The 288358-nt window shown below is 40.0% G+C and overlaps 10 protein-coding genes across 17 annotated transcripts in view; 5 read left to right on the forward strand and 5 right to left on the reverse strand.

Annotated features, from left to right (window-relative positions):
* Positions 1-6467: 6467 nt before the first annotated feature.
* On the reverse strand, positions 6468-13110 carry rnf214 (ring finger protein 214). Its single transcript, XM_058635634.1, has 6 exons — positions 12731-13110; positions 11764-11993; positions 10694-10827; positions 10299-10527; positions 7860-8069; positions 6468-7770 (listed from the first exon to the last, which is right to left on the reverse strand). The coding sequence occupies exons 1-6, from the start codon at positions 12828-12830 to the stop codon at positions 6973-6975; spliced, it is 1701 nt and encodes a 566-aa protein (XP_058491617.1). The 5' UTR covers positions 12831-13110; the 3' UTR covers positions 6468-6972.
* Positions 13111-13424: 314 nt separating this feature from the next.
* Positions 13425-38037, forward strand: snx2 (sorting nexin 2). 2 transcript variants are annotated; one of them, XM_058635635.1, is made up of 16 exons: positions 13425-13641; positions 17297-17396; positions 22881-23035; positions 23605-23671; positions 24227-24270; positions 25186-25327; positions 25727-25805; positions 27475-27550; positions 29726-29839; positions 30148-30241; positions 31204-31409; positions 31506-31649; positions 34592-34603; positions 35172-35252; positions 35673-35744; positions 36188-38037. In XM_058635635.1, exons 1-16 carry the CDS (start codon positions 13543-13545, stop codon positions 36236-36238), a joined length of 1536 nt encoding a protein of 511 aa, XP_058491618.1. In that variant the 5' UTR covers positions 13425-13542; the 3' UTR covers positions 36239-38037. The 2 variants fall into 2 exon arrangements, with proteins under 2 accessions (XP_058491618.1, XP_058491619.1); XM_058635636.1 differs by lacking the exon at positions 34592-34603 and having other exon boundaries at positions 13426-13641.
* Positions 38038-91936: 53899 nt separating this feature from the next.
* On the reverse strand, positions 91937-98853 carry ppic (peptidylprolyl isomerase C). The gene is made up of 6 exons (XM_058636494.1): positions 98647-98853; positions 97536-97649; positions 97313-97406; positions 96144-96211; positions 94187-94303; positions 91937-94040 (listed from the first exon to the last, which is right to left on the reverse strand). Exons 1-6 carry the CDS (start codon positions 98749-98751, stop codon positions 93912-93914), a joined length of 627 nt encoding a protein of 208 aa, XP_058492477.1. The 5' UTR covers positions 98752-98853; the 3' UTR covers positions 91937-93911.
* A 6612-nt stretch (positions 98854-105465) lies between these two features.
* prdm6 (PR domain containing 6) lies at positions 105466-169646 on the forward strand. Of its 2 annotated transcripts, none has more exons than XM_058636493.1 (9): positions 105466-105681; positions 106907-107666; positions 114784-114932; positions 115342-115500; positions 129329-129456; positions 140308-140432; positions 149463-149838; positions 162788-162974; positions 168984-169646. In XM_058636493.1, the coding sequence occupies exons 2-8, from the start codon at positions 106925-106927 to the stop codon at positions 162966-162968; spliced, it is 1860 nt and encodes a 619-aa protein (XP_058492476.1). In that variant the 5' UTR covers positions 105466-105681; positions 106907-106924; the 3' UTR covers positions 162969-162974; positions 168984-169646. The 2 variants fall into 2 exon arrangements, with proteins under 2 accessions (XP_058492476.1, XP_058492475.1); XM_058636492.1 differs by having other exon boundaries at positions 105467-105681; positions 162788-162964.
* A 5933-nt stretch (positions 169647-175579) lies between these two features.
* Positions 175580-201229, reverse strand: cep120 (centrosomal protein 120). 4 transcript variants are annotated; one of them, XM_058637184.1, is made up of 20 exons: positions 201030-201229; positions 199406-199562; positions 199036-199150; positions 198813-198957; positions 197760-197908; positions 197448-197669; positions 197134-197358; positions 196849-197041; positions 196558-196747; positions 194370-194519; positions 193961-194143; positions 193777-193873; positions 193298-193471; positions 193076-193165; positions 192470-192562; positions 191449-191610; positions 191222-191344; positions 190217-190315; positions 177973-178118; positions 175580-177362 (listed from the first exon to the last, which is right to left on the reverse strand). In XM_058637184.1, the coding sequence occupies exons 1-20, from the start codon at positions 201076-201078 to the stop codon at positions 177155-177157; spliced, it is 2970 nt and encodes a 989-aa protein (XP_058493167.1). In that variant the 5' UTR covers positions 201079-201229; the 3' UTR covers positions 175580-177154. The 4 variants fall into 4 exon arrangements, with proteins under 4 accessions (XP_058493167.1, XP_058493165.1, XP_058493166.1 ...); XM_058637182.1 differs by having other exon boundaries at positions 196825-197041; XM_058637183.1 differs by having other exon boundaries at positions 175581-177362; positions 196825-197041; positions 197448-197645.
* A 310-nt stretch (positions 201230-201539) lies between these two features.
* Positions 201540-242947, reverse strand: znf608 (zinc finger protein 608). The gene is made up of 9 exons (XM_058636037.1): positions 241603-242947; positions 227178-227448; positions 219607-219694; positions 213505-215974; positions 212092-212569; positions 211176-211342; positions 209237-209384; positions 206499-206555; positions 201540-205179 (listed from the first exon to the last, which is right to left on the reverse strand). Exons 1-9 carry the CDS (start codon positions 242623-242625, stop codon positions 205160-205162), a joined length of 4722 nt encoding a protein of 1573 aa, XP_058492020.1. The 5' UTR covers positions 242626-242947; the 3' UTR covers positions 201540-205159.
* Positions 242948-248230: 5283 nt separating this feature from the next.
* On the forward strand, positions 248231-256982 carry LOC131464648 (GRAM domain-containing protein 2B). Its single transcript, XM_058637257.1, has 14 exons — positions 248231-248397; positions 249773-249886; positions 250443-250530; positions 251319-251388; positions 251786-251889; positions 252519-252614; positions 252703-252774; positions 253941-254030; positions 254209-254323; positions 254810-254956; positions 255054-255129; positions 255215-255322; positions 255554-255638; positions 256826-256982. Exons 1-14 carry the CDS (start codon positions 248303-248305, stop codon positions 256862-256864), a joined length of 1299 nt encoding a protein of 432 aa, XP_058493240.1. The 5' UTR covers positions 248231-248302; the 3' UTR covers positions 256865-256982.
* Positions 256983-261193: 4211 nt separating this feature from the next.
* LOC131464321 (solute carrier family 12 member 2-like) lies at positions 261194-276693 on the forward strand. Its single transcript, XM_058636748.1, has 26 exons — positions 261194-261755; positions 263090-263212; positions 263408-263483; positions 263725-263820; positions 264944-265083; positions 265165-265275; positions 265667-265775; positions 265881-266008; positions 266890-266974; positions 267081-267229; positions 270199-270306; positions 270525-270648; positions 270774-270875; positions 271207-271362; positions 271481-271580; positions 271894-272005; positions 272118-272258; positions 272416-272522; positions 273216-273295; positions 273379-273519; positions 273649-273768; positions 274216-274327; positions 274437-274523; positions 275111-275246; positions 275981-276048; positions 276186-276693. Exons 1-26 carry the CDS (start codon positions 261303-261305, stop codon positions 276319-276321), a joined length of 3300 nt encoding a protein of 1099 aa, XP_058492731.1. The 5' UTR covers positions 261194-261302; the 3' UTR covers positions 276322-276693.
* A 767-nt stretch (positions 276694-277460) lies between these two features.
* On the forward strand, positions 277461-284534 carry nudt12 (nudix (nucleoside diphosphate linked moiety X)-type motif 12). 3 transcript variants are annotated; one of them, XM_058637123.1, is made up of 8 exons: positions 277461-277584; positions 278732-278965; positions 279966-280266; positions 280995-281274; positions 281741-281908; positions 282331-282444; positions 282546-282745; positions 283541-284534. In XM_058637123.1, exons 2-8 carry the CDS (start codon positions 278763-278765, stop codon positions 283649-283651), a joined length of 1377 nt encoding a protein of 458 aa, XP_058493106.1. In that variant the 5' UTR covers positions 277461-277584; positions 278732-278762; the 3' UTR covers positions 283652-284534. The 3 variants fall into 3 exon arrangements, with proteins under 3 accessions (XP_058493106.1, XP_058493107.1, XP_058493108.1); XM_058637124.1 differs by having other exon boundaries at positions 278755-278965; XM_058637125.1 differs by having other exon boundaries at positions 277461-277553.
* A 503-nt stretch (positions 284535-285037) lies between these two features.
* Positions 285038-288358, reverse strand: part of LOC131464565 (interleukin-6 receptor subunit beta) — a 7823-nt gene continuing 4502 nt past the window's right edge. Inside the window, exons 9-15 of the mRNA XM_058637122.1 lie at positions 288254-288358; positions 287655-287753; positions 287126-287266; positions 286909-287046; positions 286455-286539; positions 286223-286310; positions 285038-286080 (exon numbers count right to left, since the gene is read on the reverse strand). The exon at positions 288254-288358 is cut by the window's right edge and continues 90 nt beyond it. Coding sequence (XP_058493105.1) covers positions 285520-286080; positions 286223-286310; positions 286455-286539; positions 286909-287046; positions 287126-287266; positions 287655-287753; positions 288254-288358 — 1217 coding nt within the window. The 3' untranslated portion in view covers positions 285038-285519. The remainder of the gene's footprint in view (positions 286081-286222; positions 286311-286454; positions 286540-286908; positions 287047-287125; positions 287267-287654; positions 287754-288253) is intronic.

Genomic DNA, 288358 nt, shown 5'->3' on the forward strand with positions numbered 1-288358 from the left:
AAAAACACGAGTGTTACAATCAGAGACATGATTGATCCCCCCCCCCAACACACACACACACACACACCCCAAATTTCTCCAGAGTTATAGTGAATTAATAGTTTCAGCCACGGAAACTGCACAGGAACTACAGTGCTGTGTGTCTCATTAACAGACTTCAACAAGTTATAATTAGATATGTTGTAATTACAGTGAGGAGTTACCTTGACATGTTTCAGTGAGATGTGAATCACAACACACGTTAATAACATGCTAATAACAGTGAGGAGTTACCTTGACATGCTTCAGTGAGATGTGTATCCCAACACACGTTAATAACATGATAATAACAGTGAGGAGTTACCTTGACATGTTTCAGTGAGATGTGAATCCCAACACACGTTAATAACATGATAATAACAGTGAGGAGTTACCTTGACATGTTTCAGTGAGATGTGAATCCCAACACACGTTAATAACATGATAATAACAGTGAGGAGTTACCTTGACATGTTTCAGTGAGATGTGAATCACAACACACGTTAATAACATGATTATAACAGTGAGGAGTTACGTTGACATGTTTCAGTGAGATGTGAATCACAACACACGTTAATAACATGATTATAACAGTGAGGAGTTACGTTGACATGTTTCAGTGAGATGTGAATCACAACACACGTTAATAACATGATAATAACAGTGAGGAGTTACCTTGACATGTTTCAGTGAGATGTGAATCCCAACACACGTTAATAACATGATAATAACAGTGAGGAGTTACCTTGACATGTTTCAGTGAGATGTGAATCCCAACACACGTTAATAACATGATAATAACAGTGAGGAGTTACCTTGACATGTTTCAGTGAGATGTGAATCACAACACACGTTAATAACATGATTATAACAGTGAGGAGTTACGTTGACATGTTTCAGTGAGATGTGAATCACAACACACGTTAATAACATGATTATAACAGTGAGGAGTTACGTTGACATGTTTCAGTGAGATGTGAATCACAACACACGTTAATAACATGCTAATAACAGTGAGGAGTTACGTTGACATGTTTCAGTGAGATGTGAATCACAACACACGTTAATAACATGATAATAACAGTGAGGAGTTACCTTGACATGTTTCAGTGAGATGTGAATCACAACACACGTTAATAACATGATAATAACAGTGAGGAGTTACCTTGACATGTTTCAGTGAGATGTGAATCACAACACACGTTAATAACATGATAATAACAGTGAGGAGTTACCTTGACATGCTTCAGTGAGATGTGAATCACAACACACGTTAATAACATGATAATAACAGTGAGGAGTTACCTTGACATGCTTCAGTGAGATGTGAATCACAACACACGTTAATAACATGATAATAACAGTGAGGAGTTACCTTGACATGCTTCAGTGAGATGTGAATCACAACACACGTTAATAACATGATAATAACAGTGAGGAGTTACCTTGACATGCTTCAGTGAGATGTGAATCACAACACACGTTAATAACATGCTAATAACAGTGAGGAGTTACCTTGACATGCTTCAGTGAGATGTGAATCACAACACACGTTAATAACATGCTAATAACAGTGAGGAGTTACCTTGACATGCTTCAGTGAGATGTGAATCACAACACACGTTAATAACATGCTAATAACAGTGAGGAGTTACCTTGACATGCTTCAGTGAGATGTGAATCACAACACACGTTAATAACATGCTAATAACAGTGAGGAGTTACCTTGACATGCTTCAGTGAGATGTGAATCACAACACACGTTAATAACATGCTAATAACAGTGAGGAGTTACCTTGACATGCTTCAGTGAGATGTAAAATCACAACACACGTTAATAACATGCTAATAACAGTGAGGAGTTACCTTGACATGCTTCAGTGAGATGTGAATCACACCACACGTTAATAACATGATAATAACAGTGAGGAGTTACCTTGACATGCTTCAGTGAGATGTGAATCACAACACACGTTAATAACATGATAATAACAGTGAGGAGTTACCTTGACATGCTTCAGTGAGATGTGAATCACAACACACGTTAATAACATGATAATAACAGTGAGGAGTTACCTTGACATGCTTCAGTGAGATGTGAATCACAACACACGTTAATAACATGATAATAACAGTGAGGAGTTACCTTGACATGTTTCAGTGAGATGTGAATCACAACACACGTTAATAACATGCTAATAACAGTGAGGAGTTACCTTGACATGCTTCAGTGAGATGTGAATCACAACACACGTTAATAACATGATAATAACAGTGAGGAGTTACCTTGACATGCTTCAGTGAGATGTGAATCACAACACACGTTAATAACATGATAATAACAGTGAGGAGTTACCTTGACATGCTTCAGTGAGATGTGAATCACAACACACGTTAATAACATGCTAATAACAGTGAGGAGTTACCTTGACATGCTTCAGTGAGATGTGAATCACAACACACGTTAATAACATGATAATAACAGTGAGGAGTTACCTTGACATGCTTCAGTGAGATGTGAATCACAATACACGTTAATAACATGCTAATAACAGTGAGGAGTTACCTTGACATGCTTCAGTGAGATGTGAATCACAACACACGTTAATAACATGATAATAACAGTGAGGAGTTACCTTGACATGCTTCAGTGAGATGTGAATCACAACACACGTTAATAACATGATAATAATAGTGAGGAGTTACCTTGACATGCTTCAGTGAGATGTGAATCACACCACACGTTAATAACATGATAATAACAGTGAGGAGTTACCTTGACATGCTTCAGTGAGATGTGAATCACAACACACGTTAATAACATGCTAATAACAGTGAGGAGTTACCTTGACATGCTTCAGTGAGATGTGAATCACAACACACGTTAATAACATGCTAATAACAGTGAGGAGTTACCTTGACATGTTTCAGTGAGATGTAAAATCACAACACACGTTAATAACATGATAATAACAGTGAGGAGTTACCTTGACATGTTTCAGTGAGATGTGAATCACACCACACGTTAATAACATGATAATAACAGTGAGGAGTTACCTTGACATGTTTCAGTGAGATGTGAATCACACCACACGTTAATAACATGATAATAACAGTGAGGAGTTACCTTGACATGCTTCAGTGAGATGTAAAATCACAACACACGTTAATAACATGATAATAACAGTGAGGAGGTTTTCAGCTCAGATTCAACAGCACAACTTGAGATTTAACGGGCATATCCTCATGTTATAATAAAACATGTGGTACAAAGCATGTAATATAACATGCCCTAAAGTCACACAATGCTTTACACATTATAAATCACCTCTATATTACATGTTTGAATGATTCAAGTAGTAAAGTTTATGATAACACATGCTATTATGTTATGTTATACTAATGTATTACTGATGTAATGACTAACAATGTTAGATAATAACATTCTAAAAGTGTATGTAAATATAATAAATAATGTTGCAAAAACATTGTATTGAATTTGTTGTAATAATAATAAACTTATCATTTACAACATTTTTTATTTTTTTTTATTTAACCTTTATTAAACCAGGAAAAGACTCATTGAGATGAAAAATCTCTTTTACAAGAGTGTTCTGGCCAAGACAGGCAGCAGCAGAGTTATACTCACACACAAACACAAGGTGGACACAAACATTACAATCACTTAGCATCCAAAACTACAAACATTTCAAGGTCAGCTACGATAATAAAAGCCTCAGACAAAACATCTACAGCCTCCAGGTCATCCAAGTGTTCAATGAGACCAACCCCACTTGTTTCAAAGTCTTCTGTAACATGTTCCTTTTGAGACGGACAGCAAGAACAAATCCCAGAGGACGACTGTAAGTCCCAGTATTATTTTGGTTAATTTAGGACAAAAGGTAAGAAGGAAGTAAACCTCAGATTGCGTTGTAAATGAAATATGCAGGTGTCTGACTCTACGTATTGATAAGGAGGACCATCCAACCTGATCATACAGTGTACAGTGATGAGTAAGCGCTGTACAACCAGTGAGGAACCTCAGAGCTCCATGATACACAGTGACAACATCACCGTGGTCCAGAACAGACACAAAAGTGGCACCATTTCAGTTCCAATCTTTTTACCAGCTGCTGAATGTGATTTGCAAAAGAGAGGGATTCATCAATGAATGAATGAATATACCAAGATATCTGTAACTGGAAACACACTCAGTCTTTTACATATATATATAATGAACACATTAGAATAATGTACGGTATTTAATATTATAATATAATACAATTATATTTATAATAATACACTTATAATATATAATACATGCTATAATGACAGATATATATACAAATGCATGTTCCATGACCCTCTATAAACATTATCTTGACATGAACAGTGACGAATAATCTGATTTCATCTTTAGTTGTGGGTCATGTGGGTCATAAAAACCCACATGATGGTGAAAGCGTCATCATTTGAATGATTTCAACTGTTTATCTGAGATCAATTCAATATTGTTATTATTATTTTTAAATGTTAAAGGACAAAATAATCATTGCAATTATATCTGTGAAGATAAAACTTAACTCGAAAAATATCATGTTGAAATGTTACCTGTACCAGGAAAACCCTTCAATAAAATAAGACTCTGAGCATTCAATAACTTAATTATATTGTTTTTGTTCTTATTGAAATGGACTGTCCCAATCATCATCAGTGTTTCTGTTTTATGGCAGACTTTTCCTTGTGCAATAAAATTTTGGAATGTGCAGGACTTTGTCTGTCAGTTATCGTTTAGTGTGAGACTCAAACCTCTGATCGCTCATTCTCACTGCTCCTCAGTGAAATAATAGCGGAATAAAACTCTCTCGTTTGGCTGAGGGGCCCCCAGGGAGCCTCTTATAGGCCCCCGAGGGTCCCCAGACCCCACTCTGGGAGCGGTCGGTTGGGCCCGCATTTACAGGCTGTGGTAATGATGCTTGTTTGTCCAGCGGTCTGTAAATCACACCGACATTAGAGGCGTCACAGGATCCACTGGAGACACAGCAGAGCATCACTTATACCCTCACACCCTGGAGATGCTTGCTGTTGGATCTATACCCCCCCCCCCCCCCCCCCACACACACACACACACACACACAGTAAAGGGGATACAAGTATTTTTTAAATGACACAGACCATCCTAAACAACAACCACTGGATATGGAGAAAAATCTTTCTCTTAAACGGGAGAAAGAGAGAATTGTATTTGGACTTTTGTTGTGGACAGTGAGTGTTCAGCTTCCTGTTGAAATAGTAAATAGTAAATAGTAAAAATCACACTGAAATAATAATAATAATAATCTAATAAAAGACCAAAATCTATCCCAGGACCATAAACTGGAGTATCCTTGTATACTGATTAATCCAGGTCAAAGTCACACAAACAAAATGACCTGAAGTAACAAACTTTGTTAAGATGAATCGTGTTCATATGTTTAGTTAGAAAACCTCCACATTTAACGGTGTCTCACTTCTTCTCTTCTTTCATCATTAACTGCCTTTTTTTGAGCTTTGGGTCAAAGGTATGATCTGTACATTTGTGGTGACTCTCTGCAGACTGTCTCCTCCATCCTCTCCTCTGTCCTCAGCAGTGTCCTTCCTTCATTACAGCAGCTTCCTTTCATTGGCGCTGCCTGTAGAATCCGTCAGAGCTGTTGGAGAGACTAACCTTTAGACTGAGAGAGGATTCTGTAAAGGTTCAGACAGGAAACAGGCGGAGGCCCACAAATACACCACACGGACATCATTTATTGTGTGTGTGTGTGTGTGTGTGTGTGTTCTGATATTTACTGGGAAGAGACGGCTCCTAATCTCGTCCATCGACTGCCCAGTGCTCCCATTAAAGCTGCCTGAGGTGTCCACAGGGAGAGAGAGAGTGTGAGAGAGGGGGATCTTTAAAAGGTTGTTGGTTTATGAGCTGATATCTCCGTCCGAGTGTTTGTATGTGTGTGTTTACTGTTTATAATGAGTGTGTGTGTGTGTGTGTGTTTGTAGTTGCACTCAGAACTTCAAATCATCAGAGGAAACTCGGGTCTGTATTTATTTCAGCAGATTACATACCAGTGTTCTAAGCGGATGACATACATTCAGCATGTTTGCAAAACTGCCACAAATGTGTCTATTTGACTTTGTATGTAACGCACAATATAAGTGTCATGTTAGGTGTGAATGGGACTATACTATTTTGGTGGACAGAGAACTTCATTCCCTCTTTTACCATTGGTGTCAAAGTATAACAGACTTTCATAAAAAAACAGCTGATTATTAGATTATGAAAACAATAATCTATTTACTATACAGTGATTTGCTAATGTGTGCAATCAGGTAACTTCTATACTTCTGTTTGATTGATAAAATATAATTCATTTAGAAAATAATTCCTAAAGCAGGAGACTTTCATTTGCAGCAACTATTTTTGTATTGCATAAATCAAACTTTATTTCAGAGCGGATGGAAACTAATAATAAGACAGCACATGTTTCTATAACTCAGGGAATCTGTATCGTCAGTATCTGTGTCAGTCTGATGCTGGTCAAAATCACTGGGTTATATCGGACACAAATGACAAATGTAAACAAAAATCAGCAAAAGCATTTTAGCTGAATCATTTTCGGGCTGTTTCTTTTTTTCTTTTTTGGGAGAACAAAATTTGTTACACTGTTGGAGAATTGTCTTTGAAATGACTTAACATATGTGTCGTTAACAGCTTCACAATTCATAAATGGTCTAAAATGACAGTACTGGAGTCATGGACTGTCATGTAGATAGTTGAGTTTGTGATATCGTAACGTCCCATCCCTAGTCTTTACATCAATGTGTTGTAGTCCCAACATAAGCACGTTAACAAGTTGATCACTACTATCATTAACGTGTCACTGTGCTAGCATTAGCAGAATGCCTGCTTATTGTCTAATGTCATTTTGATGGACAGAAGGGACAAGAGTTGTTCTTGCTGGACTGCAGCCACATCCTGATACAGTCTTTGTGGATGGTGTGGGTGCAGCTCAGTGGGTGGCGGCTCTCTGGGTCCACAGTGTTCTGGCACATGAGGCAGAGTTTACGGGCCCCATAAGCCTGACCTCCACTTGGTGCTGCTGCCTGGGCTCTCTGCGGGGAAGGCAAAGGCCTCTGGATTGGAACCACTGGCCGCCCGATGGGCCCCGGGGTCAGCCTCTCATTCTGTGTCAGTTTGAGGCTGATTTGCTCCATGACCTCCTCCAAGGACATGCCAGCTAAGGTGCCGCGGGAGCTTTTCACCTGCTGGAGCAGCTGAGTCAGCTGAGCCCTGTTGCACTGTGGGAAACGAGCCCCAAGCTTCTCCAGGATCTTGTCTAGTTTGCCAGTGGGGGCAGAGGGGGGAGGTGGGGAAGGAACAACAGGGTGGATAGGTTGAACAAGAGGAGACGGTGAGAGACTGGGAGGGGGTGTCACCCTAAGTGGAGCTCTGATGGGGGGTGGGAACTGAGGGTAAGGCTTCTGCAGAGGTGGAAACTGATGAGAATCCTGGTGCTGTGGTGGGGGTTGAAAATAATGTTCCGGAGGTGGGTGGTGTCGTGGGTGTGGGTAGCGCTGGTGGTATGGTGGTCGGTACTGGTCCTGGTAGTAATGTGGGTGTCCTGGTGGAGGGTAGGGCCGCACCACTAGGTTGGGAGGAGAAAGGGGGGCCCCAAACTGAACCAGTGACTGCATCATCTGATTGAATCTGAGGTCAGCCTATGGGAGAAGAAAAGCAGAGCAGAAATATGTTGGGTAACAAATCCATTTAAAATGTTTTAAAATGTGTGCTGTCACACGTGTCATACCGTGGGGATCTGTGGAAGAGATGGCAAGTTGATCCTGGGGAGAGATCCTAACTCTCGACCCTGCTGGAGCTGTAGCAGAACCTCCTGAAAACGGCCCTGGAGCTCAGCCTGGTTCCTCCGGACCACGGCCTCCTTCTTCTCCCACTTCAGCCTCTCATGAGGATAGTCCTGAGGAAGCTCCACCCGCAGCATATTCAGGTACTGACTCAGCTAAGACAAACAAAGACATGACCACCAGCATCATTTTCTGGACTCGGGATGGAATAATATGGCCCTTTTCCACTATGGTCCTGGCTTGCCCCACCTCAGCATGGCACTGCACAGCATGGTTTAAGTTGCGTTTCCCCTTCAAAAAAGTATGGAGTACTTGGGCAAAGTCATCACTGCACGGCTGCATAAAACTGCGGTGACTTCGTTTAACACGCGACACACAAACGAGTGACTAGTGACTTGTAAAGCAGTTGTTTTCAGTGTAACTGAATCAGTTAATTAAAACTATTTCTTCAATACTTTGTCCATGACTGGAGCACAGACTCCGTCTGACACAGTCACTGGACTGAAATACAGCGGCAGCGTTTGTGATGTCGCTCGAGATCAGCAGTGCTGTCACTAAATACACCAGACTCCTCTGTTAAATATTGAGATTTTACACATTTCCCTGGAGATTAACCCATGTTTTTAGGATTGTTACAGTAAGTGTTTTAAACTGACCTTAAACTGTTCAGCATTGTTCGGCTTGATTCTTGTCAGACGTGTCTGACAAGTCTTCCTGTGACGGCAATCTGACCAATCAGTGGCCGGCAGTCTGACGACGTCACACATAGTACCTACTCGCCAGAGCAGGTACTAAAAAAATGTACTATGGTGCTCTGCTAGTGGAAATGCAACTTAACTGAGACAAGGCAAGCTGGAAGAAACAGGCCAATACACAATTTTATTGTACAATAAAACACACTCACAGGCTCGCTAATGACGTTGTTAGTACAAGGTACTCGACCTACGCATGTGTGAGACGGAATATCCAGTGATTAAAGCACTGCATCTGGCGGTCAGTAAGGATGAACTAAAGTGACACCAGGGTTCAAGCTAGCGCATGATAGTGCATCAGCCCGTTACGCTATGATTTGTGGCCGACGCGCAAAATTGAGGACCGCTACACTAAAAAAAAAATAATAATTTGAGACCAGCCATGGAAAAACCAAGAACAAGTAGGCAGAGGGACATTTTGAGTTATTAACAGATTCCAAAGGTGTGATTTCTAAGCCAATTTCTAAGCTTTCCATCAATCTCTAACACATGGAAATCTGAACATATTTGAAGAAGATGTGGCTATTTGAATGTAGGCACTCCTCAAACTGCTTTAGGTAGATAATTTTAGCCTCAAAGATTTACACCTTCTTATGACAGCTCCCATTCAATCACGTGTATACTGGACATAATAACCTCTTAACATTTGAAATGAAATCAGCTGCTAAATAATCCATACGTTAATGTATAAAATCTGGAGAAAGTCTGCATGCTTAAATGCTAACAGGTTAGCATAAAGTCTGCTAGCATAGCAGAAGTGCAGAATCTTCCTTCCTCTCCGCGAAAAGCAAAACAGATTACAGATCCTTCTCTGTTCAGTAATATTATCTGTACATATCCTGTACATTTCGTGGAAAGACTCCTGTACTTTTATTAGAGCTGCCAGAGCAGCGTGAAGGTCCGTCCCATGGAAATAATCCGACATGTTTGTTTATTTCCCTGTACTGGCGCATGTATGTGACGTAAAGGCCTACGCGACGTGAGCATATCTGAGCAGGGTTTTGCATCTTCCCAGTGTAGACGGAGACGATACGGCGGAGCGTATTCAAGTTTTACACTCTAGAGGGTGGTTTCAGATTTTTGCGTTTTTAAGCCCCAAAAACGCCGTCACCGTCGAAAACGAAAGGCGTTTCCGATAAAATATTTTGTTGTTTTTACCCGCAAACGTCCTCGTGTGAACGGGGCCTAAGTAGTCATGTGTTTCCTCTGTGAGAAGCAGCTGATTGGCCGTAAAAACAACAAAAGCAGTGGAATGTGATATCGCCAAGGTGGAAATCTGGAGCACAGCTGCATGGCAAAAGCCGCAGGCACGAGTATTGTAGAGGAGTCCGCAGGCATCACCCCCCAAATTTAGAACCCTCTAAAACACTATTTCCTGCATTTTGAGGGCCAAATTTTGTGAAGTAAAACTACTATTACGACAGTGCCGATTAAAAAAAGGAAAAAAACAACAGAAAAGCCCTCCTACGCTAAACTGCGCTGTATCCCACATCTCATGTTACTCACATCACAGTTACTCGTGTCAGTTCTCAGCTTAATATGATGTGATTGAAGTTTTACATGATATAGTGGCAATCATTAACACCTGCTCAAAGCCCTAACTCTTCAAAATAAAAGCCCTGATGTCTGTACCTCTCTGTTCCAGGCCTCGATGCGAGTCATGGCGACGTCCCTCTGCTTTTCAACTGCAACAGTCTCTTCCTGTAAGGCTAACCGCTCGGCCTCTCGCACTTCTTTCCTCACACGTTCCATCTCCTTTCTCAGCTCCAGCAGCTCTTCCTGCCACCTCCGCTGCTCCTCCCTTTGCTCCTCCGTGAGCGTCGTCAGCTTCCTCTCACTCTCCACCAGCTCATTTGTCAGCCTGATAGCAGAGAGGGGAGATGCTGTTTGAAAATGACTTAGTGTTTATTTGACATTACACCACTGAAATATCAAATATACTGTTACTATAACCTACAAGTCAATAAAATACAGACATAAAGAAGAAACAGTCGATCAGCTCAGTCGACACGTCCTTCTCTTTCTACCTATTTTTCTCCTCCTCTGCTCGGTTCTTCTCCGAGGTCATCTCTTGTTTTTTCATTAAGAAATTCTTCCTTGCTGCCTTGGAATTGTTCAGCTGCAGTTTGACTTGCAGAGACTCCAGTTTGTCCAAAAGAGCCTGAAACACAGTCACAGTCTGTCAGTGTCCTTGTTTAAGATCACAGTGTCTACAAACATGAGAGAAGCAATAGCATTAAATGAAAGGTTTCAACACACACAAGCTGTAATGTGGTTGTATGAGCTAATTTTACATCGGCAGTGTGTCACATACAGGTGACTCCTCTCTGTGCTGAGAAGCAATCAGACATGATCTTAATGAAAACATGTTGTGACTCAACAGACTTAAACCAAAGGTTCACATTACATGACATTACATTTCACCTTGTGCTTTGTCTCACTGTTCGCCTGTTACAACTGGATCCTGAAATTCATGTTGCTGTGAAAACATCTCTCCCTCTCTGATTTTCTTTATGGACTTAGGTGTAGGAGTGCAAGCAGTTTGTGACACAACATTTGGTTTCCTGCTGGAAAAGGCTGTCTAATGGTGAGATAGACTTACAAACACATTATTAAAAGGTATCCCAAACTTAAGATGGCATAGATTGAATTAGGTATAAAATTAGTCTCTCTGTTATCCTCAGTCACTGCCATAATATTTAGACTGAGCTCATGCACACTCACCCCTGGCTACTTCTAAGCACAGGGACAAACAGACAAAATGTAAGATTCTTTCAATGACAATCACAGAAGTGTCTTTTTGATAAAAGGGCTAATTTACTGTTCATGTTAACACATGATACAGGATGATAAACTTGTTAGTGTTGTGGGAGGAAAGTGTCAGGCTTTAATGGTTTAAGCTCTGCAGCTGCTGAAAAAAAGGTAATGATAGAGTTACCATGCATAACAGCATAGTAGTACATTTACAGAATGGGAGAAAGAAAGACGGAAATCCACTGATTTCTATTTTTTTTATCATTTCATAACTGACTAAGTGAATCAGCTTCATCCAGATGTTTTTTTGTGTGAGTTTGAGCAAAATGTGTGCTAGTTTGACCTGGTGCTGGCGGGTGGCCTCCTCCTTCTTCTTCTGCAGTAGTTGTTTGTGTTTCTCTTGCACCGTCTCCTCCTCACTCTGCTTTCTCATTAGACCATCATATTGCTCTGACAGGGTGGTGCTATATTCATACATCGCCACCACCTGGCTCTCCCAGTCTGCCTCCGTGTTGATGCCCGAGTCACGTGTCATGTTTTCTGTCTGCACAGCTTGAACGTTCTGCAGCAGCTCTGAGAAAGGAAACAAGGAAGGAAAGATTAAATTCAATTGTTTCTTGACTCCAGGTGTTACATTCTGGTGTAAGAAGACAAGAATGCATTATTAAAAATGCTCACTGAGATCACTGGTGTCTGATATGCATCAGATTTAGATTTTAAAGTAGAGATCAATGTAAAGTAGCGCTGTAATGATTGAAATTGTTATTCCACTACTCTGATAATCAATTCAGCTGCAATTGATTATCATATATAATCATATAATATATGGTTTCCCACACAACAAATAAATAAATAAAAATGATTAGTTTTGCTTCCGGACATCATAAGACATTTGAGAACATCATCATTCAAGGTTTAGGAAACACAGATCAACATTTTTATTTATTTTTTTTGGCCCAAACAAGTACTCAGTTAATTAAGACATGATAAGAAACAGGTAAATCAGCAAATATTTAGAACATTCAGCAACATTCAAAATTGGCTGCTTTTTTAAGTTGGATATTTTTTTTACATTTGTAAATGTAAACTTAACAAGTTCCCCAGGTGTCACGATTCCTTCGTTTTGTATCGCGATATGACACATGAATTGCGTTGTCACTTTCAAATCGATAATCACGGTTATTAATTAGTAATAATATATATTACTAATAATAATATATTAATAATAGAGAGGCTGGGTGTTGGCTAGTTGTTCTTAATAAACTGACAGGTAAGTGAAATGTGCCAACAGCGTTAATCGGTAACTTTACCTGTCACTGTCATCTTAGCTAACTCCAGCTCTAGCTCTTCCTCTGGACTCAGACGACGTTGTTCCTCTGAAGTAATGCTAACATCCCCGCTAGCCTCCATGCTAACACACAGCTACACGACTGAAATGCTGCAGTATGAAGATTTCCTGACACGCTCGTGTTATTAGCCAAGGAGACACTTCTACTTGATACCGTCAGATATCAGTGCGTTGTCGATTGTAGTCCGACTGAAACGCGCCATCTATCAGAGGTTCCGCCTACGTTCCATAAAACTTTATTGAACATCGGCCAGCAGACAAAAAGCAACATAAAAAGGCGAGGAGTTTAACAAATCGGACAGCGTATAACAAATAACAAAAAGCACCCCTTTTATGTTAATCTTGTTTTTTCAACCAACTTAAATTATATTTGATTTGTTTATTTTCAAGTAGTTGTAATGATAAAAATGTTTTTGCTGTCTTGTCTGTACATTTTATATAACATTTAACGTTTATCTGAAAATTTCATTTGGTTTGGGTGTAGGCTTTGTAAAATTAAAAACATCACGTGTAATTTGTGTATATTTGTTAACTCCTTGGTTCATAAAAACCCAAATTCCCAGAAACAAGTGGAGAGTGGGGCCTCTTCTCTTTTTTTTACCCCCTCTCTGCTTCCCACCAGGACTCCCGGTAGTCACATGACAGAGCTGGGAAAACCTCCTGACTCCCCGCTCCTCCTCCTGTCTCCCTGTCACAGTCGTCTGTTTTCTCGCTGTCTGACGGGGTGTGTGTCGGTTAGCTTTCATCACAATCATCCGCAGGAACGGCACAAACATGTCGGACAGGGCCAGGGACCCTCCACCGGAGCGCACCGACTTCGAAGAGCTGGAGGACGCAGATGACCTGTTCCCGGAGCCGGCCGCCACAGAGGAGGTGAGTTTGAGGAGGAGGAGGAGGATGAAGAGGAGGCCGAGGGGAGCTGTGGTAGGCAGGGCGTGATGCTGCCAGCGGATGATAACTCAGAGGTGATAGAGCAGGGAGCAGGGAGTGCACGGAGCTTAAATTTGTTCATTTCTGAATTAGGTCTGGCGCGTTTGCTTCTTGCAATCATCTCGAACGCTGCCGTTACGATAACAGTGGCCTTCTGAGCGACAGTTACAGGAGCCGAGGAGGTTCATGTTTGTGTGGTGGCAAGCGCAGGATAGGTGTGTCCTCTGTCTGTCAGGTGACAGTCACACAGGTGTGGGTGATGCATTCAGGGCCCACGGGAAAAACCAACACTAGAACAAGTCCGCCATACTGAATTATTTACTGAGAAAACACCAGCAGTGTAGCCTGAAGAAAATGGTGCAGGTAAATGATAGGGATAGTTGTTCTACAGCTTAAGTACTTGTTCCTGAATGTGCATTGTGCAAACACATTTTACTGTCAAGTGAATGTCTTGAAACCTGTTTGAATTACCTTTAGGGAGAGACTGACAGACACAAAGCTTTGAGTGATTAAAACATTGGATTGCAAAGAGTGTTAAGTTTTTTTGGCTGTTGTTTGTTGTACTGACACACAGTCACAGTCTGCCCTTTGTATGCTCTATCATCATGAACCTCCGAGATGGATGCTTGCCTTCACTAAAAACATGGGAAACAGATGTTCAGCCAATTTACAATGGCATGCCTAATAAAATGTATGTAATCTCAAGATGTTAACCACTTAATCTCATAGTTAGACAACCTTTTCCAACTAGAAACTTTTGTTTCTAAACCCTCTGAGTCTCCCACACCAAAGTCACAAAATGTGTGCTTAGTGATCAACAGGAACTGTGTCCCACCATGTAAACTCACTAATTTGGTGGGAGACATTTATGGGACAGTGTTTGTAATGAAAGTGAAATCCAGTGAGTATGACACTCACTGGACAAGTTTCCAGAAGTTCTGTCATAGTACTATCTGTACCTTGCAGTACCTCAGTCTGTCCAAGTAAAACTAACAGAAGTATGACTGCAACTAGTTGTTGTAATCTGTGGATTATTTTCTTGGACTGTCAATTAGTTGTTTGGTCCATAAAATGTTGATAAATATTGAACGGTATTACCCAAACCTCAATATGATAATGTTATCAAGTGTCTTGTTTTGGCCACAAACTGTGGCCAAATGTTTTTATTATTTTATTTGATTTCTTTGTTATATGAAGCAAAGCAAACCAGAAAATAAACACTTCATTTGATTAAATGATTATCAAAATAGTTGGTGATTAATTTAGTAATTGAATAATAATCAATTTTCTTTTGTTACAAGTAAATGAATGGACTGAAGTAGTTACAACATTTTCTTAAAACACACACACGAGCAGACACTACGACACTCTACGGCTCAAGGGCCAGATCCACTATGATCTGCAATTTGTAATGCACATAAACGTATTAAACATATTGAATTTGCATTATTTTTGTCAAGACATTTTATGTTGTTAATAATATGTTTATGTAAAAAGATACTTCATTAAATGTAAAACAAAGGGAATCATTTGGAGTGGGTTATAGGGTATGATGCTATTATTTTACTGGTCCGTCCCACTTGAGATCAAATTGAGCTTTATGTGGCCCCTGAACTAAAATGAGTTTGAGACTCTTGCTCTACAGTCTTTAAAATGCTGTTGTAACGGGTTAGGGTTAGGGTTAGGGAAGACAATCATCTACCGAAATGAAGTCCAGAGTGCTCACACTATAAAGCATGAATGAGTGAGTGTATGAGTAAGTGAGAGTGAGTCACTTCCCTGAAAGAAACTGTGTGTATTGTGGTTACACTATTTTACAATGATCAAACACATGAAGGATTATATTTTGTCAAGATGTTGCTTTAATTTGAAAGAGGCATATTTTCAAACCCTGTCCCCTAGATTTTTCAAATAGTATTGGTTTTTGTTGGCCCTGTCACAAGAATCAGATGTGATTTAAACATTGTCTGACCTCATTGGAGTTCTAAGTAAAGAGTAATGTTGCTGATTTAAGCAGAAATATCGAAAACTGTGTTGTGTCAGGTTCCACAGTTGAACTGGCCGTCAGCACTTCTATGAGAAACCCAGGTGGAAACAACATGACAATCTCCACCTTCACCTTTTTTTGTTTTGTCTGACAACTGAGGTCTTTTTCGTTTGTCAGGTACAGACAAACAAAAAGGAAGTGTTCTGAAATAATCAGTGAAAACAAAACCACTTTCCTCTTGCTGTGTCTGCTCCCATGCAATACAGCAACAAGTTTTCTTTTTTAAATTGTGCAATCAACATTAGTAAAGAATGATTTCAGATTTACATAATGTGTCTTTTTAATTCGTTTTTGAATCCGGTTGACGTTTCAGCTTGTCGGGGGTTTGTCATGTGGTATATACAGGAGGGAAGGAGGACCAGTCACCTGCTCCTTCTGAGAGACGTTTAAGTAATTTTGTCCACCCACATTTTTCTAAAAGTCCACCAGGACAGCCTGGTGTGTGTCATTTCTGTGTGTCAGCATTTTTCTTTGCTGACATGAATTTCCTCTACAAACGTCCTCATGTTCCCTTTTCTCTCCACCATTTCCTGCTGTTTTTTTTGTTTTACCAACATTACAATAGTTGTGTAGTTGTGAAATATAACATACAGATCACACTCTTCAGTCATTGTTTTTGTAGTGTGTAAACTAATACTGAGGCAGCATCTTTTTTGTTTTAGTTTTGACAAGAAAACGAAGACATCAAAATGACAATCTAATGACTATTAGGTGTGAGACACTATTAGTCTTATACACTAGATCAGGCAAATCATGTTAGTGTGTTTTATTTTCACATGCAGACAATATGCCAACATTTTTCTAAATTTGATCATACTATATATTGGAATGTCATAGGTATAATTTAAACAAATAATATTCAGAATGTAATAATTGTGGTGTTTTTAATTGGTGCTTTTTTTTTTACCTGCCAGAACTTTGACGGTTCGAAGAAGGTTTTGTTGTTTAGTTTTTATAATGACCATCAAAAAAGGCTAAAGTGTACTTCACCCTAACCAGGACTAAATGTGTTTGTATTTCCTCTCAGATTTTTTTCTGTAGTGTGTGTGTGTGTGTGTGTGTGTGTGTGTGTGTGTGTGTGTGTGTGTGTGTGTGTGTGTGTGTGTGTGTGTGTGTGTGTGTGTGTGTGTGTGTGTGTGTGTGTGTGTGTGTGTGTGTGTGTGTGTGTGTGCGTGCGCGAGGATTGTGTCCTCTGAACTCTCTCTCTGTGTGTGTGTTTGCTGAGTAAGGAAGGAGGAAGCCCCTTTTTATTGTTCTCTCTTGTCCGAAACAAACATTAAGCATTTTCCTGAGTTTATGGTCTCAATCACTACTTTTCATGATTTCAAATTTGTAAATTATCCCATTTAAAGTGAAGTAGATTCTTTGCTCTCTCAGCTCCACTCTTTAGTTCTTCCTCAGTTCAAAAATATGGTTTTCCTTTTTTTGATGGTGCTGAACAAACTGCAAATGGTATTTTACAATTTAATGAGTGATTGTTCTCATTAGAGAGTTAGGTGACATACTTGACTTACGTGACATTCTTTTTTTGTGTGTTGTGTGTATGCACAGTCAGGACCAGCCAGTCTAACTGCTGAAGACATCAGCACCAACTCAAATGGACCCAAACAAGACTCACAATTTGATGAGGATCCTGAAGACCTGTTTGCAGGTAAACACACACACACGCGTGCACACACGCGTACACACACACACACACACACACACACTGTAGTGACAAAGTCCCATTTTCAGCCGCTACTGATTGCTAATTTGGAGAAACTGATACCGAAACTTTCTTGTACTTAAACTCAAATTGCAGTTATTTGCGTACAGTCCACACACTGTTGTGACGTTACTTCCAATACGTTTTCCATACAAAGTCTTTAAACCATAAAAAAACCCAACACGTCTTCTAAACACAGTCAAAAACTGTGACCTGTGATCAGTGACATGAACTTAAACATGTTGTGGCCAGCCTCGACCTTTACCAATACGCCCCCTGGTGTTCAGGAAGAATAAACCCAGAAAATATAAATTAATATATGGCTCCTACACAGTAGCCCCTAATTGCGTCTGGCAGAAGACAGAGCAATTTTCAAACAATATTTAAAGGAGCCACAAAAATGGCAGATAACTTTCATAAACATGGGTAATAATACCTCATGCTATGTTTGCTATTGCATTACTTATTGTCAACACATGAACTTGACATTAAATCTGCAGCTTCACATAAAAGACAGGTTTTTGTTACAGGTCTTTCGATTACACTTGTCTTCCTTTAAGACAAACTGACTGTACTAGACCTCTCTTATCAGGAAAGGTTTTCAGGACTCTTCCGAGCAACCAGGATCCTTGTGATGCTCAACTACATCCACACAATCCACAGCTACAACAACGTCTCCAGAATTGAAACTTCTTTTTTCAATTTTTGCCATTCTTGCAATAATGGCGGATACTCAACAACCCATCTTTTCCAGAAGAGATCTGCGATATACTGAACTTGTTTCCATCTTCTCTTTACATATAGATCTCTCTTTTCAAAAGTCCTGGTGGTAGAAATGGTTTCCCTTTGATTAGAAGTAAGTGATTTGGGGTCATTGCCTCGAGGTCATTTCAGACAGTGTTGTGATGGGGTGATCATTCAGCATTGCTTGAATTTCACAGAGCATGGTTTGAAAACCTTCATCATCCAAACTTTGTTGACGGAGGACTGAGCTGAAAATCTTTATGATCATCCGTATGATGCTCTCCCAAGGGCCACCGTGATGTGACCGGCAGGTGGGTTAAAACTCCACTTTATTCTCCTTTATGACAAATATTTTTCAATATGCTGCTGGTTTAGAGAAGCTAAGGCTTCTCTCTGCTCTCTTTCTGCTCCCACAACGTTTGTACCATTGTTCCATCTCATATGAGAAACGTGTCCTCTCCGACAGAAGAATCATGTGTTAATGCATGAGTCTGTGTCGAGAGATTAATCTACCTCCCTATTAGCTAAAAAAGGGAAATTATTGAGATCTCAGCCTCAAAGAGATCGTCCAGTGATAAGTTCTGACATCCAAGTGAAGCTCTAAAGGCTTGCATTTCTTTATTATTATTTCCAAGCTGCAACTGTTTTCCTTTCTAACTCAGTTTTAGCAGCGTTCCTTTCAGTTTGAGGATCCACACGACTGAAACCTTTAGCTTCTGCCAATCAGAAAAATAGCCCATCAGTTGGTTTGTGGCATCCAAAGTATCAACAATAGTCGTATTTACCATGAGATTTCATTTAAACTCTGGATCGTCAGAGGTGACACTGAAATCCACAGGAAATGCTGGCCACTTTTCTTTGGCCTCCCACAGGAACTTTGGGCTTTCAATCCATCTTTGATTGAGCAGACTTTCAGCCTTCAATACTCTCGAAGCATCGTCGGCAGGGTTTTGTGATGTGAGAACATATCTCCACTGTGACACATCTGAATGGTCTCTTATAGTAGATATCCTTTTAGCAATGAAGGTTAGGAACCTTTGTCTTCATTTATTTATGTACTTGATTTATGAACTGATGTGCTCTTGGTCCAAGATTTGACTTTTCCACAGTCAAACACAACTCTTAATATTCCCTTCCTTGGATGGTGTACTCCATGGTGAGGTATCTACCCTACCCTCACATGTTTCCAACTGATGTTGTGGCACTGGTTCAGCATAGCCTTTGCTAATGACATCAGTAAGAAAGTTTGTGTACTCACTATGAAAACTTACATCCTTCTGAAGTTTCCTTTTCAGACCGTGAATACGTTGCTTGGCAACACAGAGGTTGTTTGGCATGGTGACATGTTCTGATTTGAAAAGCAAATTCATTTTATAATGTCTTTCCTGAAGCTGAACAGAGCTTTCCATGATTTCAACAAACTTCTTCTCCTCTCTTGACATCTCCTCTTGGTCTTTAGAAGTAATTTCATTTAAGTCATGGTTGTATTGGTTCATCAGCAATTCCTCAATGTTGTCAACAACCGTCCTCTTAACAGCAACTGCACTCAAAATCTGCTTATGATTATTTCCTTGTAGTGGACCATTAATCACCCACCCCAGTCAGGTTCTGACAGCATATGGTCCATCTTCATGACTGTTACTCACCTCCCAAGGTTCCATTAATTTGGAGGCATTGGTGCCAATTAACAAGTCAACATCAGCTCTTATTCGAGGAATCTGAATATCTTTGAGATAAGGCCACTTAGTCAGTTCCTTCTTACCGGTTATGTTGTCTGTTGACCAATGGCGGCTGGTGCCGTTTTATTTTGGGGGGGCGCAATTGGCAAGTCAGTTTTTCAGATGGACTGTGGTAACATAGTCCAGTGGTGATATGCAGTTACCGCATATCACCACTAAAACACACAAAAGCACCATTCTCATGCCTGATGCCGTCATTTTAAAAGATTCACTTAAATTAAACTAAAAATACACAACAAAAAGTTTTTGTCCGAGTTATATAAGCCGAAGCTTTCCATCGATGAAACGGCTTTTTTTTTTTTTTTTGCAGTGAGAGGAAGTTGTTTGTACTTTTTTTCCATTATGAAATCGGCAATTAAGCGCTGGTAAAGTTAGCACAACTTACAGAGAAGCGAACAGAGGCATTTCCGTTTCCGCCGGCATTAGGCCATGTCCGCTCGGCCGTGGGAGGTCTCAGTGATGCATCAGTGCGTATGACGAAATCACGCTGGAGCCCATTGAAATGAATTGTAGGGTCCAAAATGAGAAAAAAAGAATCTTAACATGTAAGTCTATGAGAGCGTCTGGGGCGATTTTCAATCTGACTGAAATCGTCCCAAGGTGGCGCAGGTACGGGGGGGGGGGCTGGGGGGTGAAACTCAGGATGCTGAACGTCACAGCGATATTCAGGCTGCTGATTGGACAATATTATTAAGACTTAGACCGGCAAAATAAACAGTTTTTTCTCTCTTTTTTTCGTGTGGCTTAAGGAGGGCAGTGCACTGTCGCCCACTATAGGCCAGCCGCCCCTGCTGTTGACACAGGCGTCTCTTTCTGGGTTAACACATCAGGAAGATTGTAGAAGTGCTTGCCAGAAATTTCTGAGATTTCCAAGTCATTAATGATGCAGCTTGATACTGCCTTATTATGACCCATAGTGCATACAGTAGATGCATTTTAGTTCTTTGTGCTTTAATGTTCAGCCTGTCTGCCAGTTTTACAGAACAGAAGGTGTCTGTGTTTCCTGGATCCAGAAAAGTGTATGTCTCAATAACCTCATTTCCTTTTGTGTTCTTCACTTGTACAGGCAAGATGGGAAGAATGCCATTGCCAGCCCCTGTATGATCACAGGTTGAAGTGGTGGTGTAACTTACAACACTTTTTTTTGCCATTTCAGTATTTCCATTGATAAACCTTTCTAATTTTTCCATATGCAAAATGTTGGGAGGACTTTGCTCTGCAAGTTTAGAAAGTTTAGCTTTTCCCTGTGCGCCTTTCTCCCAGTTGTGGACACTGCTCCAATGCATGACCACAAGAACAATATGGGCAGATATGACGGCTTTTCTTGGTAAAGGAGATCATTTCCTTCTGAACTGTATCTGCGCAAGAACCTGCTTTAAATTCATCAGTTATTCACACATGAGTTACAAGTTTTTTTTGAACTGTGATTTCATTTGAGGCTTGCTTTTGATTCCTCCTTTAACAAGCGGCGTGTCCTGTATGTCACCAAAGACTGGATTTAAAGCTATTCTAAACTGTTGCTCGATGAACTTAACGATAAATAAACCGGAATTTGCCTGTGAGGTAGAAACTGAGAAGTTTGCATTTGAAGTGCAAATTGTAGAGATCTCCTGATGTTTGATTATTGCCTTGAGAAGGTAAAGAGAGTTGAAAGATTTCTGGCCTTGTTTGCACTGAATGTTCATGCTGAAGTTCATATTTATTGCCATGTTTATTGCCTTTATGTTGAGACTTTCTTAAAATAAGACTCCATTCTATCAGATTGTCCATCCGAATCACTGCCACTGTCCCAGGTCTGCAGCACTGCTAGCCTAGCAGTTGAGGCTAATATTTCAGTGTCCAGTTCAAGCTGCTCCTTTTTTCCTTTTTAATATTTTTGTCTGCTCCTCCAAAGTGTGCTTCTCCTTTAAAGCAGCAGCATGAGCCATTAGTGCGGCCTTTCCCGCCTCTGCTTTGATGCGTGCAGATGAAGTCAAAGATTTACCACTTTTGGAGCCTTTGTGACTTTTTTGTGACCGTTTACTGGGTGTATTTGACTAAACATTTGAAATGCTGTCATGAGACTCCACATTATCATTGTCACTGGCCTCATCAGCAGAGCAACTTTGAGTTTTAGACAACCACTTATTCACATCAGCAATAAATTCAATTCAATTCAACGTCTTTGCTTTGTACCCTGTTTCATGTTTTGTTGCTTCATCTTTAGGTTATAACTCCAATAACGTCACATGTGCTTGTTTTGCTTCATCACACACAACCTTATACTTGCAAAAGGTACATTTCACCTCATTTACACGGGCTTTATCACTCATAAAGTTAACAATTGTTCCTTTTAGTTTAGACATTTTATTTAGTTTAGTTTTTCTTTCTTTCTGTAAATTGTCTAGTTAGTTTATGACGGTCGCAACCAATGCATTGGATTTATGCCCATATATTGTGTGCACACATACTGTATTTACAATGGCCATTCATCCAAAACACTGGCCAGCGAAGGTGGTCTGATTTCCCGATCTCTAATGCTGATGTCCCAATGGCACCCCAGTAGCTCCGGTAAAACCTCGAGCAGGTGATCGATGCAGTCGAGATGGATCGGCCGTAACACGATTGTCCAATGACCAACCTCTGTGATTCCCAATGAAGTACCAGATCGTCCAAAATGAAGCAGTTTTTGACCTAAATGTAGTGACTAAGTCCCATTTTCAGCTGCTACTGATTGCTAATTGGTAGTTTGTTCAGACGTGTAACTCAGAGAAACTGATATCGAAACTTTCTTATACTTAAACTCAAATTGCATTTATTTTTGTACAGTCCGCACACTTTTGTGATGTTACTTCCAATAAGTTTCCCATACAAAGTCTTTAAACCATAAAAACCCCACACATTTGAATATATGGCTCCTACAAATACTCTACCAGACATTGTACCTTTGTGCACGTTTGTGTTACAGAGGCCACAGAGGAGGTTTCGTTGGACAGTCCAGAGAGAGATGTCCTGCTATCTGATGGTCCATCCCCTGCCATCACCCCCATCACCCCTCCCACTTCCGTCATCACCCCATGCCTTGGCCATGACGACATGTTCACACACTCCTCCTTCGATGAGGTGAGTGTCCGCACACACACACACACACACACACACACACAGGTTTGCACAGTTATCCATTTAACGACACAGCTTTTAGATAAATTCAAATTGACAGCCTGAAAAAGCAAAACAAGCATTTTCCCCTAACCTTCACCATAACCAGTCCAGTCCATGCCTAACCTTAACCTAACCACAATTCAAATCTTAACCCTAAACTTAACCAGTTCCTCAGAAATGAGGAACTTCTACCTCATTAGGACCAGGTTTGGTCTCCAAGGTCAGTGTTTATGTCAGAAAATGTCCCAAAGAGGTAACAAATACAAGTACATGCACACATTGAATACATTTGATAATTTCAGGTCATTTTAGAGTTTTTAATTGTTATTTTACTTTTCTCTTCGACATACAGAACTCAGACTGTTGTTTTAAGACCAAATCATTGAAAAACTAACTTTTCTTAATTAGAAAAGAAAATGAAATGGCAGAAATTCTATCAGAGACACTTGCTATGGCAGTGGATAAACATGAAACAGGGAAAGTCTTAAAACCTGAAAATCAGGCAATGTGCTTGTCCTTGTCCTCTGTAGATCGAGGAGGAAGAGGGCGGTGATTTGTTTGACATGCACATAGCAGTGTCTGACCCTGAGAAAGTCGGTGAGTACAGTACACGCTGATCTCTTCACCAGACAGTCCTGAAATATCCTGGAATGTTCTTGTTCAATGACAGTTGGAGAAAACTGACATCAGGGAGTTTGTTTATTTTTACAAGAAAATATATATGTGTATCTATTCATGTTGCAGTTACATCATTTGTCAGAACTTCTTTCCCCATAGATTAAGACCACCTGAAGAACATGTACACATTAAAAGTTTTTTTTTTTAATGTGTATCTTTATCTGATGACAACACATATTAATAATGCCAACATGAGTGAGCACATGCTGCCCCTATAGGTCACAATTTGTCATTACTGGACTGAACAGAAGGACTGAACAGAAAACATGCTGATGATTGTAGTGTGTGGATCTAAAAGTGACTTCCCTGTCACAAAAGAGAGAGGATTGACCGTATATGTATACATATACATATACATATATATATATATATGTATATGTGTGTATGTATATGTATATGTATATGTATGTATATATATATATAAGATTTTTCCAAGAAATAACACTTTTATACTGCTCTGTGTGTGTGATACAGGTGATGGGATGAATGCGTACATGGCCTATAAAGTGTCCACTAAGGTGAGATTTATTTTCATATCTCATATATATTAATTTGTGTCACTTTAAGAAATGTTTTTGTTTATCGCATATTTAGATAATATTCTATACATGTTGTTATATATTTTTCTTTTGCCGTTCTTTGTTGAGTGAATGTACCATAAGGGCAGCTACAAATGTTGTTGTATTGTGTCCAATGACAATAAAGTTTATCTTACCTGCATTACCATAAAAATGTCTCATGAAATTAAACACAATAATCTCACATTATCTTTTGTGTATTCATGTGAATAAAAATATGTAATATTCACCAAGGACATTTTTAATCTAAGTTTGTATGTCATGTGGCACAGTGGTATCATCAGCACTGTAACTGGGTTCATCCACTAACGATGGAACAACAATATTGATTCAGCAATACATGACATCTTAACTGATTAAATATAATACACTGGCTCTAAAGATTGATATTCTTTTTAAAAAGTGATGCTCGAAACAGATTCCCTGATTTGACTCACCAGCATCACTGACTCATGACTCCTCATAGTGGCACTGATTGACAGCAGTTGTATTCTTTTTGTAATATGTTTATGAGTTCATACAAATGCTGCCTTTTATGGTGAGTTCAACTTGAAATGTTGAAAAAAACGTGGAGCTCAATTCATATAAATCATCCATCCATCCATTATCTACCACTTTATCCAGCTGACATAGGGCGATAGGCGGGTACATCCTGGACAGTTCTCAAATAAATCAGTATATTTTAAATGTATTTTCATAGATTTGGAAGAACTTTGATCTCGTCTTTTCATTTTTTTTCCCCCTTTTCTATCGTTACAATGCTGCCCACTGCAGGTTACTGAACTGTTGTTGTCAAAACTGTAGGCTATAACCAGATGTGTATTTTCTCTCTCTTTTTCCATGTCTCTTGCTCAGACCTCCATGTCCATGTTCAAGCGTGACGAGTTCTCGGTAAAGCGGCGCTTCAGTGATTTTTTGGGTCTGCACAGTAAACTTGCCTCCAAGTACCTGCACATAGGCTACATCGTTCCCCCTGCACCAGAGAAAAGCATTGTGGGTAAGTGCAACCAGTAGAGGCTCCCTCTGTTAGCCATGAGAGGCATTCAGGGACATCCAGGCCGCAGTACTATAATAAATCTGTATTCATACATAATGATGATGTATGTTTCATGTGAAAGTCATTTTCCCCCTGAACGTGTCAGTGAAGTAACATCACACAGTTTGTGTTTGTGTTTATTTATTGATTTATTTATATGTTTATATCGGTCATGTCAGTTAGATCACTCATCACACATCATCGTAGTGTAGTTCACACAATACACATAACCGAAAGGGAAAGCTGGAGAAGCAAAAGCTTATCTAGTCCCGCCCCCATGTGTTGACGTTACCTTTGTAGTGAGTGTCCTCATCCTTGTTCCTTAATCAGTTCTGTTAATGAGTGTCTCCTCGGCTGCAGGAATGACCAAGGTGAAGGTGGGAAAAGAGGATCAGTCTTCCAACGAGTTTGTGGAGAAGAGGAGGTCAGCGCTGGAGAGGTATGATGACTAGAAGCGTGCGCACACACACACACACAGACACACACACACACACACACCAGTCGTCGTTTACTCTCTTTATTTTACTTTCAGTGACAGTAACAGTGACCTAAAGCTATTTTTTGTAGTGATTTTGTAGTAATGAAAATAGGTATAACATGAACATGCATGAAATACTAATATTAATAATATATATGTCATTGAATACCTTGAGAGCTGTGTAAGCAAAACAGGGGCTTAAGACAGCTGAAGCTGCACGATGGACAGACATAGTGTGATTGAATTTTATTTTAGGTTGTGAATGAGTAACAAAGATATTCTCAAAAGCCTGCAAGGATTCATTATTACCACAAATGGAGTGCACCCTCACTTGAAACTGTGACACCAAAGTCCATTTAGAAAGATATTCACAGATTCGAACTTCTGCAATCAATAACATTTTGAATCATAGTGATGTAGACATCAAGCTAGAACCTCATCAAAAAGAGCTGTAATGTCACAGTGTTACTGTACATGATAATACACAGTCCCGTTGTGTTTCTCCAGCTCCTTTTCATGAAAATAAGGTTGTATGTTGTCGGCTATCGCTATGATTCAAATTATGTCTCGCATGTGTTTCAACAATGTTTTGTTTAAATGTTATTGTTCGTGGAAGTTTGAATCTTTGAATGTCTGTCTAACTTTACTTTAGTGTCACAATCTCAAGTGAGGGTGCACTCCATTTGCTTACCCAGCTGTCCAAGTTGTTGATGGGAATGATATTCCCACAGTTATTTCATGGCCACAAAGTTTTTTCTCCCCCATGTCTGGGGCTCTGTAGATTTCAGATGGACCATGTGCACATTAAGTCAGCAGGAGTACACATGCACCAACAAGCTATGAGTTTGCTCTTTCATTTATTTTTTAAATAACTGAGCTGCACCTGAATCAGAGACAGTATCATCACAATAATTAAACTGTGATGACGGTGCAAAACTGAAACGCCTAAGGAACCAGACTCTGTTTACACCGGATGTTTCTACTGATAATGAATTTAGTGACATCAGTGTGACCACGACAACAAATAAAGCTGTATGTGTATGTGTGTGTTTTCTGTCATACTAAAGATCAGCCGGGTCAGAACTTTACAGGTGGAAAGGTTAAAGCACAAACATTAGATACATCATGATCACATGCACACACCTGTGTGTGTGTGTGTGTGTGTGTGTGTGTGTGTGTAATGAGTAGAGTGAAGGGGTGGTTGTGGGTGGGGCTGACATTCTGCTGCCCTTTACTGATGCTGTTTGATTGACGGGAAGGTCAGTCAGTGACAGACGATGGAGCAGCAGAACTGTATGCAGATGCTGACACACAGTGTTGATATCATTAATTGAAAAATGTAAACACTGATCATAGACTGGACTTCCACACTCTGACAAGGAGATTTTCATCTCACTGTTCTGAGCTTGTGTTACAGGGTTTTATGAGTTTTACACTAACTTCACTGACCAGGGTTGCACAACATTATCTCACTGTATTTATATAATATAAATATATAATGACAAATAAAACAGATGCAGATAGGGGTTATGTGTATAGGAGCCTGTACATTGACTGTAGGTGTGGATAGTTGTTTGTCCCTGTATGTTCAAACCATCATGTTGACTTGATGTTTGCTTTTTTGTTTCAGGTATTTGATGAGAACAGTGAAGCATCCCGTGCTGAGGAAGGATCCGGATGTAATGCAGTTTCTGGAGAGCTCAGACGTAAATAACACAATACATTTCACCAAGACGGCATAAACACACAGTAAACAACAGCACGTTTCAGCACAGAGTCAAATTCTCTGTGTTTAACCAAAAACTGTTACATAGATGTGTTTTTTATTTTATAGTTTTTTTTTTAGGTTTTTTCCATTTCCCACTAAGATAATACATTATGAGAATTTAGGTTAATATAAAGTAGATGAGGAGGAAATGTTGCCTGTGTTGGACCCCTGCCCAAGCTGCAGCTGCTAGGATCTTTATTGTTGAGGCTCACTGCATAGAATCCACAGGGGCATAGTATACACACACTCAGTGAACACAGGGCTGTTAGCAGGGAACAGGAGAAACAAAATACCATGTTGACAAGCTCTTATTGGGCAATAGCAGCTGTCATTCATACTTTATCAGCTTCTTTTCTCTAAAAAGGGAATATCATTTATAAAATCGACACCATGTGCTATTGAAGAGGACCCCTCTCTAGTCATTTTTGCAGCGTCCTAAAAACGGCACTTTATTTAGTACATTTGTGTCTTTGAGGTAAATCTTAAGTAAGGGTTTCAAACACCCGGGTCACTGATGGAGTCAGCAATGGATCAACATCCATTGATATAAAATCCATGATTGTCTTTATGGACTTTGGTGCAGAGAGTGAGTGGTTTATCAGCTCAGCCTTTGGTTGAATAGGTTATTCTGTTTGAACGATCCCTCAACATTGAACTCCAGTAGGACAAAACAAATCACCTTTCCTCAAAAAAGGCAAAAAACCTCAGCTTCAGTTTTCCCATCTTTTATTGTTTCCCAGTGAGCAGCAAACACCCTCCAACAAGGTCAAGGCGTGTTCGCCAGTGAGCGCTGTGAGTTTCTAAAAACTGCCTCAGGGTTTAAGGGCCTGCAACGTTTCCTGTTCCCCCACGTTATTGTCCACTGCTGCTAAATTTGCTGTTACATTTGTTCTTGTTGAATCAAAGTGTCCACCACCTCTTCCCCCTCACTGCCTTACTCCTAACTGTTACGCGGATGGCGTTGTGAAGGTGGCGGCTGTTGTTGGGCCCAGAATAAATGGCCTTGTGTCACAGATTTAACAGATGAATCGCTTGGACGCTTGACCGAGCGTGTCGGTCCGTCCAGCCACTTAATGAAACACAACCACAGAAATGGGGAGTGGGGGTGTACAAATGGGACAGAGTGGGAATTGTAATCTATTTACCCCCGCCCCCAACACATACATACCCCCCGCCTCTGCTCATTTACCCTCGTTCCTCCATCAGCGTGGGCTCCAGGGATCAAACCGTCCCCGCACTGCTGCCGCCCCTGCTAATTGAGACTGGAGGTTGCGACAAATCTACACGGCCATCAGAGGAAAAGCTTGTACGCCTTGTTAAAAAAAAGTTTTCCACAATGAAGAAAAATGAGTCTATTTCCACATGGACATCAGGGTGTTCAGAGTGAGGGGCTGTCTTTCTGCACCTGGTAAAGTTGTTCTGCAAATAAAATAAAGCAACAGCATTAAATGTGAGCAGAGCTGAGACGTGGGGGGAATTCCAATCAGAGCAGAAGAGATGAAAGACGAGAGCCATGTTAGAGAAGAGACACATGAGGAGACGCAAACAAGAACACTAAAGGAAGGAGAAGAATGTGTTCAGTGAAAGAAAAAACAGATGGAGATTTAACAACAAAGTGAGAGAAAATAAAAAACAAAGGGAAGGAGGAAATTGTATGAAACCAGTGTGAAAGTAGATGCAGAAATTGAAAAGCTAAAGTGGGTGAAAGTAAAACAAAAAAGATAATAGAAAATAAACAAGTAAGGGAAAGTAATGCAAAAGGAAAACAAATAGAAATGAGAACATTTATATCAAAAAATGTAATTAGATGATAAAGAGAATCACAAAGAAATACATGAATAGGAAAGTTAAATATTGAAATCCCCAAAAATGAATAAAAAGTTCACTAATAAATGGCTGTAGATTTGTTCATAATATTATAAACAAATCTACAGCCATGAAACAGTTTCTTGACCTATGTGGAACATTCAATACAATGCACTAAATGTACTGAATGTGTCATTTTAAGTGAAGTGGATACAAATGAAAATGAAAATCCAGTGAAATCTAAAAAGAAAAACATGGTTTTAAATTGCAAAACTGATATTTTCAAATGTGTTTGTTTGTTATTCAGTTGCCACGCGCCGTCAACACTCAAGCTCTGAGCAGTGCCGGCCTCCTGCGAATGGTCAACAAGGCGGCTGATGCCGTCAATAAGATGACCATCAAGATGAATGAGTCAGATGCAGTGAGTAAAGGGAGGAGGGAGGGAAGGAGGGAAGGAAGGAAGGAGATAGAAAGCTGAGTGGAATGACACAAGGAGGCACAGAAGGGGGGTGTTGGTAGGAGAAAAGATAGAGAAAGAAGATAAAGGAGGCACATTAGTAAAGCTGGTAAAAGGAAGTTTGTAAAGGAATCATGAAAGAAATGTAGGAGGAGAAGCAAGAAAGGATGGAAATGAGGAAGTAAAGAAAAAATAAGAAACATGGCAGAAAAGAATTTAGGAAGGTGTGATGAAAACTTTAATAACTGTGTGTGTGTGTGTGTGTGTGTCAGTGGTTCGAGGAGAAGCAGCAGCATTTTGAGAACCTCGATTTTCAGCTGAGGAAACTTCACGCCAGCGTTGAGTCCCTGGTCTGTCACAGAAAAGGTAACAGAAAGCGTTAATTGGTGTTAATGCAGTAATTCTTATTAATCAAGGGTCAGACATAAGAGGTTTTAGTCCAATGTAAATGGTCTGTATTTATAAAGTGCTTCTGTAGTCTTGATGACCACTCAAAGCTGCTGTACACCACACTTTTGCCATTCACCCGTTCACACATCTATGTGCAGCCCATTTTCTATCACTCATCTTTCATCATCTTTCATACCCACTCACACGCTCACAGCACGCTCACAGCCGTCAGGAGCAACATGGGGTTAAGTGTCTTGGACCCAAGAACACATCGGCATTTAGACTAGCGGAGCAACCTTTGAGTTGAAAGACGACTCGTTCTACCACTGAGCCACCGTCGCTCCAACTCACAATGTCAATTCAGGAAAAAGACTGTGGCTCACTCAGTCTTTTTTAACAGTTAATTTGTGATAAACTGTTGAACTTTTACAATTAATCACAATTAAGAAAACATTAATCGTTAATAAGGGCCACATGGTTGGTGTAGTGGTTAGCACGCTTGCCTTTGCAGCAAGAAGACCCGGGTTCGAACCCCTGGTTGAAACAAGGGCCTTTCTGCATGGAGTTTGCATGTTCTCCCCGTGTGTTTGTTCTCCGGCTTCCTCCCACAGTCCAAAAACATGCAATATGGGGATTAGATAAATTGGTCACTCTAAATTGACCATAGGTGTGAATGTGAGAGTGAATGGTTGTTTGTCTCTATGTGTGTGCACTGTGATGGACTGGCGTACTGTCCTGGGTGTGACCCCGCCTATCGCCCCATGTCAGCTGAGATTGGCACAGCACCCCCCGCAACCCAACCAGTGGAGGATAAAGTGGTAGATGATGGATGGATGGATGGATGGATGGATGGATAATCGATAATAAAAAGCCATGAACTCTGTGTGCTAATGCTAATTCTGTGTCCAGAGTCTTAAAGGTCTCCTCCCTTTCACTAGAGCTCTCCGTGAACACGGCACAGTTCGCAAAGTCGGCAGCCATGTTGGGGAACAGCGAGGACCACACGGCGCTGTCTCGAGCACTGTCCCAGTTGGCGGAGGTAGAAGAGAAGATTGACCAGCTTCACCAGGACCAGGCCAATGCAGACTTCTACCTCTTCTCTGAGCTGCTGGGCGACTACGTGCGTCTCATCACTGCTGTCAAGGTACGACCAAGTCATGTTTGTAGCATCTGCTTCAATATAACGTAAGATCTGAAAATAATTTGAATTGTCTTGTTTACTGTGTGTTTGTGTGTCCAGGGCGTCTTTGACCACCGCATGAAGACGTGGCAGAAGTGGCAGGACAGTCAGATGCTGCTGCAGAAGAAACGGGAAGCTGAAGCCAAACTGCAGTTCAACAACAAACCAGACAAACTGCAACAGGCCAAAGACGAGATCAAAGAGGTGAGTCCCCGCCTATCTGATGCGTGGACGCAGATTGTTTTCATTTGAACTTAATGTTGATGCCCCGTTCCCCACCACACCACTGAAGGATCACCAAAAACATAGTGTGAAATTGTACTTTTCCAAATTTGATGTACAACGTACAAAGCTGTATTTCTTTGGAATAGTTGAAAACACATAGTGCAGTTTTTAGATAATTCAATGCAATTGTCATATGTCTCATGTTGTTCTAGAAACAACAAATATCTGTTTACCATTCTAATGTTGGGTAAGTGTAGTGTCGTTCTACCTGATATAGTCATCTGCTGACTAACTCTGGCCTCAGTGCAAATCTATATCAGATATCTATAGATGGACTCATCCACCTCAGGAAATGTTCCAGTGACTCAGAAGTGACACACCTGAAGCACTTATTGTACGTCATGGATAACCAGTACACGTTCACTGACATGAATGAAGATTTGATCCGCAATCTCGGTTTGTATCGGGCGAATTTACTGTAGCTTTACATGTGCTGTAGCAAATTAGAACAAATAATAAATAGTATTTAGGTTACTAATTGTGTCTCCTTCCATAATATTGTCATAAGTCAAATGTGCTGTATAGGGTGAGTTACATTAGAACAAATCCTGAGACTGGTAAGATTTTTGCAGCTGTAATATGAAATGAACAGAATTCACCTGCAGGACACTGTGGATATGTTATTGATGTCTGATCTGCAGCTGTATTGGCCATCAATAGAAGACTTACATTTAAGTAGTAACAGGGTGAGCAACTGTAACAACTGTGATTATCATTATATGACACCAACATAGCAACATAGCAGTAAATAATCAGTGACACAGATATCAGCAATATTAAATGGTGTCACTTGCATGCTTCACAAAGTAGTGTCGAGAGATCAGATGTCTTTTCTTCAGCAGCTGGAGCTTCTCAGTGTACATGGACAGTTGGACAGTGGAACCTGGTCTACTGCAAGCAAAAACATACAGTTTATGACAACTGTCTGGAATTAAATCACAACTTAGTCTAGTTAAAAATAATGTTTTTGTTCAGAATTATGCAATGAAGCTAGGGCTGAGCAGTTCAGTGAGAAAACAGAAGTGTAAATCTGAATGTAAATGACACGAGCCTGTTGAGGAAACTAACATTACAGCTGTTTTACTGCTTTCCATTTAAATAACGTTCCGTTAGTCTAACAGTCTAGTCTATTGTAGTTCTGCACACAGTGTTTTCTGTTTCTTTCTTTTCCTCTTTTCCCCCTTATTTGCGTACCTGAAGTTATAAATGTGATGAAATATAACATGAAGACAGATGTAATGTGCCTCCTTTGGCACAGCTCTATCTGTCCTGTAAAGGTACGAAACCATGGCCACTTCAGGGCACAGTGCACAGGCTGGTGGGGCACTTGTGAGGATCAGGGGTACAAAATGTCTTAGTTACTTCTTTTCTGTGTTTACTCATTTGATTCACTCACGGGTGAATTTAGCCATGTATGTTTAATAATGAATATTTTTCTATGTGGGCGTCTGTATGGCCAATGTCTTGATCTGGCCCTGTTAATAATGACAGGACAACTAGACAACAACTACAGTGGTGTGTGTGTGTGTGTGTGTGTGCGTGCGCGTGTGTAGGTGTGTGTGCGTGTGTGAGAGGCATCAGGTAAAACAAGCGCACACACCCAGTTCATCCATGTGAAAACTCCTGTTTGTTGGTGTTTGGAGTAAAACACAAACTAGAAGAAGAAAAGTAGTTTATTAGAGCGTCACTGCACAAGTTCATCCTCTGCTCTCTGTCAGAGTCCAACACACACACACACACACACACACACACACACACGTTGCATGGTCGGGGGTCTGTGTATTAGAGCAGAGCAGCTGTCAGATGTGGGGTTTTGGGAGGAGATGGGGATTTGCAGGGAGCAGCTGTCAGAAGCTACAGACGAGGACAGATCGCAGTAGAGTTACAACCAACATTTATTTGGTGCCGATGAGAGTTTTGCTGCCTGTCAGGAGTCAGGTTTTTGGTTCACGCCTTGACGGCGGCTGACAGAAAGCACACACCAGCTTTTTCTAAAAAGAGAAGAGAGTTTTACTTTACACTCCTGCTGAGCTGCTACTACAGGTGTGTATCACACTCTTAACATATGTGATCTACAATCTGAACGTGCAGAAAGAGTTTGCTCTTACAAATTAAAGACGTCAAAATTGAAAATCATCTTTCTCCCAAGTCTCCAATCTATTTTCTTTTCTGTTGCTTCCCTTTTATTTTCTTATGTTCTGTTTATTTACTCTTCCTCACCTCAAGAATAATGTAAATACTACTAATAATATTGAGCTGGGTTTAGTTTGCATGAATCCATCTAATTTAAAAACACAGAGTGAGACCACAACCAGAGGAAAACACAGCACAGGGACGAGGACGTAGTGTAAATTTGACAATCTCACCATCAGATCAGATTATGAAGCACAACATTTGTCTTAATAACGGTCAGAATCCGAGGGTTGTTTTAAAGGGGTATTTTAAATTTGAATTTAAATTTTATACATACATAAATAATACAAAACTAATAAATAAAAACAAAAAAAAAACTGAAGTGTATGAGTTTTTTTAGAAAGGGTAGGAACAATATAAAAGTCACAGTATGAAAACAGATTGCAGCACCACACTGCCCCCTGTGGGCACCAAGTTGAAACAACAGCTGTTTTCTCAGAAAATGTCTTTTTGTGTGTTCTCCACTTGGGTTGCTGCTTTTCTCTATTTCATAAAAACCAAATAAAAAAACAATGTGCTGTTGCTGGATCTGCTCAGTTTGTTTAAATTAAGCGTCATCCTCCGTCTCACTGCTTCTTGTCCCTCATGTCTCTGGATGTGAATGCTTTTTTGTTTCCAGCCTCTTTAACTTTTGTTGCACTTTCCCTGTCACGCCTCCCTGCAACCAGGAGATTGAGGAGGTAGGAACTGTGTGTGTGTGTGTGTGTGTGTGTGTGTGTGACTGTCTGTCAAACCGTGTGTTTGTCTCTGTGTCTGTGTGACTGTCTGTCTGTGTATATATGTTTGAATGTCTGTGTGTCTGTAGCTTTGTGCCTACCTGCACGCTTCACATCTTTTTTCTCCTGCCTCATTGTTTCTTTAAATTATTACTCTAATTTAAATTTTACAATTTTGTGTCAATAGATTGGGATTTTAACCTCAGTGGCTTTTCTCCTGGTTAAAGAAAAATAAAATAGTTAAAGGAAAACCTGCCTCTCAGGGAATCAACAGATGATTTTCATTCAGCCAATGAATTATTATCTAAATAATTGTGTTAATGATGGATTTAAATTTTATATATAAATATATTAAACAAACAAAGTTAGTACTACTCCTGACAGTATGTGAACGAAGTGCCACAGATGCAAATTACTGATTTAAGCAAAATCTCTAAATATGGTGTGTTTATTTTCTTTCTCATTCACTGTGTGTGTGCGCGTGTGTTTGTGTGTGTGCGTGTGTGTGTGGGTGTGTGCGTGTGTGTTTCAGCTGGATGCGAAGGTGCAGCAAGGAGAGAGAGACTTTGAACAAATCTCTAAAACCATCCGTAAAGAAGTCAGCAGGTTTGAGGTGAGGAGACACACACACACACACACACACACACACACACACACAGACTGGCACAGACACATAGAAGCTATAATCTTGATTGCGATAAAAAAAAAATACAATTGTGAAGTCTTTCTGTACATCCAGGTTTATTATCATTTTCTGGTGTTTTGTTTGTGCTTCACTTCTTTTGCCTCGCCCGAGTATTAGCGACATAAAACATGTCACCATGTGCAGCATAAACATGTCGCCACAGACACGACAACATAAAACTGAGAAAACACACCGACTGTCATGTGAAGCTAATAGGCTTCATTTTGCAGGTGTTTGAACAGATATTCATTTATATTTAAAAAGTTGCAAACTATGGGTTAAATTCAATTCTATATACAGTATATGTTATAAAATGTTTGTAACTTTAATTTATTTCTTTTTCAACAGAAAGAGAGAGTGAAGGACTTTAAAACAATCATTATCAAATACCTGGAATCTCTGGTTCAGACACAACAACAGGTAATAAAGAAAAAGTTATTATTATATTTATGGTTTTTATCATTATTGCTGTTTTATTATTAATAATAATGTTCATAGAAGTAATAATATATCTTTGGTTCGTTTACATAAAAAAAAATCATCTTGAGTATCAGATGTTTCAATGGATGTGCCTGGCTGCACATTTTTTGTGAATATGATGTGCTGCTTAATACAAATTCTAAACTTCAACATCAATTTATATTTAAATGCACAAGTAATTTATGTGTAGTTATACTTTTATTATTGACATTTACAAATTTTAATTTCAGTTCTACACAATGTAATTAAATGAAGCCACAGACTTCCATCTGTTCAGTGTTATATTCCACATATTCCACATATGTGAATATTTTATGAAACATTTTCATTTAAGAATTGACAGTGTGAATGAAAAATAAACCCTTTTACTTTTGCTTCTGCAGATGATAAAATACTGGGAGGCCTTCTTACCTGAGGCCAGGGCCATCTCATAAGAGTCCACAAACACAACAGACAGTCCAAACTACACTACCCACAATGCACCTGTTCTCCTGGGTTTCCTGCCTCCTGCAGAGTGAAGAAGAGGTGGCTCAATGTCACATTTCTGTAAAAACTACAAAACTTTTGGTTTGGCAGTTTACAATCTTCCGTTTGTTTCTGCTGGTCTCTGCTCCATTTAAGACCCATCCTGATTCAGCACTTTCATTTAAAATGATCCAGAATGATGCATTCATAGTCATAACATGAACAACAATAACTTACTCCTCATACACGGTTTCCTCCTCAGAATTTTGGAAGAAGCAGTTACAATTTTCATAGTCTGAAAAAAAATGCAATGAAGGTTATTTTTTACAAAGGAAGTAATTGTCTTGTGTGACTTGAATGCAGCACAGGGTCTTTATTTCAGTGATGGCTTTGTTTTTTACTGCAGCAACCCTGAATGCCACACTTAGCCCCACCCCTGGTTGTGTCTTCAGCTGTTTAATGTACACAACATTATCATTTCATTTAAAAACATAAACGTGGAAACTCTGGAAACACAGAAAACAAACTTTAATTGAAATCAAAAAATATGCCTTAGTTTTTCTTAGTTTGGAAATTGGTCACAAAAAAATGGACTGCTTCCTGTCCTTAGTGTCTCTTACTTCCTGTCCCCTTGCACCTTTCAAAACAAGAGCCCTTGTTTTTGTTGCTGTATGATCGCAAGTGAAGGCAACAGTTTTTGTGCTTTTCTTTATGAGCCAATGACGAAAGTCACTCTGGTTCAGTTAATTGCTACTGTTACTGACAAACATTTACAAACCATGACACCAAGACATTTCTTTAATTTAGCTGTTTTTATTCCACTTCACTGACTCTTGTTTCTTCAACCATGCTAAAAGTATGAATCTAAAGACAAGATGCAAAAGGAAAGTATTGCCTTGCTAATAGGGAGCATTTTTTCCACCACCAATAAGCAGCCAGTTTCTTTGCTTTCACTTTTTTTTCCACTCTTTTTTTTTTTTGTCTAGGCCACTGGGACAGAGTTTTCAGGGATGAAGGACCTGCTTTATTCACATCCAAAACACTGCAGAGAGTAGCATTAATCTGTTAATCACTATCACAGAGGAGAAGTATCTGTGTCTTTACCAGCATTTTGTCACTGCTGCGTTTCCTCAACCATCACCGGATGCCGTCTGTTGTCCCCATTGAATGTGTTGTATAGTACAAACAGTCTAGAGCTGTGAACAGAACCTCAGTCCTTTTCTTTCTAATGCTCATGTTTGGTCTAAAGAGGCCACTTTGGTGTTTTGGAATTTTGGTTTATTGAATTTTACAGGAACTGAAGAAGTGGAACAGTTTTTAGGTTTTGACATTTTGTAACGCTTATGAGTCAAATGAAGTATTTACTTTCCGAATCTCTGTGTGCGTGTGCATGTGTGTGTGTGTGTGTGTGTGTGTGGCTGTCTACAGAGCAGTTCAGACTGAGGATCATCTTTACACACATCAGTGTGACACCATTTCATTATCATTTCAATAAAGATGATTTTTAAAACTGGAAATATTTAGATTATTTTTCTTCTTCTTGTGCCCATCTCTTTCACTGTTCATTAATGTCAAAATGATGTTGATTGGTCCATTTTGTATTTAAATTGAAGCCTGATGCTGCACATTGGTTTTTGTTGATTTTTTTTGTTCACAAATAAAGAAATGCAGATTTTTTTTTTTTTAACTCTTGGTTTGGAGTGATGTCCCATGGCAGAGCAAATGTTTGACTACTTTAATTATAATAAAGGAATGTATCTCATCTATAGTTTGAGTGGTTTCTTTTTTGTTATGGTGTATTGCAGTTATACTTGGGGATTTTGAGTTAATGTAGTGCCTGCTGAAATTGTAATTTCAAGTTGTCATGTCCTGAGTTTACGTTTCAATTCACCAAGCACTAAAAGTGTGAAAGATTTAGTTTTTTTAGCATCTCTCACGTATGTGTCATATTTATTAAGTTGTACACATTTTACTGTGTTGACATGTCGCTAAAGGGTGAGGTTTTAAAATGGACCAGATGAACTTCAAGTGAGTTAATCTAGTTGTAAACTGACAATAACCACTGACAGACCTGATTCATTTGGGAGTGACTTCATTGACGGTAATGTGAGTCACTTTCAACGTGAAGGTTGATTTCCAGCTCCACTAGTCAGCTGACATGCTGACCTTAACCCCACGTGTGAATGGGTATGAAAAGATGAGTGATAGCAAATGGGCTTTATGAAAGTGTGAGTGAGTGAGTGTGAGTGAGTGTGAGTGAGTGAATGGCAAAACTGTGGTACAAAGCAGCTTTAAGTGGTCATCAAAACTAGAAAAGTGCCATATAAATACAGACCATTTACCATTGCCAGTACCAACTTCTGAAGAAACTACAACACAAGTTTATTAATCCACTAACACCGGGGTCTCAAACTCAAATGGCCTTGAGCATCTAGTCTGGCCATAGGGGGAACAATCAAGAGGAAAAAGCAACCGCTCAGTAGGACAAGTTTAAATGACACCACAAATGTCCATAATATTGCAATGACAGATATTTAACAGCATTTCAAGTGTCTGCGTTGACATGAAACAATATTTGCATACAGGGGCAGGGACTTCCGGAATGTCATTCTAGGTTTTGGGGGACCCGTGGGACCCTGTACCCTGCAGAAAAATGCTTAAATTCTTACTTACTTACTTACTACTTTGCTGTTTTCACACCTGTAGAGAGGAGCGAGGGTCTCTGGGAGCGGACAATCAGCGAAGTACGTCACTGCAAATGCTTATCGAGTTTATTTTATTAGAGCTAGCTAAGCTTAGCTCGGGTTGTCAGTCAAAGAAGTGACGTAACGCCGCAAGTTTAAACAGCGTTGTTTTTCTCATCAGTTGTGGGATCGTCGATGGAATTAACAACACAGTCCAACGTCTTCTCTGCTGCCGGCGAGGAAGAGGCTCACAGCTCTGAGTCTACAGGAGCCTGTCGCCGCTCTCAGGTTAGCTTGAAGCGCTAATGAGCGACATTTAAAACATAGAACATTTAAGATACACAACGGGAGTCATCACAAAGTTTGATGATTCATAAGAAAATGAAAATCAAAAAGAAAAAGAATTGCTGATTAGATTTAACGTTATTGTCATTGTACAGAGGACATGAACAGAGAAGAGGGGCATTGTAGTTTATGAGTCTAATATTCCCCATATGAAGTGTATGTTTAGGTTATGAAAATTAAATGAATAAACTAAGACGGGAAGTTGAGGTAAAAAAGCCTTTAAGGCAAAAATAATTCAGGAGCTCTGACTGACGGCAGAACTCCTGATCTTGAAGAAAACCAGCCCAAAAACATCTTGATTGTTAAATGATTGTATTATTACATATATTAATATTTAAGCAGTTGATCTCAGATGGCAATTTTGATAGATTTAACAAAAATAAAATGTTTGATATTATAATATATATATATATATATATATGTATATTGTAATACATATATTATAATATAATATAATATATTAATAATAATAAAAAAGTTTCTTAATAGCTGTTGTCCATTAGCCTGTAGCTTCTTCCTTTCTTTCAGGTGGAGGATGCTGTGCTCTAGGGCTGCAACTAACCATTATTTTCATAATCGATTAATCTTTAGATTAATTGAGTACTAGTTTGGTCCATAAGTGTCAGAAAATCAAAAAAACGATTCATTCAATTATCAAAATAGTTAATGATTAATTTAGTAATTGATTAATAATCGATTAATCGAATAATCGTTGCAGCCCTACTGCGCTCTGACCACAACCAAACAATAACAAACAGGAACTTTTTTTATGTTGGTGCTCACACGCCACCTGTGGTCTCCTGTTTGTTTCGAAGTGAGAATAATGTTGTTAAACCTGCAACCTTAACCTCTGACTATCAGTTTAGCTGAAGAATAATGGTGCGTCTATTTTTCCCACTTCACCTCAGACCCTGAAATTACAGCTTTGACTCCAGAATAATGCATCTGCACGTGTTTTCCTTGCTTGCTCTTGCATGACTCCAGAATGATGTAGATGCATTTTTTTTTTCACACTATCCCCCTCAACCCCTGTCACTATCAGCCCGGTGTTAAAATAATGTAGGCACATCTGTTCCCACTCACCCTCCTAACCTCTCAATTTCCCGGCCATTTCAGGATAATGTAGATGCATCTATTATCTCTGCTCACACCAGCGCTGTCTGCGACCTGTTTTTAGAATAATGTAGCTGCATTTACACCCCTTACCCTCTCACGTTATCGCAGCATGGTGTGGGAAATAAATATAGCGCTGCACATGTGAGTAGATAGAGCAGCATCTCTGTTTCAAGCTTTAAAGTCACATTGAGGTGTTTATTATTTTAGCTCATCAATTACAACAAATCACCAGGTTACCATATTGTCTTCATCTGCTGCTTTAACTTTGCCCTGTTTTCTCCGGAGACATGAACACAGATACGATGGGGGGTTGGGGCATGAAACAAAAAGCATAGCAGCAGATAATGGTGTTGTTGCAGCGTAACCCCCGACTTTTATTTATCATATCTCCAAATGGTGGTGTAGCTGTTGTGCTGTGGTCAGGATACAGTGACCTTAGTTGATCAACTACCTTCTTCTGCAGCCTGATAAGAGGGCTAATATAACAGCAAGCAAGAGGGAAGGCACTATACTGTAATTATTTCTGCGCTGTCAGAGGATGGAGTGGGTGGGAGTCGATTTTAAATCTGAGGGGAACTAAAAAAAAAAGGGAGCAAAGAAGAGCCACAACAACAACAACAACAACAACAACACCAGTGAGACAAATATCAGCAGGCCTCAGCGACATGTCTGAAATTGGACCAGTTTGTCATACAAGGGACTGCTACACACACACACACGCACACGCACACATGCACATGCACATGCACATGCACACACACGCACACGCACACGCACACGCACACACACACACACTCATAGACATAATGCATTCCCTAGCCCCTAACCCTAACCTTAACCATCACAACTAAATACCTAACCCTAACCTTTACATTATCCTAAAAGTAATTCTAACCCTAACCCTGAAATCAGGTCTTAATCCTCAAAAAGCCTTACAAGGTCAACCCTCACAAAGATAAGTTTGCTTGACTATTGGTCCACACAGCCTACTTAAGACATGTACACACACATACAAGTAGATGTATAGAGTAGGTACAGAATATGAGGTATAATGTAATGTAATAATACTTATCAGAAATGTAAGAAGTTGCATATGTACACAATATTTAAGAGGTGGTTCAGTTTTGTTGAATATTGACACAGTTATTGCTGACTGCACTGTGGAAGACCCCTTCATCTAGACCCTGTCATGCACCCCAGACATGCAGTCTCAAAAAGTAGCTATCAGCAGGGACACATGGAAAAATGCTCACCGAAAACAATCTATGCCAGATTAGTACACCATCTTAAAAATGTGTTTGTCACTTAATCTCACTGTTAATGTTTTTCCTCCTGAAGACTGAGGTGTGTGTCACTTTAACCCCTCGTACCCCTACATCAACGTCAGTATAGAAAACGTTTTTACCTTGCAGGGACACCGGAGCTGTTGGTAAGTTTGTGTCATCAAGGGAAATCCAAATAATGGGTTTCAAACATGAAAGTCACAAAATACACATTTGACACACTAACTGTGGCAGCAGTGGATCAGTGATGTAAAATCACTGATTTTCTGTTTGGATTTTGGTGTGGGAGTTAGAGGTTTACTAAGCAACACAATCCTCTGTTTACAGTGAGCACAGTCTGTCAAACAGTGAGATAAAGCAGCAAACATTTTCTTAAGATACTGTAGTCTTAACGCTGAAGTATGCCTTCAAATCTAACCTTTACTCTGATACTGTTTTTATTTTGTTACCTCATTGTTCAGCATGATACTGAAATCAGCTGAAGGTTGAGCAGAGATGGATGTCAAATACTTTTTCTACATTCTGTCTTTCCCTTACTTTTCTCCTTGTATTTCCATGTACAGTATATTTTTCTCTATATTTGTGTTTTTCTGACTTTGTATTAATCATCTCATGCATTATATCAGGAACATTGTTTGTCCTTTTTTTCTTCACTACTCAAACCTTTGTTATGCATCATAAATGATCACGGTCCAACCTTTACCAAGACACGTATAATGTAATAACAGACCAAGCTCTCCTCGCTGCATCTTTGGTAGTTTTTCAACTGAAGCTTTTGAATCCAACCCAAGTTTGTTTGACTTTGAAAAGAACAAACAACAAACTCAATGTTGCTGTGCAGCTGCAGCTGCAGCAGTGTATAATTGTTACAAAACTAAAAAAGTGTCAATTGTGGCTTTTATTGTGAAGCTGGGAGGATGTATGGGCCTGTGTCACACAGTGATAGATGGCACGATACCCAGCTTTCCTGATTTCGCAAATTTGTATGAAATGTGTCCTGTGTTCGTGAAGGCGAGGAGATAAGAGGCTAGTAGAGGCTCGCGGGCCAATAGGATTCATCCATTTCTTCCTCTTATCTGCTGATAGAAGAGCCCCCCCCCCTTCACTCTACTCCTTCCCTCCTCTCCTTTCATTTCCTTTCTGCTGTTTCCATCTTGTGTCCTCCTCACTTTCCTTCTGTGTTCTTTTATCTTCCTTTTTTCCTCCTGTCTTTATCTCCCTTGTCACAGATGACTTGTTTTTCTCTTCCTCCTCTTTCTTTTCTGTACTTCTCCTTACCGTTCTAGTTTTTCTTTCTTTCTCTTCCTTCATTTCTTGTTACTCATCACTATTCCTTCTTTTCTCCTCCACCCTTCTTCCTCTCGTTTGCTTATCATCCCTCCCCTTTGTCCTCTTATAAGAACATGCAGGAGATAACAATTAAATATTACAGTGTTAAGACATGTAGATACTGGGTTTAGATACATACAAGTTTGATAATACAAAAAGTATGTGATCATCCATCTGTGATCATTTGCACAATTGTTATAAAAAAAAAACCTTCTAGACAAGATTTTACAAATAAATCTTAATATAATACACAATGCAAAGAAAACACATTTAATGAAGTCGTTGACGATCCCTCTGCAGAATGAAAAACATCAAATCTCTCTGTGGTGATGAGAAAACCATAACCTCCTTTACATCAGCAACTGTATGATACTGTATACAGTCAAACTATTTTAGCCTCTTGTTTTATGTCCAGATAGTGATATATACGTATGATTCCCTGTCCTTTTGTTTGTATGCAAGTTTGTGAGAACATGAGCCCTTGTTCTCTCTTGGTTTAGTTACCACAAATGTTCCTATTTAGAGTCAAATAGACCATAAAACTTTATGGACAGCATTTCTAGGTGCAGCCACGATGTTGAGGGGTCTGGTTTAGTGGATCAAGAATTGGGTCTCTGGTTTTCGCAGATGATGTTGTCCTATTTGCTTCATCAGGCCATGATCTTCAACTCTCACTGGAGTGGTTAGCATCCGGGTGTGAAGTAGCTAGGATGAGAATCCTCAACTCCAAATCTGAGACCATAGTCCTAACGCAGAAAAGGGTGGAGTGCCCTCTCCGGGTCGGGAATGAGTTCAAGTATCTTGGGGTCTTAATCATCAGTGGATCAGTGGATCAGTGCAGGCATCAGTCCGTCATGTGAGGAAGGAGCAGAGCAGAAAGGCGAAGCTCTTGATTTACCAGTCTACGTTCCAACCCTCACCTATAGTCACGTTGTGTGTAGTGACTGAAAGAACGCGATTATGGATACAAGCAGTCTTACCCTGGATTTCCACTGGACGCGGAACGGCCGTGGAACGGCCGCGGCGCGGTTCTGCTTCGTCCTCTCCCAAACGTCAATCCCCACCGGGCGCGTTACGGCAGCGGCGCGGAGCCTTGGGAGCCAGCGGTATTCACGGAAGATCGCGCGATAATCTCAAACGGACGCGAGATCCCGCGATAGACTGTGTGTATAAAGGAAACAACAACAACAACACAGCTTCTTTCATTTCTCCACTTCCATAATCAGTCTCTCGTCGTCCTTTGTCTCCGAGACCCTCGGATCAAATGACTGTTGACCTGGGAGCACCGTGACGTTGAGGTGAAGTTGTGACCTGCGTATTGTGTTTTATTTTGAAAGGGGGGCGGAAAGTGTTTTACTTTGATACTGTGTCGGACTTCCTGTCTTGTGCGATCTGCTTCGTTGAAATTTACGAGGTTCAGCAGCGGCAACGGAAAAAATAGAACTGATTCCTATCGATAGCGCTGCGGCGCGGCGAGCCGCTTCTGGGCCGCTGCTGATCCGGGCCGCAGTGCGGCCGGTGGGAATGCTCACATTGATTAGAATGGAAGCGATTAGCAACGGCTACCGTTCCGCGGCCGTTCCGCGGCCGTTCCGCGTCCAGTGGAAATCCAGGGTTACACTTTGATGTAATGCGGAGGAGCTCAGGGAGGGGAGGGGCTCAGATTGGAGCCGCTGCTCCTCCGCAGATGAGCCAGATGAGGTGGCTCAGGCATCTGGATGCTACCCTGGTGAGGTGTTCTGGACACATCCCACCGAGAGAAGGCCCTGGGGAAGACCCATGACTTGCTGGAGAGACTATGTCTCTGCGCTGACCTGGGAAGGCCTCGGGAAGTTTGGGCTTGGACCTGACCCTGGATAAGATCACAAGATGGATGTATGGATGAATGGATGAATGGATGGATAGACCATAAATCACAGTGTATATTAGGGCATGCACATCATGTGATTGACAGCTAGTATGGTTGCAGGTGAAGGTAGATGACCTTTGGACAAGCTTCCCACTCTTCCAAATATGAATACTTATGGTTTCAAAAAACCAAGATGTTGACGGACAAAATACTAAACTCAAGGTCTCAAAATGGCAACAGTACTACACTTATCCAACTCAGGCTCTTTTAATTACACCAAAGTGTTCTTTCATCTTCTGCAATTGTTTAATGGCATCAGAATGGAAAATGGATGCCACAAGCTGTTGAATTTAAGGAATAGTTGTCCCGTACAAGTCTTTTTTCCTCACTATCTTGTTTGCTCTTGCTTTGTTGTACTTTGCTGTAAACTTAATGATATGCATTACCGATCACTTTTTTACAAGTTTCAATAACTTAAATGTTATTTGCTCCAATGAACATCAGAATTATATGTTATGAAATAACGATATGGTGTTAAACAGAACTCACCAGTGATTCTGCGTTTGCTAGAAAACTGCTGTAACTGTCTCTGAAATCCTCCTACAGCTTCCGGTAAAACTGCCACTGCTGCCGTTCGTCCAGCGAAGACACTAAATCTTCTTCAAGACACTTCAACCCTTTTTTCTGTCCTTTTGTTTTTTTAAGACCCCTTAAAACAACATTGATTGTTTCCCAGAATGACTTTCTGTCAGCGTAGTAATGATTATGTAGATGTGGCACAACCTTTCCGTTTGACTGGCGATTCCCACTGGGGAAAGTGGTGACACAGTGCTGTTGCCCCGCCGACAGGCGTCCGGCATGCCCCCCTCCCCATTTGTCCACCCCACCTGACCCTTGTTGTGCTTAGTCTGGCCCTTTCCTCAGTGGTGGAGAATTTTAAATACCATTAAACAAGTGGATGAAAACTAGATTTTATTGTAAAACAGGCTTTAACATTCATAGTGAAAACAAATATAGTGTACAAACTTTTATATTAAGTTACCATACTAGAAATGTCCAATAGTAAATATAAAAGTCACATAATTGTGAAAAGAACAAAAAGTTTATAGTTTATAGTTTATAGTTTTTAAAGTTGATATGTTACTAAAACTGTTAAATAAATGTTACTTTAAAGAAAGTCAACATATTTATATTTTGCACAGCAAATATGTTTAATGGTAAATGGTCTGTATTTGTATAGAGCTTTTCTGGTCTTGATGACCACTTAAAGCTGCTTTACACTACAGTTTTGCCATTCACCCTTTCACTTACACTTTCATGTAGCACATTTTCTATCACCCATCTTTCATGCCCATGTATACGCTGCCGGCACAGCTGTCAGGAGCAAGATGGGGTTAAGTGTCTTGCCCAAGGACACATCGGGCATTTAGACTAGTGGAGGCGTTTAGAATGTTAATGTTAAATCAGTGTAATGAGCTGAGTTTATGTATATAAATATATATGGATATGTATGTACATATATATATTATGGCTGTTTATCAATTAAAAAAAATTACAAATCAATCGTGAAATTAAAGCTGAACATTTTAACATATATTTATTTATATGCAATCATGGAATGAATGTAGAATAAGTATAGAGTAAGAAATAGTTTATTTAAATTCAAAGACTGTTTTATTGGCTTTCTTTAAACTTTAAACACAGTTTCTCTCCTGTGAAGTACAAAAAATGCATCTTTCTTATCTTCTACATTAGACATCAGCTGAATTGCCACACTGAATTGAACTAGTATCATAAATGATAACAACATTATATATACTTATATATTTATATATGTATATATACATATATATATTTCTCAGTAAAGTTCAATTCAATAAAACCATGAAATATCACTTAAGTAATATGACATTCTATTTAATGTAATTTAAATGTATTTGATTCAATTATTATGATTATGTTATATTTTATCATAAATATTGAAATCACTAATTTTGTCTTAATGTCGTCTTGTTAATGTCGGAGGAGCTGTCAGTATTGTGGGAGAATAAAACCTCCTGTCTTCTTGCTGCTTCTCCCTCCTCCAATGACAGTCCTACACTTATTTATTCTCTTTGATGATTGGCCGTCTGCCGTCTCACTGACAGCGAACCTTCTTCATCATATCTTTACTGTTCCTTCTCTTCTTCTTCTCCAAATCATTTTTCCTTTCATACTAAGTTTTTTTTCTCCCCCCCTCTGCTCTGCCACTGGACTTTATTTGACGGGAAATATTCCAGGCGATGTGGCGTGGTTGTAGATCACGCGCCGTGGCAGATGGCATTGATCGGGCTGATTTGCATACATAAATCTATCGGCTATCTGACACTTGCCGATATTCTGGGCAGCAGGGAGCGTTGGTGCTGAGTCGGCCAGGTTACATTATCATTGGTGATGGAGCTTTGATGAAGTGTGACAGTGCTGCACAGCTGCTGAGTGACTGGCTCAAAGACTGCACTGTAAAAAAGCATATGTCAAGTTTACCACGGGTATATGGCTTCGTAACGATAGATATATTTGTTGGGACATATTTGTATTTATGAATGAAAAGCATAATCTGTGGCAGATCCTTTTGAGTGAGTTTTTTCAGTGGTTGGTTGCCGCCAGAACTGATCACTTTTACCTGTGTTGGTGGTGGCAACAAGGACCAATCCAGATTTTAAAAGGTTGGTCATGGACCCTACAAGTGGGAGAAAGCTTTACAACTGCTCTACGCATTATGTGGTAGAGGAGTCAACTGTAGTGCTTCTCATTCTCTTTGAATGGAGCGTCAAACTGTTTGACTGTCCAAATTCAAATTACATCTATCTATAAATTCCAGGAACGTCTGTCTGTGTGTGTGTGTGTGTGTGTGTGTGTGTGTGTGTGTTACTTGCATATCCCTCAAACTGATGATCCGACTGATTTCAAACTTGACAGGTGTCTTGCTACGGGCAGGAGTAAGTGCAGTGCCAAGTTGACGTGGTTTGGATAAGTAATGCAAAAGATATCCACTCCCCCTCTCACTCACAGTGAGACAAGGCTCCGTCAAGCTGAGGCATATGACGAACGCAATGCTCGACTGGCAAGTGACACTGCACGGCAGACAACAAATGAATTAATTGATATTAATTGATATTTTCCATATTTATTGTATGCCATTATGTCAGTATCAGTATTTGCTTTCTACCATACACAAATAAAAATGGCACTGAAATGTGCACCAAAAGTGACTGAATATTATTCCTCAAAACACACACAAAACTGAGTGAGTGTTATCGAATATTGTCCCAGGGCCACACGGTTGGTGCAGCAAGAAGACCCGCGTTCAACGGGAACAAGGGCCTTTTTGTATGTTCTCCCTATGTGTTCTCCAGTTTCCTCCCACAGTCTAGAAACATGCTGTATGGGGTTTAGGCAAATACATTAGGCGCTGTGCGGTTTGATTCTTGTGTCTGACGTCACGCTCATGACTCTACGATACTCTCAGCCAATCAGTGGCTGGCAGTCTGTCAACGTCACATCTGGTATCGGCTCAGCTCAGTTGGGACCTCGCCAGAGCTGGTACTAAAAAAGTACTAGGTACTATTTCTAATGGAAAACTGCCACTAAATGTTTTAGTTTTATAATTCATCACTGTTGCTATGGTTACGCCTGACGTCCACTGGGCTGTTTCTACACACATCCATTGCATCTGCTAATTTAGAGACTTTTAAAAATATTTTTTTATTTTATTTTAATTTATTAAATTTATTTTATTTTTTCATGTTTTTTTTTTTTTTTTTTACAGTAAATGTGTTTCTGTGCAATTGTGTGTGTGTGTGTGTGTGTGTGTGAGAGAGAGAGAGAGAGAGAGGGAGAGAGGCACAGCCTCTAGTTTCTTTGTTTCTTTCCAAGGAAAAGGTCAAAGCAGCAGAGAGAATTAATTGAAGAGTGAAAGAGCACAACTGCCTCTGTCAGATCCACCCTGTGTGTGTGTGTGTGTGTGTGTGTGTGTGTGTGCTTGCGTGTCTAACATGTAAAGCACCAAGGCCATAGTACAAAATGATCAAATAATCAGTTAATGTTTTTACAGTGTGTAAATAGATTTTATTTTATTTGTATTTTTGAAGATGTATATTTATGTGTAATTGTGTGTACATGCATGAATGTATACATTTACAGCAAGTCTTATATTATTATTATTCATAACATTTAATATATAATATTTTACTTTCCTACAGTATTTTATTGGTTCTCTAACACTATAAAATGTTTTGTCATTAAAAGTGTGTTTCACAGTAAGAATTAAGTTGTGTTGTTCTGCAGCTGCCATTTCTTCCACCTTTTGTTTTTGTCCATTAACTACTTCTACATACTTCAATGTAGAAACTTCATTCAAATTTCAAATGTTCAGCTTAATTAGGTCATTATTGCTTGTATTTTTATAATTAGAATATTTCAGAATTTCCTTTTGCACATTTTGGCTATTAAAATTAATATATTAATATTAAACTGCATGGAAATGCATGAATTAAACTCAGAAAACACAAATAGTCAGCTTCTTGGTAATTCCACATTACTGCAAACTGTAGAAACTTCAATATGTTCCGCTAAATTAGGACATTATTCAGTCCATTCAGAATTTTGGATTACTTCATACCTTCATACTTCATACTTCAAATCTACTTTTCTTCTAAACTAAATGAATTGAAACCCACTTCAGACACACTTATTTTCTACAACTTACTGGTTCCATATACAGTACTTACAGTACTTCAACATAGAAGCTTCATTAAAACCTTGAAATGTTCACAAGTGGGAATTTCATCCCTCACTCCAGCTTTTTCCACACCTTCACAGATTTGTCACAGTGACAGTTTAAAATGCATGCAGCCTATACCAGAATTGAATAGTCTGTGGAGAGTGGAGAGAGGTTGTTCAACTTCAGCTTGCTCACAAAAATATCACAAATTTCATTCTTTATACACGATTTTCTACCAAGACATAGACAAATGTGTTAAGTTTCACACAATTTGACAACTAAAACACTGTGACTTACCAAATTTGAACTGTGGCTCTCTGAGTGAGAGGAGAACCATCCAGCTTCTCCAGAGAGCAGTAAGAAGTGACCTCGCACTCTTGTGCAAAAATACAAAAGTACCCATTTTAAAGCTGCCATTTCTCTGCCATTTCTTTTACTCTAATCTTCACAAAACCTATATTAAACCTTGTGACGCTCACAGTTAAATCCATGGACGTGCAGTATATAATTCTTTATGCTTTAATAATGGGGATCTGGCACTACTAAATTGTGAACAAACTAAGTAAACAAAGTAAAGGGAACATTTCCATAGTAGATGATCTTATTTTGCCTGATAACGTGTGTGAGAGGGAAGCCATTTATGCTGTCGTCCAAAATTGGAGTGTCCCCTATTCTGAGACCTAAATGTCACACACACACAGTGACAGAGAATATTCAGCTCATTTAGGACGTTATTGATTGCGTGTCACAAGTCCTTTTTTAACTCCTGTCTTTGTCTTCCGTCTCTATATCTCCTCCTTCAGTGTGATTGTGTAACAGTGGCTATAAGGTTATTTTGTCATTCACATTTCCGGGTGTGTTTGACTTCACACGAGACGGAATAGCCATTGCTGATCAATTTAATTCATAATTTCAACTTCTCATTCAGACCAGTTCAATGCAGAATGTCAGATTGGCTTCAGCTCAGGCAGAAAGCAGCAGTCCTCCCAATGCCATTCCTGAAGAAATAGCCTTCTCTAGTTTGAACATGTTCACTTAAATTGAAATAACTTTAGTTATTCATTTGGAATTTAGTTTAATTTAGTTTAATGGCGTTGTGTGGCATAAGGATGGATGGCCTTGGTATGTATGATACCGACAAATCACATCCTACGACATCCTACAACATTCAACCTTGGGAGGGCATTTGTAAGATGTAGGCGTATTTCTTCTAGGGCTGCAATGAGTCATTTATTAATCTGAAGTACTAATATATGGACTCGAAAAGTTTTTATTCTTGTTAATCACTTAGTTCTGAAAAAAACAGAAAACTCCAGGACAGTTCTGATGGTCAAAGTATTTTATCTCATGTTTTTTGCATGTAGCTTTTTATTCCAGGGCTGCTACATTCAAACAGTTCTTTATGGTCCACTAACTATTTTTAAGAGATGGTTTTATGAGTTGTTGTGTTTTAAATAAAATGTTCTGTAATCTGTTTTTCTTCTGTAACAATAAACTGAATACAATTTAACAAAACTTATAATGACATTTCATGGACTACTAATGACTTAATTGAGAAAATAATGACCCGAAAATTGTTAATGGAAACAATTATTTATTGCAGCCCTAGTTTATATAACAGTTCCAGTAATATTTACTTTGCAGGTTATACCCTGGAAATATTAAATAATGACATTATTAACAATCAACTTTAAAATACAAATTCAACTTTTATGTTGATGCTTCATACTCTTACAGTGAAGTCTTAAATCCTCATATGTTTTCCATATATTTATTTGTGTACACTTAATGTGTTAATGTGTTGTTGATTGTGTGTGTGTGTGTGTGTGTGCTGCCTCATTACCTGGCTGTGTTCCCGGTGTTGTGTCGTAGTGAGAACGTACTGTGACAGCTCGCTGCTTTTGTATGCAGGTGAACAGCGCTGATGGCGGAGCAGAGTTAATAGCTCTTCTCTCTTCTGTTGCGACGCTCTGATCCTTCAACACACACCCTCCCCCCTCACTGTGATACAAACACCAAGTGGCACAATTTAATGAAGTTCTGTTCTTTAAAGCAAGTGGAGGTTTGCTAGCAATGGAGGGGAGCTATGAGAAACCTCTCTGCTCATCTGTTTCTTTGAATAGTTTCCACGTGCCAATCGATGCGTCGGTTTTCTCCTGGCCTTTTGCTGCTGTCACCCATCATTGAGGAATGCAAATTCATGTCAGAAACTAGCCTGACACTTTTCCCGTCGGGTGCCTGGTGCTCAGAAACGCCACAGCTCAGCAATAAATGGGGTGAAGCCCTCGCCGTCACAGAGAGAGAGAGAGAGAGAGAGAGACCTTTTCCATCAAAGTTTTCTCTCTTGGTCCTGACATGACGAGGATGTGAAAGGACACTTGGTAAAGTTCATCTGTTTGTAGATGGAGCTGCAGTAAAGTCAGAAAAAAGTGAAAATGTTCTTTGACTGTTTAGGCAAGAAATGATTTTGATGCTCCTGGAACCAGAACAAAGATAAAGTTAGAGAAATTTCATCTGTGAACTCCTAACACTGCACACACATACAAGATCTAGGCGCTAGACGCCTTGCTTCTTCACTTTGACTGGGGTGGCATCACGCATTGTCAAACCAACACAACAATAACAGTTCCTGCATTACATTTGACAAAGAACATATTTTCTAAAACAATATTACTTATTTACAACTAGGGATGGGAATCGGTATCAGTCAGTATCATTATTGGTCCCATGTTTGGGCTGTTTATTTCTTCTTTTTGGGAGAACAGGATTTTTTACACAGTTGGAGAATTCTGTCTTTGAAATGACTCAGCACAAATGTGTCGTTAACAGCTTCATAGTTCATAAATGATCTAAAATGACTGTATCTGACTAATATCAGTATTGGTAGATACTCAAGTTTGTGATATTACATTACATAACATGTCATTTGGCAGACACTTTTATCCAAAGCGACTTACAATAAGTGCATTTAAACATTTGGGTACAAACAAGAGGTTTCTTTTTTCTTTTTTGTTTTTGTTTGCTGTCGTCTTAGTTGAGGTAGAGAGGAAAGAGATGTGTTTTTAGTCGGCGGCGGAAGATTTGGAGGCTTTCTGCTGTCCGGATGTCAATGAGGAGCTCGTTCCACCATTTGGGAGCTAGGACAGCGAACAGTCTTGATATCTTTATTGGACACAAAAAAGTGGTATCACCCCATCCCTATTTACAAGTTAACAGATGTTCATATTAACATGATAGTGTTTTGAACTACTTGTGGGGGTAAATGAGGCAATGATGGTTGATAATAACCATTTCCTGCTGATGAATACGGTTCATGATTTTTCCGGATAGCATGAAAACGCACCGTATCTGAATTCTGGATTTCATCCAGATCTATATGTAAGAATGTAAATATCCTCAGAATTTGCAGTCAACATTATCTGGAAATTCTCCTGCCAGCTCTCTGGTCAAATATCCATGACCTTGTTCTTGAGAGCTCATGTGAGAACTGAACACTGCATGAGAAACTTATGCAGTGTTATTATTTGAATGGCAATCTTCAGACAATGCCCAGAGTTCATGTCTGAATCATGACCGTGAGTATATAAAAATGAATGTCCTCCTTTGCAAAATGAAAACAATAATTGGGAAGCCTCTAGATTTGACCAAGTTCACAGATTCACTTGAAATCAGGTACCAAAAAAGACCTGGTTTTAGTGATTGAGACCAAGAACTGGATTACTGACCTCACATCAGATGCTGTTAAACATGGTTAAATCTTGACCTGTCTGAAACTTCTCTGTTGCTTTGTAGATGTCTCTTGTCTTCACCATCAGTTTAGTTGTGAGGGAAGGTAGTTTTTGTGACACGAAAACTACTACGATTTCAGGCTGGAAAGAAACACAATTCAGTTTCTGTTTCTATAATGAAAGTGTTAATTATCTATATCTGCACTTCTCAGTCCTCCATAAACTTTGTTTTTTGTTCAATTTCTTTTGTTAATGAACTTCCATAGACCTGTTATTTTGAATTGTCGTTCATCCATCAGCTACTTGCATTTATATAGCTGTGAATAGGCGGGCCTTTATTTAGTGGTATTGATCTTTCATTTCCTCTCCTCTAATCTGCTCCAGTCATTTTAATTGGTGCTGTGAGTGTTTGCTTCTCATGCAAACTCAGCAATTCCTCCATATGTCTCACACTTAAAGCCTCCAGACGTTTAGGTGACATGATCATCTCTTATTACCTCAAGAAGACTTTTAAAGTTCTATCTGGGGGCAAACTGTGTTTCACATAAATCTGTTGACAGAGGAATGTCATTGTGGCAGTGGGGTATGGTTAGAGCGGTGACTGCTGGAGGAGAGGGAGGAGTGGCTCATCCGGTGATCAGACAGCTGGACAGATCAGGTAATCAGTCAGCTATATAAGCACACTTGTAACCTGGTTCTGGTCTCTTGCAGTAGGCTGGGTCCGGAAGGAGGAAGCAGGAGCGAGAGAGAGCGAGCGAGAGACTACGACGTCTTATTTCTGTATGTTTGGTGGACTTTTTTCTGTTGGACCAAAATAAAAGATTATTTTCCACCACCACGCCGACTTTTTCCTTCCTCTGGATGAGCTGTGAGTGGGGAAGCTCGCATCTGGCACCTGAACAGGGACTCCATAGAAGGACAGACACCGCTGTCGCACCACCACACTTCAGCAGCAGCAGTCCCGGGTCCCGAGGAGGAGAGGGCGGTCTGACTGCTTCCCCTGCTTACTGGTGTGGCGCAGCTGGCCACGCACAGCCTGCCGTGCACAGCCTGCCGGTGGCTTCTCGTCACAACTTCGCCCAGCTGAAGAGAGCCATCTTGGACCGGCTAGGCAGGACGCCGGAGGGACACCGGCCGTGGTTCAGGGGGCTCTCTTTTGAAGAAGCTGGTTGCCCCTTTGCGTACGTGCAGCAGCTCCTGGACGCAGCGAGGCGTTGGCTCCAGCCGGGGCTCCACTCTGCGCAGGACGTCGTGGGTCAGGTGGTGCTGGATCAGTTCATCACGGGGTTACCATCGTCCACAGCCAATTGGGTCCAGTGCCACCGCCCCCCCAACATCGAGGCAGCGGTCGTCCTCGCGGAGGACCACCTCTCCCTTCCCTGGCGGAGCATGAGGGAGGAGGCCAAGCCAGCGGCGATTCCTGCAGGCCGTCCCACTCCAGCCCCGAGGAAGAGATTTTCAGGGACAGCCGCACCGGCCCCTGCACCATACACGCACACACATACACACCCGGAGCATGCACTGCTCCGGCCTACTAACCCTCTGCCTTCTGTTCCACAGGGCCCAGCCTACGTGTCTGATCACCTGGCACCCCTGGGGCTCCTCAGATGCCAGGGCAGGTGTGCTGGCGGTGTGGGCAACCTGGCCACATCCGGGAAGAGTGCCCCCTCATGGAGGTGGGGCAAGTGGTTCGGGTTGCTGGGCCGCCAGCCCCCTCCCCCGGTTAGGAAGGGATGTACCGTATACCGGTATGTATATAGGGGGGTACACACCAGGCTCTGCTGAATTCTGGTTGTGAACAGACCATGATCCATCAGCATCTGGTTCGACCGGGGGCATTGTTAGAGGCATCGTGGGTGAGGGTGAGGTGTGTGCATGGGGATATTCATGATTATCCAGTGGTGGCCCTGGAAATGTATTTTAAAGGGAAAAAACATAGAGTCAAGGCTGGAGTTAGTACGCCTCACGCACCCTTTAATCTTGGGAACAAACTGGCCGGGGTTTGCGAGCTTAGTGGGGGAAACTATGAGGGTGCGGTCACGTACGTCAGGGAAATGTGAGTGGTGTGCTGTGCTTAGTGGTGAGGCGGAGGTGCCACATCCTGACGCTGCCAGGGGGGGGGGCACGGGGCACAGCTGGCTCCAGGGGGCCCGCAGATTGCTCCCATGGAAGATTTTCCACTTGCGCAGTCTCGGGATGAGACCCTCCGTCATGACTTTGACCAAGTGATGAAAATTGATGGTTGCCAGGTTCACCCTAACACAGCACTCACTCACCCCTACTTTGTTGTCATTAGGGACAGACTATACAGAGCTAGTCATAACGCTCGGACCGGGGAAGAGCTCACCCAGTTGTTAGTACCGAAAAGCCGTCACGAAACAATTTATAAATATGATAAAACACTGAACCGGATCATGGCCCGATTTTACTGGCCGGGCATTCGGGCAGATATAAGTCGGTGGTGTGCATCCTGCCTTGAATGCCAGTTACTCAATCCACCGGCCACCCCAAAAGCGCCCATTACCACTTATTGAGGTCCCTTTTGATAGAATTGCCATGGACCTCATCGGGCCATTAGACCGGAGCGCACGGGGATATCGCTTTGTGCTAGTCCTAGTGGGCTATGCAACGCGCTATCCCGAGGCAGTGCCCCTGCGCAATATCTCTGCGAAGAGTGTTGTGCAGGCGCTGTTTCAAATATCTCCCGAGTTGGGATCCTGACTGATCAAGGCACATCATTTATGTCACGTACACTACGCAAGCTATACGAATTACTGGGCGTCCGCTCAATCCGGACTAGCGTCTACCATCCCCAGACTGACGGCCTGGTGGAGCGGTTTAACAAGACACTAAAGAACATGATTCGTAAGTTTGTGCACGAGGATAGCCGTAATTGGGATAAATGGTTGGACCCTCTGTTGTTTGCAGTGCAAGAGGTTCCCCAGGCCTCCACAGGATTTTCTACCTTTGAACTCCTGTTTGGCAGAAAACCTCGGGGTGTCTTGGACGTGGTTAAGGAAAACTGGGAGGGCGGGTCCAAGCACCAGCAAAAATGAGTTACAGTACGTCCTGGACCTGCGAGCAGAACTCCATTCACTGGGTCAGCTATCACGAGAGAATTTGCTCCAGGCCCAGGAGCGTCAACAGCGGCTGTACAACAGAGGGGCAAAACTTAGACAGTTTTCACCGGGAGATAAAGTACTTGTATTGCTGCCATCATCTAGCTCTAAATTGCTCGTCAAGTGGCAAGGGCCCTTTGTGATCACACGGCGAGTGGGGGATGTTGACTATGAGGTTGTGCGTTCTGACAGGGGCGGAGCAACACAGATTTACCACCTCAACCTCCTCAAAGCCTGGAGGGAGATGGCGGCTGTTTCTCTGGCTACCACGGTGATCGAGAGAGATGAGTTGGGACTGGAGGTGACTAATTCGAACCAGTCGGCGCCAGTCCCCGTTGATGACCATCTCTCAGCGGGCCAGAGAGCAGACGTGGCCTTGTTGCAGCGGCGGTTTGCTGATGTGTTCTCTCCCCTGTCAGGGCGCACAAGTCTCATACACCACCACATAGAAACATCTCCGGGTGTGACAGTGCGCTTACGACCCTATCGGCTGCCAGAACACAAAAGGAAAATTGTTCAGGCAGAACTTCAGGCCATGTTGGAGATGGGGGTAATAGAAGAGTCCAACAGTGACTGGTGTTGCCCCATTGTGCTGGTTCACAAGTCCGATGGGTCAATACGGTTCTGTGTGGACTATCGTATGGTCAACGAGGTGTCCAAATTCGATGCCTATCCAATGCCACAGGTCGACAAACTCCTGGATTGGCTGGGCACAGCTTGCTTTTTCACGACACTGGATTTAACCAAGGGCTACTGGCAGATTCCCTTGTCGCTAGAGTCCAGGGAAAAGACGGCCTTCTCGTATGGTTTGTACCAATTTGTCACGCTTCCGTTTGGGTTGTTCAGGGCCCCAGTTACATTTCAGCGCCTCATGGACCGGGTGCTGCGGCCTCACTCTGCATATGCTGCGGCCTACTTGGATGATGTCATCATTCATAGTGAGACCTGGGAGCAGCATATGCAGCAGGTTGGAGCAGTGCTTGAGTCCCTGAGGAAGGCGGGGCTCACGGCCAATCCGGGGAAGTGTGCGGTTGGACGGAGGGAGGTACGGTATTTGGGGTACCACTTGGGGGGCGGGCAGGTGCAACCACAGATACAAAAGACTGCAGCGGTTGCAGCCTGCCCAATTCCCAAGACAAAAAAAGAGGTCAGGAGGTTTCTGGGGCTGGCCGGTTACTATAGGAGGTTCATTCCGGCTTTCTCGGAGCTGACCAGCCCCCTTACCGACCTGACCCAAAAGGGTGCCTCAGATCCGGTCCAGTGGACGGAGCCGTGTCAGCTGGCGTTTGAGAGGGTAAAGCAAGCTCTCTGTGGGGAGCCACACCCTCTGGTCTGACCATGCCCCGCTCCAATGGCTCCACCGCATGAAAGATGCCAACGTGTGGATCACTCGCTGGTATCTGGCGTTACAGCCCTTCCGGTTCAAAGTGATCCATAGGCCGGGTAACCGCATGGTCGTGGCTAACTTTCTCTCCTGCTCCATGGGGGGGGGAGTGGGCTTGCGGCTGGCGGGATCCCCCGAGGAGAGTGAGAGAGAGAGAGAGAGAGAGATTATTTTCCTCACCACGCCAACTTTTTCCTTCCTCTGGACGAGCTGTGAGTGGGGAAGCTCACAGTCATGTTATATAAAATGTGCCATATGTATTAATTCCTATCCTTCAATCATGTTTTTTTTGTCTGAAGTAGAAGGTTTTCAATTCTTCCAAAATTCTTCCAAAGGAGGAAGACCATAAGGTTAACAAAGGCCTTATGGTCCAGATAAGAAACAAAGTTACTCACCCCAGATATCTTTTTACCAGTTATACATGACATTTAAGCACCAAGTATTAGTAGCTGTAGTTCTGATTCATTATTTCCTGCAGACTCTGTCTCACTGTTAACATCACAGCAAACAGTACAGTTGATCCACTGCTTCCTCCATCGCTTAGTTCAAATGTGATGTTTATTTTGTGACTTTGGCATTTGAAAAAGATTAGATTTACCTAGGTAACACAAATGTATCAAATGAGGCAGTAGCAGCTGAAATATGGCGTTTCCATCTGGGTACGGTTTGGTTTGGAATGGTAAAGCCCATGGTCAGCATTGCATTTCGACTAAAATGTTCACTGAGCCTGTTGGCCGTGCAACTACAACTTGTACTGGTGCACCGACAACGAACAATGACATAGAACATGACACAACAGACTACAATGGAGCAGTGTTGTTCTTGGCAGCCATTCTAGATTTACTCTTAGTTTTAGTCTTTTGGACTAAAATTCTTATTAGTTTTAGTCACATTTTTGTCATTTCTACATTTTTAGTCCAGTTTTATTTAAAAAACAAACAAAAAAACAAATAAAAAAGAAGGTCAATAAGTGATGGAGATTGCTGTTGAGCAGAAACCTTTTATCTCCACATTTCAACTTTTCAACAGTTTTTTTCATGAATTGATGAAAAACGACTCTTCATCGTACAAGAGTGTCACACATAAGTTGTGAAAATGAAATTTCCTCCAGCGGTGGTGTGCCACGACCAACTGTAGGTCGGTTTGGAAAGGCTTTGGTTTACAGCGAACCCCCACGCCACTTTCCCAAGGTCGGGAACATATGCACACGCTGTGGTTTCTCCCGCCCGCCGGCTGCCCGCCGGGTTGCCGAAGGAGGGGTCTCGTCAACGGAAACTCACACACATCTCGTCATGTTTTCGTCATCAAGGATCCATTTCATATCATCACCGTCTCGTTATCGTCATGAAAAATGGGCGTCAACGAAATAACTTTGTCATCATATTCTTTGACGAAAACAACACTGCTATGGAGGTCATCCTTTTTTCGGTTCACTTTGTGGCAAAAAAGTCAAGCTCTGTATGAGAATAGACTGCGGCCATTGGGAGTGCCGCTTTTGTGCCGTCCAATCAGCTTTCTGATGTGGGTCTAGCTCCACCCATATCGTACCATTACTCTGGTACTCCAAGGGAAGGGTACAAAAAAGTGGAATTGTTGCGGCCAGTAACTTTGGTACTATTAACTATTAAAACACAAAAAAGTACGGTTCCAACCCAAACCACTCCCCTCAGTGGAAACATGTTCTCCAGGCTGAAATCCTGCAAAGGTTCCTCATTCCCCAGCAACAAAAAGGAACCTTTTGCATTCAGGCATTCTTTTCTTCTTCTATGTTCTTTTCTTTCACATCATCTCTTCTTGGCGATGTCCCTTTCTCCTCTTTTTTCTCTCTTTTGCTCCTCTATGAATATATTATCCTTCTTCCTCTTAAAATCCCCATTATCTCTTTTCTCTCCTTTCACTCCTCATCTTCTTTTGCTTCTCTCCTCTTCATCATCTTTCCTGTTTTCCTCTGCCCTCCCTTACAACTGCTCTTCCTCTCCTCTGTTATCACCTTTTTTCATCACTCCCTTCTCCCTGAATTGACCGCTACTTTTCACTTTATCCCATTTTTCTCTATTCTCCTTGTAAACTCTCTGTTTCTTTGCTCCTCTCTTTTTACGGCTCAGTTTTTCTCCCTCCCTCCCCTCCTCACTGCCTTTGGCTTATTAAGATTTCAAAGAAACAAATGGTGGTGGGCTGATTGCTTTCAGGGAATCTGCCTTTAATAATTACAGGTGGAGGAGCTGGGGTAATGTGAGCGGGGTAGAGACTGATGGAAAACTAGATTTTTTCACTAAATTAGAGTGAGGAGGGGGGATCCATATATTGACAAGCCATCAGTGGGCCACAGATCAGGAGAAGTGCTTCAGACTTGTCGGAGAGGACGGCGGCAAACTGCCTCTGATGCACCCTGGCATCTCGATACGCTTCTGACAGCAGCCACCGGCCTGCGAGGATGAGCAAACCCATCTTCATGTTCAGGACCAGAGTGTGGAGGGAGGGAGGAGCACAGTTAACCTTTTTTATTCTGGTGTCTCTCCTGTCCTCCTCCTTCTCCTCTTCCCATCGAGGACTGGAATCAAAATGTAAATGGCAGAGCCTCTGAGGAAAGCCGGGCTCTGGGATCGGCTCGTATTGATTATATGAAGTGTGTCTAAGTCGCTCTGTTCAACAACCAAATGTGTTTTCCCCTGATGCTCTGTGACAGGAATTACCCAGAGTTCAGCTGGCTTTGGGCTCCGTTATTAATGGCAAATCTAATTTCTGAGTACACATGCATACTCACTTGGGCATAAGACTCAAAGACTCACATTTGCAAGTTTTTAGTTCTTATAAATGTAGCTTTTCCTTGTCTTGACCTGTGATCCAACAGTAAACCTTTGCTGAACATGATCTAGGTTGAGGATTTTCTGACAGACTTGGGCTTGTATATTGTCATTACTGGCAGTCTAAGTGAAGTGTTTTTCCACTGCATTTTTCACATGATTTGGGTAACCCTAACCCTTATACCTCATTCACTCTGGTCAAAAAGCCAGTGGGAATGTGTTTAATTGGCATTTATTAACGAGTCAAATGACTCTGCAAAGCAATTTTTTAATCAGCTTTGGCTCCACTCAGCATCAGTGAGAATGTAAGACCCAGACGAGCTTGCCCTTTTGTTTTTCCAGAGATACACCATTTCTAGCACAACACTATATTGCACATTCATCTTCTGGCTGTTGGCATACCATTATAAAACTTTACTCTGTATCATTTATTTCATCAATCTGATCGTCTAAATTATTGTTGTTTAAGGCGACATAGACCAGAAGCTCCAATTAACGCTGCTTTTGCGTCATTACCTCGTTTATGAAACCTTAAAGTTTCAGAACAAACAGTTGAGCCACTGCTGAGAAAATAGGGTTTTATTGTTTTCCTGGGCTCTGCAAAGCGGAACGGCACTTCCGTTTGCTGATGATGTCATCAGTAAACCTCACCACTCCTCTCACCACCGTAGTGCCTCCTGGTGCGGGCACTAGTCCGGGCACATCCAGTTGCGTACATTCAACCGTAGAAGAAGAAGAACTACTCTCGTTGTAGCTGCTGAGAAGCAGAGCATCCACCGTGCCAGAGGGGGAGCTGTGTATCTGAGAGCTGACGTGCTAATTATGTCACTTCCAGGTACCTGGCCAATCACAGGACAGTGGGAAAGCTCTCGTTGGCTGGCCAATCACAACACAGTCCACATTCTGGGGGTGTGGTTTTGGTCTGAAACAGCGCGGCTGACGTGAGCGTCAGTGAGGAGATATTTCGATCGGCTCGTTTGCAGCGATTAGGAGGTTTTTAACCATGAAAACAAGTTAATATATGTAAGTAGACCTCCATAACTAACATTTATGTGCGATACGAGCATTCGATGTCACCTTTAAGTGAGGCCAAATTAAAAGATGAAAAATGGTAGACAATTTAACATTATCACTGAAGGCCATGGTGTTGCCATGACTAAAAATCCATGCATGGGTGAAGCAAAAAACTGAATGGCAGATCCTCGACTGGCAATGAGAATGGTGTTAATCTGCATGGGTTTCAAAATTCTGTGTGAGGCTGCTAATCTTAGTGTGGAAGAAGCTTTAGGTAAGTCTGAATGAAAGATTTCAATCAGCAATGTCACAAAATAATAAGGTTGTCATGGACCTCTTATCCAGATATCCATTTTTTACAGTTTCAATTTGCAACTTAAAATGTTTTCACTAGAGCTCTGAACTAAATCTACCCATATTCAAAAAAAAGAATGTTTTTGAAAGGGCTGGAACCCAGGGTGTGTGTTTGTGTGTGTGTCAGACTTGGCTGTAGCTGCAGTGAAAAGCCTTCATCCTCCATTTAAACTGGGTTTGCAAAACAGCAGGAGGCCTGACCTCCTCAGGAGTTCATACATTTGGCTGTAAACGCTCATGTTAAAGATCGACTTTAATGCTTATTGGGGAGATTTTTGGTTCTGTCCCCTAAACGGAAATTACATTTTCACGCTTGCTGCCATAGTGTAAACACAGGATGGACAGGACTCAGAGTGTGTGTTTTGTAAGAGTGCATGTGAGGTAATGTTGTCGTCTCAGTGCATGAGTGTGTGTTTTGGGTGGTAGGATGTGTTGTGTTGTGTGCACAGCAGCAAGGCAATACAGCTGACTGATCCATCCATCATCCGCTCGTAGTCTCTGTTGCTCGCTCCTCAAACTCGGTTTTTGTTTGGAAACCATCCATCACATCCGTGACCGTGACACACAGACCATAAGATGTGTGTGTGTGTGTTTCTGGCATGCAGTCTTGTACTGTGCTATGTGCTGAAAAAACTTTGAACAGAAACTGTAAAATTGTTCTCGGGATATTTTCACACGCTTGCATCCGTCAAGGTCAAGTTAAAGATTTTGGAAAGAATTTTATATATTTTGTCTTTAGTGTCTCAACGACTGATAAGATTGTACCATTTGCCAACAGTCGGTGTATTTAATATCTCAATTCCCGCTGGAATAACCAGCTGATCCATCTTTATGAACTCATTTTGTGAAGCTTGGATTTATTCACATGCACAGACTCTCACTTTAAGTTCCAGCAAAGAAGTCTCTACATGAGCCAAAAAACATCAAGATAAATGTTTGTACAAGAAATCGTCAGACAAACTCCAAACAAAAAGTGGGACACGACCTCTGAGTGGCTGAGGGGACTGCGTTGTCTGTTCATATAAAACATCCAGGAGTTTGTTTGAGTTTATCAATTGCCACAGATGGAAAAAGTTTGGCAGAAGAAAAAGGAGGAATTCAATGCAGCCAGATTATAATCTGCCAAAGTGGAAGTGAAAATAAAGAATATTATACATGGAGCCTCCTTTACACCAAAATATACTTATACCCAATAAAAATAATTTCTACCCAGTTGTAAATAGACTGGTTTCACTGTTGTAAAGGCGGATGGTGTCTTTAATGTAATTAATACATTGTTTTGTGCTATATATCAATTTATGTATTTATTTTTTTGATTTTTTCTGTATGATTTTAAAAAAATCATACAGACCAGTTAAAGACAAAAACACATTTACTTCAACTTTAAAGAGGCAATAGATAACTTTCTTTCACTAGTGGGTTTATTGATATTTGGTGACTGTTATATAGAAGCAGTAATAGATGCCAGTACGAATGCAACACTTTGGACCATTATAAACACCCTCATTACATGTGAAGTAAATGTGCATTAGTGTGACACTTTCTTTTCATCAGCTCCAGAGGAAGTTATCAAAATTACTGTTAGAGAAGGAAGAAGTTATTAACAAATGTGTATTCCAAAGTAATAAAATAGCCCTTGCAAGTGAAATGTATAGTGAAAGCAAGGTGTGCAATCGGTTTTAGCATCATAATTATTGTTTTTAAAAAAGTGGTTCATTTCAGTCTTTGATAGCAGCCAAGTGAAAGTGAAAATGTACATATTTGCTGCAACTGCAAAGGAAACTGGCCAACAGTTCCAAACCCACCAGAGTATGCTCCCAAAAAGGTAGAATCCAACAGTTCATTGTTTTAAATTATATGAACATTAAAACATTAAAATGATTTTAAAATAGAAAAAACTGTTCAAATGGAAGCTTACACCATAATACACACCTGACCTCTTTATTTGGCTCTCTCTCTCTCTCTCTCCCTCTCTCTCTCCCTCTTCATCTATCTTTGGCTTGCATGCCGTACATCTGTGGACTCAAAGCTACAAATGACGTGATTATGATATATCATGTAACAGAGAAAGTCTCTTTGTTTTCATAGTAGAAGAAAGAAATCAATACTGAGATGGCGCAGGGCCTTGAGGGGCCATGGCGTCTCCTTTGGACTGACCAGGTAAGGGTTAGGCTGGGGCTGGGGGTGGGGTGGGGGGTGGTGGAGGATTTGTTCGGCGGGCTCAAAAATGCTGATTCCACATTTAGCCTGACAGTGATGCATGCTTCAGCCTCGGTGTCCGGTTAGCCAGGTACCTAAGGGTCTGGCCATGGAAGATCAGCTGCAGACCAGGATGAGGTTAAGGATGGAGGAGTAGCAGAGGGAGAGGCCAGAAACCTGAAGCTTATTTTTAGAACCAGCAAAGTCTGGGAGGGAGAAAAGATGGAGGAGACAGGTATAAGGGGAGTATTTTTTATGAGGATGGGAGACGAGGGAGTTAAAGGGAGACTGAGATAATTCTGTAAGAGAAAGAGAAGTCTGAGTTTGCCTGCAGGCTCATTTGTGCTTCCTCGGAAGAGGCAAGTTTCTGCAGTTGTTTCCCAGTCTCAAATTTGACAGTTCAAATATTTCTACTCCAGTGACTGAAGCGAATAAGTCAGACTGCCTGGAAATTAAAAAATGATAATAATATAATGTACCAGTTTAAGCCAAAGAAAGATTTGTGAAACCTAAAGGTGTTCAGTTTTTGTCTGAATGTCCTCAAATGTTTATCACACAGTAAAAATCTTTATCAGTGTGTGTCAGTGTTGCAGGGATGGAAAAACACAATGAAATAATCCAGACTGTCACTTATTATGTGATATTATGTATATTATTATGCTCTCAAGGGTGAGTCCATCTTAAATCTAATGATCACTGATTTATGAAACACTTATGGCGCTTTCTTCACTATACAGTTCCAGCACAGCTCGCCTCACCTCGGAACGGTTTTGTGTGGTTTAAAATAACTATAGTACCTCTTCAACATGGGCGGAGTCATTATCATGAATCTGCTGTGACTTTGTTTTATACACACACACACACACACACTAGTGACTAGTGACTTGTAAAGCAGTTGTTTTCAGTGTAGTGAATCATTAGATTCAGTTAATTAAAAAGATTTGTCATTGTTTGGTTTTATTCTTGTGTCTGACATCACACTCATGACTCTTCCTGTGACGACACTCCGACCAAACAACAGTGGGCGGCAGTCTGATGACATCACATATAGTATTGCCTCAGACAAAAGAACTTATTTATATAGAACTAAATATTATTTATATAGAACTATTATATAGAGCTATAGAACTTATTTTGAAGAGCGTATGTTTATCTTTGTGGCTTCAGAAAGACGTGACCACAGAAATGGAAACACAGCTCATAGTAACTAGAAATCATCTTCCAGACACTGTTAGACTATGATATGACAAGAACCATATGATTCATCTACAGTTTGTAAAGCTCCTGCAGAGGGCGCTGTGTTTAGCCAGTTACACAGTAATGACAACAACAAAAAAACTCAAGAGGTGATTTAATTACATCCCTGCATCCTTTCCACCTCACATCCACCCTCACTCCATCCCCTCATTCTCTCCCAGTCCCTCATGTTGACCATGGACGTGTGACCTCTGTGGACCTCAGTCACTCATTCATCTGTAGTTTGTGTGAGTGAAACACTGCAGATGATGTTTCTGTATGAGGTGACAGTGTAAAGGCCTTTGCATACCCAACACATTTTTTTAATGTGAATTATTCACACATTTGAAATATGTTTAGTGTCCAATCCACGCACTATTCACATTGCTGGGCAAAATTGCAACAGTTAGTTTTTCGGATCGTAGCTTCCTTTGCACGAGTGGTGTTGATGGCGCCAACATGTCACCAACATGTAACACGGTGGCAGATTACTTAATTGTGTTTGTTTCTCAAAATCCTGCTTGTTTGTTTTTTAATAATCAAGAAAAAACTGTAAAGCCATTACAAGACGTCAGTGTTATGGTGTGTGTGTATATCAAGCTTTTAAATAGCTTTTCATGACGTGATCATCCTCATAATGTATTTGTTTCTTGGCATCATGGGAGTGTGCATCATAAGTTGCATCAAAATGATCTGCAATTTTTATGTTTGTTTTGAAACATGTCCGGTGTGCAAAACCTTAACTTAGCCACAACTTTTTGACCAAACCAGACAAAGCCCAAGAGAGAACGAACCGAACCTGCACCTGACCCAAACCTGAGGCAGGTACAGCCTCCAGTTTTAGCCAGGCTGTTAAATGTGTGTGTGTGCCTATATGTGACAAGCTGGAAAAGATGGTTTAGAATTTCTGCAGGGTGGTTGCATACGTACTCTTGTTTGTGCTACACAGACATACACTGCATGTCCTCTTTTCTGAGTAGAGGCTGAGTAGAGGCTGAGTAGAGGCTGTCAGTCGGGACGCAAGGAAGAAATGATTTTATCTACTTAACAAGAGGCTCACTCTCACTGTGACTCAATTTTAAGAATGTTGCAGTTAGACAGAGTTGTTTATCACTCCTTCACTAATTTAACGTGTTATTTTGTGACTTTGGTAAATAACTAACTAACTAACTAACTAGCTTCTCCGCCATGTTCATGCACCCTGCAACTGTCACAGAACATTGCTCAGGAGCTTCATTTTGCTTATGTCCATAAAGCTTTTCTGGAAAATATTATATACCAATAATTATAGAAACTAATACAAAATACATTTGGAAGATATTTCTTGATAAGTAAATTGTATTAATCTAAAATAATCTTTCTCAAGTAAATTATAGATTTGTCAGAACAGAGAGATAATTGAATCACAGTGAAGTATATAAAACACTGAAACACACACACACACACACACACAGAGGATGTAGTGTGCTGTAGTGCTGATATGTGAGGCTCATTAACACCATTGTCTCTGTAAGGAATGGTGGACACAACAACAACAGCAGCAGCAGCTATAACGACAGCTGCATCCATCCATCGTGTCCCAAGATTTGTCCACTTGCTGCTCTGACCTCTACTCCTTATTTTTCACTTTTGTGAAGACATTTTCAGCTGAGCTCCCAAACAAATCTTCTGTAGTCATTGTTATCTGATTCAGCCAGTATTGTTGTTATACAGCAGATTAGTTCTGCTTTGGGACCAACCCTGTGCAATAAAGTGTTTTATTATAAAGAATCAGTTCCAGCATTTTTAGGGATAAAAATTATTTGTGTATTTGATTCTTAAAATTCACTTGAACAGCCTCGAAGTATGTCATGAGATAGAGAATCATTTTATTTTTGTATTAGTGTTTCTACACATAACATTTAGTGAACTAAACACAGTTTTATTTGGAGACAAGTTTTGACTTTTTGAGTTCATTTTAAAATGAATTTGAATAATTATGACTGGTCTCGGATCAGGATAAGTATCTGTCGCCAAGTACTTTCAGCTCACATCTTCCTCTATGGCAGGTATGGTGCCGATGGTGGGCGGGGCTTCGTGGTGCATTTGCTGTCTGTCATTTGCAGGGGGAGATAGAAATTCTCTGCTGGAGACTCAGGCTCAGGTTTGCCATCTGTCAGCTGTGATGGCCTGGTTATCGATCCAAAGCTGGGGTTACACCCAGAGCCTGACCCCAAAATCACTGCCTCACAGACAGACACACACACACACGCACGCACGCACACACACACACACACACACGCACACACATACACAGTCAGGTTCAGGTATGTGACAGTTATTTTCACAGTGTGATGGCTGTCAGTGTCAGCCATCACTCCTAACCTTTTTATCCTCTACACTGACCCTGATCAGACCCACAACCTCTGTCACTGTGTGTGTGTGTGTGTGTGTGTGTGAGTGTGTGTGAGTGTGACTGACATTTGTACATGTGTGTCTGACATCAAAACATCAGATCAGATGAAGCTGTCCTGGAGAAACATGTACATAATATATCAGCATGTAATAAGAGGTAAAAAACACAATAAACATACAACTGTAAGTAAATGAACTGTACTGCAGGGATTTAGCCCTGAATGATAATTAGACCATTATCTCCTCAGGGAAATGTTTACTGATATTATAAATGAATTAAGAAGTGGACTTAATCTACCATAGACGTCACCATTTTTTATATTAACCCGGGGTGTTGCCTCTGATCACTCATTGCCGATTAGGTTTTTTAAACAGGAAGGCTACCTCAGTTTTTATATACAGTCTATGCTCGGGGCACGCACACACACACAGCAATGGTCTGGAAGATATATGTTAATAAAGAACAAATTCCACTAAACCTATTTTTGCTTTTCAGAACAAAAAAGACATTTGGCCCAAAATTGTCCCCTTATACAGCTTAGGTCATTGTCTGCGTGTGTGTGTGCGCGTGTGTGTGTGGTGTTGTGTGTAGTAAGTGTTTGGGGCAGATTTTGATGCCTTGAAAAAACAAACAAACAGGCAAACATTAAGTTCATACTCTTTACACTTCAAACTTACACTTTAATAAGAAGCTATTATAATAAAGTGATATAAGTGAAGTGATTACCTGACTGTGCTCTTTCACTTGAAACCTGTGCACACATTAATAGCATACATGCCTGTTCCTTCGTGGAACGAGTACTTGCAGTAGAAACCTTTTTTCAGACTTTACCCGGCAACAAGAAATACTATTTTCTGATTAGGTAATAGTTTGCTAATTCAAGAGAGCTGTATGAATGAACTACGCAGAGCAATCTGCTTTAGCATCATCGATTCATAGATTACTAATTTATGTGCGGTAAGTTTTATTACTTGTCAGCGTGAGAAATGTCATGTGTGGAGTGAAATACGATGCAATACAACATGTGCGTACGTTGTTATTTCCACACTTCGATGCTGGCATGATTAGATCAAACAGTTGCCAAGAACACGACACGTTACAACAAGGAAATCTGCACGGGACTGACACTGACATGCAAAATTGAACACCATTTTGCGTTTTTTAATTTTACACGTCGGCCGCAAATCGTGCCAGCTACAACTGTGTTATTGTTTGTTTGTGCCTTGTACTGTGTGTGTGTGTGTGTGTAGTGTTTACAGCATGTGAGAAAGGCAAATCATGGCTGCTCTGTGGAAAATGGTATCTAACATTTTGCAGTTACAGTAGATGTAACTGTGAGCTCCACCAGTCAGAGCTATGATCTTACACCTTCATAATTGAGCTCTTTTGATAGTTAATGTTGTCATTATAGCTAGTTTCACTAACTAGCAAGCTTTTGTGGCCTATTTTATGAAAACATTTTGTGGTAAAAACCAGAGATGTGGGTCTAGAGTTATGTGACCTGACTCAAGTCTGACATAAGTCACAAATTTAACTTGAGACTTGAGACTTGACTAACGTTGGTAGAAGACTCAACTTAGACTTGACAATCATGACTTCACACTTGGACTTGAGTAAAATGACTTGACATTTTGTTTTATGGCATATTTACATTTTCTCAAATACTGAGTTAACTTTGGAATTTGTTTTTGAAACACAGAAAACTTTGGGTCCCTGATTTGGCAGACTTACATACAAATGAAGCAACCCATGAAGGGACGTAACGACATGGAACGTGCTGTTCCAAAAATAATAAGATGTAATAAAGAAAATACTAAGATTAGATAATAATAACCTCGTACTGGATATGCAGCTGGATAAGCACTGGTTATGATATGAGAGCTAACATCAAGTTAGAGGCATGTTAGAACTGGCTTTGAATCGATTATGCATTTTAATAAAGGAAAAATTTACTTCAATATGTGGACTGGCAAATTAGGAATTATGTTCCAATAATTTAATTATGTTGAATCATAATGTGTGTGGTAAACGTGGAATAATGGCTTTTCAAAGGTGAGTTGAAACACAATGAACTGCAGTTGTTGGACTTAAATACAGTACCGAGGAGCCTGACTGTTGTGAATAATGTCCCAGCTATATTGTCTGCAGTTGTCAGGTTGACAGTTATTAATACTATCTAAACTAAGGGTAATGATGCAATGGAAATATGAGCAGATTTGTTCTCTTCTCCTGTTTAATGTTTAGTTATGAAGTACATACAAGCAACTTTTGACTCAAATCAGCCTTCAATCCCCCAATTCATTGAATCAAAATATTCAAAATGACTTTGTCTTTTTAGCATATTTAAAAGTGGAATATCTGGGAAATCCTCTTCATCTTCTAACTCACTTGATGTAAAGCAGTAACTCAACTTGAGCAGCTTGAGACTTGCATATGTGGGACTCTACACGTCCACAGTAGGAGCAGGAGAGTACAGTGTGTATAACAGAGTGTGTGTTGTGTGTTGCAGGAGCACTTCTCTTCCATGAGGTTTGTGTTTGCTGGTTCACATATTTGTTTTGTAACTCTCTAAGAGCATGCACACTAAAGGCTTTCATGGTGGCTTGACTTTAGAAGGTGAAAACTACAACACCCGTAAATCATGTGAGAGATCATTCCCAGTTCTGACCCAGGAGTTGGGCGGCAGCTGGGAAGCACCATGAAGCCGTTTCCATAGAAATCAATGAAACAAATTCAAGTTGTGCACTGAAACTATAGTTATCCACTGAAAGTACAAACTACAGTCAAACAACATTTACAACATTTGAATGTGTGAAATAAAAATAAACACACACACACACACACACACACTCTCTTTCTCCTCAGTCAAAGGACGAGACAGCAGGAAGCGGACGCTCCAGTTTTTCTTCTTCATTAGTGTTTCTGCCTGTAGGTGTTAAATAATATTAATGACCTCGAGCATCATTACTTACCTCTGCACTCGGACTCGCCTCAAGTGATTTTATCGACTCCTGACTCCTCAGCTGGTGTGTGTGTGTGTGTGTGTGTGTGTGTGTGTGATTATTCTGCAGTGATATTATCAGGAACTTTAATAAGTTGATTAGCAGCAAGGCGCTATCTGCTAACTGGATCTAGATGATGATGTTGATTGGACGGAGCGCAGCCCCATCCATCTTTGTGATTGGCTAATAACTGAAATCCATCACTGTTTTTATCCGTGTGTGTGTGTGTGTGTGTGTGTGTGTGTGTTCTCTCCACTTTATCTGCTCTGCTTCATTTTATTCCTTTTTCTCTTTTCCTGTTCTTTTCAAACTACTTTTGTACGTCTCAGCCCTCTTGTCCTGCCTTGAGAACAGGGATCCTGCTGCGTTGACAAGCTCAGACTGCTTTATATCCTGAATTTGTGTGATGTAAACATTAAACACTGCAGCACATTTGTATTAAAATATCAATTAACTCATCCTCTGTCAACCAGTTTTGCCGACTGACAACTGGCCAAAACATTACAATTTGTTATTGTTTTAATATTGTTTTTATGTCATTTTTTTTCTTGTTCAGGTAGTTTTTATTATTATTATTATTATTATTATTATTATTATTATTTATCACATTGAAACCATTTTAACATCATGTTAAGGTGTGTTTTTTTTATTTATGTTGTGGTTTTATGTCAGTAAGTCAAATATTATTTCTGAAAACTGTGGCAGAGAAATGGGGAAAGATACTGCATGGTCTTCATCAGTGATGCATAAGCAAACAAATACACAAAGAAAGATGCAGGTGAGGAAAACAAACACACTGCTCGAACAAATGCTCTCACACACATGCACACATGTATTTGCACAGTTGGTTTTAGGACACTGCTTTGAGTTCCATTTTGAACAGTATTAACAAAACACAATCCCTAACCTTAACCCTAACCAGTCAATGCCTGACCCTTACCTTAACCTAATCATAAGTCAGACCTTAGCCCGAAAGTGAATCAGTGCCTCAGAATTTAGGTTCCGCCAAATTAGAACCAGGTTTTGGTCTTCATTAACACTACTGGGCCTCACAAGGTCCTAAAGAGGAAACAAATACAAGAACACAGACACATTCATACACACAAGCACAACTTGCTCTAATTAATTCTTGTCTACTTTTCTCTGCTGTAATGTTTCCACACCTCACTCCCTGATGCACCTGTTGACTCTGTGTGTGTGTGTGTGTGTGTGTGTGTGTGTGTGTGTTTGCAGCCATGTCACTCTGAGTAATTAGTCTTTGGGCTGAGAAGAGAGCCAATACACTCTTTGTACAGCAGCCAAAACTCTTGAGACTCACCACACACACACACACACGCACGCACGCACACACACACACACACACACACACACACACACAGTCGTGCAGACATAGTTTAGATTAATGTGTGTTGTGTTTGTCGTCCCGGAGGGAAGCAGCTCACTTAATAAAGAAAAATAATTCCTTTTCTCTGTCCCTGGATTCCCTTCACTTTCTGTGTGTGGGTGTGTGTATTAATATTCTGGACCAGCATGTATTATATTATTTGTGTTTTCCTCAGTCTGATGATTTTTACTTTGCCCCATTTGTCTTTTTTTTCTCTTAATTTTCCTTTGATAGGTTCATATGTAAAGAAACTAAAAGTTTGTCCACGGTGGTGTGTTATGCACTGAATTGATTATTTGTGTTGCAACGTTCAACAACAAGCGTAAACAGAAGAAAAGACACAGTCAGTTGTTGTGGTCACACAGAAGTCAAAGTTCAGTGTCTTAGCCTGAGGTGGCTCAAAACTGAACTTCACATGGACTGATAAGATTAGCTTCCTGCAGAAAACACCCCCACACACACAAACACACAAAATGAAGGAGAGTTGTATCATCATTTAGTCTTGTTTTATTTCCTCTGTTTCCTCATTAGAAACAGCAGATTAAAGCTGCCTGGTCATTGTTCTTCATTTGGTGTGTGTGTGTGTGTGTGTGTGTGTGTGTGCATGTCCAAGCTGTTTCTACTTTTGCTAAATTGGTACGATTTGTTGCACTTTGTATGTTCAAGTGTGTGTGTGTGTGTGTCAGGTGACTACCTGTGTAATCAGCCAGGTCAGGCTAATTGACCTTGTAGTACGCTGGTGTGTTAGCAGTAGATTGCTAGCGTTAACTGCACTGTGGCTGTCAGCAGTGATGGATAGATGTGTTTGTGTGTTTGTGTGTGTGTGTGTGTGTCAGTGTGTGTAAGCGAAGGAGCTCATTACACAAACCAGCAGAAAAACCAACAAAACCTTGTGAACCTGCAGGACTTTTTTCAGAGCTCCTCAGTGTCAGACACAAACAAACAAACATCTCAGGGAAACTGTTCTGATGACTGCTCATTTCAGATTATCACGGTTTGTGATATATAATGTGGTTTAGATTGTATCTAAACCACATTATATTTTTCAGGAAAATAAACCAGATATTTTTTACTTAAAAGTAAGTTTATTTAAACACAGGACGACATAATCACGCCATGTTTCAACTGCGCTTCTCTATTTTTTTAGCCTTGGCTTTTGTCTCCTCTCCTCCATGTGTGTTGTCTCCTGACAGAAGTGTCTTCTTCACTGTTCATCCACTGACCAGTTAACATACTCTTACTCTGCTTCTGTAAGCAGCATGTATACTTCATATGTGCATTGTACGTACTTGGTGGACACTTTGTGTACTCTCCTTAAACAGTATGTTGATGTTATAGATCATAGCTGTGGACTGTCTGGTGTTTAAACAGGTTCAGATGTGAACACAAAGTTATGTGGGATCAGAGGAGCAGTGAACAGTCAGGATGGATTGGCTCTTCAGATCCAGTCCTGACCTGTGATCAGCCTCCTCGCTCCATAGACTTCCTCTCTGCTGCAGCGACAGCTGGTTATCGACGCCTTGTGGCTGTTATGATTTATAAGGAGAGAAACATTCAGTCGGCGGCTGCCACTGAGCCTTTTTACAAATGATGAAACGATAAAAATAGGAAGTCATATTTCCTCACAAAGGCTTTTTTAAAAAAAAATAAAAAAAAATTAAGGCAGAGCAGTGGAGATGGATGACGCTTTAAAGTGATGGCGGTGGTCTATGACTGCTATTGAATGGACCACATCTTTAACAAATGTCCCCATCACTCCTGCTTGTGTAGTAAAGCTCGATCGTCCACCCCCTCCTCTCTCTCTCTCTTAGTGCAGAAGATGGATGTGTGTGTGTGTGGCCTATGACAGAGTAATGTGTCCTGGCATGCTAGTTGGGTTTATTAGCAGAAAGTAGTTATTTCTGGGCCCCTGTGTATGTGTGTGTGTTTCAGCAGTGATAGATGCTGTGAGGCTCCTGTTGATTTTGTTCATTTGTCAAATGGATGGAGAAAGGGTTAATCAGCTCCCTCTCTCTTTTCTATTTTTCATCTCCCTCATTCCATTGCCTCCTTCTCCATCTCACTTTGTTTCCTTGTTTGCTGAAACTTCACAAAGAAAATCCATTAACTTTAAATGAGTGCCTTCTAGCAATATATTGCCATAGCAACACAATTAAAAAAAATATTAATATTAATATATAATTCCAACAGCAATAATATAATATTATTAATTATCACAATAATTCCAAAAAAGGGATAGTTCAGGTTTTGAAGCGTGATTAAAAAACATGTCTGCAATAACCTAACAATAATTTTATAACTCTATCTCATTAAAATCCATAGTGAAAAAGCAGCGCGGGCCCAATGCTGCCTTGTTTGAGTTAAATTAAATTAAGTTAAATTCAAACAAAGGATTTTGCATCCATCCATTTTCTACCACTTATCCAAGGTCGGGTCGCGAGGGTAACAGCTTGAGCAGAGAGGCCGAGACTTCCCTCTCCCCAGCCTCTTCATCCAGCTCTTCCGGGGGAATCCTGAGGCATTCTCAGGCTAGTCAGACATACTATGAGTCATGGCCTGGGGCCTTCTCCCAGTGGTGACATGCCCGGTACACCTCACCAGACAGCCGTTTAGGGGGCATCCTAACCAGGTTCCAGAGCCACCTCATCTGGCTCCTCTTGATCCGGAGGAGCGGCAGCTCTAGTCTGAACCCCTCCTGGATGACCAAGCTTCTCACTCTATCTCTAAGGGAGAGCCCAGACACCCTGCAGAGGAAACCCACTTCCGCTTGTATCCGTGACCTCGTTATTTCAGTCACTACCCACAGCTTGTGACCATAATTGAGGGTAGGAACGTAGATCTACTGGTAAAATGACTACTACTTCACCATGATAGACCGATGCAGAGCTCGCATCAATGCAGACGTCGCACCGATCTGTCTGTCGACCTCCCGCTCCTTTCTTCCCTCGTGAACAAGACCCTGAGATACTTCGGGCAGGATCTCACTACTGACCTGATCATCCCAGCTGCTTCACACCCGGCTGCAAACCGCTCCAGTGAGAGTTGAAGATCATGACACGATGAAGCAAACAGGATCACATCATCTTCAAAATGCAAAAAGTAGAGACACAATCCTGAGCCCACCAAACCAGACTCCCTCAATGCCCTGCCGGCTTCTAGAAATTCTTTCCATAAGATGGGCAGAATCGGTGACAAAGGGCAGCCCTGGCAACCTTACCCAGGAGGCTAAGGAACTACTACCCCTGTAGTTTGAAGACTCCCTCCAGTCCCCTTTTCTTAAAGAGGGGGACCACCACCCTGGTCTGCCAATCCAGAGGCACTGTCCCCAGTGTCCATGTGATGTTGCAGGGAGTGTCAGCCAAGACAGTCCTACAAATCCAGAGCAATGTTGTTTTCATCAACAATGACAATGACAAAATTATTTCGTTGCCGCCCCTTTTTTTCATGACGATGACGAGACGTGATGAAATGAACATGGATCTTTGATGACCTAAACATGACAAAGAATGTGTGTGTTTTTGTTGACGAGAAGAAAATTGACGTAAATGTTAGTGGGTGGTTTGTCAGACGTTCAAAATCCATGACATTTCTGCTTATTGTGTTTGTAATCTGTCAATTAAAACCTAAAAATTCCTTAGCAAGATGGGTCAGGTGGGTTGCGACATTGCCACCGACCTCTGGTGCCCGATTTACGTGGGCCACTCCCCGTCCTGGTGACTCGATGCGGTTGGGGCGCACTGAGGACATTCCGCTCCGATCGACAGTCGCGCTGGGGACAGAGGAACCCCCTCCCCCGGGTCCACCGACAACCCCTGGTTAGGGGGACAGCCGGCGGGTGGTAGAAGCAACAGCGAGTGCATATGTGCGCGGCCAAAGTATCACCTATAGAAATGACTACAATGTGTTTAAAACTAATAAGCATTTTAGTCCAAAAGATCTCATCCACCCCCAGGGGCCAGCCACTGAGGTTCTGGGGTTACCACCACGACAGGCCTTAGGGCCACCGCTCCCGGCAGCTGCCTCAACAATTGAGGCACAAAACAAGGCCCATTCGAACTCCCGCCTCTCTCGGGACTAGGGCTGAATTTTAGTAGTCGAATATAATTTAAACATTTAAAAAAAATCGATAATAATCCAACGCTGTAATTACTATTCAAATGTGTATACAAATATATATATAATTTTTTTAATACTCATTTTAAAACATGGCGATGACCAAAGCATTTTGTTTTTCACACAGAGGAAAGAGGGTGAAAAACAAAATGCTTTGGTCACATACGACCCTTGCAGAACAATAAAGTGTTCTGAATCACAACAATCTCACACTCAGCGATAAAACACCCACCGAGATCACCACTTTTTGAGTCAGAGCAGACAAGAATTACGTATTTTTTGCCTCCCTCCACATCGTGTGGTTAAAAGCTGCTCGTCAGAATGCTATTACGGACAAACTGATACACTTTATTTGCAAAGACATGACCTCAATGAACATCTTGCAGGGGCCCGGATTCAAAGACATCCAACAGCTTGAGCCAAGGTACGCGTTTCCTAGCCACACGACCATCACTGACAGAATTGCCATGGAGGCATATGTGACAGTCGCACATTTCATAGACTGCTGAAAGATATAATTCTCCGAAGCTCAGACAAGCCATACTGCCGAAAACAAACTCAGGTGAATAAAACGCAAGTTCTGAATCAGTGCTCTCCATCACCACGGACAACGTGGATAATTATATTAACACCGAGAGGCACCTGCAGGCCACCAGTGTCCCATGCATGGCCCAATAGACAGAACATATCACAACCACATGACATTAAGTTGACACGTATTAAAATTTAAATTAAAAATTTGAATATAATTTGAATATTAAAAATAATGAGGAATGGATTTTGAATGGGATTGTAGAGGAAGATTGACAGCCCTACTCGGGATGTGGTCGAGGTTCCTGCTGGAGATGGGAGTTAAGCTTTTTGACAGACCCTCACAATACATTTAGGTCTGCCAGGCCTGACAACTCAGCACCAGGTGGCGATCAGTTGACAGCTCCACCCCTCTCTTCACTCAATTGTTATACACACATGTCCAAAGGTCCGATGACACGACTACAAAGTCGATCATTGAGGCCAAAGGTATCCTGGTTCCAAGTGCACATATAGACACCCTTATGCTTGAACATGGTGTTTATATGGACAATCCGTGACGAGCAGAGAAGTCCAACAACAAAGTACCACTTTAAAACCGGGGGCTTCCTCCCAATCACACCCCTTCAGGTCTCAATGTCATTGCCCACATAAGCACTGAAGTCCCCCCAGCAGAACGAGGGAATCTCTAGCAGGAGGAGCAGTGGTTAGCACTGTTGCCTCACAGCAAGAAGGTGCTAGGTTCAATTCCTGGTCTGGAACCTTTCTGTGTGGAGTTTGCATGTTCTCCCCATGTCTGCGTGGGTTTCCCCCAGGCTCTCCGGTTTCCTCCCACCATCAAAACATGTTAGAATGTTAGTTACATTCGGTCAGGTTGGTCCCTTGTGGCGGCGCACTCAGTCGCAGTGGCTCTGATCAACCCTCCATCTGACCTCGACATTTCGTTATACAATACCAGTTGTTGTATAATGACAATAAAGATGCTTTCCTTTCCTTTCCTTCTAGCAGGGACTCCAAAAAGGGTGGGTACTCTGGACAGCTGTTCGGTGCATAGGCACAAACAACAGTCAGCACCCGTAGATGACCCAAAGGCGGAGGGAGGCTACCCTCTCATCTACCGGAGTGAACCCCAATGTCTACCGGGGTGAAGCCGAGCAGGTGTGGGCATACTTTTTGCCTCCTGTTCGGCACCTCTCACCAGGTGCAACTCCAGAGTGGAAGAGAGTCCAACCCCTCTCGAAGAGACTGGTTCCAGAACCCAAGCTGTGTGTCAAGGCAAGCCCGATTATATCTAGTCGGAACCTCTCAACCTTGTGCACCAGTTCAGGCTCCTTACCATCCATAGAGGTGACGTTCCAAGTCCCTAGAGCCAGCTTCTCCAGCCGAGAGTTGGACCGCCACCACCCAACTCAAACTGCACCCGACCTCCATGGCCCCTCCCACAGGTGGTGAGCCCTTGGGAAGGGGGACCCAAGTTGCCTCTTTGGGCTGTGACTGGTCAGGCACCATGGGTGTAGGCCCAACCATTAGGTGCTCGCCATCAGGCCTGGCCATCCTGGTGACCTGCGTCTTGGCGAGGAAGAGTGTGGTCCATTTACTGTATTCTTCATTAGAGGTCTTTGAACCTCTTTGTCCGATCCCTCACCTAGGACCTGTTTGCCTTGGGTAATCCTACCAGGGGCATAAAGCCCCCAACAGTTGAGCTCCTAGGATAATTGGGACATTCAAACCCCTCCACCACGATAAGGTGGTGATTCCAGGAGGGGCAAAGAAAGGATTTTGAACACCAAAAAAATTAAATGACACATTTGAAATTGATGATGAAGACAACAGTGGATCACAGTTCCTCTGTGCTGTGATGTAAAATGGCTGATTTTCTCTGGACTTCGGTGCAGAAGAGTGAGTGGTGAAAGAAAATGATGCAGAAAATTACATAAGTAGTACAAATAGACTCAGTTGAATAAATAAATGAGGATCTTGAAAATGTGATGAAGAGAAAGAAACTGTTGTAAGAGAGAGAGATGGAGGGGTAATGTAAAGGGGGAAGAAAAAGAAGAATGGAAATACTGAGAGGAAAACACAGGGGAAAAGAAGGGAAAAAAGTAATAGACTGAAAAGAAAAGACAGAGGAAAAAATGGAGGATGAAATGATAGAACCACACACACACACACGCCCCCCCGCTATCCATCCATCTCAGCTCGTGGAAATAAGGGCCTCCTCGTTGTCAGCTTGTTATTTTTTCCCTCCTCCCTCACTCCCTCTCTCTGTCTCTCTGTTCATCCCTGACTCATTCACCCTATGTCCTGTCGTCTGCCGGCGTTCTGTCATGTGTGAAGGTATCGATTTGCCAGCGTTTTAACCATCAAACTGCAGCTTCGCCTTTTAAACAATATCTGACGGACAGAGGGAGGAGGGGGGGGAAGATAAAAGAGGGAAGGACATGAGGCTAGTATGAGAGGAAAAAGAGGAAAGGACAGAGGCAGAAAAATTTAAATTATTAAAAAAAAATGGAACATGAAGGTTGGGAAGTAGAATGACGGGATGAATCAGAGGAGGAGAAAAAGGGGAAGAATAGGAGGGTGAGAAGAGGAAGGGTAACTGGACCCAGAGAGGAGAGGAGAGAATAAGAGAACAAGAAGAAGAGCACTTCTTTGAAGATATATCAGCCTATTTTCACCTCAGTGAAGTGACAGTCTTTCAGCCAGAAATTAAAGAAGGAGAACAAAGAGGAGCTGGTTTGAAGAACAGACGTGGATGAAAAAGAAAAAAAGAACAAAAAGACAAATAGAAGAAAGAGAAAGAACTGAAAGGACTAACCAAAGACATAAGAGAAACATTTGGTTAAATCACCTTTTAGGGGCAAATCATGTAATTTTCTGCCACTGGGGGGCATTTGGGTTAATCTTCAAGTGTGTTGAGGATTTACTCTCTAATTGATGGGTCACACTTACTACATTCTGTGTCCACTAAGTGGTGCTACACATTTCTGCATGCGTGTACAAACCAGGAATCAAACCATGTTAGGTTTGATTCTCGCGTCGGACGTTGCACTCATGACTCTTCCAGTGACGACACTCTCTGACCAATCAGTGGCCGGCAGTCTGTCCATCTAACATTTAGTATCGGCTCAGCTCGCTTGGAACCTTGCAAGAGCAGGTGCTAAAAGGTCGAGCCGTGCTGGAACTGTGTAGTGGAAAAGCTCCATTTGTCTGTGCCCCACAACCTTGAAGGGTTAAGAACTGGTTTTAGGGTTAGGATTGTGTTTAGGTTAGGGTTATGCTTAGGGTAAGGGGCTAGTTAATGCATTATGTCCATGATGTGTCCTCACAAAGATATAAAAACAAGTGTGTGTGTATGTGTGTGTTTGTGTGTTATTGTCAGACCTCCGGCTGTGTGTGAAGATCACACACACACACACACACACACACACACACACACACACACTTGTGCCTGCGGGATGTTGAGGCCATTCACTAGAGCATCTCGCACTACTGGTGTGTGAAAACAATAAGAGAGATAGAGTACGACGAAAAATCCATCCAGTCCACTGAGAGAGAGAGAGAGAGGGAGGGAGAGAGGGGGGGGGGGGGAGAGAGAGGGGAGAGAGAGAGAGATGTTATAAAAACCTTCCTCTCTCTCTGTAGGTGGCTTCAGTTTTAACAAGGAAATGTGATACCAACAGCTGTGAAGATCTGTTCAAATCAAAAACAACATCATAACCAGTTCAATAATCATAACTTTATTTATACAGAACTTTTCAGTGTTGAAAACATCCAGACATTTTGAAAACAACAACAAAGAATAAGAGACTACATCTAATTTTACTTATGATCCATACGTTAACAGTAGCTTGTTTTTGCCTGTGTTGTTTTTCTTTTTATTTTATTTTTGTTCTTCTGATTAGTTATAATTGAAGAACAAACGCTGTAAAACAAGGACCTAGTTTGTTTTTGTTGCTTAAGCTGTAGATGACATTCACCTTCAGAGCTGTTTTATGCATGCAACATAATATATCACAAAGAATAAAAACACACATTTTCCAGGAATCACAGTGAAGTCCCCCTCTTCTCAGAACAGATATAAAGTGTTTATGTCCTCTGCTTTTTAAAGTTCACACTGAAAAAGCTGCTAATATGGATCCGTTTTCTACTTCATGTGTCTTTTTTCCTTTTCTCCTCTGGTTTCTCAGTCCTCCTCTTGCTCTTCTTGTTTCTCTCTCTCCCTCTGCTCTGGCCTTCACTGATAATTAGTTTCAGAGGGAGAGGAGAGAGAGAGGGAGAGAAAGAGAGAGAGAGAGAGAGGGGGTGAGAAGGGTGAGGGGAAGAAAAAGGACAGATGAGGAGGAGGGAACAAATAAAGAGAAAGGGGTGAAGAGAAAAGAAAACGGAGTCAAATAAAAATGGTTCTAGTTGTTGAAAGTGAAAGTGCTACACTTACCTACACTTTCACTACTTTCTTATTGGGACCCTTCGATAACCTGTATTCATATCTACGGACAGAAGACTGAGTCTAATGTTGAACAGAAATGAGCTTTAAAGCTCAGGTCAGTAAGTGTGTATAAGTTTGCAATAGCATGCTACACTTACCTACACTTTCACTACTTTCCTTCCCCGTCACACACTGTGAGAGCACAGGCAGGGTGTGTGTGCAGCACTGGCGAGTTCTGTAAGACAGCAAGAGAAGCTCAGCTTCCTCTGAAATGTCATCAAATATGTACTGTGATGTATTTACATTTCAATACTAAACGTGCACTAGAACGTGTCACATGTTCGTTCAGAATCAGCTCTTCATCATGGATGACGGATCGTCTTACGTGACTTTCGTATTCCATAGCAGCCTCTGCATTGAAGCTCAGCTACAACTGTTCTCTATAGGAAGACACAGAATTGATTTGTTCACTCCGGTGAGCGAGACAGTTATTGGACAAATGTGGAAAACTGTGACATCCAGGGAAGCTCAGCTTCCATGAGAGTGGATGTGGGTGGACGGGGGTGGATGCTGGGCTTCTTCATGATGATTGGAGGAACTGTCTGAAAGGCGGAACCAGTTTTTGATTGACGATAGTAGATACCTATTTCTGCCTCAGTCCTGCCTGGATTTTGTGAGGGAAGTTTGTCAACAAATAGCTGGTCGTTGTGGGTTATTTGTTCCGCGACTTTCATGTGTTCACTGTAGTGTTGCATTCATCAACGGAAATTATGACAAATAATCATCGTCAACGAGCCTTTTTCATGTGACGAAACGTAAATGGTGGTTAATAAAATACAAATAAAAATAAAAACGAGACCAAATGTGGTTTTCAAAATAAAAACTGCTAAAATGTCCACCTTGTGGCCAAAAGGAGAACCCTCACCTCTGTATGTGCTACTTCTCATCACAGAAACTGGAGCACAGATACTGTGAGCTACACTGCTACACAGAACAATACATAAAAAACTGGACATTATAACCTTAACATTTGAAAAATATATATTCTGTTATCATTTATAGTGTAGTCATATTTCCTTCATCTGTTTTCATTGTTGTTTCTTTTCTTTTTGACATTACAGTTTGCAGTGCAGTTGCAGTAAATACAGTTTCATCATTGCATAGTCCATTTTAGTCAGGAGGCGCCTTTTACTTGTAATATTACATTTTTAGATTTTATGCATACATTAATCGTTGCATTTGTCTGCCACCTACCCCCATCCTGAAGGCTTTCAAATCTGCCACCAACGCCTACAACACACAATCTTAACCAAACAACTTGATTTTGAATACCTTATTCAAACTATAATGATTGGGTTAAATAGAATTACATTACTAAAAAGAGAGCAAAATATAATTTTCATTGAATAAAACTAGACGAAAATATTCATGGTTATACTGACTAAAATAAAACTAAAATGTTCAGACTTTTGGGTGACTAAAATTTGACTAGACAAAAAGAGTATGAATGTGACTATAACTAATAAAAACTAAAACTAAAATCAAAACAGGCCGCCAAAACAACTCTATTAAATAAAAACACTATTACAGTTTTACATAAATATCACTTTTCCTATGTAAGAATTTATATATAAATAATGTGTAGTAGACACACAATAGACAGGTGCACCAGCCAATGTTGCCATGTCATATGAATGATCTGTCTATAATCTATAAACTTGTGAGTGAGCAACTTACAAAAAATACACAAACACAGGCGTTAACAAAAAAACAGTCAAAGTGAAAAAAAAACAGAACAGGAAAACCAAAACAAATAAGTATCTAAAAAAATGTCTGACACAGGAATCTCTCTGCTCTCCTCTCAGTCCGGACTCTAATTGGATGATGAGAGGTGTTCCAGGGCCCATTGAGGGTGTGTGTCTAAGTGTGTGTGTGTCTAAGTGTGTGTCAGCATTTCGATTTTCTTGCAGCAACCCTCCCTCTCACTCTCTTTCTCATTGTAAGGAGGAGGAGGTGTCACCACGTTCACAGTTGCACCGGCGGTGACAGGACAGCAGCTGCCCTCTCTCTTTTTTCATCTCCCCCTTTTCCCCTATCACTCTCTCTCTCTCTCTCTCTCTCTCTCTCTCCCTCTTCATCGTTCCGCATAAACGAAACTCAGGGGAAATCATCACCATGTTTACTTTGACCCCCCCAACACCACCCACTATCTCTGTCCCATAACCACTGCTGCCCAGCCTCCTCCACATATCTCTGTTTTCTGCCCCATGATGGTGGTTGTTAGACAGATAGACAGCAACACCATTCCACCCCTTCCACATGCTCTTGTAAATATGTGACCTCCGCTAGCATCCCAAGAAAAGAAGAAGGAAGAGATGGCGGGGGAAAAATGGCCAGCAATTGGCCGTGATGTGAGGAGGGAGGGGTGGGGGGTGGGGGGTGCAGGGTAAAGGCCAGACAATTGGCGGTGAGGGATGCAAGAGAGAGGAATGTATGGGGGGAGAAAGAGGCCTTGAGAGGCCGATCAATGCGATGTTCACCTGCCATCCACCTTCCCAATTTAAAGAGAAGGAGCACTAACGATTTCTCCGGCCTGCTTCTCCCAGCTGATGGAGCCCAAGAGGAGAGGAGGCGCAGAGAAAGTACAAAAATTATGCTTCAGCGCAGCAATGCATATAGATGGGAGCAAGGCTGCTGGAAAATTAGCCTTTAATGGTGGAATGCATGTTAAGACAGAAGCAAAGGCTGAAAATGGCTTTAAATATGTGTGGGCATGAGGGGAAATTAGACTCCTAATGCAGGAGCGCAGAAAGAAGAATTATTGGGCAATTAGGTGTAATGTTGAAATGCATAGAAAATGAGAGGTGTGTGTTTGTTTAATGCAAGACTGTACGTAAGATGGAAAACAAGGTTTTAGTATAGAAATGAATATAAATGGGAAGAGGGCTGCAGTAACATGGGTTTAATTGTCAGTAACCCAAACGTAATATTCATTTGCATTAAGAATAAAATACTTGTGCATGAATAGAGACAAAGAAAATGTCACAATAATACACTACGTTAAATGTATTTTGACATCATGCAGGTGAAAAGTAGAGAATCACTAATCATACCTCTGCCACTGGCCACTGCTTTCTGTTTTACATTTAATGACATATATAGCAATTATTTGCATTTCTGTAATCATTTTGTGCTAATTGACACATTTTGTCAGCCACGTTTGATGGAAACTACAACTACTGGTTTCTTCATGGTCACAAGCACTACTTTCAGGTCTTCTTCAGTAACATCATGTCCATTTGGTAAATAATGGTCCCATTTAGAGTCAAATAGACCATATATCAGTGGATGATGTAGGTATTGTGGCAGCTAGTACAACCCATGTGCATGGTTGAAGGTATATGTGGACATGTGGTGGACAAACTCAGTTAGGCTCCACCCCCACTCATAAACTAAGATGGTGCCAGACAAAATACTATTAGAAAAGCCACTGTCCTTATCACACAACATATATGGAACGTGTCTAAGCTATTTATTTTACAGTGGATGATAACTTTGGCATTATGTGTCCACACTCCTTGTCTTCTAGTGTCCATGTTGCTGTTGTTCATCAACAGTGTCTTTACAATTTGATCGGCAAGCATGTCGCGTTCAAAACCTCGAAACAACACAATTCTTTTCCTTTTTAAATGTTGGTCACACAGATATAACTCTGCCTATATGTTTTTTTCATGTACTCATGAATGAGAATCTTCTGTGGCCATGATGTAACTATACAATAACAATGTGTCGATATATCCTTTAAAGGTGACATAGACCGGAAGCTCCAATTAACGCTGCGTTTGTGTGTGTATCTGCGTCATTACCTCGTTTATGAAACCCTAAAGTTTCAGAACAAACAGTTCAGCCACTGCTGAGAAAATAGTGTTGTATTGTTTTCCTGGGCTCTGCGAAGCGGATCGACACTTCCTTAATTTGATGTCGTCATCAGAAATCCTCACCACCGTAGCGCCTCCCGGTGCGGGCACTAGTCCGGGCACATCCGGTTGCGTACATTCAACCGCAGAAGAAGAAGAAGAACTAGTCTCGTTGTAGCTGCTGAGATGCAGAGCATCCACCGTGCCAGAGGGGGAGCTGTGTATCTGAGAGCTGGCCTATCTATTACGTCACTTCCAGGTACCTGGCCAATCACAGGACAGTAGGAAAGCTCTCGTTGGCTGGCCAATCACAGCAACTGTTTGGTCTGAAACAGCGCGGCTGACGAGAGCGTCAGCGAGGAGATATTTTGATCGGCTCGTTTGCAGCGATTAGGAGGATTTTAATCATGAAAACAAGTTAATATATGTAAGTAGACCTCCATAACTAACATATATGTGTGATACAAGCATTCTATGTCGCCTTTAATATAGTGATGGTGAGTTAGTCTCCATCTCTTCTGTCAATACGCCGGAGTACAAATGTCAGCAAACTAATTCCTGGGCGTCTATTTAAGCCTGTGGCCTCAGTGATGCTGCATTTGAATTGACTGTGTGTCATTGTCATAATATCAAAGCTACAATAAGACCCACTGATATATCTGACCTCTTCCTCCTCCTCCCCCTCACTCTGCCTCATGACACATGTGACTATTCATGTTCCTGCTCTCCCGCCCCACCCTGTCAGCCCTGTCGATATGATTATTCTTCTCTCTAATTGCAGTCAGAGAAATCTGAGAGAGGATGAGCTGGATGAAAGGAAGGAGAAGAAGGTGATAATTGTTGTAGGGTAGGATAAAACTCTGCACCGTTGCTTTTGGGTCAATGTGGTGACGAGGAGGGCAGATGTGTGTGTGATGGGAATGTCATTAATGTGCAAGTGGAAAGGAGCAGGGTGAACTTTCAGAGCTGTTTCATGGTCTCAGGCACATTTTCGTCGTAAAGCACTGGAAAGGCCATGATTTAATCACAACATCATTTTGGGACAACATTTATTTAAATCTACTGAATGCACTAAGCCCTTTTTTTAAATATAATTTTTTTTTTTGCCTTATTTGTCCCTTTGGCTAACAGGAAAGATGAGGTGAAGTGAGGTCACTTACCCCTGTGGCCCTTTTCCACTATGGCCCCAGCTCGCCTCGCCTCGCCGCGGCACAGTTTTGGTTGGATTTCCACTACAAAAAAATGAAAAACTGCGGTGACATAGTTTTACAAAGGACACACCCACACATACAAAGTGACCAGTGACTTGTAAAGCAGTTGTTTTCAGTGTAACTGAATCCTTAGATGACATGCCACTCGCAATCAGCAGTACTGTCGCTAAATACAACAGACTCCTCGGTTAAATATTGAGATTTGAGACATTTCCCTGGTATTTGTTGGAGATCATTTAGGATTGTTAAGTCTTTTTAAATGGTCTTCAGTTGGTCATTGTTTGGCTTGATTCTTGTGTCTCTTCCTGTGACAGCACAAAAAGAGTACCTGGTACCAGCTACTGGAACAGTGACACACTGCTCAGTTCACGTCACTAACATAATATAAATATCAAACACAATTATAAAACTAGATATTGCACAACAGTATAACAGTTTAATACTGATGCAAAATACTGAAAGTTGTATGACTTTTACTTTAAGCAGAGAAATATCACGATGACACTGAGCAGGAATATTAAACACACAGTATAGCCTCCAGATGGGTCACGTAACAGCTAGCCTACAATCTTAAACTAAACTATCTGCTGTGTCCCTGTGTAACTGCAAATGTAGTGTTGAAACTTAGTTCAAATGTGTTTGCATACATACATACACGACTTGTTATGAGTTTCACATTAAGCAGAAAGTCCACAGACACTGAGTGGAAGTATAGCATAGCCACACGTTTGTCATACACGCTGTTGAATGCTAGCCGAAGTTACTTAATATGCAAGATTTAGGGTTGGCATTCAATTACTAGACTTACCTGAAGAGGAAAAGCTGCTGTCATCATCATCATCATCATCACCTGAGATGTCCACCACCACACTGGCAGGGCTGGTGAGACCGACACTGCTGACCGGTGCTGTTGAAGTGCTTGGCCTTGCGTCACGGGCCCCCAGGGGGGCTGGCCCCACAGTTTGAGAAGGGCGGCTCTATATGCACCTTCCTCTACTGTATGGTTATGATATTTACAGTTTGGGGCCCTTTTTTAAGTGATGTTTCAGGTTGGAACTCTTAACTCGATGACGTGAGGACCACAGAATTGTCTGTTTGCAGACTTGTAGTTGTTTTGGATGGAGTTTAGATGTGTGTTTGTTTGTTGGTTAGATCTTCGTTCTCACGGTAGCTCTCACTGTCTGATGATGTGTATGCTCGTGACCTTTTAACAACTCTGTCCCATCATCCCCTGCCTCTGTTAGAGGCCCGCAGGGAGCACACACACACACACACACAGTAGGCATCAGCCGGCCTGGGAATACACACAGTATAAATATGTCTGAATGCACACACACACACACACACACACACACACACACAGAGGCATCACTGTTCGAGGTTTGGTGGTAATGAGGTCTGTCATCCTTTCACACAGCCTCTCTTTCTTTCTTTCTTTCTTTCTTTCGTTCTTTCTTTCTTTCTTTCTTTCTGTCTTTCTTTTTTACATTGATCTTCTAACAGATCCACAATATAACAACTAGCATTTGCTGTGGGAGCCTCCCCTCTCACTCCTCCTCCTCTTCCTCCTCCTCCTCCTCCTCCTCTCTCACTCCTCCTCCCCGACATGCATCCCTCAGGACCATTTAAAAAGCTAACACCACATTCTCTCTCTCCTCACTGTCTCTTTCTCTTTGTGTCTCTCTATTGCTTTCTGTCCCTCTCTTTCATCTTCCTAAACCCTCTCCCACCCTCTGTCTCCTGCTCTCCTCAGGTTCGCTGGGTTCAAACAGTCTTGTTATATTGGCTGACAAACAGCATGCTGAGGAGGAGGAGGAGGAGGAGGACACGGTGGATGTTTAAAGAGGCACTTTCTCTGTCCATCTGTCCATCTCACCTGGTGGTCCAGCAGAAAAATAAAACAACAGAAGCCAGAAAATCTAGACTCAGCTGAGACGTTTCAGATGAGTCATCTTGACTCTTCCAGAGTTTGTGCTGCTGCTCACGTTTACTACAGTATGTTGCTTGGTAATAATCTGGGTTTGTCCTGATCAGGTTCTGTAAAGCCTGAACAACACTACAGGATAACTGGTTTATATCGGTCCTGATCTGGCTCTTCTGACTATCGTGGGTGTCTTCAAATTTTTGGCTGATTTGAACACATTATCTGGCCAAATGACCGTGTTGTGTGAGGGGTTAACAGACGTAATGTCATCGGATACATCAGAGTCTTCCTGATTTCAAATCGTAAGTATTAAGGATGTTGAGTCACGTCGCTTTAAATGAATATCAGTGAGATCTGAATTCCCTGAAATCTCCTCCATGTTTGATTAAACACCAAGTGTGTGGTCCTGCGTCTTCTGTCTGTGGTCTTTCTCAGGATTAAAACATAGAAAACTGGTTACAAAGTTCGTTGTGTCAGATTTGAAAATCCTCTAATGTGGGGCAGCAACATTTTAAATTAATCATTAATCTCTTTATTTTATTTTCATTATTTTTAGTGCAGTGGAGTTGTCTTCTCACATGAAAATCTAGTTTTATACATCATTGGGGAGAGGAATAAACAACATAGAAATGCACATAGCTGGTGCTCATTTTTCTATATAAAAAGAAAAAAAAGGCAAAGCCACTACTGAGTAAACAAGGAAAGCACATTTGTTAAATTAATTTGAATATTTCGAATGTCACAACACTTTCTGATTGGTTGTTCTGATTGGTAACATGAACATCCATTGGATATTAAACTGAAAAACATTGACCTTGCTCCAAGAATCGATCAGCAAAATTCTGTCAATGATGTGGAAGTTTAAAGCTCTGGTGTGGAACCTCTATCACCTCCTGTGGACTTCTAAATAATTACTGAAACAGTGCAGGCTCTATGACTTACTATTTTCTCTGCACTGCCCCTCACAAACACACACACACACACACACACACACACACACACTGTCTTGTGATGTTTGTTTCATGATACTTTAGTAAGCAGCAGCAGCAGCAGCAGCAGCAGCAGCAGCAGCAGCAGCTGTTATTGGCATGTGCATACAGGTAGTTTTTGTTCACGTTCTGTTGGCACATTTTCCGTATTGAAAAACTGTGTTTCCAATTTAAAAAAGATAAGTCCTACACTGACCGTGCATAACTGAAATGACCGTAGGTGTGTGTGAGAGAGAATGAATGGTTGTTTATGTGGCCCTGACGACCTGTCCAGGGTGAACCCCGCCTTTCGCCCTATGTCATCTGGGACTGGCACCAGCAACCCTCATGTGGAGAATAAAGAGGTGATGAATGAATCAATGAAAGGATGAATGAATGAAAGTCCTGCGGAACATCCAGGTTTATTTTTAGCAGTAGAATCCACTTTTCAAATTAAATTTAAAGATTTCATTGAGCACTTTGTTTAGAAAAGAATAAGGATCCAGCAGCTTGACGATTCAACAAAACATCAGCAAGAAAACAGTATATCAACTTAAACTGCCTCAGAAAATCAATAGATCAGGATATTTTTTGTTAATTTGTAGAGATCTAACTAAACTATTCAGAGCGCATTGAAGTGACGGCCGTGATATGTTTCACTGCTTCCTGTCGACTTCCTGTCTTCCTCCAGAGATTTCTGCTCTGCTCTGCTCTGACCTTTGTGTTCAGAGATGTTTTCCTCCCCTATGTATGTGTGTGTAAAGGTGTCTGTCTGTTTATCTGTTTGTATCTGTGTGAGTGTTGTAGAACAGGGGAAAACAAATCACCCGCTGTAGTTCTCATTAGCAGCAGTTTTGTGTCAGTGCTGAGAGATCAGCTGTCAGCTCGTTGCTTTCCTCTGCTGCTTCACCTTTTACAGACGATAATTACATCGTTTAACGCCAATGCTTCTCAAACTGCAGCCTCCAGACCGACAACTAGTTAAACCAGGCTAAAGAACACGGTGTTTTTACATTATACGAGATGTATAGATTGGCAGCCATGGGTTGGATTGAGAAACAAGGAATTTGGAGGCAACCAATTAAAGGAAGGAAAGCATTAAATCTGAATGGTACATGGTTTTGTAACCATATGTAGGTGTTGACATGTCATAGCCCCAGTTGTTTAAAGTGTGGTTTTATGTAGCACTGACACTGAGTGACTCCACTATGCAAGTCCCCTTTAACTTGAACTTTGCTTCACATGAAAGCATGTCTACCAACAAGGACACAAGGAAAAAAAGGGATTTTAGCCAATTAACAAAAGGCTAACCTAATAAAATCTATGTCAGCAAAAGTCCACAATATCCTAAGGATTTGTTTTTGCCGCTTTGAATCTTACCATTACACAGCCTTTTTTGACTGGAAGCTATAAAGTTAGTCACTGTAGAAACTGCTCACTCACCGAAGTCCACTGCTGCTTTCCTCAATAAAAACAAATGTGTTTTCATTTTACTTCAGTGATTGAAATCCTTCATGTGGATGTAGTTGTAGAAGTGACACAAACCTACCAGCCAAGGCAGCTCCTGCATCCTTGCGAGCTAAAAATGCAGATTTTCTCCATGGACTTTTGTGCGGGAGAGTGAATGCTTCACAAACTACAGTTTAGCTGTATGTAAAGTATGTAATACATCTGTAATAGTGCACAAGTTCATAGTGGTGCATACGTATATGTAGTCATGCACTAGTGGCTAGCATTAGTGATATGCTAATTGTTGTTTGTTTTTTATCATTAAATGAGATAAAGCTATATTATGCCTTTTTGAGCTATCTTTCCCTCTTTTAAGTTAGCCTCATCTGTATGTCTTTATGTATTGTTATATTTTGCTCTATAGTTCCCATGTCTATTTACACTGAGAGTTTCCTTGCTGGGAGGCGAGGTGTACGGGGTGAGGTCCCTATACTTGATATGCTTCTAAGGGGACTGGGTCACTACTCTTAACTATTTCCATTTCTCTTTCAGCTTCAGCCAAGTCTTTACTTTGAACTTGATTATTTATACATATTTATTTGAAACCTCAGGTCTGCCTGCTCAGTTACAAGTCTGTGTGCTTTGATCTTGTAATTCCCCAGGTGGCATAGGTGGTTCCTCTTTTACAGCATATTTAAAATGACCAGTCCCTCCATGCCACTCACATCTGATGTTGTAAAGCTCAGTCGGTCACAAGTCATCAGATGGTTGGTTGAAATTAACAAACTATTTTTAATTTCCACTTCACATTTGTGAATGGTCAAGATTGACCTGCACTGTGTCCTGCTCACCTGCTAATATGTGATTGTAACGAGGTAATGTTGTTCACCTGTCACAGTCTAATTTTACTGACATTTTCACCTGTTATGTCCTGTGATATTAACATGTCCAGACGCATTTGAAAGCACTTCCTGAGACACGGCAGGTAACGGTGACCTTGAACATAAATCAACAAATAAGAGGTTGTTTTCACATGGTTTCTTGTATGATCACCCACTAAACCACAACATATTTTAGTGGGTTTAGTGGTTTAGTTAACAAGTATCACCTAAACAGACACCACAACTGAACATTTTCTCATTTTGCAACAGTATTTTTTTATTGTAAAAAATGCTGTGTTGGCACAGTAACTATAAATAACATACTCTTGACATGCTGCATTAACTTCAGTTTTTGGATGCAATTGAAATGACAGGGACAGCCTTACAAAACAACAGGGAAGGTTGACAATAAAACTGTTGAACACAAGTACACGTCAACAATCAAATTCATTATTTAGACAACATTGATTACACTTTGGACTTTTCTCTTGCTACCATATGTGCTGTATTTTTTTAATTGTATGCTGTGCATAGAAAATTTGGAAGAAGAGACTTTAAATCACACACAACAAATAGATATGTTAAAGTGTCTGAATAGTATGACACTTGCTACCAAGTTGTTGTGAAATGATATTTAAACATGGATCAAATGCATAGAAAAGTGTGTTTTTGGCAATATAGGAGATGATTTGGCAACAACACTATGAGAAACTACATATTTACTATGTAAGTGCAAGTTTCCATGATATTATGTTTGATTTCATAGCACCAATCATTTGTTAAAACGCATGTGAATTATTTAGCTACGTTTTATGAATGATGCTCAGTGGCACCATCCAAGTGTTCAAATATGTTCATATACAAAAACTGTCAGCATGAACCACAGTGCACCCGATATATTGAAGAATTGTCATCAATCAACTCTGAAAACGTCCAGGTTTCCAGGTTTTATAATTTAGAAGGTGCCATCTTTTATGTATTTCACAAATAGTACCATTAAATAGTTACAGCACTGATTTCATTCAGTGATAAGAAAAAATAAATAAAACCATGTTTTATGTAAATGTATTAAGTTTGTTTGTTTTTATAAAAAAAGAAAAAATATTTTTAATTTATGTGTACATGTAAAACTGCACATTTAAAACTGTAAATCTCATACCATATATGAGATAACTTTAACTAGGAGGCTGTTTTATTTCAACTACAGATTGAAAATGTATAGATTTACTAGATTATTATTTTCCCTAGCTTTCATCAGGAAGTTTATAATATGTCCCTTTGGACATTTGTTGGACAATTACTGTCACTGATAAATGCTTTGAATAATTTAAGTTTAAAATGTCATTTATGTCACCTCTCATAAATCAGAAATAACTTTTGGAGACTTTTACATGCTGCCATTGTAAGCATGTACTGTAGTGTTACAGCTACATTCACTAACATGCAAGTGAAAAACACATTAACCAGTATTGCATTCATTATTATTCAACATGTTCCCCTAACACTCGTAGGACAGAACTGTGTGTATAATTCTGTAAACAACAAAAGCAGTAACAGCAATACTTTTACACCGTTGATGCATGAGGAACTTTGACAAGTTGACAATTTCAAATTTCAATTTCGAAATCCACTTGCGTTTTAGTCTATTTCGGGACCCTTTTTAATGGGACTCAGCACTGCCCTCTAGGTGAAATATTGTGTCCATACCAACGCAAAAGACCCACAGAGGTATGTGGGGTAGTTACAGAGATAACGCTCAGGATGGACGAACATAAACAGACGAAAATGTATGAATTAATTTTGTGATATCGTAATGCGCAGTATTCAAGGCTTTATGTTCATGTTCGCTTGTTTTATGCTTACCCTGTTCCTAATACACAGTTGTTACACTGGTTATTTTTTTATTTACAGACATTATGGAAATGACCAGAGGAGTGGGCCATATGTGTGTGTGTGTTCGTGAGAATGGATGGTTGTGTATGGGAAGCTACAGATGAAACTTCTGGGACCAATAAAGTCAATCATATTACATGGAGTCTGTCATTTTCTATGGAAGCCCAGAAGACAAACCACTGTCTCTTAAGAAGACTGTTCAGGTTTTTAATGTTATCTGAGTGTACCAGGAGGGCTTTGCAATATGCAGTTGTGTAACTACGAATTATTTCTGATCAAGCACCTGGATGTAATCATCACATACTTTTTGTCCTACATAGAAACGTGTATGAGCTTTCTTTACCATCCCTCCACCTCCACTATGAAGGGCTCTTTGACTGGGATCCTGCCACTGTTAACGATCACACACTCGGTGTACGGCAGATTCCTGTCGTTGGTGTCTTGCAGTTCAATGGTATGAACCACAGCCTAGTGGAGGAGACACAGAGACAAAGGAGGCTCAGGAAAGCAACAATTGTTTTGCTTTTTTTGACATAGGCAATGTTGATGTGGTTTTCAAGTACTGTGGCTACACTTAAAGCAGCTTTATGTAAAGTGTATGAGGTCTGACCCACCATCCCCTCCAGAACTTTGCCAAACACCACATGTTTTCCATCCAGCCATGGTGCCTTGGCAGCCAGGATGAAGAACTGTGACCCGTTAGTGTCCGGCCCAGCATTAGCCATACTTACCTAGTAAAAACACAAGCACACACAGTTGCAACATGCAAAAATGTGATGAGCTATTTTACATTATAGCTGAAATTTGGCATTAGTGGCTGATTAGTTCTTAATAAAAGGTTACAGGGTTGGCATTGAATGTCAGACAATAAAGGTCTTTACAACTATACCAATTAAGGCTGGAACAATATACAACTTTATCATGCATCGTGATAAAAAGAATGAATGAATGAATGAATGAATGAATTTTCATTATTGTGATAATTGAGAATTGGGACAAATTGTTAATATTTCATGAGTGAAAATGTCTAGATTGCCAACATCAAGATTTACTGATTAATGATGGAATGCCATAATAATACTCTGCACTTTATCTAAAAATATATATAGACTTTTCAGCATAGCGTTGCACATCTGCTAGTACTATAAATATTTCACAATAAAAGCCTTGATAAACAAGGAAACAGAAACACGGGAGTGCTTTTACTGTGAAATAGGTACGGGACATGTTTTGGTTGTGACAGATGAAACTTAGATTCACCAGCTGTAGTGCGATGTGTAATCACTTCGGTGGAGACTGAAGAGAAAGTGAGGGGGGAAGGGCAGTGGGTTGGTCTTTGTCACACAAGGTTGCGTGGCATAATGCATATAAATGTCCCGCTACAACTTTTTCACTTCCGATACGATACCGATATTGCAGCCTTGAATATTGGTCGATATCGATCTGAAACGATATCAGCACGAATCATACATACTTTAATGACTTATTTTGTACAGTAGTGTGGAATGTTAGAATAGGCTTGATCAAGTGATATTACTTAAACAGAGAACAATAGTCAGCAACAGTAGGTATGAGAAAAACTGACCCATTTATTATTAACCAATGAGTTACATCAATTTTAACCTTCAACATAAGAATATTGGATTTTTTGCCATGTTAATTTCATACAGTCTATGGTTAATTTCATCAGGAGGAAAGTACCAAGTGCTAATGGGGGTGTTTTCAGAGCACCAGTGTTTCACAGTTAACAGAGAACACCCCCTTTGTTTTCACTATTTTGGATTAGCCCAACCCACACAGGGTGAGTGACTCGTCCCGCAGGTAAACCTGAAGACCTGATTTTCCCTCAGTTTTTTAACAAACGGAGGCAGTTGAAAGTCGACAGGTGGCGCTGGTTTATGAAATAATGTTGTTTTAGCAGCTTGCCTCAGGATGAGCTAGCGTGCTGCTAACGGCTAGCTCACGCTCACTGTGCGGCTTCGTAGCCTCTGATTTCAGAGGTTAAAGACAAATGTTTAACCTCTGAAATAGCAGTAGCACACACACGCTGTTGTTGTGATCATGTGGGCTCTACATGCACCCAACACACAGAGCCCACGTGATCACAACAGGCGCTGATGGATAGAAGTGCTGGAGCGGAATGGACTGTTGTATCGGGGCGCATATATCAGAGATTATAGAGGCAGTCCGATATAATCCGATACTCGTTTTTCGACTGGACCGATATCTGATATCAATATCGGATAGGGAAATCCCTAATAATGCAACCTAAATGAATTTAACACAACTTTGGGAAAAACAGTGTCAGGAAAATCAGGAAGTGAGCCACAGCTGGTCCCATGCTCCCAGATGTCATCAAACTAGTTTTTTGTTTGTTTTTTGACTGAGAGAGGCCCATAGCAGCAGAAATTACATACAGTAATTATGTATGTATTTGATCAAGATAGACATGACATTTCCCCATACCTTTGTCAAATATGTTAAAGCATATTTTTACAACTATTGCAATATTTTCTTTTGATATCCTCCTCTGTCTCTTAGCAACAGACACATTACAGTTTGTGTACTCACCCAGCTTGCTCCCAAGTGCTTCAGTTTAAAGTTTTCATCTGCAAAGGTTGTTCCATAAATGCTGTGACCTGGATGAAAAAATAACAGTTACTTTGTAGGAAAACTTTAAAAATGTCTTAAGTGTCTGAATCCCCCTGCACATAACAAAAATACATGCACTCAAAGCAGTATGCAGTAAGCAGTGCAACCAGTGCAACTCCCTACAAAAACAGATGAATGACAATGATATAATATAATATAATATATATATATATATACATATATATATATACAAAACACTGCACATTTCTAAATGGAGAAATACAGAAATCTTGGCCCTGTGTTGTCTGCTTATACCTGCATGTCACATAGTCACATGATTAATTATCATATGATGAGAGGAGAGATGACCAACCAGGGCAGGGATTTGGTGAAATCTGTTATGGATTTTAAACGGACCATCAAACCACCATGGGATACCACAGTCTCACTAAAAACTTTGCACACAACTTCAAGTACAGCACAAGAGTAAGACTGGTAAGATATTTACAAATATTAAGCTCATGCTCATGTTGTCCTATAAAATGATTACCTCGTGAAAAAATGTCTTCACTGTGATGTCCTTACCACTAAGGACCACTACAACCTCCTTACAGTCCAGTAGAACCTCTCCAAAAGCCTCCACACCACAATAGCAACCCAGCCCAGATGATGTAGGGATTCAGGTGGGTTCAGAAATAACAAACGTAGACTGCTGGTGAGTGCTCCTGCTGAAGCCCCCCTTTCATTCTAAACTGTCCCATTATATAAAGGCAGAAAAATGTCAGAATCATAGTAAAGGAAAAGTAAAGGAAATGATCAATGAGTATGAGTATGGGGGTGGAGTGGCTCAGTGGTTAAGACTGGTACACTGTGTGCGGAAGACATCATGGTTGCAAGTTCGACTCCACCCCTGGCTGATTGTACTCAATTCCATTGTAAGTCGCTTTGGATAAAAGCGTCTGCTAAATGACATGTAATGTAATGTAATATCTGACCCAATTGTCAGCTATTACTGACAAGAGCTTCCTCAGCTACCACTAGGACTTGTTAAGGATCTGGAAACTTCTTTAGATACAACTAATAATGTACTTTATCTGTCTGTATATACAGTATTTTGGGTTGATTGTCCCTTTACTTGTGGTTCCTACCTCCACTTCCATCTCCAACAGTGAAGTCTCCGCCCTGGATCATGAAGTCTTTGATCACTCGGTGGAACTTGGTTCCTTTGTAGCCGTAACCTTTCTGTCAAGACACGCAACTGTAAGCGGTTGTGTTGTGTGTGCCTGTGAGGACATTGTGTCTTCAAATGTCCTCACAACCACAGAAAATGAACTACATTTGTGTCAGTGTGTATTTCTGCCATCGTCTTACCTCTCCAGTTGCCAGTGCAACAAAGTTACCAACAGTCAGCGGGATGTCTTCTCCAAACAACCCTATGACGATCCGTCCCACCTCGTGACCCCCTACTGTGATGTCAAAAAACACCTGGACACACAGACATGCTGTTACTCACAGGTATGTTAAAGACATACTTAAAGACAGAGGTTAACCCCTCACCCACCCCTGACTTTATCTTACAACAGCATGTTGACACATGTAAACATATTGGGCCACACAAACAAATAAACAAAAGAGTGAGAAAAATGTGAGTTTAACTTTGGATTTAAATTAAAGTTAAAGGGACATTTAACAATATTAAAGTGTGGTTGTATGATGCACTGACATACAGTTGCAAATGACTGCAGTGTATGTGATCATTTCAGATTCAGTCTCATTCTGGGAATGAGGTCCCGTCCCCCTACAGGTGGGTCTACAAAGTGCAGAACTAGCGTTGTAGTTTCAAGCCTCGGACCAAGGCTTGATGTTACTAAAATAAGAATGAAGATATTTCTCAACTCAGGGGAAACTGAGTTTAAATACTACCGCTATTCTAGTAATACAAAGCTAAATGTAAATTGGTGAAGTATTCCTTTAAGACCTGGTTGTGGGGTAAGGTTAGAATGTTGTTTAGGTTAGGCCCTTAGTTGTGATGGTTAAGGTAAGGTAGGGTAAGGAGCTCAGGAATGCATTCGTGTCCGCACAAAGATTGAAGTGCAAACAAGTTAAGTTTAAGTTTAGAAGAGAGAGAGAGAGAGAGAGAGAGAGAGAGAGAGAGAGAGCGAGAGAGAGCGAGAGAGAGAGAATTACGCTGTAATAGTCTCGTCTAAATGCACACGTGTACAGCTGTGTCAGTGTGTGTGTGTGTAATCTCGAGGAGAGACACGTCGTCGTCGCTCTGTTTGCGGCAGGGCAAACATGCACGCGTGTGCTCGTGCGGTTATTCCCAGGCTGCAGCTGAGCGCACACCGTTACTTCTCGCTATGAGAAACACTTACCGCTGGTAGAGGAGAGGAAAGAGAGAGGAGGAGAGAGGAGGAGAGAGGAGGAGGAGAGACGCAGTTTACGATTAATGCGAATAAATGCGGAAAATCCCCTCACCCACCTTCTCAGTGACTTTCGGTCCTCTCCTTGAAGCCGCCGCGGACACTGAGTGCAGACAGGCGGCCGACAGGAGGAGCAGAGCAGGTGGGATCATCCGGAGCTCCATGTCTCAGAGAGCAGCGGTTCCTGACAGGAGGAACGGCGAGGAGGGAGAGGAATCTCAGCGAGCCACAGCTGCGAGGCTGGCCTAGAAGCGGCGATGCAGACGCGGCTACGTCACAAGACCACTCCCCTCTGTGGGCTGGGTCTGGATCGAAGCCCTGCCTCCTTCTGAGAGGAGAATTGAATTGAATATTGAATTGAATTGAATTGAATATACTTTATTAATCCCTTGCGGGAAATTCCTTCGTCACAGCGCTCCAGTGTACAAAGGTAACGAATGTTATAGCAGAAAACGAATGTTATAGCAGAAGGAGAGCAGAGGAGAGAGGGAGGAAAAGGATTTTGTTTTTAAAGTTCCTTTATTGAACCATTTCAATAAAAATCCACATCACCTTCACTTCAGACTACACAAGACAAAACAAAACAAAAAGTAGAGAATAGGAAACATAGATAGGAGAAAAGGGGGAGGCAACAGGACACAAGCAGAAAGGTAACATGGTACAAAGAAAACAATGAGATCAAATCAAATCAAATCGCTGTATTCATTAATGCAACTTCTCTCCTCGTCTCTTCTGTCTCTTTAGTGGCAGCATTCCAGATGACTCGCCGAGCACTTGGTCATGTCAACTTTAAATGATATGTCTTTGTTTTAACTCAAAGCATTTCAAGTGAAAAACACATGGGAAGGATTTGAGAATACATGACATGTGTGTTTATACACTGATTCATTTGAATGTCATCTCTGAGGAGGAAAAAGAAAGCTACAAAGAACATCGTCTGTCCTCCAAAATATCAATGGAGAAATGTTAAAGTGAAGTAAAATAAAAAATAATAATAATTAGAAGATTAATTAGAAGATTTTATGTCGTGAGTGACAGATACTTTTGCCATCACAGTAATCAATAATCATGTGCATTGGATAGTTTTTAAATTAACAATAAACCGGATCATTAAAGTCCAGTATCAGAGCTGTGAAACCCTAAAAGAGCCTCTGCTCAGCTGCAGGAAATAAAGCTGAAGAGGAGAATATAAGTCCCTGCTGAATACATGTCTATAGAGATGAATTATAATAGTCAGCCTGCTGTGACCTTAACACACACACACACACACACACACACACACACACACACACACACACGCGCAGTTATTGGTATCCTGTCAAAGCAGCCCGTCCATTCGTCTTTTCTTCCTGCCATCCACTGAATTAATTAAGCAGAAATGTAAACGTTTTAATTGAATGTCAAAGCGGGACCTTAACAACATGCTCCTATGTAAATGAGAGTGACACCACTTTAAACCTGTACATTTGTATATACCAAGGTTACAGTGTGTGTGTGTGTGTGTGCGTGCAAATGAACAGGGGAAATGCAAACGTTTTAATTGCATTTCTGTCAGGTGTTTGCTAACTAACCCTCATGGATTTAAACCAATAAGGTCTCATTTATCCCAGTGTGGACATGAACCTTTAAACCGCCTTTAATTTCACCTTTAAAACTGATTTTCGCCCCATAACAACAAGCTCACTCATACAAATCTATGAATTGTATGTTAATCTCACCATTAGACAGCATTTTTACAACTGTAAACTGAAGTTTGCTTTACTTTATGAACCAAAGTCCATAGTAAAACAGAAGATGTTGATCTGTTGCTGCCTCCATCAGTATGTTCAAATGTGTTATTTTGTGACTTTAGTATTTGAAATCTTTAGTTTGGATTTACCCAAGTGACATAAGCTTGTAAATCAAGGCAGTGGAGTGACAGCTCCTTTGTCCCTGTGACATTAGAAAATGTTGTCTAACGGCAAGATCAAGTATTTTATTTATTATATTACATGTCATTTAGTAGACACTTTTATCCAAAGCAGCTTACAAGGGAATTGAGTACAACCTGCCAGGGGTGGAGTTGAACTTGTGACCATGATGTCTCTGCACACAGGGGTACTGGTCTAAACCACTGAGCCACCCCTCCCCTATTTATGCATTATTTATGCAGTATCTCATTTTATTAAGTGAGTTTTTTCAGTGGCCACAGTCTGGTGTACCTGCCTGACAGAGTGTGTGCTTGCCTGTCTCAGGCTGATTTTCAGCATGACTAATAATAAATTATAAAACAAAAACAATAAATAACAAGATAAGAGCACACAATTGTTCTCCTGGAAATCCAAAGCTAACATTACAAAATACATAAATTATTATTATTATTATTATTTTTATTCAGATACTGTATATCTGTGTACATCAGTGACAAATTGATTTAGGCCCAGGTTTTAAAATGTGTAATCTTCTCTTGTTCACACATTTGTTTTTATACTTTAATGAACATTAATCACTGAGACAGGACTTAAATGTGATCAGAGCTAAATCTGTGTATTGGTGAACAACAGTAGTAGTAAATCCCTGCATGGTTCTGTCAGCCTCCTGCTCTGCTGTGTTCTCACATGCAGGAATACACAGCTTTGCTAAATGAACTCTTGTTAATATTGTTTTTTTCTTTTCCTGCAGCCGTCTAAATAATTAGCTTTTGTTGTAGAAAATGATGAATTTGGGCAGTTAATTTATTGATCTGCCAGCTCCTCCAATGTACTCTGCTTTAGAAAGCCATTAATCAATGGATGAAAACACCTAATTCTGTTCGGCTTTCTCCTCCTTTTTCTTTCTCTTTTGCCTTCTGTTTAGATGAAGAGGAAAAATCTGTACATTTAGAACACGTACGACCACACAGAAATAATAATTTAAAAAAAAACAGCTTAAATGTCACATTTATAGTAATCATAAAAAAGGTGTTCCCCACTTGAACTTGTGTTGGACAGCCTTTTCCAGCTGGAAACTGAAGTTTGTAAACTATTTTATAGAGACATGTATTGCTGTGTCTCTTAGGTTCATGTGAATAAAGGATTGCTGACACCAAACAAAATCACACACACAAAAAATGTGATGTGATGTAAAATCACAGATGTTCTCTATGGACTTTGCTGTGGGAGAGGGAACAAGATTATGACGTGACACAAATGTCCGTTTTCACGTTTTCTGCCTAATAACGAGATAAAGAGACAAGCATATTCTCACAATATCCTAAACTTGAGGTGGCAAAGAATTTGTGAGGTGAGCCTTTTGTTGAGTGGCTAAAATGTGTTTTTTTTTTTTTTTTTTTTGTGTCCTCACATGTTTTCAGTGAGTATAAGGCTCTATGTCTCAATCGGGTTCTTGGTGCAGGAGATCCTGTGTCAGGGTCTCACACTACCACAGTTTAAAAAATGCTGAACTACACACATCTTATTTTTAACATCATGAAATCGCAAAAGCCCGAATTTATCATTTGTCTCAGAAAAAGGACATTTCTTTAACCTTTTAAAATACTTTTTACACTGAAATGTCTCACTAATGAATACAAATAAAACAGAGTTCTAATTGTAGAAAACAAAATAAGAAAAAGCTTAACCAGAAAGGCCAGGATTCAAACTATCAACCATGTGTTTTCTCTACTGTCGCCTGTCAACCTTGTGCTTTAGCCAATCAGACGGCCTGTTGTTGCTCCACATTCCTCTGTGCTGAAAAAGTTGCTTTAAGCCGACAAGAGTTCATTTTCAGACACTTATGTTTGTGTTTTTGTTCGTTATCAATCCACCAGAGGTCCCAAAGATGACAAATGGGGCCTGTCAGGGCGACGCCAGTCATAACAACACATGCACACACACACACACACACACGTGCACGCACACACACACGCACACACACACACGCACACACACGCACACACATACACACACACACACACACACTTTTCAGGTATTTAGCTTATCCACAGCAGCTTACAATGACTGATGCACATACACATTTTGTATGATTTACGTGTGTGTGTGTGTGTGTCTGTCCGTGTGTGTGTGTGTGTGTGTAGCAGTGGGGTGGGAAAGCTTGGGGTCGTGGATAACAAGTCAGACACAGAAACACAATGAGTGCGGCTGTAATCTGTCTTCTTATCCACACACACACACGCACACACACACACACACACACACACACACACAAACACAGGTGTTTTTTACTCTGCAGAACAAGCCTGATTTCAACTTTTTTTATAATTTAAAAAAACACTTGCACCTAAAGTCTGAATAAACCACAGTGAAACTTCATCTTCAAAGGCTGTTGAAATTGAGTGGCTAAGGGCATTTTCATATCCACTATATGGCTGCTGTATTTTGTCTAAATTATGTTGCCACCAGGTGGCAGTATGCACCTGGTTTGTTTGCAAGTTAAAAAAACGAAGAAGAAAAGTTTACTTTGCATTCAAAGCATGTCTTTATATGGACTGTCTTCTGGTTTAGGCTATCCAGGAAATAAGAATATATTGTTTGGCCACTAGAGGGCAAAATTTAGCTTACTTCTCACTTGATTTATCGCGTCAGTAAAAAGTGTGACAGACGTTTTACAGTATACAAACTCTGAATCTGTTCCAATACATACATTAGTGGACACCAGGGTTAACAGACAGCTGCTTCCGTCCATTAGATGCCAGGTTGCAGGTGACGTCTGTGAATTTTTGGTTGCAAAGTCTTGGCACATGGCAGTGAGCAAACTGTAAGATCGGGAGTTCAGATTCTTAAGGGTAACGTCATTACTGGTTGCCTCTTAAATGAATCAGAATCAGAATCAGAATCAATGAATCAATCATTCACAAAACCTAAATATTATGGCTGGTTGCAGTACATGTTATAAGCCCTGCCCCCACCATTCTCACAGATTAAACATAGCCTACACTAAGAAAAAAAAATAGAAGTACAACATTAGAACATACGCTTGTTATTCGGTGTTTCATCAATGAAAAACTTATTTTTTAAGGAAATAGAGTTACACTAGTAAACCATCCATCCATCCATCCGACCATTTGCGGGGGTAGCAGCTTGAGGAGAGCAGCCCAGACTTACTAACAAGCGTATATAACCCTGCGATTGTGCAGCAAATGCCGGGCAAAACTGACGATGAGCCGCTTTTGGAGGTGGAGCGCGAATATCAGTGATATCAAATATCAAACTTGAAACTAATTTCACTGAAACCGTCACTTTACTTCCGGTTAAAAGTCCAATCAGTGACGATCCTTGTTTGACAGCATGTACCTACCTTTTCCGTTGCAGTTAATGTTGTTGTGTTAATATCATGTTTTCTGCTTTTGGGGGTGTGTTTCAGTTAATGTCATTGTGTTCTAGTTATTGTTGTGTTTCAGTTAATGTCATTGTGTTTCAGTCATTGTTGTGTTTCAGTTAATGTCATTGTGTTTTAGTTATTGTTGTGTTTCAGTTAATGTCATTGTGTTTCAGTTATTGTTGTGTTTCAGTTAATGTCATTGGGTTTCAGTTATTGTTGTGTTTCAGTTAATGTTGTGTTTCAGTTAATGTCATTGTGTTTTAGTTATTGTTGTGTTTCAGTTAATGTCATTGTGTTTCAGTTATTGTTGTGTTTCAGTTAATGTTGTGTTTCAGTTAATGTCATAGTGTTTCAGTTATTGTTGTGTTTCAGTTATTGTTGTGTTTCAGTAAATGTTGTGTTTCAGTTAATGTCATTGTGTTTTGGTTATTGTTGTGTTTCAGTTAATGTCATTGTGTTTCAGTTATTGTTGGGTTTCAGTTAATGTTGTGTTTCAGTTAATGTTATTGTGTTTCAGTTATTGTTGTGTTTCAGTTAATGTCATTGTGTTTCAGTTATTGTTGTGTTTCAGTTAATGTCATTGTGTTTTAGTTATTGTTGTGTTTCAGTTAATGTCATTGTGTTTCAGTTATTGTCATTGTGTTTCAGTTATTGTTGTGTTTCAGTTATTGTTGTGTTTCAGTTAATGTCATTGTGTTTTAGTTAATGTTGTGTTTCAGTTAATGTCATTGTGTTTTAGTTATTGTTGTGTTTCAGTTAATGTTGTGTTTCAGTTAATGTCATTGTGTTTTAGTTATCGTTGTGTTTCAGTTAATGTTGTGTTTCAGCTAATGTCATTGTGTTTTAGTTATTGTTGTGTTTCAGTTAATGTTGTGTTTCAGTTAATGTCATTGTGTTTTAGTTATTGTTGTGTTTCAGTTAATGTTGTGTTTCAGTTAATGTCATTGTGTTTCAGTTAATGTCATTGTGTTTTAGGTATTGTTGTGTTTCAGTTAATGTCATTGTGTTTTAGTTATTGTTGTATTTCAGTTAATGTTGTGTTTTAGTTTATATCTTGTTGGTGATTTGCACTTCAGAGCCACTGTAACCAAGACATAAATAGTCTAGTTTAGCTTAAAGTTAGTTTTATTTGTTTTGCTTTAACCAGGACAAAACATTTAATAACATGTTATGTTTAAAATTGTAATTGTTATGTAATGTTACATGATTTGTTTTTCCATTTGTGTCTTTGAATACAGAAACAACAACACAACAGCTGAGTATGTTTACATGTTTGTTTTTCACTATAGCAAGAAAACAACAGGAACACAAACAGCTAAAAACTCAGTTGTTTTTGCTTGACATTTACACAAAGTTCAACACGTGACTCCTGGTCCTCTGAACACACTCTACTTAGTCTCAATAAACATCATTTGAACTGAACTGAAGTGAGTCTGGAAGAAAAGAAGGGGGCAACAAATTAGAGCGAGAAAAGAGAAACGAACAGTCAGCGAGAAATAAAAGAGGGAAAAGAGTTGGAGGATGGAGAAGAAAGGACAGAGAGAGAGAGAGAGAGACTGTAGGAGATAAGGGAGGGTAAGTGGGAGGGAGGAGAGAGAGAGAGAGAGAGAGAGAGAGAGAGAGAGAGAGAGAGAGATGCTCAGCAGCAGCTTCGGTAGTTTTGGCTCTGGTGAAGCGCAGGACGCAACGATCTGTCCCGGCTTTCCCTCGATGGTTCACCGCAGCCCGAAGGAGGGAAAAACCTTCCACCGCTGTCCGGAAGTCAGCACCCAGGAGCCGCACACACACTGACAGCAGTAAGCCTCTTCTGCGCTCCGCTCCACCAACACTTCCACTTTTTAAACCACAAAAGAAAGAAAAAGAAACGCATCATCATCATCATCATCCCGGGAAACTCCGCGGCGTCTCATCAACCGCTGCCTCTGTACGGCCACGGACCACGCGCCGGACCTCCGGTCTGACCAGCATCCGGACCATGTCATTATTTATTTAAAATAACTTAAAGATTTATATTTTACATCGTAAAACTAACACGAAACGTATGCGCGCTTTTTCTACCAATCGTCTTTATTTGTTTTACCTTCTTTTTTACCGTCTGTGTGCGTAAAATCCGACCCCGACACAGCGGAGTTTATTCACGTGGAATCACAGTCACATTACGACTTTATACTACCAGACTGAGACTTTAGGTTCTTTTAAATAAAGTTTTTTAAAAGAAGAATGATTTCAAAAATCACAGATAAGTTGAATGATTCTAAGAAAATACTCTAAGATAAGCTTTTTAATGAAATGACTGATGCTTTGATGTTTATTTTTCAGCTTTAATGAGAGACTATAGAATATAGTGCAGCTGGAGATGAATATCATCATCACGTGTCTGCTTATAAATCAGAAATAACCTGTTAATTTTTGTTTTTCGTTAGTAGAAAAATACTTTAATTTTGTGGTGTAGTCGTGAGAAGCACCTGCGTCACAGCTCCTATCTGTTTGTTAGAGTTAAAAGAATGGAAACATCTGTTAATGTTTTTAAAATGATTTTAGGGGTCAATTGTTGTCCAAATAAATATTTTTATTCATCCTCTTAAATTTGCAAATTTACCTTTTTACTATTTACCATTAAAAATACATTTAATGTGTGAATTAATTGAATTTGAAGTGAAACTGAGGCAGTGATTTGGAGATTAGTGGAACGATTTAGGTCAGGACAAAGCCACAAGACTGAAATATTCTGCAATATTTACACCATCACTGTAAACAAGTAAATAAATGCAAATAAATGAAAGAGCCTCAAAACTGAGGCTGTAATGTGAGACATTATCTTCATTAGTAAATCAAAATAATGTAAATTTAAAGTAAAACATAAAAAAATTTGTGCAAACTGTGATTTTGTGTGCGTGTGTGTCTGTTTCTGTAAACTCTGTGTTTGACTCTCTGTGTTTGACTCGTGACCCTGTGTCTCTTTTTGTGTTTGTGTGGTGATGCTGATGATTGACACCTCTCCCTCTCTGATGTTTCCTGCAGGCAGTGGCTCGGACAGATATGTTGAAGCCGGGAGAACCAAGCGGCTCGGCCTTCCTTAAGGTGGACCCGTCCTATCTGCAGCACTGGCAGCAACTTTTCCCTCAGACGCAGCTCAAGGTTCCTCTGGTTCCACCACCTCCACCTCAGCTGTCTCAGCCTGACCGCCTCTCCATCTCCATGGACAGCCTGCACCCATCCCGCCTTCACAGTCACCTCCTGGCCTCCACACACTGCACCTCCTCTTCTTCTTCCTCTTCTACGTCCTCCTCAGCAGCTTCTTCTTCAGCAGCAGCCGCAGCAGCTCTCACTCCATCCTCCTCTATCTCCATCTCTGCCTCCGGTGGGCTCTCTCTTCTGCCTGTGCCCCAGCAGATCGCACTCTTTGGACAGGCCTTGGCCCCAGTGTGTGCTGGGCCTGGAGGTCCTGGAGGAGGAGGAGGAGGACCAGGAGGAGGTGGAGGAGGAGATCTGGTGGTCGTTGTCCCCCCAGAAAATCAGCAGGGTCATCATCACAACCCAGTGGCAGCAGTGGGGCTCCTCCATCAGGCCAAAGAGCAGAGCTGTGGTGGGGTGGGGGTGGTGTCGTCCAGCGTGAAGAGCAGCAGTGGGGGAAGCGGAGGAGGCGGAGGAGGGGAGGACAGCGGGAAAGGAGCGACAGCGAGGTTCAAGCTCACGTCGGAGGAGCTGGACTACTACCTGTATGGACAACAAAGGATGGAAATCATCCCACTGAGCAACCACACAGGAGAGCTCAACAACCGTACGTACACACACACACACACACACACACACACTCTCTCTCACACAGACACACACCTGTTGATTTGCTTTCTTTTGAAGTGACAGGAAATTAATCTGACCTGTGCAGATATTGCGTTTACTTGCATGTTGATTACGTGATGTTCACTCTCGATTAAATCACAATCAGTGTGTGGTTGTGGTGACCTTTGACCTCTTCAGTTTTATTAACTTCTGCAATAATCCTGGATGACTTTGCAGAGTCGGTTGTCGTTAAAGATTCCAGATATTCAATTATAATTTACACTCATTTATTGTGAGCGAATGAGTGTGTGTGTGTGTGTGTGTGTGTGTGTGCGCAGTGAAATTATTCAACTCAAATTAGTGTCCTATAATTTAAAAAAAGTAATAATATAGGTTTAATAATTGCGCAACAAAAGTTATTTATATTATATATTTATATAATATAATTTATATTAATATTTTATGTTTAGTATTGTTATCATTCAACATGACATTATTTTAAATATGGGTTCAAGTTCAAGTATGTATTAGTTTCACGCCTCAACAGCTTCAACACAACAATGAGCTGAATTAATTACATGAATAAGTCCATTATAAATTATTAGTTTATTGATCATTTAAACAGATTATTTCCACAATAAAACACATACATTAAAAGCAGTTTCACAATAAAATTAAAACAAAAGGGAAAAAATGTGTTTATGTATTTGAGATTAAAATGAGTGTGTGAGGCATTACAGCTGCTTTGACAGCTGTTGTGCTGGTCAGTATGAGTGGGGGTCAGGGGTCAGAGGTCAGTTCATACATGTATCTGACTTCAGTGTATTTTTTTATTTTAATGGCAATAAGTGTTGTTGCACCTGTTTGACTGTAGTCATTCGGTTATTCGTTTCTTTGGTGATTTATTTAAATTTTTTGGGGATTAATAATATTTTCGTAGTTAATGATTCATATTTGTCATCCTCCAATCAGCATGTTTGATTCATTGCATACAGCTTTATCTTTAGGAGAAATTTTAAATTTTAAATGTAAATCTAATCTTCTTTTCTATTTCCTTTTATTTGCATATCTTCCTTCAAACGTTAAGTTATGGTGTTAAAAGATTTTCTACAGTATTTTATGTAATTTACAATTAATATATGAACTCAGTTTGAGATCAAAACTCTTCAAACTGACTGACCGTGACACCAACTGATATGCGCAACTTTTATGCATGAATGCGCCCTGTCGATAACACACACACACGCGCGCGCGCACACGCACTGCGGCCCGTCTGTCCGGTGTCGGGCTCGTGAGTCTATGACCATCTGACACGTGCAGCCGCTCCGTCCGCACGTGCACGGAGACCAAAAAAGTCAAATGTCAGGTTCCAGAAAGATTTAAGACGGATTTTTTTTTTAAAGTCTCTTTAATATTCACGCCATCATATGTTTTTACCCGCATCTGTTTTTATTTACGAAGTATTTGATTATTGATTACTTTTTGATTACTCTGTTGTTTACTTGTAAAACAACAATATAGTCATAATTATAACAATAATAATAATAATAATTTAATTTTACTCTCATCGTAATTAATGAACTGATAAGATCATCTTTATGTTATTTTTTCTGCGTCATTTTCATTGCGTTTTATTGTATACGTTTCTGACAAACTGTGGCTCGCGCTGCGCAAACAGATTGAACTTCACGAATTAGGAATAATGTAAGAAAGAGAAATAATGTTTCCTGTTGTGTCTTATTTTCAACATCAGAAAATCTTCTCGCCGTTCAGACTCAATGATCGATTAGTTATTGTTTTGGGTTTTTTTTTGTCCCTGCTTGGCGTCATCATCATGTTGGATGTTAACATAACAGGTTCCGAAACTTCAGACTTCGTCACCGCTCTCTCTCTCTCTCTCTCTTTCCCTCCCTCTCTCTCTCGCTGTATTCCGCGGTGATAAAACGGACCATCAGCAGTAATCTGCGTCGATACGCGCCGGCAGGGCCGATGAGGGATGGAGGGACAAGCGGGAATTAATTGCCGTATATAGTTTTGTGTTTGTGGCGGAGAGAGAGAGAGAGAGACGGAGAAAGGGAGTGTGCGTGTGTGCGTGTGTGTGTGTGTGTTGGGGGGTTGGAGTGGCTGGGGGTCGATCAATCGGCCACGGCCCGCTATTTATCATCCCAAGTTCCCAACACGGCCGTATTGAGGTCTCTGGTGTGTGTGTGTGTGTGTGTGTATGTGTGTCGGGATTGGGGGTGGATAAAGCAGTCTCACACATGTCATTGTCAGACCCCATTATTAATTAAACACTGATTGTGATAATAATAATAATAATAATAATAATATGTGCTCTGTCAGTGTGTGTCAGTGCTGATGATGTATTTATATTATGATATATTTACACACTTACATGTTTAGTAACAGTGAGTTCAGAGTCGACTGTTTCAGACTTTTCTTGAAATGTAGACACTGATTTTTTTAAAGGCTGAATAAGACGTTGCTCTTTATGACTAAAATCCTGCAAAATATATTACGACAAAGCAACACAACATTAGGGATGCCAGCTCTTAAATTATATACTGTAAATGATTGTACATTTTATGTGTGTGTATGTGGGTCAGTTTATTTCACTTTTGTAACTTATGTTTATTCATTTGACTACATTTCTGCTCTGATGTGGATTCAAACCATGCTTTATGAAATATGTAGAGCAGAGACTGAGACACTCAACACTACATTTCCCATGAAGCAACTGGACAAGATCTCTTCATCAAGCTGTTAAAGTGCCACATTTTTAAAACCTGCACTTTGTGCCTCAGCTTTAAAGCCCAAGAGAATTAGCTAATAAGAATGTGTTATTATATTATTAATGATTTACACACTGTAAATCATTAAAAGTTTGTTGACATGGTGGAACAAACACACACAGCTTCTTAGTTTGTGACGCTGCTGGAGAATTTCGGACGATGTAAATACAGTTTACGGCAACGTCTTACCCATGCAGTCATTGCTGAACAATACAATCACAAATATTATCAGATTATTCGATAATGATTTTTGCACCTGTGTGAAAGTTAAAGATGTTATATGTTAAACCTAAGTAACATGCATCTGTATGTCAGAATAGACTATTGCCTGGGTTTAATTGAAGTTATTGTCTAATGGAGACAACATATTGAACAATGTGTTCTTCATGTTGACTTGATGCAGCTTTATTGTCTGTTTTACCTCTCTCTCACACACACACACACACACTGAATGTAAGATAGATAGATACTTTATTAAACCCAAAGGAAATTCAAGATAATATAATAATATATTAATTGATTATAACGCTCAGTTCTGTTTTTGTTATGCAAAAATGACTTTACCCTTGCAGTCAACAAACATTTAAATATTTTAACATCCACAAATTATTCCTTAATCCTATGCTTGTTTCAGATGTTTAGTCAATGTTGTTTTTATAGGATTTTTAATTGTTTACAATAATTATAGAAAGATTGACATCATCAATTTAATAAATAACAGAGGAAAAATATAGGAATTATCATGTAAAAATGTGGTATTGACTTTTATCCTGAATATTTGGTGAAGTTGATGCACAGCAATCCAGCATAAAAAGTATAAGTAATATTTTTATTTCTTTTTTATAGTTAGAACTAATTTAAAGTCTAATGTTTTGGTTCCAACAATAAAATATACAACACGAGGAGATCAGACAGCTGCAATCTGTTCTGCTCTGATAAGATCAATTCTTCCAGTTTACATCTGGAGTTAATGTCAGCTGGCAGTTTTACTGTGATTTAATAAAGTCAGCCACACACGCGCACACACACACACACACACACGCACACACACACGCACACACACACACACGCACACACACTCACACGCACGGCTGTTTTCTGTCACTAATCCATGTCAAATTATTTCAGATTATTATTATTTGAGTTGTTTTTACTTTTGAAAATGAAATGACAATTTAAATCTTCGTTTGCCAAACAATTCAAGATTCTGCTGATCACCTTGTTTTTGTTTGTCTGTTTGAATCATAGATTAGGGGAGAAAATCATGTGCAGCTCTTCATGTTTTTCAGTTGTCTCCACCCGGTTCTTTTTTACTTGGTTTTGATAATGGATTTGTTTGATAGAGTTTTTGATATAATTGTGTAAAATTGTGTCAGTACGTACTAGAAATGATTTGACGGTTTGAGGTGAAACCACTTCATGTAAATATAATATGTCTGCTCCACAAGAAAACTGTACAGGTGTGTAAAATAATTATACATAATAAATGCTTTATTTACTAGGCACCTTTATCACAAATAGAGAAAAATAAAGCAATGTCAAACAAACAAAAGCAACAATTAAAAATGCAAAGTAATGGCAAAACAACACAAATTTGGAAAAGAAAGAGATGTGCTTAGAATTGTGGGAGAGAGTTCCGTGGACGAGGAGCTACGCAGCTAAAGGCTCTGCTCTGTGGTGTATTATGTGTTGTGAGGAGGACGGAGGACTCAATGTCCATGTTTTACACAAGACCGTGTGAGAAGTGTGCAGGTGTGACATTATGAGGAGCCAGTGCTGATGTTAGTGGACAGGGTGATGTGATTCATGGAAGGGGTCCGGTGATGATTTGAGCAGCTGCATTCTGGACCAGTTGCTGTTTATGGAGGAGGATAATTTGTAGACCAATAAGGAGAGAGTTACAATATTCAATACAGGAGGTGATGAGGGTGTTAACTAGGATGGCAGTGCTGGAGAGTGTGATGTTACATAGGTGGAAGTATGCAGAGCAAGTCATGTTATTAAAGTGGGTTTGAACTCATAATTAGAAATGTTCCAGTTTTGTCTGGCTGGATGTTAAACTAATGAGCATATCCTCAGTTTGCTGCTTTGGTGTTGAGGAACATTCTAGTAGAACCAGGATTTGACATCAAGAAGGCAGTTGGATAGGGAAGGTGGTGGGAGGGCGGAGTTGGGAGGTGGACAGATGGCGCTGGGTGTCATCTGCATAACAATGAAAACAAATACACAATGAGAGGAAAGTGTTGAGCGACACCTTTTCTATCAATTGTGTGACACAATCTCAATCAGACTCTTGTTGATGACTGGATTATGGCACCGAAAACAGAGGCTAAAACATGGTGTTAATGTTTTCTCCCTTTTACATCTGTGTTTGGCCTCCTCCTGTTGGTTAGCTGCTAAATGCTGGTCCATATTTACCTTCTGCTCTGCTGGTGGCTGTACGGATGCTCTCTCATAGCTTTACCAGAGCCCTTCCTGATCAAAACTGACACTGAATCAGGTAGAAAAATATGCAGCGCAATCGAGGTAAAAACCTAAAAAGCTTTGGAGAGATTTGTTTGCTTTGTGTTTAAAGAGCAAAGCTGCTGCCTCGCTGTGTGGTCTGACCTCACAGCTGTGCTGAAGACAAACACAGCCATTAACATCTATCAGCTTTATGAAGTGTGATGGTTTTTGTTGAGGATAAAATGCAGGAGTTTGTTTCTGAACCTCAAGCTTCTTGGTGTTTGCTGCTTGTAATGGCATCTGAGTCAGAACAAGAAACACATTCTTTTCACTCTGACACTAAATCACAGGATTAGAGTCTGATAAGTGCAAATGTAAAAAATGGAAAGTGGCACTTCAGAGGCTCCAAGCACAAGGATTAATGTCGCTGGTGTGTTTATGAAGCAGACTCACACCTGACTTTTTAAAAATAGACACGTCTGAAGAGATAAAAACATTTGTCACCAAAAAGAAAAGCCCCGCATCAGCAAGTGTAGAGAGAATTGCCCTGCAGAGCTTTTAAATGGAAATGTTGTCTGTCTGTCGGTGATCAGAGGCAGAGCGGAGCTGTCTAAACACTGGCGATGGATGTAACAGAATACTGAGTTTGAATGATAGGCAGTGAGCGCGCTACAGCGAGTTCACAGCCAGTTCATCAGCCTGAAAGAGAGGAAGAGGAGAAGATACTGGTTCAGTGAAGGGAAGAAGATGTGTGCCGCTGTGCTGTACAACCACTGTGTTAACCATGGTGTTAACAGGTAGCATCACAGTGACCCTAAAAAGAAACAACACTAATATTAGTATTACCAGTAAAACAAATATAATTGACTACTTTATCACAAGCTAATGTACATATTAAAAACAACATTATAAACTATCATTTACATAAATAGTAACAGAACACTTAAATAAAAATAAACTTAATAAAATAAAAAAAAAGACTACATAAAAAAAAACCCACACATTTGATGTAAAATCACACATTCTCTCCATGGACTTTGGTCTGAAAAAGTGAGTTATTTCTAAAATGACTCAAACTATATTTTCCAGTCACTCAGAGTTTAACTGAAGGAGTTTAAAGGCTTTACAAAAATTAAGGAAAGTTCTGACTCTGACATTTTTTCCCATTTACTCAACCATGAACCCTTGCTACTTAAAAAAACCACCATAATATGATTTAATTAATTTCAATCAATCATGGTGTAAAAGTAGCTTTCACACTGTCAGAAGACGGATATTTGATTTTGGGAAAAACAGAAAAGAAACATTAACATCCTGTTCCTGTGCTGCGTTCAGCTCTGTGGGAGTTTTCTGTGCAGATAATAATCTCTCATTATGTTGCTACAGTCAATTAACATCCATTACTGTCAGACTGCATCTCTGAGTAAATGTTGACACTCACTAATTCCCTTGCCACATTTAACCTGGAAAAACACAGCAGAGGGAGGTCTTTTCTTCCTCTTTGGACTTCATCAGGATGAAAACATTTGTTTTCATCACATTCAGTTTTTCACAGTTTTTTTTAAGAGCAGCCTGTAAAGAACTGATTTATCATGAATCACTGCATCACTGCAAGAAGCCAGAGCTGATTAATGTCATCAGTCACCATATCTGCTGTGTTTCATTAAATCTCTAATACAGATTCAATACAGAAAACTATTCAAATGTATCATATTCAACATGAGGTTATATTTCCTGTCTTATCTACATGGTAGGAGCTTAATTGTAAAATTTGAAAAATAAATAAAACCATATAAAAATGTGCTGTGCTGACATTGAACACACATTTTAACTTTAAAAGGTTTGCCTGTTCTTGTTTTTGTATTGTCTCTTCTCCAGGTTGCGACATGTGTGCAGACAACAGGAATGGCGAGTGTCCGATGCACGGTCCCCTTCACTCCCTACGTCGTCTTGTCGGCACCAGCAGCTCAGCGGCACAGGTCACTCTGCCGGACGTTCCTGATTGGCTGAGAGATTTGCCCAGAGAGGTGAGACATCTGTCTCTCTGCCACGGGGCTGCTTGTTTATAATAGTATTTGTTCATTAGAAATGTCACAACATTGAAATAATTTAAAACTTTTTCTATTTTGACATTTGATTTAATGTCATAATCTATATATATATATATATATATATATATATATATATATATATATATATGTATATGTATTTATATATAGATACGTAACTAGAAACAGAAATCTTCCTGAAGGTTGTCTGATTGACAGATGGAGGATGTCATTCATCAGTGTCATTGTTGTGTTTAAAGTGTATTACATGGTTTTTATGTTGTGTTACATTATTGTTTCTATGTGGTGTTGCTGCAGTGTATCACATTTTTTACAGTGTGATAGATACATCTTTAATCTTTTCTGTGCCTGTGTGTTGTTTGTGCAGGTGTGTCTGTGCACCAGCACAGTTCCTGGTCTGGGTTATGGAATCTGTGCGGCTCAGAGGATTCCTCAGGGAACCTGGATCGGACCGTTCCAGGGCGTCCCTCTGATGCTGGACAAACTGCACTCTGGAGCAGTGAGGAACTCGCGCCACCTGTGGGAGGTAAGAGTGTGTTCCTGTGGTCAGCTTTATGCCCGCTCTCAGTCCATTGATCAGAGCAGAGATTGTGTTTACATACAGTGGCAGGTAAAAGTCAATGTGGCAGTTATAAACAGCTGCATTAGCATTGGGGGAGAACGGGAGGAGAAAATGAGGGATGTGGGGAGACAGAGAGATAGATGAGTCCCTTGTGGCCGAGCTGGTAAAGGTCAGTGAGACATCGGTTGACTGGACATCAGTCTCTCTGCTGTTGACCGTAGCAAGACGTCATCGGGTGGGTGGGGGTCTGTGGCATGAGGCTGGGGGTCAGAGGTCAAGGGGCTGAACTTTGAAGGCACCGTAGGCCAAGTCCAGCAGGAGGAGGGAGTGTGATGTGACAATGTGAACATGAGTGAGACAGTTGAGTTCACTCCCAGTGAAATTTGAATTTCCAGGACAATGAGTGACACTGGTTTTTTCCTCAGTCACAGTGAAGCAGCAGGGAGAGTATTCAGAGATAGAATCAGTGATGTCAGTGGAGACGTTCAGGGTCAGGAATGTGCACACAATCAAAATAAGCTATATTATTTTGTCATATTTTAAGACTTTTTAAGACATGTAAACAAACATATTACTGTTATTTTATGATTTCTTTTACTTAAAGTAAATAAAAATGTTTTCATTACAATGACAACATAAGAAATGTGAAATGGAAAAGAAACTAGAAATTAAATAAATCAAGCTTCTCCAGTTTAAGTTTTGTGTTTTAGAATTTTTTCAATAGATAATAATCATCATACTATAATAATAGTAATTACATTAATACAAATTATTATAGTTATTGATGTTTAGAAAAGTATTTTAATGCCTCCTCATTGAAAAGACCTGATGGTTAAATTGGATTAGTCAGATTTAAATTGTGATCGTCTGAATACAAAAGAACAAAACAATCAAACAACAACAACAAAACAAATGACCAAAATAAGAGAAAAAAAAATCAGTGGAATAATTACTCCTTTTGCTTTTTAATTGTGCTCTGGTCAAATTTTTTTCTCTTATAGTTGCATTCAATAATATTAATGACAACATTTGATTTGGCTCATTGCAATATGCATATGCAGTTGCATATAGAAATGTTTATAAAGATTGTATATTCACACTAGATGAAGTTTTCTCATATAATATGAACCAAACATCTCTATGGTGATTTCTCCCACATTAAAACACCAGCCGCTGAAGCCCCGCCCCCTCTGGAGAAATCCAAAGATCCAATAACCCGCCTCTAACCATTGGCAGATTATTGGCTGCCGGGCTGAAACTGGTCATTAGGCCCATTGACCACAGAGCTTTACACACAGATCCCATTAAAACTCACTGGTTGTTAAACCTGCTTATTGACGCCCCCTAAAACAGGAAGAGATGTGTGTCCTATAGCCAATCAGGGAGCTTGTGTCATGTTGTCTATGGTGTCCAGGAAAGGCCACTTTTAATTAAGACACTTGGCGTTAAAGTGAGAGCAGAGCAATGGAGGATCTTTGTGGTGCTGCAGTATTTTACGGCTCGACAAATTGAGCCCCCCGAGGCAGAGCTCAGTGTCACAGCTGAAGAATTCTCCCTTCATCTCAAGACACAAACACAGTCTCATCATCAGTGTTACGCTGGTTTTATTCTCTAACGTCATCTATTTTCTTTTTTTTGATGTGTGATTGTGTGAGTTACTAACATAACGCCAGATTAAGCAATGAACAAAGATGGCAACTGTTAAATAATTTAAATGGATTCCTCACACAGTGAATGGTGTGTAACTGGTTGTATTTAGTTAATGACTTCCCATGTAAGTGTAAAGGTTTCATGGGCACATATACCAGTTTAATGAGTGTTAATGAGGCTGCACACGACACTGTCAAGGCTGTCATTCAAAGTCACTCCCTTGGTGTCCAATCCCAAAGTGAATGGAACGTACTAGAGTGACTACGTTTACATGCACATGAAGTATTCCGATAACGCATGTAAATAGTTTATCACTGTAAGTGTAACTGCGATGCTATGAATTACCGTAATAAGATAGCTCTCCTCGGCTCGTACATCTCTGCATCTGTTCTCTCTCTCTCTCTCTCTCTCTCTCCTTCCTCCCTCTCTCCGTCTCTTCCTCACAGCTCAGAACAATGATCGTCATGTTTGATCTTTAATCGATCACTTACCTGTCACTTTGATCCACGTCAGCTGTTTTCTTTTTTCTTTTCTTTTGATTCATAAGCAACTTTTCAGCTGCAGCTGCAGATCAAAGTCTGTAGGACCTTCATTACGCCACATAACCTTCATGACTTTTTTTTAAATGCGCCCCCTCAATGTTTTTTTATCACCAGCCGCCACTGACTATCATAGAGAAAAATAACAACGTTATATGTAAAAACAATATACAGAGTGCAAGGAGGAGGCAACTCTTTAACTCAACTCAAGCAAGTCCAGTCGCCCACAGCCAGCTACTGAAGAAGAGGAGGCGTCACATTATATATATATATGTATATTCCACTACTGATACAGCGCTTAAAAAAATAAAAACAACAACACAACTGAATATTGCAGTTTCTTAGATTTTAATCAGTGAGCCTTTTGTTAAGTGATTAAAATCAGTTTACCTTTGTGTACTCAGTTGCAGCTCTATTTCAGTGAGCCCACACCTGGCCCCCATGCTGCTGCTTAGCACTGCATTGAGCTTAGTCACCCGTATACAATATACTACTACTACTAATAATAATATAATAATACAATAGTTTGTATTTGAAAATAACAGAATGAATAAAGGGAACAAAGATGTGAAATTCATGTTAATAATCTGCAATGCTGATTTTAACCAGTGATTCATGCCCTAAGAGAAAAAACACGAGAGAGAAAATCAAAGTTTTCTTAACTGAGGTAATGAAAATACCAGACTTGTACAGTAAGTGAGTCAAAGTACAGTAAATACTTATTTAAAGGGAACGGACCAGTGACCTCCTGCTCCGAGCCTCTGGGCTGTCTTGATTGAAAAGAATGTGGTGTGAAAACACAAGAACCATCCCCAGGTCGTGGTCCTGACCTCATCCTGCGGGCTTTTACAGGGGAGTAGACAAGCTGTCTGTAAAAAAGAAAAACAACACAGATTTAACTTCAGAGCAGAGACGAAAGGAAAACTCCAAACGCACACTTTGAGGCTAAATCTTTTGTTAGTGTGCGATCATGATGGGACACATGAGGATTCAGAAAATTCCAAAGTGCCACTTGACTTTTTTTCCTCATGGAGCTCAGTCATCCATCAGTGTTTGGTTCTGTCCATTTGTGTGTCCCTTTGTCTCTCTGTGTCAGTTCTCATTGACTTTAGTGTTTGCAGTGGTTTGTGGTCGCAGTGGACGCTCTTTAACCACTGATGTCACCATTTAACTGTTGTGTAACCATCTGTTTTAATATCGACATCATCACTTCACCTTTGATGCGTTTATGTCAAAATTACATGTTTGGATTCATGTTGCTTTGACTTTAGTCAAGCATCACTTCAGTTTTAGTATTAAAGGTTCAGTCTGTAACTGTTTTCATTTAAACCTCCAAAAACAAAAGACCTGTTTATATATATATGACTGACGACTCTTTCTTCATTTTGGATGTTTCCACTTTTTAGACGTTTGTGGTTTTTAATCAATATGAAGCTGATGAAAGGTCTAGATCTAAATGTAAGAGAGAAACAAGCTCAGCAAATGTTAGCACTGCAATGTTCTTAGACGTCCTCAAGAGGCAGAAAACAACATATTGTGCTTTTAAAGTGAAGTGTTTTCTCTCTCTATTGTATCTCCATTTTGGAGTGAAATGTGAGGCCCTTAAGCTGCTAAATGCTGCTCCATGTTGCTGTTTGCTGCGTTGATTTGGTCTCACTTTTTGGTTTTACACATGTTGTCCAGTTCAGACTACAATCATTTTAAAGAGCAGAAAGCTGCTGTTTAACCTTGATTGGTACTGACATTTGATCCAGATTATTTTGTAGTGTAAATGGGCTATGCTCTGATGATCAGATATGTTTATTTATGATTTATGTTTATGTTAATCTCTATCCTGATAACACATAGTTTGTCCATGGTTCCATAGGTCCTCTCACGATGTGTTCCTCAGATGAAGAAGTCTTAGTTCTGAGCTTGTTGCCATTTGGTGGGTTGGGTTAAGTCAGTTCATTCTTGCACTGTGTGACATCAGCCTGTATGTATGATAACCACAGGGGATTCAAGAACAAAGAGTGGGGTTTTCCATCAGGACCTTCATGATAGAATAACACAGTGTGTGTGTGTGTGTGTGTGTGTGTGTGTGTGTGAACATGTGCGTAATGTCTGTGTAATCCAGCAGTATGTTTGATCAGCGTGTTTTTACACAGCGATCCAGCCGCTGGTTGTTTCCTCTCTACAGTACAAACAGTCACGTAAGCGCTTTATGTTGAATGTTTTAAACTATATATGTTTGCCAGAAGGAAGGTGTTGCAGATGTTTAGAGAGGCCATAGCATGGTCCTATCTCACTTATATGTGAGATATGGAGGTGTACTTACAAACATGAAGTCGTTTTATGGTCAAAAACGTCCTATTCGCTGTAAATGTCTCATCACTGACGCTCTCGTCAGACCAAAACCACACTCGCAGAACACAAACTGTCTTGTGATTGGCCAGCCAACGAGAGCTTTCCCACTGTCTTGTGATTGGCCAGTTACCTGGAAGTGACGTAATTGGCACGTCAGCTCTCAGACCCGCAGCTCCCCCTCTGGAAAGGCAGATGCACCGCTAGCAATTATCAAAACATTGAGTAATGCCGTAATCCCTTACGCATTTGATCTGGAGTCTGAGCCAGAGTCAGAAGACACTGTGACAAGTGAAAGACTGCTGTAGGACACCTGTAGCTTGGATAACGTTGTGGTTACCGAGATGATAAACACACATGCAAATGAAACACGAGCGTAGCGTGTAGCTTAGCCTGTAGCCGGCTATTGCTTATGCTAAACAACAGAACAAGCACACAAAGACAGTTATATACGTATTGTTGGCACTGCTCCTTCCTTTAGGTGAAGTTTGGTGCTGTGTCCTGCTTTATATTGCCTGAAGTTTGTGTAACAAACCTCCGTAAAGTGGTTGCCGCATACATGGAGGTATGTGGGAAATGTAGCAGGGATATATTCCCATCAAATATGAAAGATATCCACTGAGCTTTTCTTTGCTCATGGTGGAGCGTCTGGTATTGTTTATCACAACCCAGAACAGAGCAAATACTCGCTGAACCTTTTTTCGACATGTTCTCAACCGATACGCTCAGCAGCTACAACGAGAGTAGTTCTTCTTCTTCTACGGTTGAAAGTATGTCACTGGATGTTCCCGCTCTCTAGTGCCCGAAATAGGAGGCACTGCTGTTTACAGCAGTGGTGAAATTCTCCAGTGACGTAATTAGTCAATGGAAGTGCCTTGCCGATTTGTAGAGCTCAGGAAAACAATCAAACCCTGCGCTCACAGCAGTGGCTGAACTGATTGTTATGGACTTTTAGGGCTTCATAAACGAGGTAATGATGCAGATACACACCCAAACGCAGCGTTAATTGGGCTTCTGGGCTATGTCCTCTTTAAAATATGGTCATACTTAAATCAAAATTAAGGTAATTTGTTTTTTTTTAACTGCTTTATCAATGCATCACAACAAAATATTTTAGACAGTGAACAGAAAGCCAGTGAATAAAAAAATAATGAAGTTGGAGTTTGATATTTGCTGTTGAACATCTGCGTTTGTTTGAAGACCTGGGGTATGCCCTGTACTCTATGTCTAGTGTAAAACTTCAGTGAAGTGACAGTGAGTGGATGGAGAAAAGGAAAAAATGATGTCCACTAGGACAGATTGTTGGGGGCCCATTTGGTCAGTGGTAGCAGTTCTGACAAGGTCAAACCGTGTAGGTGCCTTTTGGTGGCCCTACCTCAGTCTGGGTGGTGTGTTACTGCACTCTGGATGGTGGTATCTCAGCCTTATTGGTGGCAGTACCTTTTTCTGGGTTGTGTTTATGGTGTAATCCCTCAGTCTGGGTGGTGGTATCTCAGCCCTGTTGGTGGCAGTACCTTTTTCTGGCTTGTGTTTATGGTGGTAATCCCTCAGTCTGGGTGGTGGTATCTCAGCCCTGTTGGTGGCAGTACCTTTTTCTGGCTTGTATTTATGGTGTAATCCCTCAGTCTGGGTGGTGGTATCTCAGTCCTGTTGGTGGCAGTACCTTGGACCTGGTGGTACCTCGGTCCGTGTGGTGTTGATACTTCATGCTCCTTGCTGCGTGAGAAAGCAACAGCTCTGCCTCTAGACGTTGACTTTCTGCTGTTGACATTGAGGTGAATCAGGGTCGGTTATACAAATATTATCCATCACTCTGAACGATTATTACCCGTCTGATTTATGGCGTCAGCTCACTGCTTGCTGAAAACACTGTTTCAGCTGATGAAGCGTCTCGGACTTATGTACTGTATGCAGAGGCCCAGACTGTTGCTCTTGGGCCTGACAGTGGTGGTGACGGTGCTGATGGCAACGATGGCAGCACAGTTTATGAGGCGTGCTGCGGAAAAATGGACTCCTCAAAGGCAGGCTGTGCTTAAGAAAACTGAAGGAGATTCGGACACAACTAATGAGCTCGACAGAGGCTTCATCTTGGTTTTGTTTAGTGTTCATTTCATTTCAGTGGGCAAGTTGACTCTGAACACGTTTTGTGGTTACAGAAGATTTTACATCCAGGAAGACAATGAGGAGAGTGGCGAGACAGATGGTGGAGAGACTGTTTTCTTTCTTTAAGAATGCACATTTAAGGAAGCAAAGAAAGGTTGATAGAAAAGAAAGAAATGGAGAATGAATGTAAAAAAGGACACATCTTCATGTTTGTTATACATAGAGCAGATAATAAAGGGTCTACAGTGGATGTTTTCATACCTATTTTATAATGTTGTAATCGTGATCACATGTGTCAGCCGTGCAAACTGAACAACAGAGCATGAAAATAGACATTTGAAGGGTAAAAACATGAACAACATGAAAAGAAGACAGAATTGTTTTTAACTAATGTGAATGTGCTTGAGGAAGTGCGACCAACACACAGCACTTTATCCACGGGGACTAGAGGTTCAGGGGGTCTTCAGCTGCAACAGGCAGACCGGTGACCAACACAGAGGCTGGATAACAACACACAACAGCATTTTACCATATATTAACACACATTTATAGTTTTCTGACATCTGGTAAGAGTGTTGCATATTGCACCCTTCTTTTGCAATACATTTGAGTGGTTTAAGAAAAAATAAATATCCAGATTGTTCTGAGGAAGACCAAGAAAAAGAGTAGAATTTCTCAAGCAGGAAGTTTCAGAAAAAGTGAAGTTGTAATTCCAGTTGTAAGTCAACTAGTTCAAACTCAAAATATGGCTTTACACACACACATATATGGATACTATGTACACACACACACACACACACACACGTATGACTTTCAAGGCAACTAGAATACACCATGAGATTAGGAAAGGAGGAAGGAGATGACGAGAAGGAGGGCGTGAGAGGAGGAGGAGGAGGCTGATGAAGAGAGCAGATAAGAGTAGAATTAGTGGAGTTTCATTGATTAGCTGTAGAACACAAACGTGTGCGCATCGATCATCTCTCAGGAACAGTTTTATAGGATTTGGACTGAAGAAGAACAGAAAGTGTGTCCCATAGAGAAAAGAAGAAGATGACTGACAGTGAGAGTCTTCCTGTTCTGAGACCTCATAGTTCTGAGAGGCAGTGACAGATAATTAAGAGAGGTTACTGTCAAAGCTGAGATGTGCCATGCCCGCAATGTGCTGGTGCAAAGCTACAACATCTTATATTTGATATATTTAATTAGTGTGCTAAAAAGAAAGATGATTGTTAGAAGAACCTCTTTAACTCCTATTACAGCCTTGGATTTTGCTCGGTTTCTCTGTTTGAAATTAGATTTCTTGACCAGCTGTGACTCACTAATACAGCTGTGTTCTCTAGTCTTAAATGTCAGATTTTACAACCAGCATTTGAATATTTGTCATATACCAGCTGACAAATACTTTAAAAACATAACTTTGTGCTCTGGAGTGCACTCAGTGACATCACTGTGAGGTCAAAGGTGAAACTTGACATTGTTTCAACACAAAACAGTTTCTTTAAAGTTCCAGCAGTTTTGACATCTGAGGTCACACAAACATTTTGTTAAACCAAATGCCTTCTGTAATGCTAATGTTTTAACACTCCTGTGTAGAGACCATGCTTCTTAAGGAACAATCTTATATTTTCAGAGTTGTGACTCTAGTCCCTGAATCACTTCTTTTACTCATACTGTATATGTACCATGAGGATAAAACACCCTGTAAATACTCATCTGGGCCTAAATATAGAGCTTTTAGTGAGTGCTCCTTCGCTCCACCTCCCCTCACTCCCCTTGGGGGGTGCAAAACAGCACCGGTCCTCTGTCTGATACATCAGGACGTGGAAGGAAGTGAAAGAAACACATTTTGTGTCTCAGGTCATATCTACACAGTAAAAAGGAACATAACTTAAACTATCTTTTCCTATGCTGTTTTGAAAACTTCAGAAAATGTCTCCATCCACACGAAACCCCACGAAACGACTCAATATGCTGTAGTACATATGCCAGGCCTGTAAGTGGCACTGCTACAACAAAAACGGAAAAACGTGTTGTAGAAACATTATTTTATGATTCAGTTTCACTGTTAATCTTCAACACTCGTTTTCTTCTTCACTCTGTCTGAAGCCACTGAGGACAGGACGTGTGCAAGTGATACCCAGCATCTTTGCAGCCAGACTGTAGTTGTTGCTTTTCATTGACAACACTGTCAAACAATTTCCAAACACAAGAGTACAACGACAGTAGGTCTGACAGTGAATGTCAGGGCAAGAGAGAGGTGGAACTATGACATCAAGTAGCGCATTGAGATTTTCTCACTGGGCAACTCTGAAAGTTTCAATCTCCCAAAAGCCCAAAATGCCAATAGGATAGAAAACCTATGCAGATTCACCTACACCGGTTTGTGTGTGGACAGGCCCTTAGCCTGATTCATTTTGCCCCAATAATTTGCATTTATTCACATCTTCGCAGCAACTGTGTCGTCTCAAAAAACTCTGTGAGGTGGCTCATCTTTCTTTTATTTGCTCTGCTGCAATTCACTTTGACTGCTTTTCAACTTGCTTTAAACGTTAGCTTAGCAGCGATGGCTTTAGGTGCTTCGTGCCGTTTCCGTGTGCATATGTAGCGACTTTACAGAACCCCGGAAACCTTTTTTTATTTCTTTTTTTTTTGTTAAAAAAGCGACTCGCGGAAATTAAATAAACAAAAGAGAGCAGTGATTTGTTCCACGCAGCCAGCTGCACTGAACATCCACAGCTCGCCTCGCTGTGCTGCTCTGCGCACACACACACACACACACACACACAGTCACAGACACACACATACACACACACCAGTTGGCTGTGTGGAACAAGCTTCACTAACTAACATAACATATGAACTAAACATAGATGAGGCACACAGCACAAGAGAGAGCAGAAGGTGCTAAGCTAACTAGCAAAACCATGTTTCATATATATATGTTCTGACTTTGCATATATAAACTGTATATGTCGACAAAATGTAACAACTGCTCACTGATCAGAACATTTCTTCTCACTTACACAAATAAATGAATTGAAAATATGTTTTTATTTAAAAATTGTCTCACAAAAATAAACTGCATTCTTGAACAGCATTTCATAAGGAACCCATTTTCTCCCTCATTAGGGGCAGTTCACATGTTCACACGACATGCCCATCGTTACCAAGCAACCAGATAACACATCGAATCAAAGTCAAGTCATTTTCTGCTCAGTGTGTGTAAAAACTAAAGCTGCATCTTCTCCTTCACCAACTGATTCAGGAGCTTCATCTGGTATAATGGATAATGCAGATCCAGAGTTTATTTCAGAGTGAAGACCAGTTTGACCTGCTTTTTTGACCCAAGTTGAAAGCATTACATTTCCAAAAGCTGAGATATTTTGTCTGGATGTGTCGAAGTTGTGCGTGTGTTTGTGGTTGAGGCAAAATTGGTTGAAAGATGGCGGTTGTGCTGGGGTGTAACAAAACCACAAACAAAACAAACACACAAAATGTTTGCAACAAATATGGTTGTGGTGAACAAGAAGCTTCACATACTGTGTGAGACAAAGATAGTGTCGGCACACTTTCAGACATGATAACCGTTTATTCACATGCACATACACACACACGTTCATCACACACACGTCGTCCTCTGACGGCCAAGCAGCCATTTACATGCCAGTGTTGCTTCAGAGCTGCTTTTAAGTGTTTTTAACTGATAACTGAAGCACATTCCAGTCTACACACACACACACACACACACACACAGTATCACTTGAGAGTGTACTTGGTTTCACTTTAATAAGATCAGAAGGTCAAAATACTGTCACTAAATTTCAGACACACTTTCTCTCTCTCACACACACACACACACGCACACGCACACACACACACACACACACACACACACACACACACAGAGTTGTTGGTTGAGGCTGTGCAGATTGCTTACTGACAGCAGTCATTCAGAAATAAGACAGTGAGTAAATGTTCTCATGTGTGAATAAACGTAGAGTGGAGAGTTTGTTTGTCATTATCATGCACTGCAGGCTTCAGCTGAAATGTCACTCATTTGTCTCTTTTGTTGTCTTTGTGGGTTTGAGGTTGAGAAACATTCAGCTTATACAGCAGCAGCCACGTCATGTCCTCACACACAGGTGTGCACGTGTGAGTGCAGAGAGTGATCTAGTCTCCTCAAACGCACAGAGGCCATCACTGTGTGTGACTCTGTGTTTGTTGCCTCTTGAGGACTTTTCTGGCATAAACACTGACCTGGAGACTAAAACCTGTTCCGAATGAGGCCGGACCTCATTTCTTAGGAACCAGTTACGTTTAGAATGTTTGATTTGAATTGTGGTTAGTTTAAGCTTTGTTGAAGTTTGGCATTCACTGGTTATATTAAGGTTATGGTTTGTTTTGGCTGTTCAAACGAATGGAAGTCAATTGCTGTGTTTTCATCATGGTACAGTTCCGTTTGGTAAATGGTAAAGCCCTGGGTCAGGCTTGTGTTTCAACAGTAACTGTACTTGTCAGGCAGAGTGTGGGCTGTGTAGCGTGACAAATTCAACTAAACCCATTTTTGCCTTTCAGAACAAAAAACACTACAAATGGATCAAAGAGACATTTGGCCCCTAAATTGTCCCCTTAAGCAGCATTGGTCATTGTCTGTTTGTGTGTGTGTGTGTGTGTGTCTGTGTGTCTGTGTGTGTGTGCCCGCATTTTAGCTTATGAATGGTGTTGTGTGTTTTAAGTGTTTGTGGCAGATTTTGATGCCTTGAAAAAAAAACAGGCAAATGTTAAGTTCATACTCTTTACAGTTCAAACTTAAACTTCTCGTCAACTGAGCCTATTTATGCCTATGTTTTGGTCTATGAACGCATATTTCATAGAGTAAATGAAGAGCAAATGAAGATAGAACACCAACAAAATTAAAATAATTCAACTTCGCCTGAAAAAAAACCCGAAATAAAGATGAATATCTCTGTGGAATAATGGTGAATAAGCTCTAAACTCACTCACATCAAAGTACAGCCTGTGAACATAATCTCTGCAAAGTTTGAAATTTGATCAAGTGAAGCAGAACAATGAAAGTGATTTTAGTGCAAAAATTACAGACGAGGACTCATTTGTCCCATTTTGAAACATCTGTGCAATTTGTATTTAAACCATGTATTTAACTACTTTCTTCACTTTAATATATCTATTAATGTTCAATAAAACAATTTCTGGCATTGTTTCAAAGTTCCTGCAGACTTTAATATGTTTTCCATTCAAAAAACAAACACCAGCTGACTTGTCTCTCTTCTCAGGCCTGTATCTCAGCGAGAGAACGGCCTACATGAATGAACGACAGCTCAGTGGCTTCCTTAAAGACAATAGAAAGACGCTGTTGTCTTTCTATTGGCAACCGGGCGCGCGGATGTGACGCGGCTGGCTGCTGCCTTAGGATAGGGTAATGCTTCTTGATTTTAACACAGGGAGTCAGTCTAACCGGGGAGTGCTTTGTTTGCGGTGAAAGTTTAATTTTTCGGAGAAGAGCATTTTTACAGTTGTTGTTCTGTGAACGACTCTCTGTTGTCCGTATTCTCTGGCATGTGTCTCTGTAATGCTTAGTCCTGTACTGCTATGACATACAGCGATATGAAATGCAGCGATATGCGCAATAACTTTTTGACGCATCTGTATTTACGAAGTTTGACATGCAGTTATTCATTTAGGTCTTATTTACAGCTTTGTAGACCAGATTTTTGAATGCAAGCATGAAGCAAAAAACATCAATTTAGCAAACAAAAATTAACCACTAAATCAAAATACACAAATTGCAAATAAAATATCAAGTTAATCATTCAAAAATATTGTGGACAATAAATAAGAATGGTATGCATAATATGAAAGTATTATATGATGTGGGAGATATTCTCCCTCCCTCTAAAATTAAACATACTAAATTATTAGTGATTAATACACAGTATGCTTTCATATTTACCAGGTTCTCAGTGCAGGTGTGTCAGAGCACCCACAGTCACACCTGGTAAATTGCTTTGGATGAAAACGCTACGAATGAACAATCAAAAGAAGAAGGAAATAGTAACTGAAGCTGTCTGACAGTATGAGATCAGTGAATGGAAAAAAGCAATAGCATTGCCTCAAATGAAATGCACATAACATAAAGTCTCAGACACACATTAAAATGCTTACATGCAGAGAATCATAATAGATGAGGCATCATTTACTCCATTGATTTATTGCTGGCTGTATGGACAACAGAGAAGAGCAATATTGGCTTGGGTCATCACCTTATAAACACACTCAATTGTTCCGCAATACAGTCAAAGTGCTGCTGCATGGATGGATGAATGGATTAATGATGAACACACTCACACAGGCAGAGGCTCAGAGCTCAACTCTCTTCAACTGTTCACTGATTGTTGACTTTGAAAGCACAATGTTAATTCATTCACTGAAACTACTCCGATTTATGTTCATGTGAAGCTGCAGGGAACCAACTTATTCATCGAGGGCTTGATTCTCCAGGCTGTAAAGCTGTTCATTACCTCACTTTTATTCTTCATGGATTCATTTCATTCCCAGTTCATCTTCTCTTTTGATTTCAGTCACCAGCAGGTTTGTTTTTCTAAAAAAACAAAGAAAAAAACAACTAAAAGAGAATAATTTGTTTGTGTTTTAGATCAGTTGTTTTTTGTTTTGTTTTTATTTGACTTTAAAAGCATATTTGTTACAATCAAGGATCAGAGCTATCCAGTCAAACATGTCTTAATGTCCTGACTTACAGTAAGCAGTAATGCATGTCTCACATTTGTGTGCTAACGTCCACTGTTGCTCAGAAAAAGTATTTTTCAGTTTCTGAACGTGTTGGCAGACAAAGCAGAGAAGCACATAATCAATTCATCTGACTATTGATTATGTTTTGATCAATTATGGTCTGTAAAATATTAGAACATTTTGATCAGTGTTTCCCAAACCTGAATGATGACGCTAACAAATGTCTTGTTTTGTCCACAAGTCAAAGTAAGGATTTCTTGTGTTATATTGAGCATAGAAACCAGGAAATATTCACATTAAGAAGCTGATAAATCTATATATCATGTATATATTATGTTTATAGATAGATAGATAGATAAACTCTGACGCTGTGTATCTGTGTGTTCTAGATCTACGACGCAGAGGGGACATTACAGCACTTTATCGATGGTAATGATCCCAGTAAATCCAGCTGGATGAGATACATTCGCTGTGCCAGACACTGTGGGGAGCAGAACATGATGGTTGTACAGTACAGGTAAGAACACGTCCAATACTTCTACTTGTCCAAAAGTGTCCTGTGTTTTGACCATGGTCAATGATACTAAAAGATTTTATTCAATATTAATAGATGTGTGTCAATGAATCTGCCTTTTAATTTACCAGCTGTCATATCCAGATAGCTATTATTACTGATTAGCCAGAGACTTATTTGTGAAAAAACAGAAAATGAGAGTATTTGCATAGATATTTGTTGTCTACACTGGAAGCCCAAAAATACACTATTTGTCCAATTTCCCCAAAGGCTCATTTTGTTTCAGATTTTCACCAAAGTCCTTTCTCACGTTCTTCTTAAGGTTTTCTTGTGTTTCTTATCATTCTTTCTCCTCCTGCTCTTTCCTAATTTTCAACTTCTATTTCTTTTCTATTTCTATTTCTATATTCTATATGTTCCTCTTTAAGCTTTTGAATGTGTTTTTGTTCCTCTTCTTTTCTTTTGTATCCCCCACCTTTCTTTCTATTCTTTCTCCCATGCATCTCGCTCTCTCTGTATTTCTTCTCTGCTGGGTATCAACTGCCTGACAGTCGTTGTGATACAGATCTGATTTCCTTTGTCAATTCCAAATCACTTTGTTCCCACTGCTGTTGGCAAATTTCCTCTGCTCTTTTTTTGATATATTCTTTGCGCCTTCATTTGCTCTCTCTGAATGTGCTTTATCCATCATCACGCTTTTTGCTTCTCCTCTTGTATTTTTTCTTTGTGGTATCGTCCAGGTATTTCACCTATTGTTGCATCACTTCTGCTTCATGATCCTCTGCATTTGCTTTTGTACGGCAGCTTCAGCTTCTTGTCTGAGGTGTAGTAGCTGCTGCCATTTACCAGTGACTCCACCTTTTTCAGCAACTAGCTGACCTGAGAACGATCTTCTGAACATTTTTGTTGAAGACATGGTATCTTCCTCTGTATGCATTGAACAGTCTTTTGAAAGAGCCTTCATTGTCTTCTTGAATGACGCTCCTCTAGTGAATAAAACTATGAGCTCTGAAACAGTAGAAAAACAAAAACAGAATTACACAATGTGCTTTTGTGAATGGCGACATATTGGTTCTGTGTAAAAAAAGCTTGCAAATGAAATGAATCAGAGGTCACCAAAAAAGAAAGAAGAAAACACAGTCACATTAATGAACAGTCATTTCAGTCTGAAAGGGGTTTGTAACTTTGAATATAAACAAATACCTAATGCATTCAAACCATTGCCAAATAAGTTCATACCATCCTGCCTATCAGCCCCACACACATTCTCACTCTGCACAATCAGTCACAACTGATGGAGGCAAAGCAGAAGCACCACAGCTACACAGCAGCAGCAAAGTGAGAAGGCTGCGTACAGTAGGTCTGTGGGTGAAAACCAGAGCTCCCTCTAAACGACTGCTGCAACTGCAAAGCTCGTGTTCTTCAGCTAACATGAGGACTTTGTTGTCCAAGTGTCCACTATGGCAGCGTCAGTAAAATGAATAACTGCATCAAACACTCACTGTAAATGTTGATTTACTGTAAATTCTAACTTATTTGAATACGTCAATAATATTAATTGAATATTAAATATCAATTTATACTTGCCTAAAAATATGTGTTTCTGGTCTAACACATATACATCCACCAGGAATGATGGAGCAGCGCTCACCTGAAGAAAGTCTGTTAACAACTGTAAACTAAAGAAGTACTAAATGAATGTTAAACAACGTTCTCACCGGGTCAAAAATGGAATGACTGACTGACACATGATCACAAACAGACAGACAAACAACCAAAAGACAAACGCCAGCAAAACACGCTGAAGTAATTACACTAACACTGTTGAATTTATAAGAATCCCCACAGTTCAAGACAATAATTTAGTATTTAGGGAGGGTGAATGTAGTGGCTACATAACGATATATAACATGGAAGCCAAAATCTTTTCTCAGGTGCTTCCTATTTTCTTGTGCCAAACTCCTCACTGCTGCCTCCCACTCGGTTTCTCTTGCAACAGTTGTGCACCTCCTCATGTCTGGCAAGCTTGATAGTTGATGTAAAACACGTCACTGCAGGAAAAATGGTGTTATTAAATTAAGCCTTATGTGTATACATGAAGTATCCATCACCTTCTATAGATGTTAATAAATGTTTTTATCAAGAAAAAATAAATAAAACACATTTGCACGCAGAACAGTAACACTCGAGTATGAGTACACACTATCAAGCATTAGTTAAGCATTAATACATATTGAATTCATAATTTATAATGCATGAGTTCTCATTACTATGTAGTAATGTTCTACTCATCATTTATAAGCAAGCCACTAAATATACAGCGTGCTGAAGTGTTGGCATGTACTGAGCGACTGCTGGACACACAGAGAGGCGTCAGTCCCTTGTAAGTTGATCGAAGAGCTCGTTGGTTGGAGGTGGATGCTGATTGGCTGCTTGAGTACAGAGGATCCTCCTGCTGGACCAAGCTGAGGCAGCGATTTGGACACTGTTCCTCAGCCATGGGATGAGTAAAACATTTATAACTGTGTTTATAAACTACATACTAATGAGTATTCATGCGTTATATATTTATTAATGCTTAACTAATGCTTGATAGTGTGTACTTATTATAAAGTGTTACCCACCATAGCAGTTCAACCTGGAATTTAATTAATCTCACTTCCATTTACAAAAACACACAATATACACGGAACTGCTGTGAGATTGTTGTTGATCACAGTAGCTGAATTAGATCCTGATATCGCACTTATAACGCTAACAAAAATATTATTAATGCTTCTGTTTACAGTTTTTTGTTTTTGTTTTTTTAAAAGAGCTTATATCTATAGCTTCTGATTGAAGCTAGGAAAGACATTGGTAGAAAATATGATGTGAGTAAATAAAATGTGTTTATAAATAACTGTATCAAGTTACAAGTTTATACAGTCAATGATATCGACTTTTAATTATAGCACAATAATAATGGTGATGATATGGGTAGCCTCGAAAACTGGATCTTGATCCTGCAACCTGCAAGATGAGAATACAGAGAGAGAGAAGGAAGGAAATACACAAACTAGGGAGAGAAAGAGAGAAGGTTAATGACATATAAAAAGTCATGTTCATACCCTGAGTGTGAGAGAGTGAATGTGCGTGCACCCCAGGAAAATCCCCCAGCAGTCTAGGTCTATAGCAGCATAACTAAGAGATGGTCCAGGTTTCCCTGAACCAGCTCTAACTATAAGCTTTATCAAAAAGGAAAGTTTTAAGCCTAACTTTAAATACAGAGAGAGGCTCCGCCTCCCGAATTGTTATTGGGAGCTGGTTCCACAGGAGAGGAGGAGCCTGGTAACTGAAGGCTCTGCCTCCCATTCTGCTCTTACAGACTCTGGGAACCACAAGTAAACCTGTATTTTGTGACCTAAGTGGTCTGTTAGGGTGATAAGGTAAAACTAGGTCTTTCAGGTATGAAGGGGCCTGACCATTAAGTGCTTTGTACGTGAGGAGGAGGATTTCAAATTGAGTTCTAAACTGTACGCGGAGCCAGTGTAGAGAAGTTAACACTGGAGTTATGTGGTCTCTCTTTCTAGTTCCTAGCATTTTGAATTAACTGAAGGGTTCTAACAACAACTGTGCTATAGGCTGCCAACATTGTCATCATCATCACCTTACTGGACAAGGAAGAGTGAGTTTACAGGAAACAAGCGGAGATAGATTTAAATGATCATTTAAGGCACCTGACTTTAAAACAAAATGATAAAGAAAGGAAGTACAAACAAAGACAAAAGAAAAATGATTTTGCATATTTTGTATATTTTGCAGTTGTAAAGTTTTCATTTGACTATTTCAAATATGTGTGGTGACATTCGTTTTCTACACTGGATGCTAACTATGTGTCAGTGCCAAATACGGTCAAACTCAGAAAAAAAAACCTTGATCTATCCCTTTAAAAATGTTTAAAAGTAAATGTTTAGCAGCTGAATCTGAGCTGCAGCTAGAAAATGACAACAGATGTTATGAAATAGTACACGTCTTGTCATCTGTGGCTTTCTTCACATGTGTCTGTATCCAGATGTTTATTTCATCCTTGTGCATTTTCTTCAGCTCTTCCATTTCCTCACTGAGAATGTTTTTTCTGAGGAAACCATGGAGCTCTTTCAGGTCTTTCATTTCTTGCTCTGGTTGTTTCTTCAGTTTGTCAAAGTCTTTCTGGTAACTTTTGTTTTTCCTCAGCTGTTGGGTCATGACATCATTTTGCTGTTGTTGGTTCAGCTTAATGCCCTCCATTAACTTTGCAAATCTTTCCATCTCAGCATCGACCTCCACAGTTTATCTGAGTCTGAATTTGTTGGATTATCAGCTTTTTTTCTCACCTCTGCTTCATATCTCCTCTCTTTCCTCTTGTTCTCTACTCATTTGATCTTCTTCTTTCTTTTGCTCTTCATAGTGTTTGTTTCCTCTTCTTCTCTAAGCTTCTTAAATTGTGGTTACTCCATTTCTTTTCTCTTTTCTCTTCTTCTTGTCACTACTCCTACCATTCCTTTCTTTTCCGCTCCCAAGCCTCTTCTTTCTTTCTCATGGCAGGGTCTGCCTTTGTTTCAGGTCCATATTTTTTTTTGTTCCACTCTTGTTGTTGAACTTCCTCCTGCATTTTCTACTCTGTTCCTCCCTTTCTCTCTCTTGTCTTTCACTTCTCCTCTTTTCCTGCTGCTTCTTAAGATGTAAGATGTAAGGTGTAGTAGCTGCTACCACTTACCATTATCTCCACCCTTTTCAGCAGCTGGCTGACCTGGGAATGAATCCTCTGATCATTTTCGTTGAAGACATGGTCTCTTCCTCCACACACACTGTTTTTGACAGTCTTCACTCTCCTCTTCAATGACACTCTCAGTTGTTTGACCTTGAAGAGTGTCTCCTCTGGTAAATAGAAGAAGGAGAAAGTTCTCTGACTTCTTGCTGAAAAACTCCTTCACCAGCTCCACAGCTACTCTTTCCTCCTGTGTAAAGTGGTCAATCTTTACCACCAGTAAGAAAGCATGAGGTCCAGGGGACAACATGCTGATGCATCTCATCATCTCCTGTTCAACATCATGATTGGTCAGACTCGTGTCAAACAAGCCGTGTGTTAACCACAGCTACTGGTCGCCCATCAATCACTCCCCCTTCTTTCTTACCTGGTCACTGATACTTTGTTAGAGACTTTGTGATGAAAGCACTCTTTGCCCAGAATGGTGTTTCCTCCGGCACTCTTCAGAACAATCCTGAGAGGCTGTCCTGCACCACCTGGCGACATTCTCTACCCTGATGTCTGTCTTTTTCTTTAGAAGTCTCACAACTGCTGGACAGTCAGGATTTACCTGCACAGTGAACAAGATAATAGTGAAGTTATTGACCTGAGAACTGATTGTTTTCAGTGAAGGTTAAATACCTGAAACTGCATTCTCCATATTTTCCATTAATTCTTGAAGGTCATTGTCAGAAGACTGATTTTGTGCTCCTTTTGGCCACAGTCTCTGATGAGCAGGTGTAATGAGGAATTCCTTCCCCTTTCATTTTCTTGGTATGGTGATCACTGTGTATTCAACACCATCCTGTCCAAAGAACCTATTCGGTGAAATCAGAGGGTTTCACTAACAGCAGCAGAACATTTGGATCAGGACACAGTTCTTGGTGTTTTCACCAGTATAAAAGGTTTATATGTCAGAAACCCTTAAAAGCCTGAGCTGTCTTGCTCTTACTAATTCTGCTCACAAAATACTAATATGATATACTGACTACTTTTAAATTGTAAATATCTTATGCCATGTTTTCATCATGGTACAGTTTGGAATGGTACAGTACTGGTTACGGTAACTTACTGAGAAAAGTATTTATTTGGAAGGCGAGGTGTGGGCTGTGCCCGATGGCTGGGTGAGGGAGATACGTTGCGTGACATCGTACTGGTGATGCGACAATGAACAGTGACATTAAACGCAACACAACAGACAACAATGGAGGACATCCACCTGCTTTTTTTCCCCTGCTCAGTTTGTGCCTCCACTTCTATGGGATATGTAAACTGCTCGCAAGGGAGTAAGTGACATTTTTCTTCCCGCTGGTGGACACCAGGGGTCAGGGTAGCCATCAGGCTGAAGAAGGAAGCCAACAGAGCATGGCTGTCTGTGGGTCTCTTGAAGCAGCTGACCGGTACGATGGGCCAAGTGCTATGCTGTGAGGTGGTCGCTGAGGCAAAAACACGGGCGTGGAGGAGTTCAGTGAGGCCATGGGGTAAGACTATCAATCGGCTCCAAAGAGGTTCTAGCACTCCTGGCTCACCGCCCACAGCTCGGGAGATGCTGACCTCAACTGGGTAGATAGTCGGGCGGTTGTAGGAACACTTTGAGGAGCTCCTCAATCCCACCAACATGTGTTCAATTGAGGAACCAGAGTCGGGGGAAGAAGAGGTGGTTAAACACCTCCATGGCGGTGGAGTCCCAGGGGTGGACAAGATCCTGGGTAGCTTAAGGCTTTGGATGTTGTGGGGCTGTCTTGACTGACATGCCCCTGCAACATTGTGTAGTGTTTGGAGCAGTGCCTGTGGAGTGGCAGTCTGGGGTGGTGGTTCCCATCTTTAAGAAAGGGGACCAGAGGGTGTGTTCCAACTGTCAAGGGATCACACTCTCTGGAAAGGTCTGCTCCAAGGTACTGGGAGAGTAGTCTGAGGTCATGGTTCTCGGCCATGGTTTTCAGCCGGAAAAGGGTGGATTGCCCACTCCGGGTAGGGGGAGAGGTCCTGCCTCTGGGGGTATCTCGGGGTCTCGTTCACTGAGTGAGCAAAAGATGGAGCGGGAGATCAACAGGCGGATCGGGGCAGCGTCTGCAGAAAGGGGAGCTAAGCCGAAAGGCTATGCTCTCGGTTTACCATTCGATCTCACCTATGGGCATGAACTTTGGGTAATAAAAGAAAGAACAGGATTGCGAATACATGCATTCGAAATAAGCTTCCTCCGCAGGGCAGCTTGGCTCAGCCTTAGAGATAGGGTGAGGAGCTCGGACATCTGGGTGGAGCTCAACAGTGGTTCGGGCATGTCCTTCTTGGAGGAGACCATGGGGACGACCCAGGACATGCTGGAGGAATTATATATCTCAGCTGGCCTGGGAATGCCTTGAAATAGGAGCTGGTAGAAGTGGCTAGGGAGAGGGCTGTCTGGGCTTCCTTGCTAAGGCTGCTGCCATAGCAGGATCCGGATAAGCGGAAGACAACAAACAAACACATTTATGTACTTCAGTCTGTCGTGTGTGCAATTGTCACACGCCCTTGCCCAGCAGAAAGGTAGCAGTAGCAGGTGCTAACGGTAACACATGGAGGACAAATTAATTCCGAAGAAAAACAGCACAGGATCCATCGTCTGGCGGTGGTTTGGTTTCAAGAAGGAAGATGTTGCACAAACAACGGTGATATGCAAGAGTGCTGCCACTCACTGTTTAATAAATACAGTTTTGTTAACTTATTTTTTGGCCATATCGCCCAGCCCTACCTCCATTTTTTACCGCTTTATCCTCCACAGGAGGGCCTCAGGGGATGCCGCGCCAATCCCAGCCAACATAGAGCGATAGCAGGGCCACACACAGAGACAAACAAGCATTCAACCATTCACTCTAACTCTCACATCCATTTAGAATGTCCAATTTACCTAAGAAGTGGGAGAAAACATGCAAGAGAACATGCAAACTCTATGCAGAAAATCCCTTGTTCCCACCAGAGCTCAAACCTGGGTCTTCTTGCTGCAAAGGCAAGAGTGCTAACCACTAGACCAACCATGTGGCCCACCGTTTAAAACCATATTATAAAATGAGCTTTGCTTTGTATGAAAACAGAAGAAAGATCAGAGACCTGACGATGCTGCACCCCGCTGAGCCTCCAGAGGAATTAACCACTCTGCCAGTTGGGTGGGGGGTGTCTTTATTTTTCATACCTGAGAGCTAGTTGGATGTGTTTGATTTACAGCACAGCCTCGCCTGAATGTAGAAGCATGTATGTATTAAACACATGCATTTGTTTTAAATACATACAAGCCGCTGCACGCCGTCCCAACCCCCGTCTCTCTTTTTATCGTGGGAGGTCATTGAGTATGTTTGATTTATAGCCCAGTCCCTCCTGGCTGTGTTTTCACATGGGTCCAGCACCACTAAACCCCTCTCCTAGTGTGGAAAGAATTAATAACACACACACACACACACACACACACACACATCTTCAGCAGGCTGGACTCATTGCTTTCACTTATCACACACTTACATCCAAGTTTGTGCTTGTGTCAGTTGTTGTGACCGTATGTGTCACTGAGTAAATCATCCTCATCGTTATTTATCAAGTTTTACTGAAATAAAAATGTTTCCTTGGTTTTATAGTCTCATTATTATTAGAGAATCAGTGAGGATGGTTGGACAGTTAAATGAAAACAACTGTGAATCATTTTAGTGTCCAGCAGTTGACTAACTGAGACACAGTTAAAGGCATGGGGTTATTATTATTATTGTTGTTATTATGTGGTTATATGTATATATTAGATTTTGATACATAGTACCTTGTGTCCCCTGCTTATCTTTAACAATCAGACCAGCTTTGGGATTTTAAATATTGATATATTAATATATACATATGTCTTTTTCCACATCCACATTGTTTGTGTGGGTTTGATTTTGATGTGAAATGTTTTGAAGTTTTTTTTTCTCACTTAAAAACACAGCATGGTTTGGATCAAATGTCCAAGGGGACATTTTCAGACAATCAGTTTTTGTTTGACTCAAAGACACTTTGGCAGAGAAACATGAGCGTTGTCGTCCAGTTGACCTTGTGACCTCAGGTCCCCCTCTGACGCTGCACCACCCCGGTGATAAAAACAAATGTGGGAAACTGTGGAGTCGTCTGGACATGGACGTTAAGTTTTAAGTTTGGAGGTTGCTCATGCTGTTGGAACGATGCTTTTGGACGTTGAGGTGTTGTTTTAACGGCGGTGTGACCCGGGAACTGTCAGCTCGCTGGCATTGTGCTCATTAGTTGTGTCTGAAGAGAGTGAGAGACACCAGATATTTCCCATAAATCATTTGGGTTTGGTCCGAGGTGAAATCACGATCACGATGTTATCACACGGGACGTGTTTCCAAAAATCAGACCTGGACAGAGTCAGTGAGATGTCACAGTTAGTGGTCTAATGCTGAATCAGCTGATCCGCAGGAGTTTGACCTTTTCCTCATTAATTCTGCATTTGGTCAAATAGTTGAAAAATAGCTCATTGTTGAGCTTAAACTTTTAGGTTGTTAAAATACTTGCTTTTTAGCATCAGACCTCTGTGTCCGGAGCTCCAGGCGCACTTGTTTTATGCGGGAAAGACAATGACTTGAGGCAAGCTTTCCATCTCTGAAAGGCTCTCCCCACATTGGCACTAGTTTTATTGTGTTAATTGTCTGGTTTGTTGGGTTTTCATTACACTTTTTTTTGCAAAATAAAAGTGATATTTGGAAGATTTCGACAAAGTCCAGTTGCTACTTGCAGGTATTTCCACTGAAGGATGTTGTGAGTATGAGCTGTATGATGTTAACATCCACTTGTTATTGTTTGTGTGGGTTTGAATTTGATGTGAAATGTTTTGACGTGTTGTGTTTGATTAATCACTTCTCTGTTTGATTAATCACTTCTCACTCAAACACACAGCATTGATCACATGTGCCCAGCCATGGCAAAACCAGCAACAAGGGGCCGAGGGACATTTTGAGTCATTTACAGATTATGAAAGTGTGATTTCTAAGCTTTCTAACAATGTCTAACATATATCTGAAGATGGCCATTTGAATGTAGGCTCTCGTCAAACTGCTTTAGGGAGAAGATTTTAACCAACATGGGGAGCCAAGACAGTAGCAAGTTCTGAAGTGAACTGGTCATGTGACCCTCCCACATTATGTCTGTTGAAATAAGTATTTCCATTACACTTTTGCAATAAACTTGTATATCGACACATCTGGAAAAACAACTTGAGAGCATAATTTTTTTGCGATATTTGAGTTTTTTTTTATTTATTTAGGCGTTTCCGTTACCAGTTTTAAGCACATTTCTAAGGGTGATGCAAACACAACTATAGACATTTGTTTCTGGTGTTAGAGTGCTACTCTAACACCACAGAGCAGCTGAAATAGAATAGCCAATAGGAGTGCCTTCTCTCTCTGTACTGCACTGTGATAGGTCAAAGTCTTCCATGAAGGGACGAAGGCTGTAATCAGAGGAGCAGAAGTGTTGTTCTCTCTCAGATCACTTGATTTACATTATTATATAATCATTTGTCAATAATGCCCCAACAATCCTGCCTATTGTACCTTTAACTTTGTCACATCAAGCAAAGCTGGTACTGTTGGTTAACCTTCACTGTCACTTTTTTCTGATTGTAATTCACACATCATTTACAATCCAAATGCAAATAACTGAGCTTTAAACACACAAACAAACCTTTTTTTTTTTTTTTTTTAACACTTCATCATTTCTCCTGATAATCTGTTGTAATCTGTTGTTCCTGTGTGCATGCATGTATTATTTTCTTTAATTTAATGAACATAGATTGCAGGATATACTGTTTATTATATTAACATAAAGCAGTGAAGGGCTTAGGCCTCAAAAGTTCTTAATTCTGCCTTCTACCCACAAGGATTTAAAGGAAATGTTTGCTGGAAATTTTGAGTATGTGTTTTATTTATTACAACTTCCTCTGTTTTTCTTTCCTTCTTTTTTCCCTTGTCTTCTATTTATTATCATGTTTTAATCTTTCTTTCCTTGAATTTTGAAGCATGAGAATGTTTATCGTATGAGGCTTTGCAACTGAAATGTGCTCATGCGTCTCATTGCAGGTCCTGTATCTTCTACAGAGCGTGCATGGACATCCCCAGAGGGACAGAGCTGCTGGTTTGGTACAACGACTCCTACACTTCATTCTTCGGCATCCCGCTGCAGTGCATCGCTCAGGATGATAACTGTAAGGAAACTTCATTTTCCCTTTCTCAGGATGATATGTTTCTGTGTGAGCTCACATTTCTGAAAGAAAATGAAAATATTTGTTATTATTTACATGTCTACTGATGTGTATATAAACATAACAGTGTTTTAACATCTTGTGGTGGTTGGGACCAGAACAAAGAGCATCAGTTTCCTTCATAGAGTCGTAGAGTGTTCACTCATTATATTTCACAGAATTTCAAAGTGAAGGTGTTTGCTAGATATGGAATGATACAGAATAAAAAAAAACATATTTATGATGTAAATTGGAATTGAATAATTAATAATAACACTAAACATGTTAATTTATCTGTATTATTTTACATTAAATACATTTAAAAATATGATTAGTTCAACCTTAGGTATTATTGGTAATATTGCTCACTATTCATGACAATGGCTAACAATCATATATTCTGTCTACAATGAAGATAAAGGTGGAGGAGGTCATGCGTCATGTTTGTACAAATAGTTTTTCTTAGCAACCAAAAAGTGTTTTTTTTTGTTTTTTTTGTTAAATGAATGTTTCTATTTGCACTGGCAGGAAAGAATATTCCTACTCACTTTGTGACTGATTACTATCAATTTTAAAATTACAACTTTTATTAAAAAACAACAACAAAACTGAGAAAGTGAGAAATATGTAGATGAGCAATTTGCAAAATGCTCAAACACGATGGACAGTTTGTCAAAGTTGAACACTGATAAAAACCAAATGTTTCTCTCCAAACTTTTCTTCTCTGCGACTTATCCGTCTGCAGAAAATGAAGAAAATAAAAGAAAACAGCAGTTTTCTTTGGATGTCTTCTCTAATTTTATTACTGACTCTTTTTAAACAGTGTGACTCGAAAGAAAGCTTTTATCCCACCCACAAAAACAATGACAAACCTGCTGCTGCTGTTGGATGTATTTGTCTAAGTGACTGAGCCAGTAACAACAAAGTGGGAGAAGCTTTTATTTGATAAAATGTGGGCACGCTGTGGCCGAGTGTCAACGCTGTACCCCCTCCTCCATGTTTCCTCTTTTTCAAACATCTCATTGTCCTCGTCTTAATGAACCTCTGTGTTTCATCCATAACTGTCCAACTTTCCTCTGCATATTTCAGCTGATTTATAAAAAAAACCTCATGACCACAGTGGGATGTTCATGTTTTACCTCAGATGTCCACATGGTTCTTGTTTGGTTGATAGTTTTCAGGCGATGTTGCAAAATCAACCGAGTAAATTGTCTCATTTCTAAGACTTCCCTGGTTACGAGACAGCTCCTACTTCTCTCTTCTCCCAACATCAGACTTGTTGAGGACAGTTTTCCTGATCCAAGCAGAAGAGCGTCGTCATCACTGACGCTTTTCCTCGCTTGTGTTTCCTGTTAAGGCCGCACAAAAACCGTTTCAGAAAGACTGAAGACTGAAAAGTGTTTTATGAGGCCTCATAAAACACGTTTCAGTCTTCAGTCTTTCTGAAACGGCCACTGTTCCTAACATTTTTTATTATTATTTAATAGCATGTGGTAAAACAGTGTTTGTTTTCAGACCTTAGGAGCCAAACTCACATGTATAATCAGGTAAACAATTTTATTATGTTGGTCAATCTGTCTCATAGAAGAACTATATTAAAAAGCAGGGTTGATGACTGTCTTTTCAGTCCATCAAAGTGTTTTTGTGTGTGTCTGTTTCCCTGTCCTCCTCCTTCTCCTCTGTCTCTCTTCAATCCATCTCCTCTTTTTTCTGTCACCAATTTATTTTTGTTTACGTTTCCTCCAGTCAGATCCGTTTTGTATTTTCCACTGAAATTGTTTTTTTCTTCTGTGGATTTGACACAGGGAGGGAAAAAGTTTTTCTTACACAATAAAGAAAAGAAAAGAGACAAGAGGAAGAAAGAGTTTTAATCTGTGGGATCTAAATTGAAATGAATTAAATTAGGGGCTCGTCTTTCACTGAGTTGTAGTGAAATGAGATGGAGCTGATTACACATTAAGACGTTTCACCACAAACTGGTTTGTTTTGCAGCTGGAACAAGTCTTTTACATGACATTGGTCATCATTACACACACACTCAAACACACACACGCACTCACACACACACACACGCAAACGCACACACGCACACACACACACACACACACACACACACTTTTCATTTTTATTTCATGATACTTCTGCAAAACAAATTAAATGAATTTGTGGTAATAACTTTGAAATGGGGAAGTAATATTCAGAAAATATAAGTCATATTTCATATTTTAGAAATATCATATTTCTATAGTAGTGACAACATAATGTCTTGGTAATAACAATGGGAAAATTATTTGGTATAAAAGAGAGGGTGGATTTTAACTTTATAATGATTCCCAAACATTTCAATTTTTTCAATCTTTCAATTTCAGTAACTCTTATGACCAAGATTTTACCTTGATATCACTGCACTATTATCACTTTATGGATGGATGGATTCCACAGTATTATTGTTGTTATTACCAAGCTGGGAATTGCATTGAAAATAAGATGGTAATACCATAATATTACTTCCATATTAAATAAAATAATTAAAAAACAGCATATCCACACTTTCAGATCTGTTCATGTGAAAACAAGGGGACCTCAACTATACACACGCGCACACACGCACACACACGCACACACACACACACGCACACACACACACACACACGCGCACACACGCACACACACACACACACGCACACACGCACACACACGCACACAGGCGAAGAACAAACAAAGAGTGGAGGGATTCCTTCTTTTCCCTGCAGTGAAAAGTTTCTTCACATCCAAATGAAGTGAAATTAAATTATCCGTCTTTGGTACAAACTGTACCTCTGCTTTAAATTAAAGACAATTCACTGTGAACGGCATTGAAGTTTTCATGGCATCATTATCTGCTGATTGTCCCTCAAAGACGAGTGTGATGTCACAACTCTGCACAGTGTGGAGACAGAAGGACGGTGATTTTGAGTCCTTAATGGAAGAGACATTTTTAATCTGATACTGACTAAGCTCATTTATAATGAGGGCTGATCAGTTTTTATTCTGTCTCTGTGTGTGTGTGCGTGTGTGCGTGTGTGTGCGTGTGTGCGTGTGTGTGTATGTACATTTTTGTTACCATTTAAGAACCTATTGTGGTTTGCACACTTGTCAGGACCAAATGATTATGGTTATGGATAATCACGAGTGAAACCAAAGCCTTTTTATGTGGAAATATGATCCACATAAAACATTTCATCACTGTTTTTAATTAAATTATTAAAATTCATTTTCAATATTAAAAAATATTAAGAATGAAAGTTGCATGGTAGTATAGAGGAAAACTGAAAGCCCCAGTACACAAGAGTTTAACTGAAAATGTCTTCAAGAGCTACATTGTATTGTGTAGTAATAATGTAACTTAACTAACATAGTTTCTCTTATAAATAAGTAAAAAAAAAAAGAAGGTCACATGACACTGTGACATCACTATTTTAATACAAAAGAAACATCTATTGGAGCTATTCCTAATGAGGCTATGAATGTAAAGAGGCAACAGACACTGATGAGAACATCTCTCCTCACAACAAATGAAAAACATGATAGATGTCAGGTGGACACTATTGTCATTACTGTTCTGGATACACAATAATGCAGTTCCTTTGTAGCAAGTCTTCATTTTTCAACAAAATCGCGTCCCAGAGGCAAACAGAAATAAAGTTAAAGCAAGTCTTAAACAGGGGTGGTGACGTTTTTTTGTTTTTTTTTATCAATATCACATTGTGTAACTGGTTTTAACATCATAATCACAAGTTTAAGGCAAAACAGAGTCTAAATGGATCAAACAAATTGACAGTGGACCCTCATCTCTTTGACTTAAAGCCTGAAATCAGAAAATAAACTAGTTTAGAGCTGGAAACTGACTCAAACATAACTTTATTAAAATGACACACACTCACACACATGTTTTTGCTGCTAGTCTTCTTCGTCCAGTCTTAAAGAGGTAACAAATACAAGAACACACACACATCCTGTGTTTGTTTACTGATACATGTTGCATCCAATCACAGCCAGTCGTCTTGACGCTCTGCAGCTCAGCCACTGCCTAACAACAACAACATGTGCTCTGATGGTTAAAGAGAGATGATCACTCGGACTTCTCTTCATGCTCCTCTCCTTCCTCCTCTCGCTCTTTAGTTCTGCGGCATGTGGTCACAGCAGCAGGAGAAATCAGGAGCTTTTGTTAGAACAGGACATGAAGAGGAGGAGAGGAGGACATGCTGTGGAGGAGAAGAGGCTCATGGAAATAAAATGGAATGAGGAGTGAACTGTACCTTGTGACATCTGATGTCTTTTCTTTAGTTGACATATTGTTATTGCTACTGTCTTAATTGCCTCTATTGATTTTGTAAGACTTCATAATCACTGGCAAAGTTATCATTATTGATTACAATCAAAGCTTTAGCAACATAATGTGAACTGTTCTTCACACCAGCAAAGGGATGACGACGGACACGTAGAGGACACACAAAAACACAAATGTTCACTTGTCTTTGTTCAAATTACACATATGAAGGGTTACATAAGATTTTCAAATATAAAGATATTTGTTTTCAACATCTCTTGATCTGTGCAGAAAACCAAAGAATATAATAACAACTGTGTGACAGTCTGCTCAAGAACAAACAACACACACACATTTAAATGAATGGCAACCAAACAATGTTTCCTTATCACATAAATAATACATAACAATGTATCCTGGATTCTAACAGTAGTAAGTGAATGAGGATAAACTGAGTGAGACCTAACCAGGTGTGTGACTTTGTGTTTTTGGGTCACTTCTGAGATAGTGTGTGTTCTCTTCTAACTAGAGGGTTAGCGGTTTGATCCCACCTGCTCGTGCAGCCTGCTTACCAATGTGCCCTTGAGCAGGCACTCCTGGTGGCTGAGCTGCCAGCTTTGATAGAACAATTGCAAACTGTTGAGACACACTGTAAGAAAGTTCGTGTCATTGTGGGTGAATGGATGAGTGACTTGTGCCTTGAAAGGTCATCAAGATAAAGTATACACTCACCTGCTACTTCTACGCATGTGCAACTACTTTCATCAACTGGAAGGTTGTGGGTTCAATTCCAGTGTGTCCTTGTGTAAGACACTTAAGCCCACGTTCCTGCAGCGTGTGAATTTGTATGAAGGCTACATGATAGAAAATGATGCTGCACATAGATGCACTGTGTCAATGTCAGAGTGAAGGGGTGTGAATGGGTGAATGGCAAAAACAGCAGTGTAAGGTATCTTTGAGTAGTAATCAAGACTAGAGAAGTGTTTTATAATTTATATTTATACAGACCATTTAGCAATTAGTGTTAGCATTTATTTGGACAAAAATGCCTGGTTGATGCCAGAGGTCAGAGGAGAATGACCCGACTTATCTGACATTATAGAACGACAACACCCGTTACAACCAAGCTATGAATAAGACAAGCAGGACCACTTTATTATTCATAGTTATCAGGACAAGGAGAGCATTTCCACAAATAAGCACTCACTTCTTCCTTTAGTCTGTAAGAACTTTTCACTTTGCTCTACACAGAGATCTCACTGTTTGTATTCATGTCATGCCCCTGAGGGCGAGACCCGCCCCTTCATAAAGGAAGAAAACACAGATGCTGCACTGGTGCAAACGCATCTGCATAATTCTCCCATTTTCATGATGCATTTCATGCGCAGCCCAAACTGTATTGACTGGCATTTTTTGTATATATGCAATGTTTGTAGGGAAATGAATTAAGTGTGGGCGAGCGGCGAGTAACGCGGGTGTCAATAGTGCTGGCGGGCAACTTACAAATGGTGTAATTATCTCCTCATAAGGTTATTAGAGGATCAATTGAGTCTGGTTGTGTGATGGCATAGGTGAGCAGATGAAGGGTAGAGAATTGTTATGACAAACTGACTGCAGAGGCGCAGCACAGCGGTGTTACAGAGGCTGTTACTTTGAAAACAAAGGCATGAAACTAACAAAATAATTCATTAAACCTTGTTAAAGGGATAGTTCTGGTTTTCTTTAAGTTGTGCTGTGCTATGTGCACCACCTACACTGAGAACTGACCGGAGACAGACTGTCAGTGACAACATACTGCCAGTGAGGACATTAGGGAAACATAATCAAATATATGCCCACTAAAGTCTAGGATATCTTAAGAATATAGGGTATCACTTTATCTCCATGACCTTTTTCGACTGGAAACTGAAGTTTGTGTCACTTTATAAACTGCTCACCAAAGTCTACAGATCAGAATGTTGGCAGGAGAAGCTCCTCAAAAATGAACAGTTCCAGCGCCTGTTTCACGCTCAAAGAGTTCACTGTGCACTTTAATTCCATGACAATATATGACAGACAGAATGTATCTCAACCTTCCAATTACGTCACACTGGACATTATTCCAGACCTGCACCTACTTTCTCTCATTGTACTCCAGAAAACATTCACACATCACAATAAAAGCATCTCAAATAAACAAGATATTAATTAGTGTTGGAGTCCGTAACAATGATGAATTTGACATCATTCCAACTTCTACCGCTTTATCTTCCACATGAGAGTAGATGGGGGAGCTGTGCCAATCTCAGATCGTCAGTCCATCCCAGAGCCACACATAGAAAAACAACAATTCACTCACACAATCACGTCTATGGCCAATTGACCTAATCCCCATATTGCATGTTTTTGGACTGTGGGAGGAAAAAACCGGGTCACGAACACGGGTCTTCTTGCTGTGAAGGCAAGAGTGCTAACCTCTACACCAACCGTGTGGCCCAAGTTGACATCCAGACTTTGTCAAATAAAATAAAGGTTTTATTAACATCATAGTGTTTCTCAAAATACAGTTCCATACACAAACTTTAACATCAGTAAAAAGTGTAAAATCGTAGTAAATGACTATTCCCTTAACTTTCCCCTTAACTGCCAACTGGGAAGCTGTGAATTTGGATGCCTACTTCAGCATCATAATTCCGTACGTGATATGAAGTGATCACTCTTTAAGCGGCATCAGTTGTCTGTTGAATCCAGTGTGTTTTATAGCAGTGATCCACCTGTGTCATCCTCAGTATCTTTAGTCATTTGATCAAATACTCTCCCATTAGCCGTCCCTGACAATTTCATCACCTTGGCACACAACATCTATCCATCATTTGCATTTGCACTTTTTATGAACACTGCCAGTGAAGAGACAAGTTGCCTAGTTTCTGGTGTCAGAGAGAAATGATTTGTCTTCATACAGACCACAAGACTGGTTGATCCAAACAAAAGAAAAAGTGTTTTTAAAGCAAGACAAGCTCTCATAATCAGATTGTAGATATAATGCAGGGTTATGGACTTCATGTCTGTCAGTCTCTCTGGCAGAGCAGGATACAGATGAATTCTCGGTCAAGTGAGGACAGTTGACATCACCCTGAAATCAAATCTATACACTTTCATATGATGTGTTTTTCCTTTAATGTCATTTGTACTTGTCTGTTTTATGCACAAGCAACACTTCTTAATCAAAAGTGTTCTTATCTTATCTGCTTAACTTATCTTGTGTCAGACAAAGAGCCTCACAAAGTAAATGAAATTATGGACTTCACATTAAATAAATACTAAGAAGTGAAATATACAAAAGACAAAAGCAATAAAAAAGATAAAACACTGATTAATTAGAACCAGCAGTAGAAGCTTTTGCTGTAAAACTAGTGCAAGTGCAAGTTGCATTTGTTTCCACTGTGGTGGAAATAAAAGTATAATTCTCTTTTCTTTTTGTCATTTGTTCATGTGTTTGTTTATTTTACTGTTCATTCATTCACAAGTCTGTTCATTCCTTGGTTTGTTTGTATGTTTATTCATCTGTCTGTAGAGTCTTCAGTTGGTTCATTTGTCTGTTTGTTCTTAATTCATTTCTCTTTTTGTGTGTGTGTCTCTGTGTGTGTTTGTTCATTTGTCCTTTACTGGTTCTTTCATCTGCTCACTGCTCTGTTCATTTGTCTTTATTTATTTGTTTATTTGTTTGGAGGATTACTCAAAAAACATCTAAATGAACCAACTCAATTTCAAGGTGTAGCCAGGATGTGTTTTGTTTGATAGGACATTAACATTTTGTAAGTATTGCTATGGTATATATATATATATATATATGTATATATATATATATATACACAAACTGGTGTCATGTAAAAGTGCAGTTTTGCAGCAGCATCAACAGAAGTTCAGACAGTAAACCTTTAGTGGGTTTGTCTGTAAATATTAAAGCTAACAAGGATAGCCATAACCTACTAGGACATTACTGGAACTCCAGTTTGAGACATAATTTAGGAAACATTATTGTGGTCAGTGAGAGAGGAACAGCTTGCCACTGTGATTGTAATAAAAACAAACTGAAAAACAGCCTAATGAGATCCTAACTTTATTCCCTGGAAGCAGGAGCCACAGCTGCCTTAGGCCATCCAGGCAGCGAGGACAATGTTTGTCCTGGCTTTTTCTTTTCCATCAATACAGCAAAATTGTCAGAATGACTTTTACTTGACAAGCCTGGTACACAGACCACAGCTCAACATGTTGACATGTTGAAAACTGATGAGCATCACAGAAAATAAGTAGAGAATATCACAAATGAGGAAGATTCAAGCCTCTGACAGCGAGTCAAGTTGCCCTATTTGCCCTGATGACATTCAAGCGTATGCACAGGGACCTACTCTAACAGTTTGAAGTAAATGCAGTCATTTCCTTTATATTTATTTGTATTGCTTTTCTGCCTTCTCTGAACACTAACTAGGTTTTTTCTATAGTTCACTGTGGTTTCTAGTTATGGTTTGAGTTGTTGTTGTTCTGTTATAAGCAGCAATTTAAATTGTTCTTCTTTTGGGGACTTTTATTGTGATTTTACAGCAGTTGTCGTCCATATTGTTACATGACTGAATCTGTGTGTGTCCCTCACCTGTTTGTGCCCCGTTCTATCCAATAATCCCCATCCGTTTACTTTTTGTCTCCAGTAAACGTCCCAGGCACAGTGATGGAGGCCATGACCAGACAAGAGTCCCTCCAATCCTTCAGCAAGAACAGCAAACCCTCGTCTTCCTCTTCCTCTTCTGCTTCCTCCCCCTCCACCACAATCATGCGCTCCATGGTCTTCCCCCACTCCCCCTGCTCCAGGAGTTTCTCCCTCTTGGACAAGGTTGGGGTTCAGTCAGACTCCAGTTTGAGCCAGTTGGCGTTAAAGAACCAGCGAGTCCTGGCGAGCCCAACCTCAACCAGCCAGCTGAACGGCGAGTTCAGCGACTGGCACCTGTGGAAGTGTGGCCAGTGCTTCAAAACCTTCACCCAGAGGATCCTGCTCCAGATGCACGTTTGTCCACAGAATCCTGACAGGTAAGACATTGTCTGTCCACATGCATGTACTTTCTATCTAAAACATTAGAGCTGGAGATAATGCTGATGCATAATAATCATTTCAGTGTGACGGATGATTTCCAAGCTGAATTGTTGTTATGGATGATGATCCAGGATACATTTTTTAAAACTACTCCTAAAAACTACTAAGGTTATTTACCATGGTAACTAACTTTGGGATTTTTTGTTTTGTTTGTTTGTTTTATGTTCAAACAGCTCATTCAACTGTTTTGTCATCAAATATCATGTTCCATCATTTTGGAGTTTATTAATTTTGCTCTTAAATATTGAGACTATTTAAAGGCCTCTCTTTGCGTGTCCTGTGTGAGGTCAGCGTCAGTCGTGCTCTGGTCATGAGGGTCTGTGTTGGGCTGGTGTTCCACGCACAAGAACCTAATCCCACATTTCACTCCATTCCAATATATTGTTGTACATTGTTCTTGCAGCAGCACACACATGGATGTCCACAAAGGTCCATGCGTGCTGTCATGGACATCAACAATGACATTTCTGTCACATGGACCTTGTGTATCTGATCAGTAAATCTGATAAGCAGTTGGTTTATTAATAAAAGCGTGTGTCTCTGTGACAGCTGTACCTGTAGATAGAGGCTTTATGTTGTTGCAATATTTTCTCAGAACTGATGAAGTGATTAACCTTAAATCTGCTTGACACCTTTTGTTCAATTCTTTTAAAGAGTTTGGACAGACATGGATGTAAGCTGCATCTTGACTGGTTGGCGGAAGCACACAATCGCAAGGTGATTAAATTTAATCAAAGACAGCGTTATGGAGGAATGCAATATGTATATAATAACATTGGTAGCCACAGTGAAAGGTCCAATATGCAATTGTTTGAGCACCACTAGATGTCATTTTGAAGCACAAATGTCTAACCGAAAGTGGATCATGACAGCTAATCCCAGTAAACTATTATGAATATTCTAGCAGTTTGCCATTTAAAACAAACATGTCACATAGGGTTAGGGGTAGCATGATGTTACATGCTTACACTTGTATTTACTGTTGCAGTTAAGCACAACTCAAGTCTTGTGTATAATATAATAATAATAATAATGTTGTGTAGGATGTCCTGAACTTGGAGAGTTTCACCAGTTAGTGTGAGTGTTTGAATGAGTGTTTTGAGGGAACCACATCATTTCAATCCAGGGTCTAGTGTTTTTGATGGGCCCTTGAATGTCACATCCAGACAGACTACCAAAACAGAGGCCCAGATAAGAACACTTAAGAGAGGCAGTGTACTATCAAAGCAGTTCCCTACTGTGTATTTACAGAAGTAATATTCATCTCCTGATATCTCATGAGGCAGAATGTTGCATACTGGACTTTTAATGTGCAGGGGACTCCTGCTCAAGCAAATTAAATGAGAGGTTCACGCTTGTCCTTCCCTAACCCTCTTTTGTTGCTGCAGTATATTCCAATATAAACATTGTGTTGTAATTTACGAGTGTGTTTGTCTCATCATCCTGCAGTTTGTGTGTGACAGAAAGTGGGACTTTGTGGATTTAAGAGTGTTTGAGTGCATCTAACATCTGCCAACTCAATTACATACAGCATGGATGGAAAAAGAGTAGATATGTGTGCATGTTTGTATTTGTGTGCGTGTGTGTGTGTGTGTGTGTGTTAGGGAGACAGTGGATGTATTGGAAATTTTTTGCTTAGCTTTATTTTTTGCTGGAAGAATCAGAGCAGCGTATAAATCAGCCCTGTGCGTCAGTGAGAAATACCTCGCCTTACGGTGACGGGGCCAGGAAAACAGATGCCACTTATTCAATAAACTAATACTCATAGGGAAGAAAAATGTGGGCTGGATATGGACAGGGGAAGGAGGGTCGATGTGGAGCTGCCTGTCAATAGGAAGGTTTTATGGGAGAGAAGAGCAGATAAAATTCAGCTGAACAAGCCAAACAGAGCAGAGTCCTGGAGCTCCAAAACCACACTGTGCCTCATACTTCACCTGTAATTATGATCTGCCACCTGACCCATATCTTTGACCTCACAAAGTCAGTGGTCCCATCGAGGAAAAGCCTTTAAAAAAGCTTCCATGTCCATGATTCAGCTCATGAGTGGAGGAGCTCTGTGTTCTCGACCAGAGGCTCACACAGACGTAAACCTTAAACTTTTATTTATACAAATATAGATAGATCCAGTGTATTTTACCATCATCTTACATATGAATCATTTGCTACAAATGGTTTGGCTGCTGATTAAGACGCAAGTCCTGAAATAAGTCATCACTTCAAATGATGAGTTCTGATTGGATGGAGCTAAGGCTTTGAACCTTGTGTCAGTGCCTCAGTGAGCTCCTCTTATTCAAGTGTAACTTCAAAGGTTCAGCTGGTTCTTGGTCATTGAGCAGGTTTTTCACATCCTTTATCCTAAGTCATTAAGTCACAACCCAACATTTGATATTTTCCAAACTAAATATCCTGGAATTTATAGGTGATAGTGAGTATATCATGACTCCACAGGAGGGGGACAGTAAACAGCTCTCTCTCCACTGCCATTATCAAACATCTAAGTGAGGGAACAGCTGTTAATGTGGTAGAGATCAGGTGAAGTGATGAGGTTTGTGGTTGAATAAAACATTACCTGTTATATGTTTTTATCTTCTTTTTCGTTGAAATACTCCCTGATCTGTAAGATGCAGGATCCATCTTTAGCTCTTTGGTTTTTCAATGTTGACCTCCTTGTTTTCTTTCCTTGATTTCTCAAGCCCCAAACCCACCCCCACCCCCTCATACATATTTATTGATGTTTGCTTGATGTGAACATTTGGAGCTGAAGAGTGATGTCTTTTTATATCAGCATGAAAAAAAACTCCACACACCACCTCCCAGCATCATCTCTTTGAGGTCTGTTATTTTCTGCTGACTGTTTCTTTTTCTAAACTTTTTCTTCTTCCATGTCATTTTTTCCCTCCTCGTGTGTCATTTCAACAAAATCCATCATCAGAGGAGCGGTTTGTTTACATCAATGTGGCCTTCAAAGTGCTTTCAGTTCGGTTTAAAAGTGACGCTGCAACATAGGATACTGTTTAAGTTCTGAGATGGCAGTGAGTGATGAATCAGGGAAAGCAATCTGAACATAAACAGAGTGAATTTCCATTTATAGGTTTGATATATTACAAAAACAACAGTGTAAACCACAGCAATGAGCTGAATTAATAACCACGGGGTTTATGAGTGATGTGTTTACTGCACCGCTGTTTAACTGAGTCATTAGTGCTTATGGTGAAAACTTTGAATCGACCGTTCACATCTCAATCTGGAGGCTTAGGTTGTTATGAAATAGAAATATGAAAAATATGAAAACAATCACACTTGTATCAGATAACACAGTCTGTAGCTGATTCCTCTTCTTCATCATCATCATCATCAGAGGGCTTAAATATTAAACATGTCATGTTTTTAGTAAATAACATTTGTTTTGGTCCCGTCAGGTATTAGATGTCAGTCCACTCTCTAAAACATGTGAACACCACAATAATCTCACACGACTAATGTTAATGGATTTATTCTGAAGGATGTTAAAGGGGACATATTATGCAAAATCAACTTTTTAACCATTTTAATACTTATATTTGGGACTCTGGAGGCCCTACCAGTCGCCAAAGTGTGGAAAAAGAATACTCAGTCCTTTGTTCGTGGTCCCCCTTAGTGTAAGTATAGGCGATAAAACACGCAATGTTGAATTCCCTGCGCTTATGACGGCAGCATGCGCATTTCACCGTGAATGTTACCACCCCACCAGTAAGTTTACCTCGAGAGCTCCACCTTAGCTCCACCTTGTCCCTGCGAGAGTGCAGGCGAGGGAGGAAGAGCGGTATTATGTCAATGCAGAGGGACAAGTGTGCTGTTGGTGGCTGCACAGTGGAGCACAGTGTTTTACACAAACTTCCAGCCTCAGAGGATTTTATATATGAAGCTAATGTGCCGGATAAAGTCAGCAAACGTGTGTTTGTGTGTTCGCACCACTTCACATCAGACTGTGGCCAGCGGTCGCCGTATTTAGTCAGCGACCGTATTTCACCGACGTACAAACACACACATTTTTAAGAAAAGGTCAAAAAGAGCTCATAACTGACCATTCTGACACGTCCTAATTAAACATATTTGTTCAGTACGTCCTCCATGACCGGAGCACAGACTCAGTCTGATACAGTCACATACAGCGGCAGTTTATGCAGCTGGCGATCAGCAGTGCTGTCCCTAAGTGTTTTTAACTGATTTACAGTTGGGCACTCTCGCTGTTTTCCGCACACGCTGCCATGTTGATATTGTCAGAGAACTAGTTGAGGGAGGGGGAGAGGAATGGAGCAGAGGGAACAGCAGCTGAGCGAGTGAGCGCAGTAAAGAGGACAAATCAGAAACCCCCTGGAAGAAGTGGGTGTGTGTTTGCCTGGGTCTCATTTGCATATAAAGGGACCATGCACAAAACCGAGCGTTCTGAAAGGGGCGGGTTTAGCAGGGTTATTGAACTGCTATGGTGCTTCATCCTTATGGTATTTTGACCAAAGCATGTCACTGACATGTTCATTAGGACACCAGAGAACTATTTTAACTTGGGAAATAAGGTATAATATGTCTCCTTTAATACGTAAGCAGCATAGTAAACCCACACAAAAAGGACCAGGATTTGAACCAAGAACCTTGTTGTTGTGAGGCAACACTGCTAACCACTGCACCATCTACTACAAACAGCTATGAGGCATTTAATTAAGACCATAATTGATCACTCATAATATGCATGACTAGATTAAATCATAAAATAAATCAAAGAAGTGAAAATATACAAAAATGAGGGTTGTAACTTTAATCCTGTTCACACAATTTCACAGTGGAATATTTTGCTTTTTACACGCGTCTCAGATCACAAAGTCTCTCTTAAAATCATGCCGATTGCAGAATGAAAGAAAGTTCAGCTTGTTACTGAAATACTGTCACCAGTAATAAACGATTCATTTGTTCAAGGTTCACATTTGACAATGACAATCAACATATTGAACATTTGACATAATTGACATTTAAAGGCACCACAACCATGTTCATGCTGTACCGTTAGCGAGCCGAGAAAACTGATGTTATTACATGTACTGTACCTCGAACACGGATGTATTTATTTTATTTCTGGCAGAAACAACGAGCTTGTCAGGACCAGTAGTCCTAATGGAGACCAAAACCTGCTCCTAATTATGCAGAACCTCATTCTGAGGTAGTGGTTAAGTTTAGGACTGAGATTTGAATTGTGGTTAGGTTAATATTAGGGTTAGACATTTAGTGGTGTCTGGTTAAGCTTTGCTTAGACTGTCCAAATGAGTGGAAGTCAATGCAGTGTCCTAAGAAGAATAGCTGCACACACCTGTGTGTGTGTGTGTGTGTGTGTGTGTGTATGTCTTGTCCCTGCTGGACACGCAGATGTGTTGAAAAATGACCTTTCTCTCTGTTAGTCAGCGAGCGGCTGCAGGAGGAACCAATAATGATCCTTCACTGTGATGGACGGTCTTGTAGAAATTCTCTCAAAGTCTATGTTTGCTGCTATAATGAAAACATGATGTTGTTTTTGCATACAGGTGGATTTAAAAAGGGATGATTTGTTTTTGTTTTTTTTGTTGTTAAAACTGGTTGTATGAGGCACAGACACTTAGTCAGCACTGACTGTGCAATCCACGCCCTGCACATACAATTGCACTGGCTGGCTCTCACTAAACACGAAAAATAGAATTTAGACACAACAAAATGATGCTATGTTTGCCATGATGTGACTAGCACTTTATCTCCACACTAGACAGACTTTACTGGAACTGAAGTTTGTGTCTTTTAATAAACCGATCATTCTCCTGCACCAAAGTCCCCAGAGAAAATCTACATGTTTAGCTTGTGGGCACAGAGGAGTTGCTGTACTACTGCTGCTTCATTTCATTTTTCAGTTCTCGGCACTTGGGATGCACATAGTGCCGTTATTGTTGAATTTGTGTCAGTTTACCTGCATTTCAGCCATTAAATTAAAACGATCCTTTTAATTTGTAGCATTGTTAGCATTGTCTTTTCTTCTTTGGTAGGAATGCGTCCTATTCCCTGCGTCCAGACTTGTACACCACCCAGTGAGTACTACAGGACCCTGACCTGACCTGTAGTATTGTGCGTCGCATATTGCAGACGTCGGTGATATGCAACGCACAATGCGAAGCCCACTTGGACAAACACGACATGTGTGCGGAAGTATAGCACAGCCTTAAGGATTAGGGTTAGGCATTTAGTTGTTATAGTTAAAGGTTTGGTAAGTGGCCAGAGAATGCATTATGTCTATGTGTCCTCACTTCAAACGTATGTGTGTGGTGGGGGAGGGCAATCTCATTAATTAAGACTTAATTGCTGAGTGAACTACACTACCCATAATCCACTGTGTTCCACCTGCTCTCTGTGTGCTGACGTGATATTTGCTGTTGGTCAGTTTGTGTTCAATGAGAGGACATTATGTGAGCTTTCTGCTGTAATAGGTTGATCAATATAATCAGAGGGAGAGAGCAAGATGTTTGTTGATGATCAGAGAGAAGTTCACTGTGTTTGTATAAAGAGTTTACGTGTGTGTTGCTTTGAATGTGTTAATGTTTGCTCACATACGGTGTGTATATATGTGTGTGTGTGTGTGTGTGTGTGCGTGTGTTAACAGTGCAATTGATTGTGTATTGACAAGGCAGCAGCAGTGATTTATAGCTGCTAGTCTCGGGGGAATCATGTCTTCATATGAGGACTTGTCCTCACAGTGTAGATATAAATGCGTATGGATTACACCAACTACATACAGGTCAATCAGACCACTTCACACTGCACCACTGCACAAACACACTCACAGGTTTGTGCAGTTATAGGGCACGGCATTGACCTCCATTCATTTGGACAGCCTAAAGCATTATGTGCATTAGCCCAAACTGAACCAGTTCCTCAGAAATAAGGTTTTTTTCTCCATGACGACTGCTCGTCCTGACATGGTCAATATTTATGCCAGAAAAGGTTCTAAAGAGGGAACAACTACACACACACACACACATACATGGCCTGTTTTCCATGACTTCAGTGGACACTACTTTGACTTACATTAATTACAGATGTAGGTCCTCACAACATGGGTAATACCTGGATCATACACACACTCTCTCATCAGCTCATGTGTTAAAGGTGCAGACTCAGCAACACAGTGACACTGACTGCTGTTGTTACCACATGTGCTGAAAGGTAACCACATTCATAGCAGTGTTGTTTTCATCAACGACGACGATGATGAAATTATTTCGTTGACGCCCCTTTTTTTCATGACGATAACCAGACGGTGACGATATGAACATGGATGTTTGATGACGAAAACGTGACGAGATGTGTGTGAGTTGGACGTAAATGTTAGTGGGTGGTTTGTCAGACATTTGTGCTTATTGTGCGCGTAATCTGTAAATTAATACCTAAAATGTCCTTGGTCCGTGTTTCAAGACGGGTCAGGTGGGTTGCGATATCTCCGCCGACCCCTCGCTCCCCGCCCTGGTGACATGATGTGGTTGGGTGCACTGAGGACAGTCCGCTTCGATTGACGGCAACCCCCGGTGAGGGGGGCAGCTGGCGGGTGGGAGAAGCCGCAGCGAGTGCATATGTCCGCGGCCCCGGGAAGCAGCGAGATCCGGGTGGAGGAAATTACATTTTCACAATTTATGTGTGACACTCTTGTATGATAAAGCAGGCATCAATTCATGAAAAAATGTTGAAAAGTTGAAATATGGAGATAAATATGGAGATCTGCCCAACAGCAATCTTATTACTAAAACTGGACTAAAACTATCACATATAGAAATGACTCAAATGTGACTAGTGTGAGAGTGGATGGTTGTTTGTCTATGTTGTCTTTTGATGGACTGGCGACCTGTTCGGTTTGAACCCTGCCTTTTGTCCTATGTCAGCTGGGATTGGCACCAGTGCCCCCCGCGACCCTCATGTGGATGATAAAGTGGTAGAAGATGAATGAATGAATGTTCCTCTGTCTGAGAGTCTGAGAGTCTCAGTGTTCCCAGTGTGGAAATCTGAGCCCCCAAAGTAAAGTCTTACCTAAGCCTGTCATCAAGGTAGGCAGGATAAACTGTGGATAATAACTTTATGATTACCATCCATCCATTGTCTAACACTTTATCCTTGACATGAGGGTCGTGGGTCGAGTAAATCCCAGGTGACACAGGGCGAAAGGAGGGGTACACCCTGGACAGGTCACCAGCACAGGACCATGGGTGAAATTGAACCCCAGTGGCTGCAATGGGCCCTTTGCCACCAGCTATAAGAAGAGATGGGGTGTGCTCAGGGTGATATGACCGTATTTATAATGACCCTTTCAGTAAAATCTAGTTTCTCCTCTAGTCTCTGTTTCTGTATTTGGAGAAATGTCTTTAACCAATCACATGACAGTTGAGAGAGAAGCTGTGTTTCTATTGGCTGCTATTCTACAGTAACTCTGCAAACAAGCACATTCATAGGAATGATCACTACTCCAGCACAAGCAAAAACTGCCTGCGAAGGTAAAGAAAGGGTGAAGGAGTCTAAAAACCAGTCTGACAATAAATGCTATGATCTCATGTCAGTAAGGGTGGAGCCTCCTCGAGTCACGAGTCTGTTCTCCTCTGATGAGAGAAACGTGGGACTTCAACACATGTAACGACCTGTGGATGAGAGTCAACAATCAACCTACAGCAGCTTTACTCACTCACTCTCACTCTCACTCATTCATATTCTGCCACTTCACCACCTTGCTCGGGGATAGCCCAGCCCTTTTGACCTGATGGGAACTTAAACCGCTGACCCTCCGGTTACAAGCCAAGTTCCCTTTCCACTTGGCCACGGGTTGTCCCGTTTTGCAGTCTAATGGATGAAAAAAACAGAAATCAAGTATAATTGGGAATTAAATTGTTGTGTGTTGGTTTTGTGTGTCAGTGACTGAGGTCGTCACTGTGATGCTGAAGTTCATTTTCAACTCCAGTGAAGTCAGAATAGTGAAATCTCGTGTGTATGGTGATTCATACGCATGTTTGCTTGTGTGCAAACATTTGCAGATTTATTATGAGTGCATAAAAATGTATTTGCATGTTTGTGTGCGTGTGTGTGTGAGAGAGACGGAGGTGTTTATGCCCCCCACACCTGCCCCCCTCCACTGTAATAAACAATAACTGGGCATTAATCTCGCGGCCTGCTGCCTTAATAAATAATATCCACCCATTCATCAACTTAAACTATTCACAATCAATGCAGCTCTTCATAGAAAACCCACCTAATAAATAGTGGTGTGGCCCACTGAGGCGTGAACTTATAGACCAGCAGGCTGATAAATGAACCCACCCCCACGGCGAGACGCCTTTTATGTGAAAAACTGCAAGTGAGAATTTTTCGATTTTATATTACACTATTTTACTCTTATTACTTTCCTCTCTGTGTGTGTGTGTGTGTGTGTGTTTGATTTATTGGAGCTGCGACCATGTTGGTATATTTGTTTTATTCTTGTTCTGGGGTGTTTACCGGTTTGTAAGCTACTGATGTCACAGTTTTGTCTTATTACTATCACAACAAGCACCGCTTTATTTTCTGAGCGCAAGCAGGAAACAAGTGTTTGTAACAAACACACCCACCACAGTAATACAGAGTGCAGACATGTACTGTATATGTCACAGAGGGGAATACGCACGGCTCATTTTATATAATACAATAAAGTGAGCAGAGCTTCTGAAATCACAGTTTAAAGGGATAGTTAATGATTTTGTGTGTGGCTACCACACACAAAGGGGAGAGAAAGAACAACTCATTTTAGCTATGAACAAAGGCTCACATACAAAATCAACAGCTGTTTAAATTTATGCTTTATCTCACAGTTAGACAACGTTTTTTGTGACCGATGTTTGTGTTGCTTTACAAACCACTCACAGAAAATCAGCCTCCACTGCTGCACCTGCTGGTCTACTGCTGCCTCGTAGGTCAAGTCAAAACACACACACACACACATTTGAACCTACTGATGGAGGCAGCAGTGGATCAAGAACTCTCATGAGTCGTGATGTGAAATTTCTAATATTCTCTGTGCACTTTGGTGCCAGATTGCATTATACATGTATATTAACTAAGTGTATGTAACTAAGCTTGATATAGTTCATTTGTAGTTAGTTATTGTTCATTGAATAATAATTTAATGTTATTAGTTAATTATTGTATCAGTTAATGTCATAAAAGCAGAAGAAGAAACAAGCAGAACAGTTAAAAACACAATCAGCTGATAATGTTCACACAGACTCAATAAACACATAGATTAGATCACACTCTCTCTCCCTCTCTCTCTCTCTCTCTCTGTGTCTCACACACACATCACACACCCGCTCACTCACACACGCTCAGGTTTGCGCAGCTATTCTCCCAAGGACACTGCATTGACTTCCATTCATTTACAACATAAACAAAGCATTTTTCCCTAACCTTAACCATAACTAGTTAATGCCCAACCCTGACCTTAACCTAATCACAATTCAAATATTTAACCCTAAACTTACCCAGTTACTCAGAAATGATGTTCTGCTTCATTAGGACCAGGTTTTGGTCTCCATGAGGACTACTGGTCCTGACAAGGTCAGTGTTTATGCCAGAAAAGGTCCTAAAGAGGTAAAAAAAAAAAAATACAAGCAAACACACACTCATGTTCAATGATAGATGATCCAGTCATGGTCTAGGTCTGCATTGTTGATGAGGGTCACGTTGCCATGGTTACCAGAGCAGGGTCCGACTCCCCCAGTTCTGTGTGTGTGTGTGTGTGTGTGTGCGCGCCTGCATGTACTTGCATGTGTGTGTGTAGTGACTGTCTGCATTCATCTCTATCAGTCTGTGTTTGCATGTGGTTGTTTGTCCAGTTTATTTACAGTAACAAATCAGACTATAGAGCCTATAGAGGTAAATATGTATATACAGTATAAATAAAAATGTGTTGTAAATGTGAATATTTCAAGCACATTTGACGGACGATTCAATTTCTCAATTACGTTACTTATTTGCATATCTACAGACTAAGAGTACATCAGTACATCTTGTGGAAATGTAATTGATGATAACCATTTCCTGATGATAAAATGTGGTTGAATGCAGGCACAAAAACACCTGTTTTGGGCAATAGAAAGATCCTGGTTTTCCAGAATGATCTGCTGTTTGGCTGAAACGCGTCAGCATGTCCTGTGTGGCAGTCATCTGACTCTTCATGTAAAAACATTGGAATGTCCTCATAACACAATAAAAGCCCAATGAACCATAAGATGTTTGGTCTCAACCATTTCTTGAACACTTTGTTACAACGCCGTCATCAAACTCCTGGTAAGAACTAGGCCTCAAATATTCAATAGGTCACTGATGTGGTTTGTTAACAACAAATAGAATCTGGGAGAAAATGCATTCCTTATGCAACATAATCAACAATGAAGTGAAGTTGTGTTATGTTTCATTGTTTCTGACTGAGACAGTACAGGCTGGACACTCTTTATTGTAAAACACCTTGTCTTTCAGAACAGGGTTGTTGACACTTAAATCTGGACTTTGTTGTTCTTAATGTGTGATCAATAAAATACAGGGGTGTCCTCCCAGGTTCCTGTTGCTTGCTCCTCGGTTGGGTTGGGTTAGGGTTGACCGTCTGGGTCAGGGCAGCTGTGGCATTATTGGCTGCTGGAAAGATTTGATCACTCTCACTCTGTGTGGGGGGACGACATGGCCTCTGGACTTGCGCCTGTGGTTAGGCCACTGTCGGTGGTGCTATCATTTCTATCATACCTCCTGGTCTTCCACGTGTTGAGCACATGGCTGTCACAGGTCTGTCCCCTGTGGGACTGCTCGATGCTCTGTTCATCTGGGTCCTGGATGCTGAGAACGGACCAGACATTGACACAATCCCCCACTCTAATAACCACATCTAGTGACAATCCCTACACACACACACACACACACACACACACGCACACGCGCACACACACACACTAACACGCACAATCCCCCACTCTAATATGTAACCACATCTAGTGACAACCCCTACACACACACGCACGCACACACACACACACACACAAACACATGTAAACAAAGTCTGCTACATACTAAATGACTTTAAAATTATTCAGCTGAGCTGTTGTAGGCTAGGTTACCTTTTTATGTGGTTGCTAATGTTATTATTGTTGATGTTGTTGTCATCGTCTTATTTTGTCTCGTCCAACTGTCTTTGGAGCTTCTCCCTCTCTCTCTCTCTCTCTATTTCTTTCTTCTGTCTTCCCATCCTTCCCCTTGACTCAGGGGGTTTGGGAAGTTGGTTTCGGAGTCAAAAGAGTTTTTGGACTCCGAAAGCCACTCCTCATCTACCCCTCAGTCAATTACACTGCATGCACAAGTTGCTGGACAGGTGAAAAAGAAAAAAGAAAAAAGACCATTGTCTGTGTTCAGCAGCCAGAAAGCTGCAGGAATAAATAATATAGTGACTGTTTATTTTCAAACATGACACATCTCTTTCGACTCTACCTCGACTAAGAGGACAAAAAAAAAAAAAAAATTAATTAATTCATATCGCATTTTGACTAGCAGTTTATAGTTTGGCTTACTTAGAGCACTTACTTACTTCTAGCTCTTGTTTGTACCCAAATGTTGAAATGCACTTATTGTAAGTCGCTTTGGATAAAAGCGTCTGCTAAATGACATGTAATGTAATGTAATGTAATGTAAAGAGACGTGTAAACAAGCATAAAATATGTCAATGAAATATTACAAAGTAATAAACAGCTACACAAAGAAGGGAGTAAAGTATTAGAATATAATTATGTAAGAGAACAAACACAGCAGTATCACAAACACCTGTCTCACCTGTCTCTCTTTCAGACCGTACCAGTGTGGCCACTGTTCCCAGTCATTCTCTCAGCCGTCAGAGTTGAGGAACCATGTGGTGACGCACTCCAGTGACCGACCCTTCAAATGTGGATACTGCGGTCGAGCGTTTGCTGGCGCCACAACTCTCAACAACCACATCCGCACGCACACCGGAGAGAAGCCGTTCAAGTAAGTAACAGTGAGTACCCCCACCCACCTGATCCACCTGCCACGTTCCATCCGACCCACCTGACTCTCTGCAGCTTCCTGTAGGTTGCAGACTGGCCTCAGCTAACAACACCCCCAGACAGCAGACTCTACTATCACTCAGTGCACTCAAGTCCAATTTTAGCAAGACAATAATTCGGTTTTCATATCCTGTAAACATGTTAGTCAAAATTGAGCTCGTCTCAACTACCGTACCTGGATAATGCACATCATAGTCCAATCACTCCTGCATGTATATGCTTCATCAGACTGGAGTTGGACTTGGCGTTCTGTGCATGCACCAACATTTCCTCACTGGTCATCAACACAGCAACCATAACAGCCATGCTGGAGCTAATTAGTGTCATGATGAACATGTACAGCAGGTACAGAACATACAGAACACACAGCACGATCCATCTCATCTTTGTCTTTCTGTGAGGTAAAGGTCAACAGGAAACTGACTCAATATGCACTAGCTTATGGAGAGATACAGCGCCACCTACGGAGGCACAGTCAGACGTGCCTGACCAATAAATAGATTCTCTCCTCTGTATACTCGGACTCAGTAAGTTGTCTGGTTGACTTACTTGGATTATATGAGGTGCTGTTTGTAAAGCGACTCAAGCTGAAAATAATATACAGCTTCAAACTGTGTTTAACACAGGGTTGTTCATTTTTGAACGTTAACTTTTTCCACATTTAGACCAATATTTGTTAACTTATAGATATATTTAATCGTTAAATCTAAATATTAAATGCTACACCGAAATGTTAAATATTAATTGTTATTTTAGGCAGTTATTATCACACTAAGGTGTGTTCAAGTGTTCATTTTCTCCAATAAGTTAATTTCACCCTATTTTAATTAGTTATCTGATTCTATAAATATTTAGATTTGTAGAATAGAGAAATGTAGAGTCCACACCAATGATCCCAGAACTGCTTTCATCACCTGCTGTAACTACATATACTGTACTAATTAAACCTGGTGAACAACTCAGATCCCCTCACTGATTGGATAAAAACAGACCTGCAGCAACTGTTGAGTCTCTGATGGTGTATTTTCTCTAACTGCAGTAGACATAAAGATGTCTCTTAACCTCTGGATCAATAGTAATGATGGACTCTGACTCTCTGACTCATAACTGACTCAAAGGTGCAAAGGATCCCTCACTCACTTACAATGTTGCCACATATTAGCAGAGAAAAGCTCCTAAATAATTATTATAATATAATAATTGTTGTTAGTTCAGTACAACACATTCAGCCAAACCACAGATTAGTCTCCAACATCTCAAATGACAGCATTAAGACTCCTGTTTAAATGTTTAACGTTGTAGATGTAAAGAGTTTTAATATAATATAGTAATAAGTTGATTAGTTAGAAGCATGGTACAAAAGATTCACTGAGATCCAGACTAAATCAGAAAAAGATTGCATGATTGTGCATTTACTGTATTATAAATGCAAAATAGTGCATGACCCCTCACACACACGGGTGAGCTCCAACCAATGTCCACTTAGACGAATGAAAGTACAACAAAGAAGTAAAACAAAGAACAGCTAAATGAAAAGGAAACAAAGAAATACACAAAAATTAAGAAAAGGTAAATAAAATAAAGTTATATAATGAAGAAAAGTTGAAAAGTTAAATGAACAGTAAAATAGTAATAGTAAAAGTAAAAGAAGATTAAGCGTGAAAAAAAGAAGATTAAGAAAAACATGACCATCATTCAGTTTACATTTCAGATGATGGACACTTCTTTCACTTTATCTAACGCATGTTTTCTTAATGTATTCACTTTTCATTGTTGATAAAAAATACAGACTTTACTTTGTCCCCTTATTTCTTTCTGATGGGTTTTTCCATGATTCATGATCTGCTGAGGAAATGGGAACATTTTGTTCCTTCTCCTGACAGACCGGCTGTGACCTCTGACCTTTCCAATCAGGTGATAAAATCCTGCCTTGTCGATGTGTTCAAATCTCTGTGGATGAAACTCGATGATAGCAGTTAGCAGCACGCTAATGAATCTCATTTCCATTTTCTTTTCTCCATGAGGACTGATATAATTAGATGACGAGCACCACTGCAATTAGAGGTTTGTGGACACTGCTGTCATCTTGTCAGCTGTGAGGGACAATGAGGACGGTCCCAGTGGACAAAGAGGTCAGTGTCCGGAACAGAGAAGTGCAGAGAGTAAGAGACAGCAAAGAAAGTGCAGGAAGCAAAATGTGTGATTTGAGCTGTGGGACAAATGGAGGACACACGTCAGGGGACGGCAGGTGACAACAAATTAACACTCTTAATAAGCAATCAGAGGAATCTGAACTCATCATTGACGTAGAGAGTAAAAGGGTGAGAAGAATGAGAGAGAAAAGGAAGCAGAGGAAGAGAGCGGAGGAACAAGAGGTCATGGTGTAAAAAGTGAAATGACAAAAGCAAATCAGCATTCTTAATAAGCAATCGCAGGAAACCCCCAAATCTTCCAAATCAGCACTTCAGAGTCTCCGTGGAGGCAGAGTGGGACAAAGACAATCATGGACGCTCGTCAGAAATCTTTAGCAAATCGATGGCCTTGGGGAGTTATCTCCTTTTGGACGGCGTGGTGGATAGATTAAAGCTGCCACTGTCACTTTGTCAGGAGGAAAATGCTCAACTTTATTTTCCCACTGAGGAGACGAGGCAGGAAATCTGTGTGGTCGGCAGCTTTTCAGCACTGATACACGCTGGAGCCTGTCAAAGTGCCACTGCTGATTTTCCCTGCTCTTCTGTTGTGTCTCTGTTTTCTGTTCAGTCTTGAAATCATTCATGCCATCACAACTTTAAAAATCCTCCTGATGACTGAAGGTTTCTGTGAGCACAAGAGATTCAACATCTCCTGGTGACTTTTTCTTTTCCTTTTTTAATTGGATTTTCAGTGCATTCATGTTGATCAGTGTGATCATATAGATCAGTGGGAGGTGTAACCAAAGCAGGTAACATTGTGTCCAGAGCAAGACCAATTTATGTGTATTTGTGTATTGGTCATTAAAAAATATGATATATAATATAATATATGCAGTTGTGTGGTGTTTAAGTAGTTCAACACCATGTTTACAGTTATTTATCCTATTTGGATGAGAAGGTGGAACTGGGAAGAAGTGAAGGGTCGAGCTGACAGACAGTGTGAGGGTCAATAGGTCAGCAGGCGTGGCATCTAACTGTCAATCACATTATAGCCCTGGCCTATAGCCTCGCCTGCTTTATGGCCTGTGTGACTCCAAGTGGGGCCAACATTTACATAATAGACATTATGCTGTCTTTGAAAAAGACCTGGAACTTGTGATTGAAGCCATTCATCCTTCAAGAAAATATTCACTGATGTTGTAATCAAGCATCAGTGGACTTTCAAGAGGATACAGGTTTCAGACATTTCCACATTGTCTTCACTTCTCTGATTCTGTGTCAGTCTCTCCCTCCGCTCCCATCCTCCCATCACTCGTTTACTTTCTATCAACCTGTGACTGAACACAATGTGAACTTGTCTACTTATCGTTGTACAAAAGAGACAAAGATAAGAGGTGAGCTCAGATTTCACTGATCCTTGACAGAAAAGTGATTAAAGTCAGTGACAGCTCATCAGTAGTCCCAAGATGCAGCCATTTGTTTCAGCTCTGCTCTTTGTTGTGCAGGAGAAGCGTCCCTGTGTCCGGTGTGGTGGAAAAGTGGCAGCGACAGAGCAGCTTTAGAGGAGCTTTGATGTTGCCAGCTGTTGTCGTTTTGTAGATTTACACGAAGCGTCCATCTTTAGGGCAGAGCAGCACAACACAGCGTCTGGTTTCTTTTCCTTCTGTAAGAACATTTACAAAATGAGAAAAATGCAGTCCAGATTTAACTCTACTGTTTACATGATGCTTCACACACACACACACATAGACAGTTAAATAAATCGGAGGTCCTCATAATATTCATTACAATCAGACATGTGATGGAAGAGATGGACTGTACAGATGATACAGATGATAGATCAGGAGTAAATGTCTTTGTGCAGCTCATGTTAACGTCACTAACGACAAAAACCCATTAAGAGAGATGATTAACTCTTTTTTCATAGTTTTGCTCCAGTGAGTCATGGTTGATGTCACAAATCCACCGTAAACCAACGCTACACACGGAGGAAACACAACACATGACATTGTTACCATGGTTACATGTTTTACTTTATTTCCTTTTTCAAACACTTTTAGATTGTGGCTTGCCCAGGTGTCAGTGCAGTCTCTTATTTAGTAAAAAAATGTTATAAACTCATCACTTTTTGTTCATCATGTGTTTATGATACAAAGAGTTTCCTCTTGCTGCACTGTTGGGTCGATATGGAGAAAAACACTGAAGAGAATGCGTCTCTTCTTTAACACACACACACACACACACACACACACACACACACACATAGACAGTTAAATAAATTGGAGGTCCTCATAATATTCATTACAATCAGACATGTGATGGAAGAGATGGACTGTACAGATGATACAGATGATAGATCAGGAGTAAATGTCTTTGTGCAGCTCATGTTAACGTCACTAACGACAAAAACCCATTAAGAGAGATGATTAACTCTTTTTTCATAGTTTTGCTCCAGTGAGTCATGGTTGATGTCACAAATCCACCGTAAACCAACGCTACACACGGAGGAAACACAACACATGACATTGTTACCATGGTTACATGTTTTACTTTATTTCCTTTTTCAAACACTTTTAGATTGTGGCTTGCCCAGGTGTCAGTGCAGTCTCTTATTTAGTAAAAAAATGTTATAAACTCATCACTTTTTGTTCATCATGTGTTTATGATACAAAGAGTTTCCTCTTGCTGCACTGTTGGGTCGATATGGAGAAAAACACTGAAGAGAATGCGTCTCTTCTTTAACACACACACACACACACACACACACAACCATCAATCTAACACCATGTTAGTCTTGTTTCATGGCTGTTGAGTCCAATACACAGCTTTCTCTTTGAATACCGCGCCAACCCCCACCTCCCTGTGTAATGTGTTGGTCCCATTTTAAAGATCAGAGAAACAATTACAGTTTTCTGCTCTGCTGGACTACACACACGCTCTTTACACTGTCACTGGACATTAGCGTGTACAGACAAGTACGTGTGTGTGTGTGTGTGTGTGTCCAAGTATTTCTCACAGTGTTATAGTACATTCATCACACCACAGTTTGTTTTTTTTATTCGATTACATACAAGCCACTGGCAAGATGCAAGCAGGCAGGAATTTTGCAACGGCTGTTGCTTCATTCAGTTGAGTTTACATATTTAAACTTTAATATGATGTTACAAAAAAGCTTCTGAATATAGTGATAGGAAAATAAGGAAGAGTACGTGATGTACTGCACTTTATGTAGGCTACATTAACACTACACACATGACACACTTTCACTTTCACAGTTGAGTAAAACATGCAGTTTTACTCTTTTACAATAGTATTTATATGAGGTTAAAAATAGATATAACTTTACCTTTACATCTCGCCACACGACGACCAATTAGAAGTGCACATTTTCTGCTGTATTGTAATGAATGAGAGACAAATGGAGACGGCCTGACAGCAGGAGGATTTTATTTTCCCTCATACAAATCGCACAATCTTCATTAGTGGACTAATTTTTCTGTCATAGTTTTGCTATGATTGTTAAAAACTAAGGAGCAAAGTGCATTCCATATCTGTTCAATCCAGAACATGTCTTTTGTTAGCAACGCTAGGTTGTGATGATCCAGTGATCACAGTTGTGCAAGCAAACGTGACAAAACAATTGCTTTGTATGCAATGTGAACGCACAATTTATTTGTTCAAGGCAGGATTTTATCAACTGATTGGAAAGGTCAGAGGTCGCATTTTTTTTAAATAATTTGTTCATTTATTTACTGAACCTCTGCATGCAGACTTCCCTTAATAATGATCTGTGTGTATCTTTTGTGTGTTTCTGTTTGTGTGTGTCAGGTGTGAGCGTTGTGACCGCAGCTTCACACAGGCCACTCAGCTCAGCCGTCATCAGCGACTTCCCAACGAGTGTAAACCAGTGAATGAAAGCAGCGAGTCCATCGAGGTGGATTAACTGAAAACCCACAGAGACACGTCCACGTTAAAGCAGCTCCACCTGAAAACAGAACTTTGTCCATGCTTAGACAACTGAGACTACATCCACACAAACTATGCTCTGAATACACCTGCCTTCCACACTACCCAACATTTCACAGCCCACAGAGGTTTAAAAAAGTTTGAAAGTCATTTTTAGTCTGGATGGGCAGAAAAGGAGACCTGAAAAACAATGTTGCACTTACCTGGACTCTTCCTTTCCTTCCTATCAGCTGTGATGACACTTAGTCACACTAGTCTCACTTTCACTCTACCATTGAGTGTCTTTCTTTTTACCATTGTTGTTTCCTGTGAATTGTTCTTGCTTAAACTGAACAAACACCAGCAAGAGAATGTCCAGTGAACATCACCTGTTTGACATTAGTATGGATGCAGATTACGTGGAGCTGAATGAAAACATAGTAGTGTGGATGAAGCCTAAGTGTCAGCGTGGACAACGATCCCAAGAACAGAAACATGTAAACACCAGCCTGTGTTTTATCGTGGACAAAGATATCGAGGACAACTTCTCCTTCTCTCAGATTCTTCACATTCATGTGGTTTAGTGTGGACGTTTTCTAACTGTTTCCAGCTTCTTGACTTCACTGACTGAATGATTGACTGATTCTTGAGAGGAGCAAGGTTGAAGCTGTTTTCACTCTGCTGGAGAGATTCAAACTAAACCAAAGATACTTTTATTTCCAGCAGGAAACAGAGCTTTACATTCACATTATTGAACATGGATATTTATTGGAGACCTTTTGGAATGACATCAGTTCTTCCTCCAAAGAAAAGTCTTTGTTGAAACTGGGACAAAACAATGAAATACCAAAAAGTCTGTCAGACTGTCAGTCTGTCCGTAGCTTTACGTCCCAGTTTCTTATTTTGTTTTTGCAGCCGCGATGCCAAAGGAGGCCACCACCAAAGTGAACACACTGAGAATGCACCTGTACCTGCACAGCAACCACACTCACGGTTTACATCACTACATCACTACACAAAAAGACACATACATTATATTTATCTCCTCACTCATATCAGGCTTCAGGCACTTTTGTGTAAAAATGTTGATTATTTAATTTTTGCAGCTTTTTGCATATTTGGAAAAAGACAAAGGGATGTGATTTCTTATAGAAACTAGAAGAGCACTCAGTGCAGCAAACACTTCTGCCAAGGACACAATGAGCAATGTCTGTTTTATCTTATTTATCCTGTGAACTATACTCATTCCATTGATAACTGCCTTGTTTGTGATTAAACTACTGTTTAATCACAAACTACTGTAGCCCCCACAGGCTGTGATATCACTCAGACCTGTCAGTCTGTGGTAAACAAGCTCCATCAATTACCAGTCAAGATTCAAAGTTCACAAAATAGTGGAAAAATGTTGCTTTAATGAAAAAAAAGAATGTGATCTTTTTCCTTGCATCCCAAGAGTAAAACAATCCATCCAGTGTGGTGTGAAGTGGTTCTTGGCAGGATTCATCATAAAGAAACTGGTTAAATATGTTGAACATGTGCTTAGTTTAAGTTTGTGTTTTGTTTTGTCCTGGCATTGAAAACATGTTCTCATGTATTGATTTTGTTTGTGAGTTTCACAAAGGCCAGATGCTTTGCTCATAACGCTCATGTTAAATGTTGTATTATAGAGTATATTTTCTACGCAGTTTGAATCCATTCACAAGCAATTTCTTAGATGTGTAAATAGCCATGTGACATTAGGAGACACTTTGTATTAAAGATGAACATGGGGAAAAGCACAGTTATCACATGAACACCAAATAGCTTTAATAATGACAATAATCTGTAACTTCTCTTCCCAAAAAGTAACAGAAACAGTGTTGGACCGGCTGGATGGAAATGTTCAGTCTGAAGCAAACGTTTTACCAAAGGTCGTCACACAGACATCTTTAATCATGTTTAATCTGTGACTTATCAGCCTCTTTGTTTATGTGACTATGACAACAGGATTAGCTCAGTCTCTTTGGTAAGTTTGTGTCTGAAGTGAAGATTTAAGGGATTATGAACACATTTAAACTCACTAATGAGGCAGTGGATCATCAGCTCCAGTCATTTTCTCAGCAGTTTACAGAGAAACAGACATGATTCGCTGCATCACTTGAGCTAATCGAGCTAACCATGTTATTACTGTTACATGTTATTATTACTAAGTGTTCAGCACTTTCTCCAGCTTTGATGCTACATGTCTGTGTATTGCTTGAGTTTGTCTGATCATCAAACTTTTCGATTTCTCCAAACGAAGAATTAAATCATACGTTTTTCATTATTGAAAATGAAACGCTTTGTTTATTGATCGTGTGACATGATAATAAGTGATGAACCTCGTGCTTCTGTCTCTGACAGATGTTTGTGATGCTACAAGTCAAACATCTTTCTTTTTTCTTTTTTCTTCAAATATGCACATTGATCCAATGCTGTATATAGAAAAATACAAATGATGGGATTTTTATATGAAGGCTCGGGAAGAAAGTGAGGTGAACTAATAAATGTAAATATGAACCAAAGCAAATCAATGTTCTGTTTACGTCTGTCAGGATCAGATGGTGAACTCTAACAGAAACACAGTTCTCCTGCAATTTACTGAAGAATAAAAAACAAATCTGAACATAAGTAATCCTCTGTCTAACGCCTCATTTCCACATAGTTCTGTAACAAGTCTTCAGTGAGCTACAGAACGCTGTGCCTCCTCAGTTCTTTTTGTCTTTTTGTTCTTTTTACCTCAAGTATGTAAAAACACAACTAGGATCTCTCACAGTTCAACCGAGGATCACGACAAAACAAATCACCACAATTCTTTCTTGCTGGTCATTTTTTCCCAATTGTACAATATAAACGGGGCATCAGTTGTGTGTATGTGTGTGCTGCCACAAGCAGCTACCGTGATTTATCCTCTGTACACTAACTTGCATCATAGCCTACAATTCAGTGAGTGTCATAATTGTACAGTCTACATACATCACACTTGATTTAGTACTCAAGTTTATAGATCTATGTCACACAGTGTGATCTTATAAGATGACTGAAATCATAGGAGGTGTAAAACAATGTGCTTCGACCATCAGTCAGCCGCACAACTAAATATGTTCCCATGGCTGCAGTGGCATCTGTGTCCAGCTCTTCTGCATGCTGACCAATGCAGGGCAGAGTCTGTGCTTTAGGGGCACAAAACTATGTGAAAATGAGGCGTCTGCTTGAAGTTGTGACTCGTTTTCTTTAGTCGTTATATTCATTTGTCAGTTAAAGGCTGTCCCTGACTGAAACAGTCATAAACACAAGAGATTAACACATTCATTGTGGTTTATAAATGTGAAAAACTGTAAATAACACATGTGAGTTCTGAGTCTCAAACTCACCACGTGGGACAGAACCAGAATCTCCTTTTTTCCAGAAGAAAACTTGTGAAGCCAAACATGAAACATGACTTTGCTGTTGGTGTGATCGCACCATAGTTCTTCTCAATCAACCAAACCTGTGATTGGCTGCACAGAGACTGAATCCTGCTCCTGATCATGACAATGATGATGATAATCAGTTCCTCTGTGATAAGACTGAAGCTGATGGAAAACTATGGTCACGTCATGTCAGACAGAAATGTGTATGAAGCCACTTTTACTCAGTCTTGTTTGCATGATTTACCCCCCCCCCCCACCCATCCCCCACACCCTCTTAAAAAATGAATGACAACATGAGCTCAAAAACCAAAAAACTTGTTCCTTAGGAAATAAAGTTGAAACCAACTTTTGATTCTTATCTGTGACACTCTCATTTTTGTGTTGTTCTGATGAACTGTTATATTCATTCATTCATTCACTGATGAGGGGTCGCTGGTGCCAATCCCACACACTTACTCACGTGAGTATTGTGAGTAAATGCTCGTCTGTGGCTACAGCCAGAGCTTACTATGTAAGCTTCTGACTCGCCCTGTCCTCCTCACCCAAGGTTGGCACACATACCCACTGTACTCTTTAGATTCACATTTAGAAGAAAACATTGAGTCTTGGTACAAACGTACGCACATTTCATGGTCAACTGATGCCCATGTGTTTGGGTCTGTGTGATTCTTTGCACAAAGAAATTGCTTTTCAATGTTCAATGGAAACGGACCTTGACAGCAGGGGGCAGCAGGTGTCTGGTCTGTTCATGGAGAGTCCAGTGTGAAAGAATTAGTGACATCTAATGGTGAGACTGCATATTGCAACAAACAGAAGATTCATACACCTCCCTCTCCCAAGCAATTCAGGGAACTTCGGTGGCCTTCACATACACTCTTTTTTCCCAGTGCCTCCACTCTCTCTGCCATTGACTCTTTAATCGCTGTTGGTTTATAAATAAGGTGTTCACCATTGTTGACTTAATAATAATAATAATAATAATAATAATAATAATAAACATGCGAACTGAAGCTGTTTCTGGCTGCTGCAGAAACACTTGGCCTCGATATAGCAAAGTAAGGTCCTTCCATTCCAAGGCTACAATAAAAGGATCATTTAAAGCAATTAAACACTTAGACAAACATATTTGTAGGTGTGACACACTTGAAAGTCACAGAACATGCATGTAAATAATTATCATCTTCCCTTTAAGGTTAAAGGATCCGACAGTGATTCATTGAGACGAGATCTCAAATAAGTTTGATCACAGTTTCTTTACAAACTGCCGCACAGGAGGTTTAACAGCTGCTTCTACTTACTGCTAATAATGTGCAATACACACACACACACACACACACACACAGCCATGACCTCCTCTCTGTCAGTCTGCAAACAAAAACTGGACGTTCCACTTAGTCTGATTTCAGCGATTATTCCTGTGAGGATTCAGCAAATTCACCAAAACAAACACGGTCAGAGTTTTCAGACATCAATCAATTGTTTTTTTTGTAATCGTGGGAACAAGAATCCAGAATCCAAACAAACCAAATGTCATATGTCTATTTCTTGTTATTTTGTTTGTTTTACAGAGATTATGTAGGTAGTGGTAGTTTCAATTGAGAGAAATAAAACTGCTGACACAACAAATGTATATAAATGATATATATGTGTATACTGTCTCAAACACACACACACACACACACACACACACGTCACACACAGATTTTCTCACAGTGAGACTTTCCCACTTTTAACTTCAATGTGTTTCCAATTAAAATTAGAAAAACTAAAAAGCTTTGCATCTAATTGGTTTTGAAAGTATGACCTTTCGCCTGCTTAATATCCATGAACCCCCCCCCCCCCACACACACACACACACACACACACACACACACACACACGCATACACAGATTTTCCTGGAACTTGACTGAGATGAATGGGTTAAATCCCCTTGTGTACATTTTCAACATTACTTTTGCCTTGTTGTTGTCACAGTTGATAAAAACAACTTAGAGCAGGACGGAACATAAGTGACTCACTTTACTTGAGTCTACTTGAGTCTTGATTATAGTAAATATTTCAGTGAATACAATAGTTAATGTAGAATAGTACACAGCAGCATTTAAGAATAACTGAACAGAACAAAAAATACATATTTTATTTAAAAGCAATTGAATATGTTTTTTTAACTTGAACTTATTTCTGGATGTAGAAGAAACTGTTTAAGAAATAACTAAAGCAACATTACAGAGTCAGACTGCCATAAAAAAGAAGAAAAAATACACCAGTTGTGTAAATGCAAATAAATCCTCCACCTTGATTATGTTCATTCAATTATGTTAATTATGTTAAAACTCAATACACCTACTTTTGACAGTTTTTCTTCTGTTACAATATTATGAAAATGTTAAAATATAGTAATAGTCCTGTGAAGGTTGCTCAGTGGTAGAGTGAGTCGTCTTTCATCTGGATGGTTGTGGGTTCAATTCCCAGCTCTGCTAGTCATGCATGTTGATGCATGACTGTAAATGTGTGTGAAAGACGTTTGAATCCATTGTCATTTTGACACTTAGTCATGACTTATATTTCCTGTAAAGCACCTTGAATTGCTTTGCTGTTGAAATGTGCTTCTCTTCTTGTAAAAGAAGAAGGGCCTTGTCTTACCTCACTTAAAAATGGCATAATATTGAGTTAGTTGTTAAAACTGTGATAAACATGTCATATACGTCATTAGTCATCGCTGAAGAGGAATGAAACCAAGAACCAGGCTGAGTGACCTTTGTTATCGTCATCGTCTTCTTCCTCCTCACAGTAGATGGATGAGTCGGGGAAAACATCTGTTCACCATCAGCACCAAGAGCCACAGCCACATCTGTGTGTGTTAACATGTCGTCGTACATGTGATAACATGTGTCATCTGTCTTGTGGGCGACCTCACACTGCACCTCTTCTCACTTCACATTATCAGCTCCAGGCGTGTCTTATCTTTTTCTTTTGCACACCAATATAGAGACGGTGAGGACAAAACAAGAAAATAAAAAAAACTGTATAGTATTTGATCAAGTGTTGTGTTTATTTAAAATAAAATGAGGTAAAAACCCTATTAAAATACAGTGGTACTTTATGAACTGTAAAATAAATTAAATGTCATCAGTATTTACAAGCTGTGGTAAACAAAACAAACAAAAACACAAATCTTTACTTATTTAAAAATAAAATCTCTAGTCTGTACTTTTAAAAAAACTGTTTATAAACAAATGTTTGGTAGAAAATATTATAAATACACACTCATTGGACATTTAATCCAAACCTATTCTCCCCACATATAAACAGATCAAAGTCTCACAGTATCTTTAGGTCAGTCTTATCTAAGGCTGCAGCGCCACCTACTGTCAGGTAATAACCTTTCATCAGCAGCAGAAACACTTTGTCCACTGATGACGTCGTCACAGATTCACTTCAGCATTCTGATGATTTGATGTTTTAGTCCATTAACGTAGCAGATTAGATTAAAAAGTAATTCATCAGAGTTAAATCACTTTGATCATTTTATGATTATTAAATTATTCATTAAAGCAAGAACAAAAATTAATCACATTAGAAATGTGAACATTTGCTGCTTTACGTTTTTATTTATTATGATGAATCAATTATTTATTAGATAATTCTGGAATGTCAGAGAAATGAATCTGCAGCTGATTTGAAATCATCTTACTTCACAGACAATATAAGTTAAAGTAGAAGCACAACATTAATTCTACAAATTTCTACATTTAGAGAAAATGAAAAAAAAATATGACATGATAAATGAGAACATGATGCATTTCTAACTAAAGAACAGCAGCATATGTTCAGCTTTTAAAAATAATTAAAACATTTTCTGTCCATTGATTCACTGTTTGGCTGCAAAGTATAAAGGACTTTGAGTGACATTTCAAAACAACTTAAAAACACAAAGACACAAGACAAACATAAATATATAAACACGTTTTCACACATTTACTCCATTTGGTTTAATATCAAGGAACTAATGTTATAAATTGAAGTCAATTGAATAAAATAACATGTAAAAAGCGAGTGATTAAAAGCGAGGAAAAAGTGTGATGAAAAACAAGCCTTTTAATTTGATTAAACAAACAAATTAAGTGTAAAAATGAGTACTATTTTCTTTTTACACTTGATTTTAGTTGTATAATTATTTATCAAATCAATACTTTATATTTTACTCTATACTAAAAAAGAATAGTTTTGTATTTTGGGAGAGACCTTTTTGCTTTCTGTATAAAAACTGAATTGCTCAAATGAATATCAATGAAATAATATAATATAATAATAATAATAATAGACTTTTGCCTGGATGCATGAATTAATACCTTATTTTGATAAATCTCTGCACAAACAAAAATCTTGCCAGAAAAAAAGGAACTAATGAAGAAATCAAACATGTTAATTGATTCAGAATGACTTCAGTTGCCAAGATATTGACCTTCTCCTCCGATATGAAAAATGATTCTCACAGTTTTTACTGAGAAAACAGACAATCTAATTATAAAATGACCTTGTAAGGGCATTTCATTTCTTCCGTCTTACACAGTGAGAATTAATCTTGCAATGGTCACATTCAGTTATCAAAGAGATAATAATTATAATTTGTCCGTCATGGCTTCCTGTATTTGTCTGTTGAGCTCAGCGATGATTCTGTCTTGGTGGGTGTAGACACCTGTCCTCAGCAGAGTGTCTCTCTCCTCCAGCAGGCGGCTCAGATGTTCCTCAGCGCTCTCATTCAGACCCATGGCAGGGGCGGGGCCAGACATGGAAGAGGCAGGGCCTAATCTTTCCTGCTGCTTTAATCTGAGAAAAACATGTTAGGATCCTTTTAAAAAAGGTATAGTTTGGTGTAAGTTGTAAAATCAGCGTTTCATTTGGAATAATTGTTTTCTTTGTCACTGGGAACATGGACGCAGGCAAGGTGGAAGCACTGCTGAAAACAACCCTGACTTCATAATTGTATTTTAAATTTTGGCTCCTCATGAACTTGATCTTCTGATATTGAAATGAGTGCTTTGCCAAAAGAAGGTGAGGCAAATAAGCGCTCCCAAAACAAGTTTCCTGGATTGAGTCTGGACAAGTTACTCTAAGGTAAAAGACAGATATACTACACACATCTAAGTGCCATAGAAATAAAAACCTAATGTCTAGCAAAGCTGAAAGCTCTGTGTGTGTGTTGAACACAGAACCATAAAGATGTCTTCAAAGATTCCACACTGGAGCTTTGAATACGGTTTCTTTCTGTCCACTCTTGTTAATCCCCCTAAATATAGAAAACAGTATCATCTCAACACAGTGAGAAAAAAACACTAAAACAGATGAAATATAAAAATTCAAACAAAAAGTTTGAGACTTGTTTTCTTATGTCATACTGACTCTGTTGAAGCCGAGGACACTGATGCCTCGTCCTTACCTGTTGAGCTCATTTCTGATGTCGTCCAGCTCCCGCCTCTCTTGTCGGTCTGCTTCCTTCTCCTCTGTTGCTAGGTAATGCTGCCTCATGGCCTCCAGCTCTGTCTGCTGCTTCTTCAAACGCATCATGGTGTTTTCCTGTTCACGCTGTAAAATATATACATATACATATAAATCCACGACATCTACAACATCGGTACAAAGTGTTGAATGTGATTTCAATCATCAATTAAAAGCTGGGGTAGGAAATATGCATGTTACCAGTCAATAATTACATATGGTAAATTGTCTGTATTCAGAAAGTGCTTTTCTAGTAACCACTCAAAGCTGCTTTACACCAGTGTGTTCTAACCCTGGTCCTCAGAGAACACAGTCCTGCATGTTTTAGATGTTGCCCTGCTCCAACACACCTGATTCAGATGAACAGCTTGTTCTCAGGCTTCTGCAGAGCTTAGTGACGAGCTGACCATTTGACTCAGGTGTGTTGGAGCAGGGAAACATCTAAAACATGCAGGGCAGTGTTCCCTGAGGACCAGGGATGGGAAACACTGCTTTGCACTATAGTCTTGCCATTCACCCATTCACTCCCACCGTCATACACCACTCATTTTGTATCACTCATCATTCATACCCATTCACGCAATGCCGGCCTGGCATGGACATGTAAACTAGCAGACTACTCGCTCTACCACTGAACTACTGTCATCCATAACAACCTACAATACTCTTTCATCATAATGTAAATTGAGAGAGAGCAAGAGACAAGTAGACTTCTACATGTCTACTTGACTCTTGGGGCAAATCCACAGTGCAGTTCAGAAAGAGAGAGCGCCACCTGTTGGCTCTTGTACAAAGCAGTTGCAAGTACAATGTTCCTTTATTGGAAAAGTTGCTATTTCAGCATTAAAGTGTAACTAAATATCTGCAGCTAAAGAGTGAGCAAGAGGAGGGAGAGTGCAGAACAGTTGGGGGCAGGGAGCTACACACCAAGCAGAGCAACAGCTTTGACATAAAAAGGGGGAGGAGTCTGGGACAATGAGCCTTGCACTGATTGGACAAGAGAGTGATGTAAGAGTGTACCAGTGATGCAAGCATGGATTTGTATGCAGTAGCTGGTGTTTGAGCAGAGAGGTAGTAGATAGAGTAGGTTTTTATCACAACATGTATAATTTCAATACTTTACACTCTGAAGTGTGAAGATTTGCACCGGAATAAGAATTCAACATGACTAGAGACACACATATTAGGGTTGTGCCGATGGACGATGACATTGTGATTGGCTGACCGACATCACAATGAAGAGCCACCATTGTGATGCCACACCCCCACCCTGTCAGACACAAACTAATCCTAGTCTCTTCTAGTTAACCTAAAAACCTTGCAGGGATTGCTCTGTAAATTAAATTGAGAATATAACTTATGTAGTGAACTTACGGCTCACGAGCCATATTTTCCCCCTGCGATTTGTCTAACATTCCATTCACGCCCTTCTGGGACCTTTGTGTGTGGAGTTTGCATGTTCTCCCCATGTCTGCGTGGGTTTCCCCCGGGCTCTCCGGTTTCATCCCACCATCAAAACATGTTAGAATGTTAGTTACATTCGGTCAGGTTGGTCCCTTGTCGCAGCGGCTCTGATCGACCCCTCCATCTGACCTCGACATTTCGTTGTGCAATACCAGTTGTTGTATGATGACAATAAAGATGCTTTCCTTATTGTTATTGTTAAAGTCAGTAGTGGTATTTGTGTTGGCTAACTGCTTCAATATATATTTTATTTATTGATCAAATAGGTGGGAAGTGACAGTGACCAGCCTGGTCAGCTCCCTGGAGAAATCCCCTCCGTGAGAGAGCAGGCGGAGCTATTCAGCACTAAGGTGCTGCAACGCGCTGAGGTGACCCTCACCATATACCAGGGACAGGATATTTAGGTCAGTTTCCAGCTTTTTGAGAGTTTTCAAAGTTAGAAATGGGTTAAAATAAAGTATTTCCCAATCAAATTAGTTATTTCTAATTGTTATTTTATGCAGGCTAATTATTGTCTTGTTCTAAGACGGATGTGTATATAGTAGTAAATTATAGTTTTTAAGTAGAAAAAAATATTTATGTAAAGAGTTAAGTGCAAACCCGTATGTTTGGGTATTTATTAATTCCCTCTTGCTCCATTTGGAAGAATTCACTTTGTACAGCCAATGGGAAACATCTTTCTAATGACATAGGGCAAACAAATACATAACTGAGCTGGGTCGTTTACTTAAAAACTACTATTTAATACAATTTCATGACCTTAAAACAAAGCTTTGTGTAACTGATTCAGATATCTTTCTGTATTTGCAAATGAAACTATACTATTTGGATATTCAGCTAAGAAATGCAGCCACTGGCAGATTATGATGTAATGTTTTGGTAACCCCAGAAATATAATATAATTAGCTTCCCTATCCATTAAAAGAACAACACCTATACTTACTAATTATTAATTATTGTTGTTATTGTTAATAATAATAATAATAATAATAATAATAATAGAAATAAATAAATAAATTAATTAATTAATCAACCAGTGGTCACAGACATTTTAGGACTGAGTAAAATATATTCACACTGATAGTGTTTGACATGTAAATCATCAGAATACACTGAATAGGGTGCAAAAAGGACCTAGAAAAAAAATCTAAAAATGGGTTTGATAATTTCATTAATTAAATGTATATTTTATTCTGATTATTAACAGATTTAAAAATAAATGTTCATCAGTTAATAGATTTTCTGAACTTTTTCATGTTTTTTTTTTTAAAACCACATCGATTTCAAACACGTTTGACTTCTCTACATGAATCCAACACTGAGCACTTTTGAACTGAGAACATTTGAAAACATACCTCTGACCTTGCTGTTGAAACATTTGTGCTCAGATGCCAAGAAGCTGTTTGTTTTTCTAATTACACAGACTGAAGTTTAGTGATGAATTTGTCTGGTTTCACATTTTCATAAAACCTCCCTGAGAAAGATGCTGTGGGACCTTTCGAGAATTCACACACAGTCCAAAAGCAACATCATGAGAACAGAAAGAAAATGTCATAAAAATGTCTAAAAGTTGTATTTCTCTCATCTGCTTCGGGCTCCAGCTCCATAATTACCCTCAGTACCACTGCTGAATCGCTGTACTGGCTTACAGCTGAATGTTAATAAATCAAGGGAACTGTCTGAGCAATAAAACAAAAACAAAAATGCATGTCTCAGGCCCTTGCACAACTTACAAAGTACAAATTGAAAGTTATGAATTAAACGTTGCAAGTCAAAGTCAATAAACCTGCAAAGGAAATCTATGATTAAAGTAAAATGATATGAGGTACATGTATTTGAATGTAGTGGTTCTACACCTGCTGGGTACAAAAAAAATAGATAATAGTTTTGATGGGGGTTTTGGAAATTTGTTTGTCACTCACTCATCTTCTACCATTTTATCCTCCTCATGAGCAACACAAGGGGTGACAATCTTAGCTGACATAGGGAGAAAGGCCGAGTACACTGTGGACAGGTAGCCAGTCCATCACAGGGCTACATAGAGACAAACAACCGTCCACTCTCACACTCACATCTACGGTCAATTTAGAGTGTCCAATTTACCTAATCCTCAAATCTGCCTATTTTCGGATAGTGGGAAAAAAAACCTGGAGAAAACCTATGTGCGCGCACACACACACACACGCACCCACGCACGCACGCACGCAAGGAGCTGCAAAGGTTCTCATGTCAGGGAGCAGACTGAGCGAGAGGGACGGTGAAGCTGGATTGTGTCTGTGTTCTGGTGATACGGAGCAGACAGACACACACAGGACACTGCAGTGACTTCCATTCCTTTGGAATGGAAGCAGTATCCATAACCTTGACCTTAACCAGTTAACGCCTTAACCTAACCACAATTCAAATCTTAGTATTTAACTTAAACAAATCCTCAGGAATGAGGTTCTGCCTCATTTGGACCAGGTTTTAGTCCCCATGAGGACTACTGGGCCTTTTCAAGGTCAGTGTTTATGCTGGAAAATGTCCTAAAGAGGTAACAAATACAAGAACACACACACACACACAGCTTCCATTTTCACATGGCTGATCTCCTCACCTCCTAACAGAGAAAATACACAAGAAAACACACAATCTCTCATGAACACATCATTCACTCACTCACACACAGATGGTGTGTTGACACAGCCCAGCTCTCTGTGGACCATTAGCTGTCTGTATTTCAAGCCGTTTTAAGGCTAATTACAAGGAAAACAAACAGGCTAAACATTTTCTCTAGTGCCCGCTGCCAAGGACAATCTGAGCCAGAGTCCTGAAACAATTAGAGGACGAGGTGATACGGAGGCCTAAGCAAGGTGGTGGGAGGAGGGGTGACAGAAAAGCTACTAAAACTTTGTGCCGTGAAACTGATGCTTTACAGTCTTGAATCTCCCAGCAGCCTCAGCTGACACTGTCCCAGGCTCTGTACAGGTCCTGATAAAAAGTGCTAATGTGTCTTAAATCACAGAGGACACGTAGTCCATGGAGGCTGAACTAAAATGAGACCGTCTGGTGTACAGTTCAACCCTCATGTTACTACTGCCACCTTGATCTGGAATGTGCAGCGTGACACATTCCAGATCACTATCAACATTTGACAAATTTAAGTTTTAAGTTTTAATGGCATGAAACAAGGGTACCTTGAAGCCTGGTATTTTAAAAGGGAGTTCTGTCAATGTTTACTGCCGTCATCACCTTTCAAATACTTACTGCAATGAAACTTGGGATAGGTCGGGTCAGCTAAAGTGGCTGCAACTACAAAAAATACCACCATATCACTGGAGTACAGACAATCATGTTCATCTGTTGTAATGTTTCCACATTTTTGATTGTCCAAAAGAAGAGGAAACATTTCTGAGTTCTAATCACCAATTAATCCACCTCTGCCAAGCACATACATTTTTAATAGTATCATGTGTTTCCATCGAGGATTTATTTGACAAATAAATACTCAAAATTTACATAAATATGGAATTGGATGGAAACACAATTAATGCCTCGTGTATGTTAGAGAAAATGATGTCTATTGGGAGAGAAACTTAACAGTAATTAAAAGTTTTATTTGTCAAATTAAAAATAAATAAGGACATCATGACCTCCATCAGATTTGTCTGCCAGACCATTATGTCATCTGTAGGTCATGGGACTGTTGTTGGATCTTCACACAACAAAATGAGTCTGAGTGATCATGAAAACCTGAATTGGGAACAAGTTAGCTGACCACAAAACCCATCCACTGGGATTATATTCAAAAGAACCAATTGTTATGTAGTTAATCGCTGCAGGTGTTGTGAGGGTCCATGGGAAGTTCTGTGCTTGTCTAAATATTTTTCAAATGGTGAAAAAATAAATTATGATGGTCTTTTTAACAGATCACACCAGAAACTTGATATCTGTCTCATACAGCGCTGGGCAGAGGCGGCAAAAGATGACGTCTAACCCTCATCATTGCTTTATAACTCCAACTCAAACAAGCCAGACAATGGTAAACTGTGAACAAGCTGTGAGCTGCAGAGGGACTGTGAGGCATGAGAGGAAGTCCACATGGGATTGATGGAGGTTTCAAACAGTCGGGGGCAGATTTCTGGGATGAATGACCAAAGAATGACTTCTCATCCCCCAGGTTCCCCTTGTTCCTTCCTCCATTACTCGCCTCTCCTTTCAGAAGTAAGTTGTACAGAGCAGCAGGGGGAGAACACCTCATACAAACACGTTCATGTCATTGCTCACATATGGACACACTTTTCTCAGCTCACATGTAGTTTTCTGAGCAGCTTGCAACCTGTGGGAGTTCTGTTTTTTTCGTCTTTCTTTTTTTCTTCTTAGATGTCTCTGTTTCATATGTCTAAGGTTTTTAGGGATGTGAGGGATAAATCAAGCAGAGAAATTGGTCCAATTGGAGCCCACATTAGAAACGAGTGAGAAAAAAGTTTCCACAACAGACTGCACCCAGCTGCAACAACAAAGAAAATAATGAAAAAACAAACAAACATTAAAATGTGGTTTCAGTGGTAGTTTTTCTACTTCTGCCCAAATATAAAGCTACTTTTGAATTACACCACTCCTTCACATGAAATGGTACAATCAGCTACTGCTTCTGTTGTAGTAATACAAACAGTTACTTTACCATGAGCAATAAGGATTTGTGTATCTTCATAATATGATGTAATATGATACAAACATCATCACAAACCATTATATTAGGGTTAAATGTGTATTTTTAAGTAGTGTGCATCAATACTACGATTTATGGTTAATTTAGTTAAAATCACAGAAACTGTTTATTTTAATCATATTTCCCTGAAAAAAACACTTTCAAGTTTTAACCCACAGCACTGTTACATTTTCATGGACACAACATTTAAATGGGAAGGTTTGTGTTTGTGTGTTCAGGATCTGTATGCTCAGGCAGCTCTGCTAGTTTTCACACTGATAAGCAGGAGATATTAGATACAGGGACAGAGCTTAGGAATGTGGCCTGTGTGTCTGTGATAGAGGTTTTTAGTCTGGTCCAAGTGACATTATACACAAAGAATAAAACCCAAGACCCCACTGAAGCACTTACTAAATACAAGAAGCAAAGAATGTTTAACAAGGTTAAAGTAGTGGCAAAGCAATATCGGAGTTATGATAACAATGTCAAGCCAATAGTTCTTCCCTCAGTAACACAACAGTTTTTCCTACAAAGCTATGTATTCCTTTGACTAAAGTAAATGTAAACTGTACAAGCAGCTGTGTGTGTGGCCACATCCAGATCTAAATCAGGAAATGTCTGATAAATATTAACCCTATCAACATGACCAGATGCCTCAATATGGTCCATTTTAAATGTAACCGTGGTTTACAAAATGGACATTGTGTTGTATTAAAGAAGACCTAAAACTAGTGATTGAGATTATAACCCTCAGTAACAAGCAGGAACAGGAAAATGTTAACCAATATAAAATCAAGTGAGAAGTAGGCTCATTTTCGTAGGCTCATGTATTATACTTCAATACAAAACTGTGAAATCGCACCATTTATTAAATCAAACTTTGGGTTGTGTGCAGACAACAGAAGATGCCAATCAAGTTTTTTTTTTTTTTATTTATTTGTTTTACTTTAATTTATCAGTTTCTGATTGTCAGGCAAGTTTACAATCTAATCTAGGATTATTATGTTTATAAAGCCCATGTCATGTCAATCACCTCTGGTCAAAGGAGTTTGACAATCAAAGTTCCTCCAACTGGGATCAAAGTTAGTTTTTTTTTTTTGGTGCCTTCAACTGTTTGTCTTTCTTGTTTGTCTCTGATGTTTTTAAGCCAAGTTGGACTAAAACCATTCAAAGCAGTGACCATGAAACCTTGCACAAAATACTTTGATGTTAAGTAAAATCCCTTTGAATGCACCGACCCTGCCTGTCTTGAACAAACACCCTTCGTTACTGAAGCTCAGTAATATTCCAGGAATGAACAGTGGGAACCTCCAGCATCTCTGCTGAGACCAATAAAACTCAAATTCCCTCAGACAACATCTTACATCTGTTGTTTGACAGACACGGTTTTATACAAACAGACGTGCAGCATCATGAGCGAGAATGGTTTAGTCTGGACTGAACTTCATGAACTGGTCCAAACACAGCCACTGATCAGTAGAGCTGGTATAAAACCACAATAAAATTAAGTATACTGAAACTTCAATACTTCTCCAGTCAAACGTAACGAAAGATGAAAAATGAAAAAAACACAACTTCCTCCACTGGTTAGCAGACATGTCTGCAAAAATGAGCATCAATAAACTTTCCCCGAGGAGTTTATTCTCTCAGTCACTACTCTTAAGTCTTCTATGAAGCCTATTTTAGCCATGATGTCGTGGCTGAGGTGAGACGGACAGCACATGTCCCACACAGTGACCTGCTGATCTAGCCTTTTTTCTAGCTTCTTACAAATATGGTATTTTCTGCTTCAAGAGATGAAGATGCAATGGGTGACGTCATGATGGGTTAAAACTACAGCACCGCTAATGCTAGTGATGCAAGCAATATTTACAAACTTTGTTCTTTCCAAATGAAAGTAGACTACAGTAGAGTTTAGCTGAAACTGAGCAAGGTAGTTTGATGTGTGTGTGTCACTTGATTCAAGCTGTGGTCACGCTTTACTATGAATGTAGTTAGCTTTAGCATTAGCCCCAGGTGAGTGGCCACCAGTCACATTTACTTACTTTAGTAAACACAAATGATGCAATGATGACTACAGCAAGTAATGTGGCTTAAGAAATGGATTTGTGTTAGGTGTAAACACAACACCGGAATATGTCAGGTGAAGGCTTGTTTTCTGATGGGTCCGTGTTGCTGTTGGATTCACAGATATAACTACATCATTAGTTCTTTGCTTTTTTTGCTTTAAAAAGACCAAACCTCAGCTCCTTGTCCCAATATTTTGAATGTAAGAACACTGCAGCTGAGACTCTGATCTAATACTTTGCTGCTGTGAGGATATTAATTCTCACTCTGCCTCTCCGACCCCCCACGCCTCCTGGGTTGAAAAGCACATTATTCCTTGGACAAGAATTTTTATGATCCAACTTGAGCTAAACAGCATGCCATGCGAAGCGCTGAGAGGAGAGAATAAATAGACGAGGAGAAGCCGAGAAAAACCAAACAAGCCCCGGCTTTAAAGAAAACCCACCAACGACCAAGATGGATGGTCGGGTAAACACAGGCCTGATATTTAAAAAAAAAAGCGAGAGTGTGACATCTGAATGGTTAGTGCACAGACAGCTTATAGCGCAACACAATCACAGGCATGATTAATAGGCGAGTGGTGACACTCAGCACCAAACTCCCTTAGACCTATATAAATCACAATGTTTTCTTTACAATGATGTGGCACGTAGAGAGGGAAGAGGAGGAGGGAGATGGTCTATGAGAAAGCAAAAGAAGAATAAAAAAATGTAATTGATTTAATTCATTTAAAAAAATAATAAAGAGCGAGACACCACAAAAGAGATACCTCAGGTTTTTGAAGTGTGATTATATGAGGGACTGACACAGCGCCAGAGAAGACTGTACTGTGAGCGCCCCCTGTGCTCAGAACCCAGCAGTCTCACTGTGAAAACATGGTTGGCTGCAGGAAAAACTGACATACTTAAAAAAAGGCTCGAATAATAAAATATACGCCACCTTCAAGCCTACAACATCCATAACATTACATTTGCCAGTTTTACTTGTGATATCTTTAGAGATAGATGAGAGAGGTTTTAGAACAATGATAGAAGGGGGAAAGGACACAGTAAGCTAAAAGATGATGAAGCGAAAATAGGTAAAAGAAAGAAAGGAAGAGAAGGAAGGAGGGAAAAAGAAGGAAATGAGGAATGAGAAAGAGAGACAGAGAGATTTTACAGCTGGTTAATGTCAGTAACAGTTATTAGCTTCTCAGATAAAGTCTGTGTGTGTTTACATTAGTTAAAGCCCCACTTTGCTGTGGGGCTTTACTTTGCTGTGTGTGTGTGATTTTGTACCAGAGCCAAATATTTAGCTGAGGTGAAGGTGTGTGTGTGTTCTTACTTTTGGTAAATGGCTGCTAACATCACTAAATGGATGATATATGTTATGAGTAGTCATTTTTGCTCTCTTGTCTTAACAAGATCGATTTATCGGTTGTCTCTCTCACAGTCATGGCGTGATAATCAGCTGACAGACGGCGGCAGCGCTGAGCTCAGTTTCCTCCACTCGCTCCATGTCTTTAAACAGCGCTTTCAAATTTCACTAACACTGTCAGCTCTTCTCCAGCAGCAGATTAACAATCTGCTGCGTCCCAGCTCAGAAAAACTACTATTATCTGCAGTGAAGTATGAATGCTGTCATGACTGACAATTTTTCTTATTGTTTTCTGAGGGATTGTTTTAAGGAAAGATTGTTTGTGCTATGTCTGTGTTGTCCTATGCCTTTGTTAAGTATTTTTGTGTTTTAATTGTTTTTATATTGCCAACTGCAAAAAACATTCTCTTGAGGGGCAATATATTCTGAACTGAACTATTATATATTTCACTGTTTTGACATTTTTCTCTGACCCATGCAGCAGCTCCTCAAAATGTAATTTCACTTTCCAGTGGCAATTCTCCCTCCATAGGAAAAACACATCTGTTAGTGCATTCAACTGAGGCAGCTGAGGTTTCCAACATTAAAGATCCAGATCCTTGTGGTATTTCATGTTTTTCAATGGCTGATAAATGTCATTTTTAAGATTTTATGTGTCTTTGTTTCAGCCTTAATAATGTGTATCAAATGAATATTGTGTTAATTTCTTTTGCAGCGTGTGATAGTTCTCTGAGACAGACTATAGCTGGATAAATACAGGACAAACAACTTCTTGTTCATCAGTTCTCAACTAAAAATTATTTTGGTTTGATTTTCTTAAACAATTTGCAGGTTTACTATGAAGGAAGATGGAATGAAAAATATGGACGATGGAAAGTGCCAAAATAAAATAAATATATACTGTACACCATTAAATAATTACTTAAATGTGTCATTAATTAAAATTGGAATTAATACATAAATATGTTATTAAATGTGTCATTAATTAATTAAAATACCTTTTAATTAAAAAAAAAAAACATAATTATTTCACTATTTAATTAATTATTTCATGGTCCTGTGTTCACTCATTTATTTTATCTGTCAAACTCGCCCATCGAAGTCAGTGGGCGGGGCTAACGCTGATGTAGTCTGATCCATTGCTTTGGTCTGAAGTAGCATGCCTGGAGAAAGCCATGTATCCCAGAATGCATTTCGCCAGAACATAGCAGCAGAGAAAAATATAAACCTGAAATAAATATTTTTCTGTGTCACGCAGTTTTAGGATCGAGAAATTAGTCATTTAGAATTCAAACATGTGGTTTGTGTATTAAGATATGACGTATTTATAGTTTGACAGCGACGTTGTCGGAGGTGATCAGCTCCGCCTCTGTGGACGCTCTGTGCTCACTGTGCCCGGCACAGAGCAGCGTTACCTCGACCTGTCCTGATGAAATGATCCGCTGGCTCAGACGTCTCTGTCATTAGATACTTGGTGTGATAGACAGATTTGTTATTCACACGTTATTTTGTTTTTAATGTAAATGTTTTGACCTGACAATTTGAAAGTTTGTTTATTATTAATGTTTTATTTATTTTAACTTTGAATGTCAGCTGAGATCGGCACAGCACCCCCCGAGACCCTCCTGTAGAAGATAAAGCGGTAGAAGATGGATGAATGAAGTCGTTGTATATGTAATTAAATATAATATGGACACTATATAAAGTATACATATATACAGTCTATATACTACTCTACACTGCTGTAATAGATCTATTTTCCACATGGTACTGTATATTTTAATAAAAATGAATTAACAAATTAAGATAAATATTTAAATTGTGAAAATAGTAACAATATATACAAATGTATTAGAAGTATTTTATACGTTCATTTATCAACACGCTTATGAGGCTTAAGCACTTGGTGCCACCCGCCATTCAAACAGCCGAACAGAGAAGTAGCTGCTGTTCCAATTGAAGAGATCGTACTTGTGTACTCCCATACTACTGGAGTATGTGCTCCAGTAGTACTTCTCAAGTACGTACTTCCCAAATATGCAAGTGCTTGGGTATTGAGAAAAGGCCATTGATTTGTAGTGGTTGTAAATATGAAAAAAATGTTTGATAAAGTATCTAAACCAATGTAGAGGTGAATAGCGCCACCCAGTGTATAGGAATGTGTTCACTAGCTCTGCATCAATCCATTATCTGGAATCGATTTGCCTTGACTTGATGTGCAGGGTAACCAATCAGGTGTTAGAAATCCGCCCACTGACAGATAAAACAAATGAATGATGCACTGCAACACAGGACCATGAAATAATCAATTAAATAGTGAAATAATTATACATGTTTTTTACATAGAATTAATTGGTATTTAAATTAATTAATGACACATTTAATAACATATTTATGTATTTAATTCCAATTTTAATTAATTAATGACACATTTAAGTAATTATTTAATGGTGTAATTATTAATTTAATTTTGGCACTTTCTGTCCTTCATAGACAAATGACACATAAACTTCACTCAGATGATGAAGCAAAGATAATTTCTATGAATGTGTAACAATGACATTACACTGACACAGGGCTGAGGCCTCGACTGTAAGTGCAACTGTACCTGTTTGAACCTGGCCAGTTCTTTTAAGGCTCGTCCCCACTGCTGCTTGTAATGAAGCTTGGACTTGGTGGTGGTTTCCAGCTTTCTCTCCAGTTCCACCTGGACAATCAAAGGACAAAGTTTTATTATTATAGTTAACAAATCAGTCAAGGATAAACTAAATTCACAAATTTCATCCAACTAAATTTAAAGAGTGAAACCTTCTTTGACAATTAATTTTAATAAAAAAAAAGCAAATTAATAACTTTTCCTTTTTTTTTATTTCTGTTTCTATGTAAAGATTTACTAACATGTTTAAAACATCAAGATGCCTTTTTTGTGCCAAAGTTGTACTTCACAGGAGAGAAACTGTCTTTAAAGTTTAAAGAAAGCCATTTAAATATACTTGTTGTGTTGTTTCTACATTCATTCCATGATTTTATATAAGTAAATATCTGTTATAAGCTTCAGGATTCCTTTTTCTTTGCGATTAATTACAGGAAATTGGGCAATGAATTAGATTTTTTTCTCTGTGTGTGGGTTTTCTCTGGGTTCTCTGGTTTCTTCCTCCAGTCTAAAAACATGCAGAGATTAATTGAACACTCTAAATTGGTGTGAATGTTTAAGGAATGACTTATTACAAAATAAAATTTTGTTGATTAATTCAAAAAGAACTGACTAAATAATAAAGTAAATTTATTGTTTCAAATTTAAATGCACACTATAGATATCAGAGTTAAGTTTTGATTTACAAAACAGCCAATAAGTAAGAGATTTAAATTATATACATAATACATTATTGTGTTCTAGAATAAATAAAAATAAAAATATAAAACTATTTTTTTTTCATTCATAAATTAAGTTAAAAATGTAGATTTTAAATCAGCCTCGACACTTGTAATCCTCCATACTTGATAGACTACATTACACTCTGCAACAGTGGATTATCAAACATTAAGAGCTGATTATCAAATATTACAAAGCTGATTATCTTGGTAGAAACAACATTTTAAACTTGCAGATCACCTTCTCCAGCATCAGCAGGTTCATCTCTGACTGCAGTTTGAACTCAGGTCTCATGTTCTGTTGTTCTCTGTAGGACTGAAACTCTTTCTCCAGCTGTTTGTATCGAGACTCTGCGTCTGAAATCTGCACAAACACATGGTCAAAAAAAATATATAACTTTGTTAAGCTCTATAGAAGAAAGGGAAGAACTTTTTCTTTAATTTAGGGTCTGCAACATCTGCCTCTACCTGCTGCAGCACCCGGGTTCTCTCCTCCTCCATCAGTAGCACTTTCTCTCTCTCTAGCGCCACCCGGTGGTCACACTCCTGCTGCAGCCTCCTGCTGCTCTCTTGCAGTTCCCTCTGGCTCAGCTCATGCTCTGTTTTCAGTTCCCTCTGCAGCCTCTGGGTCTGGACAGACATGAACACACACTGATGAGCCGAGTTCACAGGCAAATTCATTAAAACAAATATGTAACCCTGTACTATCGTTACATTGCTTTTGCATTTCCCACACTTTCTATATGGGGACCCACTTTTTAAAGGCAAACTATCGTGACCCAAATCACAATATAAATTGTGACAAGAGCAAATTTGCCCATAATGTATATAATAATGTATAACGTATAGCTAATTTACAGCTATATCTCGCGTGTACATACACTGGGGAAACAAATCTCCCGCGACCCATCTGAGGGACAGTTTTTTTTTAGAAACATTGTATCGTAGAATAAAAAAAGGGATAGTTCAGATTTGTTTTCGAAATGTGGCTGTATGAGTTACTGACACATAGTCAGCCCTGACTGCACCGAGAACCAGTCTACAACATGGAGGTTTAATCTCAGTGAAAACCTAGCTATTGTGGGGCCATAAGGATCGATTTTAGCCACTTAACAAAAGTCTCACCTAATAGAGATATTCAGTGACTTTATATCACGACACACAGTAGTTGTTATCCCATAAGTTCAAATGTGTTATTTTGTGACTTCGGTGTTTGAAATCCTTTGTTTAAATTTACCTAACTAACTTACTAAACAAGGCAGCAGCGGACCAGTAACTGGTGTGCCACAAGCTAAAAATTCAGATTTTCTCTCTGGCCTGATAATATTGTAAACAATTGTATTAGGTGAGCCTTTTGTTAAATGGCTAAAATTTGTTTTTCCTTGAATTCATGCTGAAAGCCAAAGTGAGCCCCTGTGTTTCAGACTGGTTTTGAGTTTTATCTTATTGTTTGTCTTTCCCTGTGTAAAGTATCAAAGGAGGAACAGACGTGGAGCTCTGCTTCTGCCAGCTGTTTCTCTCTTTTCTCCAAATCAGACAGTGACTTCTGAAGCTGCTCCTCCAGTAGATTTAACTCCGCCTCCTATAAAAAGACAGAAAGAGAGAAAACACAGTTTGAATTATTGTTGTATGTTGTTATTGTTGTATCTTGTGTATTTTGGATAGTATTTCTATAAGAATATTTAGATTTTCAGTACTTCTTTTAATTCATATGTAAACACAGTAGTATCGTAGTATACAAGTATTCAATAGCTTCCATGTCATGTGATCCACTGAATCCAAATTAATCCCATATTTTTTTTTACCACCCAGGCAAAATGAATAGGACACACTACTGCGAATTTAAGTGCTTTATACAGTATATTTTGTATCAATAGTGCTTACATAATTTAGTATTTCTTTTTAGATAAAAATAAATATATAGAACAATATATCGATTTGTTTTCAATAAATTCCATGTGCCACAACTCCAAACCAAGGTTATATAGTACCACTATTAGATTATTTAATTTATCATAATTAGTTTGAATATTTTTGTTTAGTCAGATATTATTGGTATCATTAGATAAAGACTAATGCTTGTGTATGTGTTCACCTTCTTTCTGACCAGAGCTTCTCTCTCCTGATCCCTTTTCTTCCATTCGTCTCTTAATGTCTGCATGTAGCTCAGCTCCTTCCTCTTCAACTGAAAATATAAATAATTATTAACCTTTAATTCAATCCAGTCCAACAAACCTATAGACTGTAATAATTTGTAATTAAATGCCAGCATATGTTGAAATTAAAACATCATCAACTACAAGTGTGTTGTTTGTACCTGATCAGTGAACATCTCCTCCTGCTGCTCCTTCCACAGCTCCAGCTCCAGGGCTTTGCGGTACTCAAGGGTTTCTCTTGGGGCTGTGGGGCCCAGGGGGGCAGCAGGCAGGCTGGGAGAAGCAGGTCTGGGTGCTGCAGGGTAGGAGGGCGGATGTGTGGGGGTGACCTCATTCTGTGACAAAAACAATCAAAATAATAAAAACAATTTAAAATAAAATGTTCTCATACGACTTTAGTCAAAATATAAAATAAACTGTGTTTATAACAATTTTTGAGAAATTTCAAATTAAAAGTCTTGTATTGGTAACAAAAACACCTACATTTTGAGATGTAATAAAAACAAAAATGTCCATAAGTTCTGAACCGATCTGACTGACTAGCTTGTGTTCGGGACATCTATTTTTTTGTTTTTGTTACACCCCTAACACACACACACAAATCTCAGTGGAATTCAAGTATACAGTAATAAACAGTCACCGGCAAAAAGTCTGACAAAATGCCGTCTCTGGCTTGGACCAGTCCGAGGTCCTCCAGCGTTGCCAAGTAGCTCAACTCTGCGACCTTCTCAGATGGGCTGATGGATGGACACATGACATTAAAACAGAGGTGAACAAACAGATTTATTGTCAGTCATGATGGTCGATGTAGTGTAGTTACATACTGTTGTGTGCTGACCACAGGAATTAGGTCCTGATAAGTTTGCTTCCAGCTCTGATCTCCCGTCGATGTCGGAAACCTGATCTTCTCAGAGCTCAGCAGGTGAGATAGCTGGACTGAGGCTTGTCCAATCAACCGGTCTCGATTGGTGGAGTCTCTGTCCCACACTTCTATCCTGAGAGGAACTCTACAAAACACACACACACACACACACTAACACAAACATACTGTACCACACCATTGTTTCCTAAAGCAACCTAAAATACTAAATAAATGAAACCATTTGACTCCATGTGTAAGAAAAATCTACTAATGGTTCAGATATTTCTTATTCTTATTTTTATACACATGATCAATCAGATAAAACCCTGACACACACCTGACTGACAATCATGGTAGTGGAGCACTCTTACCTGAGGAAGGTGTCATGCAGCTGCTGCGGTAAGGAAGCAAAATCGAAGGCGCAGTAGGACTGAGGCAGCGACACCTCCATGTTACTCCGCAGCTCCACGGGAGGGCTGGTAATAATGGGCGCTGGACTGCTGAAGAACGGATATGAATACCTGAAACACGACAATACACAGCAATAAACAATACGATCACTAAACAACAACATGATAGAGATATGTGAGCTGCAGCGTTTGGTTACAAGGATTATTTATTAGAAAAACTACAATAATAATTCTGATTAAGTTATCCTTAGACATGAAAATCAAAGTTGGACCTTAAACACAATGTTTGTCAAATCACAGTGTGTCCTTACAATGAAGCTTGTTATTACATTTTCAACGTCAATAAACCATATATTAGGGGTGGAACAAATATCAATAAGTCAATTGTTGTCCTGACTTGTCAGAAATGATTATCAAGAAGCTGGAACCAAATATTAATACTTTAATTTTAACAGTATGGCAAAGAGCAATGGAAGAATGCAACACTTTCAGGGCTGTCAATCAATATTTTCTTTTCATTATCATGATTAACCACAGAGGTTCAATAGTTGATCTCAATTCATTGCATTTTTATCACTGATTTAAAATGTCACAATAGTTTTTACATCCATACAACTAAGGCTGTAATCAACCATAGAAATTCTTGGTCGACGGCTCTGAAAGCGTTTTGCATCTGCGCAATATCAAAGCGCATGATTTCCGAAAATATATTATATACTATACTACGTTGATATCAGCGCGATATCAACTGTTGAGGAATATTTAGATGATTTGTCTCATGCATGTTCTTGCACAGAGCGACACTGAACATAGGAGCTCAGCTTCACGGCTGAGCCACAAATACTAGATCGCTGCCGTTGTTGCGGGCGAGTGCACCTGCAGCTATAAAACGAATCAATGATTATTAGACTAAAACATTGAAGTATGCCAATTCTGATATGATCATGTACTCAAAACGGACAGAGCAACATAAGGAAGACAAGTTAGTTTACTGTTTTTATATGATATATTTGTAGTCGAGCTGTGATATGCAAACTGTTGCTGGCAAACTTTGCATTTGACTTTTTTATCGCCATCTATTTTTGTAAAATGCTGCCACACTGCCGATGTCTTTGACATGGATGTTAGAGGAGGACTGACTGTTGCCTAAAATGAAACGCTCAAAATTAAATAAAACCCGATGAAATCAAATTAACCAAAGATTGTATGAAATTAACACGGAAAAAAGTCGACTTATCAGCATTTGAGTCGAACCAGAATGTATCGACTCATAAATCGACCAGTCGACTGGGACTTTACAACCCTCCATACAACAATGTTAACATTTACCTGTGTATTTTGATCAAAATCAAAAAGAATGCAAAGAAGGTTATTTTATAAACTCAACTTATTTCATAATTTAAAATCAAAAGAAGTTCAATAAACCTGAGCTAACATATTGTCTCCTCCAGAAATGTTAATGCAACAGCCTTTGCACTTTGCAGGAGTTTAGTTGCCTTCTCTGTTTCAGACAGGCTCCGTATTCGGGTTGGAGAGACAAATGAACCTGGCTACAGCATTAACAAATACAGTCTAAACTGATACAGGCGAGTGATTCTGTGACACTGAGAAGCAGCAGCTGTGGATTCATTTATTTACTTACTTACTGACTGACTTAACACTGCACAACAATCATTAGCAGATTTTAAAAGTGTGACACAAACCAACTGATTCTCTCCCTCCTTCTCCATCTCCCTCTCTCTCTCTCTCTGTAGTACGGTGCAGCTCCAACACACTCCATAATGCAGGAGATGCAATATTTGATTAAAAATCAAAAATGCACTACTGTTTGTCACCATTGCATTAATGGTGAAAGCCCTCTACTCTACCTTCTTAGGGTAATTTTGTATTCTTCAGTTAGACAGACATTGTAATGTATCATGAAATGATTGTCTTGTAAAATATCATTTAACTTCAGCCATGTGATGCAATGTCACCAGGAGATGATTTGAGTGTTATAGCTCTACTTTTGGGTGCTGCTATATCCTTCATCCTTATTTACAATTACATATTAAAAAGTCTGACTGATCTTTTAAATAAAAATAATTTAAAATGCAATATTAATGTAACAAACAGAAGCTAATGGAAAGAAGATATGAGATTTTGTCACCTGAGTGTAGCAGCAATGGGATGTGTCAGGGTAAGGCCTCCCAGGCTTCGCAGGTACAGAGAGAAGTTGTAGTGATGGGTGGAGGATGGGATGGACACTTTGGGAGCAGAAATGCCGATAGATGATGCCCTGCCCTCGTCTGTAGCTCTGTTCTGCCTCTGCAGCTGCACAAGAACCTCCACATCTGCAGCTGAACATGTGGACAACAACAATAGCAAGGGTTGTCCAAAGTTTGACCCATCTAACTTTATTTTTTTTGAGCTTCACCTGTCGGCCCCCTCGGCTCTTTACCACGATGATGCTCCTCCAGTAAACTGTCCTCACACTCTGTGTGGGAGAAAGAAGGACGATGAGGAGTAGCTGTAGTCAAAGAGATAGGAGGTTTTTGGACTGGAGAAGTGCTGTGATGTCTCGATTCAGCAGGAGGAGGAGCAAGAGGGATGGACTGTGTCTGAGCTCCACCATCATCTTTGTTCCCTGAAATCTGGATGGAGCAAATTACGACAATTACCCAGACTTTTATTATTACCATGAGAGTTCACAAACTACAATTCACTCCTAATGTACAGTATATACCTGTGATGTGACATCCTCTCTTCTCAGAGTAATGGAAACACTGACAGTTGGCTGCAGATCAACAGGTAGCACAGGCAAAGTTTGTGTGATGTGCTTTGGAGGTTTGAGGACAAACACTCCCTCCACTACGGCTGCCTTATTCTCCAGATCCACAGAAACAGCAGCCAGAGCTGAAAGAGACACGTCTGTACTGCCCAGAGAGTGATTCCCACAGCACAGGTGGATCTGAGGATGGACACACAGACGACAACATGTGACATGATGACATATGTTGACATGGTAACACCTTATCCACCTCACACTCTGACTCTCACCTGTAAACTGGGCTGCTGAGACAGGAAAGACTTGAGGATCAGTTTGTTGCTCCGGATGCGCACAGAGGCGCGCTCCGGCTCAAAGTCAGGACTCAGTAGGCTCTGGAAAGGCTCACTGGTGATGTCGTTGCCCAGTAAAGAGTAGTAGAAGAAGAAGTTTGACCCTTCAGCAGACAGCTTCATGGTGTTTGGGATCAACTGTGAGGAACAACGCAGGGAACGCTGTCAGTGAAGTACTTCCGTTAAAATCTGTGTTAAAATATTTTGTTACAGATAACACATTGTTTTTTTAGCCATCACATCTGGGCTGACCTGTTCTAGTCTAGTGGCGAATGCGACAGTGACGGACAGGATGAACATGTCGCTGCAGTGATCAGCAGGTCCGACCTGATGGTGACCCTGGTCTGGGATCAGTACAGCCTCCAGCTTCTCTGGGAGCAGCTCAGTTACTGCAGGAGAACCTGCACAGAGGCAGAAAGACAGGCAACATCTAATAAATCAGTCTCGAAAAAGGTGTTGACAGAGAATTTTTATATTTAACTTGTTCTTAAAGATATATAGTTGCATTCTTCTACTCTATATATGTATTGGGCTGCAACAATTATTACTATTTTGGTAATCAATTAATCTTCTCTTGGTTTCTTTACCCTTCTATGGAAAAGTGAATACCTTTGGCTAGTTTGAACAGCAAAAGTAAAAATAACAAAAACAAACAACATTGGTCAACCAGCATAATAATTAGTTGGCGAGATTTCATTGGACGTTTAGTCACTGCAACAAAAAAAAGAAACACCAGAAAAAAAAACTAAAATACTAAAAATAAAATTTAAACCTATACAGCTGAACCACGCATGACTTTAAAATTCGAAAGGGCATCATGTGCTTGCTTTTAAAATTAATAATTCAAAACTTATTATAAATTGTGTTCTTATTAAAAGTGAGTATAATATTCTAAAGTATTTAAATTCAACAAAATGTTCAGATCATCTTTGCTGATTGTTCCAATCCATTCACAGTCATTACTGCACTGCACAGGTGGAAATATGCGGCTTGCTCCGTACATGGCACATCTGTTTAATGTTGGCTACTAATAAATTAAGGGTTCGATTTTAAGGTTCTGTATACATACATCTGTAGTGTAGAACAGTGTTACTTACAACATCCTTTCTCAAATCTGGAACTCACGCTTTTTTGTTGCCTCACTAAAAAGGTATATCTTATTTTATGAGTTAATAATTTTATTAATATTTACATTAAAATCTTCAAAATGCTGACAATTAGTCGACAAATGGCCTCAAATGGTCGACCAAGACAATCCTTAGTCGGGGGCAGTCCTAAAAAAACACTAATACTGGATGAGCTGACCTTGTCGGGGCGGGGCTTTCCTGGCTTTGAACCTTTCTGGAGAGGGGTCAGAGGACTTGGTGTCATTCTCCAGCGTGATGCAGAGGAGGAGTTCGGGCCTCTGTTTGGTGTACTTACTGCTCAGCAGTGGAAGCCAGCGAGGCTCCTGAAACATGAAGAAGAAACTTTGTTCACCTTTGAAGCTCAGGGAACAGAAGATGAAGACACACGCAGGGACATTTACCTGTTTGGCCTCCTGTACTGATCGCAGGTCGAGGATGATGTAGCCGATGCCCTCTCTCTTCTTGCTGACTGAGTCAACAGTAAAACATTGAAGCTTGATTGGAGTTCTCTGCAGTCTGAAAAGAAATGATGCATCAGTGTTATACGACTTAGAAAATATGTTTGCCACTCAACAGCAGGCAAATATTCGAGAGGCTTAAGACATGTTTGTGAGACCACTGTGACCTTGCTCTTTAACCTTAGGCTGCCCAAATCTATGGAGTTAATTTGTGAGTCTAAATGAAAACTTACAATTCTGCTCTCAATGTGTCTCAGGTGTTTGGAACATTGAAATTGTAAACAAAATATGCAGTGAGGGACACCATGTGGACCTGTGTTGGTGTAGGGTCTTGCGGTCCAGCTCCCAAGCCAGCTCAGTGCTGAACTGTGGTTGCTCTCTGTGCTCAACTGGATCAGTGGCGAGCTGCTCTCCATCAAAACTCGCCTGCACCACCAGACTAAGGCGACCACTCTTTGGGAAGTGACGTCCTGGGGAAAGATGGAAATCCTTATTCTCCAAGTCATGCCTCCACACACAGATCACAATCTCAGGTTTGTCAAGTACCATCAATTAACCTAATCTAGGTTAGTTGATTAGGTTAATCAACTAACCTAGATCTTAGTTGATTAACTAACTCATAAAAACTGCTGTTTTTATGACGCTCATCACGTCAAAAAAACAGCAGTGATGAGCAAATTACTCAGGTCTCCCAAATCCTAATCTCCATACTTGTTTGTTCCTGTTCTGTAAATTAAGGTCTAATCTGTACATGTGGCATGTATTATGCATCTGTCACTGTGTGAAGATGGATCAGTCCTTTGTTTCTACCATAGTTCAATTTTTTTCGATATGAAGAGACATTGTGTGTTCACACTAAAGCTTAATGGTGATTGTATAAGCTGACTTGGCACATCTAAAAGCAGCCTGTTATTAGACCTCAGGGCTTGGAATGGGGTGTGAAGAAAAAGACGTTCAGAGAGGTAAAATGGTACCAAATCATTAAGAGCTTTAAAAACCAACAATAACATTTTAAAATCAATCCTAAAACGAAAAGGAAACCAGTGAAGGGAGCTCAACACAGGTGTAAAGTGGTCTCTTTTCCTTTTTCCTGTCAAAAGGTGAGCGGCAGCGTTCTGGACTAGCTGGAGTTGCTGGACAGTTGAGTAATCTAAACCAACATAACATACAGAGAATTACAATAATCTATGTCCAGCAAGTTGAGCAAGTTTAGCAATGTTGTGTCATTTATTATTATTATTATTATTATTATTATTATTATAATAATAATAATAATAATTAAACTGTTACATTTATCAGATATAATTAAATTAACAAACATGTGTGCCATCAACTGCCCCTATTTAAAAAAAATATGTATCGGCCATAGAAAAACAAATAGATTGACCACTAATTGATGGTTCAAATGTTTCTATTTTAGTTATCCTGTTAGTTTATTCTTTGGTATTTATTTCAGATATTTTACTTGTATTGTTTTCTATTTAGGGTCTGGTTTTCCCACTTAGTATTTTTCTACTTCATTTATTCTTATACATTATCGGGGAAGGGGAGGTTTGTTTTTGTTTTTTCCTGTAACTCTGGAACAATGTCTTGCAAAAATTACAATTTCGTCTGGGAGGAATGTCACATCAATCACTCATACAGCCGGGCATGTTAAAAAGTAAATAAAAATACCGTGATCAAACCGATGATAGGTGAGTTAGTAATTGACTTAACTCTTATTAAAATTAAATTATTAAGCAAGCAGCGGCTTTTTAAACTAGGGTTATTATATTACAATGATAACTTCAACAAAATCCGACATTTGATATGGGACTACTGACACAGGGAAAATAAACTATGATATTTTAACTACTGTGTTTCCAACACCGTTAAAACAGAACGTAAAGTGATTTAAGTTTTAATCGAACACGGTTGGTCTGGTTTATTCCTCTTACCTTCCAGAATGGACACAACAATCAGAAGTTGGTCTCTCTTCGAGGCCATGTTCACATCTGTTCACCAAGACGTTAATCCACAGCGCGCTAATCCGGTTTACACGTTCCTTTAATGTACAAGTGACTTTAGGACGCAACAAACTCGAACACAGGAAATTTAAACCGTTTAAAGCAGCGAACCGCCGCTTTGGTGTTCTGCTTTGGCGCTTCCGATTTTGTTTTAAAACCGGAAGTGAGGAGGATGTAGGTTACACTTTGAGCGCCCTCTGCTCGTAGGAGGTAAAACTACAACAATACCACCAGAAACATCCCAACAAACACATTTCTATTGAGTCACACTATGCATTTTCTAGATGTAAAGTTTTTTATATAAAGATAATGTCAACAACCATGAAATGCTTTAAATTATACACACAAGTCCTGGTATAAATAGAACTAACATTAAATGTTTTCTGTGAGAATTCAAAATATCAGGTGTATAAACAAGAAAAAACTCCACAGACCAAAGAATATATATAAACGTCCTTTAATCATGATTGCCAAATATATGAATTAAGGCATATACAGTATAAAAAAAGCAACAGCAGGTTTCATATATGTACGACTTCAGTGTGTTATTAAATGATTACACAGGGTGGATGAACTGAACATACCAAGCAACCTTTATAAGACAAAACTGTGTCTCCAAAAGTTGACAGCATTTTGTAAACATAGTTCATAGCACTATATTCAAGTAATAGAATGATCACTGATACTATGCAGGTAAGGTGTTGTATAAGTGAGGCAGAGCTGCTGATAGACAAAGTTCAGCCAATGTTTTAATGTGCAGGCAGAGACTTTAGAAAATGATGTGTATTTGACCTTATGCTGCATTTACAAGATTTATAAGTGATTGTAAAGACATTTTTTTCATTCCTTGTGATGTGAATACAGCATCAGGGGACAGTAAATGCAACATGTGTTGGCCAAACTGGACCATGCTGATTGTTCACTGTCACCAATTAGTGCATACCAGTTGCCTCGCAAGTCGTAAGTCAGAACAGGAAATAACATCATACCCGAGTTACAGTATGTGCGTTCCAGTTTGCACAAAACTTAACAAGTTGAATATTCATTGGTTAATGTTAGCATTATGGCTGGGTTTGCAGCTGATCTGGTCCATGTGATGACCACATTAGCCTATCCAGTGTTTCATACACAAAAACACAGTAGCACCAGTAGGACAGTACATTGTGTAAAACATGGAGTTAAAACTTCAGGGGGTGATCATGATACCATTAATACTTCAAACTTGTAACTGGGTAAATAAAATCTAGGAGTACAAGGGGAAGTGGCTGCTGTGAATATCCTTTGTCTGTTTATCAGAGTCACAGAAATCAGCACTATGCTTACATAAAGATGTAATCAGTAGGGGACAGTGTTAGGGCAGTGGTTCTGTCCCCCCACGATTGAGAACCTGATCATTTTTTATTTATTTATCTGTATAAACCACTGTATGAGTTGTCCTGCCCTGCCTCTCACGCCCCCCCGACACCTCACCGCCTATTAGACCTAAAGCATGCAGTTACATCTGTGTTGTATGACGTGTCCTTTGTTGACATGTCTGGTTAAAGATCAACATTATTTCGAGTGGAAACGTTACATCCATGCATGGCAGAAAATGTTGAAAAAAAGAAAAGAAAGTGGAGACAGCAATGATGGCATGTTATGTCAACCAGTCATGAGTTGACTGAGTTAACAACAGAGCTAACTGCTGCAGTCAAAACCAATTTCCCACAACATAATACGATGGATGCATGAATTGCCATGTTTGCATGTGTAGTAGAGACAAACGCAAACAAATAATGAGGCAGGGTTTACATAGCTGGGCTATAACTCATTCATTAACAACACTGTCTTCTCTGTCTTACATCTACACTCGATACTTTGGGTATGATACAGCAAGTCATGCAGCTGCTACATTAGACTGACAGTAAAGTAATTAGTCTTAGTCTAAGTCTTTAGTTTTTAGGTTGAGCTTGATCAAAGTAAGAAATTCACATTTTGCTTTTTTTTTGTTATTAGTTTTTTGTTTTGTTTTGTTAATGTGAATGATGATATTGATGGGAATGACATCTCATGCAGCCAACCTAATCTTACATTTTCCACACCACAAGAATAGTTTTGTTTCCAAATATATAATTCTAAGAGTATCACATGGATTTCCTGACCTTGTCCTTTTTTCCCAATTTCTGAAAACTTCCAGTCAGCATGGGCCAGGTTAGATGATACAAATGATAATACAGAAAATGTATTTTGTTCAACTTATTTCATTAACCCCAAATTAACCCACACAGCCCTGTGAGTCCAGTCAAGATCTGCTGTCTGGAATACCTGAATGGATCAACCCGTGTACTGGGAAGTGGTTCAGTGGTTGAAAATGACCAGCAGCACCAGTTTGTGGAAATGAGAATCAAAAGTTCAGTACTGATCATTCTGTCTATCAGAGGCTCTGCAATGAGCTAGTTAGCTTGTACAAGGCATGGGAGCAGGGGCAGAATGCATTCTTTCCCAACAGGATCTCATCAGCATTTACTTCAAGCTGGTTTTCTAGCCTTTCCATTTTGCAACACAGTATTTTGTGTGTGGCTTGTTATTCAAAATAGATATCAAAGAAAACTTTCTTGTGAAGTTATTACCAGTTACATGATGAATTTGGCAAGTTGTCAGTCTGTGGCACATGAATGTTTATGAGATTTTACAAGTAAGATTGAAACAAAACATTTACTTTTTGCAATTATCATTATTATTATTATTATTATTATTATTGTTATTATTATTATTATTATTATTATTATTATTGTTATTAATAATAATAATAATAATAATAATAATAATAATAATAGTAGTAATAATAATAACAATATTTAACAGCTGCAAAGAGTGCTTAATAAATGTATTAGACCACAATCCAATGTAAGGTTTATGCCACAGCTGCCCTAAATTAACAGCATTTGTAAGTTAATGTTTCTGTAATCGTTATTACATCAGTATGTAGAAGCTCTTTAACAGAAAATATATTTTTAATGGTAAAATATAGGTATTATTATAGTTATCCATGAATTTTCTAATACACTGTTTTACAAACGGGAAAAAAATAGTAAAGCACATTATTATTCTATGATTAAGATGTCAAATTATAGTTTTAGTGGTCTAATACATTTGTTAAGTACTGTATGTGAAGTCTCATGACTACCAGGATGTGTTGAAATATGGTGAATGAAAAGGTCAAAGATGCCACAGAGTGAGTCTCAGAATACCGTTGATGACGTCAGAAGAACAAACCTATGATTTAAACACCAAACACATGGATGTTGTGTTCCTGCTGGTTTGTCCTGCTCTGCCTGCTGCTCCCCTGCAGGGCTGATGGAGATCAACATAGAGAATATGATAAAGCATGTTAGTGCTTGGCCATGAATCTGTACAGAATATATACACCACTGGGCTCCTACATGGCACTGGGCAGGTCGATGTGAAGGTTCACTCTCACATAAAGACAATACAATCAACATGGTTACGCTCAAGAACAGGTTAGTAATACAAATGTAGCGTCAGCACTATGGAGGGAGGGAGGACCACTTCATTAATCAGAATGAGAATAATGAGGATAATAGACTTTGTAGCTTCCTAATGCTGTTTCCAAATAGAAGTTTAAAAAACAATCAACACTATCTGGATAAATTAAGTAATCATTACATTCAGTCATATCTTCATAAGAATACACTACGATAAATGTGCATTTTATTAAGTCGCGCACGGCTGCAGCTGAGCTGAGGGTGCCGCGCTCTGGGATGTTTTGTTTTATACACATTGTCTGTCAAAACTCTGCAAAACTGAAAACTTCAAATGTCTGATCCTGGATCTGTACAGCTAGTTTCTCCTTCAAAAAGGTGCCAATCCTGTCGTCCGTTCACCTGTTCGTCCGTCCCTCTCTGGGTGAGGTGTTATAAAACAGGTGGTTGTCATTTGTAAGAAATGAAATAGTTATTTTTTTGTTTGATTTAGTTCTCTGCCTCTCAGCGAGGCGACGCTGATTCAACACCATGGAATTGATGTGATAAATTCCTCATGTAAGACGTGGTCACATGATCCTACTTCTTTGATTCACTCTCTGTGGAGACAAGAGGAAAAGGGTAAGCAAGGAAGAAGTAGCAGAGGTCAAAACATTGACAGTTTATTTCCCATGTGAAACATGTTTGACCTTAAATGTCAAACATGTTCCTTGGTGTGACAGTGATGACGCTTTGGTGCATCTGCTGATGGCAAGCTCCTATGATTCACTGTTAAATGAAAGGAAAACACACTGTAAAATAAACGGGAAGCTCTGCCACTTTATTTAAGTTCCCAAAGGATAAAGAAATGAAGAAAACCAGACTCCTGCTGTGAGAGAATAATAATGCCAAACATGTATATTAAAAAATAAGTCTAGTTCTCGCTTAGATTACTTGATTAACATTACTCTGAAAGGATATTTCAGAATTAGGGCCGGCCCAAGCGTTCATTGGCCCCTAAGCAAATTAAGATTCTTGGGCCCTTTTATCAATGTCAGTAATAAAGCAGTAAATTATATGATTCTTTTGGGAGAATTTTTGTCTGATGTAAAATGTGTAAAAGACTCACTGTTATCCTCATGCACAAATAAAAAACAATATATAAAATGCTCTAGGGGCCCCCTAGTGGCCACGGGGGCCCTAAGCAGGCATTTCATTTGCTTATGCCTTGGGCCAGCTCTGTCAATGATGCCAAAGATGATGGTCAAATTCAACTTTTAAATCCATTACTAACAGTGTCGTGATTTGATTCAATTTCTAAATCAGTGAGTCATGGAGATAAAGAGACAAGATAATGAAATGCACTATAAACGTGCAGAACGTTTTTAAAGCTATGTTTCATTTCAAGATAAGAAGATAATTAATGCATGTTCTTCTGATTTAAAGCCAAATTTGATCTTTCTCTATGTTTCTGTGTTGCTCTGTGCTTCCTCCACCGTTCTTATCTTGCGATAACTGCAGTCTTTGCCCTGGTATGGTAATCGTCACATTATGCTGTTTAATTGCCTGGCAGCAGGTATCTGCTGCATTATTTCACAACTTCAAAAAAGGCCGGGATGCACAGCGATGAAATTATATGGAAAACACTGCAGAGTGAATAATGTTCATTTCAGGAAGGAAATGAGCAGCGAGCTGTTACTCCCGAGAGAGCAGTCTCAGTGATTTGATTTATTGACCCAGCAGATGGTGTGAAGATGAGACAAGTCTGCAGATCATTCTGTTCTAAGGTTGATTTTTATTTATAAAATAAAGGATTTGAGTCAATTCATGTCATAAGTCGACAATTTCTTTGGTTCGCTGCAGCCAGAGAAAAAAAGTCACTCCTATGTCTTCATGTCTTCATAGGTGAATACAAAGCACTAGGTTTGTTTAAGCTCACCTGTGGATGAGTGTCCTGACACATGCTGACTGGAGACCAGCGACCTGGAGCTCAACCCTTCAACACAGAGGAACCAGGAAGGGAAATGTCAGTCAGTGTGAATCAGTTTGTGTGGTTACATAAATGTAAAAACGCTGCAGTAATACAGGCCATTATTTTACATTGTTTGACTCACAAGTGCCGAGTGTAATGACATTGTCGTAAATACCACACAGACGCCTCCACTACTCCTCACATCAGCAAAACATTGCAGAAAACAATGATGTCATCCGGCATCACATTTTTTGTCACATAAAATGAAGTCAGGTTTATACTTCACTGGTATCACTGAAAACGTCATTTCACCACAAGGTGAGCTCATAGAAGCTATGGCCGCAGGTCTATGCTGTTGTAAAAGAACTGGACCCCGTGATGCGTCCCACATGTGAGGCTGAAGAAACAGCCAAAGTAAAAATTTGCCTGTTGCCCTGTATTACTTTAAAGCATCACTTTTTCACCTCTTTCTCTGTGAAGAGTACATATTTTTATGACACCACTGTAAACATCCATCCATTGTCTACCACTTTATCCTCACTGTGCTGGTCGACAGGACCAAACACATTCACAAAGAGTCGTACATCATGAAAGGATTCATCATACAGACTCAGAAAGAAACCACAACAGTGGACTGACAGTGATCACGAAACACAGACTTAAAAGACTGTTTTGTTTTTGTTGTTCTCATTAATCTGTTATACAAATGCTGTGAGTTATCACCTTCAAACCAAAATATAAAACAAGTTTCATTCCTGCAACTTACCTTGTTGTATGTGTGCATTCATTTATGATTACTATAGTCTATATTAGGGCCGTAAAGTCCCAGTCAACAGGTCGATTTATGAGTCGATATGTTCTGGTTCAACTCAAATTCTGATAAAACGATTTGTTGCCATGTTAATTTCATACAGTCTATGGTTAATTTGATTTCATCTGGAGGAATGTACCAAGTGCTAATGGGGGTGTTTTCAGAGCACCCCTGTTTCACAGGTAACAGCGTGTCTTCAGAGAACACCCCCCTAGTTTTCAGTATTTTAGATTAGCCCAACCCACAAGAGTCAGATAGATGAAAGAACGTCCATTGGTTTTATTTCATTTTGAGCTGCAGTCAGTCCTCCTCTAACATCCATGTCATGACATGGGCAGTGTGGCAGCATTTTACAAAAATAGATGGCGGGAAAAAAGGCTAATGCTAAGTTTGCAGTTTGCATATTACAGCTCGACTACAAACATATCATATAAAACGGTAAGCTAACTTGTCTGCGTTATGTTGCTCCATCTGTTTTGAGTATACAAACATATAATATAATATAATTGGCATATTTCAATGTTTTAGTCTAATAATCGTTGATTCATTTTATAATGGCAGCAATCTATTTGTGTCTCAGCCGTGAAGCTGAGCTCCGATGTTCAGTGTCGCTCTGTGCGAGGACAAGCACAGAGACAAATCATCTAAATATTCATCAACTGGTCTTGCGCTGATATCACTAGTTCACATAGTATATTTTCGGAAATCATGGGCTATGATTTCGCTTTCAGAACAGTCAGACTCTGTCAACACCCCCGGCTAGTTGATTTTGAGTCGAAATTTCAGGTTCTTCAGTCGACCAAAAGTGAACATTTGTACCAACACTTTAACGATGCAAAAAAGGATTCGTGAATTCATAGTGATCTTTGACCACAACAATCTAATCAGTTCATTTCCCAGTTAACATTTGTGCCAAATTTGACAGGATTCCTCAAGACTTTCACTAAATATCTTTGATCATCAAAATGTAATAGCTTAATTTTTGAGTGGAATTTAACTACACTTGCTACAAATAGCAAATTTAAAAGGATTCGTCAAGAGGTTCTTGAGGTATAATGCTCACAAGAGTGAGACAAATAGGATCAAAAGGTGTTTTTTTGTTGTTTTTGTTTAAAGGCGACATAGACCTGAAGCTCCAATTAACGCTGCGTTTGTGTGTGTGTATCTGCGTAATTACCTCGTTTATGAAACCCTAACGTTTCAGAACAAACAGTTCAGCCACTGCTGAGAAAATTGGGATTTATAGTTTTCCTGGGCTCTGCGAAGCGGATCGGCACTTCCGTAGTTTGATGTCGTCATCAAAAATCCTCACCACTCCTCTCACCACCGTAGCGCCTCCCGGTGCGGGCACTAGTCTGGGCACATCCGGTTGCGTACATTCAACCGCAGAAGAAGAAGAACTACTCTCGTTGTAGCTGCTGAGATGCAGAGACTCCACCGTGCCAGAGGGGGAGCTGTGTATCTGAGAGCTGGCCTATCTATTACGTCACTTCCAGGTACCTGGCCAATCACAGGAGAGTGGGAAAGCTCTCGTTGGCTGGCCAATCACAACACAGTCCACGTTCTGGGGGTGTGGTTTTGGTCTGAAACAGCCTGGCTGAGGAGAGCGTCAGTGAGGAGATATTTTGATCGGCTCGTTTGCAGCGACTAGGAGGTTTTTAACCATGAAAACAAGTTAATATATAAGTAAGTAGACCTCCATAACTAACATATATGTGTGATACAAGCATTCGATGTCACCTTTAAGTGATCATGCCTCAATATGGACACATGTAAATGGAAGGTTTAGATATAATCTGATTAAATACATACAATCTGGTTACAAAACACATCAAAGTATATATCGAGTTCAAATACACACAGGGAGTGTTTGTGGAGCATTGTCTGGTCATACCTTGGTAGATGTCATACTGCCCTGACATCAGGTTGTAGCTCATGCCCAGATGAGTGTGATGGTGTGTGTGAAGGTGTCGAGCGAACGACACATGGTTTCTCTCTCTTTCTGTTTCTCTCTCTCCCTCAGGGGAACCCTTCTCGCCAGGCTGTAGGAACACACATGGATTCACATTAGCAGGATATCAAGTGTATTAACGACACTGAATGAAAACAAGCAGTAAGTCTGAGGTGAAAACTAAGCAGCAAATAAAAAGTCTCTTTCAGTAAAGTTGAAGCTGCACAGGTTCAACTCAACTCTATCACAAGATGTTGAGTTTTTTTTGGCTTGAGGAACTTTAGAGGTTTGGGAGTGTTAGACTGAGCCTCTGGACATTTGACTCATTCAAATACCACAGCAGTTTCAACTTTGACTACTTTAGTACTTAGTAAGAGGTAATGCAGCATGTAATGTAGACATAAGATTAGTCAGTTAAAAATTGTATTTTCAAACTCAGCTTTCCCAAAGCATTCATTTGTTTCCCTCTGATTTTACTTGAGGTGAAAAATACATGTGAGACAGCTTGAATCATTGCTGCAGCTGCTGTTGGCAGAAGAAAGAAAAAAACATTACCTCTAACAATCAAAAACACAGAAGCAGGCAGTGGTCATATCGACCATTGAATGGGTGAATTTATCGTTGTAACTATATGGAAAACAACAGATGCCCTGAAAACAAAACAATGCAGTGAAAAATAGCAGATGAGTTTGACCTATTTTAGTTTCACAAATTCTGCAGGAAATCAGAATATCACTGCTGTCTTGCTCTTCTCACATTTAATGTGTTAAAGTATTTTATACATTTTTTGGCAATTGGTGATTGATGTGCTTTAGTTTAACACAGCAGTTTTTATGCCACGTCTTTATTTTGTCTCTTTCATATAATTGGATTTTATTCTTCACTTTATTGTTTTATTTTATTGTCAATTTTACTGTGTGTATTTTTATGTTAAAAATGTTGGAATGATAGGTGCTATATAAATAAAGCTGTGCCAAGTCTTAATGGTTTATTTATTGATTTGTGCTTATAATTTATGTTCATGCAACAAAAATGAAGCTTTCATTCAGTGTCAAGTCATTCCTGCTTGATTCAATAAAGTCATTACAACACATTGTAAATGTGCTGTCCAGAGTGTAAATTTCGAGTGCTGCAGTTAAAGTGCATCAAGCATTAGTACTGTTGTCATTTTTTATAAGTAGTAACCATCAAGGCTGGTACACACCAAGCTGAAACAACAAACAGCAACATCACGTCCATTTAGTGTTTATGAGAAACTATGGTGGTCTTTAGGTAGAATAAAAACATGAAAAACCCCTTCATAGAGCCAGTACAGGGTTACTGTACAAACATGGCAGTACAACATGATAGCTTGCAAGTAACATTAATGTAATGCTAGGGTTAGGGATAATAAAGAATAAATATCACAGCTCGTGAAAACGTTCCCTTTCTAATGCGAGATGGATTTATATGCGACATGGAGGGCATTCAAACGGATTCAGCATGTAAACAGTAGGACACAACCTCATTTAAATACACCACATCTCTTCAGATCAGATGGCAGTAGTCTGCTTTTATCACATAAAAGGAGAAACCCGAAGATGGACATCAAAACACAACGTTTGCCCTAACAGTTACCAGCCATTTTCTCATTCACATGCTGAACCTGCTGAAAAGTCACAGCAGCCTGATACTCAATGTGTTGCTATCAAGTGCTACATACATTTAACAATAATAATATTAATATATATAATATATTAGTAGTATTCCAGTGGTGTTATCAGCCTTTTTGTCATGTGTAGGAAAGCTAACACTTTTGCTGTGAGAAGTATAAAAGTGTCCTTTAAATGCTACTGCTGAGCACTGCAGTGTGGATGTGGCAGTGGAGTGAGTGGTGTCTCACAGCAGGTGATTTTCCATGGTACGGGTGGCTCTGCTGCTGCAGCAGCTCTATGGCTGATGACGACGAGGAGTCACTGCTCTGCTTGCTGCTCACTGCCCCTCTGCCAGGTGGAATCACCTCAGATTCCTCCCTGCCCGCCGTCTTACCATACAGAGGATAGTGGAAACCTAATGGGCACACACACACACACAGGGAAACACTACTTTCATGTTTTGTTCTGAAGAACTCTTTCTGTAATTTAGAGGCAACAAGCTAAGGGGTTTTCTTTGGATAAAAATAGTCCTGATGCCTGAATTTGCACTATTAAAAGTATTTTACTGCAACAGTGCTCCTGCACAGTGTTTAATCATTTGGTATCTAAAACCTAAACTAATTGATTATACAGTTTTAAGAGGGTCTGTGATTCAGTAAGAGGAGTTTCACATAGCAAACAAAACTGGTATAAGTAGTAACTAAATAATTCACAAACCCCAGTGGAAAATACCACAGATGAGTGAAGTTCTCAGGCATACCCATACCCATTTTGCAAACATCACTTCTAATATATTTGGGAATAATGAAAACTTGCACTTGTGTTAAAATATTTCCCTTTTTTTAAAGACAAAAGAAGCAACAGATTTTAAAAGCCACAGTGGGCCGGACTGGGAATTAGGTTGCTATGAAACCTTCAACCCTTCAACCTCATAGACACTAGACTAAGTAATTCAGCAAAACAATACAATCATTTCTTATACATATGTGTAATTTTATCAATATTTTGTGTCTTGTTTGTAAGTAAAATATGACATTTTAAACAGTAAACCAGACCCCTTTGCTTTGCAAAGTATTTGTTCTACAATTAAACAATAATGATAATAATAATAATAATAATAATAATAATAATGTAATAATAAATAATCTTTACTCAGCCCCTTACCTGGGTAATTGTGGACTAGTGTCGGGGACACGCCTCTGTAGGATCCCCCGCCGCTCTCACACATTGTCAGGTAGGGCTGGTAGGAGGAGTGCTGATACTGGATGTAGGGCTGCTGGGGAGTCATTGGAGGAGACACTGCTGCACGGGCACTCTGGGACTCCTCAGAAAACCCTCCTATAGGCTCTTGACCTTGATCATCCAGCCCTTCCAGCCGGTCCGAGTCCTCAGCATCGATGTGAGGTGGAAGATCGTGGGATCCATGGACCCGGGATTTTTTAGTGTCTCCGCCCACGCCTCCTCCCCTCTCTCCGCCAACTACTCCTCCCTGGGTCATCTTGGCTCCAGCAGGCTCCACGGTAGCTCCCCATTCTTTCCCCCTGTCTGCCTCACCTTCCTCAGCCTCCTCTCCATGTTGACTCTGTAGCTCTGAGTATTTGCTGTGAGCAAGGCGGTGAGCCCAGGTGGGGCCGTCTGAGGGCTAGATCGATGGGGACAAGTGTTGGTGCTAGTTGCAGTGTTTCCCCTATAATTCTTTGTTAACAGTGGTGGGTGGAAGTCATTCTGAGGTCAGTTCAACATCAGTCCAAGTCTCTGTCGCAGCTAATACTAAATACATTTTTAAAGTAAATAATAGCCTTCTAGCATTTTGTCTTTTTGTGTTTTTTGGAGGGAAAGCAAGGCAAATTTTTAACTTCAGTTTTAGCAGAGGTGGAGAATTTCTGATTGCGGTGGCCCACCGCTGCTGAATGACTATAGAGGAAACACTGTGTACTCAAGTGAACAGAGCCATAGACAGAGCACCTATCACTGGCTCTGGGTGTGATGCTGATGAAGGATGACGTTTCAACAGGAGGCGGCCATTCAGAGGTGGGATGTGACGAGTGTGATGCCCCTCTCAATGACACGAATCAAGACACTTCATGACACAAGATCAACTGCAGCATTTAGGCCAAACTGAAGGAAAACACAACCAAACCAACCCCAACATGGCTTTCATTCCATTCATGCAACCATTTTACCTGACCCAACATGGCCAGCATAAGATGTTAAATGCACTGTGAGATAACGGGATTAAAAATCTGTACAAGCTTTCTGAAAAAGCAGTTCCTATAAAAACCACCAGTTATGTTTAAGAAAGCATTCCTTTGTTTCTTTGTGTTTTTATGTTTCACATTGACAGTTTAAGTTAGAATTACACATTCATGCATCACTCAAAACAAACTACATGGGTTTGATTTAACTCAAAAGACTGAAGTAGAGCTTCAGCACCACAGAAGCCATATGGTCTTAAGCACCTAATGGTTTAGCTGCACACAGTGTGCGATTCATCTCTGTGTGACACAACGGTCATTAAAGCACACCAACTACACCATCAGCGGCGACGGCAGGTTAGAGGCAGAGGGAGAAACTTACACTTGAAAAGGTAACATTTGAGTCCAGATCTGCCTGACTGTTTGGGTTGTGGAGTGATGAAGAAGAGGAAGTAGACGGTGACTTGATGTCATCACATTCTTTCATCAAGACCTGGTGCTGGTCCACCATAACTCCGTGCACTGCCTTTAAGCTCAGACTCTGTCCCCTTTCTCCTCTCTCACTCATCTCCACGTATGAGAGGACTGGTTTGGAACTGCACCCTTTGGAACCATCTGGACCTTTCCCAAGCGTGGGTCCACTGACTGAACACCCAACAATATGTTTCACGTCCTCACTGTCTCTTAACCCCTGTCCCCTCTCGCCTCTCTGCTTGACACTGGGTGGCTGGTCACAGCATTTAGAGGCCAGTAACAGTTTCTGGTCCATGTACAGTCCTCTGGAGTACTGTCCATAGTACAGGGACTGGGCCAAAGCAGTCTGGGTGTGACTCATAGCCAGCTGGAGCTGAGACTGAGGTGGCCCCTCACCTTTCTTAGAGTCAGAAAACTCATGGGAGGAGCTTTTGTCATCTTCAATAACATCATCCTTTCTGTCTTTCCCTTTGCCATCATGAGCAGAGCTTTTGTGGAAAGCAACACTGCTGCTGTTTTGCTTATCTGACTGCATATACCCCTGTAGGTAGTAAGGGTCATAGCTGTGGTAGTACGGTGATTGGGAGTCTTTTGATGATGGGGCAGATGATGTAGGTGGGGTTTTACTAGGGTTTCCATGGTTGCTATTGGAGTTCATCTCAGAAGAGACCGAGGAACTAGACTTGGACCTGAGTCCATCTGAGCGACACTCGGAAGATCCCCCATCATCCCCAGCATCTGAGATGTCAGAGTAGGCCGGACTGTTGTTCTTGCTGCTGCTATCTGCTGTTGCCAGGCAACTACCATTTGCATCAAGCCGTGATGAACTGCCAATGGAGGGACTGGGAGCATTGTCAGTAAAGGTGTAGACCTTATCAGCCTCTGCACGGATACTAGCCATCCTACTCTCTTGGCTCTCTGTAAGTCCATTTATCATATCTTGCTTACTGAGGTGTTCCTTCAGAAGACTTCCAGAAATTTCCTTGACACCCATTTTAGATCCACCACCTCCATCTTCCATTTTGATTCCACTGCTGTCTCCATTCGGCATCCTGGATGGTACATCTTTGTTATGTTTGTCCTTCAGCCTCCGTTTTTCTTTCTTCCTGGTCTCTTTGCTGCAGGTAACTAGAGTGGCTTTGACAAGACTTGGCTCCACAACAATGCTCAGCTTTGGTTTGATGGGTTTTAACGGAAGGTTCTTACTTGTGAGGCCTACTGCTGCCATTGGAGAGGGCGGCTGTAAGGCAGGAGTATCTGCTGTACTAGAGGGATATGTTGCATTTGGTATGGCAATCAGCTTGGGTGGAGCGGGGGCTGGGGCAATTGGCCGGTTCGTCCGCGACTTGGACAGCTTCTCTACCTTCCCGTTGGCCTTTTTACCCTTTTCACAAGCACCTCCCTTTTTGTCAATCAAACCTTCAGCTTCTAGTTTGGGCATCTCTACCATAGAGTTCCTGTCTGGGACCATGCAGTTCTCCAAAACAACAGTCATGTTAGAGATAATGGGCAGATTGCTGAGGTCATCAATCAGCCCATCTTTTAGAAGTGAGGTTCTTCTGGTTTTAGAGTTAGCTATGGGGTTGTGGTCTGTACTAAGAAGTAGCCGCCTGTTTTTAGGAGACCCTACTGTGGTCACCTTGTATAGAGGAGCAGGTTTCTTAGAGGAACTGTTGGCATTACTACTATTATTTGTGTCTGACAGGTCATATGCTATGTTGCTGATGGTATCTTCACAATCTGATAGTCGTTCCTCACTCTCTCCATCCTTAATGGGCTCCAGTTCAGGTTTCCTCTGCTCTTCAGCCTCCAGGTGTGCATGTGTCTGATGGTAGCGCAGTCCATTGATGTGCTTGTAGCGTTTAGTGCAGTTGGGGTGGGGGCAGTCAATGAGAATGGGAGGGGGAGGTGGTGAAGAAGCACAACCTCCACCTGGATCCATGAATGAAGGGTCCGATTTGCCCTGAGGTGTTGATGGGGCACTCCGGGATTTGGCTCGAATCCGCTTCCCATTTCCATTTTTAATGTCATCAGATGACACTAGGCTGAGGTCCAGGTCTGCTGGTGGTTTGTTCTTTCGCTTACCAGACGAGAGGCTGTTGTTGTTGGAAGATTTCATCTCCTCTACAGTGAAGAAAGAGGGTGGAGTTCGGCAGTTGCTGTTGATGAGGTTGAGGCTACCTCTCCGTCCCTTGGTGTGAATAGGTGCAGTGGTTCCAGCCACACCACCTCCACGGCTCCTGTGCTGTGATAGACCTCGGACTTTGGCAGCAGGGACTGGCTCAATGCAGGGCCGCTCAGCCATGGCCATTCGCATTCGTTTCCCCCGACCACGCCCACCTAGCAACTCTAGGTCACTGGAGGGAGACTCACAAAACCTGGACAGATGAAGAATAACAAACAGATTTTAAAGATAATTCTTCATGATGAATACTTACTGACAACAGGAACATAGATGAGCTGGATCACATTGTGTCAAAAGTATTAAAGTATATTAAATATTAAAGTATCAAATCACTTCATATCATATCACATTCTATCACTATATTAACCTCCCTTTAGATTTGGACACAAAGAACAGAAAGCCTCTCCGGTGTGAATGGGTTTTGATTAGCACTGTTCTTGGCTTGGGTCAGTATCAAACTGAAAAAAAGCAACCAAGTCACACTAAAGCCATACATGTCTGGGTTCACAGTCACACCTTCATCTGTGTGCTGTGCTCTGTCGAGCAGCATCCAAGCCAATCTCACAGCTCTGCAAATGATACAAGGTGGAACACTGCAGAATTGTACGGGCACAAGTGCATCATAGGCGTTAGATATGCCAAGGACACTGGGGACATGTCCCCAGCACTATTTATGATCGACCATTTTGTCCCCAATTCTTATACAAATGTTATCAATTTATCACTAATGAAGAAAAAAAGTTGGTGGCAGGTAGGCTACAAAATACCCACTCAAAATCAACCGAAACCGCCAAAACATGTGCTGTCCAACTAGCTGGAGCTTCACTTAATTTCACATTACATTCTATTAAAATCTTAGTTAATTGCATTGTATCATATCACATCTTATTGTGTCATACAGTATCGTAGTGTAGTATGTATACTTTACTTCTTCACTCAAACTGAACCCAAACCTCGGAAGATAATGGATCTTCATATGAGGCACATGTCAACCACTTAACCCAGATGCCAAGAATAAAAATGGATTTTTCTCTGCACCTTGCTTTCTTCTCTTTTTACAACATAAAGAAAACATGTACAGAGCACAGTTATCTCTGTGTTTTCATATGCATTCACAAGCCATCCCTTCTGCTTTGAAGTTTTTCATGCTGTTCATACTGTGACTTGAATCTTAACACTGGTGATGCTTTTCTAAACACCTGCCTGTTAAAATGTGGAAAACTGATTTATTTATAATTATCCACAGTGTCAGGCTCTATTTTCGAAGCCAGACTTGAACCTTGCATCTGTGCTGGCTCTCTAATGCATTAATTACGACCCTACATCACAGGATGGATTGGTGTTAAAAACTCAATGAATAAATTCTAACCTTGGAAAAACTGTTTGGGTTTTAATCACCTTATTAAGAAAACAGACTGCAGATCACATTACCCCCGTGGATTTAAAACGATGGTATCTCACATTTTCTCTGATGTTTGTAATTACTTTCCTACATCAGTTTGCCCCTGAATGTCACAGCAGATGTGGAAACATGCGATTGAAACTTTTTGTATTTTCACAAAGCACATTTAATGACATTTCTCACTGCAGTGCCCCTGATGCAACCCCGAAGATTTCATTTTTGAGTTATGGCTGCACATTGAACTGTTAAGGCATTGTCAATGCAATGAGAAAATGCACATGCCATCAGAGACACCCAAGAATAATAGTAAGGTCAATTAGGACACACACGTGATGCAAGAGCTATTGTGCCGCTTCATTCAAACAAAACACACACACATGCACAGTTCTCACTGCCATGACTAATCTACAAAATAAATCAATCTGATCATTTGAAGTGATAGTTCGGGTTTTTTGAAGCGTGGTCCTATGAGGTTCGGAAACTTAGTCAGGATAAAGCTCTTTGTAATATTTAGCTCCAGTAATCAGGTTTTTCATTCTTATGCAGATGAAAAACATCTCAATCACTCCAGAATAGGATTTTAGGTAATCTACTGAAAACTCCTGTATTCGTTTACATTGCAATGCACATTATAACTACATCACAAAATACATGTCACAATGACTTTTCCTACTTTGTGCAGCCATCATTCAGCCTTTTTAATAAGCCCAAACTTTGAGACCATTTTTATTTATGGTATTTTGTGTTTAGTCTGTTTGACACACGATAACAACAGGAAGCATTTCATTCTAGTGAAGTATATAATAAAGTTATGTTCAGTCACCACTGACAAATAGCCAAATGGAAAACAATAAATCTATTCTCTGATTCCTCAAATTTAGCTGTAATTGCCATGACAACAATCATTTGCATGCAGGAGCAATAATTGAGAGGTTTCAGCCTTGTGAGCAGTTCCACTCGGCAATTACAAAAACACTCTCCATGTGTATTAGGACAAATTTATAATATTTTATCATTTCAGCAAGATTAAAGCATTTTGAATAAAAATAATTGCTATGCTCACTTAACAGCAATAATAATAAAAACAACCCTTAGTAAATAAAACACATATAAGAATATAACAGTTAAGCACAGTGGAGTGAGATTTTAGTTTGTTTATCACTGACTTAAGTGGAGTTGTTGTAAATATAGACACAAACAGTATAATGGAGACACACTGCCACTAAGCAGTTAAACAGTGTCCTAATTTTAACACTTTAAACACATTATCTAGGACATTATGTTTTCATCAATGTGGGTTTATCGGCAGGTTTGTCCTTCAGTACAACTTAAAACGATGTGATGCAAGTAAGACTGAAATTCAGAAATTATTCTTCTTACACTCCTTTCTAACAAATAACACCAAACACAAGGAAAAGAAAAAGAACACCTGGTTACATTAGCCATTTAGTTTAAACTTTTCATACCGGAATTTTGTTAAAGGCGACCTAGACCGGAAGCTCCAATTAACGCTGCGTTTGTGTGTGTGTATCTGCGTCATTACCACGTTTATGAAACCCTAAAGTTTCAGAACAAACAGTTCAGCCACTGCTGAGAAAATAGGGTTTTATTGTTTTCCTGGGCTCTGCGAAGCGGATCGGAGCTTCCATATGCTGATAATGTCACCAGAAATCCTCACCACTCCTCTCACCACTGTAGCGCCTCCTGGTGCGGGCACTAGTCCGGGCACATCCGGTTGCGTACATTCAACCGCAGAAGAAGAAGAACTACTTTCGTTGTAGCTGCTGAGATGCAGAGCATCCACCGTGCCAGAGGGGGAGCTGTGTATCTGAGAGCTGGCCTACTAATTCCGTCACTTCCAGGTACCTGGCCAATCACAGGACAGTGGGAAAGCTCTCGTTGGCTGGCCAATCACAACACAGTCCACGTTCTGGGGGTGTGGTTTTGGTCGGAAACAGCGCGGCTGACGAGAGCGTCAGTGAGGAGATATTTTGATCGGCTCGTTTGCAGCGACTAGGAGGTTTTTAACCATGAAAACAAGTTAATATATGTAAGTAGACCTCCATAACTAACATATATGTGTGATACAAGCATTCGATGTCACCTTTAACCTTAGTTTGATTCATTTTGATCCACACTGCAGTCTAGACTCAACATGTCCTCAACGCTAAGTGCTTAAAAACAGTTTTGTGATTGGTCAGAATTGCTTGGGAAATGTGCCATTCTCTGGGTGGTGATATACCAGTATTTTCGAAGCCAGACAGTAATCACAGTAGTCTCTCACTAAAAACTAGTCCAGCTCATTATACTCAACAACTGATGCAGCCATGATCAGAATAGCTTGGCTGTGTTTTTGGGTCACGTCACTAAATTTTGAATAATATTTACACATCATTGATCAGATGTGTTGTTGTGTTAGTTACCTCGGTGGAGCCCAGTCATGTTTAGTGCAGTCCAGCAGAGTTCCCACGTAGGTCCTTTTCCTCCACGTCACATTCACCACCAGCACACCTGCCACACACACACACACACAGGACAGAGGAACTATATTAAAACATTTTTCCTACTTTATTTTGTTGTCGTGGCATCTTGTATTGAATGTAGAAACAAACCACTGACCAAAGACAACATATGCAGGATACATTCTTTAAAAAAAGATAACAACCTGTGTGACACTGTTCTGGATGTCATCATCATTCCTCTCAGGTTTTGGCTGGAAGCAAAGATTAATCTCAGATATAGATAGAGTTTTTCTTCACTCTCAGACTGGCTTTTGAAAACCATTAACCTTCATTTTGTGATGCACCAGCAGCAAAGCCAAGCAAATCAAATTTCAGACACATTACGACATAAGAACAAGGTTTGAGTGCAACACGACTTTGTACTCTTCAATTAAAGCCTGATGTCTGACATTTTGAAAATACTCAGAGGAAAACACGTTGAGTTTATTCCCTTTTATTTCAGATGCTGCAACAGTAAAATACTCCATAGGAGGAGGAGGAGTCAGGAATACTAAATGAAGATATGTGTAAAAAAAACTCTTTACATTAACATGTGTCACACGTTTTTCATTCATCATTATAATTAATAGATAGTTCAGAAAGCTACAAACAAAGCATGGTGTGATATTTCTACAACATAACATGATGGAACTTTATTTGTTTCTGCACATTCACACCTTTACTATAGAGATGAAACTGAGTGAAACAAGAATCTTAGTGCATTGACTGTATTTGGACAATGGCAGTCCAGTTATAACTGGGTTACATGTGAGTCTTTGTCAACAAAATCCTGGCTCCAGAAACCAAGAAAACTCTGATTGATGGAAAACCTCTAGTGACTGACTGAATTTAAATGATCACAGGAAAAAACCTGCACTGACTCAGTTTCATGGAAAACTCCGCTCTGTGAATATAGGTGAAATGAAGCACTAAACCTGAAGTAAACAATACTCTGAATGATTTTACCAATGACTGTAGACTTTGCAGTCATTGGTAAGTTGGATCTTAAGTTAAACATCAGACCATACAGTAAATCAAAGCTTCTGTAGTACATACTTCCTGTTTCATATCCCATTTGCATCACCAACCAGTTGCATTAGGATTGTAGTTCGGCAGTTCACATACTCACTGCACAATCCATGTATATTATGTATCCACTGTAGGGAGCACATCACATAACAGACCAAAGACACCTACAGGATTTGCAATTTAAAAAAAATAATAATAAAAAATATGGCATCACTGCAGGATTACCTCTGAATTCAAGGCAGAAAAAGTGATCGTGGCTCAATCAAATCACACGTGTAGCCCTTAAATCAGCAACATTGTGGCAAAACTGTCACCTTTTAAACCTTTTCATTTAAAAAAAGACATGATGGACATGGTAATGGACAAATGGCAGCCGACAAAGCAATGGATGACATCACAGTAAGTTGAACACTGAGCCAGAAATGGAATCACAGACCTTCACTGATGACATTTTGATGGCTATATTGTGGATCATTTCATTTTGTCATTTTAGTAGACATTCACCCTCCCACTCAGACACCAGACAAGAAAAGACAAGGCCTAAGAGAAAGGTAAACAGATGGGAATAATCCTCATACTGTGATACAGAATAAAACTTATATAAATGTACACTCTTTTTAATGACTCCTTACCAACAACAACAAGGGAGCTTTTCCTCGTCACTCTCACGTCCCCTGTAGCCTTGATGGTGTTTCTATTTATAGACTGTATGAGTCAGAAAACTCAACATCTCAACACTTTTCGTGTTACTATTAAGAAAATCAACCTGAAGGCTGAAGTTGTTTTCACTTGATTGTGTGAATGTTGATTTCTGTGTCACGTAAGCTGCAGATAAACAACTTTCAAAAGAGAAACAGCAGTGATTCAAAGATTTCTGAAACAAAGGTCCCACAATCAGAGAATCTGATTGGTTCACTGCTTTGTTCTTAATTTTGTTGGTTGATTTATTTGTTCATTGGTTTATATTTCTGTCTGTTTGTTGGATGATTGGTTTATTGTTGGTTTGTTTGTTCTTTCTTTCATTGTTCTGTTTGTTTTGGTTGTAGCATGTTCTCGCCTTTTCTGTGGTCTCCCTCTATCCTCCTGCCCAGTATAATCACTTTCCCTCCTCTGCACATGACCAAACCATCTCAACCTTGATTCTCTTACTTACCTTATACCCCTCAAATATGTTCATTTCTAATCCTGTCCATCCTGGTCACTCCCAACAAAACTCACATATTCAGCATATTCAGCTCTGCTACTTCCAGCTCCTCCTCATACTACTGTCTCCGAGCCATACATCATAGCAGGTCTCACTACAACAGTCTCACATCTTGTAGACCTCCCGTTTCACTTCTGCTGCTGTCCTTCTGTCACACATCAACCCTGACACCCGTCTCCACCCACTCCACTACCTCTTATCCTTGCATCTTCACTGTACTACCTGTCTCACTGTCATTCACACAGAGGTATTGTGTCTTGCTCTTGTTAACCTTCATTCCTCTTCTCTCCAGTGCATACCTTTACCTTTCCAGGTTCTCTTCCACAACATGGTCCATGGAGACTCATACCTGACCTCATCTGTCAACCTGTGCAACACCATTGCAAACAAGACGGGGTTCAGAGCTGATGTAATCCAGCCTTCACCTTGAACCCATCCATCACTCCAACTGTCACACTGTCCTCACACATGTCCTGCACCACCCTCACATACTTCTCTGCCACTCCAGACTTCCTCAAACTATACCACACTTCTTCTCTTGGCACCTGATCATAAGCTTTCTCTAGATCCAAAAAGACACAGAGCAACTCCTTCTGGCCTTCTCTACAATTCTCCATCAGCACTCTCAAAGCAAACATAGCATCTGTCCTCAAAGTACTCCTTCCACCTCCCCAAATCCTCCCTATTCACACTAACCTGCTGCACATCCTTCTCGCCTTCCTTAGGGTCCGGTCTCTCATATAATTCATTATAAGCCTTTTACTTTGCCTTTGCCCCTTCTCAAAGTGTTTTAACTGTTCTCTGAGGTCATCAACTCACTATTTAAGTACCTAGTAAACCTAGATAGACAGTGTGGTGTGGGACACAATATTATAACATGTTTGTAATACAGCTATAAGGTATTTGTATTTATATTGCACTTAAAACATGTTTTTATTTTGAAACTTCTGCCGAGAAACTTGTTGTTCTCAAATAACCTGCACCAATCAGACATGAGCCTGGTCGCTAATCAAGCAGGCGTGTGGATAAAGAAGGAGGAGTGGTTCAACAAAAGACAGTGAGAGATAATGCTGACAAGAAAGGGAAGGAAAAAAATGGAGGCAAATGAACATATGAAAGGAGAGTCGATCGTGAGACCCCACAGGACAGCAGCAGCTACCAACAAGCAGTCTAGACGTGGAACACTCAACATCTCAACACTTTTCGTTATATCAACCTTAAGGCTGAAGTTGTTTGTCTGAATGTTGATTTCTGAAACTTTAGTTTGAACTTTTGTGCACTTCATCACCTGTATATTTATTTTTTTTCCAATTATTTTAGTCTAGACTTTAACCAGTTTTAGTATAGATTTTAGTAATATTTTATTGGCTACATTCTGTTACAAACTGAGTACTGTTTTGAACATAGTGCTTCAAAAGAAAGAGAAGAAGAAAGGAAAACAAAAAACACCCTGAATAACCATGGCTTTTAGTAGAACTTATTTCAGAGTAACAGGCACATTGTTCAAACCAGATTTGACACAGATCAGATTCAGTCACATTCATAACTATTAGTATCTTGTTTTTGATTTTTATGTAAACACAACTGCCCTGTCAAATGACAGGCATGTGTATACTGATGTCTTTTTGTATGCATCATCAACATCAACATAAAACACCATATGTTTCTACTCTATACTGAAGTGGTCACAGCAATTAATGAGCAAACTCCTCTTGTGGACGACTACAGAGCCACATATCAGATTTATAATATGTGATCTACAACCACATATAGAAGTGACACAAATCTGATATCAAAATTAGAATTCATAATTCAATTTCTATGTCCACACAGCCCTGAAAAAAACCCTGAAATCTGAATGTATCCTTTGATTATTTGAGATATGATGCCTGGTAATATTGAGACCCAGGCACCAGGAAAAGATAACCACGGTAAGCTTGGCCTCCAAGTCAGAATGTACAAGAACTGGACTAGATAAATGTGAACCACTTGATGTATGTTTTTAGGTTTTAGGTTAGGATTGAATTCCACGGATCATGGTGCATGACTGTTTGAGAAACAGGTGATCAGACATCAGACAGACAGATGATCAGACATCAGACAGACAGATGATCAGACATGCAATCAGTCTGATTTTTGCAGGTCAGAGTCGAGCCAATCAGCATCTGATTAGAGCTCGTCAGACTCTGGACTCCTGCAGGGTGGGAGGGTTGGTCTGAAGTAGAGGTCTCGTTTTCCCTCCTCTGTTTCTTCAATTAGCATTCTGCTTAATTAACATTCAACATGCATCTCCTCACTGAATCCTTACTGCACCATAGGGGGGGGGGAGTTATCTGTCTTGCCACTTGAGCAGCAGAGTCGACCCATCAGGATAAAAAAAACAACACTTTCTTTCTCACGTCTTTCTTTGTCCTCATTTATCTCTCTGACAATGTCATCACTCTGAGAAAATGAACTTTCCTTTAGTCTTTGTCTTTGTATCTCTTTCTGACTCCATTTGTATATTCATCTCCAATTCTTCATGAATCTGGTGGATTTAAACCTCTGTCCTTATTCCTTCCATCTGCTAATGTGGCAAGGTGGGCCACGTGACCCGCATTCAATCAGCCATCAGTGTGCAATGACGTTAATTATCTGGGCAGGTGACTGCGCCCCTGATACAGGCTGTACCCTCCTTCCTGAATCAGTATGGGGGTTATTTGGGGGTGAAATTCCCTGAGGTGGTGTTGTCAGTTTCCTCTCACCTACCACCACTTTGCCACACTAACACCTGTCTGTCTTTTATCTGTCCATCCAGCCGCACTGATTGATGCTGCATCAGTTTGAGTCCTCACACAAACCTGGAGACATGATGTTTTGATGCTTCATGTTTTCTGCATTACATCCACAGGGGGTATTTGTTTGCTGGGGCTTTAGCATGAAACAAATAAGAATAAATAACAATGTAACAGTTTTAAATTTCAGGAATTGAACTTGTAATTTGAGCCTTGAAGCATTTTGTGTGAGGATCTGTGTGGAAGCACTAACTCTGAGACCTGTCTTTATCTCTTTTTATCTCTTTATCTGTCTTTCTGCTTCATCTGCTAATACACTGACTATGTATTATATGTTGTCACTGTCTTTCTGCACGTCTCTCTGACTTGTTTAAAAAGCACTCTCTTTATTTTGTTCTTCACTTTTGTCCAGGCAGAGTGAGAAAACAGTGCCTGTTAATTAAAACTGGGCTGTGAAACAAATGTCTCCCCACCAAACATGCTGCGCTCATTTCAAACACCCAGCGGCTGGCAGAGTGAGATGGGATTTATTCACTAGCAGTCTGCAGTACGGAATTACACCTCCGCTCATAGGCTGCAGAGCCAAGCAGTATCGTCATTAACGGCCTATCAAAGTGCAGTGGCGTGGAAATCGATAGGTGCATCGTCAGGATGTCTGATCTGCAGCCTCATACTCCCATGGTATCTTTTTAAAACATTGGACCAGTCTGTGGTTCCTCTTCTCTTCTGCTTTGGCCTCATGATTACATGCCAAACCTGTTCTTACATGGATTTCTAGTCATGTTTAAATATAAACTACATTATTGAGTTGTTTTTATTTGTGGAAAACAATGTGGCTGAGAACTCTGGAGACATGAAGATAAACACACTCAGTTAAGACAAACGATGAATCCAGTAGAATTCAAAAAGTTCAAACGAGGTTTTCCAGCTAAATGTAGGAGAAACTACGACGGAGTATTAGGGCCACATTGAGAAAAAAAAACATTTCACGGACTTCGAGAATAAAGTCGGAATATTCAAACCTGTTGTTTTAGAAGAGGAGAGTTGCAGACTTGGAGGAAATTGCTGCTTTTGTGGAGTGGGAAATAGCTGGAACTGGTCAACTGCAGGGTTATCAGCGGGCATCAGCGGGCCATTCAGAGGGGTTTTGTGGTACTGCCGGTGTCAGAGACGCCGTGCTCGCCAGACCTCGACTCCTTCTGGATCCAAAATCTTAATTATCATTCGGATTGTTACTTGAGAAACCACAAAACCCCTCTGAATGGCCACTGATGCACCAATAACCCTGCAGTCGACCAGTTCCAGCTACAGTATTTCCCCCTCCACAAAAGCAGCGATTTCCTCCAAGTCCGCCTGGAAAAGATGCATGTTCTTGCATATGCTTTTTAAATCCTGATCTTTATGACAATGTGATGCTGATGTGCCAAAAGATTAAGCATCTCCTTGTTTGTGAAACCTATTCTAAAGTACAATTCCACAAAATGCTCCACGGCCAGAATATTACGACTTTATTCTTAGTCTTAATCCATGAGAATAAAGTTGGGATTAGCATGTTCCAGTTCCTGCCAATATCCAGCAAATTCACAAAGCCATTAGAGAGGAGTGTACTAACATTCCACAGGTCACAATCAACAACCTGATCAACTCTATGTGAAGGAGATGTGTTGCACTGTGTGAGGCAAATGGTGGTCACACCAGATATTGACTGGTTTTCTGACCTCCACAATAAAGCAAAACTTCACAATTCAGAGTGGCCTTTCACTGTGGCAGCTTGAGGGACTCCTGTGCAATATTCATGCTGTCTAATCAGCATCTTGATATGCCATACCTGTGAGGCAGATGCATTATCTCGGCATAGACAAGTGCTCACTAACACAGATTTAGAGGAGAGAAATGAGAAAATGTTTTAGATCTTTGAGTTCAGCTCATGAAAAATAAAAGCAAACCCACGTGAGCCTGAATAGGAGAGGACACTGACCGCGTGGAGCGAGTGCCCGGTGCTGCCAGACACCTTCTTGTGAGCTAATGTGTCCAAACTGGGCTGGGTCGGCTCAGTCGATGGAGGCGCTGGGAGTGGCAGTGTATCTTCCTCCTCAACTCTTTTAAAATAATGCGCTAAGGATCTTTGTTTAGCCATCATTGTGGTGTTCACTGAAAAGCCCACTACTAGTGTCCCTGTGATCCAAAGCAACGCCAACTACATTCCCCAATGGTTCTGTTTTTAATTAAACACAGAATGAGATCTCTTTCTCTGACGTGATATTTTTTGTCCGCACCTTCTAAATTAAAGGTCTCCATGATGTCTTCAGATTTCATGCATGCATTCAATGTAAATGTAAATCTGTTTCCTCGGCCTGAGTTCAGTAGAACAGCTTAATCTGTGACTGTCAGTTAAGTAAAAATCTTATTTTGGTAGCTGGTGCTTCAATAGACAAGTTATCAATCACTATTTACATCCCACACGGCTCTCAGATGCCACTTCTTACCTTCTTCTGTTTCATGCCAAACGATGCCCTCCAGGTTGACACTGGTCCCAGGCTGACAAGGCCCCAGACAGGCCGAGTCCGCCTCCAGTATCCCTGAGACGCTGCCTTCTTGTGTGTTGGTGCCAACTGACCTCGTCTTCACTGCCATCTGCTTTGGGTTCAAGGTGGGCAGTGCTGGAGGGGAGAAGGAAGGAGCCAAAGGCAGAGAGGAACCGGGGGCTCCAGGGTGACCTGCAGCAGGGGGAGCTGGCACCGTAAACATGGGGTCTACCTGGAAAAGAGAGGATCTGTTATGCTGTGTCCAGGAGGCTTTCACAAAGACATGCGACAGAGTCTGACGGATCGGAAAGCATTTTGCATCACGTGCATCTGCGCAATATCATGTCCGAAGATATACTATGTCAACTAGTGATATCAGCACAAGAACTGTTGATTTGTCTCATGCATGTCCTCGCACAGAGCGACAGTGAACATAGGAGCTCAGCTTCGCGGCTGAGACACAAATACATCGCTGCCGTTGTTGCGGGCGAGTGCGCCTGCAGTTATACAACAAATCAATGATTATTAGACTACAACATAAGAAATATGCCAATTTTGATATGATCATGTACTCAAAACGGACTGGGCAACATAACGCAGACAAGTTAGTTTACCGTTTTTATATGATATGTTTGTAGTCGAGCTGTCATATGCAAACTGTTGCTTGCAAACTTTGCATTTGACTTTTCCCCCCCATCTATTTTTGTGAAATGCTGCCACACTGCTGATGCGCTTTGACATGGATGTTAGAGGAGGACTGACTGTTGCCTAAAATGAAACACTCAAAATACATTAAAGAACATCCACATTCTTCAATCTATCTGTCTCTAGTGGGTTGGACGAATCCAAAATAATGAAAACAAGGGGGGTGTTCACGCTGTTACCTGTGAAACAGGGGTGCTTTGAAAACACCTCCATTAGCACTTGGTATATTCCTCCAGATGAAATCAAATTAACCATAGACTGTATGAAATTAAAACGGCAAAAAGTCGACCAATCACAATTTGAGTGGAGCCAGAACATATCGACTCATAAATCGACCAGTGGACTGCGACTTTACAGCTGTACTGCAGTCACTTACTTCCTCATAATGAGTGACAGCTAACCAGATCCAACTCAGTAATGTTTTACACACTCCACGTCTGATCACTGTGGGTCCTGAGTATGTGAGCGTAATCACAAAGTTACAAATAATTACAAATAAGTGTCAATAAAATGAAATGAAAGATAAAAGAACAAAATATTAAAATAAAATGAGATCAGCCAAATGTCTGTTATAAAAAGGTTTTTAGCTGTTTTGTAAAAGTCTGACAGTCAGTCTTTTCCACAGCCTGGAAAGCTCTGTAAACCTCTTGTTCTGTAGTGGGTCCTTGAAACAGTTCGAGAGCTTTCACACTTGCACAAAAGAAGTTATCCAAGGAAATTTAACTCTGGTCCGCTTGAACAGCTCTGGTGTGAAAGCACCCTAAAGTTTTTAAAATGAACGTGAAACATGAAAACTAGAGAAGGTTTTTCATATACAAGTTTTCATATACAAGTTTTTTTTTTTAGCATTTTTGGCAGATTGAGGGTAGATTACAGTGACTTGTTTTAAACAGGTAAAAAAAACAGTATTACAATAATCTAAATGAGAGGAGATAAAAACATGAACATACCAGACTGCTTAAGTGAGATTCATGTCAGTGGTGTCTAAATGTTACGATGCCTAAGGACCACATAAAGCACTTGATATTGGGAAATACATTTTCTGTAGTGATCATTATAGCTTTGGTCGTGTCTGCTTTTAATTTGAGGCAGCTGTCAGTCATCCAAGTAAGTACTTTGTTGTTGTATATACTGCAGCAGAAATGGTAAATGAGTGGTGTTTGTCAAGTGTCACAGTGAAAACAAGGCAATCAGAGATGGCAGACTTCACCCATTCCTGCAACAAGCCTCTGTCGGCCTATATGTGGAACAGAGTGTCTGACTCCAGATCAGAAGGTTGTGTGTTTGAATCCACATCAGGGTCCAAATTCTTGGCCAGCGTGTGTGTCTCTCACAATTTCTAACAAGCCTCTGTTTGGCCTCTATTGCTCATATTGCAAGCAAGTAGCACACACAGACACACAGACACACAGACAGACAGACACACAGACACACAGACAGACAAAGCCACCAAAAACAATAGTTAGAAGTAACATATAGCTTTTCAATGCAAAATCACAAGTGGATTGAGTAGTCATGATGCTATTTTCAATAAGCCACAGAGAAGAAACAGAAAAGCTGGATGTGTTTTATATGATCTTTCCAGAAGGACATATTATACTTATCTTGGTCGACACAGAGGAGAAGGCCATTGATGTTATGTTAGGTAAGACACAATTTAATCAGATTCCATATGTATGCTGATCAGGTCTGTGTCTCACTGGTTCACTGGGCTAAACCTACTTTCCTTTGTATTGGGAGTGGACTATCACCACCATAGCCTTTGGATTCATTCAAGTTACATTCTAAGAAAATCTGTCAGCACTTGATGCTTGTATAGGTTTTTGTTTTCGAGAAGCACAATAGTGTTAGGTATGGCTCGGAGCCTCAGGATTCACGGCCTTTACGAGGTCCACATATCTTTTTTGTTCTTCCTATTAAAAAGTCTATATGTTCAGCTGCCTTCTTTAAAATATTTGTTGTTGGTTGTTTCTTTTTAGAATAAACATTATATTGAGGAAACTCGATGAATGATTTTTCATTTTTCTGTTTCTGCTCCTCTCTATGATTGAATTCAGTAATGCAGTTTTGTGACTTTGGGGTTGAAACCTTTGTTTGGATGTGACACAAACCTCTCAAATGACTCCCTGTGAGAGAGAGAGAGCAGTTTATAAACTTCAATTTCCTGTTGGAAAAGGATGCCGAACAATCATATAATAAAAACATGATATCACGGCATAGATTTGATCAGATGAAGCCTTTGTTAGGCAACTTAAATGTATTTTTCCCTTGTATCCCTGTTGTAGTGAGAGTAAGCCTTCATGGGTCAGGCTGGTTCTCCCAGTGCAGGCAGCACATACTGTGTGTTACACGTCAAAAAACTTTTACTACCCCTTTAACACAACACAGAGTGTTTGCTCCTCTGAGGAGAGTGAGTCTGATGCAGACATGGTATACAGCCACATGTATTCATGTGAAGTTATTTGCAATGATGTCTCTGTAAAGTTCATTCATCCCGCGTGGCTTAGGATGAAAAGGCGTCATCATAGTATTCTCAGTTAGTTTATGTCACAACCTAAAAAGTAGCAATAACACAAAACAGTGACAATTCTATGCACTTCCTGGAGCCATGTGTTAACTCCCACACAGCTGCTGACAAAGACCACACAGGACGACTTTAACCAAATCACACAGCAAATTAACTGTGAGAATAATCGTAATCCCCAGTGGTTCTGTTCTGCCTCCCTCAGACAGCAGGAATAAAAACACTCAGTAGTGGCAGTCACAGCAAAATAACAAGAAGAAAAAGCGAGGCTGCTCTCTTGTGTGCTAAGCACTTCAAACAAATCTCTCTTTCTCTCAGTTTCTTAATTAAAAATGTCAAACAGTGCAGTGGCAGCAGCAGTGGCAGCAGCAGTGGCAGCAGCAGTGGCTCTGGAGGCATGCAGCTTCACTTTTTAGCTTCTCTGGGACAGATTAGCATTAGATGTTGCAGTACACAAAGTGTGACCTCGAAATGTTGTCAAAGTAAAAGTCTGTTTTCTTTCAGAGAAAAACCTTATCCCTCGATCAATGAGCATTGACGCTGAGGTAGGCAACATTTTATTTCGTGCTGATCAATAAGTCCATAATAACATTTCAGCATGATATAAATCAAGTGAAAGAACAAGACTTCTGCACTGCTTCTATGACTGCACAATACTGGATAAATAAAAATATCTCTACTCTAAAATGATTCTAGGAGTGTGGTGATCATGAAGAATACCATCTGCATTGAAAAGAACAATAATGTTAAAAAAAAGCAGAGAATGATTGTAAACCTCCTCCGTGTAAGAAATACTGTGAAAACTTTCACAAATATAAATTCTTATCGTTTTAACTGCTATGTTCTAATGCAAGGATGACAACCTAAAGACATTAATTACATACACTACATACATTAAACCAGTGGTTCCCAAACTTTTTTGTTGGGCCCCCCTTTGGAGGAAGAAATTTCCCGGGGGCCCCACGTCATTTTTGCTTTAGCGATACAAATAACCTCAATATTGCTTTGTGAGAAAGCAATTTTCAAATAAAAATATGAATCATTTGCTGTGCAATTAATTTTTTTGTTTTTACAACAATACAAATGCTGTCCCCTGCCAATGTTTTGAGACACAACACACAGAGAGGTCTTTGGTGGCATTTTCTGGTCTTGGGTTTTGGTCGTCGTGAATCATTGTTTGGCTTGTTGTTAGTTGCAGTTTTATTTTTGCCCCTCAGAAACTTCTCTATTATCCAAACCTTGTCACCAGTGTAGGTTTTGTTGTGGTATGTCACTTAAATGAGTCAGCAAGACCAAAAGTACCACCTGCTAAACTTTAGTTAGGAATAAAAAAAAAAAACAGAACTCGCGCCCCCCCGGAGAGTCTCCACGCCCCCCAGTTTGAAAAAGGCCGAATTAAACATACACTAACAAATATTTTTATATCAAATATTTTCTTCAGTTTACTGTCACAAAGCAGCAAAGAACACATTCACATTTAAGAAGCTGAAACCACATAACTGTTTTTTATTTTATTGAAAACCCACTTAAACCAAATGATGATCGAAATGGTTGGCAATTATTTAAAGGAATACTTCACTGATTTGCATTTAGCTTTGTATTTTCTCACTGTTGCACATTTTACATTTTATGTTTATAATATTTGTTTGTATTGCTGCTATGTTAAAACAATTTCCCCTTGGGGATGAATAAAGTATTTCTATTCTATTCTATTCTATTACTATAGGGGTAGTAGTATTTTTGAAGAATTGTGCTTCCCAACCTCAGTTTCCCCTGAGTTGAGAAATATCTTCATTCTTTTCTTTGTTACGTGTGCACCAGTGACACTTGGTCCTGTTAGCGTAACTGTTAGCAAAGATGGCGGACACTGTTTACCTTCTGGGAATACGAGTGGCTCTAAAAAGTGCAGAATTAGCGTTGCAGTTTCAAGCCTCGGACCAAGTGTCACTGGTGGGCACGTAACATATAAAAATATGAAGATATTTCTCCACTCAGGGGAAACTGAGGTGGGAAGCACACTTTTTCAAAAATACTACCCCTATAGTAATACAAAGCTAAATGCAAATTCCTGAAGTATTCCTTTAAGTAATCAATTAATCAAATATTAATTGACATATTTGCTATTGTAACAGTAAAAAAAAAAAATTGTAACTGCACCGAAAATTCAGCCAATGAAACATTTTGGCCGAAAGACTTTTAACCGAAACAAAACGACTGAAACAGGACGTTGTGATGACGCAAGCAAAAACTGCTGCCAGCACGTGTCTATCTATTCCTGCTTAGAGTCTGTCCAAGATCACTTTGGAACACCAATAAAACGGTTCCAACAAGATGTGAGTACACGGTGGAACAGCACCTATTCAATGCTGGAAAGTCACACCAGTGAACCTTCTCGCTCTTCTCGCCCCCTCTGAGGCATCTGTAGCAGACCATTCCCTTAATTGCAGCACTAAAGCATCTTATATACACAGAGGTTGAGACGGACCACAGAGTCTATCTTTCATAGATGCTTCATTGATTTATTCTTTAAATCATGAATATTAATCTCTTTATATAATTGTAATGCCTTGACTTTAGTGAGGTAAGTACACACAGTCCCAGTCATAACAACAACATTAGATTAAAAAAAACAATGGTACAGAATTGCCATAATAATTTCTTTCGGTATTTCGGTTTCGGTTTCCGGCCAAGTGTTTCCTGATTTCCGTTTTCCGGCTTCGGCCAACAATTTTTATTTCGGTGCATCCTTAATTGTAACCATGGCGATTTTCTAACTGCATTGTTTCTAATTGTGATTTTGATTTAGAAATGATGAATGAAACTATGAAAGACACATTAATGTGTGCAGCTCTGACTCCAGCCTTAAAATAAGTGCTTTAGATATATGGCTCCTGTTGGCTGTTACACGACACATGCTCTAAACAGCCATGAGTCACAACTCCAGCCACAGTTTCACTGCGGCAGTTTTTTACTTCGTCCATTTCTCCACTTCAACCCAAATCCCTTCAACTTCAGATACATTTAATTTAGCGGTTCCCTCTTTGATGCACTGCAGTTTGGTGTCCTTGCTCACAGACAGAGCTGGATTTACCCAAATAGAACAATGCTATCATGCGTGTGTGTGTGTGTGTGTGTGTGTGTCAGGGGAGCCAGCCTAGCTTTCCATTAATTCTGCCTCTAAAATCTATAACAAATAGTCTTCTCTTTGATACATTCTTCTTTATTTCAAAGCTTAAATCACATTTTAAGAACAATGTGTTCAGAAAATAATAAACTCAACAATCCACTTATCATACATCTTTTCATTTTTAGCCATTATTTCTTCCTCCCTTTTCTTTGCAGTCCTTCCTTCTTGTAATCTCTCTTTCCAATTTCACTACACCCTTTTTCTTAATCAATCTGCTGCTTAATCAAGGTTTCTGTTTTCTATCCTTTTTTATCCTTTCTTAAACATTGCTATACCTCGTTTTTGGTTCCTTGCCTCATTCTTCCACCTTTTTCAGTCCTATAATTTCTTCATGTCATACCTCTCTTCCTTTCACTCATGTCTGTGCCTCCTGCATCCCTCTCCTCCCTCCCTCATTTCCTTTTTCTCACCCCTTTTCTTGATCTTTGTTTCTTTGTTTCATTTTTAATTTTCTTGTCTCCCTTCTACATCCCATTCATACCCATCTGCTCATTTATTTCCCCCTCCTGTCTTTTTCACGTTTCCCTCATCTTCGCTCTCCCTCTTCCCCTCATATTTTCTCCCTCAGTGAGCTGCTTCACTGGCAGTGTGTTTAAGTCCCAGTCAGAAATCATTCCTCTGTGTGTGTGTGTGTGTGTGTGTTGTTTTTGTCATGTTTTTATCTCTTTTCTCGCTCTCCAGCGAGTCTGCGCTGTCTTTTTTCACTCCCTACACTATCAGTGCACACGCACATACACACGCACACACACGCACACACACACATGTTGGACACTCATGACTTGAGGCACACACACATGCACACACACACACACACACGCACACACACGCACACACCACTTACCTACTAAATGACAAGTTCTAATGATGTTTAAACCAACAGAAGGAAAGACAAAGGACATTACTCAGCACCTAACAACAACACTGCTGCACTGCCACTACTGACAATAATTATATCAAACTAATTCTGTATAGATTCAATCTAACACATGCAGTCAGAGTGTTTTCATTACCAAAATAATGAGTGTGGCTGCCCACTGCTCCTAATCCTAGGGAGGTTCCTAATAGAGGATGTGAATAATCTTCCTCATAGTCCCTGCAGATAAAAAATAGAGTTTTCAGTTTTCTTAAACCAACATCAAACTGTTTGACTGCAGCCAAACAAAGTATTTTAATGTTAACTTTAGAAATACATTTTATAATTTTGACTGTCAGTATTATAAAATGAACCTGACCAAGAGACACAATTAATAATATTCTGCCACCAAATATCAATATTTTCATTTAAATTATATGATCACCCTAAATGTAGTGGTCAGCACTCATGCCTTTGCAGCAGGAAGACACGGGTTCACAACCTGGTTGGAACAAGGGCCTTTCTGCATGGAGTTAGCATGTTCTCCCCAGGGTGTACCCCGCCTATATCGCCCCATGTCAGCTGAGATTGGCACAGCTCCCCTCATGTGAAGGATAAAGCGCTAGAGGATGGATGGTTGGATGGATGGATGGATCAATGAATGGATGGTTGGATGGATGGATGGATGGATGGATGGATAATCTAAACACTCCCCACCAGTATGACTCACCAGCATCACTACTTTGGTTCTTGATCACAAGAACAAGGGAAACATGACAATGACAGACAGCAGTGAAAAGAATGTAACTCCACCAAATCTGCAATTTACCTTTTTGTGGTAATTTTGTTTCCTTCCGTGAGACAGATATTGTCTTGTCATATTGTATTTTAATTGTCACATAATAGCTGCATTACATTACTGTTATCCTGGGCCATATATTGTGTATTGCATTCCCACCTCGTGATGAAATCAGTTCTCACACAATACAAAGGACTGTCAAGGTCACCTGCTGTTTTTCCAAAAACCTTGTGAAGCTGCAGCTCAGAGTGAGGGAGCAGGGTTCATCTGTCTTCTCTCTGTCTGATGCTTGTGTTTCCACCTAATAACTTGCTGTCAATCACAGTTCACTGGCCTAAGAGACACATCCACCAGCTCCAGTCAAAAGCTCCCAAAACATTTTAGAGAGAGCAAAACATCTAAAGAGAAAGTCATTGTTGATTCTGGTTCAGAATTAAATGATTAATACATCATTTTTTTCCTTACTAAATACCTCATTTGGAGGCTTCAGGACACATGTGGCCTGAGCAGGCATGAATGCATTCTCAAGGCTGATGTCCTCTGACTCTCTGCAGCTTCACATGCAGTGAAGTGAAAAGATTTATTTTTTCCCACTCATCAAGGTCTGTATGTCAGTATACTTGAAGTCACCTCCAAAATATTGACAAAGATCATCACATGATTTAACAGTGCAATGCAGCTGTCGAACTTTGACTCGCTCAGCTCCTAAAAACACCTTCAGTGAAATGAGATACATCAATATGTTACAAAGAGATGCATTTTTTTGTTTTAAATCCATGTTATTGTTGTCTATTTAAAGTCACGTCATATCAGACGTTTCAGCAGACACAGACTGAAGAATCCACATCAAGATTCATGCACTGCTACGTTGTGTCCTTTATGAAAGATGTGAGAGCAGCGGGCTGCCAGCTGACCGTCTGACCCTCTGACCAAGTGCCACTTCAACAGGCCCCTGAAAATGAAAGGACTAACATCAAAGTGCTGCTGATGGTTAAACATGGAAATGGGAGTGTAGAAAACCAACAGGGACAGAGAAAACAGATAATGTTACTCATGTTGACTTCCGGTGTTTTGGAGGCAGAGCTTTGATGAGAAGGACAATACACAGTTCTTTTCAGAACTTGCTATTTCTGGCTTTTCAACACTTACTGACCCAGGGAGGGTTTTTTGAGTGGGCTTGCTGAAAAGATGCTCCATCTTTTTATATCAGTTATATTTTTGTCTGCTTTCTCTAATAGAATCTAATCTATCTAAGAGTAAATGATGTGATCTCTTTTTTTATTATTATTGGTGAAACGAGAGGAAGAAGCTTGTTTCTTCTTGACTGAGAAGAAGAAAATGTTTTATGAGACGGCTCGGGAAGTTTCATTTCAGGCTGTTGTTCACTGACACAGTGAAAACTTACTGATGCAGACACAGAAGTGAACTCACTTTCATACTTCACTTATTATGCAGTATAGTTGATGTAGCTGTAGCTGTAGCACACAATGAAGCTGCAGTGCTTCTAATCTGATGAGTGATGAGAATATACAGTGATCCCTCAAACATCAGGACAGTGTTTGTCTGGTTGATTCAAATAATCATTAATACAATGAATGATCTGTGCTCAAATTCTATAAATGTGAGTCAGATTATGTATGATTTAAGACTTAATCAAGTGTTAGGCCAGGTCTTATCACAGGATGAAAACTCATTTTAAAGTTCATTTTGCGGAGGAGGAGGAGGAGGAGGAGGAGGAGGAGGAGGAGGAGCAGTGCATTTAGGTGTAGAGTGACTTTATGTTACTATCTGAGTGAGTGAGGGACATCACTGTCACTCACATTTTCCAAATGTTGATTCATATTAAACAGACAAACCTGAAACCTATAGCACCATTACACTGTTGTTGTTATCAACAAAATAAAAGTCCCCGTTATTAACATTTACTTTCATTACACGATCACTGCCTTTATTTCCCTCATAATCAGCTTCATCTGCACTGACATGTATCTGTGCGTATGATGATAACATGAGATCTCTTCTCCAATGTTTTTTTGTTATTTTCCCCCTGATCACTCTCTCAGGATTAGCTGTTTACATGCAACATCACACCCCAGTCACAAACACCTCCCCCTGAATAAACCAAAAGCTGTCATCACCATGGAAACTGAAGCCTGCAGCACTAAAGAAAAAAAACTGTTAAAACCTGTCAGGTAAACAATGACTCCAAAAGCTGCTGCTTTCACAACAAAGACCATTCATTAATCTAATCACAATAGTAATAATCAGAAGGAGAAGAGGAAGAGGAGGAGGAGGAGGAGGAGGACATTCAGGAGCATGTTAACGCTCCTATGATCACAACTGAAGATACAAAATCCAACAGGAAAATGCACACAAACACACACACACACTCAAGTGCATCTCATTGTCTCATTGTCATGCAGATGACAGCCTGAGCCTCTGCTGCAGCACAACTGCTTTTATTTCTGTCAATTAGACTAGGGTGGATTTGATTCATTTTACAGTTTCAATCCTCTTTCAGACACATTTTTTGTCTGAAATTTGACATTATGGTGATGTTAAAACTATAATCACACCATCCACTATTTTACTATTACTATTTGTTCTTTTTCTCTCTATTACAGATTAGATTTGAAGAGACAAAGCCACGGTGTGACCAGACAGAAGCCACTGAAGACCCGAATGCTGTGTGTTGCCTCTTCAATCAACTCACATTGACAAAAATACAAAAGGGTTTTTGTTAAATTGTGTTCAAAGACAGTACTTTTCATTTACTATGTTTGTATCTGTCTCCCTGAGGTCAACACACAAAGAAAAACAGTGGTTCAAATCAATAGTATTGATTGTAAAACAAGACCAAACTTAACATTCAAAACTGCTGGATGGATTTTCATGAAATCCATTGTCCCCTTTTCATCATTACATCAAAGTAGTAGGAGTAGAGCTGCAACTAATGATTATTCTCATGATCAATTCATGTGTTTATTATTTTCTCGATCAATCAATTGATTATTCTGTAAATATTCAGAAAATCTCGATTGCTGTTTGAAATGATGATGTTTTCTAATGTTTTCATTTGTGGATATAGTTTCTAAATTTTCAGTGTCCCACAATCGATATAAGACACAAAAAGCAAAACTCAACATTCAGGGTGTATTTTGGCGATGCAGATGTATGAATCAATGTTGTCACTTTTACCTTGATACATAATGTCACTGCTCACTGAACCGATATATTGATCCAGAGCTACTATTTGTTACACTCATACAAAATATCAGCAAATATCAACGATACTGATGAAAGATGAATTGTGGCACCAGGTATTCAGTTGCAAACATCAGACACTTTTTACTGCGTCCACATGATATTGTTGCTGTTACCTCAGTGTGTGACGATTTGCATGAATGTCTGAATCGTGTGTGTTCAGGGAGGTGCACAGACATTTGGACGGGCAGGGGCAAAAATGAAAAGGGTGCTGCAGGCAACACCTTTGCTTAATGCAGGCATGTCCAAAGTGTGACATGGGGCCAGAGGCCCTGGGGATCTCATGTAGATATATATGTTATATATGAACGTCCACACATTATTGTTTAATCACTTTCTATCACTGAAATGAGCATTTTCTAGTTTCTACAGCACTGAATATCATTTCCTGTGAGGACACCCTAGCACCCTTTATTGACGGGCCACCACTGGTCTTGTGACTGAAGAGGTCACACCACTGTGTGTGTCTGTTGTTTGTATCAATATCCATTACATTACATATACATATTTCCATTTCCGTGTCATAATTAAACCCTGTTCTCAGTGTATCAGTGAGTCAAACTCCTCTCGAGCTACACTAAAATATCACTGACATGAGAACTCATGAGTGGAGCTCAGATCAATGTTGACAGGGGAAGAATAACAGCCACCACCACAGAGCCCTGGTGTGTGTGTGTGTGTGTGTGTGTGTGTGTGTGTGTTTCACTGCTGAATGGGAAACCTTCAGATGGAAAAATTATTAAAGCAGTCAAGGCCGGCATTTCTCCTGTCAGCAGCAGCAGGGAGTAGGCAGTAGAAAAAGTTCATGTCATGATTATCTTAATTGTCCTAAATAGTTTTATTTTTAAATTGTAAAAATTAAAAATGAGAGCCTTATGTCCGTTCTGTACATTACATATATATTTTATTTTTATGTGAAGTCTGTAGGGTAGGAAATTACTGTTTCATTCATTCACTCAATAATCTTTATTTTCATTCATTCTAGCGCTTTATCTCCACATGAGGGTCAATCCCAACTGACACAGGGTGAAAGGCGGGTACACTCCGGACAGGTCACCAGTCCATCACAGGTGTTAGTTAAAAACATGGAAGTAGCCGATGCAGGAGAAGAGGTGAATAAACCTGGTGTATATCTGATCCTATAATGATGAAAACAGACATGAAATGAATGTTAAACTATCAAATGTTTGTTTATGACAGCGGATTAGTATGTGATGAGGCTAATAATCTAAAAGTGGATTGTTATATTTTTGACCGGTGTAGATTATACTTGATCCCTGGATACACTGTGTAAAACTGTGTAAAAGAGCAGCATAAGTGGTGATAATGAAGATTTAAACATATCTATGCAGCTGTATTCTAATTGTTTTGGCTAAAACTGTATCCATTTTGTATGCTTCCTAACTGAGGGGGGGGGGGGGGGTTTGAAGCACTGATCGTGCACTGGAGTTAACAATGTGCAAATTTAATGTTGCTTTGTTTTTTTCTTTGTGCAAGACAACCAGGGATTTGCTCTTACTATTCCACTTGTGTTTTGTGTCTATTTGAGCAGACCATTTAAGTCTGTCACTGACAGTAGCTTTACATGGACACAAGTAATCAGAATAAAGCCTGATCAGAAAGAAAATATACCAACATGCCAATCCAAAAACTATTCAGAAACACAGTACATCACAATCACAATATGAATCGATACCCAATCAAATATCATGACACAATGTATCATGACAAAAGCATGTCATCCCATGATGTTGTAATTTTAATATGTTACTAAGGGTAAAAATATTTTTAGTGATCATTGTGAAGTGAAACCAAGAATCTTATCTTGAAATAAATCACTAAGCCTGTATATTCAATTTCAAAAATTCACCATGATCAATGAATTACTTGTGAGTGTTATTTTATCGTGATGCACGATACAATCATATATGGTCTCATCCCTCACACGTCCTCCATGTGTTTTGTGATTCTCCTGCGATCATTTCAGGCTGCGTCCTCTGCTGTCACGTCCCACTCCTCCCTCTCCATCCACTCCCTTATCGTCCTCCATCTTCGTCTAACATCACCAGTTGGATGACATGAACTAAATAAAACAATTTCACATGTGGCAGCTTCACACACTGTTCCTCACATGACGAGCAAATCAAAAGGACTTGTGTGTGCGGCTGCAGCTGTTAGAGCAGAGATTCTTTTTGACACCATGACTCTCTTACTAAAATGAAATGAGCAAACAAAGAGCATGAGAAGAACGTGAACACTCACTCCTTCTCAGCTTTGGCTGAGACACACTGCACATGTCAATGCTGTCTTCCTCACCATTCATTTACAGCAAAACACCATGGGTTTAAATAGGGCTAAACAATGAGTCATGTTTCAAATCAAAATTCATCTGAAACAACAACAATTTGTTGTACTTTACTGCTGACAGTAATGCATATATTTCTAAAGGAATGTAAAGATAAACATTCTTTACATACTAAATCATTCAGCCTTAATTCCAAATGGAGGAGGAAGAGGAGCAGGAGGATGGAGATGGAGGACATACTGCTGCTACTGCTGCCTCCTCCCCTCCTCCTCCTCCTTCTCTTCTTCTTCATCTCCTCTCCAAAGGAAGAAAGACAAAAAAAAAGAAAATCCTCCTCTGTTCATGACCAGGCTAGTCAATATGAGCCAGTAGACAGTGAGACAGAGCAATAACACAACAGCTGGGAAACAACAATAGAAGGTAATGTATATCATGTGGCATGAAAAGCGGTGACCCATCCATCTATCCATCCATTAACCAGCCCTTCTGTGCGTGTGTGTGCGCGCGCACGTGTGTGTGTGTGTGTGCTTCTTTGAGGCCTTCACACCTGCATCTGACAGACTGTGTGTGCTCTGAATATCAAACATATTTCAATCCCCTCATGATTTCGTGTATAAATGTGCGCGTCAGTGGCTGCAGGTGTGTAGAGCAGCACCTGTTTGTTTGTTTGTTTGTTTGTTTGTTTGTTGTCGCTGTGTGTGTTGTTATTATGATGATGGCCTCCACAGACAATAAAAGCTTCTCCTTACCTTCTCGGCTCCTCTATGTTTCTTGGCGGCCGGTGTGTCGTCATGCTGCCGCCTCACAACAATAGCGCCGCTGCCGCCTTTAACTCCACAATCCTGTAGCGCGCATTTGTTACTCGCGATGTTGTTGTTGTTATTGTTTACGTTGTTAGTGTTGTTGTTGCTGCTGTTGTTGTTATTGTTGTTGTTATCTCCCATGATCCTGGAGTCCGGAGAGGCGCAGCGGCAGAGTCCGGGGCCGTCGCGGCACAGATGATGCTCGGGCAGGGCGGACGACGCGTGGAAGACGGAGGGAGGAGGAGACACGCCATCACCGGGCTTCTCTTTCCTGGTGGTGCGGAGAGGAGCAGGAGTAGCGACAGTGGCGGCGTCTATCTCCCTCTCCCTCCCCCTGTCCCTGTCTCTGTCCCTCTTCCAGCCCCGGATCACGTTTTTCCCCTTCCTCTCCTCCTTGCCTTTGGCGCATGGCGCAGACGGAGAGGCCGTGGTCACCTCGGAGACGCTGCCGCTGCTGTTGCAGTTATTATTGTTGCCGCCGCCGTCCACCTCTCTGCTGACCGCTGAAATCATCTCCACAGTGTCTCCACCGACGCTGCGCCCTTGAACCTCCCGACGCTGCTGCTGCTGCTGTTGATGCTGCTGCTGCTGCTGCTGCTGCTGTTGCTGTTGCTGCTGCTTCGCGACGCACGCGTCTCCACCGCCGCCGTGCACCGAGACAGCAGCCGCTGAGTGATCCGCCGCTGCCGCCCCCGGTTCCTCTCGTCCCTCCCGGCCGGCTCGGCTGCGTTTAGATGCGGATCTCCTCGGCTCCGACCCGCCGCCGCCAGGTGCACGGGTCTGGAGCGAGGGTAGGGCTGCGTGTCTGTCGGCTGAGGAGGAGGAGGAGGAGGAGACGATGGAGATGAAGGAGGAGGAAGACGACGAGGAGGAGGAGGATGGAGCTGTGTGGTTGGGTGACTGGTCCCTGCAGTCGGTCAGCAGCAGTCCTCCTCCATTCTCGCCTGCAGCCCTCAGGAAACGGTTCATCTCCTCATTCTCCTTTGTCGATCTCCACAATCATCAGCATTCAGGTCATTGTTGTCGGAGCAGGAGCCTCCCTCCGCAGTGAGACATCGAGCAGTGAGCTGCAGGTGCACACCTGCAGGGGAGAGACCTGCTCCTTCAACACACGCTTCACACGTGCAAGAGAGAGGCTGAGTGACAGCTGACACACAAACACGCATAGCGTGGGCACTCATAGACTATGCATTCCATAGACTCTTAACCTCCTAACCTTAACCATCAAAACAAGTGCCTAACCCTAACCCTAAAACCAGGTCTTAACCCCCAAAAAGCACTGTAAAGATGTGAGGACCAGCCAAAATGTTCTCACTTTGCTGAAATATCCTCACTCCATATGATTCATACGATTTTTCCCTCACAAAGCCACAAATACAGGACACATAACAAGACTTAGGACACTACACCGATGTCCAATAATCAGATAATACCAAACCCTAACCAAAAAACCTTAAATGGAGGTTTACAATTCTAGCTTAATCTTAAAAAGTATGTTATTACTGATTGGTTTATGTTATTGTTGTCAATTATTTAAAAGTATTATTTAATTTACCTATTATAATGTATATATCAAATATTTAAAATATTAAAAAGAAAATAGTTTGTAATGAGCTCATTGTAGGGGCCCCATGAAACTTTACTGGAGGCCCCAAAATCTCTCAAAATGCCACTGAATGCAAATAAAATCTTTGATATTGAGACAAAATAATAAAAAATAAAATAAAAACAGTGTAAATTATTACTAATTAATAGCTGCTATCTGATACATATAATAACATACAGACTATAGTGTTCCCTGTACTGTCTATGATAATAATTTATTATTTTTTTCTCCTCCGTGTGATAAAAAATGTTTTGTAATGTCATGTATTGACCGCATGATGGCGCTGTATAGTTTGTTTATTCTTTGAATACTTGCCAGGTGCAACTGTTTGGATTGGATTGGACCACATTTAATCATCTGATGCACCTTAGTTTCTTGTCTTTTACATGAAATGTTAATATTAACGTCAAGGTTAAATATGCAACAGACAGCCTTACACAATGTTATAGACTGTGTAAATATAGATGGGAGAACCTGGACCCTGAATATAAACTGGGTTGTTAATCGTATTCATCTGAACACTCTCTCATCATATTTAAGAGCAGTTAACTGTTGGCTTTGATGATGTCCTGTGTATATGAACTCATGAATTCCACTTGAACACAGCAATACTCGCAATGAGAGACACTCCGTGTCGTGGCTGAAAAGTGTGGCATACGTAACATTAAATTAGATGTTTGTGTTGACAATCATTCAAAATCCTGTTAGTTGTGGTCTGGCATGCTGGTGCTCAGTTTTGCTTTTGCAGTTTTAAACCTGCAGTTGTCACAATCTCTATTTGAACAAGTGAGTGTTGAGTCTCAACTGTGGTTTGTTAAATAACATTTTGTGATGAGGTCTCTGTCCTGAGCTCCTGCCATCAAACCAGTACGGACAGATGTACACACTTCATGTGACCAATCAAGAATTTTACTTTTTTTACCTTAGCAGTATAGGCAGCTGTTACCAATGTTGTAGCAGCCGTTCCCTGAAATAACATGTACATGCGTCTTCTTAGCAGGACAGCCAGTAGATCAAAGTCTCCAGTCATAGGCCATAATTCTCCAAACCTGGAAACAGAGTCAAGAGAAGGTCATGAAGGCTGTTTCTTTCTCAGTTTACTTGATTTATATTTGTCTGAAATTTATAATTGAATTATTGATGACAAAAATGTTATTTACCTGAGCTATAAACATATCCTATATGTATATATGTCTCTGGAGAAGAGCGCAAACATTTCCCAAAATCAATTTTTCAAAAATCAACTTTGTTTTTTGGTTGTTTTAATTCAGTGAAAGAGCAAATCACTGACATGAGTTAGTCAATCACTGACCAGACACACAGATAAGAGATCGGTGAAAAGTCTAAATTACTGTCATCAAACCAACCAAACAAGGACAGAGCACTTCAGTTACACAGATCTGAAAGGTCTGTCAATGACAGCATGTCCTGCAGTATATCAGAGGAATCAAACACAGTTGACAGTAAACAGGCCTGAGGTACAGGGATCTATTCAAACACTCATGTGAAACAAACAGTGTACGCTTGAGCCATAAACTGAGTTATCAGATGGAAATGTTGAACTGCAGCATGTGTCTTGTTTCACTTGATGAGAAAAAGGACGATGTCCAGTGTTCTGTGCTCTGATAACCCAGCTCAACATCAGCATTGATTCAATCTCCCTATGTTCCTGTGTCTTAAGGTATTCAGGTTTTGATTACAGATTAAGTTAGTTAGTTCAGCCTTTTGTTTGGTGGCTAATATCAATAGGGGTGTTTCCATCATAGTACAGTTCAGTTTGGCACAGTACGGTGCAGTCTGGAACGGTAAAGCCCTCGGTCAGGGTTGTGTTTGGACTGAGAACAGTACTTATACTTGGTAGGCACGGTGTGTGCTGTGCCGTATGGCCACGTACATATGAATGAACAATGACGTTGAATGTGAACAACAGACAACAACACAAGGGACAACAATGAAGGACGTCCAGCAGCAATTCTTTTCTGCTCGGTTTGTGGTTGTTTGTCTCAACTAGACATGAAACTTTGTATGAGAATAGACACTGATGCTTTTCTGTCACCCAATCAGCTGACTGTCGTGGGTCTAGCTCCACCCGTACCATACCACTATTCTGGTAGCACAAAAGAACGGTACCGAAAAATGGAACGTCAGTCATTGTGGTACTATTCCTAATGGAAAAATATGTACCGTCCCAAGCTGTTACACTCCTTTATTTTGTTTGTTGTGTACAGGACTGCTGGCAAATATGGCCATTCATGCACTCATTACAGTGGCTGGTATAATTTAAACTTTTAACTTTATAGCTACTTCACCATGATTGATTTTCACAGGAAGGTGTTAAAACCTGCTGTGGGGTCACTGTATGTGTTCCTTTAAGTCTTCTTCAGAAATCTCCAGCCTCCCACAGGTTTTCTCTTCAAAAAGTCCATGTGCAAAGCGGAAGAGAAGTTTGCCCTCTCCTTCTCCTCTTTCAATAAAAAAGTATTCATAAAATGTGTACATTTTCACTTTGTCCAATTTTTTGACTTATCAAAGAACTGCATATTCTGTTCAGAGAGTGCGGTTTAAAAACATGAGGCTGACCTGAACTGAATCTGTTTCCAATGATAATTACAAAAATCCTTCTTTAAAAATGGGTTATGTGCCTTCCACTCTAATAATACATAAAATGAAAATTATTTTCAGGTATACTTGAATGATTTTGTGCGGCAGTCAGGTTATGTATGATACCTATGCCATTAGCAGATTCTGTCCTGTGATGTCTTGTCATGTTTTCAGCTTCAGTTCATGTGGTTCATGTTTGTGGTTCAAAGATCGTCTGATCCCTGTTTACACACCACGACACACAGGGAACACTTTGCAGTTCTTACTCATTAAAGTCCAGATACAAGTCACTCGTTCTGAATGTGAATAAATCCAATCAGAGCTTCATCTTTTTTTTCAGAGCAGCTTGATGCAGATGCTCCTGTACAGAATGTTGTGGTATTGATTAAAGACGGACAGAACTCAGGGGAGATTAACGACAATAAAATATGAGAAAAGTGAAAATACCTGCAATACATGTGTAAAAGAAAACACAGTTTTGTAATGTTAAAATATTTATCAGATCATTATGATACTTTAGCTTTAACAATTGATGTGGGATCTCACTGAGCCGCATGAGAGTGACTACCATGCTGTAGTGTTTACAAGTGTTATAACAAACTTAAAGATCACCTGGCTGTATTGAGGCTTCTTCCGGTCTCTGTAGGAAAACAGAAAACAAAATCACTCGTCAGCAAGCTTAAAAGTAGACAGATAAGGAAAAAAAGATTTGGCAAACAGTTAAAAGTTTGTATTTCAAAGTGCAATATGTGTGTGTGTGTATATAATGTGTGTCCAGGTATTACTAATGTTGTGGGGACCTAAACCTGTTTACACAGTCACATTATGGGGACTTGTCTTCCTTGTGGGGACAAAAAGTAAGTCCCCATAACGTAAATGACTACATTTTAAGGTGAAGATATGTTTTAAGGTTAGGGTCAGGTTAGGATTAGGCCAGTAGTAATTGTGGTTAAGGTTAGAGTAATTCTCCAGGAATTGAATGTAAGTCAACGCAATGTCCCCTCAAGTCATGAATGTCCAACACACGCGTGTGTGTGTGTGTGTGTGTGTGTGTGTGTGTGGTAATCCGAGTTACTAGGTCACAATAACAATCGACAAACATGTTGTGAACACAGGCAGGCACACACACACACACACACACACACACGCACACATGTCTTTCCATTGTTGTGAGCCTGTTTTTATGCACTAAATGGTAACATCTGTAAGAGTTAAAAGTGAAGTCACATGACTGAAATGTCACACCAACTTTTACATTTCATTACTTGACTTGAGGCAAGAAATAGAAGGGATTGCTAAAATTGTAGAATGTAAAGCCCTTTATTCTCTAAACAAGACCTATTTACAAAAAAGATATTGTGTTGAGAAAAACCTGGAATTATAGTGACTGAAAATATAACATGTTTACTGACATTATAAATCAAGAAGTATAGGATGTCCCCGATGACCATTCAAGAGAATTCAGGTTTCAATTTCAAGGCTTCCAATGTTCATTTTTATAAACAGTCCATGAAAGAAATGTTTTGAGTATCCCAGTCATTTGAAATGCTTATGTTTTGTGATAACAGCTCTCTGACACACGTGTTTTAGATGGGACAGATGATCTGAGCCCGTTTCTCACCAGGGGCGACCAACTGTTACTAAAAATAACTCTGGAAGTCTATGGGAAAATGAGTTCTCTTTCTCACTTGATTTATAACATCTGTGAATATTTTCCTGATGAATTAATAGATTCAGGTCTCAGGTCTTCAAGTCAACAGCATATGGTGTCTTGTAAATCATGTTCCCATTCAGAGGAAAATAGATGATAAAGCATGGCACAAATGAGTGTATACCAGTGTGTGACTTACAACACCACACAAGTTCATTCTGAAACCATTTTCATTTAGTTTATGCTTTTAGAAAAAAAGTAGAAAAAAAAACACAGATCAAAACACTAACACTAACAAACAATCGGGTGGCAAAAAGTGGCAGGAACAAGTGTCGCTTCAAAAGAAACTGCCCACTATTTCAGTAAAGGGGTAGATTTGACTGTTTGGACTGTTAAAGGTGAACAATGAATAAAGAGAAGCAACTTGTTCCTGTTTACACTGAGCCAGAGAGAGTAACATAGAAATTGCATGGAAACATTAAGTTCCAAATGACACCAAACACCTCCACAGGATCTGCCCTGTGAACAAAAAGAAAGAAATGCAGCTCGAGGAGAAAATACATGAAACATTTCAAAGAAAGCTGGGTAAAATGTCACTGATCAAAGGTTTAAACACACACACGTAGACTATCAGGTCTTATCCTCTGATTGGCTGTGACATGTGAGACCTTTAGCAGACACTCCCACTGACAGGTGAAGCAGCACAAGATCAGGATCACAGTTCTCTGGGCAGCTTTTTCGGGACACGCACGACTAGTACCAGGACATGTACAGGAATAAAGTCTAACATGATGACGGAACAGTGTGTGAGCCATCAGACGTCTCAGGACGATGCCTGGAAGTGTAACAGAGGAGCCTCAAAGCAGGAGGAGAGGGATTATCAGTAAGTGTCTGATGCAAACAAACAAACAGAAGATTATAACAGATTATAGTCATAAACAGATCATAGTCGTAAAGTCCAGGTTGAGGTGGTATAATCTCTGTTAGTTTTAAAACAGGCAAACGCTGAGCTCGGATCACTTCTCACAAATTAGATCAATAGTTTTAAAGGGTTAAAGGGATAGTCAGGTTTTTTGAAGTGTGATTTTCTGTTATGGGCTTTGATGGAGTGAGTAATTCACAAAGCAATACACACTCTGTTTTTCTGTTAGAGAAGGCTGTCTAATGGTGAGATACAGCTGGGAGTATATTGCTCAATTTTAATATTTCAGCTTTTTCATCAAGCAAATCCGTTGTTTTTGTGTTTGTGGGAGCAATGCTTTCAGTCAGAGCTAACGCCGCACACACGTGTCACACACACACACTTCACATAAACTCTATGTCTTAGACGGTGATTGGGAGAAACAAGCAAACTGAAGACATACACTTTCATTTCTGCCAACACTGTGAATCAACCTTATAACAGCTTATCAAAGCAAACATTAACCCTATTAATGTGTATCATGTTGAGCAATAGTGACAGTAATCACAACAGGAAAGACAGACATATTTATTATTATTTAACGTTATTTAAAGACAATGTTTCCATTTCAGAGTCTGACTTTCTATACTTGAGCTTTTTACTGTATTCATTTTGAATCATTTATATTTATATTGCTTATATTCTATTTTATTGTTTTTTGCAGCATTAACTTTTAGATACAGCAATCTTGAGTTTAGTGTACTAATAATATATTGAATATATTGTATTTGTCCACTAGAGAAGAAGGATGGAGCGTGGCATTCTCATAAACACATGACCCCATTTGAATTCACCATGACACATCACTGGTCCTAATCTTTCACTTCAAATGTGTCACACATGCTTGTTTTTTTCTGCCATTTTTAATCAGCTATGACATTGGCACTCAGGATTTTTTTTTTTTTTTTAATCTGTAGCTGCAGGGGCTTTTGTCCTCGAAAAAAACAACAAGCGCACATTGCTGATCAATCTAATATGTCAGTAAACGGAAACAGTTCCTCCTGTGCGGCTCAAGTTCACTATATTATGTGTCAGAATTCATTTTATTCATCCCTTTGATTTAATCCCATACAGTATGATCCATCATGTGTAAACAAGAGTAATTGTCTTTGGAGGTGAGATTAGATTAACAAGTGTCTATTAGCGCTGCTGCTCGAGAAAAGCTCAAGGTAACTGACACACACTGAACACAGAATCTTTGTTTGGATCTAAAGATCTGAATGAACACAGATTTATAGCACATTACAAGTCAAAAACACTGAGGACATTTGCATTTGCTGACTGTTGTTTTCTGTAGCTCAGATATAGAGAACATGGCTGAGGAGCATCAGAGGAATGGTAGGACGATCAGTGAGCCTCAGCAGGCTGCTGATCACGAACTCTACAGCAGGAAGAAACCAGCGTTAGTCAGGTAAACAACAGAAAATGAACGCTCATACTGGGCAGCTTCCTGTGAAAAACACCAAAGTAAAAACAGAAACCCCAAGACTGCATAAAGGTGGTATTGCTCCACTGTTTGTGTGAACAAGCCGGCTGAAGGGCATGGATTTCCGTTTTCAGTCCTGGCCAATCCATGAGCCAGGATTTCTCCTGCCTCTTTTTTCTTCCTCGTCTTCCTGTTTTAATCAAACCAAATGGTGGTGAAATATTTCTGCATTTCCCACCCGAACAAACCGAGTCCCCAAGACTATCCTAGTTTGAGTGTACCCTCAATTAACATTGTGTCTGCTGGTATGTGTAACAATCATGAGTGAAACCAGGTAAAACTGCATGGTTGCTGGTTGTGTGTCATCTTGTGTTGCAGCTTTAGGTTTATTCAGCTCAGTTTTACTGTTAATTAATGAATATGCTTGAATGTGTGTCCAGAGGGCAGTGCACAGTCATCATGTATCTGATATACTGGATATAATGTTGGCCTAGCTGCATAACAAACTAACTCATCTGCTTCTGTATCGATTTCACTGCAGGTCAAAGACCTTTGACCACTCTATGCTGACTCAGGTGCAGACAGACCCAGACACCAAGACAGACCGGAAGAAGCCTCAATACAGCCAGGTGAGCTTTCAGTTGGGGAAACTCTGAAACTCTGAAACACACTCTGTAAACACTACAGCATGGTGGTCACTCTCATGCAGCTCAGTGAGAGCCCACATCAATTCTGCTGACTGAGCATTTTCCAACATTCTAATCTACATGATGACAATCACTAAAAATGACAGACAGATTCACATTGAGTGTGTGGGCCAAACTACACAACTCATAATGCATTGATTGATAAAATAGACAAAACCAGAGGTTCTCAATTTTTCTTCATCAACAATACCTGGAAATATTTAAGGCAAAAAAGAAGGTATAGGCTTATATTCTGATAAAGTTTGGAAACATCTCATGGATCTCCTCATGTGTCACACAGTAGATGTCCAATTTGAGACACTGGTCAAGTCAATTTAAGCTTTCTCTAAAGACAGTTGTCCCAGTGCCAGCTCTACTCGGCACAACTGTCAATACTGGTATTGATGTTGCATTATTATCAAGTATAGGACAATAAAGAATCTAGAGTTTTGAAGCATACATAAGTCTTGTTCTAACATTGCTGCCTGTGTTAATTACTCTCACTGTCACTGTCCTGTTATGAAGGGATCATGTTCAGAATGATGTTATATTTACAAGCACAATATGATTGAAACAGTTTGAACATTTACTGTCTTTCTACTGTATTGTTATACGTTTTATACTTTAGACAATACTGTGTCAGTGAATTACAAACATGCAACACACTCACACTGTATCCTAACCAGAGAGTGTGTGTGTGTGTGTGTGTGTGCGTATATGTTGTGTTTCAGCTTTCTAAGAGCAACTGTCAGTACCATAAAATATTTAAGGAGATCAGCAAAGAGGAACAGCTGAGGCAGAGTAAGTCTTTCATGATCTGAACCAGGTTTTAGTTAATAGCTGTGTCCAAATCCTTCAGTATATGGGTGGGACAGAAAGGCCAACCTATATAGCAGTGTTTTGGTTATTACATTGTTCATATATATATATATATGGTTAAATATAGATATATATGTGTGTATATATACACTGAGTGAATTTAGTAGTAGTAGTTTGACAATGGTTTGATTGCTTTCAATGGTTTGAATGTAACTGACTTCTATTTATTTAGAAAGTTACTTCAACAAAATTATAAAACCTTGTAAATAAAGCTGATTGTTTTAATATTGTGTCATGTTTTTTTTATTCCTTTTTTTTCTTACCTGAAGTGTTTTGCAGATTTCCCTCAGTAACATGCTGATTTCTACCTGTTGATCAGGTTACACCAGTGCTCTGCAGAAAGACATCCTCTACCAGGGACGAATGTTTGTCTCCGACCACTGGATCTGTTTCCACTCTAAGGTGTTTGGTAAAGACACAAAGGTAAACTGGGATGGAGTTTACTATCATTAAAGAGGATTGTTGTCATGAAAGATAATATAAGAAGAATAAGATGAACTTTTATGTCCTTTATCCCACTTTAATCAAATCAATTGTAGATTTGTATTTGTGTATATAAAGGCAAAGTTACTGGGACTTCACCGTGATAAACTGTCTGTATATTGGACAGAGTGTCATATACTGTATATAGTGAGACTGGTGTTGGTTTGTGAATATCGAATATCTATTGGTGATTTTTGATGTTCTTATTCTGCCTGTGGTCTTTGTGAAGAGAAACAATGTAGCATTACTGTGTTCTTCAACTGAAAAGAGACTCCGTCAAGCAGAAGGATCAGACCTGTGTGTGTATGAAGTGGCAGCACAGGGGTTAGTGGAGGCAACAAGTACTTATCCTATATCAAACTGCTGAATGGAGAAACACAGAGTCCTCTTAATCAGTATTGTGTGAACTAATTTCACAATGATATGAATGTATTTAAAAGTTACACGTTTTAAATAATGAACATTTTAACCAGTGAAGCTTCACGCACACACACACACACACACACACACACACACACACACACAATGAGTGATTCAGTAGCTGTTCTACTGGTGTATTTCCATCTCAGATCGCCATCCCAGTGATGGCTGTCACTCAGATCAAGAAGACCAAAACTGCCATCCTGGTGCCAAACGCTCTGGTGATTGCCACGGCAAATGACAGGGTGAGAAAGCAGAGGCATTGTTTCATCTTCACATGGTTGTTTTCAAATAACATCTAGGTGGATTCTTAAATGATGTTTTCTGTTGCAGTATGTGTTTGTGTCACTGCTGTCCAGAGACAACACCTACAAGTTCCTGATGTCCATCTGTCTTCATCTGGAGGTAAGACAGGACAGACCCCCCCTATTATACTGCTTCTGGTCTTCTCTATACTTCTCAGAACATCAGCAAACATGGCATCTGTGGGACTCTTTCTTTTTACATTACATGTCATTTAGCAGACGCTTTTATCCAAAGCGACTTACAATGGAATTGAGTACAATCAGCCAGGGGTGGAGTCAAACTTGCGACCATTGCGACCATGATGTCTTTCACACACAGGGTACCAGTCTTAACCACTGAGCCACTCCACCCCCTTTCTTGGCATAAATCATAATGCTGCTCACGGATTTTCCCTTCTTTCCTTCACTGAGCTTCATCAACTTATTCCAATATCTTCATGGTGTGGCTGATCAACTTAATACCTCTGTAATTGCAACATCACCCTTGTTCTTGAAAATCTGCACCACTACTTCTTCTCCACTCCTCAGACACTTTCCTGTCCTCCAAGTTTGTGTTAAACAATCTGGTCAAAAGTCCACTGGTTTTTCTGTTAGACATCTCCATACCTCCACAGGTATGTCATCTGGACCAACTGCCTTTCCACTCTTCATCTCCATCATCTCCTTCTTCTGACCTCACTTCCTCATTACTAATCCTCTGCACAGGATAAGTCTGTCTCGCCTCCATCTGTCCTCCTCTCCCTCTCATTTTCCTCATTCATCAGCTCCTTCCATCTTTTCAACACACTGCTCACTTAATAGAACATTTCCGTCTTTGTCATTAGTAACTCTAACCTGCTGCACATCATTTCCAGTTGTGTCTCTCTGTCTAGCCAATAGATACAAGTCCTTCCCTCCTTCCTTAGTGTCCAGCCTCTCATACAGCTCATTACAAGCCTTTTCCTTTGACTTTGCCACACACCAAGACTTCTAGTAGTACTCCTGCCTATTTTCTCCATCTCCCAGGCTTGAATGTCTTCGACCACTAAGTTTCCTTGTCTTGTTTGCTCCGTCCAGAGGAAACACCAAACACCTTCTTGGCTGTATCCTTCCCCACTTTAGCTGCACTTTCCCAGTCATCGGGTAACTCCTCACTACCTCACAGAGCTTGTCTCAACTCCCTCCTGATCTCTGCACCTCATTCCACATTTATCTCTTCAACCCTATACCTACCTAGCACTTCCTCATCACCTGTAAGTGTAAGTGTACATACTACTGTATATGCAGGAGAGGAGTCCATGCAGCAGTCCCATCCCCTCCTCAGCAGAGAGCAGCTTCAGAGGTCAGAGGACACCACTATCACCTCGCTTTCCTCTGGTGAGTCAAACACTTACACGTCATTCTTTAATGTTTCCCAATGTTTACTATTTATTACCTTCACTTTATTTAGTATCTGTGCTGCTGTAAACTGCAATTATCTTATCTTTGTATCTGTGTGTGTGTGTGTGTGTGTGTGCGTGTGCGTGCGCGTGCGTGCGTGTGTATGTGTGTGTAGAGTTTTCCAGGTGACTTTACTGACCTGGATGGAGCAGTGAGGCAGAGGAGGCAGGAGATGGAGGAGGAGAGCAGCAGCTCCGATTCTCAAACCCCCGACTACGACAAGATAGCAGGTCTGGTTGTGTTCACATCAAACACGCTTACTTTAATAAATAAATAACTCACACACACTGCTCATCACTGAAGGAATGAATGTTGTAGTCTTGTCAGCTGAAAAAATATAAATCCCAACCATTCAATCAACCCTCTCACTGAAATGATTATGCATTACATGTGTGAGGGTAACAGGATATGTATCTTATTAGCCACACAGTAAATGTATTTTATCCATATGTGTTCCAGTTATGCTCCACTAAACCTGCGGTGTGCAACTTTTGATTCTTGCTGTTATTATTCTTCTTCTGTTGCTGCATCCTTCATCTGAAAACTGGCTCTGTCAAGCAATACTACCAGAGCTGAGTGAGGGACAGTTTGTTTGTATACAGTGGCAGTGCAGTGGTGGGCATGGAAATATGTTTATTTATTTAATGATTGATTAGGTGAAGGAAAACTCAGCAGGATAAAAATGTGCTAAGCTTGTCCTGTTCACACTGCTGTAGAATTCCCTGTTCCTCCGTTCCTGGATGTGCTAGATCACGCAGACAGTTCAGTACCTCCTGAACATCTGGACAGTCAGCACGTGGTGAAGAGCCACCGTCAGAAGCAGCAGAGCTCGGACAACAAGCAGCATGAGACACAAGCTTCTGGTAACATGACTCCTGTGTCTTTTTGTAGTTGTTTTCTTTGTGTCTTTGTTGCTGTTTGAGTTGTTTTATATCTTCATATTTATTTCTTCTGTTTCAGGATCGGATGTGACGAATGACAGCAGGACTCTCAAACCTGTTTCTCTCAACACTCTGCTGTTTGTTTACATGTTTCTGTAGGTTTACTGCCATTCATTTATTCATTCAGCCACACTGATCACCTGTTTTTATTATTTACTACGTGTGTATGTGTGTTTTCAGAGTGTGTGTCCTTGTCCTGTCTTCCTGTTACCTGGCCTTTAAGATCGTCGCGTTGGAGCAGACACTGTCGACACTCAGTGCTATGACAGAGTTCAGTCACCCCAGAGAGTGAGTCAATCGTGGTCACACTTTGTAACGTAATGAATGAAAGACATTCTAACATTATTGACGTTGCTGTGGAATAATATATGTATGGTGCTACACTATCCCTGCTGAAATGTCCTTCATTATCACTTATTTGCTGTTCATTTCATTGTTCCGTTGTTTTGTTAATGTACTTAAACATGTCATTATATTTAAGGATATATGCTCACTGTGGTGTTTTCTTTTTTCTTCCAGAAACAACTTTTTGCGAGGGAGTGCTGACTTGAACACTGAGTTTTTCTCTGAATTGTTGACCATCAACCTGATTAAACTAGAGAAGGTGAGTCACTTGGTTTAATATGGTGTTCCAGGTAAAATGTAATTGGGCGGGGCTTATGATTTATATAGCGGCCAGTCATTTTTAGCGCCAGTTCATTTATTGCATTCTGTGTCTGTAGAGACACATTTCCACATGCGCACACAAGTCCAGGGTTTCATTAATACTCAAAGGGTCTGCATCAGTCTCATATTTCATTACAGTAGCAGCCAGTGGGTACTGTCAAATACTGTGGGTACTGTCAAATACTGTGGGTATTGTCAAATGAGTTCACACGATGCAGATAATTCTATAAGCTCCACACGACTCTCTGCGTTTCTCAGTACACGAGCGCTCAATTGTTCTCATGTCGTCTGCCAACAGTTCTACGCTGCACACAAAGCCAAGACAGACAGACAGCAGTACATTTAACAGGGTTACTGGCAAGCAAATAAGTTGGAGTCACATTTACACAATACTAATATATCAAAATATTGATCAAATATAAAAAAAAAACATTTATAAAATATTAATCTTAAAGGGTAATACAATACAGAATCCTCTCTTATAAAGCTCAATATTGCGTATTGGACCTAAGGATGTTCTGGCTTTCACAATATGCCTTTAAACCTGCAGAAACGCTTCAGCAGTCCAGAGTTTCCAAAGTGAAACCAGACACTGCTGTTAATCAAACATTTATAGTCAGCGATCTGCTCACACAGAGGTGACAGCATTAGCTGTAAGAAGAGTTCGCGGTAACACTTTAGATTAGGGAACACATATTCACCATTAACTAGGTGCTTACTAACATTCATATAAGTAGCATACCAGACCTTTATTAGTAATTATTAAGCACATATTAACACCTTAATCAGGAAAAAATCTTAATTCATGTCATAATACAGGTAGAATAAGGTTATGTAGAATAAGGTGCTAATACGTGCTTAATAATTACTAATAAATGGCTAGTGTGCTATTTATGCATGTTAGTGAGCACCTAGTTAATAGTGAATATGTGTTCCCTAATCTAAAGTGTTACCGAGTTCGCCTCTAACCCACCACTGAATGACATTTCACACCAACACACACAACTACAGCAGCTGACAGATACTGTTATTCTGTTAGATATTATATTCATCATCATCACTTTATTTTCATCAATTTCCTCATCAGATTTTCTCATCAGTGACTCACTGTTTCTGTTCCTGCAGGTGCAGAGGAATCTGCAGAGACTGTTGGAAGAAGTATAAAGATCTTTAAATATTCTGTACATATATACAGTGCCCTCCTATAGTATTGGAACAGTGAGGCCAATTCTTTTATTTTTGCCATAGACTGAAAACATTTGGGTTTGACATCAAAAGATGAATATGAGACCATAGACGCCCGGTGCGGGCACTAGTCCGGGCACATCCGGTTGCGTACATTCAACCGCAGAAGAAGAAGAAGAACTCCGAGATGCAGAGCATGCAGAGCATGAGAGATGCAGAGCATCCACCGTGCCAGAGGGGGAGCTGTGTATCTGAGCGCTGACCTATCTATTACGTCACTTCCAGGTACCTGGCCAATCACAGGACAGTAGGAAAGCTCTCGTTGGCTGGCCAATCACAGCAATTGTTTGGTCTGAAACAGCGCGGCTGACGAGAGCGTCAGCGAGGAGATATTTTGATCGGCTCGTTTGCAGCGATTAGGAGGTTTTTAATCATGAAAACAAGTTAATATATGTAAGTAGACCTCCATAACTAACATATATGTGTGATACAAGCATTATATGTCGCCTTTAATATTTAGTTTCAATAACTGCATCAAGCCAGTGACCCACTGACATCACCAAACGTTTGCATTCTTCTGCTGTGATGCTCTTCCTGGCTTTCACCACAGCCTCTTTCAGTTGTTTGTTTTGGGGGTTTAGTCCATTCAGTCTCCTCTTCAGCAGGTAAAATGGGTGCTCTATAGGGTTTTAGTGTGGAGATTGACTTGGCAAGTCTAAAAACTTCCACTTCTTGCCCCTGATGAACTCCTTTATGTGTTTGGGGTTGTTAACTTGCTGCATGATGAAGGATCTCCCAATCAGTTTGGTTGCATTTTTCTTTAAATTGGCAGATGAAGATTAATGAGCCAATCCCAGAAGAAGCCATGCAAGACCAAGCCACGAGTTTACGATTATGAGCTTGTATGTTTGGGATCATGAGCAGATCATTTCTTTTCTCCAAGCCTTAGCCTTTCCATCACTTTGGTAAAAGTCTCTCAGTCTATTAAACTTTGGCCCAACATATTTGAGGCTTGTCTCTGTACTTTTTGACAAATTCCAGCCTGGCCTTCCCTTTCTTTTAGCTAATGAGTGGTTTACATCTTCTTGCCTCTGTAGGTTTGTTCATGAAGTGTGCTGCGAACAGTAGATTGTGATACCTTCGCTCTTGCTCTGGAGGTTGTTGCTGATGTTACTAGTTGTTTTAGGGTCTTTCTTTACAGCTCTCACAATGTTTCTTTCATCAACTGCTGATGTTTTCCTTGGTCTACCTGTTCGACGTCTGTTGCTTAGTGCACCAGTGGTTTCTTTCTTCTTCAGTAAGTAATTGAAATGTACATCTATGGTCTCATATTCATCTTTTGATTTCAAACTCAAATGTTTTCAGTCTTTGGCAAAAATAAAGGAATTGGCCTCACTTTTCCAATACTATAGGAGGGCACTGTAGTATTATTGTTGAAGTTACAAACTATCAACTCTGATGTGCTTTGGATTATATCCTGTTTTGGGCTTGAAAAGTAAACACACAAAGAAGAGCAGTGAGATGTATCTCTGCTTTATGCTGGTGGAAAGTTATTAATTATTATTATTAAATTACTGACTGTTACAATGACATCCATCCATCTTCTACCACTTTATCCTCCACATGAGGGCGCGCTGTGCCCAAGTATCACTGTGATTCTGTAAATATTAAATAAATAAATAAATAAATAAATTTAGATGATGGAATTTTTTTTGTTTTGTCAGAGAATACAGTTCTTTGTCAATAAAGTTGTATTTTTGCTCTAATATTTTTCTGCATTATTCCTATTTTCCATTCACTTATGTAATTTTGCATATTTGGCCATGTTTTAAGTGCATTTTCATTCATCTTCTACCATTTTATCCTCCACATCCCAGCTGGCGCCAAACCCAGCTGAATCAGGCAAAAGGCGGGGTACACCATGGGTGTCAGTCCATCACAGACGAACAACCATTCACTCTCATATTCACACCTACAGTCTTCAAAAGCAGAAGTGCTAACCAGACTGTGTGGCCCTGAGCATTTTCAGTTTATGCTAAAATTCTTAAATAATTTTGAAAATGTTCCAAAAATTGTTGATGAATGAGGTAAAATGTTAAATTTAATAAACCTGAATATAATCTGGTAAAGTGCCATTACTTAAATTCCCTGTTCCAATAGTTGCAGCTGAGGTGACATGGAAGTTATTTCTCATGTGTTAAACAGCAGCACCAGCCAATCAAATATGTGTGCATTTTAGCTCAAACATTACCACATGTTTGTGGGACAGAGTTCACCCAACAAACGTGGACAGCATGTCACTTTAGCACCATTAACTACTGTTGCTACAAAGTGAATTTGTTGTTGTTACCGATCAATAATTCCATAATAATCTTTCAGCAAAAATTAAATGATGTGAGCAAAGAGAGAATTAGACTATAATTCTATAATAGAGAGAGAGAGAGGGTGCCTCCTATTGGCCTTTCTACTAGCTGCACATACACGTCTCAGCTTTACATTGATTATTTTGACAGCCTTGTTATGTTGTCACTGCTAACAAACTATAAGCTTTATGTGCTGAAACATTCTCCATTAGATCATTTATAACATCTGAAACTGATGAGAGATTTGTCAATATTCTGATGCATAGTGGATATGCATAGACGCATAGTTAACACACCAGGCTGCTGGAACTCCAGTGAACAGCAGCTTGACTCACTAACATTGAACACTGAGCTGAAAAAGGTGGTGAGTCTGCTCTCTGCAGCCTCACCATAAGGGGGAGCCTTTTCTACAACATCACACAAACACAAACCTGTTGGTCTGCCAGTGGTTTAATGTCATTTATGCAGACAATTGGTTTTTCAGTGTGTACAAATTGGAAGAATTCTATTTTAATTAAAGCAGATGAGAGAAAGGGCCAGGAAGTATCACATAATATTAAAGTCGTAAAAACTATTTTAACTCTCTTAAAGTCTTTTTTTTTTAACATTTGTGTGCTTTGTTATTATCTGGTGATTTTCAATTTGATCACAACAGTGAAATAGTTGACATGTAGAGGCTTATCATAATTAATAGTTAGAGCTGTGCTCTGTAACTTTTTAATGTTAACAAATGACCATTGATGTTACAAACCATTGTCAAATGAGTTCACACTGACTCAGTCTATCAGCTTTACGTTCTCAGTATAGCAGCGTTTTGTTTTTGTGGTATGTATGTATATATACTGTATATACAGTATATATACTGTATATACAGTATATATAGATATATATTTATAAATACATATATATCGTTATGTATATGTACACACATGTAACAAACAATGTATGTATACAAACTATATTGTTAGGACTTCAATAACAAAGCCTGACACAGCTGAAATGCACCACATAGAGATGACAAGCAAACTATTAATACACAGTAACAGCAGCAGGTCGCCAGTGGGTGAGATCTCGGGAGATCTGAAATTCAACCTGTTCTAAATTGTTGTATCATCAAAAATAATCTTGGAGACATTATTTGAAAGTTGAAATCCTGCACTATGTCACCATCACACTTGATACTGACTGTCTGAGTGTTGACCTTTACTGAAACAGTCACAGTAACAGAATTTAATTGGTTCTCATTGTTCTCTCATTGTTCTCTCATTGTTCTCTCATTGTTCTCTCATTGTTATACGCCAGTGCTTTTGGCCTCAGCATCACGAACTTTGACAGAGAAGGCAGCTGTTGTTCACTATGCTAATGACGACACACACATACACATACACGGTTACATGTGAACTCCATGAGGATGTATATATATATATATATATATATATATATATATACATATATAAACAAAACTTATCATCTTTTCACATGTCATCCGTCCCTCCCCGTGGAAGCGTCAGGACGCGTGACAAACTTGCATGTGTAATTGACATTGATCCATCCTGTCTTCTCCTCTTCCTCCTCCTCCTCCTCCTCCTCCTCCGTGTCCTGACACGCTGGGATGTCTCGGGAGTCCAGAGGCTGAGAGAAAGAGAGCGATGACAATAAACCTTTTGAGTGTCCATCTGAGGGGACGATCCCCACGTCACGCCAGCTCGTGGGTGGATGGACGGGGAGAGAGAGAGAGAGAGAGAGAGAGTCTGTGTGTCCTTTACGCAGATTACGCACAGATCTTTGCAGTTTGCCGTGAGTCCTGGCGCATCAAGTACCAAGAGTTTACCAGAGGACAGTGGAGGAGTAAATGACGGTCAAACTGGCTGAAGCTGTGATTTTTAACTCTAAATGTTTGATTTCTGCCTCCATTTCTTTGACTTATCTCTCTGTGACTCCGCGGATCCGCGCGTCCTGTCTGACAGCTCGGATTTAAATGCCTGGACTTGACTTCGCGGTAACCGTTTATCTCTCGGAGCTTCAGTGATTATTGGGTTTCATCGTCGCCGGACATGTCGGGACAGAAACCGTCCCTGAAGAGCGGCGGCTCCGCGAGCCGGTTCCAGGTGGATGTGGTGACAGAATCCTCAGCTCCATCCGCGATCCCGGCCTCTGCTCCTGCCCATGACGCATCAAAGCAGCCTCCTGAAGAATCCAAAGGTCGGTTCAAGATGGTGGGCTTCACGGATCCAGGTGCGCTGGGCAGCGCCATGGACATCGGTCTCCCACCTGATGTTTTCCACGAGCCTGACACAGCAAAGAGCGACTCGGTTAGTCTCCATTCCACAGGCACGGGACACACGCACATCTCCGACTCCCATTCCAACACCTACTACATGAGGACGTTCGGACACAACACCATAGACGCGGTTCCCAACATCGAGTTCTACCGACAAACTGCTGCGCCATTCGCTGAGAAGCTGACCAGACCGTCGCTGTCGGAGCTGCACGATGAGCTGGATAAAGTATAAAACCTTTGTTTATTTCCCCAATAACTGCTTATAACATCTTAAATAATTTTGAAGCGAAACCAGAAAAACTCAGTTATAAAATGAAGGTAAATGTAAAACAATTCATAAAATATCAATTGAACCAATTCTTTAGTAATGCTTAAAGATTTCAATATCTCTGATTTAAGCTTCTTGATTGTGAATATGTTGTGGTGTTGTTGCTCGACAGTGACATTAACCATCATTACTAAACCATGTTTACACTACAGCAATTAGGGATAAGGTAGCTAATGCAAGAAATTAACACAGAGAAGAAGTTTTGAAAGACTAGTTGTGCAACTATGTAGAATTAGTAATAAAATGACAATTTACCCAAGAGGCAACAGACGACTTGTCTGCCAATTCCTGATTGTTCACTGTCATAAATGCAGTAGTAGGTGATAAAGACATTGAATTGATCTTTGATGGTCATAAATTGAATTGCTCTTTCTCCCAAAAACGTTGTCCCTATTGGCAAGAGAAAAACAAAGTTAAATCGAGACAATCAGACATTGTAGTTTTTATATCTCCATTACTGAGCTATCTGTTATAACATCATAATGACAAGTCAACATGTGTCTATTGAAATGTTGAGTTACCATCATAGATAGTCCCAAATTAAAACATCATGGACATTAGTCCTTTTAGGCAAAGGATACAAAAAAATTAAAATTAATAACAAAAATAACAATATGTTGAACCTGGTCCTGACAGAACATCCCATGATACCTTGTCCAATCTTCAAAGAGGCCGTCCTCTGTGCTAATGAGGATAGTTTGTTGGTCTATTAATGCCCCACTGATCGGAAAGTGTTACTGAAATGACATAGTGAGGACAGGAAGTTAGCCAATGGTGAGCTAAAAGCCTTAACAGTGAAATAAATAGTGAGTGGGTTCTGAGTGGGCTCAGTGACATCACATGGACACACACGGACACACTACAATGCTGTCTGTCATGACCCTGTAGGAATCCCCCAGTCATGCTCCCACTCTTCTGACATGTATGTTATGTAGCTGTAACATAGACATACATTGTACACTCACAGCGATGGTGTATGAGTTCAAAGGTGAATACACACAAAGTGTTGATTGACATCTTCAGTAGATCTCTAAGATTAGAATATGTCTCATGTTAATGTCACACATATCACACAGGCTAATTTCAAAGATTACTTTTAACTTTTAAACAAGTTTCATAAACTTCTGAACTTTATTCCTCATTCAGAAGTCAGTGTATCTTTGCAATGAATGTATGACCTGCACATCTTTATGTCTGTCCCTGTTTTAATCTCAACTGTGATTGGCTGTCAGGATCCGTTTGAGGATGGTCTGGCCAATGGAGAGGAACCATCGGCAGCTGAGGAGGCGGCAGCATTGGCGGCAAAGCAGGCAAAAGGAGGGACTGTCAAATTTGGTTGGATGAAGGGAGTCTTGGTGAGTATCTGTAGCTCATGTCAAACCTCTTTTTCTTCTCGTGATATTTTGAAACGTGAATTTTAAAGACCACATCAATGACAGAATAAATGTATTTAATTAGTTATTGCATCTTTAATTGAGTATCATTTCCTGTTGGGGAACCCAGGGCTGGTCCCAATAGGGTTTAACACGTGTGAATTGTCTATGTTAAAGATCCGCTGCATGCTGAACATCTGGGGTGTGATGCTTTTCATCAGAATGTCCTGGATTGTTGGACAAGCTGGAATTGGTAGGTAAATATTAGTCAAATTGAGGTTTGACGTTGAGGTAAAGCCAGTCAAAGTAAAGTAGACTTTGGAAGTAGGATAATTTGCCAGTTACTGTTCTCTATAGAGAAAATAAAACAAATGTTCACCATGACTCCAGTTTAGATTATCTCTGTGATGTTTTGGACTTCACTTGTGGTTTTCTTAAACCTCAACTGTAATATCACTCTTTTTGGCTTGTTTTCATGTGTTTCTGTGCAACAGGACTGACCATAGCAATCATCTTAATGGCCACTGTGGTGACTACCATCACTGGTTTGTCCACCTCTGCTATAGCAACCAACGGCTTTGTACGGGGAGGTGAGAAAGCAACTGTTTGAGCTTTTATTTTAAAAATGTTACCTGAGGAGGTTTGCATCCATCCATCCATCCATCCATCCATCTTCTACCGCTTATGCTCCACATGAGAGTCATGGAGACGCTGACATAGGAGCGACAGGCGTTGTACACCCTGGAGACAAACAACCATCCACACTCATACCTATGATCAATTTAGAGTGTCCAATATGACTACTCCCCATATCTGCATGTTTTTGTCACATTTATATTCTGACTTCCAAAGTAACTGCACCTTCCAATTGCAAACTAGCTCACCTTTATTTAGAAATGAATATCAGACATTCACTTTGTTCCTATTTAGGTGTTGCATCCTTCAGTGGCTGCATTTGACGATTGCTTGCATCATGGTGGTGTCACAAAGCTTTCCCCCTTTGAAGGCTCCATAAGATGTGGCTGAGGAATATGTCCTTTCATTCCCAATCAGCAAACGATCCAATTAGTTGATCCTTCTTGGGCCAACCTGTCCCAGGATTATTTACATGGCAGTCACAAAATTAACAAGATAGCTATGTAGACAGTGAATAGTGCTAGGTTCCACAGCTGAAAATTGGCCATGCTGCAACTGTAATCCTAAATCAACTCTTTTCAGGTTGTCCTTCAAAGGATCTGACCCTTGAATTTGGACAAAGGCCATTATAGCTCCACATGCAACACCTTTCATTCAACTGTGAGGAAACTTGCTCCAATCTTACTTACTACTCTACCTGCACACCTCTTCCTGTTCAATAGGAACTTGCTTTCAGACATGTCCCAAAGTCCAGAAATTGTCCAGAGATTCTTCTGCCAGCTCCTTACTTAAATCCTCAGGTAAAGTTCAAGTTAGCTCATGTGAAAATGCAGCAGGCGGAACTCCAAATAATTGGCAATTCCTGCAGCCTTAAGTGTGACACCACCCCACCCTTCACCTGGATCCTCCAGAGATCTTACCGCTGTTGCATTGCAACCGCTGCATTTGTCATATGTTAATGAAAATAGTTGGAGAATGTCCGGACCTAATCCTAATCTCCAGACATTATCCAGAGAGAGTTAATTTAGTTAGTCTGAAAATGGCATATGGTTAACTTTCTGTGTCCGTTTTGTCCAGGTGGAGCTTACTACCTGATCTCCAGGAGTCTGGGCCCAGAGTTTGGAGGTTCCATTGGTCTGATCTTTGCCTTTGCCAATGCTGTAGCTGTGGCCATGTACGTCGTAGGCTTCGCAGAAACAGTTGTTGAGATGCTTAATGTAAGGAATACTCTTCAAACTCTATGATACTGATCATTCTGATATTGAGCTCATCTCATTTGTTCTGGTTATTGATTGCAGGATGTTGATGCCCTGATGACTGATGAACTGAATGACGTTCGAATTGTTGGGACTCTGACTGTCATCCTGCTGCTGGGAATCTCTGTAGCTGGGATGGAGTGGGAAGCCAAGGTAGGCCCTGGGAAGCAGGGGAATATCATCTACTGCCTATAGATGACTCGGCTAATATTCATATAACAGCAGATTGAAGCAAACATACTGTAAATGTAGTTTTTCTTTCTTTTCAAATATTGATTTATTATGTCCTATGTCCAACATGAAAACTGTATTTGATGTGTTCTTTTGCGGGAATTGACAGATATTGCAACCAGCCATCAATGCAAAAGTTTTAGTGATGCTTTCAAGATTTGTCCTGTGATCCATCTTTTTATACACACATTGGTACTGATGTTAACATTAAGGTCAAAGTACTCCTGCCTCCAGTGCAGCTGTATATTTTCAAGCTTCTTAGTGCCTCTGTTCTAATTCCATCCTCCCCATCAATTTCTTTTCTATCTATCAGGCTCAGATTGTCCTCCTGGTAATCCTGCTGGGAGCAATCGCTAATTACTTCATAGGAAGCTTCATGCCAACAGAAAGCAAAGAGCCCAAAGGATTCTTTGGCTATCACAGTCAGTCTGCACTGTTATCCATGCAAAGGAATCTCATATTTTTAAATTCTATTCCATTTAATGTCCTGAATTAAAAGTTCTCTGTATTGGTACTCACCTCTACAGCTGCCATTTTCATCGAGAACCTGGGTCCAGACTTCAGAGAAGAAGAGACATTTTTTTCTGTGTTTGCCATCTTCTTCCCAGCAGCCACTGGGATCTTGGCTGGAGCCAATATCTCTGGAGACCTCACAGTAAGTTTAGCTTTTCTAAGGACGATAATAAAAACTATGATACTGCTTCAGGGGAATTTAATTCCCCCGACTCAATTTTCACATAAAAACACAAATTCTGCTCCAGCTACATGTACCATCCACACTACCCACAGAAAAGGTGTTTTAGTGGAGATGGGAGAGAGACCTTTGAAGAAGATGAAGAAATTACCCACATTTGCTTCCTGATTGGTTATTATCAGCCCCAACTTGACTATTGGCTGCGAATGAAGAGCTCCATTAAAACTAACTTTTACTTTTAATTTCACCTTGTCTGCATCCTGACTCTGCTTTTTTTTGATTTCTCGATGTCGCATTTCCTGAGACTAGTAAACAAGTACAGAGGAGAACTTCCTGTTTACACCAGCACACACAAACCTAGTGTTTCTGAATGGTCATTTTATATATGTTTTTATGTTTGTATGGATACAGATCACTTTTGATGTGGAGCTGAAACCAAGATAGTTGTTACATTAAATCACTGTTTTAAAATAAAAATATAGTAATATTGATGTAGCCCAAGTGTGCTGTGTATCCTAGTGACATCTGTTGTCTTTGCTAACTTTGGAACTGGGACCTCGCTCGGCTGTGTGTGAACAGTAATGACATCTCCCTGCAGCTAGTTCTATCCTGACACTGTGCAAGAGTAGAAAGTAGACCAGGAGTGAGTTCAGGTACAGCTGTGAACTCCACTTGTTACTTTGGCCTCTTGTAATTGGTTAGAAGAGCAATGCTTTCTCATCGATATTAGAAGGGATTGTCTCTGCACTGCTGCCACACTGGTCAGTGAGTCTGGGTCATAACAGCATTTGCAGCAGTCTGTATCATAGCTCCAAATCAAGTCTCATTGTTTCTACCCTTAGGATCCTCAGTCAGCGATCCCTAAAGGAACACTGCTGGCCATCCTCATTACAGGACTCACCTATGTGGCTGTGGCCATCTCTGCAGGTTAATGTCCTTCACCAACTCCCAGAGTGTCATTTTAACAACACTGAAGGTAACTCTTGTCAAACCTGGCCAAGTGCTTATATCAGAGTGTCCTCTCCTTTGGCAGGATCTTGCATTGTGAGAGATGCAACTGGTGACCACAACGACACTGTGAGTGACACAGTAAACTGCACTGATGCCGCCTGCACGCTGGGCTATGACTTCTCCATCTGTAAGGAGGGAGGCTGTCAGTTTGGCTTAATGAATGACTTCCAGGTATCTGACACACACAGGCTGGGTGAAAGTTTTTTTAGGAATAATGATTTCACTGATATATTGGTACAATTTGAACTCGTGTTAACTCAAATGTCGATGGTAGAGGACATAGGTGGAAGCTTCTTTGATGTTTTTTCTCAATGGTCTGATACCACATGGTATTGCTGGTTTCCAGACAACTTGGAAGACAGATGTAGCCAATCTGAAATGTATGAGTTCCAAATTCAAAGTATTTTACTTTGCAAATAGGTAAAGTCTTTGTGTGGAGATGATACATATTTCCTCTAACCATACAGAAAACCCCAGGAATGTATGTTATATAAAGCAGAGTGTTATGTGCATCTACAGTTTATAATGGAAGCCTACATTGGTGGTGATGTCACATTTGGATACAACTCACCCTATCGTCTGCATACATTAAGAAAGCTAAACTTAAATTTAACAGTTGTTACAAGGACAAGACTCTTTTAACTTGGTCGTGGTAACATGTTTAAGTCATTTCACTGTTTTGCTACTTAAATCTAAACAACATTTTTTAAGCATCCGACACTGATCTAGGTTATCTTTGTGAATGGCAGGTTGTTTTTCTCTTCTCTTCTTTGAGATTATATTATCTCAGTACTTTTTTGCAGTTATTATTTTTGTTGTTTCCATAATAATAACTTTGCTTTCAGGTAGGGTGGGAGATCATTTTCTTTAGCATTTTGTACTATATTGCTTGTAGCACCCTCAAGGATTTAGCTTAGACACGATGTAGTTTAAAAAACGGGGTTTATTCCTTATGATCTTGACAACCCGTGAGAACTGGTCACAAAAAACGAGCACAACAGAATACATATTAAAACATAGCATTGTGAAATAATAAAACAATAAAATAGAAAGTACACAAATACACTTGAACAAACCTCGTGAGCTGACATCCACGAGGGGCTAAATGTTCTTCCTTGCTCTGAATTAGATCTGTAGAACTGCTACAGGTGCCGCTGTTGCCGCATCTTCTAACTTGGTGCGCAGCCAAATAAGGGTCGGGCGGAACCAAAAATATGTACATAATTGTTCCGTCTACCTTAACACTTAATAACGCAAAAATAAAGGAAAGAAAGATAGACTGTAACATTGCTTAAACTCCTCTTCACAACCCAATGTAACCAATTACTTAATGCATTGTCACAAAAATGAAAAATGTCAGTCAGTTGTGGAACAGACAGCCTTGTAAAAACACCATCAATCATATTGAACGGCTTGAACAAATTAATTGGATCGTGATGCATCAATCAAACTACCATCTGACCCCCCTCCCCCCAATGCACATACCCCTCTGAGAAGACAATGCCTGAGCTTATGCTAGCTTGACGAATACAACAAGACTTTATGGCCGAAAAGGTGCCAACAACAGGTGTTGGTTGCACATGAAAGACGATTTTTGGGAAAGCTACTGCCAAGAAAAAGGCTGATACAGAGTGATCCAAGACCAGAGTGAACATAGGTGCTGCATTTGAATGCTGGTGACAACTGAAAGCCCAGAAAGGGGTATTGTGAGCATTTGTAGTGTTTCATCATCACATTGTCAATTGAGCAAGTATCTAAAACTGAACCTTACCGATGCTGCACAGTGCTCATCAATCCATGTTCATTGCACGTTCCTATGCTGTGGAGGCATAGCTTAAGAGGGAAGTCTGAACAAAGGGGCTTGGACTTTGGAATTCAAAATTTAGTGTGCTCAAAGAGTTTTTCCAGGATCTCCAACCCTACCTTTATGTATTCAATACTTCCTCTGTAAGTACATAGTATTATTTAGGGATTTTCTCAATTACACTTTATTATGTCCAATACAATATTAGTCTAAAACCTTTTTTTTATTTTTTTTAATCACTTTAAAAGTATGACTAAGTGACTAATTAAATAGCTAAGTCACATTTACACTGATGTATTTACCACCTGCATGGAAGACATGTACAGCCCTCAATCATCATGTGCTGGTCACTAAGATACAAGTATTTACATTCTATGATGTGGCCTTTGTGTGTGTGTGTGTGTGTGTGTGTGTGTGTGTGTGTTACGAAACAAAGTGCAGCAGTCATAATAGTGGCTGTTGTTTTGAGTCACAAGGATCTCGCTGGAGACAGAGCTGAATGAGAACATTGACAATGTCCACCTACACACACACGCGCGCGCACACACACACACACACACACACACAGAGTTTCATTCATTCCTCTTGGCATTTGTTGTTGTTTTATTTTAATTCTTTGCAATAGATGAGTTACTTTGATATTACAAATGTGAATAAATCATAAATTGTCTTTCTCTAATCCTCTGACATCCTCTGAGGCACCGATGGTGAGGTTTCATCAGTACTAACAACTAACAGATGACCCATGGAGTTGGTAGGTATTGAGGTTTGACACAACTGTTACTTCGCCCTTTTGGTCCAGTCAGTCAAATAAATATTTTGTTTTGATGAGATTTCCATATTTATTTAACACTTACTTGGCAAAAGGTTATTAGTGATGACGAGTAAATACATTATAGTTTGACAAAAACAGACAAATGAAAAATTTGAATATAGAATTAAAAAGTCCCCTGAAGTCCACATAGGTCTGTAGATTTCACATTGTGGATTGATGAGTCCATAATGACAGTTTTAAGTTATAAAACTCATCATTGTTGCTGTAACTACCAGGTACCTGTTGACAAATATAAACTGGGTCAAAACCATTTAGTCAACGCTTGAATCCACACTTCACTAGATTTTTTTTATCCCTTAAAGTTGTTAAAGTTGCTTGTCCTTTATTTTCAAGTGTGGGCAATGAGACACTGGCACTTTTATTTAGTGTGGACAAACACAAGTTATGACTTAACTCTTTCCAATTAACAAGCTTTTTGTGAGCTCTTTTGCTTGTTCACAAATGCAGAATGAATTTTGACTGTGAAACTAAATGAAATATAACTGTTTCTATGTTGTCCAGGTGATGGGTCTGGTGTCAGGCTTCAGTCCTCTGATCACTGCAGGGATATTTTCAGCCACTCTTTCCTCCGCTCTGGCCTCACTGGTCAGCGCACCTAAAGTATTCCAGGTCAGAAACCACAACATTTTTATCACCTGACATGTAGCAAAAGTTGAATACCTTTCATAGTAGTTTGCTCCCAAAACCAAATAATTAATCCCAAATTAGTCAGTTTGGGTCTATCAATCCTATGGTGAATTAACTTTCGAAGATGTACAACTTTAGTTTGTTTGGGGGGAAAAACAGGTATAAAAACTGTATTTTCATCCTGAGCCTTGTGTTTCTAGGCTCTGTGCAAGGACAACATCTATCCAGGGCTGGGTGTTTTTGCAAAGGGTTATGGGAAAAACAATGAGCCGCTTCGTGGTTATGTCCTGACTTTTGGAATTGGCCTTGCCTTCATCCTCATTGGTAGGCTACTGTACACATCACAACAGCTCCACCTATACTCAGATTTCATGATTTACATTTACAACTTACAACTAAAGCTTCAACTATTGACTGTATTATTGAATCTTTGTGTTGTTATCTGATAGCGGAGTTGAACATCATTGCTCCCATCATCTCTAACTTCTTCCTGGCCTCCTACGCTCTCATCAACTTCTCTGTCTTCCATGCCTCCCTAGCCAACTCTCCAGGTAAACTATCAGTGTTAATTATTATAGTCACACTGTTGTAGACTCATCTTGTAGTTTAATAACAAAGTGCAACATCTGTCATGTTGACCGTTTTTTTCATTCTGTCAATATCATTTCATGTCTTCCAAAATTTGCTGTGCAATGTCACATTTAGGCTTCAACTGAAACACTGTTTACTCACATTGAATGGTGTGGTGTCATAGTTTGCCGAAGCACATGGTGGATTCATTGCTTTGCCAATCAAATCCTGCTTATCCGCTAAGCAGTGGCAAAAAATTGCACTCCGTAATAGTATTTTTACTGTATGCTTTATACTTGTCTCTCACCACAGGGTGGCGCCCCAGCTTCAAGTATTACAACATGTGGGTTTCTCTTGCTGGTGCAATTCTGTGCTGTGTTGTGATGTTTGTCATCAACTGGTGGGCAGCTCTGGTCACTCTGCTCATTGTCCTCGCTCTCTACATCTATGTCAGCTACAAGAAACCTGGTAAGGACGTGATGAGGATGTCTTCATATACAACTGCCAACAAAAAACACTTTTGAATTATTGGTCATCCCACTGATATGTTACTCGCTCATCTGCTTTGACCAATGTTTTCCTACAGATGTAAACTGGGGTTCGTCCACTCAGGCTCTGATGTACAACCAGGCTCTGACTCATTCTCTGAACCTCACTGGAGTTGAGGACCATGTGAAAAACTTCAGGTTAGCTCCTTGTGTAGATGTGATGCTAACAAGACAGAGTTGTAAGGCTAAAATCTGAATTCTCTGGTACCGTTTAGCCATCGATAGAATGTTATCCAAACAGTGGAACTGTACTGTAGATGTTTGGAGAGTTTTTAAACATCTTGTCATGATAAATATTTTTGGGCCAAAGTTTGAACAAACTGTTCAAACAAAAACTACTATGGATTGACAAGAGTCCTGTTGACTTTTATGAAGCCCAAAAGTTATTTGTATACTCCTGAAATTGTAAGTTACACAAAATGTCCTAAATTTCAAATTTCAATGTTTCAAGGCCACAGTGTTTGGTTTTGACTGGTTATCCAAACTCTCGTCCTGCTCTGCTTCAACTGGTTCATGCTTTCACCAAGAACGTTGGTCTCATGGTCTGCGGTCACATCAAGACTGTATGTATCACACAGCAATAGCAAGTTCATTTACTGTATATCACACAGATGGGAAATTCATAGTACTTAACATTTGGGCTTACCTCATATTTCTATCCTTCATCTCCTCCAGACATCGCGTCGACCAAACTTTAAGGAGCTGTCCCAGGATCACACTCGCTGTCAGCGCTGGTTCAATATGAAACACATCAAGGCTTTTTATACTCCTGTTTTCTCTGATAACCTTAGACATGGGACACAGTTCCTCCTTCAGGTATGAGCAACTCTTCAGAAGAAAATGTACAGTATTTCCTCTGTTACTGGTTTGTGTATCAGGTATCAAAATACTACTATACTATTATTTTTTGACATCAGATATACTATAAATGCATATCCCAGTTCTGTCTCAGTATCTGTTCTCTGATCTTCAGGCTGTGGGTTTAGGTCGTCTGAAGCCTAACACACTGGTCATGGGATTTAAGAACAACTGGAGTGACGGCGACATGAGAGACGTGGAGATTTACATCAACACATTACAGTAAGGGTGGATGTGTATTTATGAGGTTTCATGTCAACACAGACGGTGTTCACTGCCATGTTTTTTGGTGCAAAATCACCAAAGCTGAACCACGGATGAGGAACCATTCTGCGACGCATCTATTTTGAAATTAGCTCAGTGAGAGTGTTACTGTAGTAGCAGGTTAGCTTAGCATTTTTACGCATCAGCCATGATGCAGCCACTTGCTACATCCAAAATCCTTTAGCCACATGCTGTTTGGTATCACAGTCCTAAGGACGCCGACATCCGGTTTCCAAAGTAAAACACTGAGAGCACATTTGAAGGAACATTTTTGAATGTGGATGTTAATGTCCTTTCAAATCAGAGTCAGAGTCATTGGACCGCACCATAAAAGCCTTTGTAAGGAGGGCGTTAAAATTCAGTGTCAAATAGTTGTCTCATGAGAATTTAGTCAGAAAGCTTGACCGCAGTCAGAAAATGTGGTGTGAAGTTTTACATTTCTTTTGGTGTGAATGCACCATTACACCTACAAAGTCCCGCCCCAAAAAATGTTTTTACTGTTTGATACTAGGACCAAATGTGACTGGTAACTTTTCACCAAAGAAATACTTTTTGGAAATATAAAATAAATGTAAAATTATTCAGAAAAACACTGAATAGTTGTTCCGCACAATGATGAACTGTTAAGCTCAGTTGTGTTTTCTGTTCCAGTGATGCCTTTGACCTGCAGTTTGGAGTTGTGATCCTCCGACTGCAGGAAGGACTGGACATTTCTCACACCCAGGGACAAGGTACATCCATTTCTGGTATATTACAGTCAGTCCACCAAATGCCACCTCTGTACAGTTTTGTGTTCCCTGTTTGTCTACTGCAGATGAGCTGCTTTCATCAAATGAGAAGCCACCAGCCAGCACTAAGCAGGTGGTGATTTCCATAAGTCTGGCTAAAGACTCAGATTCTGACTCCTGTCCGTCAAAAACCACCAGCAACCAGAGCAGTCCACTTATTATGAGAGGTAACTAATCGATAACCACGCTTTTGTTTCTGGATGCAGGAAGTAACTGCACAACATACGCAATCATGCAGATTGGAGAGTTTCTTTGACATCAGCTTATGTGGCATCATGTTACTGTATTGTCATCAGCCACAGAAACCAAGAGTCCCCTGAGCCTGACGGACCAGCGTCTGTTGGAGTCCAGCCAGCAGTTTAAAAAGAAACAGGGCAAAGGAACCATAGATGTCTGGTGGCTCTTTGATGATGGAGGTGAGTTTTGGGGGTTGGGGGGGGGGTTATGATTGTGTGTTGTAGGCGTTGGTGGCAGATTTTAAAGCCTTCAGGATGGGGGTAAGGGGCTGACATCTTTGATACAGACAAATGCAACGATTAATGTATGCATGGCCAGGATATAAAATCTAAAAATTAAAAACTAAAACTAAAAGTCGCCTCCTGACTAAAATGGACTATGCAATGATTGAGTATCTGCTAAAGTGAGCACTGCTGGGTAAACAAGGCAAGCACAAGCAATGAGAACAGTTTCCTCCCGGTTCCATAGCGATAGAAAGCGTGACTGTCACTGTTTTTTATGTGAACACTTCTGACCTCCTGCTTTACTCTTCATGTGAGAACAGCTAACTCTGGAAAATGTCTGCACCAATTTTTCTGGACACTTTTTGGAGTTCAGGTCTGAAAATGTCTTTTGTGTTGTTGCAGGTCTGACTCTGCTGATTCCTTACCTGCTGACCAACCGGAGTAAGTGGGGTGACTGCAGGATCCGCGTCTTCATCGGTGGGAAGATCAACCGCATCGACCACGACCGCCGAGTGTGAGGCTAACACACTTGCTACAAACAATATTGTCACCCATAACGAAATGTGAAGTTTCATACTAAATCAAAGTGTATTCATTTGTTGTACTTTCTTTTGTCCCATCAGGATGGCTACCCTGCTCAGCAGATTCAGGATTGACTTCTCTGACATCAATGTCCTTGGTGACATCAATACCAAACCCAAGAAACACAAGTATGAGCTCTGATGACCGCAGATTACCCAGCTTTTTTGTTATGTGTTGCACCAAGGAAGTTACGTTTTGTCATGAATATTGACTACCCCTTGTGGACGGATGGGTAATGGGATAGTATTTTATTTTTAGCAGGTTGTGAGATCGGACATTTATTTAAATCAAACAAACAAAAACACTGACCACATTCATTAATAACTTAATAATTTAATTGTGAGGACAACAATGACCAAACCATGTGAACTGAACTGATGGACATCAAGAGCAAAAAGAAAAGATATGACCCACATTCAGACTTTATGCAGACCCACTACAGACAGACCAAGACTATGTTCTGTCTATGTAGATTTGCGAATTATTGATTTTAATCTCTTAGTCCATAACTGTATACTGTATATCATAATATGCTATAGTTATGGACTAATACATATATATATATATATGTATATATATATATATACATATATATATGTTAACACAAATTCTACCTTGCGTGCTACACACACACACATATACAGTTCCATGCATCACACATAGAGTAATGCTCACACCCAGCCAATCACTGTAATGAACCTGTGTATTTGTGCAGTAAGCTGAGTTTTAAGGAGCTGATCGAGCCATACAGGCTGAAAGAAGACGACATGGAGCAGGAAGCTGCAGAGAGGCTGAAGGCCCAAGAGCCATGGAGGATAACTGACAATGAACTGGAGCTCTACAAGGCAAAGGTCAGTCTGCATACTGCTGACCAATCAGCTCTGTCCAAATGTATACACATTAGCTCACAATGTCTGAGCTGTTAAAGAGATAGTTCAGGTTTTTTCATCAAGTGTGGTTCTTTAAAGTACTCACACATCGTCAGTGCTAACGAAACAGAAGAAAAAGCACAAGACATAGTGGTGGGAAACGAAGGTTACCTCAAGATACGATACAAGGATGGGGCATCTCTTAACGCAAAGTTACATATAAAGTTCCTTGTGTTTCTGGTTTTGTGTTTATGTCTGATTACTGAGTGTACAGTATTTGGTCTATGTAGTCCTCCCTCATTCATTTGAGCAGCACCATCACAAGGAGACATGGAGTAGCGACGCTCGGCGAGTGAAACTGGCAGGGACTGTTTACTTTAGAGCGCCATCCATTTGTTAATGGATATATTGATATTTGCTCTGGCTAATCAATTATTGTATAGCATGAGAAAGGACAGCAATATATCCCCAAATGTAACATTAATTATCCACTTAACAAAAGGATTGTGTAACAAAATATACACCTGCTTAATCTCCCTGTTGGACAGCCTTTTCAGACTGAAAACAGATGATTGTAAACCACTCACTTTCTTGCACTGAAAGATTGTTTAACCACAAGATGGGGTGGTAAACATATTCTAAAGATATCATAGGTGCACACAAACTGTATTATTCTTTTTAACAAGTGGAGGTTTGTGTTTATGTGTCACTTTTAGACCAACCGTCAGATCAGGCTGAACGAGCTTTTGAAGGAGCACTCCTGCAATGCCAAACTGATTGTCATGTAAGAAATACACCCTCACTTTCTAGTTTCTTGTTGATTATTAGCTGAGAAATGTCTGATACCCTGTTACCAGTGATAAGTTAACATTGACCTGATCATGATGATGATGAGTAGCCTCTCTCCTTCTCTGCATATAGGACGATGCCATTGGCGAGGAAGGGCACAGTGTCGAGCGCTCTATACATGTGCTGGTTGGAAACTTTGTCCAGAGACGTCCCACCTCTGCTGTTCGTCAGAGGAAACCACCAGAGTGTACTCACCTTTTACTCCTAACACTCACACACATACAAATACATGTGTATCTGTTTCTGTCATGATGAAAGTTGTGTTTGACAGACGTGAAACGTGAGACTGCTGCTTCTTTAACGTGATGTAAATGAATGTTTCCTTAATTAATAATAAATCACTACTAAGATTGTTTTCTCTTTTACGTTAACAGCCTGTAAATCATGTGGCCTTGTGAGTTTCACCTGAATATGAATAACTACAGTTAAATATTAACTTTACTGTTAATTATGTGTCTGAAGTGTGACTTCAAAGTTGTTGGGTATTTTCTTGTGTTTAGAATGTGAACTACTGATGCCATTATTTTGTACATCATTTTATTAAAATATTAATAAAGGTTCTGTGGAGTCTGTGTGTAAACAGCTTTTTATAATAATTACTGTATTATTATTTGAGGATCATTTTAGCTTCTGTGGCCCCCAATTTACTAGGAAAACTGGTTCAAAGTTAAATGTGTGAACTGTGACATAACAGAAGATAAGTTCAATCATGATTACTCCTTTTAAACAGAATATTCTTTTTTGTTTTACCAGTTGATGTACAGAATCATCAGCACCTAATCAGGTTTTTAAAACATAAAGTATGTTTGTTCTCATGTACATATATAATCAGTTGAAATAGATAAGTGAACAGTATAATTATAGTTATATTTTTAGAGTACTTAATCTAGTTTGCTGTAAAATTAAATACTTAAATACTATTAATAGAAAAAAATGTAACATTCACAGAAAATAAACCATTCATTTTACTGTATTGATGATTTTTCGTGTCAAATTTTCATCCCTTTTTGTGGGAAAAAAAAATCAACAATTAAATGTAGAAATGCACAATAGCCTATCACTAAGGGTATTCTTTTTTATTTCGTAGATAAATTACGTAGTTCCGCATTTATTTAGTTAATCATTCGTTTACAGTTGCGTTTGTGTTGCTTGTTTTCCCTTAGTTTCATTCATTCATTTTAAGTAAAATAAAACTGTTGTTTTTTAATACTATTATTATTATTATTTGATTAAAATGTGTGTAGCTACAACTTGAAGGAATTCATTAATAATTATAAAGTGATCGTGTGACATAATCACGAACATTAAATACGACAGTGTAATGTGTACCTGAAGGTAACACGGAGTTGCTCTTGAACGCAGCTCGTCGCAAACACACAGTACAGCACAGAGAAACACGAACAGCGGAAGCTGGGACCTTCCGAACAAGCAGCTTCATTGGTACTTAATTTACGAATATAGCAGCAAACCAGTAAGTGTCGTTGTTGTTGTTGTTATTGTTGTACTGCTAGAGGCAGGTAGCCGGCTCACAGATCCTCTTTGGTCCGCTCACTCTCAGCTGTGACTGTTTAACACTGTTTCACCGTTGTGTTTCAACTACACACCGTTAAACTACACACTGTCACACGCTAACAACTGTGTAGACTCCTGAACGTAGCACGACTTCATTGTTTTCATCACACAAACATTAAAAAACATTATTTTCCTAACACGGAGTCTGTGGGTAGAGCCCAACTCTGATTAACAGCTGTTTCCACCAATGAGGAGACGGTTAGCGGGAGGAGGAAGTGACCAGATACTTAAAAATAAAAAATATTATTAGTATACGAAATGGTTTACAATACTTTCAGTTAACAACAACGTAAAAACAAAGAGACAGGAGAGCTAGAAATAGAAGAAAGCATAGTATATGTATATATATGTACATATTATCTTCATGCTGGGGGGTCAGAACTCATAGAAACACATTGAAAGTAGTACATATTGCAATAGTTGTAAGAGCGTTCTTTTTTTTCAGAGCATTCGATTGAAAGAATGTAAAGCTTGAACTGTTATGTTATACTATACTGTAAAAAAAACATGTCAATACATGCACTGAGAGTTGTTCGTTAATATAATTGGCAATACTCCAATTACACTTCAAAGATATGCTTCGATAATGCAATTGTCTTGAATTTGCACTACACTGTAAACGACATACATCACAGGTAAAAGGCATGCACTGTAAATATTGCTTAAGTAAAAATATAAACTCTACAAATGATATGCACTGAATGGTGTTTACTAATACCACACAGTAAAAAAATATTTAAATTGCACATAAAAGTTGCAATTATATTTTGGTGAATGTATGCAACTATAAAAAGAAAAATGCACCTAAAATATTAAATACTTTAAGCATAAAATGCTCCCTATGTATGTTAAATATCATTATAGTATAAATAAATTAAAGGCTGTGACATTGGTGAAAATAATGAGAAATGAACATCACCATTAAATGTCTTTGTTTTTGAGATAAAATGATTGAATCTGCTCTACACGTTTCATTTAAAATGGATTATTCCTTGGGCTAAAATACTTACTTCCCTACCTCATCCTCTGTCTTTGATTTACACAAGGTTCATCCTCGTTGTCCTGACAGGCAGAGTCATGAGTCATGAGCTGAGTATGCAGGAGGAGATGGGGGAGAAGTTTTTGGACGCTGCAGCCAGAGGAGATCTGACCATGGTGTCCACACTGTTGTCCCAAGTCCCCTCATTCATCAATCACAAAGGATACAGGGGCTGGACACCACTGATGCTGGCTGCTCGCAATGGACACTATCATTTGGTGGAGAAGCTGCTGTCACATGGGTAAATGCAAGTTCACAAAAACATGATTCAGATAATGAATCTAATTCAATACAAAATATTAAAATCAATATATGAGCGTGACTCAAGACAGTGTAATAATTAGTTCACCCCACAAAGTGGCAGTGAAGTATTGTTTTTGGTGGCTCTGTTTGTGTGTGAGTGTGTGTTCTTCCGCACGTGCTGCACTTGCCAACATGACCAACAGAGGGCACCGGAGGCTTGTTGCGTGAATGGGGGGAAATCTGCTATCTGTGATTGCCTTGTTTAAGAATGTTTGACTGATTGTCATATTGATTGTATTTCTTTTTTCTTTTTTTTTCTTTTTGCTTCTTTTTTCTTTTTTCTCTCCCCTGTTTTTCCCTATATTTACTGACCTTTCTCTTCTTGCATGTTTTATGTGTTCTTTTACCAATTGCTTTTATTATGATGTATGTATATTTTATGATTTTGCTTCTTTTAGTTTGCATCTGACCTGTTAACATCGGTCCATGGACAACAGATGTAAAATAGACATTTTGGCTAATACATTTACATTGTATGTTTATTAATGTGCACTGTCCATGTCAAATAAACCATAAATAAATAAATGTGAAATAAGAAATATCCAACAAAGTAATCCAAACATAGATGTTAAAAACAAGACCTAAATGATTACTAAGGTTATGGACTAAAATTAAATGAAAGATGACTAAAACTTCTAAGCTAAAAAAGAACCTGAAAAGAAGGCTGAAACAAAATAAATATGGTAAAAATTGACACTTAAAAGGCTAAATCTAGCTCAAAGGGGCTATATTAGGAAGTTAAAGAAAGCTCTGATTAGAAAGTTGAATGCAGTTCCATGCATGGATCAGCTTTAATATGGAAAATATGCACTTTAAATGGACAAACTCTAAAACATGATACAATAATTAAGAGCACCAGACATAATTGTGTGTTGCATTTTTTAAAATCTTAAATAGATTGAAATCCCTAACTTCTTTTTCTGTTCTCCATCCTTAAGCTGTGATAGGTTTTTGGTAAACAGTTCGTCACAGACGGCCTACGATATTGCTAAGTTCTGGGGCCACAAACACATCTCCAACTTGCTCAGCCAGACAGATGTCAGTTGCCAGCGACTACTGCAAGGCTCCGACTTTGACCAGCAGGAAAACTACTTTAGCAGAGAAACGTTGGACCGGATGAGCGCAAAGAGGACCGACAAGGTGTGGCTGGAAGCCAAACAGAGCCACCCAGACACGATCTACCTGCTGTTCTCCAATCTCAGCCCTATGGTCAGCAGCCCACAGGACGGCAATGATGGGGTATGTGTCTGGTAACAAACATTATCATTTTTTAGTTTATATATATTTACTAGAACTAGATGATGTGCTGGGACAAGAATCTTGTACCAAGCAAACTTTGCCCTCCCTTTAGCTGCTTTCAAACTTGAACTACATCTAGAGAGTTCCTTAAAATTGTCTCTAAGGTTCTGTATGAAAACACAAATGTCAGCAAAAGTTGCTCCAGACAATTTCTTCAGAGATTTTCCTCCCAGACTTCTGGTCAAAGTTTCCTAAAAAATGGCCGAATGAGCCATTTGAGAACATGATGAGTCCTGCATCCCTCATCTGAGCAAGTGTTGTCTGTATAGTCTTGGGGTGTTTGGCTTAGAAAACCAAACAAAAAACAGGTACAAAGGTTGAATGGATCCATAATGCCTCTGTATTGCCGTCTCAGCTCGTCATAGTTTATTTCATTACATGCGTCAGTCTTTGTTCATAGGTTGCCGCGATTCCACTACACAATATCATAAACCAAACATCACTCACAGTACAATATCATCTATATTTAGAGTCAGGCTTGTATGTGTGATTGATGAGGAAATGTCATTTTAAAGTGTCAAATGAGTTTTAGGGTAGATGGAAAAAAGCAATTTACAGTACACTTAAGAAAATGGATGACAGACAAATGACAAAGGATGTGTTTAGATAGTTTACGTGATGTGCTTGACCTGTCTGACTCTTTTGACCCTGAATCTCAACTCCAACAGGGTGAGACCAAGCTGTGTCAGTTCAAATATGAGGTCGTCAAAGATCTGCTCCAGAAACCTGCAACTGTGCTCGTCTTTTTAGGAGTAGAGAAAAGGAAGAATTGTTCTTCCTCCTTTTCCTCCTCTCAGACAAAAGGGGGTGTTCAGGATCCTGCAGCTTGGTTTGCCATCTGCACAGATGACGATGAAGCTGAACTTCTTAAACGCTGCAAACAGAAGAACTGCTCCTTCCCAAAAATGCCCAACCGAGACCTCCTGAAACTCACTGAGGAAGAAGCTGGTGAGAAAGTTGTTGTTGTTTATCTGGTGTCATTTACACAAATGATGCATAGCTGCTCTTTATCGTGTTTCTGTTATGTATATCAGTCGGAACAAATGATTAAAGGAGACATATTATACCCTATTTCTCCAAGTTAAAATAGTTCCCTGGTGTCCTAATGAACATGTCTGTGACATGCTTTGGTCAAAATACCATAAGGATGAAGCACCATAGCAGTTCAATAACCCTGCTAAAACCGCCCCTTTCAGAACGCTCATAAGCGCAGGGAATTCAACATCGCGTGTTTTATCGCCTATACTTACAATAAGGGGGACCACGAAAAAAGGACTGAGTATTCTTTTTCCACACTTTGGCGACCGGTAGGGCCTCCAGAGTCCCAAATATAAATATTAAAATGATTAAAAAGTTGATTTTGCATAATATGTCCCCTTTAAGTATTTTAAAGTCGGCTAACTTTGTCCTGCAGGAGTGGTGGCTCAGGCTCGATCAGTGTTGGCTTGGCACAGCCGCTACAGTTTCTGTCCCACATGTGGCAGCAGCACCAAGCTGGAGGAGGGAGGATACAAGAGGAGTTGTCTGAACTTAGACTGCAGGAGCCTGCGGGGGGTTCACAACACCTGTTATCCACGAGTTGGTATGAAGCTCCACCCACATAACACGCAAACATCTCTGGTCGTTCTGTGGAGGGATTAATACTCTGGTGTAGGAGTCTGCACAATATGAGTTGAGATAAAAGCATGTATTTGAATTTTCTATTGACTGAAAGTTAAAAAATATATTTCCAAGTTCAAGCTTCTCAAAGAGGAATTTGTATGTTTTGACAGTAAACTTGTTGTATTTAACTTAAATTGACAGTTTATGAATTAACTGGGACAACAATTGGGAACCCTTAACTAAAAGTAAATCAAATGAATTCATGTTTTCATTCATACGGTACATGTATTAGAAATGATTAGGTGTTGGTCAACTTCAGAAGATAACATTAGTCAGACTAGTGGATGTATAGTGAATATAGTGTGTTGATTGTGCAATTACAGTCTTTCTGTGTGTTTTCAGACCCAGTGGTCATCATGCTGGTGATCCACCCTGATGGAAACCAGTGTTTATTAGGAAGGAAGAAGGTCTTCCCTTCTGGCATGTTCTCCTGTCTGGCTGGATTCATAGAGCCTGGTAATAAGCACGATCTCCCCACAACCTACTTAACGTACAGAAGTGAGTCTCACACACACACACAGACCTCCTCATGTTGACGCCACCTCATGTTCTTGAAGGGGAGACGATCGAGGACGCAGTGAGGAGGGAGGTGGAGGAGGAGAGTGGTGTAAAGATCGGACCGGTACAGTACGTCTCCTGTCAACCTTGGCCGATGCCCTCCAACCTCATGATTGGCTGCCTGGCTTTGGCCATATCGACTGACATCAGAGTAGATGAAAATGAGATAGAGGAGGCTCGTTGGTTCACAAGGCAACAGGTAAGATAAATTCAAAATATCAGTAATAATAGGAATCTTAAAATCAGGGCCAGCCCCAGGCATAAGTGAACTAAGCGGCTACTTGGCCCCAATCGTTTGTTTGTTTTTTAAATATATTAAATAACTTAAATAAGAGACATGATTGAATGAATTAATTTTATTATTTTTCAATTTAACTTCCGTAGACCACACTTAAAATAATAAAGTTTAAAATAGATCTGTGATCTAAGTGCCCTCATGAGGTTAAAATGTGTCTGCTTTGGTGTAAATAACGACTATATTAATATTAATTAGGGGTCTACCAAGGGCCAGAAGTCTAGAGGGGAGCCCCATTTTAAATATATAGTCAATAAAATATTTGAGTTTGAACTAATAACTGATCTGATCTCAGTGGGTGGTGTCATCTCAGGCTGTCATGAAGTTGATTCAGTTGAATGAAGGATCATTTTTCATTTTCTTTCATTAAATGAATAGGTCTGTGAATAAAGGATGTAAAAATCTACATTTTTTAAGGTCAGTTATAACAATATCATTGTATGATACAGTACTATTTACAACAGAATATTGCTTTAATACAGAAGTGATTGCACTATTAGTTTTAATATCATCCTTTTAAACGATTGAACACATCACACTTACCTCTACATTGTGATGCTACAACTACTTTAAATGTCATGTGGTAGTGAAGGGAGGTTCAGATTCTTCCAAGACGCTGTATTTTAAAGTATTTCTCACAGCAAAGGTCATCAAATACATTCATTTTCTTTTGTTGAACTGTGTTTTGTGTTTGTTTAGGTGATCGACTCTTTGTTCAGAGGAGAGTCTCCAGCATTCACAGCTCCCCCGAGACAGACCATCGCCCACCAGCTCATCAAACACTGGATTGGCATGAACTCTAACCTCTAAGCTACAGTGGACCTCCAGATGGTTGTAAAAAAAAACTTGATAATGGATTTTAAGAGTTCAAAGGCCAGAATGAACAAATGGACATGTTTGTCTTAAAACAGACAAATACAGAAAGCTACAGAAGAATTTTCACACAGCAGTGTCCTATCACACATATTTTATGATGCAGGAAAACACAGAAAATCAGTATGTGAAAACAATGAAGTAGAAATCTGAATATTACATTACATGTCATTTAGCAGACGCTTTTATCCAAAGCGACAAACCTACCATGGAACTGAGTACAATCAGCCAGGGGTGGAATGGAACTTGTGACCATTGCGATCATGATGTCTTCCACACACAGGATACCGGTCTTAACCACTGAGCCACTGACAATATTTAAGTCAGTCACATTGATACCAGTGACCATTATATGCAGTTTAATTAACAATGATAGTTTAACATTTATTAAACCTAATCTAGTTTAGAATTAAAGAAGACAGATTGATCCTAAAATGAAAACAAAGTTTCAGGTCACAAAAAATGGCAAATGATTGAATTACCCTCTAAGGTTAAAATGTGTCTGCAGAAGTCTAGAGGGGAGCCCCGAATACAATCAAAATGATAACAATAGGTTGGAAAGCTATTGATGACAAGTCAATAAAATATTTGAGTTTGAACTAATAACTGATCTGATCTCAGTGGGTGGTGTCATCTCAGGCTGTCATGAAGTTGATTCAGTTGAATGAAGGATCATTTTTCATGTTCTTTCATTAAATGAATAAAGGATGTATAAATCTACATATTTTAAGGTCAGTTATAACAATATCATTATAAGGTCACAAAAAATGGCGAATGATTGAATTACATTTTTTAAATAAACTAATGAAGTGGAAGATAAGTTGCTATTTGTTATTCTCTTTGTTCACTGAAACATATTGACAATATTATCATAAATGCATGTTTTCTGCTAATTAAAAAATACTGACCTAACATGACAGACATTGCATTGTAAAGATGGGAATATGATGAATCTTAAACATTAGCCTATTAAATGATGCAGCTTAAAAATGAAAAGAATATGTCATGATAATCATGCAGACATCAAACATTATGAGCATTACAGTAACACAGCTGTTGATGTTTTTATCCTAAAAAGATACCAAACAAACTTTGACAAAGGAACTAAAGTTGAATGCGTGTTCACAGCAATGCAGGGAGATTACGTACACACCAAGTAAATGCAAAGACAAAGAATAGATCACACGTAACACAGAATGTGTTGTGAAAAAAAAAGATCAGCCTTGAGATTTTATCAACATCCGTATCATGTCACTCATATAAATGAATAAAATGTGTTCACTCTGAGCAAGACCAGTGAAGTAGGAGGGCATGGCAGAAGCTTGTGTTTTGTGTTTTTGTGTTTTTAATGTGCACCAAAACAGAATGGATTTGAAAGCAAAAACAATCGTTTGCAATCATTTATTTTTTGCCAGTTCAAAAGTTTTGTTTGTAAATTCAAACGTTTTCTTCCCAGAATTCAAAAATTCAAGACATTTTTTTCTCAAACATTAGAGACAAAACATTTACTTCATAGAAAGTGAGTAGGGACGTTTTTACCTGGTAGATTTTAAAAATACTTGATTGAACCTATTAGACACAGTTCATGCTCACACTAGCACAAGCCAAAGCATATATGTGTGGGTTTTCTGTACTCATACTCATGTGAGCATCATAAGCACTTCACTCTAAACACTATATTATCAGATAACTCCTTCACACACAGCACAAACATTTGTATCTACAGTATTTCCTCCATCCAGCTTTTTACCTTCCTGCTGTGTAAGAAATGCTGTTGGGTCTTATTTTCTAAATAAGCCTTTGGCCTAGCATGCGATACCAATGTTATTAGCTCCATCTTCTTCTCCTCCAGTTTCAGGAGTAAAGCAGCCGTTAGTGATATAGTCTGCTTCACAGATCAAATAATTAGACTTTGCCTGTGTGCTCTCTCTTTTAGGGTCAGGGTTCTCCGGGAATGACGAGTTTACTAAATACTCTGCATCACAGGTGATCTGATAAACATGGGGACTATCGGTGTCAGCCAGAAGCTCATGAACAACACATGGGGCCGTGGTCTGATGTGACGTGTGGGGGTTGACTTGAGAGAACCACTTGTTATCTTCATGTGTCTGAGGCAGCAGAGAAATGTTGACCTCTCTCTCCTCAGATGTGAGGAGGCGGTTCACCACACGGTTGGGATGATCACACTGTGTTTCACTTACATAGTCAGATTCCAGTTTGTTGAAGAGGTGTCCAAGTGGCTGCAGAAGACCATCTTCTTGTAGTTCTGATGAAAGAGTTTGGCCCAAGTTTGGTCCGACCACAAAGACACTTTGCTCTGTCACCTGAAAGTGTTTTATATCCAGAATGTTTCTCTCTGAAGAAATCTGCACAAAGAAAGAAATGATTAGATTTGAATCAGGAAATGGTTTGTGCAAGTGTTGCTAATTAAAGATATAGGTAAACTACCTGTATAAGAATATTAAGTATTAGGTATTAAAACTGTAAAACAAACAAAATATACAGTACTTGTTGGTGTTTGTTTGGGTCCGTCAGCCACTGTCCTGATGTGCTGCCACGAGGGCTGGAGATTACAGGGAAGAAGTATGACTTGCACCTGCAGAGTAAACATATATTAAGTGGGATTTGACATATGGAGTAAAGAAGAATTGTGTAGACATCTCCTTCTCTTCAGGGGTTGTTGGGTCATATGACAAAATGTAGTGTGTGTGTGTGTGTGTGTGTGTGTGTGTGTACTTACACAGTCCTGGACAGGATGCAGATGATTAACACAGTGATAACGAGCAGCAGCAGAGTTGCAGCTGTGACCACCACTGTGACGTTGTCTGAAGGAAATACATTTGTCGTCATTTCTCATGAAATCTAACACACTGCAATCGCACATAAAGAGAAGACTCTGATGGGAACACAGAGTCTAAAGTTGGTGTCACTTTATAAACTTCTCACTTCAAGTGTTATTTTGTGACTTGGATGTACCTCAGTGACATGATCTTACCAAATATTAATGTTGTTGGAGACTTGAGCTGGTATAGATTTTATTAGTTCAGATTTTTCTGAATTGGTTAAAATCAATTGCAATGAATTGCACTTACTCTCATATTAAATATTGGAACCTAAACTTATGTCACAGATAATATCTAAAAATTTAAAACTAGATGTATTTATTGGCTCATATTGAGATTTTTTTTACTCACCAAACTCTGTCCTGACAGAGACAATGTTCGTGGAATCATTATCAGCCAATAGATGAAGAGAATACTCTGTGTCGGGTGACAGGTTGGTGAAAGTGTGCTGCTGCTCCTCCGGCCAGAGAGACACAACTTGAGTGTTCTCTGCATTTACAGAAAACAGTTAATTGTGAACACCATCCAGACAGAATAAACATTGTTTAGAGTTTTGTTGTTGACCAACTTTGTCCGTGTGAGGTTTTTGTCAGCATCACTCTGTATCTGCTCACTTGGTTTGGTCTGGACTTCCTCTGCCACACCCACTTAATTGTCACAGATGTTTTGGTCACAGCAGCAACCTTCAGTCTGTCGGCCTCCATCAGAGCTGAGAAAACACCAGGACATATCTCCATCACACAGATTTCATGTCAACATCTATTTCCTGGAAATCTGCTAATAAAACTTGCAAATGAAAGGTTTACTTCAACTAAACTACAAATATTGTGTGGAAAGATGTCTCTCAATGCAGTTTATTTTGTTTTTTTAAATTAGTCACAGTTTACATTTGTGCTGTACATGCCTAGGATGGCAGGACCTGTCTCACAAACCAAGCAAACTATACCTCGACAGAAATGAGGCTCAGATTGAGGTCAACTCAATGTTTTTCCTGGTGTCTGCCTGCATGTGTCATGTGTGGCAGTCATCTCTGACTATGTGCTATAACCTCACACTAATACATTAAAAAATGGTCTCCTCTGAGAGTGTGTGTGTACCTCCCTGCTGCAGACTTGCAGGCAGAGACTGAGGAGCTCCACACTGCTGCTGGTGCACAGTGAACACACTGATCAGGTAGGACTCCTCAGGGTCAAAATCTGCAAACACACCACAGTTAGTTTGCACTGCACATGCTAGATGGAGAACATACTTTGCCAAAGTAAAGTAGAAATCCAGCCTCCTCTGAAGACTTCACTATCAAAGACTTTCAGCAGAAAAACTGGATGATCAGCTGCTGTAGGCATGTGACAGAAAAGAGAGAATAACATCTCCACTTTATTAAGTCCATGCTCTTGGCTTGGTTTGAAGTATGTAAAACACATTGTGCACACATGTGTATTTTTATTTTTTATATTAAGGTAAGTAATGTTGTGTTTTTCATATCAAAACAGAAGATGAAATGGTGAATTTGATCATGACAATCGTCTGTAGCGGCTTCATCCACACTTGCTGTGCTGTAGGACATTTGTGTCCATGAAGGAACATGTGACCCACAGTGTGGCTCATCCATGTGTTTTCAACACTTTTTCTACTGGTTTTGTAAAAATTTGAATGTCACTTAACTTGTTAACCAGTGGAAAAAAATGACCCTTAATACCGTGAAGGACAATGGAGGTGTTGTAGGCATCCACTGTGGCCCAGTGTGTGTGTCTGGTGGAGGGATGCATCTCAGAGTGCCACAGAACAATAACATCAGTGATGG

The sequence above is a fragment of the Solea solea genome, chromosome 8 (genome assembly GCF_958295425.1).
Source record: "Solea solea chromosome 8, fSolSol10.1, whole genome shotgun sequence".
NCBI classification, from domain to species: Eukaryota; Metazoa; Chordata; class Actinopteri; order Pleuronectiformes; family Soleidae; genus Solea; species Solea solea.

What these genes read in the sequence shown, in the direction of transcription:
- nudt12 (XM_058637123.1), top strand. Translation starts at nt 278,763, where the DNA reads ATGAGTCATGAGCTGAGTATGCAGGAGGAGATGGGGGAGAAGTTTTTG. An exon ending in CACAGGACGGCAATGATGGG is followed by an intron (nt 280,267 to 280,994) that starts GTATGTGTCTGG and finishes CAACTCCAACAG; the next exon opens with GGTGAGACCAAGCTGTGTCA. An exon ending in GTTGGTTCACAAGGCAACAG is followed by an intron (nt 282,746 to 283,540) that starts GTAAGATAAATT and finishes GTGTTTGTTTAG; the next exon opens with GTGATCGACTCTTTGTTCAG.
- cep120 (XM_058637182.1), bottom strand. Translation starts at nt 201,078, where the DNA reads ATGGCCTCGAAGAGAGACCAACTTCTGATTGTTGTGTCCATTCTGGAA. An exon ending in AAGACCCTACACCAACACAG is followed by an intron (nt 199,151 to 199,405) that starts GTCCACATGGTG and finishes ATTTCTTTTCAG; the next exon opens with ACTGCAGAGAACTCCAATCA. An exon ending in CCCATTGCTGCTACACTCAG is followed by an intron (nt 194,520 to 196,557) that starts GTGACAAAATCT and finishes GTCGTGTTTCAG; the next exon opens with GTATTCATATCCGTTCTTCA.
- LOC131464321 (XM_058636748.1), top strand. Translation starts at nt 261,303, where the DNA reads ATGTCGGGACAGAAACCGTCCCTGAAGAGCGGCGGCTCCGCGAGCCGG. An exon ending in GGATGGAGTGGGAAGCCAAG is followed by an intron (nt 265,276 to 265,666) that starts GTAGGCCCTGGG and finishes TCTATCTATCAG; the next exon opens with GCTCAGATTGTCCTCCTGGT. An exon ending in GCTTAATGAATGACTTCCAG is followed by an intron (nt 267,230 to 270,198) that starts GTATCTGACACA and finishes TATGTTGTCCAG; the next exon opens with GTGATGGGTCTGGTGTCAGG.
- rnf214 (XM_058635634.1), bottom strand. Translation starts at nt 12,830, where the DNA reads ATGGAGGCTAGCGGGGATGTTAGCATTACTTCAGAGGAACAACGTCGT. An exon ending in AGCTAAGATGACAGTGACAG is followed by an intron (nt 11,994 to 12,730) that starts GTAAAGTTACCG and finishes TTCCTTTCTCAG; the next exon opens with AGCTGCTGCAGAACGTTCAA. An exon ending in TCGAGGCCTGGAACAGAGAG is followed by an intron (nt 8,070 to 10,298) that starts GTACAGACATCA and finishes TGTTTGTCTTAG; the next exon opens with CTGAGTCAGTACCTGAATAT.
- prdm6 (XM_058636492.1), top strand. Translation starts at nt 106,925, where the DNA reads ATGTTGAAGCCGGGAGAACCAAGCGGCTCGGCCTTCCTTAAGGTGGAC. An exon ending in CACAGGAGAGCTCAACAACC is followed by an intron (nt 107,667 to 114,783) that starts GTACGTACACAC and finishes TCTCTTCTCCAG; the next exon opens with GTTGCGACATGTGTGCAGAC. An exon ending in ATGATGGTTGTACAGTACAG is followed by an intron (nt 129,457 to 140,307) that starts GTAAGAACACGT and finishes GTCTCATTGCAG; the next exon opens with GTCCTGTATCTTCTACAGAG.
- ppic (XM_058636494.1), bottom strand. Translation starts at nt 98,751, where the DNA reads ATGGAGCTCCGGATGATCCCACCTGCTCTGCTCCTCCTGTCGGCCGCC. An exon ending in GACCGAAAGTCACTGAGAAG is followed by an intron (nt 97,650 to 98,646) that starts GTGGGTGAGGGG and finishes CTGTGTGTCCAG; the next exon opens with GTGTTTTTTGACATCACAGT. An exon ending in GCAAAGTTCTGGAGGGGATG is followed by an intron (nt 94,041 to 94,186) that starts GTGGGTCAGACC and finishes CTCCTCCACTAG; the next exon opens with GCTGTGGTTCATACCATTGA.
- LOC131464648 (XM_058637257.1), top strand. Translation starts at nt 248,303, where the DNA reads ATGATGACGGAACAGTGTGTGAGCCATCAGACGTCTCAGGACGATGCC. An exon ending in AGAAGCCTCAATACAGCCAG is followed by an intron (nt 250,531 to 251,318) that starts GTGAGCTTTCAG and finishes GTTGTGTTTCAG; the next exon opens with CTTTCTAAGAGCAACTGTCA. An exon ending in CGACTACGACAAGATAGCAG is followed by an intron (nt 254,324 to 254,809) that starts GTCTGGTTGTGT and finishes ACACTGCTGTAG; the next exon opens with AATTCCCTGTTCCTCCGTTC.
- znf608 (XM_058636037.1), bottom strand. Translation starts at nt 242,625, where the DNA reads ATGAACCGTTTCCTGAGGGCTGCAGGCGAGAATGGAGGAGGACTGCTG. An exon ending in AACATAGAGGAGCCGAGAAG is followed by an intron (nt 227,449 to 241,602) that starts GTAAGGAGAAGC and finishes TCTCTTTTCCAG; the next exon opens with GTAGACCCCATGTTTACGGT. An exon ending in GCAGTATGACATCTACCAAG is followed by an intron (nt 206,556 to 209,236) that starts GTATGACCAGAC and finishes TCTGTGTTGAAG; the next exon opens with GGTTGAGCTCCAGGTCGCTG.
- snx2 (XM_058635635.1), top strand. Translation starts at nt 13,543, where the DNA reads ATGTCGGACAGGGCCAGGGACCCTCCACCGGAGCGCACCGACTTCGAA. An exon ending in CACACTCCTCCTTCGATGAG is followed by an intron (nt 23,036 to 23,604) that starts GTGAGTGTCCGC and finishes TGTCCTCTGTAG; the next exon opens with ATCGAGGAGGAAGAGGGCGG. An exon ending in AGATGAATGAGTCAGATGCA is followed by an intron (nt 29,840 to 30,147) that starts GTGAGTAAAGGG and finishes TGTGTGTGTCAG; the next exon opens with TGGTTCGAGGAGAAGCAGCA.